We start from the raw sequence: 288358 nt of genomic DNA, 5'->3' as shown, positions 1-288358 counted from the left end.
TGATGACTTCAGGGACCAAGGGCTGACCAGGCCCAAGGTGAGTGGCGGCAGAACTTTGCCCTCAAGGAGGCTGGGAGGCACTGCCATGTAGGCCCTGGCACTGAGCAGGTTCTCAGAGGCTTTAATGATCGAAGCACAGAGTAAGTCCAGGCCTGAGCGTGTTCGCCGGGCGACGTTAGAGTGGTGCTGCAGACGGCTCAGTGGGCTGGCTCTAACAGTGGGTCTACCTGAAAGCGTGAGTAGGAGGTACCTCCACGATAGTTCTCCTTCGAGATAAACCCTGATCCTCTGCGTAAGTAGCACTCCACTGTAAATCTCTTCTTTGTGACTGTCAGAGCTGGGTGGGTCCTTAGAGAACTTTTTATTTGGTCCCTGTGTATTGCATCTGTGGACACAGACCTAGATTCATAAAGGGCCTTGTCAAAGGGAACCAGGGAGAGAGCAGCACAGACAGGACTAAAACCAAGGGTTCTCTTCACTAAGCCACGCACGTATGTAAACCTTGGAAAGCAAAACCCCTGTTTTCCCATTGTATCATTATTGCAACTTAAAGTGATGATTACATGTGTGTGGGCTCCTAGGCTTAAGCACCAGTGGTTTGAGGGCTTACATAGAAAATGTCTTCTGACTTGCTACATTTTTCATGATGTCGTGTAGCTAGATACTGTACCTCCCATCCCCCCCACCCCTCCACCCATGTCTCTGTATTGAAGAGGCCTCATCTTCTTAGATCCTTCTCATTGAGCTTAATAGGATTCTTAATAGGATGATGCGGCTCCTAAGAGATTTCTTAGTCCAGCCCTCTTGTTCGATAGCTGGGGAAAACCACTAGACTCTTACTTAGTGTCCCAGCAGGGCAGTAACTTGGCCCTCTTCAGAAGTGATCCGTCACCCCCACGCTGTACCAGCTGAGTCACCGCGCCCCTCTGGCTGTGCGGGATGCCCCTCTGGGAAACCACCTCGGAATCTTCAGCATCAGGATAGAACGATTATCTGTTTCCATTTAGAACTGCAAAATAGGGTATGAGGTAGAACACCCAAATGAAACAGTTTAGAATTTGGTGAATTGCCTGATCTGACTGGGTTATTTCCACTGATTGTATTGTTTACACAAGGGTTTAGTTGTTTAGTCACTAAGTCGTGTCTAACTCTTTTGGTTCCCCTTGGACTATAGTTCGCCAGGCTCCTCTGTCCATGGGATTCCCCAGGCAAGAATACTATGGTGGGTTGCCATTCCCTCCGCCAAGGGATCTTCCCAAGTCAGGGATTGAACCCATAACTCCTATATTGCAGGCGGATTCTTTACCATTGAGTCACCAGGGAAGCCTTAGCCAAGTGTAGTTAGAAAAAAACCCATGTACACAAGGGTAGTTAGAAATTATTTGTTAAGCATCTTCTGTTTTTTTTTTCTCAACAGTTAATACTAAGCATTTTTAGAAATGTTAGGAAAACTGATTCCTATATTTCCCATTGAAATGTGATCTTATTTCAGAAATACTTTATCATCATTTCTGAAAAGTGTACCAGGAAATGTACTAGAGAAGTAATGATAGTTTAGTCCTTACTAGCTTAATTTGTTCTCTGCTAATACATCTGATTCATTTATTCAGCGTATTCCTTGGCTGAAATCATGATGAAATACATGAAATCATGATGCTGAACACTCGAGTTCTGTAGGAGACAGAAATGAGTAACATTTCTTGTCCTCAGAGAGCTTTGTCTGTTTATGTCCTTGGGCTTTTGCTGGTGGATACCGCTATTAAAGGCATAGAGTTACCCTAAAAGGTATTCCCACATTCTGCTTAAGGATGTCCCCCAAGGGGCCATGAGATTGAAGTCCATAGGACACGGTGCTGTGGGTCTGAAAGATACTCAGCCTGCAGTACTGAGCCAGGGCGTCCCTGGCCCGGGGCTGCGGATCAGGGGACTCGTTAGCTCCGGTCCCCCGCCGGCTCACCTCGAGCTGCCCTTCCTTCCGCTTGCCTCCAAGGCTGCCCACCTCTCCATCAACAGGTGCTGGTCGTGGTGCCGTTCCGGGAAGCTGCTTTGCGGGTGGTGCAGCTCTTCATCAGCCTCCTGGAGGGCGACAGCAAGAAGAAAATCATTGTCAGCAACAAAAAGAGGTTTAATGGAGAGTACGGTTCCGATCCCGAGGAGAGACCACCCAACCTGAAGAGGCCTGAGGACTATGAAGCTGTGTTTGTGGGAAACATCGATGACCACTTCCGGATCGGTAATTGCCCCTTGTCCAGACTGAGACCCCGAGGGACTGGGGTGTGAGGTGCACATAGCTGGGAGCCAGAAGCCTGGAATTAGGCCTTCTCTCAGAGGGTCACTGCTAGACTCCTGGCAGAACCAGGTGCATTTGAGACATCTCTTCTGCCCGGGGAGAGCCTTGCTTTGGCTAATGGGGTGGACGCTTGGCTAATGAAATGGAGCTTACATGAAAAGCGTATGTACATATGTAACATGTACATGTGTAATAGATGTCTCGGCTCACCTGTAGCTGGTAGCTCCTACAGGAGTCCAAGGGAGCTGGAGGTGAAGGGGCTGAGTGGGTCAGTCTGGGGAAGATGAATTAACTGAAGGGCTTGTGCATAATGGACTTCCCTCCTGCCTGCTACATGGAGTTATCTCTACCCCGGACTTACTGACTCCCGCCCGACTTTTCGCATTTTTGCTTGTCACATTCTGCTCCCATGTATTTGGTTGGTTGTACATGGAGAAATTTCTCGGAGAATATTTATTATCACATACACTCATTTACTGATTATTTAGCATCTACTGTGTTAAGCACTGTAAAGTAGCTGGGGGTATAGGATTAGAAGGATTAAAAGTTACTCTTAAGGAAGTCCAGCCTAAAGGCAAATCAGACAGTGTGAGATGGAAGATGTGTTATGGTTAAGGATGCAGTGGCTGTTTTAAGTATTTAAAGCAAATATCCTTACTCACAGTGGACACAGGACTGTTTAGGAAGATCTGCTGCTGGAGGTACTGTCTGTACTAAGTTGAAACCTGGATAGGATTTAGCCAGTTACGAAGTAGGGAGATCTGAGTGGAGGAAAGAGTTTCAGACAGGAAACTGTGCGGAGGCATCAGGATGAATAAACAGTATGACCTCGGGCTCAGAGGCTTTAGCATGGCTGGAGTGTGAGGTGCAGGGGGTAAGAGTTGATGTTTAGTTTTAAACATGTGCAGGTGGCCAGCAAGCAGCTGATAAATCACTCTTTTTTTAATTGATGTATAATTAACATGCTAGTTTCAGATTTACAACATAGAGATTCAGTGTCTATATACCTTACAAACTGATCACAACAAAAAGTATAGTTACCATTTGTTGCCATACAGAGTTAATGCAGTGTTATTGACTGTGTTCTCCATTGGCATACACTGGATCCGTGGCATACGTTGGTGGTCTGTTCACTTCTTAACTGAATGTTTTGTACCTCTTGATCACCCCCCCAGCCCATGTTGCCCACCCTCCAACCCCTGCCCCCATTTTCTGGTAACCACCGGTCTGTTCCCTGTATCAGTCTGGTTTTTTGTTTGTTTTGTTTCTTAGATCCACATCTAAGAGATATCATATGGTATTGATACTTGTGTTTATCTGATTTATTTCACTTATAGTGATACCTTCAAGGTCCATCATTGTTGTTGCAGATGGCAAGATTTCATTCACTTAGGGCTGAGTAATATTCCAGTGTGTGTGTGTGTCTGTCTGTCTGTCTGTCTGTCTGTCTGTATACCACGGCTTTGTCCATTCATCTACCTGTGGACTCTTAGGTGGCCTCCATACCTTGGCTATTATAAATACTGCAGTGAACATAGCAGTGCATGTATCTTTTTGAATTAGTGTTTTTCTTTTCTTTGGATCAGTACCTGGAAGTGAACTTGCTCAGTTGTATGGTGGTTTTTCTTTTTTCTTTTTTGGTGATGGTCCTATTTTTAATTTTTGAGGCACCTCTGTACTGTTTTCCATGGTGGCTGCACCAGTTTACATTCGCATTAACCATGCACAAGGGTTCCCTTTTCTCCACGTCCTTGTCAGCACTTGTGATTTCTTGTCTTTTTGATGAAACCTCTTCTGACAGGTGTGAGGTGATATTTCATTGTGTTTCTCTTTTCCCCTGTGCTTTGGTTTATTCAAATGTAAAATGAGGCTAATACCAACTTACATGGTGGCTGTAAGAATTCTGTAACTCCAGTGTTACAGTCTATTTGTTATTTCATTTTGATCATCGCACTTACTAGCCACCTGATACATTATTTGTTTTTTTAAAAAATTGAAGCATGGTTGATCTACAATGTTGTGCTGATTTCTGCTGTACGGCAAAGGTGACTCAGTTATACATATATTCTTTTTAATATCCTTTTCCACTATGACTTATCCCAGGAGATAGAATATAGTTCTTTGTGCTATGCATGAGAACGTTGTTGCTCATTCATTCTAAATGTAATGGTTTGCATCAACTAATTGCAAACCTCCAGTCCATCCCTCTCCCTTCCCCCTCAGCAGCTGCAGGTCTGTTCTCTATGCCTGTGAGTCTCTTTCTGTTTTGTAGACAGGTTCATTTGTGCCTTATTTTAGTTTGCACATGTAAGTGATATCATATGGTATTTGCCTTTCTCTTTCTGACTTTCTTCATTCTTCACTTAGTATGATAATCTCTGGTTGTATTCATGTTGCTGCAAATGGCATTGGTTTGCTCTTTTTGTGGCATAATAGTATTCCATTACACACACACACCCACTGAGTAGTATTCCTATATATATATGTGTGTGTGTGTGTGTGTGTGTTTATATACTTACACATACATACAGACACACACCCTGCATTATTGTGCTCTTCTTATGGCTGAGCAGTACTCCATTACACACACACACACACACACACACACACACACACACACACACACACACACACACACACACACACACACACACCCCCGCATCTCCTTTATTCATTCTTCTGTTGATGGATATTTAGGTGGTTTCCATGTCTTGGCTATTGTGAATAGTGCTGCTATGAATATAGGGGTATGTGTATCTTTTTGAATTATAGTTTTGGCCAGCTATATCCCCAGCAGTGGGATTACTGGGTCATATGGTAATCCTGTCTTTAGTTTTCTGAGGAACCTCCATTCTGTCTCCATAGTGGCCGTACCGGCTTGCATTCCCACCAGCAGTGTTGGAGGGCTCCCTTTTCTCCACACCTCTCCAGCACTTGTTGTTTGCAGACTTTTTAATGATGGCCTTTCTAACTGGAGTGGGATAGTACCTCAGTGTAGTGTTGATTTTTTTTCCTTGTGGTTTTGGTTTGCATTTCCCTGATCTTTAGTGATGTTGAGCATCTCCAAATATGCCTGTTGGTCATCCCTATGACTTTGAGAAAATGTCTGTTCAGATCCTCAGACCACTTTTATTGTTTGTTTCTCTGATAATGAGTCACCATAATTCTTTATATATTTTGGATATTAACCCCTTACCACATATGCAAATATCTTCTCCTGTTCAGTAGATTGCCTTTTTGTTTTGTTGTTGGTTTCCATTGCTATGCAGAATCTTTTTAGCTTGAAGTAGTCCCATTTAATTTTGCTTTCATTGCCCTTGCCTGTGGAGCAGATCCAAAAAAAATATCACTAAGACTGATGTCAAGAAAGTTGCTCCCTGTGTTTTCCTCTAGGGGTTTTGTGGTTTTTCAGGTCTTATATTCAAGTCTTTAATCCATTTTGAGTTGATTTTTGTAGTTGGTGTAAGCTCGTGGTCCAGTTTCATTCTTTGCATGCAGCTGTCCAGTTTTCCCAGCACCATTTGTTCATGAGACCCTCTTTTCCACACTGTATATTCTTGCCTCCTTTTCACAGATTAATGAGCCGTACAAATACGGGCTCATTTCTGGGCTCGCTACTCTGTTCTGTTTGTGCTGGCACCGTGCAGTTTTGAATACTGGAGGCTTGTGGTGTCGTTTAAAATCGGGGAGCAGGATACCTCCAGCTTTGTTCTTCTTTCTTATGATCGGTTTGGATAGTCAGGGTCTTTTGTAGCTCTAAACACACTTTATGATTATTCTAGTTCTGTAAAATATGTCATGGGTATTTTGATAGGAATTGCATTGAATCTGTAGTTTTCTTGGGTACTGTGGACATTTTAACAATGCTAATTTTTCCAGTCTCTGAGCATGGTATATTTTTGCATTTGTTTATGTCGTCTTCAGTTTCTTTTAAGACCTTATAATTTCCAACTACAAGTCTTTTACCTTTTGGCTAGATTTATTCTTAGGTATTTTATTCTTTTTGATGCAGTTGTAAATGGGATTGTTGTCTTAATTTCTCTTTCTAGTAGTTCATTATGAATGTGTAGAAATGCACCAGATTTCTTTACGTTAATTTTGTATCTTGCAGCTTTACTAAATTCATTTTTTCTAACAGTTTTTTGGTGGAGTTTTATAGGGTTTTCTCCATAAAATACCATGTCTTTGTGCTTCCTGGACCTGAATGTCTGTTTCCTTCACTGGGTTAGGGAAATTTTCAGCCATTGTTTCTTCAAATAAGTTTTCTGCCCCTTTCTCTCTTCTCCCTCTCCTGGGTCACCTATAATGTGGATGTTAATGACTCTTTTCTCTCTCTTCTCCTTCTGGGACTCGTTAATGCCGACGATGGAACCCTTGATGCTGTGCCTTAAACTGTCCTCATTTAAAGAAATATTTTTTATTTTCCCTTTGCCATTCTCTTGGGGTGATTTCCACTGCCCTGTCTTCAGGTCACTGACACTCTTTCATATCGTCTAGTCTGTGGATTCCCTCTAGTGTATTTTTCAGCTCAGTTATATTCTTCAGCTCTGTGAGTTCTTTTAGAACTTTCTCAATATTTTCTCTTTATTCAATTTCTCAATGTGTTTGTTTATTCATAATCTCCCAAGTTTGGTGAGCATTTTGATGACCATGACTTTGAATTCTTTATCAAATAAACTGCTTACATCTGTCTCATTCAGTTTTTTTCTGGGGTTCTATCTTGTTCCTTCAGTTGAAACATGTTCCCCTGCTTCCTCATTTTGCTTGGCTGTTTGTTTCTGTATATTATGCAAACCAGTTATGGCTCCCTGTCTTAAAGGAGTGGCTCTGTGTGGGAGATGAATTGTATTTTTAACCTTTTCCTAGTTCTTGGTTGTCGCACAAACTCTCTGCTTGTTTCACTCCCGTGGAGTCCAAAAACGCAGTCTGCCCACCATCTGCCTGAGCCTGGCACTCAAGGGATATCCCCTGTGTGGGTTGCATGCGATCGTTGGCTCTGGTGGTGCCCTGCGAGTGGCGTGGGAGGGGGTCAGCGGGGCTGCTTGCTGTCCGTGTCTGCCAGTGATGCCCGCCAGCAGTGCAGGGCGGTGGGGTGGGGGGCGCTCACCCAACACTGTGGGCAGCTAAGAGTGAGTGTGCAGAAATGGTGCCCACCAGTGTCATCAAGGTAGAGGGTGTTTGTAAAAGTGGTTTCCACCAGCATTCTACCCCCAGAGAGAGTCCCCAGCAGTCTTTTGCCCCTCTGGTACATCCTTTCAGATAAGCAATCTCCTTCACGTACCACTTGGGCTCTTTACAAACTGCTGCTTTTTGCTTCGGAATGAGATGTGGGCAGGAAATATAAAATTTTGTGACAGTAGTATTAAGACCATCACTAGTGAATATATCTATCCAGAGCTTTATGCAGAGTGAAAGAGAACTTGAAGGTGAATCCAGGGATTTGTAGAAGAGCTGTCTGAATCTGGAAAGATAGATAAGGACCACCAGTCAGTGATAAGAGAACCAAGTGTTGAAGTCATGGAAACTACCAGTAAGGAAAAGAGCATTTCAAGGAGGATGTGCTTGTGCATTAAAGACAAGAAGCACCGAAGAGCCAGTGAATTGGTAACCGAGAGCTTTTGGTGATCTTAGCAAGAGCCATGTCAGTGGCATCCTAAGAATCAGAGGCAGACTGCAGTGCATTGAGAGTGAGGAGGAGATTTTAAAAGTAGAGACTATTTTCTGGAAATTTGCCATTGAAGAAAAGGAAGAGAGAGTGGGGGCTAGCAGGGACCATCAATGCAAAGGAGGGGTGATGATAATTTTAATAATGAAAGCAGTTTGAGTACAGTTACATGCTAAGGGGGGAGCTATGGAAGGTACGTGGGGAGGCGACACTTTGAGAAGGTGAAAGCTGATGGCTTGATGGTGACTAAAGAGCTGACGTGTCTTTGGCTGTTTGCGTAGGAGTGGCGATTCTGCAGAGGAGCATCCGACTTTACGCCCCCTTCTATTCCTCGGACATCCTCATCGCCTCCCCTCTGGGCTTGAGGACCATCATTGGTGGAGAAGGAGAGAAGAAGAGAGATTTTGACTTTCTGTCTTCTATTGAACTGCTCATCATTGATCAAGCTGACATTTACTTGATGCAGAACTGGGAGCATGTCCTGGTAATGTTGGTCATCCACATTTAGAGACAAGAAGCTCAGTGAGTTGAGGCTAAAAGGATTATTAAAGTCCAGATTAAAACTCAGTTAGTTTGGAAATGAAAATGTTCCACATTTTCCAGTTTGAAAATGAGAAGTGTCCCTTCTGCCATCCACAGGTTGGTCAGTATCCAGAAAGATAAAAACTCCTGTTGATCTTTTCAAATCTCCAGATAAGAGTTCTTCCCCTTAGAAAGGTGGCTTCTACTAATAGACTGCTTTAATGTGGTTGGTTGGTTGAAATCCCTCCTCACCAAGGATGTCTTTATCTAAAATAATTCCTCCTGCAGTTTATGTTCATTCTCTTTTATTCGGTCTTCTTTGGGAAAAGATTGCTCATGATTTCTTTGTGATGTTTTACTGATAAATGTGAGATGTTTTTGTCCTCCTACCATAATTAGTGCTGTGATATTTTTTTCTCCCTCTCCACATACTCTGCAATGTCTGAGTCTTAACAGTCCTCATCATGGAACCATAGGTTTATTTTGACAGTATAAGGCAAGTGAGAACTTACCTCTTCTACAATTCCAGGACTTAGAGTAAGTTTGCAACAAATAAAAGGGAGTACTTATAAAGTAAGGAATAAATTTATAGTATTTGTAACCCTTCAGTATACAAGGTAAAAATATGATTAACATAGAAAAGGCCTGTTGATGGTTGTGGTGGTGGTTTAGTTGTTAAGTTGTGTCCAGTTCTTGTGACCCCGTGGACTCTAGCCTGCCAGGCTCCTCTGTCCATGGGATTCTCCAGCAAGAATACTGGAGTGAGTTGCAATTTCCTTCTCCAGGGGATCTTCCCGACCCAGAAATTGAACGCAGGCCTTCTGCATTGTAGGCAGGTTCTTTACCGACTGAGCTATGAGGGAAGCTGATGGTTGAGTCATATTTAATTGGATGACGTGTAGTCACTCAGGGAGTCTCCTGATGTTTTAAGAACCAGATCATGGAAGGACAGCAGTTCTGTTTTCTGTGTCATTTTCCTTCTTGTCCAAGTCTGGAACCAAGTTGCTTATATGAGTTAGCAGGGTGGCATTTCAGAAATACTCTGTATAGGTACTATCTCGATTCTTTCTAAAAGATCCACAAGGTAGCCAGTTTGAGCTTTATCTTCGTGTTGGGAATGTTCACTTGACTATGGACAAGTCACTCTCCTGCCTGACCTGCAATTTTCTTGCTGTGACTTGGGAGATGATAGTATGTGTTTCTGGGGGTTAAGTAAGACAAAAAGCTTATGGAATGCTTAGCGCAGTGCCTTCCAGGTAAGTGCTCAGTAAGTATTAATGGAGTATTATTTCTGCTCGCAGCATTTGATGAACCACATGAACCTACTGCCCTTGGACTCACATGGGGTGGACTTCTCTCGAGTGCGAATGTGGAGCCTCAATAATTGGTCCAAGTACTATCGCCAGACCCTGCTGTTCGGGGCCCTGCAGGATGCCCAGATCAACTCGGTGTTCAACAAGTACTGCGTCAATGTGCAAGGCCAGGTGGGTCTCCCCTTCCCTGGACCTTCGGGAAGTGTCATGCGTTGTTTGGGTCGAGAGGCAGAAGGGGAGGATTACATTTGGTCAGCAGCGGGGATAGCTCACCTCCTGATGCGCTCCCTGACTCCTGGCAGGTGGCCGTGAGGAACGTCCCGATGACAGGCTCCATCAGTCAGGTCCTGGTGCAGCTCCCGCACGTCTTCCAGAGGATGGAAGCGGAAAGCCCCGCTTCCGTGATTGATGCCAGGTACCCACATCCCTCGCCCTTCCCGCTGGACCCTGGGAGTCCCAGAGAGGACTTTTACCTGGCCGTTCAAACTTAAAATTGGACTCCACATTGGCTTTATTGATGACCGTTTACTAGATGAAATGAGGTGATGCACCTCCGTCATGGCATTGACAGAGGAGGATATGGAAGCGATGCCTCGTCCTAGGTCTAAACCTAGTTAGTGCAGAGTTGGTGGGTCAGGGGTACTTTTCCCTAGATGGTGGCATTTTAAAATTACCTTAATAGCTTAATGCTGCATGTCAGCAACTTAATTCTAAGCCCTTCGGGGCGAGAACTCTTTTTCTAATTTTCTGTGTTATTTTCTTCTGTTTGCTCATTGTGTTAGTCAGGGGACCCTTGGTAGCAGAATGGTGCTTATTATATGGTAGGTGTTCAGTAAATGTTTGTTGACTGACAACTGAATGAATGAGTGATATGGTTTATACTTCCTAGAATAATTCTCTGGGATATACCAGTGTCACGTCCATACTCTGTGATGAGTAGTGTTAGCACCTACTTTCTAACGTGTTGAACAAGTCTAGTCTCTTTGCAGTGCGGTAGACCAGATTGGCCTCTTAGGGGAGGTAGAGGGAGACTGAGACTTGCCCAGGGTCATGCAGTTAGCACCGACCCTTCGGGCTCACTTCCAGACCGCTGACTTTGCCCTTTGCCTTTCCAAATCAGGTTCAACTTTTTCGTGAACAAGATTTTGCCTCAGTATCGGGATGCAGTCATGTCCCACACGCTTGTCTATGTCCCCTCCTACTTTGACTTTGTGCGTCTCCGAAATTACTTCAAGAAGGAGGAACTGAACTTCACTCATATCTGCGAGTACACCCAGAAGTCTGGGGTCTCCAGGGCCAGACACTTCTTCCTTCAAGGAGAGAAGCAGTTCCTGCTGCTCACCGAGCGCTTCCACTTCTACAAAAGGTGAGAAGTAGGGCCGGGCTTTAGGCGTCCTCTCTGGAGGGCCTGCTTCTGAGTGTACGGGAGGCTCTGCAATGCTGTGGGCCTCCCTATTCCATCTCCTGGAGGGCCGCCAGAGTTCTAGGGGCTGGACAGGCTTTTCTTGATGGGTGGTTTGGTTTTCTTCCAACATGGATGTTGCTGGAAAAGGTTGTAGAAGTGAATGAGTGACTGCAGCATGTTATATATACACGTGGAGTGGATCCATACTTAGGGTACTTCCTAAGTAGCTTTCTTGAGGGTATGTCCCTCAAGAAAGATGTTACAGAGTCTAGCAGCTTTCCACAGGGACAACTCAAGTCAGTACAGCAAAGGGAGGATGGAGCCTGTCACAGAAGCACGGATGAAATATTGGGGACCATGTGGCGATGGAAGCTGAGTGCAGTGTCAGTGTTCCAGAAGTTCCCGTGTGTCCAGAGGTGGTGTGCACACACTCCCTCACCAGAGAGAACAGGGACTGAGGGGCCCCTTGATGTTTATGAAGAGCAAAAGCTGAGGGCCTTAGAGGTAGATATTTAAGAGCTTCAGCATTTGCTTAGCTTCCCCACCATGTAACTTTGACAAAAATGTTGGGTTGACCTGTTTTTTTTTTTTTAATTAGAGCGTTAGTAATATTGATCCTTCTGTTACTGTTTGGGATGGCTGCAGACCTTTGTGCACCCAGAGCACAGTTATTTTATTGTTTTGCTAATTCTGTCTACTGCCAAATGTAAAAGCCTCCTTTAAGCCCTTACCTAGAGAGAGATGAAAAGTGCATCCTATAACCTTTTCTTTCCTGATTCACAATAATGTTCAGTGAATTTAAGTTCTGACTTTACTCGGCCATATACTATTGAGGGACACATTTCCTCAGAGAATCTCTAACAGCTAAGCCAGAAATCTTCTAGGCTTTGGAGCTTATTAGTTGGTGCACCTTGGCATTGCATTGCCTTTTAGTTTATGCTGGTATTTGATGGTGTTCCCCAGAAACCCTCTCCTCACCAGGAAGACCCAGCAGCCTGCCGGGTGAAGCAGGCCGGCACGGCATGACCTCTGCATTCTGCTGACAAGGGTTGTCTTCCAGCCAAGAGGCGAGGCATGACTGCATCTGTGTTGACCCGGCTTCATTCTTGGCTGTTTGGCCCAAGAGTTTTAACAAATGTTTGCTTCCCAGCATCATTATTTGCTTCCTTCCAGTAAACTGTTGTTTTCATTCGTGTTGGAAAGTGGTATTTTGGGGGGAATTTGCATTCAGCAGGTCTTAAGAGCCCTCAGTTTTCCAAAAGCTTGACACATCAAAACAAGTCCTTTGAATGAAGTGGATGGATTGGAAAACTTCCCAGCGTGATTGTCTCTCACAATTGTGAATTAAGCTGGGATGAGGACCGCTCTCAAAGAGCAGCTCTTCAAGGAGAGGGCGTGGTGTTAAGAGGAGCCCCTTCTCTTAAGTAGGTGGGACAGTCTCCTGTCTTACACTGTTCATTTACTGACCAGACAGCTTTGTCCCTAAAGTCACGGTAAAGACAAACCTGACATGTGTCATTTGCTTTACACCCTGGATCCGGTTCCTGGGTGTTAAATGTGAATCTAAGTAATTTGCAACTGCCAATTGTCTCAAGGTTCCCAACTATAGAATTTTTTTGCTTGAGAGGTCACCAAGGTGATGATAGGTATTTTGATCTGCAATGTCTTTATGATTTGATTCTTTTAATTTGACCATGGGGAAAAGTACATGTATTTCCAACTGTAGTAACCAGCTCTAAAATTCTGTGTCTGTATTCTCTGAGGAAGTAGGCAGTGTTAGACATACTGCAGTTCATTTGTGAGCTAGTGAAAAATTTTCAACCTGATGATTTGTCTTCTTTGGGGAGATGAAACCAGTAGAATCTTAGGGCTGGATTGGCCTTTGGTCATGATACTCCTGAGGTAAGGACAGTTCACAGCTCCTTCTCTGAACATTATCAATGGATAAGCACAGCATGAAGGATTGGCACTCAGAAGCTCTGGAGGTGGGATTTCTGGAGTTGGGAAAGGCCGCCTGGGGTGTTTCTGGGTGCTCCTTGCCCCAGTGAGAACCCCCGCTGCAGAAGAAGCAGATCGAGTCTTTATAGACTATGGAGGAACCAGCCTTTCAAGTCAGTTGTGGGTGCCTCATTTATCATTGACGGTTGGCAGGTAGCATAGATGTCTAGAATGTCGTTAGTTTTAGGTCCTGTCAGAGTGTTAGGCCATATTTGTTGGGGTCATGGAAGACACAGAACATGTGCAAGAGAGGAGGAAGGCAGGGGAAGGGGTGCAGAAGATGACAAGAGTTGGTACTGCCTGCCCCTCTGAAGAGGCCCTGCTCAGCTTCTCTGATTTCCAGAAGATACCTAGTCTCTGTTGTATTGTTAGTCGCTAAGTCATGTCTGACTTTGAGAACCCATGGACTGTGGTCTGCCAGGCTCCTTTGTCCATGAGATATTCCAGGAAAGAATACTGGAGTGGGTAGCCATTTCCTTCTCCAGGGATCTTCCCCGCCCAGGTGTCTCTACTGTCGACAAATTGGTTCTAAGAGATTTTCTTAGTTCTTAAGTATACATATTGGAGTCGGTTTTGTTGTTTTATTTTGTTTCAAAAATACTCTCATTATAAGAGTGTCATTGTTAGAGAACCTGGAAAATCTAGGTTAAAAAAATGGAATCACCTATAATCCCACTGATACAAATACTCATTTTGGTATATTTCTTTCCTGACTTTTTAATGTCAAAAAACTTGTGTACATGCACACAGACACAGGCAATTAAAAAAAAAAAAAAACCAAAGTTGATATCCCAATATACACATAGGGATTTTGTTTTTTCTTGTATCTTAAGTGTTTTATGTGCTTATTGAAAAAAAATCAAGTTAGCATTTTAACATGTATACCTGTGTGTTATGGATATGTATTTTTAAGTTTATATATGGTTCTGTCACATCCTCCCCTCCACCTTTTTATTTGGTAAGATTTCATTTCAAAAGACATTGTAAAGCTATCGCAGTGAACGTCTCTAACTCCTTCCAAGTAGACTTGGCCAGCTGTTAGCATTCTGCCCCGTTCGCACGCACTCACATTCTGTCTCTCCTCACTCTCCACCACATCTCTTATTTTTTTTCTTCCTGAACCATTTGACAGTAAATTATAGGAGGCTTCATGACACTTAACTCCTAGATCTTTCAGCATGTAAAGTGGCTAAAAACAAATTTCTTTCATTTATTGACATTCCACTTGACATCATTGCAATAACATCATCTGATATTTAGTCTGTGTTCAGATTTTCCTAGTTGTTCCCCAGTGACTGTTATAGCTGTCCCCCACCAGCAATCCAGGATTTAGGATTTAGTTGAGTATCATACATTGCATTTGGTTAACATGTTTCTTAAGTTTATTTTAGCAGTTCTTAAGCTGGGAATAGTTTTGCTCCCCAAGGGACATTTGGAAATATCTGGAGACATTTTTGGTGGTTACAGCTGGCGGGTTATTCTAGTGGTTCACATGGGTCAAAGCCTGAGTGCTGCTGAACACCCGGAGAGTATCTGGCTTAAAATGTCAGCAGTACTGCAGTTAAGAAACCCTCATCTGGAATAGTTCTCTTCCTTTTTGTTCTTTGTCATAATACTGACATTTTTTTTGAAAAGTCCAGTCCAGTTTCCCGTAGAATGTCCCACAGTCTGGAGTTGCCCATTTCCTTATTATTTAGATCAGTGTTCCCAAACTTTACTACACATTGGAATCCCCTAGTAAAGTTTTTAAAAAATCTCATGTCATACCCCAGTATCAATTAAATCATAGTGTTGGAGATGGGGACCAATTATATAATAGATATTTTTAAAAAACAAATAGGTGATTCAACAGGCATCCAAGTTTGGAGATCACCGATTTAAACATTATTTTGGTAATAATTCTACATGGAGGCACAGGGTGTCAGTTTATCCCATTTTGGGTGATGCTAAATGTAATCACTTGGTCAAAGTAGGTCTGCTAGATCTCTGCCTTGTAAAAATACCTTTTATCTTTAATTATAAGTAATCTATGAGATGTACATAGCATCCGTTTTAATGGTTACTTAGTGTTACATACTTTGAATGGGTATATAATTAACCCAGTTTCTTTTTTAACGGGCATGTAGATTTGTTGTTTTCTGCTATTATGTACAATAATGCCACGAGCATCTGTATGTGTAGCTGATGGCATAGTTGCCTAGGTATTTCCTTAGGATAAATTTGGAAAGGAAAACTTGTTTGTTCAAAAACTGTACACAGTTTAAAATTTACTGTACGTTGCCACTCCCATCTTCTCCCTTTCCCCCCCCCCAAAATACATACAGTAACTTACACTCCATTAACCTATCTCTGTAAAACCCTACTTGTTGCCAGGAATTTGATGGTCACAATGATACCTCATGGTTTTAGTGTCTTTTTCTTTCTTTCCTTTGTTTTCTGTAGTTATCAGTTGAATGGAGCGCCTGAGTGGGTAGTTGGCCTGGACACACTTCTTGCATCAGGTCACTAGAATGGGAGTTGTGAGTCTAGTGAGGATGTGGTTGTTACCATGGTTACCATCCAGGTACCACAGACTGCATTCCCTCCAGCAGACAGTGGCCCGGCGCTGGCCCTGCTCCCCTCTCAGCTTTCCCCCAGCCCTGCACCCCTGTGCCCGGGGAGAGCCTCTCCCTGCACTCCTGTCCGCTCCCCCGCTCCGGCCGCTCCTGCTCGCTCCTCCACGCAGGCTTGAAGTGGGGCAGGGGCCCTCCGCCCAGTCCAGCTGAGATGCAAGCAGCTTCTCTCCACCCTGGGCTTTCTCAGGGTTCCTGCACCACCCTGTGTGGTGGGGAGACCTCTCTCTGCCTTGTTCTGTGAGCGTCTTGGAAAGAGTTTCCTGCTTCTCCCCACTGGCTGCAAACCTCTGCTTGCATCAGCTCATGCTCTTGGGCTCCATAGGCTTCATGCCCTTTCCTTAGGGACAGACTGCTCTTGCTTTTTACTGGGTGTGAGTCTTATGATGGGGAGGGACGGGGTGAGGGGGTTAATGCCCCTCCCTTGAAAGTGAAAGTCACTTAGTTGTGTCCAACTCTTTGCAACCACATGGACTGTACAGTCCATAGAATTTTCCAGGCCAGAATACTGGAGTGGGTAGCCTTTCCCTTCTTCAGGGGTCTTCCCAACCCAGGAATCGAACCCAGGTCTCCTGTATTGCAGGCGGATTCTTTACCAGCTGAGCCACAAGGGAAACCCGCTCCCTTAGGGTAGCGGATTTTTGCTTGTCTGACCCCACCCAGCACTTGACCTTTGTCCCATTCTTTGGCTTCAGGCTTTAGCTTCATACACAGTATGGGTCTGGGGAAAGAGAGAGTTTTCCTGTCCCCGCCGCCTGCGGGGTCTCTTAGGTCTTCTGCCTTGTCTTCAGGGCTCCCAGTGGAGGCCTATGGAAAAGACCTCGTGAAAATGAAAGTAAAGGTGTGTCCGGAAATCCCAGGAATCCTGAACTCTCATGCAAACCCATAATTGCCCTTTGAGAACGTGTTGGAAGTGCAGCGGTTTCTTCCTTCCCACTTTCATGGCAGCTGCCCCCTTCCCCACCGTGCCCTGCCTAAGGGGAAGTGTCCTGTCTTTCTTCAGACGAGCTTGTCACTCTGGGATTCAGTCAGTGATGGGCTGAAGCTGGCTCATTCCTGCTGTTGAGATCTGGTCACACGTCTCTTCCCATTTCCAAGTTCAGGAGCATGACATTGGTCGCTTGAAATGAAGGGTTTACACCACAGACATTGGCAAGTGCTTCAAATCAGCGCCTTCCCTCCCTCACCGAGAACCAGTTAAACACACACCAGGGCACCACTGAATCCGTTCACCTGGTTGCCTCACGACATCGGCTGTCTAGGCTCAAGAAGAGGAATGCTGTTGTAGACTGTCTTTTGCCTGTTAGCGTGGAAGCAGTGTCCTCTTGAATTTTATCCATACTAAGCAGAAGCGAAACTCCGTGTTTGGGTGTTTTTGTTTTGCTCACTGCTGAGTCAGCACTGTGTCTGTCAGCTTTGTTCGTTAGCTGTTAGAATTCCTTTATGGAAAGGGGATGTGGAAAAATGAACAAAGTAATGGATTGCAGTTATATTCTGGAAGAGGAGGGTCTCGAGAGATAAGACTGGGCCACGGGATAAAAATACAAGGAAAACTTACCCTCCATGAGTAAAATTCCCGAGGAAGTCTAACATCAGCTGTGTCTGGAGAGTCTGACAGGAAAAATCAGAACCTTATCAGCTGTGAAATCTTTTGTTAGGAGGGAATGATTGACCTCAACCTAACCACAAGGCGAGTCCTTAGGGTGTGTCTTCCCACCGCCAAGGTGCAGCCCTGTGGGGCAGGGGAAGTGTGAGGAAGCTCTTGAAACTAATTGCCTTCCCAGAATGCCTAATGGTCCTTGGGCAGAATGTTGTAAATGGATGAACTTGGGACATCTGCCATGGAGTTAACATGTTGTCAAAGTGGTAAGAAAAGACTTAATGAGAGAGCATTTGCAGTTTATGTACTGGATCTGACCTCGTCTCCATTATAGAACATTGTTTTCCCTGATTATAAGGATAGTGTTAAATTGGAAGTCGTGTGCTTTTTAAATTTTTGATGACCGATTTTTAACTCTTGTCTTCTGTTCTCCCCCAGCCTACCTCACTCTGCTCAGAGCAGGCTCAAAAAAAGCAAATTCATTTTATCATTATCTGAAACCAAACATTAGGAATTCAAACATGTTGTCACAAAAAAATGAGCCCTTCCAGCTCAAATTAGAGTTACCGTTGGTCTGTCTGTTACTGTTCTTCCTCCTTGAGCGCGAAACGGCATGAGTGACTGTGTCCCTGTAAAATCCCGAGGTGGCTTCTCCATGAGTTTCTCCCGTAGACACGGCCTCTCTCTCTCCTTCTGGCAGATACACAATAAAAGGCATCAGGAACCTGATTTTCTATGAGCTGCCAACATACCCGCACTTCTACAGTGACGTCTGTAACATGCTGCGAGCCACGAGCAGAGGCGAGGAGGCCGCCTGGACCTGCACCGTCCTCTACTCCAGGTGCGACGCCCAGCGCCTGGCCGCCGTGGTCGGGGTGGAGCGGGCTGCCCAGATGCTGCAGTCCAAGAAGAACGTCCATCTCTTCATTACCGGGGAAAGATGAGAACTGGCTGGACGGGAAACAGTGTTGGCGTGACACATGATGCTCGACTCTGCACCGCTTGGACCCGATTCTGATCGCTTCTACAAAGAAGGCTGCTAGCAGGAAGGGGCACCAGGCAGCGTCTTCTCAGACACGTCTTCCTTTTCAGGACATATATCCCTGAAAAGTTCAGCGTAGACCAGATTTTGGTACAACCTATCTTTGAGAAGTCAGGAGGAGCTTGTGGGGGCTCTGAGAAGTCGATAGAAGGAATCCTCGACTTGTGAATCTTTTTGTAAGCTATAAATTGTTTACTGTGGTTTTTACCTCGAATTTATCCTGCTTGGTAAAGTCTGTCAGATTTGCCTGTTTCTGGTTGACAGCTTCTTACACTGAGGCATACATTTCTGTGCTTGTGAGAACTGGTGGTGAGAAACTGGAATCGTTCTTACTGTTGAACATCATCTTTTGGATCGCACAGGTTTTGCAAAACTGTTACTTCTCCCCAGCCAAACTTTTTTAAACCTTACATATTCTATTTTAATTCAACCTAGAAGAGTATATTCATTCACTGATCTTTAATAACTCATAATAATAAATGTTTTGGTTAAAATACGTACCTAAAAATCATATTATATAAAATAACAATTTCTACTCTATTTCAAGAAATAATTTTGTGACGCTCTTGATGCTACAGATTCATCTTCACCACATGTCTTCATCATCACCATAGTCACTTGTCTGTTACACTGAGAAGTTGCACTTTTAAAAACAGTTTTAGGGAATTTGTCCAGTGTTTAGGGCTCAGCGCTTTCACCGGCATGGCCCGGGTTCGGTCCCTGCTGAGGGAACTAAGATCCTGCACACTGTGTGGCGTGTGATTTTCTCTTGTCTCATCACTGTTGCACTAACCCACCACTTGTTCAAGGTGGTGCTCACCAGCCTTTTTCACTATAGGGTCACTCATTCCTAGTTTATTAGTTTATATTATATTACGAGTATGGAATCATTTCATTTTTTTATACAGTGGGTTATAACTGATTATTTCTGTTATTCCCCTAGATGCTTGAATCATCTCAAGTATGGCCAGCAGGAACCCCTTCAAGCTGACTCCCGTGTCTTCTTGACATGCCCCCCTTATGCTTGGCACTTTTCTTTATTTCTGACACTGTAGCACAGTCCAGGTTTGTCTTGCCCTTGTCATCACTCCGGCCCTAGTTTCCTTAGTGGAACACTATTTTAAAACTAAGATTCGAGTGCTAGGCATGCTCAGTACTGTTGTGCAGCCACTGGTCCCAGGTCACCTCAGCGGTCAGAGTTTGGGAGTATTGGCATGTGTGTACGTGTATGCACATACCTATGTGCCCATAACACCTAAATTTATTTCCGTATCCATATTGAAAACCACGAATTTATCCCGTGCCTCCATTTCAAACTAACAGCCCAGGGTTCCTTTTGTTTTCTCCCTTTCCACATTTGTAATTCTCTTCTCAGATAGTGAGACTTGGGGCTCCCATTACCCTCAGTGGAACAACCCATAGTTCAATCGATTTTGTTCCTCTTGGACATGCTTAAAATTTCTTATTTAAAAAAAGTGAAATTACTTTTGGGGTACTTTTACTGCTAAATATTTATATAGCCATTTTTATCTCTTTCCCTAATGTGGAGAGTACATCTATTCACTCCATATATAGATGGGTTCCTAAAGTTTTGCAAATTTGTAGTCCTAAACCAGCCAAACTCATACTGCGGAGAACTTTTTTTTTTAAAGACATATATTTTAAATTTTTATTGGAGTATAGTTGATTTAAAAGTGAAAGTGAGAGTCACTCAGTCATGTCCGACGCTTTGCGATCCCATGGACTATACAGTCCCTGGAATTTTCCAGGCCAGAATACTGGAGTGAGTGGCCTTGCCCTTCTCCAAGGGATCTTCCCCACCCAGGGATGGAACCCAGGTCTCCACATTGCAGGTGATTCTTTACCAGCTGAGCCACGAGGTTAGTTTACAGTGTTTTGTTAGTTTCAGGTGTACGGCATAGTGAATCAGTTACACATACACATTTATCTACAAAGACCTGTTTCATCCACAGAGTGCCCTGTGGTTATGGGCATATTTGTACCGCTGTTTACCCTGGAGCCTGTGTATTATGAGAAAAGAAATGAGTTATTTGCCTGGTTCAGAGAAACAAGGAAGCAGGGACTCCAATTACCCTCACCTTCTATTTCCACATTCTTTTCCCTGTGAATTGTAGCCGATCCGTGGCTTGCATTATCACTGGTCACAAGACTCCCAGTCTCCATCTTCTCTGGATCTCCACTCACATGCGAGCCCGGGTTTCAAGTCTGTGACGTAGCCCCAGGAAGACACGCTTTATTCAGCTTCCCTGCTAATTTTAATGCTGATTTACAGCCAGCTGACTGCTCCTCACCCACAGAGAACTCCGAGAGGGTCACGTGTGAGCAAAGCCGCATACTTCTGTTCTCGGCTCAGCACCTGGAAAGAAGGTAAGTTAGCCTGAGCAGTGGCCCTGGCTCCTCGGCTGATTGCAGAGAGCGGAATCTGACGTGGTTTCATTACAAGGATACCTTCACATCAGGTCTTCCATAAAAAATAAGGGAGAGGAGAGAGTCTCCTAACTCTGGATAAAAACGCCTGAGCTGGAATTATACACGATCTTGACATTTCTTCGCAAGGCTCACCTTGAGCAAACGAGCGCCTGTACAGTGCTGGCAGAAAACAGAACATGGGATGGTCCCAATCCTGGGAAGGGGTAGAATTTTAAGGGAGGAAAAGGAACTTAACCTGAAAGGAAGAGTTTTAAACTTTTTTTTTTCCTTCTTCCCGTGGTAATAAAACTAGCTTAGCACTTTTCTTTTTGAGGGGAAAAGAGCTTTGAATCATGAATACTCTCTACAGCTGGCTGCACCATATGCAGTATTCAAAAGACAAGAACTAGCTAATCATAGAGAACCAGCGGCAGCTAAACAGCCCTCTGCCGGCTTCCAAAGGGCTTGTAATTGAGTGCAGATGGCCCCGGCGGGGTGGGTACGTGTTCCTGCTGACTCCTCACACCCCAGAGGGCCAAGGGGGACTCGTGGAGCCTCCGCCCTGATGGTACCCTCGTCGGAGCCGCTGAGGACGGAGGGGGAGGTGGGCGGTGTGGGAGTCAGCTTGGCCGCCTGCTGCCCAGCCTGCCCTCGGCCGCGAGAGCAGACCTCAGGCCGCAGAGCATAGCTTTGATGAATCTAGGATCTCAAGATGACAGAAGGCCGGGGAAAAGGGAGCAGGGTTGGGAGTTCTTTATAATCATCCAAAGAGCCTCACTGTGCAGTCTGCAGGTGGCTGCGGGGTGCCCAGCCTCCCGGAGGAAGAGTTTGCGGGAAATGCACAGCCCACTCCTTGCAGGGAGCGGCCTCTCCTTCCCATCTCTTCCCCAGCTTCTCTCTTCAAAGGCCTTCTGGTCGTCATCTTCATACCATTCAGAAATGCCTTTCTTGACTTTTCTAGCTAAATAGAAATATAAACAAACTTCAGTCTCACACAAAAATGCTTTTCCAGCTAAACAGAATTCTAAACAAGTTTCAGTCCGCTTTTAATATCAGAGCGGGTGAACTGGGAGTAGATGACACAGATAATCCAAAATTGATGTAGTCTTTGGAAGGTGAAAGAACCCCCCACACACCTCTTTTCCTCCCTAGTCACTCCTTCCATGTGCACCCACCATGTCCAGCTGACAGCGGGAAGTCCGTGTCTTGCTAAAGACTTGTGTCTCTTCCTCTAATAGGATACGCTCCAGACAGAGCTGCAATAAAATTCCATGCAATACATTTTATGTCTTTTTTTTTTTTTTTTTCCCTGAAGCTGGACCTGTGTTCCTATCCCCTCATGGTTTTCCTTCCTTCCCTGAGGACCCGCCTTTCTTTAGATGCGCGCTGCTGACTTTTCAGACTCATTCCTGGGTTCCCCTTTACACCTCTGGCCTCGGCCGTCTTTTCTGTGGGACACCAGGAAGTGGAAGAACAGCTCCAGGCCTCTGCCGCACAAACGGGCTGCCATCCCTGGCTGGAGTCCCGCGCCCCAAAGGAGTTAGGGCCGAGATCGGACCCACGAGGCTTGCTCGCCCTGCACAGGGAAATGTGAAACCCGTGGTCCTCTGCACCCAGGTGCGTCCCCCTCGCTGCCGGAGGAACCCCTGCACTCGCTGGTCCTCACGCTGGCCTCCACGGCGGGCGGGGAGTGGCACGGTCCTGGCCAAGCTGTCAGGGGCTGCAGGTCCTCTGCCGCTGGCTGGGACCCAGTGGGAACCGTAACCTCGGCTGACACAGGGAGGGAAGGCAGGTTTGCCGCCTGGCTGCTCTGGAAGCTGTGCTGAATCCCTGCCCATCTGTTCTCCCAGCTGGGCTGAGGCCAGAGCCGTCGAGCTCTCGCCAACCAGGGGATGACATGGAGCCCGGAGTCCTGCGGCCCCTGTCCTCGCTGCCCTCTGCAGCCCCTCATCTGCCAGTTGGACGCCCCGCAGGGAGCTGGCCCCGGCTCACACCTGCTGTTGCTCCACAGATGTTCGTGAGTCTCTGCCTTCTGTGTTCCTCATTTTCCAAAAGCAGCCCCAAGCTGGGTGCCGGCCCCATCACCACTGCCCCCGCGCCGTGGCTCTCCGCGGGTCCTGCTGGCCGCCTCAGCTGTCTCATTTTTAATATAGAGTGGGGGACAAGCCCTGCCATCCTGATGGGGACGCGAGCGACGGTGGCAGACACTGCTGCTGTTCGTCCTGTACTCGCCTCCTGCTTCCCTGGTAACGGGACCCTGGGCTTTACTGGGGACAGTGCCCGATCCCTGTGGCGGTAAGGTGCGGCCAGAGAAGCGAGCGCTCAACTTTGGAGCAGATTCTTAGGAGAGCACTCTGAGAGGAACACCTCTTTCGCCTCCTGCGCTTCCCTGTTTCCTGCCTGGAGGACAGAAGTGATGGTCGAAGCTCCCCGGGACAGACGATGTCCCACGCCCAGAGGAGGGTGGCGCCGAGAGGCAGCAGGAGCCTGGCTCCCCGGCCGCATCCTGAAGCTGCCGTGGCAGCTCTGCACGTCCTTCTCTCTGCACCCTCCGCTGGGAAAACCTGAACCCTCGTTTGTTTCAGCCGCCAAGGCCAGGCTCTGTCGTCCGCAACTCCTGACTGCTATACAGAGGACGGAAACGGGATCACGGGTCCCAAGGTCCAAAGGTCCTTGCCTGTTCTTTTCCTTCTTCTCCTCTCTGCAGTAACCAGCATAGGGACTGACCTCAGGGCTGGTGTCTGGCGCTTGGTGACGGTGGGATGTGGGTGCTAAGGTGTCGCTGGTTTTGGGGCCATCACTTCCATCTTCTCCAGTCCAACTGGGTCCTTAAGAATGAGGGAGCACACATGTCTTCTCATAGGGTTTATGGAAACACGGTAGGACAAAAATACCTGGCCAGAAAACAGACTGCAGTTCTCTGCAAGTTGGTGATCACCTGTTTTTTCATTTCTTCAGGTGTATTTCAGAGCAAAATTAGGAAATGAAAAATTAGGAATAGAGAGGTCTTATGATCCAATCTGCCACTTGACCCGTGAGTTGCCCATTCCTTGTCTCTTAGAGGCGTTCTCCAGCCTCGGGTGAATGTTTCAAGGATGAGCTACTCACTGTGGCTTTTCAATCACCTTTGCTCACTAGAGATCGAAACTTCCACCCATCAGTCCTCACTCTGAAGTGCAGCTCTTTCTCTTCCACTTGGTAACTCTCAGCAATTTGAAGACATTTCAATTTGAAGTGAAATGACAATTTGAAGGGTGTCCTCCATGAGACTTCTTTTTCCCAGTCAATCATCCTTAGTTCCTTCAATGAATTTTTTTTTTTTTTTTTCTGTTAACCTTTAGTTTTGGTCTTTTTAGAAAACAACCCATGCTTATTCGGCAAACGAGTCAAACAGGGAAAAACAATGAAAGTGCACTTACTCGGTGGCGATGATTACCATCTTGGTATGTTTCCTCTCAGATTCCTTTATGCATTAATAATGTTAACAGACAACAGTTTATAGAGGGAGACCCTTGCCTCAAAAGGTGGTTTTGTCACTAGTCTGTTTAGCATGACGCCTGGCACGTTACACGACAAGGTAACATTTTTGGAAGTGCTTATTATGTGCTGGAAACGCTTCTGAACTCTTTACATGTATTAATCAGTTCATCATCACACACTCTTCTGAAGTAGCCACCATCATTTTCCCTATTCTGCAGGGGAAATTAAGGCCTAGATATGTGAAGGAACTTGTGCAGTCAATAACAGCTAGGATTTGAGCCCAGGTAGTACGATTCCCCCAAATCCACATTATTTTTCACTAGATCATTGCTTCTCTAAAACAAAAACCAAGAAAAAGCACTCAATAGACTATAGCTATTGTTATTATTACCCTTTTAAAGGAGAGATTTGAAATTGTTGAACTCTTAAAAAGACTGAGGAGAATATAATACTTTCCTGACTGGGGTGCGGGGAGGTGTTATAAACAAACACTAATGAAGTTGTTCTTTATACCATCCTTCTGAGTTGTATGACATTCTAAAGGGAAATCTATGCTTCTGAGAAGCTTAATATCTCATATAGCAGAGGATTATTGAAGGCATTATTTTTTACCTTGTTTGCTGCTCCTCGGTCCATCAAACTTTACCCAGAGAAATTAAATTTTTAATATCAGGCCAAATAAAAATTAAGAAGATACCTTTTCTTGAAACATGCACTTGCATGGAAAAACAGTATACCAGTGGTTAAAATCGTGGGCAGTGGAACAAGGCTGCCTGGCCTCCAATCTTTGCTAATTTTTAGTTGTATGATTTTTGGCAAATTCCTTAAACGCTCTGTGTCTCAGTTGCTGCATCTGTAAAATGGGCATGTTAATAATAATACCTGTCTCTAGAGTTGTTATAATAGTTAAAATCCATGCCAGCACACTTAGAACACTCCCTGGCACATAGTCACTGCTCAGTCAGTCTTAACTTGTGTTACAAACAGACCTTCCCTCCCACATTTATACGAAGCTAAAAGGAGACAAAAGTCATTGCGCGTCAGCTGTCATTTTGGTTTACAAGCCTTACTCTTTTTAAGTGAATGACAAAGAAATCTTGAGAGAGGAAGTGCTTCAGAAAGTTGTGGGGATTTTACTCAGCCAATTTCAGGGCTTAAGGAAGAGGAGGCATTAGAGTTTAATGAGTTATAGACACCAGGTGGCGCTGTAAACAAGTTCAGTAACGCTCTTCGCCTCCCTTCTGACGCCTCTGAGAGGCTGCTGTCCTGTGAGACGGAAAAACCCAGGCATCTTCACAAAAAAAAAAAAAAAAAAAAAAAAATTTACAACACAGAGGAAATATGGAAATTCAAAACAATTTTTAAAAATCTTGTGCTATAATTTAATTGTTTATGAGTTAACACCTTTTAAAAATGATCCCACAAATAGCATATTTATGTCAGGAACTAGGTTCTATAGAGCAGTGCACATTATGTTTTAAGAAATGGAAAATCACTGCCAGGTGTAATCCATAATTAAACTCACAAATAACCCTTTAAACACAAACCCCAAATTATAATAACTTGGCAAATAACTTCCTCTGGAAATACAACCAAATCTGTATATATGAGGCCCAAGTCACATGGTCCCCTGCTTCTCCTTCAGCAGGCTCTGGCGGATTGAGCACAAGATTTAGGATTCCGGTGGCTTGTCGGAACCGTCCTACTAGAGGGTCAGAGATTTCCTTGGTGAGTGAAACTGCGGGGTACTTTCCCAGCCTCTTACCCACCCGCCTCTTCCGGGCCTGGCTTGTCCCTCCCTTCCTTCTTGAAACTGTGCGCTTCCCTGCCTGCCCCAGAGCAGATGGCCTCTTTACGCTTCCTCCTTCTTTGGTCCTCCTCTCAGGAACCGTATTTCCCAGATGCAAAGACAGCAGGAGGCCACCGGGAAAGGAGAAGGGAGTTAACACTTATTGAACACCTCCTATGGGCCAGGAACTGGCCTGGGTGCTTTACCCGCATCATCTCACAACAACTGTAAAGCTGGTATCCATCCCCATATTGTGGGGGGAACATGCATTGAGAAGATAGATATCTAAGTCTTCCGAAGTGAACCAGCTCCTTAGTGGCCAATGCCACGTGTTTTCTCTGTCATCCCCACGTGATTGAGAAGGTCAGGGCCAGAGGCTCAGATGGAGATGAAACTGCAGAGGATTCTCTCTTCCGACCTGTGGCCATGTCTGGTTCACTCTGTCAGCACAACACCTCTTAGGCATGACTGCAACTCCCTTCCCACAGCTTTACTTAGTTCAAGCCTTTGTTAGCCTCTCCTGGTATAGCCCAGACTTTGGAACCTGCTAGCTTAGGCTTCAGTCCCAGATTTACCTTTTACTGGGTGTGTGGCCTTTGGCAAGTTGCTTGCCATTGTCTTAACCTCCGTTTCCTTATTGGTAATATGGAGATAATGCCGTCCTTCCTGGGGAGTAGAATTACAAGGATGAAATGACGTAAGTACTTGTAGATCTTATCAGAGCCCTCTTCCCTCCCTTTTGCTTGGACTGCCTGTTGATTCACCCATGGTACACATATGCACCGTGCACCCACTATGTGCCAGGAATTCTGTGGGGCACATAGGATAGACCTGCTTCCTACATTCAGGGAATTAGAGTGCAAGAGGGAGACAGAAAAGAAACAACTAGAAGCTAGATAAAAATATAATTTCAGGTGGTGCTAAATGCTGGAAGAAAATAGAGCAAGGTCAAAAGGCTGAACTCTTTGGCCATCCTGTTTCCTTTGCACAGAATGCCCGGTCACGACTGTTGAACTCGTACTCATCTTTCAAGTCCCCCGTCAAATGATCATCTCAGTGAAATCATCACAGTTCACTGTCAGATTCAATCATGGCCTCTCTGTGAGGCTGAGGACAACCACTGTCTTACTCCTTGTTGCGTTTTCCAAACCACCACCTGCCCCCAAGAAAAGCTCCTTGGATATTCTGCAGAGGAAAGCTGACCCTGTCGCCCTGAGTAACTACCAGTTGTGCCAGTTTGAGAGTGGCAGATCCTCAGGTGGGCGTGGAGAGAGAGAAGAGAAGGGGAGCAGATATACAGGGGCCAAAGGCACAAGCTTCCAAACAGATGACGCAATGAGGCATCTACACTGTGTGTGCGTTAGAGGCAGGGATGAAGGCCAACAGGAGGGACCGACAGTGCTTAGGAATGTGCCTTCTGCAAGGGAAGCAGGTTCCATCCCTGGTCCGGGAACTAAGATTCCAGATGCCATGGGGCAGCTAAGCCTATGTGATGCAACTACTGAATCCGTGCGCCACAGCTAGAGAGCCTGCACGCTGCAGTGAAGACCCACCACAGCCAAAAAAAAAAAAACCAAAAAAAAAACAGCAAGAACACCCAGACATTTATTTTCAATTCTGGAAGCTAAACATCCAAAATCAAGGTGTTTGCAGCGTTGGTTTCTTCTGAGGCTTGTGGGTGGCTTTTTTCTCTCTGTGACTTCATATGGCCCGTCTGTGCCATGTCCTAATCTCTTCTTCCTATAAGGACGTAAATCAGGCCCACCCTGATAAAACCCATTTTACCTTCACCAGCTTTTTAAAGTCTCTGTCTCCAAGTTAGTTATATTTTAAAGTACAGGGGTTTAGGACTACAACATATGGATTTGAGGGGAAACACAATTCAGCCCATAGCAGGTAGTCATACCCACTTTCTGCCCAGACCTTAATCCACATATAGATTCACCAGACTACCTGGAAGGGGCCACACCTCCGGGAGAAAATAGCCCCTGGGAAGAATAAATACAGGCCTCTGTAGGTATCCTTACTAGAAGGGGAAGTTGAGAACCTGTCTCTTTTCAACAGGTACTCTTGCTACTTCCTGCACTGGGCCGTGGGCTTCCCAGGTGACGCTAGTGGTAAAGAATGCATCTGCCAATGCAGGAGACATAAGAGATGCAGACTCTATCCCTGGGTCGGGAAGATCCCCTGGAGGAGGGTATGGCAACCCACTCCAGCGTTCTTGCCTGAAGAACCCCATGGACAGAGGATCCTGGTGGGCTACAGTCCATGGAGTCACAAAGAGCTGGACACAACCAAGGCGGCTTAGCACGCTGGGCCTCAACGTGAGGGCGAGCAGCTCAGCCCTGTTGGTCTCCGTCCGCCCACCTCCACCCTGTTCTTCGTGATTAGCCTGGGAGAAACATTCTCATGTTTTTGTATTCTTTCTCTAACTCTTCTAAAAGCAAGTTTGTGGTTGCAAAAGGCTGCAAGTATTTTGCTGCAGAAAAGTAACCAAGTAAGAAAACAATCATTAAGAAACTACCTTATTAAGCCAATGGTGGGGAAAGCTGGGTCCTAAAAGATGGGCCCTCAGGTGGGGTTGTTACGAGGGCACCAGGATAGGGGGAAAGGCTCAACTGGTCCACATGATTGAGTCTGGATGGACAACATCTGTGGCCTCCCCAGCGGGCATCTCAGGCTTTCCCGTGGGCGCTGATGACGGGGAGTCCCAGCAGATGGGAAATGACCGTAAGAAAGCACCCCCTCTCCCGGATCCTCCCTGGCGGGCTGCTGGGAGGCCGGGGCTGCTTTGACTCTGAAAACCACAGCTCCCGTTGGCCACCCTCTGCTGCTGCAGCCCACTCTCTGGATTCCCTCCGCTTGCCCACGGGACACTCCACCTTGTTAGTTTCCCCTTTCTACATCTTTGGGAATAGACATTTCATTAATCTCTCCTTCAGGACTCATCTAGGGCTTCCCAGGTGGTGCCCTGCTAAAGAATGCGCCTGCCAATGCAGGAGAAGCAAGAGACACGGGTTTGATCCCTGAGTCGGAAAGATCCACTGGAGAAGGAAAGCACAGCCCACTCCAGTATTCCTAGCTGGAAAATTCCAAGCAGACATACACACACATGACTCATCTAAATGTTGCATGGTTTCCTTTCAGGACTCAGAACTCACTCACGCTCAGTCTTGTCCGACTCTTTGCAATCCTTCAGACTGTAGCCCACCAGGCTCCTCTGTCCATGGGTTTCTCCAGGCAAGAATACTGGAGTGGGGAAAAAAAAAAAAAAGAATACTGGAGTGGGTTGCCATGCCCTCCTCCAGGGAATCTTCCCCACCCAGGGGTTGAACCCAGGTCTCCCACATTGCAGGCAGATTCTTTACTGTCTGAGCCACTAGGGAAGCGCCTCCTATGTGCTAGGTACTACTGTAAAGATAAATGTACATCCTCTCTCTCTCTTTTTAAAAAACTTTATTAAGATAGAGTTCATATACCATACAATTCACTCACTTAAAGTATGCAATTCAGTTGATTTTTAGAATATTCACGGTTATAGGGAAACATCACCGTGGTCATTTTAGTACATTTTGTCAACTTAACAAAAAAACCCATATCCTTTAGCTATAAACTCCTTTAGCAACTGCCAACTCTCAGCCCTAAGCAACCACTAATCTAGCCTCTGTAGATTTCCCTGTTCTGGACATTTCATATGAAAAGATTATACAGCATGTGGGCTTTTGTGATTGGCTTCTTTTGTGTAGCATAATGTTTTCAAGATTCTTCCACATTACAGCATGTGTCAATACTCCATCTCTTTTTGTGGCTGGATAATACCTCATTATGTGGTTCTACCATTTTTTGTTTATCCACTCGTCAGTTGATAGACATTTAGACAGTTTCCACGTTTTGCTATTATGAATAGTGCTTCTGTAAATCCCCTGGAGAGGGAAATGGCAACCCACTCGCGTATTCCTGCCTGGGAAATCCCATGGACAGAGGGAGCCTGGAGGGCTGCAGTCCGCGTGGTTGCAAAGAGTTAGCAACTAAACAAACATTCAGGTACAAGGTATTGTGTTTTCATTTCTCCTAGAGTAGAATTTCTGAGACGTGTGGTAAATCTACGTTTAACCATCTGAAGAACTGCCAGACTGTTTTCTAAAACAGCTACCCCATCTCACACCACATTCGGATGGAACGTGATCAGATTTCTCTGCATCCTCACCAGCAGTTGTTATTATCTGAACTTGCAATTCTAGCCATCCAGGTGTGAAGTAGAAGCTCCTTGTGGTTTTGATTTGCATTTATCTTGTACCCAATGATGCCATACACTCTTCAGCTTGCTTACTCGCATATGTATCTTCTTTTATGCTCACACTACTTTGTGAGGTAAGTAGATTATTGTCTCCATTTTACAGATGATAAGACTGAGGCACAATGAGGTGAAGGGACTTACCTAACGTATACAGCTGGTGAGGATTAGATTAGGATATGAACTCCAGCAGGCGGCCTTCATGTCCCTAAAACCACCATACCGCACTGCCTTTGTATAAAAGAGCAAGAGGATTTAGGAGATGGCAGGGCAGTAGAGCAGAGTGGCCAAGGGACTTTAAGAAGAGACATATCCACTATTCAGTTTTAAATAGTTTCTATTGCTGCCTGTAAATCTCTTTCATCTCCTTGTGTGAATGGCTATTTTATGGAAAGGGGGCCAAGTCCTTCTTCCATGTTTGGGTGAGAGCTGGGTGAAGATGAAGGAACAGTCATAAGAGGTAGGGCAGACACCACGAACTCAGCAGGGGCAGACAGTGAGAGCCAGAGATGGACAAGAGCATAAGAGTTCACAGAAATCTGGGAGGGGGCTCCCACTTTGGAATAATGCAGACATTTCAAACAGACCTGATCTGTATCTGAAGGGACTGGGAGACCCCAGCTGGGTTTCATTGGCAAAGTTGTTTAATGGAAGCATGGCCAGAAGTTTCGGTGGTGTCTCTGCCTCCTCCCCACTTAACCCCACCCAGTTCTTAGCCTCTCATCCAAATGCACATGTGGGCGCCAAAGCCCACTCTCCACCCCTTCTCTGTTTGATTCAACAATGAACACACTGGCCTTTGTTTCTGACCTTGAAGAGATTATACAGTCAACATCATACTCTAAAACCTTTCTAAAAGAGGGACCTATAAAAATTCAGAGAGGTTAGACGACACCCCATTTAGAAGCTTTCTTCCTTCAAATTCATACCAGGAATCTTCTCCCTTTGAGTCAAGGTGCTCCCATCCCTACCTTACACACACACACACACACACACACACACACACACACTCCTCCTGATTCACTGCCAGACTGCCTGGTGATTCTCTCTGATGTCAGAAGCCAAGCAAGGTAACAAGAAGGAAGGAATGAGTCTGTGAATCAGGTGATATTTTCTGAATTTCCATCTGTATCCCCAGCATCTGTCTGTTGATCTATCAAGAGGACCAGCGACGGTTTAGGGATGATGGACAGTCCTCTGAGGAAGCAGTGCCAGGGGCATGATGAGCAGAAATGCTGAACAAGATGCTCGCTGGAGGGGAAATCAATCTCTCAGGCCGATGAGTTGGGCGAGAGCCAAGAGAGGCAGAAACTTGTCACAGCCACACTCATCTTTCTTGCTACCTTTTTTTCTGGATCCTTGAGTGAAATTAGATTAGCCTCAGAGCTCAAGGTAGCTAGCTGGTCTGAGCTTATCACAGGCATGTCTCAACGCTGATGACTATTTAAAAATGCATAAGATTCATCTCTTCAACTGATCTGTGAGATACCTAAGGACAGAGCTCTGACCTTTCTTCTGTAATTCATGGAGTAAGCAGTACAGCTGTGGACCCAAAAGGTCACTAAGGAACCTGCTGAAGTGAATTAGCTTCATAGTAGAAATAAAAGGAACTTTCATGTTTTAAAAAAACAAAAAAATTTTGTCTGAACTGCCAGCTGAGAAATGAAAGCCAGATGAGTCCAATTTATGGTACACCTCGAGTAAGATGGATAATTACAAACAGGGAAGCCCACAGTGAATTTTGGAGGGGGCAGGATTCTATAAAATGTATGGCAAAAACCACTACAATATTGTAAATAATTAGCCTCCAATTAAAATAAATAATTACAAAATAAAACCAAGATTCTCATACAGACGTATAGTCAAAGATTTATGTAATACATTAGTGAGACAATCAGCAGGATGGCAAAGCCCAATCAAAGGGGAATATAGGGGACTGTTTCAGATGATCCTTAAAAGAAAGGATGTGGCAGTAAGTTTGCACAGTAGATAAAGCTAGTTAATGTCACACGTGGTAATAAGATCAGACCTTTTGGGGTTACATTTTCTAGCTGACAGAATTCATTTGCATTTCTACTGAATACAAGCCATTTGTAGCCTAGCAATATTCTGAAGTTAATGTCTCCTAGAGAATCTGGGCCTGGATCATTAATAATTTGTAAGTCTAACTAGGTTACCTCTCTTCGAGCATCAGACAACACTTAGGTCGGCTTATTAGACAGTGTGATGGCATGATACTAAAGGGCACATGTAATATTTTTTGTCTTATTTCCAAGTTTTAGGTAATTTTTTTTAACAGACTCTTCATATCATTTGCATAGAAATAAACTCACCACATATGATCATGGGTAAGCCTAGAAAATCGTTCCCAGAAGTTATCCAACCCAAGGAACTTCCTTGGTGGAAAATGGCTAAGACTCCATGCTCCCAGTGGAGGGGGGTCCAGGTTCAACCCTTGGCCAGGAAACTAGATCATCTGAATATACCACAACTAGAGATCCTGTGTGCTGCAGCTAGGGCCAGGCACAGCCAAATACATAAATAGTCTATATTTTAAATAAATATTTAATATAAAATAGATGTATAAAGAATATATATATTATATATATGTAAGAATATATATATAAGAATTTATATATAAAGAATATATATGTATATATAAGTGAAGTGAATGAAAGTCACTCAGTCGTGTCTCCGACTCTTTACGACCCCATGGACTATACAGTCCAGGGAATTCTCCAGGCCAGAATACTGGAGTAAGTAGCCTTTCCCTTCTCCAGGGGATGTTCCCAACCCAGGGATTGAACCCAGGTCTCCCACATTGCAGGTGGAGTCTTTACCAGCTGAGCCACAAGGGAAGCCCACATATGTATATACATATATATATGTATATAAAGAAGTTAAATCTAATCCAAACTGCAGACACTGCCTGCTTTCCCTGCCCTCAGTCTTTTGCCATTTTTACACCTCCCTCTATGGTCTTTAGTTTGTGGCAGTAACAACTCAAGTGGAGTGAAAAACTTATTTTAAGCCCTATTTATGAGCCAATATGTCCTACCATAAATGGGAATCACGGTTGTTAAGCAAGTGTTTGTTCTCTTTTGCTTTTCCCCTCACAGGCCAAAAGCCTTTCCTTTGGATCCCACTCAAGTTTAGGTTGGCTGTGCCAATACCATCAACTACATTGACTATATTTATAGGCAGCGGCATCAGACAGTGAGGGAATTGCTTGTTAGATGACTTGGAGTTTATCCCTGCCCTATTGAACCAGGGTTAATGAACTCAACAGCAGAGCTTGGGAGGCTTAACTGTCCACATCGGAGGATATGACTTGGGAAGAGTCCAGACTCACCCTCTACGGCGCTCTCACACCAGCTGAGGCAGGTGGGGGATTGGCAATAGTCACTCGCAGTGCTACCTGCTCTTCTGGCCAGGGATAGAAACAATCGCATTTCACCTTTTTAGCCCCATTTGCTACTATAAACCCTCCAGCCTCATCAGAGTCCCCTCCCCCAGTGGTTCTAGGGGCCCCCAAGGGGCGTTTCACATGTACACAGAGAGGAGCCCTCTGGGTGATCACCAACATCCATCATTTTTCTCCAGGCCTGCCCCAGCCTGCTGGGGTGGGTTCTATGAGAGAGCTCGCATGTGCCCATGAAGCTGCCTGGAGGCAACCACACCAACACTCATGCCAAAGCCTCCTGCAGTGGGGTCACAAATCCCATCTGCCTGACACCCTTGGCACCCTGCCAGGTACTGTGGAACTCACTCACTTAGGGTTTTTTGTTGTTGTTGTTGTTGTTGTTTTGACTGCACCAGGTGGCATATGGGATCTTAGTTCCCAGACCAGGGATCGAACTTGTGCCCCCTGCAATAGAAGCACGGAGTCTTAACCACTGGACCGCCAGGGAAATCTCACTCACTTAGTTTTAATTCCTTCCTTATTGCAGCCTTTCTCCCAAGAGCTCGGGCAGGTGTCCTGAGTACCTGGAGGGAAGAACACCTGTGTTTTCTATTCCTCCCATGTGGACCCAGATTTGTGCAACTCCACCCTTTGCTCCTTATGCATGCATGCTAAGTCGCTTCAGTCAAGTTCAACTCTGTGCGACCCTATGGTCTGTAGCCCGGCAGGCTCCTCTGTCCATGGGATTTCCCAGGCAAGAATACTGGAGTGGATTACCATGCTCTCCTCCAGGGGATCTTCCCGACCCAGGGATGGAACCCACGACTCTTACATCTCCTCCATTGGCAGGCAGTTTCTTTACCACTAGCACCACCTGGGAAGCCCATGAGATGAACTCTTCTGGGAGGCCATGCTGTGATTCTCCAAACTCTAAGCCCTCTTAGGAGGCCCAGTGCTGTGATTCTCCAAACATGCCCACATTGTCCGAATCCGGGGTGGACAGAGTTCAGGTTCAGGTAGAAAGCCCGCCACTGCTTCAGACGGACAAGCGTGGGAAAAGAGGACATCACGTGACAGCTCTGAGCGGCTCAGGGATGTCTCCCTGGCAAAGCAGAGGAACTCGCAGCAGTTTTCTGGCTCTTCTGAATCAAATCTCCAAAGTGAGTTCTTGTCATTCAGGTGAAGGAAGAGTGAGATAATGAAGAAGATGACACAGGGGAGTGGAGACTCAGAGCGTGCGGTTAACGAGCCGTTTCCTCTCCCTCGCCTCTGTGCCCTTGCCTGTAAAGTTAGAGTGGCGCTCAGTCTAGATCAGGAGCCAGCAAACCTTTTCTGTAAAGGGCCAGGTAAGTATTTCAGGCTTGATGGGTCACACGGTCTCTGTCATAATGATTCAGCTCTGCAGTTGTCGCACAAAACAGCTTGGACAATGCATGGTTGTGTTCCAACAAAACCTGATTTACAGAAACAAGTGGTAGACGGAATTTGACACCCAGGCTATAGTCAACGCCAGGTCTAGGTGATCTCCAAAGTCTCTTTAAGTTTCAACAGTTCCTTTAGGTTAGAAGCAAATTACTTGGATACCAGATACACAATACATTTAAACGTAAGATCCCAAATGTAAGAACTCCAGTAATCTACTTGTTCTTTCAGATCACTTTTTTTCTCTTCCCCAGTGATGAGCTGAGTTTCAGTTGCTTTTATTGAGAGCCTGGAATGTGCCCAGAGCTGCTCTTGCTGGAGGGGAATCTCACCATAGAGTGATGAAATTGTACACCTCAAGTTATTCACCGTGTAATGAAAGAGATAAACAATTACATGATTACAAAACATTACAATTATTGTGCTATCATCAACTGTGGAGACTTAAATCAAGTTCCACTACATTTCAGTTTCAGAGATTAGAGGGGACCACGTTCAAGGACATTGCAATGCTATATGTGTGGGATGTACAGGAATTTGGCTGGACCATCTGAAATGTGTGCCTGTGAGCACTGATGGTCGTGAATTCTCAGCACAGTCCTGACTCAGGCTAGGACTGATCCACAGAGCAATGCCGTGGCGGATTGCACTCGAGGCCTGACTGACAGCCAGAGAAAAAGCCGATCTAAAAAAACAAGTAAACTGCTGGTAAGATCCAGGATCTTACGTTTAATGTATTGTGTATCTGGTATCCAAGTAATTCACTTCTAACCTAAAGGAACTGTTGAAACTTAAAGAGACTTTGGGGATCACCTCTACTTGGGGTTGACAAACTATGGCCGGGGGGTCGCCAGTGAAGGTGAAAGTCAGACTCTTAGTCAATTGCGGAGAAGTGAGGAGGAGCCCGGGGTGTAGAACGTGTGAAGGGAACCTCTCATTCTGGAATGCGTCTGTGACATTGCATGTGAAAGGGGGCCAACAGGGGGTGTATCGACCTTCACAAGGCACGGTCCCCAGCTCCACAGAGCTTTGTATTTCTTGTTGTACTTCTTTTTTCAGGGAGATGAAGTTTTGGTAGAGGAGAGACTTAAACCACAAGCAGTCCTGTGCCAGGATTTCTTTGACATACTTATTTTTAAAATGTTATCATAATTTGATGTATTCTTTCCATAAAACCTGCAGTAAACTTAGCGTTCCTTGGACAATGTGGCTGGATGGATCCGAAGGCTTATCTTAGCCAAGTCTTGAGTGGCCACATAGATGTCATTGGAAGAGCCACAGTGCAGATAGTTAAAAATACTCGCTACTGAAAAGGGAACCCTCCTACAGTGTTGGTGGGAATGTAAGTTGGTACAGCTACTATGGAGAACAGGATGGAGCTTCCTTTAAAAACCAGAAAGAGAACTACCATGTGACCCAGTAATCCCACTCCTGGGCATGTACCCAGAGAAGACCGTAATTCAAAAAGATATAGGCTTCCCAATGTTCATTACAGCACTGTTTACAACAGCCAGGACATGGAAGCAACCTAAATGTCCATCAAAAGATGAATGGATAAAACAGATGTGGTACATATGTACAATGGACTATTGCTCAGCTGTAAAAAGGAATGAAATTGTGCTATTTGCAGCCATGGATGGACCTAGAGACTGGCATACAGAGTGAAGTAAGTCAGAAAGAAAAAACAAATATTGAATATTAATACATATATGTGAAATCTGGAAAAATGGTACAGATGAACAGATTTGCAAAGCAGAAATAGAGACACAGATATAGAGCACAAGCATGTGGATACCCAGGGGGAAAGGGAAGTGGGATGAACTGGGAGATTGGGGTTGACATATATACACTATTGCTGCTATGTATAAACTAGGTAACTAATGAGAACCTACTGGATAGCACAGGAAACTCTCCTCGGTGCTGTGTGGTAACCTAAAAGGGAAGGAAATCCAAGAAAGAGGGGATAAATATACATTCAGCTGATTCACTTCGCCGTACGGTAGAAAGTAACACAACCTTGTACAGCAATTAGACTCCAAAAAAAAACCCTCAACCCATTTCCACTTGACTTTGGGCTGTAGTACATGTCTGCAGGAATAAATGTCTATTCTTTCTATTTTATGGAATGACTGAAGCACATGATTTTACCAGAGCCCTTTGTTCTACAGATCCTGAAAGTCAAGCTTAGGGAAAGGATGTTAGGTACTTGCTTCTGGTCGCAGAGTTAATGCTGTGCTTAGTCACTCAGTCGTGTCCGGCTCTTTGCAACCCCCTGCACTGTAGCCCGCCAGGCTCCTCTATCTATGGGATTCTCCAGGCAAGGATACTGGAGAGGGTTGCCATGCCCTTTTCCAGGGAAGCTTCCTGACCCAGGAATCGAACCAGGATCTCCTGCATTGCAGGCGGGTTCTTTACCAGCTGAGCCACCAGGAAAGCCCAGTTAATAGAAGAACCAAAATTAGAACCTAGGTCTTCTGATGCCAAATTTAGGCTGTAAGAAGTGCGTTTTATGATGTGACTCAGTATGTGTGCAAGAGCACACCCACAGTCCTAAACTGATATTTGCTATTCTTTTCTCCTCCATTCGATTATCTCCTTTTAAAAAGTGCTGGTCATGACCCACTCTGTTGGCCTTACAACCCACTAAAAGGCCTCAGCTCGGCTCAGTTTTTGACAAACACTGCTCTAGGTGACAGCGTTACTCATAAGCCATCACAGCCACACATCGAACAAAAAGGAATAGTTTCTTACAACAGTGTGAGCAAATATTTCCCTTTGAAAGATTACATGTGTATGCCACATTCCATAAGTGAGCAGAAAAGAATTGGGACTATTGGGTTTTCTGGGGTTAAAAAAAAAAAAAGTTTAAGTATGCCTAAAGGGAGCCACAGATCTGTCAAAGATTTTCAAACCATGTTCAAAGCTCTCTTTCTCCATGAATTCTTTCCAGACTAAACTCATGGAGCTCTGATCCTCTCAGCACTGTTGTACATTTTTGCCGTCGCTAATCCTAAACCTCATCTTTATCCCCTTCCTTCTAGGAATTTGCAAAGAAAACAAAATTCCCACTGGTGTTTGGGGGATTCTCACCCTGCTTATTCCCAGCTCTGTGAGAGAGGGCTGGAGGCTCTGAGGGATGATGCAGAGTGACATAGCCTCTCTAAAGATACAAATTCTGCATATTTGAGTGCTGAAGATACAGTGGCAGTGCACCAAAAAGGTGCAAGGCAAGCTTGTCCAGAATGGAACACAGGCTTTCTTTGGGGCTGGAGGTAGGGAGCATCACAAGGCACGTAGGATCTGAGCTCCACAGACATTGAACCTGTGCCCCCTGCAGTGGAAGCACGGATCCCTGACCACTGGACTGCCAGGGAAGTCCCGGAACATGGACTTTTATATGTATATATATTTAGATTGCCAATGCCATTAGAGACTTTTCAGGCTCTGGACATCACAGACCAAACTTGATTCAGCCTCCCACAGTTCTCCACCCGAACATCCTTCAGAGTCACAGGCTTTCAGCAAGGATCCCTTTGCAAATTGTTTTGCTTTCTCAGCCACCAGAGCTGCAGGAGGTCGTGACTAGGGGCAAGGAGCAGAAGAAACACAAGAAGCAAAAAAAGCTTGAAAAATTCTTGTGCTGGAGAAGGGCGCTGCAGATTGGAGAAGCACAGCCTGAGACAAGTGACTCTCACGAAGATTGTACAACATGGCCCTCAGGCCTGATCTGCCTCCTTTCCCCGCTTGAACTGTGCTTTCCTGAAGTGGTTTCAATTTCCTCCTTCTCCAAGAGGCGGCAGCAGAAAGCAGGGAGCCGGCCAGGCAGAGGCCTGGAGCTTTTCTCAGTGGCTGCCCAAGCTGTCCTCTGACACCCCAGCTGATGGGAAGTGGCTCCTAATTAAATCACTTCATTTAAAAAGGCACCATTTTCCATCTGAATGCACTGCAGTCCTCATCCTGGGTAATTTGTTGTCCTAATAAGCTGGAGAGGTTGAATTCCAAGGTTGTAGCCGCCGATGGGCCATAGAAGCAGGGTCTGTGCCCTCGCCCTGTGGAGGGTAACAAGGAAGCCTGACAAATGGCAATTCCTTGTAATAATTCTGTTCACTGGAGACCTTGGGGCTGAGATTCATGTTTCCTAGCCCACAAGTTTAGAACAAGTCTGTGCCACTAAGCCCAAACAAAGCCAAGCTAGAAGAAAAGCCTCCATGCCATCTGTTACCTGAAAGAGCAGCAGGAGAGGACCCCTGTTTTCTATCTTGCTGGGATGGGGGAAGGAGACCACTCCTTCAGCTGTATTTGAACAGAAATGTGGACAACCTCCCTCTTCATTCGTCTCCATGGTCTTGGGACAACTGGACGGGCAATGCCACCCAGCGTGAGGCTGTGGACCCTGAAGTTAAACCGAGCATCAGTTCCAACACTTCCCAGCTCTGTGACCTTGGACAAGTTGCCGCAATCTTTTTAAACCTCGTTTTCCTTGCCTGTCAGAAGATGATAATAATACCTACCTCTTGGGCTTGTAGTGAAGAGTAAAGAAGATTATAATTGTAGACTGTGTGGTATCTGGCAATAGAAAGCTCATTAGATGGTAGAGAGGTCATTTTCTCCATTTTACAGACAAGGAAATGGAGGAGTAGAGAAATTTTATGACCAAGGTCATAAAACTAGTGAGTGGTCAGATCAGGATTCTACTTGATTCTACTTGACTCTAAATCCAGGCATCATGGTTCTTGATGCATATCGAAGTGAACATTTAAAGGCATATACTTTTATTGGCTGTGAACTGAGCAGACTTATTCTTATGTACCTGTCTAGAGAAGACCCATCACAGACCATACGGATTATACTTCCAGAGGTGTATCTTAGCTAAGACAATAGCAACTCCCTTTGGTCCTTAGGCCCATCTTGCTCCAGGATTCCATTGCACAGAGTGCCTCAGCCCATTTCTCTCTGAATGCTGGAATATTTGCTCTCTTGGGCGCCCTGTATCCAGAGTCTGCTGCTTCACTCCATTCTCTAGCGTCTAAAATGATTTCTCCTCTTCTCTCCTAAGATCCAAAAGAAAGTTGGTGGTCCTGGCTCCCTGCCTCCTTACCTCCACTGCTCTCTCCAGTTCCCATTTTAGTTCAGGTTCAGTGGAAAATTCCACTGCGGCCTTCTATGGATGAATGCAGACTCTTTAATTATATTGAATTTACAGAGATCAATTTTTATAACCCTAACAGGGTTAGTTCCTTAGTTCCTGTGGTTGTTAGGTAATAATGGATCCATTCCTCTGGGTCCAGGGGCCCCTCAGGGAGGCTAATTGACAGTGGCCAGTCATCTGTCATGAGTCATTTCTATTGTGCTGGAAAAGAGAAATTTATGGCTTTGATCAATATCTATCCTTAGGGCTCGGCATCTCCTGGCTCCATTCTCTTGGCACTCTGAAGCAGCAGCGTTTTTTTCCTCTTCTGTTGGAATAGATTCCTCCTTGCTACAGTTTCTCTGAAGGCCTTGACCACAGAAGAAATAATTTGGGCTCTGTTAGTTCTCTTTCTCCCTCCTTCTGGGTTTCTTGCCTTCCTCTCTTTCCTCCTTTACTTTTTCTCTTTCCCTTCACTTTTCTTGCTCTCCTACCCTCTCCCTTTCTCTTCCTATCATTGTTCACTGTGTTTCTCCATTCTTTCCAATTCAATAAATGTTGATTAATTCCCAATCACTTGGGCTAGATAACTGGGCACCCCAAAATGAGATGGCTTCTGTCTTCAAGAAAACCCACAGCTTACAATCTAGTAGAAACTTTTCCTATATTGCCTTCCTTTTTCCAATTTATAATGAGGACTGAAAAAGTCTAGATATTATTTAGAGTCAGTAAAGATTATCACAAAATGTCAAAAACACTTTGAGAGCCATGTGTGAATTAGTCATTCACACGTTAGTATGAATTAATTCAATAAAATTGCTTTCTTTCTCATACTTAGTTAAGCAACTGCCCTATAAGAATAAAGATTCTGGTTGGAGAAGGAGAAGTGGGGAATTTGGGATCATAAAATAATTTTGGAGATTGACAGCTTCAGGAAAGCACTTCAAACAGTGTAAAGACACTATTTATTAAGATAGACATTTGTTTCAAACCAAGGCTTGTCAAACATTGCTGTGAACTGTTGTTATGATTTGAACCAGGACTGAATCAGAGAATTTGGAGGGCTTATAATTTTTATTTCTTTGGCTGTAAAAATTGTTGACCCTACTCTCAGCAACAGTTGATGGAACTTGTTTAATGAAGATCTCCCCCACTAGACTGTAAGCTCCATGAGATCAGGACATCATCTGTCTTATTCAAAACTACATCCCCGTGGCCTAGAACAATGCCTGGTCTCCAAATAGTGAGTGTCCAATAGGTACTAGTTGGATGAATGAATGAATGAGCAGAGTAACAGTGGTGTGTGCATGCTCAGTCTTGTCCGACTCTTTGTAATCTCATAGACTATAGCCCACCAGGCTCCTCTGTCCATGGGATTTGAGTGGAGTATCAGTAACATACAAACTGCTATAGGAATATGAGGAGGAGGAAACTACATCAGGTTGAAGGCTTGTTTTGGAAACAACTTCATGGAGAAGACTTTTCAGTCAAGAGTTAGGGGACTAGACGCCTGACGTTCAAGGACAACCCAAGAAGAAAATAACTTTACTGAGAATCAACAAGGGACACAATCGTTTGGGACAGTAACACTTAGAAGAATGAACACACCAGTAATTAACTCCTTCTTGAATACAATGGGAAGACAATCAGATGTGCCAGTGTGGACTGGTGGTATGCTTTTACCTTCCTCAGACCATTCTGAGAATTTTCAGAAAAATAGAGGTAGGTAGCTTTGGGCCAAGAAAGGGTTGCTGAGAGGCCTGCCTGGTAGCCTGCAGGGTTGTTCACGCTCCACAAGGCAAGGCTCAGTTGACCTTCGGAATTCTCCCAGGAGATGATGGGTGCTGTCTGTCTCAAGGGTTGTCAGGCTTGAATCCAGCAGTCCTTCTCACATGTGTTCTATAGGATGTGCTGCCCAGAATGAGTGATGGGGTGGCCATGCCGTCTCCTTTCAGCGAAGTCTTCCCAACCCAGGCAGGTGTGGGTGTGGGGATGATTCAGCCCCAAGGCAGAGGAGACCAGATGTCCTTCAGGGAGCCCATTCAACCTGAAAATCCCGGATTACCTTGTGCAACTGGCTGCATACTGAAGGCCTGTTTTTCAGCTCCCTGAGTGATGGCACGTGTGGTTAGCTCAACTCTTTCATCTTCTGCTGATCATCAATCCCCATCCCCCAGCCCAAACCTGGAGATTATTCCTTCCTTCCTGGTGTCCTTTTCCCCCCTCCCCTTTGTCTCAGAAATAATGAGATGTCATGAGTCTGCCATCCATCACTGTATCAGCAGCAAGTGGAGGCTTCTTATTAGTGGGATACCTCAGGAGCAGCAGGAGAGGCCATGGCAACACCGACTGCTCCACCCGGCAGCCTTGTCATCCCTCAGCGACGGGCGTTCTGTCTGTGTCAACAAGAATCTGTCTGGGGATTATTCATGTGGCTGGACATAATGAATTCAGCTGTTTGCCAGTGCAGCAAATGGGTTTTTGCCAGTGATATTAGGATCAAGCTGAGTAACAGGATGTGTCCATACCCGAGGAATGTCCATTTATTAGCTTCTGTGAGAACACACACATTAAGAAAAATCACATTTTGCATGGCTCTGGAGCTGAGGGAATGGCTTGTTAAAAATTTCCACTCAAGCAACCTCGAGCTAAGGATTTGTATTCCAAAGAGCTGGACCTGTTTCACCAAAAGTATTTACTTGAGGAATAGAAAAACCCCACAAGCTCAATGAGCAAAAATGACTCTGCCTTATATAAAAATCTCTGTGGGAAAGTTAGCCTTAGTGGAGGAAAAATGCTGGAGGTCTACAGAGAAGGCAAATGGCTGACACATGCTGGAGGTCTACAGAGAAGGCAAATGGCTGACACACGCTGTCTTTCAACATAATGTCAATTGGCTTTTTTTATTGGCAACAAGGGATTGACTTAATTGTCTGTGAGGTGACGCTGGGAGCAAGAACAGTCTTCTGTCATTGCGAGAAGTAGTCGCTTACTTGATTTCAGGGACTGGGGGAAGTGTCCCTGGTCCTCCTCAGAAGCCCCTCTTCTGCTCAAGTGATGACTAAGACCCCACATTTCAGATTTGTTCCCTGGCTGGAGATTTGCCTTTGCCCAATGCAAGGTATCACCAAGAAGTGTCACCCATTAAGCCTCTTAGAATTGCACAGCGCCAGTTGGCAAGGTTGTATATGGCAGCTCTGTTAAGCACTTATCATCATGAGAGATTTGAGAACTTTCTCGCAAATGAGTTTGGATGGAGGCCCTGGGGCCCAGTGAAAGGAGAATATAAATGTGGTAGAGTTAGGATGAGTGTGGTTCCAGAAAGGCAAGAAAAAGTGGATTTGAAGACAATATTGCCTAGTTCATAGTCTGACAAAGGAAAATTTAGTAAGTTCCAGTCCTTGTTATTAAGGAGCTTGCAAACCTGGGAGACTTTGAATGGTACATCTCATGCAGCCCAGACAGTTGGTCTCCACAAAACCAAGGTAACAGGCTTCAAAGTGTCTTCGTGGTCTATTTTCTTCTATCTGGGAAGGAAAAACAAAAAGCGTACATGAAGTTGAATATTCTGAGGTGAGACAAACCCACCTCTTCTTTCCCAACACAGAGGACCCGAAGTGGTCTTGTTGAATGACTGCCCATTCCTCTGTGGGCCTTTCAAGCCACGTCTACCAGAGAAGAAAGCCCCTTTGGCACCAGCTTGGCATTTATAGTGGCCAGCTTCTCGTGATCTGACAACATTATCCATGTTCCCTGGAAGACAAGAAGGCCATTCAGCTCAGACCACCAGGTCAGAAAACACGGGGGTCTCCTACCAGGCAGGCAGTCTCTCAGCCCAGCTCCCGGGGCCTTGAGTCCCCTTCCTTCATCTCCCAGAAGCCCCTCCACGCTTCCACAGGTGTCTTTCATACCTAGTCTTCTCAGGCCTCTTTTCTCTTCAGGACTAACTTCTGAGGAGGTTATTTCCTCACTAACTACACTCTTCCTTGCTATCCTCAAAGACAAACAGAAGGGCTCTTTTGTTTGTTTTTATCCGGTTGCCACCGGGAAGAAACAGCCAGGGTACCAAGACGTTCCCAACATGGCGTGAACAGAGAGGTTCCAGAGTTGTATGAACTCTTCCACACACTGTCCCATACACTATCCTCCATAAGTGCTCAGTCCTTGGCTCCCTTTTCTCCTCAGATCTGGATAATCACATGATCTGACTTCTGCCATCTTTAGGCCGAAACCTTCCAAGTCTTTGTCTCTGGTCTCAGCTCTTTCTCTGAGCAAGAAATCTTCACCTCCAATGGCAGGTTCAACAGTCTTAGTTCAGTGCTCTCCACTCAAGACCCCACTCAGCATGTGCAAATCAAAATTCAGTAAGACTCTTCTGTTCTTCCACCTGAATTATTTATATTGGCTCCAGCATCCACCCAATCACCCCATCACTTTAAACGCCAAACCTGGAAACCTTCTCAGGCAGTTTCTCCTGCTTCATCCCCATGCCCCCCACCTCCGTGTGTGTGTGTGTGTGTGTGTGTGTGTGTGTGTGTGTGTCCTGTCTGACTCTTTGCGACCCCATGGACTGTAGCCCGCCAGGCTTCCCCTGTCCGTGGAATTTTCCAGCCAAGAAAACTGGAACGGGTTGCCATTTCCCACTCCAGGGGACCTTCCTGAACCAGGGATTGAACCCGTATCCCCTGTGTCTCATGCATTGGCAGGCGGGTTCTTTGACCACTAGTGTTACCTGGGAAGCCCGAGTAAAGGAATAAATACAAGTAAAGATATTTGACCTTGGAACAGTACCTGGCGGAGAGGAGGTGTTCAGTACATGTTGGCTATTGATGTCGTTAGCGGTGGTAGTAGTGGAATCCCATGCTGCTGCTGAGCGCTTCAGCCGTGTCCGACTCTGTGCGACCCCACAGTGGCAGCCCACCAGGCTCCTCTGTCCCTGGGATTCTCCTGGCAAGAACACTGGAGTGGGCTGCCATTTCCTTCTCCAACACATGCATGCGTGCTAAGTCGCTTCATTCCTGCCCGACTCTGTGCAACCCTATGGACAGCAGCCCACCAGGCTCCTCCGCCCACGGGATTCTCCAGGCAAAATACTGGAGTGGGTTGCCATTTCTTTCTCCAAGGAATTCCATATTCCCTATCAAGTCATCAGAAGAATTTTTACCCTTGTAACTACTGGAGAGATTAGGGGAACAGCTGTGTGACTCAGCTATCATGTTTATGTTCTCATTCATGGCAGGAACTGATCAACAGATACGGCAGTACAAATGAAAACACCAACCCATCCCTCCTCACTCACCCCGCTTTATAAAATACAAAGGGATTCTTAGCCCAGTAGATCTAGTGTTGGGTACAAGGACATCACGCCTCTGTTTAAACTTACCGCACCGGAGCCTCCCACAATTCAGCCAGAGGCCAGGTAGTCCAAATCACTTCATGGTCCTCTGTCTCCAGAGGGTAGATTTTATAAAGTGTATCCACCTCTACAACCCTCTGCACTTCTACCATGACCCCCTGAGGTTTTCACCTTCCCACCCACAGACAGAATCTGTCACATGCCTCTGGAGATGCGTTCGTTGCTGCCATTTGGAGGCATGCTAAGAAAGCACCTTTTCAAAAAATCTAATCTACTGCCTGTGAGGGTTTTGTGAAGACACACCCCAAGGGAGAGACCCTCAGTGGGTAGGCTTAACTCACCACTGAACAAGGGAAATACCTAGGCATCTCGCCTGGCTTTATAAGAGTCACACTTTTCAACTGGAGAGGAAGGCTCTTAAAAAGGGAAAAAGACGAGCGAAGGAAACTAATGAGACATCCCTTCCCTCATAGATAATGTGGGCTGCTCCCCGAGTGGTCTACAATGGCTGTAGCATCGTTTACACTTCAGTGATAACCAAATGCCTTGGAGATAAGGCAACAATTATGAGACCTGAGGAGAAATGAAAGGAAACCTGATAGCAGCCAAATAGCACGCCATCTATTAACAAATTATTACAGGCTGAGGCAGGCTTTAATGAGATTTTAACAAAAGAAATCTAGTCACGTTCCTCTGGGGCAAAGAGATTTTATTATGATGTGAATGATTAAGCGATGAAGAAGCCCTCCCTGGGAGCTTCAATAAAGAGGAAAATGTGAGCCCTGCGTCCTGCTTCTCCAAGCGCTCCGACTCCCACTCCAGAGGAAAAACTCTTGGAGAAAAGGGCTCATATAACACTCTTCCATAAGAAGTTTCATTTTGACACCTGGCCTGGTGAGCCGCGAGAATCTTCAGGAAAATTGTTTTAGACCTTTGTGCTGATATCCAATAAGTCATCACACTTTTGGTTATCCTAACAGGCATCACCAAATTCTCAAGAGATTCTTGAATCAGAGGGTATTAGGCAGCATTAATTTGGAAGAACAATGAGGCTGGCGAGAGTCAGGACCTGCCTGTCCGTGACCTTGTAAAACCACTGGGGCTTTCAGAAGAGCAGGCGATACGCCTGTAATGGTTTAAGAGAGGATAGAGAAAATAGGCTGCACGGAGTAGGTCACAGGGAAGGAAGCAAACATTAATTCGAAGAATTCAGTATGCACTCTGCTCAGATGAGCTGGACCACTTGCATGCAATAGATTTTTCTCTTTTTACTGCTCATACCCCTTTCATTTATCCTCTAAATGAAAACAAGTAGGCAATCATCTGTATCAGGGAGAGGTATAACTATTCTGCAGTAATATTTCTACAACTCAGGAATTTGAAATGTGCCTCTGATGCCATGTTGAAGGAAACTGAGGAACAGTGATCTAATAGTCTGGGCTGGTGAGTGTAGTTCCTCAAGGAAGGGATACTGGACCATGCAAGGATGGTGAAGGAAGGGTGAGTCAGTGGTCTCCCTCTGACCAAGACTTCCTGCTCCACCAAACTTTCGTCAGGATCCTGGACCTGCTCCCTGGGCTTGTCTGTGCTTCTTGTTGTTTAGTCGCTAAGTCATGTCAGACTCTTTCGCGGCCATACGGACTGTAGCCCACCGCATCCTCTGTCCATGGGATTTCGCAGGCAAGAATACTGGAGTGGGTCGCCATTTCCTTTTTCCAGGGGGTCTTCCCAAGCCAGGGATCGAACCCACCTCTCCTGCATTGGCAGGAGGATTCTGTACTACTGAGCCACCAGGAAAGCCCAGACTCGTCTGTGCACTTCCTTCTAAAATCCAGTTTTAGCAAGAATCCCTGGCCCTTGATATCTGATCACCTTTGATATCTGATGGGGGCGGGGGGGGGGTTCCTTGTCTTTCACAGGTGATAGCTGATCACGTAACTTGTCTTCAGCAAGAATCCTCTTAGGTCATCTTAGCAGAATCTCCTGACCCTGCTGTTTGCTCTTAGTAGTTTCCCATCCACTGACCCCCACCATGCTCCTCAGCTATAAAATCCCTCTTGTCTATGCTGTATTTGAAATGCTGCCCATTTCTATACCAAGGTCTCTTTTCTCACTTTGCAATAATCCTGAGTGTAATCTATTCTGACTACTGTCTAGGGGCTTCCCTGGTGGCTCAGATGGTAAGTAATCTGCCTGCAATGCTGGAGACCTGGGTTCGATCCCTGGGTTGGGAAGGTCCATGGAGGAGAGCATGGCAACCCACTCCAGTATTATTGACGGGGCATCCCCATGGACAGAGGGGCCTGGCGTGGGGTCACAAAGAGTCGGACATGACCGAGCAACTAAGCCCCGCACAACATAGGGGCTTCCCAGGTGGCTCAGCGGTCAAGAATCCGCCCGCAATGCAGGAGACGTGGGTTCTATCCTGGGTCGGGAAGATCCCCTGGAAAAGGAAATGGCAACCCACTCCAGTGTTCTTGCCTGCGAAACCCCATGGACAGAGGAGCCTGGTGAGCTACAGTCCATGGGGGTCACAGAAGAGTCTGACACGGCTGAGCAGCTAAACAACAACAAACGACTATCTAGCTCTGATCTTCCTTGACATCAGCCTGAGATGAGTCAGGGAGACCGATCCCTTGGCAGCTCGGGTTCAGTGTAAGAGTATGTCACCTTTTGTGGCAGAATAGCAGCCAGAATAGCTGTGTGGGATGCTGGTGATACTCCCCTTGGGACCAATGGCAGACACTAGCTGTTAAAATATTTAGTGTCTGATAATATGTGATAAACGAGTGAGGAGTATAGTAGCACTTTCTTTAATGGCTCACTGTAGAAAAGAGATTTAATAGAACTGAGGGTGAACTTACAATGACGTGGAAGATAAATCTCGGGAACATACATCTTTGGGAGAGATAGCTCATTTTGTTGGAATCTAGTGCTATTATTGCTATTCACTAACATTTATTAAGCACTTCCTCAATGTCAGGAGCCATTTTAAGTGTTCAACACAGGTTAATTCAGTTCTTTGCATACTATCTGTGATGATGAACCAGTATTTTTTTTTTAATTTCCTACCCGTTATGGACAGACAGTTTTGTAAAATAAAAATGTATTATTAGAAAAGTAAAATTTTTATTAAAAATTGCAAAATTAAGCTCTTTATAACTGTTAGATTTAACAGAGATAAAATTACTCTGGCAAATTGCTATCAAAGTTTCTCAGTTCTTATTCTTAATTGCTATACCTATCTTCCTATGTACCAGTAACTGGCACCCACCTAAGGACCATATGTTGAAGAGCACATATGCTAAAGAGGTTTTATTATCTTATTTAACCCTCATGAAAAATCCTATGATGTAGTTAATATTTCTATCTACAGATGAGGAAACTGAGGCACAAAGCAATTGTCTTGCTAATGAGGCTGAATTAGATCCTTTAGTAGTAATTAGCTTTGCGAAGAGGAAAATCTCTATTTTATGACCAAGGAAGCATAGCCCAGCTAGTCACTGTAAAATTAAAAGTAGCTTAAGAAAAGCAAGCCTTAGTGAGAAAATATAAGTCGAGTTTTATAACCTAGGCCTCTATTAGGAAAACAATTAAAGGAATAGGAAAACAATTAAAGGAATTAGGAAAACAATTAAAGGCCAAGCATCTTAAGAGTCTCATTTTTGCTATATTGAGCAACATGGTGATGTGTTTAGGAGTGTGGTTTAGGAACTAGGCTGGATTTGTTTCCTGGCTTGGCTACCTACTTCCTGTGTGAATGGTTAGTTCCTACCTGAAAGGATGGTTGGGGAGAATAGCTGTGTTAATATATGTAAGCCATTTTGGAAAATGCCTAGCACATCACAAGCACTCAATAAAGGTGAGTTCTTATTTTCACATTTGGAAAACAATCCATCGCAAAAATTTCAGATTCTCCTATGCCTCCATCTACAGTGGCCTGACTTCTGACTGAATAAGCCAGTCTTCCCTGCCTTGTACTAGAGCCACAGATGGAACTCAGCAAGGCTGCTGTGGTCCCTGCAGACCTAGGGCACAGAGTGGAATTTCCCAGCCGAGCCACTACTGACGTTTGCGGGGAGGCAAGTGTGCATCGTAGGATAGCAGTGTTCCCGGCCTCGGCCAGGAGGTGCCAGGATCACCCCCTTCCAGTGGATGACCAACAAAAATGTCTTCAGTCATTGCCAGGAGTCTCCTGAGAGGAAAAATCGTCCCCAGTTGAGAACCACTGCTAGAGAAGAAAGAGAATATTAATATTAACCCCTTATATTTTTGTAGCTTTTCAGTTTAAAGAGACTTCTGCATGTTTAACTCAGTTGAGAAAAAGAGGGAAAGGATTAAAAAGATTAGAAGAGGAAACGAGAGGGGAAATAGAAAAACAGAAAGAAGGGAGGGTGGGAGGGAGAAAGGGGAAGGAGTGAATGCAAAGAGCATGAAGAGATGGAGAAAGGGCAGATGTTCAGCTAACGAAGGAGTTATGAACAGGTGTGAACCTTTTCTCATTGGCGTATAATTGCGTCACAACGCTGTGTTAGTTTCTGCTGTCTAATGCCGTGCGTCAGCTCTAAGTGTAACGTATGTCCCCACCCCTTAGATCTCCCTCCCACCCGCACACCCACCGCACACATCCAGGTAATCACGAGCGCCGAGCCGAGCTCCCTGCGCGACACCGCAGCTTCCCGCCTGCCATCTCTTTTACACGTGGCCGTGTATATAGTGAAACTGTTAGTCACTCAGTCGTGTCTGACTCTGCCACCTTATGAACTGTAGCCCACCAGGCTCCTCTGTCCATTGGATTCTCCAGGCAACAATACTGGAGTGGACTGTCATTCCCTTCTCTAGGGGATCTTCCTGACCCAGGGATCGAACCCGGGTCTCCTGCATTGCAGGCAGATTCTTTACAGTCTGAGCCACCAGGGAAGCCCCGCAGCGTACATTATGTCAATCCTAATTTCCCAATTCGTCTCAACCTCCCCTTCCCCTCTTGTGTCTACATGCCCATTCTCTATGTCTAGGGCTCCATTCCTGCCCTGCCAACGGTTCAGATGAGCCCATTTGCAGGTATGTGCTCTTACGCAATCTCCCACTAGTGAGTGCCTGTCTGCATGTCCTGCTAGCACTCCACGTTCAACATGTTCAAATCTGAAGATGCAGCAGATTCCCCACAGACGTGAGCCTTCTTTGTTGCTGAAGTTTCTGTTACTGACCTCACCATTCCCCCAGTCACCCAGGTCTGGAAATGTGTGTCTTCTTAAAAGGGTACCTCCTTCCAACGCTCCCCACTCTAACACCTAGTTAGTTCTCAGGCTTGCTGATTCTATGTGTTACCTCACTCAGGGTCAGGGGCTTCCCTTGTAGCTCAGTCGGTAAAGAATCTGCCTAGCATAAAGGAGACCTGGGTTCGATCCCTGGGTCAGGAAGGCCCCCTGGAGAAGGAAGTGGCAACCCACTCCAGTATTCTTGCCTGGAGAATCCCATGGACAGAGAAGTCTGATGGGCTAGACTTGCAACCATGGGGTTGCAAGAGTTGGACACAACTGAGCGACTAAACCACCACCCTCAGGGACAGAGCCATACTTCCACTTGATTTGAGGGCAGAATGAATCTTCGACCTAGCCCATCACTCATTTATTTCTTGGATGAGAAAACTGAAGCCCCCAGAGGTCTAGGCCATGACCTTGGGGAGGTCTAGGGCTTGACCTTGGACAGATTGCTCTGAGTCTGGTTTTCTTGAGGGTAAACCAGGGATAATACCATGCACCTCACGGGGCTGCCGTGTCCAGACCTATTACTGTGTATACCTTGTCTCATGTCAGCTGGTTACAGGTTGGAACCCGGCGCTCTTCCTCCGCCATCTACCCCCAGATCACGGTCCTGTCCACCTGACCCCATCATCCTGTCCCCCTGACGCTGCCCCATTCGTGCCCAGCCCTTGGGACTGCCCAGCGAGTGCGCTGTGAGAACCTCCGAGCTGGACTTCTGGCTCTAGGCTCTCCCCAGGATGTTCATTCTACACATCGCTGTCAGGCTGATGTCCTCTAACAGCATCAGGATCAAGTAGCTCTCATTTTTAAAAATCCTTCACCAGTTTCCCACCACCAAATGGAAACTTCTTGGCCTACTATTTAACATCATTCCTCCCCACAATATGGCCCCTCTCCCTAATTTTCATTCTCCATTTTCCTTCTCATCTCTCATCAAACTGAAAGTGCAGTTTCTTAGACAGACCCTGGGTTTTTCTACCTCTGCCCTTTGCTCATGTTGTTCACCATCTTGGAATTCCCTTCCTAAATCCACACATCCTCATGGCCCATTTCACCTAACTTCCTCCAGAAATTCTAATCTCACCTTCCTGGTTAACTTGCATTGTCTCTTTCTTCTTCTATGACACTTAATCTGTGTCTGTTCTATGGCATTTATGTCTTTCCACCCTGTACCATAAATATCTAGGTATCATTTCCTCCACTAAACTAGAGGTTCCTTGAAGATCCAATATGTACAGGCTGATTTATCTTTGTATATTCCATGGGGCCTAATGCAATAAATATTTACCTGGTCATAAAAATGACATTAACTGTCATACTTATTTATCCCTTATGGAACCCTTATGTATCTATCTAACTAAACTTGGCAGTGGTTTGAAAAAGAAATCCAATGCTCACAGACCATAGCAGCATGAAGAGAGTCCCTTTGTGTAAGTAAAGACATATGTGTAAGTCAGGAGTTTCTCTCATATGAACACATGTGTAAGCATGCGTGTGTATATGTGTGTGTGGTAGTGTGATACAGTGGTGCAAGATCCTGAAATCATACAGAACTGGTTTCCAATCCTAGCTCTAATGCTTGATGGGTATGTAACCTCGGAAAAATTACTCTGCCTACCTAACTTTATTATCTCATTTGCAAAAGAGAGATACATGCAATGTTATTGTGAGGATCATTTGTTTATTTCATCAACAAGTATTTACTGAGTCTTCACTATGTTCCAGGTTCCTGGTAGATATAAAATAATACACATACAGTATTTACTGATATACCTGGTACATATTGAATATTTTCATATGTTTAGTATTTAGCATTAGAGCAATATTAGAGCAGCTACTCTCACACACACATACACATATAGACAGAGAGAGATCTGTAGATCCCAACTAAGAGTCTTTATTTTAAAATCTGGACAGAGGGAAGCCTAATCTTATTCTTTAGCTAGAAAGTTCTCTCTCCAGTTAGCTGGAATGTATTTTCTCCTTTCATTCTCTTAGTACCCATACCTGTGGAAAAATCAGGAGCTGTTAGTAATGCCATTTATTAAGTGTCTACTGTGGGCTATTAATCTTCCAAAAACCCTTTATGGTAGATTAGCTGGTCTCCATTTTATGAGACTCAGAGGGGATAGAACTTTCCAAGGGCCATACAGTCCGGAAGTAAAGGAGTCCTCCAACCATCACTTTCCACCGGCCCTAGGTTCTGCTGGCGAGGCATCTTAAACGCCAGGCCAAGGTGAGGAGCAATTATCTGCCCGTCAATTCCTCAGAAGTTTCTGTCAATAATTCTTCTGCTTCAGAGGTCTCTAAAATATTGAAACAAAGTTGATCTCAAGCCCTGTCTAAAGAGGAATCACCATTTTCGGTTGGAGGGAGACTCCCTGGTACACTCCCTCCCTTCTCACCTCTTCCCAGAGGAGGAAACTGCCACCAGCTATTCAAATCTCCAACTCTCAACTGGCTCGATCCCAGATAGGACAAAGATGGTTAATTCCTGACTCTTCATAGCGGGCGGGGTTGCTGGCCTCCAAAACAAGAATGGGCCCAGCAGGTCCTCTGCGGAGTGCAGGCCCCACATCTGTTCTCGGGGGTGAAGCGGAGTCCAGGGCCTGGCCCTTGCCTGAGCAGCAAAGAGCATTGTCTACCCTGCTTGCGGTCCTGTGTGTGATCCCGGCCTCCGCCTGGCAGCCTTGCTTCAGTGGGTTCACTTCAGACCCAGAGCCCTCATCCCAGCGCACCCTGGGATCCTCTTGCTTCTCCCAAGGCTCAGAGTCCAGGGCAGAGGGGAGAGCATCAGTTCTAAATAGATTTTCTAAGTAGATTTTAAGTTGCACCGTATATTCCCCCGCACTGGGGAGGTTATCGGACCCTTGCCAAGTCATTAATGAAGCTGATATTCTTGTCCCCTTTTGCCTAGTGGTTCTTATACATGTTATCTAACAGTCCTAGGTCAGAAGTCATTGCAGAGCCAGGACTCCTGGCTCCTTTATTAGGTCAGAGACTGTCTGCATTGCCTTCTGCTTCTTTGTTCCTCATCAAAGCTAACCTTATTTTCATAGATTAGCTAAACTGTGGGACTCTTCAGCAATTTTAAATGTACATATACAGAAATACTATCTAACGGCCCTCAAAGATGACCTAGCACAGGAAGTCTATTCCTTTTACAGATAACAAAAATAAGCAGGATGGAGACTTTTTTTGGTTATTTTTGTTTAAGGACCCAGAATTCAAAACTGAAAACTGTCCAGGTACCTCGTTCATGTTAACCAAGTTAATTCTGACAAGTATCGATCTAGGCAGTTTTCCTTGGATTTCTACTTGCCATCTTAAAAATAGTTTTAGCCCCAACCTCACCACCCAAGTCCCTGACTTAGACAAGGCCCTTTTCTGGGTCCAATTTCCTCACCTGAACTGTGGATGTTTTGATCTGGATCATTCCTGACACCCTTCCTGTTCCCATATTCTATTTATAGTCCAAAGTCAGTATTTGGGCTTGGATTGCCTTCAGGGTGTGTTGGTGGTTCTAAGAGGTTCTGGGAGATGAGTGAGTCTGGAGAAAAAAAAAAAAAAATCTAATAAATAAAAAGGGAGAAACTTGCCAGATGCAAAGTGGGAGTTTATTCCAGACATATTAAATTATCATGAAACACTTTCATCTACATTTATTAAGAACAGGAAACTCAGCTTTGCTTGCCTAAAGCCTTCATTTCCAAAGCATTAACAAATTATTCATTTCCTTCATAAGTTCTTTAGTCCTTAGGGTGTTTAACACCAGGAGTTTGACCATATTATTACTTATTCTCATAACATGTGATAAAGATGATACTAAATATTTTACACAAATGACAGTAGATATGGCTTATGGATTCTCATTAATTTATTTTGCTTTTAGCATAATAACTTAATACTTTAGCCATAGACTTTTTTTTCCCCCTACACAAAGCAGTACTGGTAAGTCTTAGATTTGTGGTATTTTCGTAAATAAATACCACTGACCACACAACAAAATATTCTTCTTTTATGCAAATACATGTCAAAGATTATTGAAATGAGAAAAATGTTTACTTTCTCCACCACTTAAAAAATAAGATTTTAAAACAGGCTAAATCACTACTTAGCAATGTACTCTATATTTGTTTTGTATATTTGTACTCTATATTGCTGCCTAACCTAGTACCACAAACTTAGCTGCTTAAAGTAACATCTGTTTATTATTTCTGTAGATCAGAAGTTTGTGTGAGCTTGCCACGGTTTTCTGTGTGGAGTCTGACAAGGTCAACACCAAGGAATTGGCCAGCAGGCCCTTCTCAGGAGGCTTTGGGGATGAATTTGCTCCCAAGTTCATTTAGGTTGTTGACCAGACTCAGTTCCTGTGCATGGAGGACTGAGGTCCAATTCCCTTGCTACTATTGGCAGGCAGCTCTTAGGTCCTTAAGGTTGCTCCCATCCTTGGAAAAGAGGCCCTTTCTTCTACAAGCCAGCAATGGTTTATTGAATCCCCTAAATGCTTTGAATCTCTGACTTCCTCTTCTGCAGCTCTGCTTTTAAAGGATGCATCTTTTGGGTCAGGCTCACCTGGATAATATCTATATCTCAAGGTCAACTGACTTGGGATTTTAATTATATCTGCAAAATCCTTTCTCAGCATCTCCCAGACAAGTGTTTGAATCGCCAGAGGATGAGAATCTTGCGGGGCCATTTTTACAATTCTGCCTGTCACACCGAACACAATTAAGCAAATTGCCTGACTTCTATAAGCTTTTTAGGATTCTGCTCCAATAGCTTTGATGACCAGAGCTTCAAAGGGATTTCACTTTCTATAACTTTACAGCATCAGCTAACTAAAAACAAAACAAAAAACTTAAAAGCAGAGAAATAAAAACCCTCTCAGACTGGGTCTACAAAATGTATGAACAAAAAAGAATAAGATCTAATTACTTTCAATTTTGCTCATTGGTATTTCCCTCACCCTTACAACTGTACCTGGCGCAAAGTGCATGGGTGCTAAGTTGCTTCAGCCCCAACTCTTTGTGACCCTACAGACTGTAGCCTGCCAGGCTCCTCTGTCGCCGGGATTCTCCAGGCAACAGTACTGGAGTGGCTTGCCATGCCCTCCTCCAAGGGATCTTCCCTGGCACAAAGCAGGTGCTCATTAAACATTATGTTTGTGGAATGAAGGAGTACACACACTAATTAGAGCCCTTTAGTTATCTCTTTATCAAGTATTTACTGCACACAATGCATTTATGCTGAGTTTACTGAAGAATACATAGATTTATAAGGCTACACCCTCACCTATGATGGCTAATTTCATGTGTCAATTTGGTTAGGCTATTTGCTGTTGCTCAGTCATGTCCAACTCTTAACGTCCCCATAGACTGCAGCATGCCAGGCTTCCCTGTCCATCACCATCTCCCAAGCTTGCTCAAACTCATGTCCGTTGAGTTGGTGATGGCATCCAACCATTTCGTCCTCTGTCGTCCCCTTCTCCTCCTGCCTTTCACCTAGTTGTTTGGTCAAGCTGTAGTCTAAAGATTGTTGTGCAAGTATTTTTTAGATGTGATTAACATTAAATCAATAGATATTGAGTCAAGCAGATTATCCTCCCTAACATGGGTGGGCCTCATTCAATTAGTTGATGGGCTTAAGAACAAAGACATTTCTATTAATATATCCAGGGTGTCTTCAAACTCAAGATTGCAGCATCAACACTTCTATGGGTCTCCAGCCTGCCAACAGCCTTGCAGATTTCAGATTTGCCAACCCCCAAGATTGTGTGGGCCAATTCCTTAAAATAAGTATCTTTCCATACACACAGACACACACCTTATTGGTTCTATTTTTCTGGATACCCCTGACTAATACACTACTCGGTGGTTAGAATAATGTTGGAAAGATTAAAATGTATGTAAAGGAAAACAACCAATTACATGTGACTGCTCATAAATGGAGAGAATCAACTGTCTTGTATTTAAGGAGGTGGTTGGTGGTTTAGTTTAGCTAAGTCTCATATCCGACTCTTGTGAACCCAAGGCCATGTAGCCTGCAGGGTCCTCTGTCCATGGGATTCTCCAGGCAAGAATACTGGAGGGGGTTGCCATTTCCTTCTCCAGGGGATCTTCCCTAGCAAGGAATCAAACGTGGGTCTCCAAGGAGGATGCATGCTCAAAGAAGGCTTTATGAGCAGGGTGAGGTTTAATCTAGAGCTTAAGAGTAGATGTGTGGTGTGTGCTAAGTCGCTTCAGGCATCTGACTCTATGGGACCCTATGGACTACAGCCCATCAGGCTCCTCTGTCCATGGGATTTTCCAGGCAAGAATACTGGAGCGGGTTGCCATGCCCTTCTCCAGGGGACCTTCCTGACCCAGCGATTGAACCTGTGTCTCTTATGTCTCCTGCATTGGCAGGCGGATTCTTTAACATTAGCACCGCCTGGGAAGCCCAAAAAGCAGCTGAGGGATGAACAAAGGGACAGCAGAAAGGAGGGTGTTGCATATAAGCAGACCCGGGGCGGTGGGCAGACTGCTGTGTTCTAGCGGCAGGGAGAGCAGCCCAGCGAAGGCGTCCTGACAGCCGCCCTCTGGGGAAATGCTGCTCGAAAGGGAACCTGGAGCCAGCTGGCAAGAGTGGTCATCAGCCCTGAGCAGCGCTGGGCCTAGAACACACTGCCAAGAACGTTAAAGATTCTTCCTCTGAAACAAACAACATGAAGTGCTCCCCTGTGGCCGACCACATCATCTTAGCCAAGCCTCTCATCTTGCAGCAAGTGAACTGAGACCCAGGGTGACTGTCCTTAGCCACACAGGAAATCGGTGGCAGAGCGCAGAGGAGAAAGCAACCTTTCAAGGCCTGGGCTGGGGCCTTGGTGACCCCACCTGTCTGCTTCCTGCTGCTTCAGACTCACCTCCTCCCCTCCCCACCCTACCCCCCCACCCCTGCCTGCATCCCAGCCGGGCTGGCTCCCCTGCTGCTGTCCAGCTGTCCGCAGGCTCTGAATTCATTCCCACCTCCCAGCTAGCGCACTCGCTCCGCCACCCAGCAGGGCTCTGCCTTGGGTTTTCACAGCTAGAGCTTTCTGTCTTAGATCTTGGCTCAGTGACTGTCTCTCAGAGACGCCATCCCCTACCTACCAGCTCAAACGAAGCCTCCTCCGAACCTTTCCCCTAACCCTGACTTCCTCTCTTTCCAGCATTTATCAAGATGAACAGACTTCCCTGGGGGTCTGGTGGTTAAGACTCTCTGCTTTCGGTGCAGGGCCGTGGGTTCGATCTCTCGTCAGAGAAGGAAGATCCCACGTGTTGTGCAGCAACGGTCAAAAAAAAAAAAGAGATGAGGAACTGTGACTTTTTTTTACTTCTCACTTGTCTCCCCAAGTGAAACATTAGACAACAAGATTTGTTCACCCGTGTGATTTGTTCACTGCTTTAACTCCAGCAGCTTAAACAGTGTATATTAGGCACTCTATAAGCACAAACTGAATGAATGAACACAAATTGAATGAATGAATGTTGAGCACAGGCAGAGCTGGGAGATGCTGCAGGTTAGGTTCCAGACCACCGCATTAAAGCGGATATTGCAATAAAGCAAGCCACACAAATTATCTGGTTTCCCTGTGCCCGTCAACATTATGTTCACAGTCTACTGCAGGCTGTTAAGTGCACAATAGCATCATGTCTCAAACACAAAGTACATTCCTCAATTAAAAACAAGAAGGGAGGACCACAAATTGTTGTCAATATGCAACAAATCAAGGGGTATTATCCCCATGAGTCCTTCCTAAAGAATCTACTAGAAAATGAGCTTTAGACAACCAAAACAACTAGAGAGACATCAACTGATGTATAAACAAAATAGTTAATAAATAGAAATAATAAACATTAAATTTCTTTAAAAATAAAAAAAAAAAACCAAAGCTGCTGGTTAAAAAAAAATAGACTTGCTCATTGCAGGGTTGCCACAAATCTCCAATTTGTAAAAAAAAAAAAAAAAAAACAGTATCTGCAAAGATCTCAGTATGTCTTTGCTGAGTACTTGAAAGGGGGAAAGAGATCCAGAGAAGCAAAGAGATACATGCATGGGGTCCAGAGAGGTGCACAGTCATCGTGTCTGGTCCCAGAGACTTACTCTTTGCCTTCTTTCACTTCTTCTCCAAAGCAAATGCCTCTGGATTGCACTGGGAGGTGGTGGATCTTGCTGGCTAAAAAAAGGCCTCAGAGGACTAATTTCAGCCAGTCCCTCAAACCCCCACGATGCCCATGTCAATCCCAACTGCCCTCCAAAAATGAAACCTTATGCACCTCTCCTCACATTTCTCCCATATCTGAGAAATTGGAGGCCATCTAAAATGGGCTCTCTTTACTTCCTAGCCTTGTTTCAGTTTATTGTCCTTTATCTCTTTTCCCTTTCTGTTTTAGAATTGGTGCTGTTGAACTGTGGTGTTGGAGAACACTCTTGAGAGTCCCTTGGAGATCCTACCAGTCCATTCTAAAGGAAATCAGTCCTGTATATTCATTGGAAGGACTGATGCTGAAGCTGAGACTCCAATACTTTGGCTACCTGATGCGAAGAACCTACTCACTAGAAAAGAGCCTGATGCTGGGAAAGGTTGAAGGTGGGAGGAGAAGGGGACAACAGAGGATGAGATGGTTGGATGGCATCACCGACTCAATGGACATGAGTTTGAGCAAGCTCTGGGAGTTGGTGATGGACAGGGAAGCCTGACTTGCTGCAGTCCATGGGGTCACAAACAGTCGGACACAACTGAGCCACTGAACTGAACTAATACCCTACTTCCATTCAAAGACTGTTTTTTTCTCACTTGTTGTCATAGCCCCTTCCCAAATGACTTTCCCCTGCCTCCCTGGGCCCTGTACATGCCGTCCCTGGATGGATGCTCAGTAAGCCATCTCTCTGCAAGTTCCTCTCCTGCTCCAGTGGTTCCACTCCAACTCCAAGTCCTCCCCACAGGCAAGGCCAGCTTACTTCTTCAACCTTACTTTCCACGCCTCCTAGGCTTAAACTGGCTTCCAAGCATACAGGAGAAAACGAATCACCTGCAATTTTAATGAAGTGAAGCTGCTGGCCTGGAGCTGTGACAGGAAAAGACATTTGACCACTGGGAATTTGCTGCAAAGGTGTTCTGGCAGAGCAAATTCCACCTTGCTGGTTTCATTGTTTCTTGTGAATAGCTAAGCCACCCTGTAGAGTCTGAATCAGTTGACTTCCTCTAAAATCTTCCTAGCTGTCTAGCTGTTTGTGTGCGGAAGTGTGACTGCATCACTGAATATACAGAGCCTGTCCAACTCGGGGATTTGGATCTCAGAACCATCAAGTATTTTTTTTCATCCTAAGCCTCCTCTCTCCTACACTAGCATGGATAACTGGAAGGTGATTGAGTATTAGAGTTGCTCAAGGACATAAATGGAATCAACATCCAGCAAGCACTTATTCAGTACCTAATGGATGCCACTGAAGGGTAGAAAAATATGCCACTTTAACATATTGATTATAGTGAGCTAAAGGTACTTTAAAAAGAGCAGATGCAAGAAAGGTGCTCTGGTTTCCTTTTTTTTTCTCTTTCAAAGCAGTAGATGAAACTCCATATGAAAGGTGCCTTTCCTATACCAGGAGGAAAAGAACATTTTTCTTCCCAGAGATGGGGAGTTGAGGCCAAGAGAAAGCTTTACTAACAGCCCTTGTTAAAGTAACGCTTATCTTTCTTAGTCTTCCCGTGTATTTCAGTTACTTTCCCAGAGTGGCTGCTCTGTGTTCAACCTAGTGTATAAACGCTTAAGCCTAACTGCTTTGTGGATCTTCATTGTCCTATGAAGACTCCCATGTACGTGTAAACAGAGTAAATAAAACGTGTACACTTTACTCCTGTTAACCTGGCTTGTCAACTTAATTCCTAGACTCAGCGGGCCCTGAGCGGGTAGAGGTAACATTTTACCCCTTGACAATACCTGGAGATGCTCATAGCATAGAAGGGGACAGAAATACAGAAACAGCATTATTTCAGAAGAAGAACTGCTCTAACGAAGATCTGTGCAAACTTACAGACACTCAGGGAGCAAAGTGACGGTGCCTCTCTCCCAGTCTGAAGAGGACAGGTACCAGGACTATGAGGGCATGAGTTTGAGGCATGTCTAAAAAGAGAAGCGGATTTTCCAGATTTCCACCATACCCTCAATATAATTTGAGAAATATTTTTAAATTCCACAAACATACTTTTTAGTGGCAATACTTTGGCCATGTTGAATGATTACTGCATCCTTTCTACTCCTTTGACCTACTTTTTTGTAAGTGTCAACAGAGATTTGTGAGCAACAGCTAAAAGAATGGTTATGATAAAGTGTCTGGGTGAAGTTTTGATTAGAGGCTTCCAGGCTGTGCTGAAGATGATGGTCTTGTAAGCTGAAAAAAAAAAAAAGCCACGTTGCTATGAGAGAAGCGGAAGCAACCCCAGGAGGGCAAAAGGAGAAAGTAGCCCAGAGTGGACCTAATGCGACTGGCCTGTGAGGGCTGGGGCCTGACTCATTCAGGGATATTTTTAATTGATGTATAATTGACTTACAATGTTGTGTTAGTTTCAGGTGTAGAGCAAAGCAATTCAGTTATATATACATATATATATATATTTCAGGTTATTTTCTATTATAGATTATTACAAGTTTATTGAATATATTTCCCTGTGTTATATGGTAAATCCTGGTTTGTCTTCTATATAGTACTTTGTATCTGTTAATCCCATACGCCTAATTTATCCCCTTCTCCCTTTCCCGTTTGGTAACCATCAGTTTGCTTTCTATGTCTGTAATTATGTTTCTGTTCTGTATACAGATTCATTTTATCATTTTTTAAATTCCAGCTCATGTGGTATCATATATTTGTCTATGTCTGATTTACTTCGCTTAGTATGATATCTTTGGGTCCGTCCGTGTTGCGGCAAATAGCAATATTTCGTTCTTTTTTATGGCTGAGTAACTGAGTCATATTCCACTGTATGTATCATCCACATCGTCTGGGTTTGGGGGGAGCTGTGCTTCTCAGCTTGCAGGATCTTAGTTTCCCAACCAGGGATCAAACGCAGGGCCTCAGAAGTGAAAGCACTGCGTCCTAAGCGCTGGACCACCAGGGGACCCCCTACCACGCCTTCCTGAACCAGTCAGCAATCCAGGGATGTTTAAAAAGTGGATCCATCTTAATAATTTCTAGGGGAGCATATAGTTTAACTAAGTGTACGGGTTATGCTTATAAATTACAGGGCCATGATTAACCATACGGACAAGAAGCTGGAGGAAGGACGCCTGCTGATGGAGACTGGCTGCCTAACTACTTAACAGAGTGCTTGTTATCACTTCCTTTGCAGGACTCGAGGTCAAAAGCAAGGATAAGGGCACATTAAACATGGCATTGTGGGTCAAGCCAATTTCATTGTCAAAGACACTTCATGGATCAGTAGTAGCTGCCCTTAAGATTATCATCCAAGGTTATAGATGTCCTCTGTACCTTCCTAACTTCTTTTTATGAATTTTAATGTTTAAAGTACTGTCAACAGCATGCATGCATATGTGCATGCTCAGTTGCGTCTGACTCTTTGCATCCCTGTGAATTGTAGCCTGCCAGGCTCTTCTGTCCATGAGATTTTTCAAACAAGACTCCTGGAGTGCAAAACCAATAAACATTTAAACTATTTTTGATAACTGTGCTATATTGCTTTTCAAATGAGTTGTATTAATTTTACCATGCCACCAGCAGCATACATATATCAATATATACCAAATTCACCACAACTTTGACTATCCTTAACAAAAGGAAGCTGTTGAGTAAATACTTGATGGTTCAGTATAATTAAAACAGTACCTCCACATTGGCTTAATAAGTATTTCCTTGATTACCGAGGTTATCTCTCTAGGCTGACACAAAGCGCTATAAGGTTTTCATGAGGAGACATGGGCATTTCCATTTGAATAAGGAGACTATTTGAATAGGTCACCTATTTTGAGATTTCTCCCTTCTTTCATCCTCCATAGGAATCAATGTCAAATGTATTGACATCCAGTCATTGAGTTCTTTTTATTCTTTATTTCAAAGGGCTCTTCCGTCTATCTCATTATTTTTATTCCCACTACCACAAGTTTAGTTCAGTTTTTAATGCTTAAATCCTGTGCTGCAACAACTGTATCCCACAGGGGTCTCTGCCTTCAAACTTTTCCGGGATAATAATCACAACTCATTTACTGAGCAACTACCACTAGTCAGACAAACTGCCATAAAGCTAGGTGATTTATAGACATTCGCTCTCAAAACAACTCCATGAGGCAGATACTATTAGCTTCACTTGACAATGAGGAAACTGAAACAGAAAATTAAGACAATCACCAAACTTCACAACCACCAAGCAGAAGAACGGAACTTTTAACCTGTCTGGCTGATTCCAAAACCTGTGTGCACATAGGAATGTCTCTAATCAGTCCTCTAACCCGCCCTATGCATTTCTGTACTCATTATTAATCTGTTGCTCTTCTTTCCAAGCCCATCCGTTCCAGCTGAGGCGCTGGAACTGGTACTCTGCAAACCACATTCTGCTTTGCCAGCTGGGTCTTTGTTGGGCTCTGTCCATCGGGGCCCTAGACGGAGAACCCAAGCCTTCTGGAAGGAGAGGGAAGTCACTCTTTCTGCCTCTGAGAGCTTAAGTTCTGTGTGTATCACCCCTACAGCACTTTACCTTGACAGCAGAGGTCCCTTCCTGAAACAGCAGCTAAATTCAATTCGCAGTTTTTCTTTTTTTTTTTTAATTGAAGTATAGTTGATTTATAATATTGTGTTAGTTTCATGTGTATGGCAAAGTGATTCAGTTATATATATATTTTTTCAGATTATTTTCCATTATAGATTGCTACAAGATAGTGAATATTTTCTCTGTTATGTGTTATTTATCGATCTTATATACGTAGTTTGTATCTGTTAATCCCATGCTCTTAATTTATCCTCCCTCCTGTCCATTTGCCCTTCAGTTTATTTTCTGTGTCTCTGAGTCTGTATCTGTTCTGTAAACAGATTCATTTGTATAATTTTTTAGATTCTGCTTATCAGTGATGTCATTTTAGAATCTTTATTCATTTATTTATTTTTTGGCTGCACTGGGTCTTGGTTGCTGCGTGCAGTTTTCCTCTAGTTGCGGCTACTGGGGGCGGCTCTTCGTCGCCGTGTGCGGGCTTCTCGTTGCCGTGGCTTCTCTTGTTGTGGAGCACGGGTTCTGTGCTTCAGCAGTTATGGTGAAAGGGGTGAGCTGCTCCGTAGCATGTGGGATCTTCCTGGACCAGGGGTCAAACACCTGTCCTCCGCACTAGCAGGTGGATTCCTAATCACCAGGGAAATCCGTGATGTCATATATGTGTTTTTCTCTCTCTGACTTCTTCATTTAGGGTGATAATCTCTAGGTCCATCCATGTGGCTGCAAATGGCTTTATCTCACTCTTTTTTATGGCTGAGTCATATTCCAGTGTGTGTGTGTGTGTGTGTGTGTGTGTGTGTCTACGGACCCAGTTTGCAATTTTTCCAATAATTGGGGAATAACTTTTATCACAGCCACCTTCAAGACACCAGCATCAGTCAGATTTCTCAAGCTTGGGTCCGAGGCATACAGAGCCCCTCCCCCAGGTCAGAGACCCCAGCGCTAGTCAAGCAGTGTCTCCTCCAGATCCGAGCTTCAGATCCTCAGAGCCGCTCTTCCTAAGTTTCTAAGATTTCATGATTTCAAATATTCCATTTGTTTGCTCAGTCCTAGGGTATTCCTGCTCTTGCTAACTTCATGGTAACTTAGATCTCTTTTACCCTTTCTGATCCCTAGTTAACAACTTCATACCTCATCAATTCTAGAGAAGCTGTTGCCCGGGAGAACCTACTCTAGGATTCTGAGTGAAGCAAGGAGTGAAGCGTGTAGGATACTATGTTTTCCATCAGATCCTGTCTTCAAGGCAGAGGGATTCATCTTCCAGCCTCTGAGCATACTAGCTGCTGCTATCTCGGAACTGTCTGAACTGGGATAGTACCCTCAGCTTCAGACAAGTACCTCATCCAAGGGTCCATCACTTGCCTAGAGTGGCGCATCGCCAGTGAGTGGCTGAATGAGGGGGTGTAAAGGACAACCTCCTGTGCCTTGATTTGGGATCCAGGTTCCCTGCTGGTATCAGCTGAGACCCCATAGGTCACTTTCTCCCTCAGCTTTCCTGCCTTCCTTAGTTCCTTTAGGGATGTGTATTCAGATAAGCCTCCTGGAGTCAGCTGCCCATCTTGGGTTTCTCTCTAGGAATTCCCAGTAGGTCAGGGCTTCCCTGATGGCTCAGTTGGTAAAGAATCTGCCTGCAATGCAGGAGACCTGAGTTTGATCCCTGTGTCTGAAAGATCTCCTGGAGAAGGAAATGGCAACTCACTCCAGTATTCTTGCCTGGGAAATCCCATGGACAGAGGAGCCTGGCGGGTTACAGTCCATGGGGTTGCAAGAGTCAGACACAACTTAGCAACTACACCTCCACCACCAATGGGCCAATCTAAGTCAATTTGCTTGGCTCTGGGACCTGCAGAGATTCAGACGGGTACTATGATTGAACTTGGAGTTTTGTTGTTTAGTGGCTAAGTTGTGTCTGGCTCTTTTGTGACCCCATGGACTATAGCCTGCCAGGCTCCTCTGTCCAAGGGATTGTCCAGGCAAGAATACTGGAGTGGGTTGCTGTTTCCTTCTCCAGGGGATCTTCCAGAACCAGGGACTGAATCTGCACCTCCTGCATTGGCAAGAGGATTCTTAACCACTGAGCCACCAGGGAAGTCTTGAGCTTAGAGTGGTGGAAGGCAAATACTTAAAAAAATAATAATAATAATAAAACAAAACAATAGCCACAGGGACAGTTCATAGTCTTCATTGCCATAAACACAACACAAAATAAAAAGAGAGTACATACAGGATTACAATTCCTAAAAAATAGCCCAATGCAGGGATAGTGTGGAGAGTTGCTCTCTAGCAGCACTCTCAGGATATTTTTGTTGTTCTGTGTTTTCATCTATTTTTTAGTTCTAACAAGCCAAATTGCCTCAGTACCCCAAGGCCAATCCAGAATGCATATGCCAAATTGGCACCACAAAACAGCATAGCTTATTTTTCTTTACTACTGCTGATAATTCTATAAATAAAAGAAAAAATGATGTATGAAATTGCTGTTTATCCTTTAATTCACATTATATAGAAAAACACTAACTTTTTCTGAGAAGGAATCTTTTTAATTTATTAAAACGCTTAAAATGCTAATGAACAAAATAGTCATCTTGCAAAGCATTCTGTATTTTTAAAAGTTGCTACTTCAGTTTTTCAAAGGTTTATTCATGGACTAATTTTCTTAGTCTGCAAATAAATGTAAGTGTTCATAAATGTCATATAAAGTTATATCCTGCAGTTTTGTACAATATTCCATTAGTTTTTAATGAAAGGAAATTTATACAAAGAAGATAAAATAGTCTTCGATTAATAGGCTGAATTATACATCAAGCAATGAATAAAGCCTCCTTGAGACATTTTTCATCCCAGAGAATTGACTATTTTTGCTTTATTTTTAATATCATTATAAGCTATAACTACATTTTCTTTGGGGGAGATAAAAGTTTATAGCAACTAAATATCTGGCTATTAGAAGTTTAATTATCTGAACAAATTCAGGATGAGGAATATTTAATATGTCACTTAAAATCAGTGACTGGAAAGAAGTCTCAGTTAAATCCTGGATATGATGATAAATTCTCATGCTTTATAATATAATGATACGGTATTACTAGAGTCATTCTTAAGGCCTTGAAATAGTGCTATCAAACAATCTAGTCTGTATATTTTTTATAAAATCTGCATCTTGTTTGAATATATTTTACATAAGCCTGTTTATATAATGGATTATACTCCCTGCCATTTTCTGCTTGAAATTAGATTATAAATATCCCCCAGGTGACCTCCGAAAATGGTACATTATTCACTTGACGCAGAAAACCCCATAAAAATCATGCGAATCAATAGGTTCAAATCTTCATGTTCACTTTAAGAACACTCGTGAAACTGCCCAGGCCATTAAGGGTAGGCATATCCGAAAAGCCACCACGTATCTGAAAGATGTCCGGAGAAGGTGATGGCACCCCACTCCAGTACTCTTGCCTGGAGAATCCCATGGACGGAGGAGCCTGGTGGGCTGCAGTCCATGGGGTCGCTAAGAGTCGGACACGACTGAGCGACTTCACTTTCACTTTTCACTTTCATGCATTGGAGAAGGAAATGGCAACCCACTCCAGTATTCTTGCCTGGAGAATCCCAGGGATGGGGGAGCCTGGTGGGCTGCCGTCTATGGGGTCGCACAGAGTCGGACACGACTGAAGCGACTTAGCAGCAGCAGCAGCATCTGAAGGATGTCACTTTAAAGAAGCGATGTGTGCCATTCACTCATTATAATGGTTGAGTTGGCAGGTGTGCCCAAGCCGAACAGTGGGGCTGGACACAGGGTCGGTGGCCCAAAAACAGCGCTAAATTTCTACTGCACGCGCTCGAAACTGCAGAGTACTGCTGAATTTAAGGGCTTAAAGGTCAATTCTCTGGTCATTGAACACATCCAGGTGAACAAAGCCCCTAAGATGCAGTGCAGGATTTACAGAGCTCCTGGTCGAATCGACCCGTACGTGGGCTCTCCCTGCCCCATGGAGATGACCCTTACTGAAAAAGAGCGGATTGTTCCTAAACCAGAGGAGGAGACTGCACAGAAGAAAAAGATATTCCATAAGAAACTGAAGGAACAAAACTTATGGCCCGGGAATAAATGTGGCAAAAAATAAATGCAAATAAAATAGGAAAGCCAAGTTAATACAAAAAACCCCAGTGTGGTGGCATTTGCTGACTATATAACAACCAGTCTCTTCCTACCTCCTCACTCATGTGACTTTGTAAAAATTGACCCCACTTCCAGATTCAAATTGATTAATCTAAATGAGTTAGGGCCATGTCATCTCTCTTGTAACAATGAATGGCATGCCCTTGTTCACAGGCATGGACGTAGGACCCTTTGGCAGTTTTAAAACATGAGCCCCAAATTCTTTGACAGTCCTCCTATTGAGAGTTAGAATCTGTGTCTCCTCTCCTTGAATGCAGGCTCTTTGACTTCTTAACAAATAGAATGTGGTAGAATTGACATTTATGATAGTAGGAACTGGAAATTCTTACTCCCTGTTTCTTGGGACACTTGCACCATTCTTTTTTTTAATTCATCACTTGGTATTATCTTCAATTAAGTACAAAGACTTTTCCAATCACATCACATAGGGATCATTTTATCCACTGGTCTGGCTGCCAGTCAGCCCACGAGGAAACCAGCCCCAGAGAGGAATCGAGGCCTCTGGCCCTCAGTGCCAGTCCGTCAACTAGCGCCAACTTGCCATTCACATAAGTGAGCCATCTTGGAAGTGAGTTCTTCAGCTAACTCATGAACTAAATAAATTTTTGTTGTGATTTCAAGCTACTAAGTTGTAGGGTGGTTTACAATGCAACAGTAGGTAACTACAACATGGATACTTGGTCCCTTGAATGTGGACCTTTTCTCTTTCTTGAGAAATTTAGGATCTTTTATTCTTGGTGAAATTTTGTTAACATCATTTTATTCCATTTACTTTACTTTTCCTTTTCTCCTTCCTTCCTTCCCTCCAGGCACTTGGTGATCCTTTTCAATTAAAAAAAAAATCCTTTTAATTGTGGGAAATTAAAGAATGATAATCTTTCCTTGATAATTTCTTTCTCTTCATTTTCTTTGTTCTGTCTTCATGAATCCTGTAGGAGACAAACTGGATCTCCTGGATTGATTTTCTAATTTTCTTTCCTTTTGTTCATCACTTTTTTTCTATTTATCTTCCAGTTATGATATTGAATTGTTAATTTTAGCTATCAGATAGTTAACTTCCAAGAATTCTGTCTTGTTTTGGGGGTCTACTTTTCAAATAGGAAACTATCCCCACCCCACCCCCCCCCCCACAATGAATAAATATTGTGTCTTTCCTCTCTGAGACATTAATTTTAAGAATTAAAAAATCCTGCTATCCGCATTTACTCCTTTTACTGTTCCTTCAGGTCTCCCTTTTATCTGGGAGGCATCACGTATCTGGTCATCTTTGGCCAGAATAATGTTAAAAGTGAGAGACTGTCTAGCTTAGACAATCTATTGCAAATTGGTTTCAATTTCAGTTGAGTTAAACACAAACCTTTTTGAGGCTTACTTTGTAAAATGTTGAATTCTAGGCACTTCCAAGGATACAAAGAAGATTAAAACAGAGTCCTCAAGAAGTTTGCGATTTTATAGAGTAGTTCAGTATATTTCCCTTTAAATCTTTTTTTTTTTTTATTTTGTTTTTAATTTTTGACTGTGCTGCGTCTTCACTGCTGCCCCCGGGCTTTCTCTAGCTGCAGAAGCCGGAGCTGTTCTCTAGCCGCGGCGTGCGGCCTTCCGCTGCAGCGGCTTCTCCCGCTGCGGAGCGCGGCCGAGGGCCGGGCTGCAGGCGTTGCAGCACGCGGGCTCAGCAGTCACCGTCCACAGGCTTCGTTGCCCCACAGCATGTGGGATCTTCCCGGACCAGGGATCAAACCCGTGTTCCCTGCACTGGCAGGCGGATTCTTAACCACTGGACCACCAGGGATGTCCCTCCATTTCAATCTTTATGCCATTTCTTTGCTTGTCTTAGGTTCCCTGGCTTCCCCGACAGCTCCGTTGGGAAAGAACCTGCCTACAGTGCAGGAGACCCAGGCTCAGTTCCTGGGTCGGGAAGATCCCCTGGAGAAGGAAATGGCCACCCACTCCAGTACTCTCGCCTGGAGAATCCCAAAGACAGAGGAGCCTGGCGGGCTACAGTCCATGGGGTCGCCAGAGTCGGACACGACTTAGAGATGAAACCATCACCACCAGCAGGTTCCCCAGAGCAGTGCTGCATGGAAGCGGTGATGGTGGACGTTTGTCTTACTGCTAACTTTTAAAATAGCAGCTTTATTGAGACATAATTCACATACCATAAAGTTCACCAATTTAAAGTGTACCACTGAATAGATTTGAGTATATTCACAGACATATGAAATCTTCACTAAAGCCCATTTTAGAACATTTCATTACCTCAAAAAAGAAGCTCCTTTATCTGTTATCCTCCTACTTCCCCATCCTCCGCAGCCCTAAGAACCACTGAATCTACTTTTTGTCTCATTCAGAAATACATTTCCCTATTCTGGGATTGTGTGTGAATGGAATGATGGAATATTTGGTCTTTCATGACTGGCTTCTTTACCTTAGCATAAAGTTTTCAAGTTTCTTCTAGATTATAGCACACAGGTATACTTCATTCTTTCTTCTAATTTTTAAAAACTGTGGTCACATATACATATAACATAAAATTGGCCAGTTAAACCATTTTTAAGTCAATTCTGTGGCATCAAGTACATTGACATTGCTGTATAACCATCACTGCTCTCAACTTCCAGAAGTTTTCATCACTCCAACTGAAACACTGTACCCACAAGCAATCATTTTGCCCCTCCCCTGGTCTCTGGAAACTACTATTTCTCTAATAGTAGAGAATAGTAATAGTCTCTACATATGTGACTATTTTTGGCACATATAGGTGAAATCATGTATTATTTGCTCTCTTGTGCCTGACTCATTTCACTTATTTTCACCACACTGTTTTGAGGGATTTTTTTTAGTGGTTGCTCTAGGGCTTGCCGTATACATCTTAACAGCTTCCAATTTATACTAACAATTTCAATGAGATATAGAAATGCTATCCTATTTAATTCTATTCTCTTTCCTCCCTTTTATTGTTATAATACCTTTCTTGGTATTATTATAATAAGTCTATATTATATCTATAAATGTTATAAACCCAGAAATACATATAGTTTTTAATTTATATAATTTTATGTTTTGAAATGAAGCTAAGATAAAAAGGAGAGAACATGTGTATTTATAACTTTTGTTATATCGATCTTCTTATTTATAACTTCCGGCTCTCTTCATGTGTTCCTGTGGGTTCAAATTACCACGTGTAGTCATTTTGTTACAAGGGCTTTGCTCTCACCTCCTTTGTGCTGTTAATGGCAAATGTGGTATATTTCTATGTATTATATGGACAACAACTTATACTTCTTGTTTTACGCAATATGGGCATTTATCAGATGACACCGAGCTGTAAATATTTTCATTTTTCTTTTCCCATCTCTTTATTCTTTATCTGTGTGTTCTTAAGAGGTAGTAGAGGGAAAAGAAGAGACCATAATTGATTCATAGTAGGTCTGGAAGTTGATCAGTTGTGTTCGACTCTTTGAGACCCCATGGACTGTAGCCTGCCAGGCTCCTCTGTCCATGGAATTTTCCAGGCATGAATATTGGAGTGCGTTGCCATTCCCTTCTCCAGGGGATATTCCCAACCCAGGGATCAAACCCAGGTCTCCTGCATTGCAAGCAGATTCTTTAACATCTGAGCCACCTTGGAAGCCCCATAGTAGATCTGGGGAAGGTTAAATCCCATCAGGTGGAAACTAATGGAAGAAATGACCAGGATGGATTATTTTGGCAGCATTTATAATATACAGCAATATTCTGAAAAAATTAAGAGCATATGCTTTTTTGGTCAGTTAGATTGCTACCTGCAAGTTGAGCATCTTTGAACAAGTAAATTATTTTTTTTTTTCTGATCCTCTATTTTCTCTTTGATGTAATGGATATAATATTATCTATGTGGTGTTGAGAGTTAAATGATGTAATATATATTAGGTGTTCAATAAATGATAGCTATTATTATATCCAACTAAGAAGTAAAACTTCAGAGCACATCCCCACAAGGCCCAGGGATTACCCCAGTAGAAGGACGATGACAAACAGGAGCAATAATGACCTATGGTTATTCTGGTTCTCAATAGCAGGGCTAAGGACACAATGACTTTAAACTGAAAAGCAAAGTAGAATTTAGGGACCAGGGTTAAAGGGCCAATGAATATGATGTGAAACTTTTATATTATTTTATCCTTATGTTAGAATACACTTGCACACATTTGGAAGACAGGTCATCAAAATTCCCTGTGACTACACAGTAATGTTGATTTTGGTTCATTATTTCTATGGCAAAAAAAGACCTATTTGTAGGTTGTATATTTAGATTCATGTTTGCTAGGCAGCTGTTCAAGTTAGCAGAATGAGGAGGAAAGGGAATACTTTGTACTAATGCATTCTATTTGTTTTTCTTGCAGTCATAGTATAAATTGCTAAAAAAATAAAGATCCAAGGAGACTATCTTAATTAGGCAACTGTGGTATATGATAACAACAGGTGGCAGAGTATTGAGGTAATCAGAAAAATCTTTATCAACAGGAACATACCTTTATAATGTATTCTGCAATGACAATTACTTAGGTCTCAGTTTATTTCCTCTCCTCTTATCGTCATGGTGTTTTTAAGAATTTTTTAAATAAAAGATTTGTTATCAAGTGAGTTCATGGGAAGAACTTCTAGAAATATCAATATTCTAGAGAAGATTATCCGAAAAAAAACTCATAAAGAGAACTGAGAAGTGGCTTGGCCTGCTAAAGTGACCCATCACAGCTCTTCAGAGCTAGCTTGTGCCCCATGCGGGAAGAGAGTGCAGAGTCCTTGCCTCAATGAGGCAACAGGAGCCCCCCCAAAAGCACTCCCTCTTCCTCTTCTTGATGCTAGGTTAATCACTAGGCTTTTATTCTAGCAGGTCCAGCTGGTACATACTGTACCTGAAAAGGCAGGAAAGAGGTTATACCCCAAAGAGGCTGCAAGAATTCAGCTAGAATGTTCTGGCAGGATCTGGGGTGCTCGATCACAGAAGCCAGAAAATAAGCAAGATTTCGTTAACCTGAGGACACTTCTAAGTGGAAGAATGGTTGGTTCTTAGAAACCTGGAGAAAGTGATGCCTCATACTTAGTTGAGTTGCAATGCCTAAGTGACAGAAGGGATTTAAACTATAAGAGCATGCACGCTAAGTCGTTTCAGTTGTGTCTGACTCTTTACAACCCCATGGACTGCAGCCCACCAAGCTCTTCTGTCCGTGGGATTCTTCAAGCAAGAATACTGGGGTGGGTTGCCATGCCCTCCTGCAGGGGATCTTCCCAACCCAGGGATCGAACCCACATCTCTTATATCTCCTGCATTGGCAGGCAGGTTCGTAATCACTAGCGCCACTGGGAAGCTGATCAGAGGAATATGATGATCTTTTTTACAAAACAAATAGAGACACAGAAGTTATGAAGAACATATGGACACCAAGGGAGAAGTGGAAGGTAGAATGAATTAGGAGACTGAAACTGTCAAATATACAGTAGTGATTCTCTGTATAAAATAGATGGCTAGAACCCACTGCACAGCTCAGGGAACTCTACTCAGCGCTCTGTGGTGACCTAAATGGGAAGGAAATCCATAAAAGAGGGGATATATGTGTATGTATAGTTGATTCACTTTGCTGAACAGCAGAAACTAACAAATATTGTAAAGCAAATATACTCTCTAAAAATTAATATTAAAAAAATCAGAGAAATGAACATGTTGAAATATATATAACATGTGAAGTAAGAAGATCCACCAGAGGATTGTGTTCCACAGAAGGGTCTGAAAGTCACATCACAAAATACCAAACTATCAGTAATTTGCTCACGGGTGTTAGCATCACCAAGATGAATATTGGCTCTTCTCTGTAGACCAGGGCTGATGATAGGAAATGCAATCACAGAAGCGGGCTCATCAGTAGCAATGGGGATGAAGGGATGATGAAACAATAGAGGCTAGTTGGTGGCACCTGACTGCCAGAACCCAGGAGAAAATAAGTAAGAATATGATGGTAAATTTGGAGAGATCCCTAAGGAGACTTAATCCCTTAGGAGCTGTGGAGATAATTTAGTGAAGATGACATCCCTAGGGACAAATAAATGGGAAGCCCCAAAGCTGCTTTATATTAATACAATCAAAAGAAAGCAAGAATAGGTTGAAGAAGCCTGGGGGCAATTGCTCCAATAAAAACTTGTGATCCTTTGCTCAATTTCTAAGCCAATTGGACCTAAGCCAATTTTCAGACCCCCAAATTATTATTAACTCAAAAGGTGAGTAGGTCCCTAGGGAAAATGTATGGTAAAGATTCTTTTAGTGCCTTCCCAAAGGGACCGTCAGCCACTTAACTCAGGTGACCATGATTGGAGAATGCCCAGATATTTTGAGAATTAAGTTAAAGATGAAGAAACTAAATTAAACTAGAAACCAAAAAAGTCATCATGGCCCTTCCGTTACAACTGTGGCATATGCAGACCCATCCAACATGGAAGAAGCACTGAGTAAGCAGATAAAATAACAGCCAGTTGACATTAGCCAGCGTTTCCTATCAGGAATCCCAGAACTGGCACAATGGGCATGTGAATGCAGTGATCATGATATCAGAGGTGGAGTCTAGGCGTGAACCCAGTAGGATGGAGTCCCACATGTCAAGGCCTATGTAATCACTAATCATCGCTTCCTCTGAATATCTGGTCTGTCAGCAACAGAGAACAATGTTGAGCTCACAATATGGCAATATTCCTTGAGAGACCAACTGGTTGCTTGGTTTCAAGTTTATTACACTGGGTCCTTTCCATCCAAGAAGGGCCAATGATTCATCCTCAGGAAAAGAAACTTACTCCAGGTACAGCTTTGCCTTTCCAGCGTGCAGTCTCAGCCAGCACCATTACGATACTGTTTATGGAGTGCCTGACTCACAAGCATGGAATCACTCATAGTATACCAATAACCAGAGGATCAATTTCACAGCAAGGAATTTGCAGGAGGGGGCCCAAGACGATGGGACCTACTGGTAGAATCACCTCTCACATCATCCAGAAATAGCAGATCTGATAGCACATTGAAAAGACCTGCTGAAGTTACAACTGAAATGCCAGCTTGGAAACATAGTTTGCAAGGATGGAGTGACTCCCTGTGAGATACAATACTATACTTCACTGAATCAGGTTTCTGTTTATGGCTTGGGAGTGAAGGAGTAGAAGCATGAGTGGCCCCATTTATCATCATTTCTCATGACCCACAGGGGAATTCTGCAGTTCCTACCCCCATAATTCTGGGCTTTGCAGGCTACAGACCCTGACCCACCAAAGGGGCCTTTGAACTATAAGCGAAAACTGCCACTTGTGTACCTTGGTTTCCTCTGTCCAGCAATTAGCAGGAAAGAGGAGGGTCACCATCTGTCAGGGGTAACTGACCCTGATTATCAAGAGAACATAAGACTGGGACTCCCCTGGTGGCCCAGTAGTTAAGAATCTGCCTTCCAATGCAGGGGATGTGGGTTCGATCCCTGCTTGGGGAACTAACATCCCACATGCTGTGGGGGCAATTAAGCCCAAGTACTGCAGCAAGAGAAGCCCTGTCCACCCCAATGAAAACACCCAGTGCAGTCAGAGTTTTTTAAAAAAAGATGACATAAGACTTCTATAATATAAGAAGGGGCTTGCCCGGTGGCTCGGTGCTAAAGAATCCATCTGCTAATGCAGGAGACACAGGAGACTTGGGTTATTATTAGTTTTTATACTTCAAGAGTGTTAAATTATATTTTGGCTAGATCAATATTCCGTGTTTACACTGTGATGACTAAATGATTGCTATTCAGAGCTAAACAATGTAGTAAACAATGATTACATTTTTTTTTGGCAAACTGAAGTTGATCATTGTCTTGTTTTTACTTAAAAAACAAAATTTCTTCATTTTCTATTTACCATCACTAATTGAAGTCCAAGTGTCTAAATACCATCTCAAGATATTCAGGCAACTCAAGTATTCTGTCAAATTCATCTTCATGAACAAGTCTCTCTCTTGGAGTCTTCTGACTTGGTCTGTTAGAATTCATTGCCTTTTATGCTCGTCCAGATAGCCCCCTGGGATCCTAAGGCTTTCTCTTACATGTTAGAGATCCTCTTTCCTATAATCTTTGTCTTCTATTTTGTTTTGGTTTCGTTCACTACTGTGTTGGAGAACTGTCTCAAATAATTATTCAAGAAAGGGTGCATAGGATGTAAGATCTTTTTGAGATCATAGAGGTCTGAAAATATCTTTATTCTACTTTTCAGCTCTATTTATAAATTAGATGAATATAGAGGTTTAGGAAACATTTTTCCTGCAGAATTCCAAAGGCATTGTTTTAATTCCTTATAATTTACAGGACTGCTATTTCAAAGTGCAAAGCCAATCTGGTTCAATTTATTGAGCAACTATTATGTAATCAGATTGTCCCATATTTACCCTTATGATACATCTGTTTTCTGATCTTCTAGCTGCCCTCAGTATTCCACACACTCATGAGGTGTGTTTTCACGTAGCTCTCTTTTCATCAAGTGTCCTGGGCACTCAGAGGCCCTTTCAATCTTTAAAATCACGTCCTTCAGATATGAGAAATTTCCTAGATTTTTTTCATTGATGATTTCTATTTTTCTGAAACTCCATTTATTTGTATATTGAAACTTCTGTGTCCCCTTATTGTTGTTTTCCCTATTTTTTGTATCTTTGTCAATTTACTCAACGTTCTGGATATGTCCTCAACTGTATCTTTCAACTCATACTGAGGCTTCATTTATATTATTTTTAAGTTCAAAAAAATTTTTTTTGTGTGTACTCTAGATGTTTTGTTCTGTTCTGGTTTCACAGTTTAAGTATCTTCTCTTTATCTCAGGACTAAGTTAAGGATGGGAATAGGGCAGCTCTGGGGACGTTGGTGTCAAGAGTTAGTGAACTTCATTCTAAGCTTTACGGTGACAGTTGCCAACTATTAAGTTCTTTTACTTTCTCAGTTCAACTGAGAGAAAGACGTTGACTGAGATTTACTGGCCCACCTGGGTTAGGTATTACCCTGACCCAATCAAACATGACCAAAGATTAAGGTATACTACACCAGCATGACTCCCAGGGTCTCACCATTGGTAGCTGGAAAATCTTCTCAGAGAAGGGAACACGTGTCATGGAATAGGAAGATATCCCAAAAGATTTGTTTCCCTAGTCTTTCTTCCTGAGACATAGAGAAAGTATTCTTCGATACTTTTTAAAGTTGAAAAACTTCAACAAGTGTTAGATTCCTGAACTTAAAGTCATCTAGACAAGGGAGAATATTCTGCATTTAAAATCAATCTTGGGGACTTCCCTGGTGATCCAATGGCTAAGATTTTGCACTTGCAATGCAGGGGATGTGGGTTCAATCCTTGGTCGGGGAACTAGGATCCCGCACGCTACAGAGCTACTAAGCCCATGCTCCCTGGAGCCTGCATTTCACAACCAGAGAGTCTGTGTACCACAACTACCAGAGTCCACGCACCACAGCTAGAGACTCCGTGGGCCACAGTGAAAGATCCTGCATGATGCGACAAAGATCCCAAGTGTTGTAATAAATAATAATAAAATATTTAAAATTAAAATAAAAAAACAATCTTTATAGAGTAAGAGTTTGCCTCTCATGAGAATCACTCAGAGGGCAGGCTTTAAGAAATGTGCATTTTCAGGCTGTACCTCCATAGGTTCTAACTTGCCTGATGTGAGATGGAGCCTGAGAGTTTGTGTATCTAACAAGTCTCAGCTGGCACTGATACAGAATTAAGAACCATGCTTCAAAAAACACACGTGGAGAAGGCCTTTTTCATGCTATGCTACACACAAAAAGAAAAATCTGATTTTTATTTCAAGAGTCGAGAAAATATATGAAATCATTGAAGCAGGTATTTTAAAGAAACTTGAATATTTAATACCTCATTTTGCTTAACTCACTAATTTGAATAGCCACCAAGGGCAGCTTCTCTTGGCAAGAGTTACAAGATTGCTGCCAAAGTTCTTTGTGAAAAATTCAAATTGAGAATTCAGATCATTGAGGGCATGGCACAGTATCATAATTATCACAGCCACCTCATCACCTACTGGCCTAATCAATTTTCTGGGAAAGAGGTTTCTTATCTCTTAAAGAGAAGTCTTACGCATTAAAATTCTCTGTGTCTTCAAATGTATCAGTGCTATAACAATGACTCTGAACCTAAAATTCTTAAGGAAAGTGAAAGATATGCTGTCACGTGACTCAGAAATGGGATTCACGAAGGAAAAATTTTAAAAACTTAAGTCACTTTTGACTTAGCTTGAGAATGAGTTAGCAATCAAATTTCTCCTCTTCCTAATTATTTTTTAAAGCTGTAATGACACATCAGTAGGATATTTTCTTCTTGATCTTCATTCACAATTTTTTAGATATATGAAAATTTATTTCAAGTAATTACATCCAGAAATATTTATGGTACATGCTACTGTTCTCTTTAACTTGGAAAACATATGTGTTTATTAGGTTTTATAATTATTTCTTTCCTACCCCATGTTTCCTCTACCACAGTGAAGAAGTGAATCAAGACCTTTAAGGAAGATAAGACTTACAAAAAAGACAAAGGACTAGAGTTATAATTGAAACATTTGTATTAGAGTCAAGGCCAAACATTTAATAGTTATTAGAAGAAATATATGCAAAATTTGGTGACCAATAAGATGTGGCAACAGGCTACTTGGGCTCAGAGCTCACCTAGGCATTTTTTCTTACATGTCTTTGAAACATACCCAAGTAATCTGTTGAAACCCATGGATTTATTATTTTTCTTTATTCTGTTGACTTCAACATCTTTTTAAATTTTTGCTTAGTCATGTCCAACTCTTTGTGACCCCATGGACTGTAGCCCACCAGGCTCCTCTGTCCATGGGATTTCCCAGGCAAGAATACTGGAGTGGGTTGCCATTTCCATCTCTGGGGGCACATGCTATTGTTTGTGTTAAATATTATTTTGGCTTTGACTTTGTTTAACCTTTGTCATGCAAATAAAAATATAGTTAATTTGAACTAATTGCCAAATTACAGTAATGAAGAAATTGTATGTTAGTAACAATTTCATATTGATTCTATAAAATATATACAAGATAAAAATAGAGGAAGTGATCATCTCATTACATAGTAAAAGCCCAATGTACTATCTTAGTAAACTGAATTTACCTCCTAGTTTCAAGTGGCAAGTCTATGTTTTACCTGCATCTCATTCCTGAGACCTCTCCTTAAGGCTCCAATTTTTATTAACCTCAGTACCTTACAATACATTTTTATTTGAGTATCATCTTGCAACACAATCATCTCCCATAAAATGTTTCTAATCCTCATATTTCTATGAATAATACCGTTAATTTGGTCTCATGCTTCTAACATTAGAAAAAATTAGAACTACTTTTGCAAATGATGGAGTTTGAATTGGATTGGAGCTAATGGGTTTGAGGGCTTCCCAGGTCATGCTAGTGATAAAGAATACACATGCCAATGCAGGAAATGTAAGAAATGCAGGTTCCATCCCTGGGTTGGGAAGACCCCCTGGAGAATGAAATGGCACCCACTCCAGTATTCTTGCCAGGAGAATCCCATGGACAGAGGAGCCTGGTGGGCTACAGTCCATGGGGTCACGAAGAGTCGGACACGACTCAGCGTCTGAGCAGCAGACCTGATGGGATTGAAACTCCACCTAGCTTAAGGAAAAAAGGGAATTTGCTGGTAAGATCCAGTGGTGGTTCACAGAATCAAAGAAAGTGGTACAGGCACCAGAACAGGTCTAGGAACCTCTGGAATTGGAACCAGCAAACTAGTGCCATGAGAATATGCTCTTTCTTCTAGATGATAACTATATTTTCTGAGTATTTTTCACAAGGCTGGGGTATCAGTAAGAGACTTGATGCCACATGCCTACCACTCAATGTGCATACAGAAAAACTGGCCTCCATTTTAAATTTAGCCAGTCTCAGTTTGGCGTTCTTATTAATTTCTGTCCATCCTGGGCCATGTGCCTATTCCTTGGACCAATCACTGGGGCCAGTGGATGTTGTACTATATTTGGGATTGGCAGATATAGTACAACATCTTCCTGCAAGGAACCTACAAGGTTTGGGAGGGTTCTCACTCTCTCTGTGGCATTCATAACCTTCTAATATGACCCTTACGATTCCCTAATACAGCTCCTGTGTCTTGCAAATATCACCACCCTTCAAGCAAAACGAGTTCATTTATATCCCAGCCTCGTCTTAGAATCACAGAATCTCAAAAATGGAAAGTCTCTATGTAGGCGTTAGTTCATTTTAGCTTCTTGACCTTAGGGAGATTAGAGGTGAATATTTAGGAATTAAAAGTATAAATGAAGAGAAGGGAGATGAGATAGCTCGAAATGGAGGGGGTGGGGCATGCAAAATCTAAGGTTTTGTCCACGTGACAAAGGCATTCTACCCCAGGTGGCTGGGATATGGTGAGGACTGCTGGGGGAGCCGGACTTCGGGAGAGGAAGGGATAGACAGAGTGTGGGATGGGTTCGAGGAAGAGATTTTTCGCTTTTCTTTTGGCTTGCAGGATTTTAGTTCCCTGAGCAGGGATTGAACCTGGCTGGGCCATGGCAGGAAAGCACCCAGTCCTAATCACTGGACCACCAGAGAACGCCCCAGGAAGAGCCCACCTGGGAGAACTCTGCAGGAGAGGAAGGAGAAAAGCCAAGTGAGTATGAGGGGAGAGGATGGAAGGAAGGGGACAAGGCAGCTTCTCAAACCTGCCATCCGTCCCATGTTTTTGTTAGCATAATTCTATTCCAATAGAGCTTGCATGTAGGGTATGATTACAGTCTGGTTTACTGTGGTAAAAAAAATCCAATGGTTTTACATGTTAAACCGAGAGTGATTTTTTGTAACAATAATCGTCTGGGCACCAGGGTTTATAACAAGCCAAGATCTGCTTCTGTGCAGCTGCCACCCACTGGTTTTGGCTCTAACCCTTGCGATCAGGCAGAATAAGCCTGCTTCCTTTACATCTGGCAAACATTCAGATATTTGAAAACAATTATCATGGAGTCCCTGAGTCATCCCTCTTTCAGACTAAACATTATCAGTTTTTTAACCTTTTCTCATAGAATATAATTAGAAATACCTTGCTGCTGAATTCACTCCAGGTAGCTTCTTACCAGGGCAGAGAAAAATGGGTTTACTGCTTCTTTAATGATAGATAATAAGCATATAAAACAGCAGCCTAAAATCACATTAATAATTTTAGTAGGTACCCTGTGTATGAAATGTAAACTTAACTCTCAATGAAAACTCCAGGTCCTTTCCACTTGTGCTGCTTTTGACCTAGGTCTCATCTCTCCTGTTTTCATTCATTTATTGGAGGACTTTACTGAAGACATCTCATTAATTAAATACATTTTGTTAATGAGGAACCACTGTGGGCTTGGCAGTGGGAGTGGGAAAGATGTATCGCTACTAGCATCCTCTCCCATTGCTGTGACCCAGGGAAACTAAGGATGGCAGGACCCAGGGTTAGGATTGTGAGTGAGATAAGCGAAACGTCTAGGGTGTGAAATGTAAGCAGGCACTCACATTCGGGTTTGTGCAAGTGCAGGACTAATAGTGTGGTATTCTGGGCCGAGTTCTTAGCCAGTTCCCCTCTCCAGTGATCACTTTGGAGAATCTGAGAACACAGATTGGATAGGTTTAGTTCAGGTGTTGGTCATTATAACTACAAAGTTTTAGACTTAGTACTTTTATATTGTGCACAACATATACTCTTATTTAATGTACCCTGGGGAAAATGACAGTCATATATGGTCAGAGTGAGGGAGATCAGAATACACGATTGAGGTCTTTCCTAGTCTTTGCATAACAGCAAGAGAGAAAAGAGACGTATATAAATCCAAGTCTTGCTCGCAGTTTGGAGGTGTTTATACTCAGGGGTTCCTTTCGGCTTTGTATTCTTGATATCCCTGTCCAAATTTTTCTTTAAAACTATCGCCTGGATCTAGATTCTCCCATCCTGCAGAGCTGCAGTTCAGAACATTAAGTGACTCCCCAATGACCAGCACCAAAAGAAAAGCCCTACATAAGAAATTGGGAGAAAATAAAGAACTTCGCTATGGTTATATAACTAAGCCTCAGACATAAAAGGAGGTTAAGTCAAAAGGGATGGCCCCTAACAGAGAGCATTAAAACCCTTTCCAGGAAAACAAAGAGAAGGGGCACATAGGCAAAGGCAAGTTGAATACATTCCTCCTCCCTCAGGTCAGGGTGCCTTGTCCAGCTTAAACCAGATCTATTAGAGGAACTTCCCATTTTAGCCTCCTCAGTGAAAGGGGACCAGAAAGATGAATGCCACAGGGTTCCCAATGCAGGACTCAATCTAAGGCCCAATCAGTTATGAAGAGATACTCTAACTTTTATAATAAATGTAAACGCAAAATCTCAGGAGTGTTCTTACCTCTGATTGAGGAGGAAGAGAGTCAGGAGGCATCACAGAGAGGGGGAGGAGCCATTTTTACCTTTACTTTCAGAATATAATGATATACTTTTAATTTTAGATGCTATTCTTGCTCCTTCTGAAACATTTAAAGACCACAGAATGACAAAACATAGAGTGGAAGTCTATCCCGTGCTTCTGGCCCCTAGGAGAGACAACTGTTAACACTTTAATATGTATCTATCCAACACTCCAGTGTCTTTAAAATGCATTATTATATATGTATTAGTCAGGGTTCTCCAGAGAAATAGAACCAATAGTATGTATGTGTGTCTAAATGTCTATATCTTTATCTATTTCACCTATCTATATAATGTAAATGAGAGTGAGACAGAGAGAAAGAGTAAGGAACTGGCTCACATAATTCTAAGTCCTAAGGTCTGCAGTTGGCAAGCTGGAGACCCAGGAGAGCTGACGATATAGTTCAGTCCAAGTCCAAAGGATTGAGACCCAGGAGAGCTGATGGTGTAAGTTCCAATCCAAAAGCTGGCAGGCTGGAGACCCAAGGAGACTTGATGTTTCAGTTTAAGTCCAAAGGCAAGAAAAGACCAATGTCCCAGCTCCAAGGCAGTCAGGCAAAATGAATTTCCTCTTTCTTAGCCTTTTTGTTCTATTCATGTCTTCAACTGACTGGGTGAGGTGCATTCACATTAGGGAGGGCAATCTGCTTTACTTAGTCTATCAATTCAAATGTTAATCCAGAAACACCCTCACAGACACAAACAGAATAATGTTTGGCCAAATGTCTGGGTTTCCTGTGGCCCAGTCAAGTTGATACATAAAATCACTGCATATATTTATTATATAAAATAAATGGCTCAAAGCATATGAATTGGCCTCCAACCTATATTGACATCAAGAATGTGGGCTTCAGGGTCAGAGGGCCTGGGTTTGAGTTGTAAACTTGATAAGTCACCAAATGGCTCTGAATTTCTGTTTCCTTATTTATAAGACTAACCTAATAACATGATATACTTTGCAGAGTCGTGATGGAAGTTAAACAAAACGTTGCAAATAAATTGCCTAGTGGAGAATAAGCACATTGTTAAATCCTCAACAATATAATGGTATCTAAAATTTATATGCCACTTAGTATAGGCCAATTTCTAAATGGTATAGTACTAATTTATTTCTCAAAACATCCTATAAAGCCGGTACTGTTATTATTGCTATTTTACAGATGAAGAAACTGAGGCACATGAAAGTTAAATGGCCTGCCCAAGACCTTGCAGCAAAGTAGTGCACCCAGTTGTTAGCAGTGGACATTTTAGCTCTGGAGTACATGCTCTAACCACTTTCTTTACTGCCTTCCAACTGCTGCAAATATTTCATTTCCCAGTTTGCATTTACCTCTAAAGTTTGCTTATAGTGTCTTTCTTCTATAAGAAGTGGTAAAATTTTATCTAGTCTGATTTCTCCTTTTAAAGTGATTTCTTGCTGATCTTATTCTTAAATGATTAACAAAAATTTCCTGTCAAAGAAGATTTCTACCTTCCACCTTGAAAGAAAGATAACTGTGTATAAAATACATGCATGAAAGGATGAGAAAGCAGGGGACATTCGGGAAAAACTGAGATAATCAGATCCATGAATTCTGGGAGACAAGCTTGAAAAGGTCATTTAGAATTAGATTGTCAAGAACCTTGTAAGTATTGATTTTATTCTGAGAGTAGTGAAAGTGGGAGCCACTTAACTTATGCTTTTGCAATAAAACATACTTATATATAGAATGATATAAAGCAAAATAAAAACAAATATTTTCTAATTGAGACTTCCCATACACCCAGCATATTACCTTAAAAGGTAAGCTTCTTTTACATGTTTCTGATTTTGATTCTTGTGATTATCATTGTAATCCTGAAGAATATATTTTTAATTCTCTTTTTTATTGTAAGTTCAGAGAAAAATTTACTTACTCCCATTTATGAAAGAAGAGGCATTTGGTTTATATGTACTATTTCCCACCTTTTCTCCCATTGCCCTCTCCTCTTAAATATGTATACAATACTATACCACATATATGAATAATAAAAGAATATACACGCGGCCCTTGGCTAAGAGGAGACTCTGCCTTGGGCCCACCGGTGTAATAAACTGCACTCCACTATCTGCATTGTCCTTCTGAGTGAGTTTGTTTCCCGGAAAGCGTGGCTATAACATTTGGTGCATGGGCCGGGAAACTCCTCACTTTGAGGAGACAGGTCTCATTTGAGGCCACCCCGAGGCTTTGTGGCTTGAATCCCCTAGAGGGGGGAAGGCGCCTCGCCCCTCTGGAAGGATTCTGCTTCTCAACGCCCGGACCTTTCACGTCAGCAGATAGTGGACGGCAGCAGGGGAACTGAGCGCTCAGGTGAGGAGGAACCCACCCAGCAGGTTGGAAGAGGGGGCCTGATCACCCCCCTGGAAGGGACGAGAAGGAGCGGGGACCCACAGGAGCCTGGAATAGGCAGGCGGCGATTGCTTGGTACACAGGTCGGCGAGCGTGCTAGGTTTAGGAAGGAAATTTGTGAAGGTCATTTAGGAGGTGTTTCCACGCCGTCTCGGGGAAAATTATTACCAAGCGATCGCCAGGGGATTTTTAGGATAGGAAACTGGTCCTTGTATGCTCGTATTCTGCCCTCCCCCAGGAGGTGTCCTGTCTGCTGTGAAATTCTTAACCCCCTCGGAATTGTTAGGCTATAAGGAGGGGGATACAGAAGTGAGTATGAATTGGCTTTTCCGGAGATGGCCTGGGACATGGGATATTTAACCCATCTGTGTTTCTGATCAAGCCCACCAAGGCAGAATGGACTTTAAGGGAGAAACAGTCTTGGACCATGTGATGTTCTGGTTCAGCTATGCTGACTGGCAGGTGAAGACACGCCGATCCCCCTTCTCCCTCTGGGGTCTGGCAGGTAAGGCTCTTCTCGCCCCAATTAGGAAGGAGGCAGAATGGCAATTTAAGTGTCACTGAGTGGAAATATCAGAAGTACATAGGGTACTGAGAACTTCGTAGACAGAACGAAAAGGAAAAGTAGAAGAAGGTCCGAGAAGGTAAGCAAGATGGGGGAAAGTGAATCTAAGGCAACTGTATTGGAGTGCATGATTAAAAATTTAAAGAAGGGATTAGGAGGAGACTATGGGGTGAAGATGAAGCCTAACTGCCTCCACATACTCTGTGAGGTCGAATGGACCCCTATGGGAGCAGGATGGCCACCAGAGAACACCGTGAACTTAAAGTCACAGGAGAGCCAGGACACCTGGATCAATATCCATCTATTGACTCATGGCTAGGGTTAGCTCGAGACCCTCCTACTTGGACAAGTTTCTGTATCCAGAAGGGAAAGGGAAAAATATTAATGGCACAAAAATTGACTGATGATAAAAAAGGAAATTCTACAGGATTTGGACGGGGATGACCTGACCCCTCCCGCATACTGGATAATGACACGCCTGCCTCCCAGTGCTTCACCAGGACCGGAGGCCGCCTTAATCCAGGGTCAGGTGAAGTTTCTGCAACAGCCAGCTTTCCCGGAGTTCGTAGAGCCGCCGTTTGGGCAGGCTCCGATCCCGGTGACAGAAGCCTCTGGCCAACACTTCCAGAATCCGGCTCCAACTGAACCGCCCAAGCTATACCCGCCTCTCCCGGTGAGTACTGACAAGAGGGGGAGGGAGATGTTGGAATTAAGCAGAGATCGCGCTCTGCCAGAGAGCCGGAGGGAATAAAAGAGAACAGACAAGAGACTTACAGTGCTAGCTGCTGCTCTGGGAAAGTCTATCTCGGGCCCTCCAGAAAACCTCATCTGCCCCAAGGACAGGACAGTCCTTCAGCCGGTCCCAAGGGAGGCCCTGGGCCCGTTACAGCCAAACCAGTGTGCCTGGCGCCGAGCTTTTGGCCACTGGAAGAATGAATGCCCTAAGGCATGGAAGGAAGAGGAAGCTCCTGCAGTTGTGGGGCTTGCTGACCTGGAAATTAACTAGGGCTGCCAGGGCTCAGAGATATCAGGTCCCTGAGAGCCCATGGTAACCGTAAAAGTTGGGGACCAAAACATTGACTTCATGGTGGATACAGGAGCAGAACTGTCGGTAGTAACAAAACCTGTGGCACCTCTGTCCACAAAGACTACCGCTATAACTGGGGTATCAGGAGAAGAGATGACTAAATCGTTTTGCCAGCCCAGAAAATGTCAGATGGGGGGGGGGGGGGCGGGCACCAAGTGATTCATGAATTCCTCTACATTCCTGAGTGCCTACTACCCCAGTTGGGAAGAGACTTGCTCTCCAAACTAGGAGCACAAGTGACTTTCTCCCCTGAGAGAGGCCCACCTTCTGGACGGACTCTATGACTTATTTGCCCTCTCTCAATACCAACCCAAGATGAGTGGAGGTTGCATGAGCCTCTGAAGGCAGAACCGGGTGGGCTAGAAGAGCATGAGGGAGCTAACTCAATTATTCCCTGAGGTCTGGGTGGAAGACACCCCCCCCTCCCCCCAGGCTGGCTAAACATCAATCCCCAGTGATAATGGAACTCAAACCAGGCACCATCCCGGTTAGAGGGCGCCAGTACCCGCTATGGATGGAGGCCTGAGCCGGCATATTGCCCTACATCAATAGATTGAAACAAGCAGGCATTCTAGTAGAGTGCCAGTCGGCTTGGAATATGCCAATCCTGCCAGTCAAAAGGGAAGGAGGACAGGACTATAGGCCTGTACAAGATCTCAGGCTAGTCAACCAGGCTACTGTGACTTTACACGCCACTGTTCCAAACCCCTATACCTTACTTAGCCTCCTCCCACCGAGGACTAAAGTTTACACTTGCCTAGATCTCAAGGATGCCTTCTGCATATGCCTCGCCCCAGCTTCACAGCCCATCTTTGCCTTTGAATGGGAAGATCCAGTGGGGAGCACCAAACAACAGCTCATCTGGACTCCCCCACAAGGGTTTAAAAACTTCCCAGCCATCTTTGGGGAAGCCTTGGCTTCTGATCTGGACTCATTCCATCCGGAAGAGTATGGATGTCAGCTCCTACAATAGGGGGATGACCTGCTGCTGGCTGCCTGAGACCAAGGAAAAATGCTGGAAAGGGACAAATGCACTGCTCCAGCTGTTGATGGAAGCAGGTTACCGGGTGTCGAAGAAGAAGGCACAGATCTATGAAGAGGAGGCCCAGAGTTCTGAGATGGTGAAATGAACCAACCGGACACTTAAAGAGACTCTCCAAGTGGATCAGAGAGACTGACTGCTCCGGAGTGGACTTGCTCCCAATGGCTCTGCTCAGACTCAGGATGACCCCACAGTCCCAAGGCTATTCTCTACACGAAATTGTGTATGGGAGGCCTTCTCCCATAAGAAAACAGGTGTCAACAAATTTGCCTCAGGTAAAGGGGGATAGGATTTCACAGCAGATGGAACTGGGTAAGGTAATAAAATCGGGTAACTAAGTTTGTACAAGAAAGGGTGCCATTCCCCCTTGGGGAACAGATTCATGAGTTTACACTTGGTGACCAAGTATGGGTCAAAGATTGGAAACATGATTTGCTAGCCCTTTGGTGAAAGGGCCCTTATGTTATTCTAACTACCCCTACTGCAGTTAAAGTTGCAGGTATTGTCCCTTGATCCATCACACCAGAGCAAAGAAGACATACCACGCTGACCCGGAGGACGCCGAGTGGACCACCCAGAAGGACCCCACCGACCCACGGGAAACCAAGATCATTCTGAGGAGGAAGAAGAAAACTAGGTCCCAGACGAGCCCTCTACAGGATGGAGCTGGGTAAACGACTCCTGCTGCTCGGCCTCACCAATGCAATTCTGAACTTGGTTATGTGGGTCTATGCCCCTGTCAGTAATGGACAGATTCCCCTGGTGGGTATCGTCACTCCATTATGGGGACTTTAACAACAGAAAGGAACTTTCCTCTCTCTCACCAACCATAACCTTTCTTTGCCCTCTGGTGTTAGAAGAAGCCATCAATGGGCCAGGGACATAGGGTTACATTTAACATGAACACCAGCCTTACGAAGATAACAAAGGCTTATACCTCATATATGAAACTTAAAAAGGAAAAGGGCTCCCTTACAAAAGGGGGACAGGTCTCCCGGTGCCTTGATCAATACTACCAGGTCTGGGATGAATATTTCTGGATGACTTCTGAGAAAGGACAGTTGATTGCCCCTGCTACTATTTGCTGGGAACAAAAAGAACAGAAAGTTGGATTTGGAGACCATCCCCTAGACCCAAAAGAATTGTTATTTGTCCCCTGAACAAAGTAAACAAATCTTGGAAGTTACCTGTCACCCCAATCAGTCTGCTCAGTGGCCCGGTTCCGACTGGAAATATAATCCTGGAATCCGCTGGGTAGCCCCCAATGGGACCCAGTGGCTCTGTGGGCTTAACTTATGGCCATGGTTACCAGTTGGCTGGGTGGGGCATTGCACATTAGGATTTGCTTTCGCCCATGGCAGAATTAAGCCTGGCCTACACCAGCCTCCAGTAAACCTGCCTTATCTGCATGCAAGATGGACACGATCTGTGTTCCAGTGGTATGACTATCTTGCTGCCTTGTTTATACCCTCTGTAGGGACAACGGATATCATGGTTAAGGTAGAGGCCTTAACTAATTTCATTAAACAGGCCCTCTTACACAGTACTAAAGCCATTCAAGCTTTGAACGAAGAACAGATTCAGATGAGGAAGGCAGTAATTCAAAATAGGATGGCATTAGACATACTCACAGCAGCCCAAGGAGGGACTTTGGCGAATGGTGTGTACATCCCTGACCTGTCTGAAGATGTATCTGCTGCCTTGGAGGATATGCAAAATCAAGTGAAAGCCATGTCTAATGAACTGTTGTTATAGTAATCTTGATCATACTGCTTTGTGGACCCTGCTTCCTACAATGCCTTGTGAATTTTGTAACCCAGAGGTTGATAGCATTCTCTCATGTGGGTGGCAGGAGGGCTAAGGTACAATATATCTCAATAAATGATGCTCGTTATGGAAACTAAGAGCATCAAGAGGGGGGAATGAAGAAGGAATTCATAGGGCCTGGACTCCATCTCAGGCCTGTCTGTGCTGATCGTGCGTGGCCACCTCTCCAGTGGACTCTGAACTCTGTGCTTAGCGCCTGTGGGAATGACAATGGAAGGATAAGACCCCACTCTGGGCAGGGGAATCTTGAAGAACAGACACTAATCACCCCTGCCTCCGGACACTATCTATCAGAATGTAAGCACAGACTTATCAGTTATTAACTATTTGGAATGTAACTGCGGGCTTATTGATTATTGACTGTTTGAACACATAACACGTGAATGATGGGGTTATTGTAGTTGTATTTACCCTTCCTTTGTTTATGTAAGTCTCAAGGGAATTGGGGTAGTGGGTTTGGACACATGGGGTATAAAAGATTTTTACAAATGCTGGTCGGGGCCCTTGGCTAAGAGGAGACTCTGCCTTGGGCCCGCCGGTATAATAAACTGCACTCCACTATCTGCATTGTCCTTCTGAGTGAGTTTGTTTCCCGGAAAGCGTGGCTATAACAGTAACACATAAATTAAAAATTGTTAAGTGTTAAAAAAAAAAAAAAAAAGAATATACACGCATGTTCTATTCGTCTTTTATATCAGTCAAAAATATATAAAATTCTAATTATATTCCAGCAATTAAAAGTGAAAACTTCTAATTCTGCTTTATGTAAGGTGAGAGAAATTACCATCCTTAAACTATTCTTCAGAGATCAAATTGCAAACATGCATTGGATCATAGATAAAAGCAAGAGAATTCCAGAAAAACATCTGCTTTATTGACTATGCCAAAGCCTTTGACAATGTGGATCACAACATACTACAGAAAATTCTTCAAGAAGTGGGAACATCAGACCACCTTACCTGCTTTCTGAGAAATCTGTATGCAGGTCAAGAAGCAACAGTTAGAGCTGGACATGGAACAACAGACTGGTTCCAAATTGGGAAAGGATATATCAAGGCTGTATTTTGTTACCCTGCTTATTTAACTTATATGCAAAGTACATCATGTGAAATGCTGGGCTGGATGAAGCACAAGCTGGAATCAAGATTGCTAGGAGAAATATCAATAACTTCAGATATTCAGATGACACCACCCTTATGGCAGAAAGTAAAGAAGAACTAAAGAGTCTCTTGATGAAGGTGAAAGAGGAGAATAAACAAACTGGCTTAAAACTCAACATTCAAAAAATGGAGATCACGGCGTCTGGTCCCATCACTTCCTGATAAATAGATGGGCAAACAATGGAAACAGTGAGAGACTTTATTTTTTAGGCTCCAAAATCACCGCAGATGGTGACTGCAGCCAGGAAATTAAAAGATGCCTCCTCCTTGAAAGAAAAGCTATGACCAACCTAGACAGCCTATTGAAAAGCAGAGACATTACTTTGCCAACAAAGGTCCATATAGTCAAAGCTATGGTTTGTCTAGTAGTCATATACGGATGTGAGAGTTGGACCATAAAGAAAGCTGGGCGCCAAAGAATTGATGCTTTTGAACTGTGGTGTTGGAGAAGACTCTTGAGAGTCCCTTGGACTGCAAGGAGATCCAGCCAATCAATCCTGAAGGAAATCAGTCCTGAATATTCATTGGAAGGACTGATGCTGAAGCTGAAACTCCAATACTTTGGCCACCTGATGCGAAGAACTGACTCATTGGAAAAGACCCTGATGCTGGGAAAGATTGAAAGTGGGAGGAGGAGAAGGGGACAACAGAGGATGAGGTGGTTGGATGGCATCACTGACTCGATGGACATGAGTTTGAGCAAGCTCTGGGAGTTGGTGATGGACAGGGAGGCCTGGCATGCTGCAGTCCATGGGGATGCAAAGAGTCGGACACGACTGAGCGACTGAACTGAACTGAAAACTATCCTTTTTCTAAAAAGAATTCATTTAGTTACTTAGTTGTTTTTGGCTGTGCTGAGTCTTCATTGCTGGGTGCAGGTCTTCTCTAGTTGCGGCCAGCAGGGGCAACTCTAAAGTTGTGGTGCACAGACCTCTCATTGCAGCGGCTTCTCTTGTTGCAGAGCACAAGCTCTTGGGCGCGTGGCCTTCAGTAGCTGCAGTGCTCAAGCTTAGTCGCTCCACAGCATGTGGGCCCCCCAGACCCACCCTGTGCCCTGCATTGTAAGATGGACTCCTAAACTACTGGGCCTCGAGGGAAGCCCCTAAGTTCTTGCTTCACTTAGTCCTTGATGGCTCTATCCTTACTGTGACATTGTCAATATCGCTAATATTTACATTCTGCTCTTTATGGTAAGTATTCTCTACCTTTTCCAACCCCTTAGAACAAAGAAGTGATATTTTATAATATCATGATTGAATACATTTATTTATTGTGATGCAAGTTATATGATTAGAAAATGTAATTTTCTATTTCTAAATGAGTGCTGACCCAAACAGTGTCAAGATCAGATGGATTGGTGGCTCAGATGGTGAAGAATCTGCCTGCAACGTGGGAGATCCCGGTTCAATCCCTGGGTCGGGAGGATCCCTTGGAGAAGGGAATGGCAAACCACTCCAGTATTTTTGCCTGGAGGATTCCATGGACAGGGGTGCTTGGCAGGCTACAGTCCATGGGGTCACAGAGTCAGACTCGACTGAAAGACTAACACTTAAACAACAGATACTCAAAATCATGCCCTATTCAATTTGCTTGATGCATGGACTATATGGCTTTCCCCACTGACTATCTAATTGCCTTTCTTTTTTCTATTGAGGGAAGAAATAAATATATAAAAATATATTAAAATATACCTTTTTCCTTATAATAATATCTTCCAGCTTTGTAATATATTGTTAATGGTTGTTGAATGGGAAGAATTTTCTCTCTGAACATCCTCTTCAGACCTTCTTTTCCAATTTAAATGTGTTGCTCTCTAGGCTTGATGTCCAACTGTTATGCTACAGTTTCTTTTCATTGTATTCATAGGTCAGGATTCTGTTCTCATTTTGTTGGGCTATTTCAAGTTAAAATCTAAAAAATAAATAAATGTGCATCAGAATAAATTTTTGAACCCACGCATTCCTTAAATGACTTAATTTTGTCCTCACGCTTGACTGAGTTTAATTTGACACAGAATTCAAGCTTGTCATTTGTGTATTTGATAAATGTAAGCAATAAAAGCTCTTAGTGAGTGCTCGCTTCGGCAGCACATATACTAAAAACCTGGAATGATACAGAGAAGAGTAGCATGGCCCCTGCGCAAGGATGACACGCAAATTCGTGAAGTGTTCCATATTTTTAAAAAAAAAAAAAAAAAAAGCTCTTAGTGACCCTCTCCAAGTCAGGCCCACACATTTATAGTTCCATAAACTAAGGAGACTTGAATGACTTTTGCGACAGCAGATTTTCTCATCTAACTCAGATTATTAATTATTTCAGTCTGCATAGAATTCAATTTCCTTCCTACATATGTGTGTTCTTAAGACCTGCTACACATTGCCTTCTGCTTTCTACATGGTAGGTGGCTGCATTTACCGGGGTATGTCATATTTATGTCATCAAAAAAGTCTATAGCGTATTTTTTGACCTGTGAGTGAAAACTGTTATATAACTGTCCCTTGTCATTATCATGGGAGCATCCAGCTGTGAAAAAAATTTAAATATATTCAAGTACTCCTACGTAGAATAAAGTAATATACTTCTTTGTTGTGAATAAAAAACTTGGAGTTCATTGAGTTTGTATCCCACTGAGCATGTCCTTGTTGAACATTTTTGTGTGAAATTGCTCTGTATTTCTTGCAGTTGTGTTCCCTCCTCCACACTGACAGACCAGTATCCTGCTGTGTTGTAATGGTGTCAGTAAACCACAGTGTACTGCTCCATACGTTTAGCCAACAGCAATAACTTCACTGATCAATGAGATATTATAACAGATTTTATACAGGAGAACATCACATTTGGAGACAAAAGAGAAGACGCATGTAGGTGGCTCTTTAGTCTGCATGAAAGTCTTAGAAAATGTAATGGAAAGTAAGTGTGGAGCAGTAAATTAGTGTCAGTGCTTTTAGATCTCTTTTCTCTTTTCTTTGGTAGAGCTTGTGATAGCTCTAAAGCTTTAGAGGGATAAGAAGGAAAACTACCATTTGATCTAACTGAGCAGAAACAATTTTAGAATGCTTCACATTTACTTTTTTCTCTTAGCTATCACTTTGCTCCCTATAGTGGAGTAAGTGACAAGTCTTAAGGAAAATAATTGGTGGAGGAAATCGAAGTGAAAAAAAACTGTTCTGGTTTATGTTTACTTTCATTTTTCCTTTCCATTTTCATCTTTAATCACCTCTACACAGCACGACAGATACACTTCTCATTGTACAAGTCCATCAGGTAGAGTATCAATACATGGAAAGTTATTACCATTCTCTTCTCATTACAGACATTACAGTTTATCCCACCAAGTACCCATTATGCAGTCTTCCCTGGAAGTGCCCCCTGAACCACACCATGTCATTTCTGTAGCTTTAAGGCTGTACTGTCTGATACAGTAGACACCCAACCACCTATGGCTGGTGTCTCCTGCATTAGACAGCACAAATGTACAGTTTTCATTATCACAGACAATTCTTTTGAACAGCTTTGATTTAAGAGAACCCCAGGGAAATGTACTGAAGTAGAGTACCCTTGCAGACATCACTCAATCTTTCTCTGTCCAAGAATCCCTTTCTGGGAATCATTTTCCCCTCTCTCCTGTTCACTCTTATAGGTCCCAAGTTCAGTTCAGTTCAGTCGCTCAGTTGTGTCCGACTCTTTGCATCCCCATGGACTGCAGCATGCCAGGCCTCCCTGTCCATCACCAACTCCCAGGGCTTGTTCAAACTCACGTCCATCAAGTCGGTGATGCCATCCAACCATCTCATCCTCTGCCGTCCCCTTATCCTCCTGCTTTCAATCTTTCCCAGCATCAGGTTCTTTTCCAATGAGTCAGTTCTTCACATCAGGTGGCCAAAGTATTGGAGTTTCAGCTTCAGCATCAGTCCTTCCAATGAATATTCAGGACTGGTTTCCTTCAGGATTGACTGGCTGGATCTCCTTGCAGTCCAAGGGACTCTCAAGAGTCCCTTCTCCAACACCACAGTTCAAAAGCAACAATTCTTTGGCGCCCAGCTTTCTTTATGGTCCAACTCTCACATCCATACATGACTACTGGACAAACCATAGCTTTGACTATATGGATCTTTGTTGGCAAAGTAAGTCTCTGCTTTTCAATAGGCTGTCTAGGTTGGTCATAGCTTTTCTTTCAAGGAGCAAGCATCATTTGATTTTACGGCTACAGTCACCATCTGCAGTGATTTTGGGTCCCCCAAAAGAAAATCTGCCACTCCTTCCACTTTCCCCTTCTATTTGCCATGAAGTGATGGGACTGGATGCCATGATCTTAGCTGTTTAATGTTGAATTTCAAGCCAACTGGGATAGTTTACCTTATTTAAGTAGAGTTAGTGACACACTACCTTTTTTGGGATTTATGGAGTTGGGACCTAGAAATTTGGCAGAATCTATAAAGCCTGGGATTTCTCGGGGGTTATGTTTTCCATCATTGGGAAAAAGTTAGCCTGTGGTGAGCAAGCAAAAAATGAGCATGTAGAACAGTTAGAGATAAGAAGCAGAAAATATACTGTTAGCATTTAGGTTCCCAAGATTGCTGAAGCTGAGGCCCAACTTTATTTCTATGCTTATATCTTTGGAATTAACTTTCTATTTTACTTAAGCTACTTCAAGTTGAGTTGCTCTCACTGGAAAAGTTGTCAGGGTAAATAACTAATATTATAGTTGTTTCCACAACATTATGATTCATGAAAGAAATGCAATATTAATGGTTTTAACTAGATTTTCATTAGATCCTTATATCCAGCTACATCTTCTCAGATAATTGCAACTGCTAATAAAACTTAAAGTTCAAAAGTATCTCTCTTACTCAAACACTCAAAATTCCTGGACAATATAATTAACACATTAAATTTTCCAAAATATAATTTTGGTATAGGTATTTGTTAAGACTCCATTTTTATATAGGTAATACATAATACTAGAATTAAGCATCTATTTAATTATATATACTAGTATAAAATATATTACTAGGTATATTTTTTTCCATTCTTTTAATAGCTTTGATTTTTTTCAGTTGGATAGCTTAAATTAAATAAAGGAAGTTTCCAACTTGAAAAATCATTTGGTTCTTAGAAGTACAGTGGGAACTTTTGTAACTTGGAACATACTCTTCATCAAGATAGTATTTTCATTAATAGTGGTAGATTGTTTTGTTGGGACATGAAAACGCCTTAACTAACATAGGTACAATTACCTTTCATTTCCTCTATGAGGTGTTCTTTCTACACGATTCACCTTCACGCTTTCATCTACTGATGTTTCAGCCATACCACTGGATAATTAAGCATTGTGGCCTCGCATAAGTCAAACTATCATCTTAAATCATGTGCATGAAATATTGAGTGGAAGCTTAAAATACCAAAAACATATTTCCATTTCCTAGTCAAAAGAAAAGGAGTTACTTTTCCCATCTCAGCCCCAACTTTCTCTCTACAACACATGATAGGGAAATTGGGTAATTGCTTGCACTACATGTTTGGAAACTATTCTTCAAATAATTCATTAATAAGGAAGAATGAAGAATTTAAAAGGAGCATTTTTAAAACATCCCCTACAATGTAAAGGTGTATACACTAAAGACTACTTAGAAGCATATGGTCAAAATTAGAAAAATGTCTTGTCATTGGGTAAGATGTGTGATGGATAAAATTGGAAATATTTAAGTTATAAATAATTGACATTCCCCAAATTAAATGTATCAAACTGTGGCATACTGTAGGAGTTATCTGAGAAGTTAAATCTCAATTCCAAGTGGCTGCTAAGCAAACTCTGACACCTTATGAGGGCTTCCCTGGTGGCTCAGTGGTAAGGAATCTGCCTGCCAATGCAAGAGACATGGGTTTGATCCACAGTCTGGGGAAGATCCCACATGCTGCCGAGCAACTAAGCTCATGCTTCACAACGATTGAGCCTGTGCTCTGGAGCCGGGGAGCTGCACCTAGTAGGCACATGAGGCACAACCGCTGAAGCTCACACAGCCTGGAGCCCATGCGCGGCAAGAGAAGCCCATGCGCTGCACCTAGGGAGTGGGCCCCGCTCACCGCAACTAGAGAAAAGTCTGCACGGCAGTGCGGACCCAGTGCAGCCAAACATAAATGAATAAAATGACACAGAAAAGAAGCCACATGAGACACTGGAAAGTTCAGTCATACGATATTGTCCAGCAGTAACGACAGAGATGTCCCAACTCGTATTTGTAGAGCATTTAAGCAAAAAAGAAAAAGGCAATGTTGGTGAGGAGAATTATGCATTCTAATCCGAGGGGAAATGTCATCAATGTTGAGTAGCCTTGGCCTAAATTCCCAGATTTGACACATTTGAAGCTCACATTCACCACAACACACAAATTACTTTTCTGAGAAACTGTGATATTAACCTGAGTTATGGGAGCTCACATAACTTGGCTCCATATATATTATTAACTTGTGTAGCGGTAATGAAATAATGATTTTTTTTTTTCTGGCTTTCAATATGAAATTCTTAAAAAGACTGAGCAATTGGATTACTCAGAGCCAGCCAGAAAACACAAATCCAGAACTGTGGTTTCTAGTTCAAACCAGTACCTTGGAATTCAAGACTGTTTTAAGGGAAGCTGCCTGGAGCAAATAACTTGGGCAGTATACATATTTTATCTGAATCTCACAGATACCCATGGTAAACACACACACACACAAATCTTTCCTAAAATATAGACATTTTAGTATTTACTGGTAGAAGAGCATTTTGTTTGATCTGTCAGTAACAAGACTTTCTTGTAGCTAACTTTTAGCACAATGCTAGTTTGATAAATATTCACTGGACTAAGCAAAATGGTAAAAAATGAATGTTTACTGAACATAAACTGTGACTGAGGAAGAGATCACACAAATGTAATGAAAGACAATTTCTGCTCTAGATTTACAGTCCAATCTCAATTACATAAGTGGAAATTTTCTTTATTATCAGTCCCCAGTATAGCTCTTTTGCACTAGGAGTTAGCATTTTTCTGTGAGGAGAATCACCAACTCTCTGTGCTTCAATGTCGTTTAAGCTCTTCCTCGTCCAGGTCCTCCAAGTACCAAATGAAGTTGAAAGTTGGGTGAACGTTGAGTGGTTCAAGTACCTCAGGTCCAAATTAATCTACCAGCTGTTCTGTGGTCAACACTGACCTGTGTTCATAATGCCCATTGGGTTGCCGGTTTAAAGAACTTGCACGTGACTTGCTTTTTCAGGCCCTTTGTCACAACGTCTGTCTTACCTCTACTTTTGTTGTGACCTCAAATGTGCAGACAAATGCCGAGGCATACTTCCCAGGGGAAAACCCAAGCTGGGGTTGATGGCAAGAACTGATCAGGTTGATCAGGAACCTAAGGGGCGAAGTGCACGCTAACACGCTGCGTGTGTTGGTGTGTGAGTGTGTGTGTGAATGTGTGAGTTTGTGTGTGAGTGTGAGAGAGAGACTGGGAGGAAGAGGCAGGGAGACGGAGACAGAAGCGGCTGTCCTCAGGATCCCTTTCTCTGCCAGCTAGCTGTCTCTCACCCTCAGCGGAGATCTGAGGCGAGTATTTGACTGACGCAGGCAAAGCAAAGCCCAAACAAGCAGGCTTTCGGATGACCAGATCTCAGGGAGTCATCGCCGGGCGGCTGGGGATCCCGGAGGTCGGTGGACAGCTGAGACCTGTCCGTGGTGCTGACCGCGGCCCTCGCGCGCCCCTCGGTCGACTCCGGCTGCCGCCCGCCAGCGGGGAGCGGACGTCTCGGCGCCGGGGCTGGTCTCGGGTGCGGGACTCCCGGGGGCCCTCCGCGCCCCGCTCCTGGTCCGAACCCCGGCGCTAGACGCTGCGGGGGCGGCGGGGCGGCGGCGGGCGCGTCACGTGCCGCCGGCGGCGGCGGCGGCGGCGGGGCGGCCCGGGAAGCGTCCATTTCCTCGGCGCGCCCGCGGCGCCCGGGCCCTCCCCCGCCCCGCCCGCGCCTCGCCCCTCCCGGCCGCGCAGCCCCGCGCCTGCGGGCCCGGCCCCGCCCCGCCCCGCGCGCCGGCGGCCCCGGCGCGTCCTCCGCCCGCGCGCCCCGCTCGCCGCCCCCGGCCGCGCACTTGGTGCGGCCCAGGGCGAGCGCATCATGGCGATTGAAGGTAAGTGGAGGCCGTCCGCGGTCGGGGCGGAGGGCGGGGGGGCGCCCAGGTAGCTGGAGCTCGGGCGTGCCGGGGAGGCCGCGGCGCCGATGGCGCCCCGAGCGGCTGTGCAGGCTCGAGGGTCCCGGACCGCGTCCCGGGAGGCTGGTGGGCGGAGCGGCGCCTCCAGACTCTATACCTGGTCTCGGCGGTTCCGTCGGCCTCGGCCCGCGGCCCGGCGCGAGGAGTCGAGCGGCTCCTGCCGACAGGTACGGCGCCGCCGGGGCCGCTGCTTGCTCCCGGCGGCGCCGAGTCGGGGAGGTGGGGGGGGCTCCGGTGCGGCCATGCAGACCCGGCGGGACGGGCTGGAGGAGCCCGGGAGCGCAGGGTGTTCCCCTCCTTGCATTGACCTCGCCCCAGCAAGCCGCCCTCCCGCGATATTCCCCTTCCTCCCAAACTGGGAGGCCAGTTTGCTGTTCCCAGTCCTGACCCTTCTCAGCCCCTACTCTGGAGCAGATGCTGGACTGCGCTGTCGGTCCATTCCCCTTCTGTGTGCTGTTGTTGTAGGGGACCAGGGAATTTGGAGTGAGGGTAATTTCCTTCTCAAGTATTTTTCTCTCCTAACACTCAAAACTGGTTTTTCTCTAGGAAAGAGATGCAAAGACATCTTTACAAGAAATGCACACTCTTAAAATCCTGCATATATGTCAGTCTATTAAGTGTTACGGTGCCATCCATACTCATATTTTCAAAAAATAGCTTAATTAAAGTTCCTCGATAAGGTAGATAGCTGGCACTAAAGTGTAGTTTTCTCTTCTTACAGAAACATGTAACTGGCATGAAGTGTCTATATTTTGCTTTGTTTTAAAGGACAGTATTGTGAAAATTCACATGATAACGTCTAGGATTTATGTGCAAGTCTGCAGCATGTTTGAGGCCCTATCCCACTCTTACCTTACTTCAAACAATGAAAGTGGTTTGTAAAATTTCCCTGTGTGTATGTGTATTCATCTGTACAAATGTGTAAGGCACCTAGAGCAATGTCAGACCTAGCCTAAATTTTTTGTTTCTCCTAATTACAACTTTTGAAAGCGCTTCCCATCTTGGTGGCCAGCCCCCGAGGCGTACAGCTTTGCCTGCTCCAAAGTTGGTCTAGCTGTGTGTTTATGTTTATTTTACTTATTTTAGGAGATTGATTACCTATTCAGACAGTTTCAAGTATCTGCTTTAGCTCAGGGGCTTCACCGATGGCTGAGTGTTAAAGAATCTGCCTGCCAATGCAGGAGGCACAGGAGACACAGGTTTGATCCCTGGGTGGGGAAGATCCCCTGGAGAAGGAAATGGCAACCCACTCCAGTATTCCTGCCTGGGAAATCCCATGGACAGAGGGGCCTGAGGGACCACAGTCCATAGGGTATCAAAGAGGCAGACACCACTGAGGAGACTTGCGCTCACCATTTAGGTAAAGTGATGGAGAGCACTGGGAATAAGATCTCCCGATAATCTTTGATATTCTTGTTTTCCAGAGCAGTACTTTGAAACTTTGTCTTACTATTTACTAGAGGTTAAAAATCAAGAAAGAGAATATACTGATTTATGTTCTGTACTTTATTTCCCCAACCATTTTGTGGAAGAATTTCTTGTGACTTGGTAAAGACGAAAAGGCTTATACAGAAGGTGTAGAAGAATTAGCAAGATAGTATCCATGTATAATCCTGTAACTTAAAATTTCTTTAAAAATTTCCAGTTTCCACCCCCCCCCCTTTTCTCCATTGATTCTTCCCTTCTCCCTCTCATTGTTAAATGTGATCAGTTCCTTTTTTTATGTCAGCGAAGGCATTTTGCTCTGCCTACTGTGAAGTAAAGTTTGCTCAGTTGTGTCCAACTCTTTGCAACTGCATGCACTGTACAGTCCATGGAATTCTCCAGGCCAGAATACTGGAGTGGGGAGCCTTTCTCTTCTTCAGGGGATCTTCCCAACCCAGGGATTGAACCCAGGTCTCCTGCATTGCAGGCAGATTCTTTACCAGCTGAGCCACAAGGGAAGCCTAAAAGTACTGGAGTGGGTAGCCTGTCCCTTGTCTACTGGATCTTCCCTGCCCAGGAATCAACCCGGGGTCTCCTGCATCGCACGTGGCTTCTTTACCAGCTGAGCCATGAGGCTTTGCCTACTACTGCTTTTATGTTTAAAGAACAAGATTTTTCAAATTTTCCTGTTGTAGAGATTCTTTTGTGCTTGAGAGACTCTCAGTTAATATTTTCATACTTAATAATTTGTTGACGGCTTCATAATATAACTGTCAGGAGTTATGTCTTTTCTAGTTTGGCAAAGGAAACTATCGTTAATACTAGCATTTCAAATGAAGATGTCAGGTAAGGTGTGCTGTCTATCACATACTAAAGCAGGTATTACATACCTCTGCTGTGTCATGAAGTAGAATGAGCTCTGGATGAGGGCTTTATACTAGGGACATCTTAGAATTTTAGGGGCCCACAGGAGCATCTCATCCCATTTCCCAAAGAAGTGGTTCTTAAAATATTCAGTGACTTCAGTCACCTGTTAATTTTGTAGACTTACAGAGCAGTTGATGTGCTTGGCATCCTGTGCTGTGGGGCCACAAAGATGAATAAAATCACATTTCTTCCCTCAAGGAGTACATATTCTAGTGGGGGAGACAGATAATTTTAACCATGCAATTATAATATAGTGTGAACACCAGGAGATGAATCATCCTTACTTTGTATAAAAATATTCAATGATAATGAGTTCATTGAGCCCGTATGCCAATGAACATTTATGCCGATGTGGAACTATAATTCTTACAGTTCATAAGGTCCTTGTTTTAACCAAAAATCTGCTGTTAGTAACTTCCTTCAATCCACTCACCCTAGGTCTGCTTTCAGGAGCAATAAACCCAAAATTCCCTATTCTCTGTATACCTGACCTCACTTCTACCATTTTGAGACAACTCCTGAGCAGTTTCTTTTCTAGACACAATATTTAACTCTTCCTCTGGATGGTTTGCAGTTGTATGTTTTAAAGTTTGAAATATGATAATGTGCCATTCCATTCCAGATGTTTTGTTTAAACTGTTACATCACTCCTTGTGCATAATCTTATTAGTGTAGCTAATTAGAATAGCCATTTGGAACTTCATGTTGGCTCAGGATGAAGTTGTAATCAACCAGAATCACAGTCTCTTTTATCTGGACTACTTTCAGGTCATGTGACTTCAGTTGCTTGCCCAGCTAACCAGTGTTTTGATTTAAAGAAGAAATTATTTGTATCTGTTAAGCGTACTCTTTATTAGCCCTGGCCCAACATTTTAACCCTTTAATTCAGACTTTTAAGTACAAAGGGTTACTTTTATTTATTCCTTTTTTTCAAAGCCCCTATTTTACAATACCAATTAATCATTTATTTCCTCCTCTTTATCAATCAGATATCTGCTAATCAGGACTTCAGACAAATATAAGATGATGGTATAAGATGATATAAGATGTTACCACTCTAAGCCAACATAATTCCAGTCAGAGGTGAAGAAGTTAGCCCTATCTTAGGTTAAGGTACAATTTTTTTAAAAGCATACTGAAATATTCAGAATGGTTTATAGAGCCTTATTGTTACCCTAGAGGTCTTGTGGGAGATAGCAGATTGGGAATCTTTGGTCTAGCCTAACCTGTCAAGATGTGTAATTGTTATCTGACATATTAACTCTTCTAACATTGGCCTCTGTCAGTCTGACATTGTTGACTGTTCTCTGTTTTTTGAAGTTTTTTCTTCCTCTCTTGATTACTTACTTCTCAGCCTTCTCTTTATCTCCCTGATCTAATGTTCTCTTGTCTCCTTTCTCAACCTCATTCTCATACACACTGCTGTGACTGCGCCCTTTGAATCATGTGGAAATCTTTTGTTTGTAAATTTGTCTTCCCAGTCTGACCATAAATGCCTGGAGCATAACATTTATTTGGTTTTTATTCATTAAATTTTGTACAATACCTGAATATAGTATGTACTCAAGATATTTCTTGAATTGTTTTGAGTTCTATTGATTATCATAAAGGGTTGCATCCCTTGCCCAGATGTATTTGACCAAATGTCTGCCATTTAGTAACTTATCTATCTACCCCTTGCTAGATTCTGCTTCCTGGAGCAATAAAATAAAAATTCACTATTATCAAATTAAAAGTACACATGGTTTTCCTAATATAATTCCACATAGTGGCTATATGTGTTGGATGTCCCACAGCAATCCAGAATGTTTAGCTTGGGACATTCAAAATGTCCTAAACCAAAGTTATCTTCACAGCTACCAAATCCAGCCTCCATACTCCCCACTCCATGCAAATTTGCCATCTGAGTAGCATTTTTAAATAACCAGACGTCTGAATTAGAAAGCTGGAAATCAACTCTGTCTTATAATTCACTCTGCACATCCTGTTGATCACTAAGTCCTACCACGCCTGCATCTCAAATTAACTTACGATGTTCAGTGCTTAGATTCTAGTTTATTCGCTTTTCTCTCATTGAGCGACTTGTATTAGTTTTTTCCCTTGTCTTGTTATCTCCCGTCTTAAGGCTCATTCCAATCCATTTTTCAAACTGTTGCTAGTTATCTTTGTAAAGGGCAAGTCTGATTTAAAACCTCAAGATAAAGCTAGTCTTTAGTGATCTGACTTACACCCTTCTTCATCTAGTCCACGTTTTTCTGTCTGTTCCATTGGAATATCATTAGATTTCTTGGAGAATGTTTTGCTGAGGTAAAAATATTCACCTTGATTGTTAACTTGCTACACATAGTAACTTTACTTAACCTCTCTGGGTAGCTTTTTAAAAAAAAAATAATTGTGAAAGAAGGGTGAATTAGAGAATCTGTTGCTACTTTTTATTTACAATGCCTTTTACAGTTTATCACACAGTTTTGCATTTATTTTCTAAGTCATTAATATGACTCAGATGCCTGTAAAGATCTGTTGTGACTCTTTAAGATTTCCAAGATATAATTTGGGCTTTCAAAAGTAATTGGAAATGTGGAATTAAAAAACCCAGTACAGGACTTCCCCTAGTGGTCCAGCGGTTAAGACCCTGTGCTTCCAATGCAGGTGTGAAGGTTTGATCCCTGGTCCGGAAACTAGGATCCCACATGCAACAGGGCTCAATCAAAAAAATAAAAATGAAGAACTAATTAAAACAAAAATAAAAACAATGCAAGCATGTTGTATTCTTAGTCTTGAGGGAGAACATCACACTCCTGCTTTCCATGCTATTGTTAGAGAGATGTTACAGTGGGTACAGAGGGTGATGTAATTAGGAAGTCTCTGCTGTCAGTCTGCGACTAAGTAAGGCAATTTATTGAGCAGTCTGTTGTTTGGAAGATTTACAGTCAGTTTAAGCAGTGATGTTCCTGGAAGAGATCCTTTGGCTTTCAGCAGGAATCAAATTTCTAACATTTCATGGAGATTTAAGACATGTTTGTATATTAGGTAAATTTGTTCAGAGACCTCTACACAGTACTTTTGAATAATTTACAGTTTATTTTAGTTTCCTTTTCTAACTCACTAAGCAAAATTAGAAAAAAAGTAGGGAACACTAGAGAAATATTCGTATTAAGATGCATTTTGCTTTTTGTTATTTTCCGTGGCATTGCAGAATCACATATTGGCTTATTTATACAATTTGGTGAGTAATAGTGTTTGCACGGTTGCTTTATTTAAAATGATTATAATGTTTGTCCATAGCATGTGTGTAGTAGTATAGTAGATTGTCTTCATGGATTTGATTTCCATTCAGCTGACTTTCATATTTTTCCCACAACATCCCCAGATCCTCACCTGTTAATACCTAATGTGAACTAACATATAGGGCTAGCATAAGGCTGATCAAGCTACTATAAATAAAAACATTCCAAGCTTTGAATAAGACGAATATTTGCATATTTTATTTGTATATATAGTAAAATTTTAATAGAAACCTAAAAGTTGGAACACTTGACTTTCCATTTTTTAGAAGAGAGAGTGACAACACAGCAAGCTGTTATTAGGAATTTATTTAAAAACAAACTCCTATGATCCGTATGTGTATTCAGTTCAGTTTCCTATTTTCACATTTTAGGGCTGTTATTAGAATTGATATTGACAGTAATAGTATGAGTCATCAAAAGATAGAGGATTTTAATGAAATATTAAATTATCTTCAATATTCTGAACTTACTAATGCAATAATGAGTATTTGTAGCTTTAAAAAAATGATCTGGTGCGGTAGTGGAAAAAAAGGTATTCTGCATTAATGCTTTTTTTTTTTTTTTTTCATTTATTTTTATTAGTTGGAGGCCAATTTCTTTAGGTATTCTCCATTAAATAGAAAATTAAATTAAGTAGAAACCTTCTTGTGAAGTATACCTATTCAAGGTTTTATGGTATTAATGAGCTTCAAAGAGTCAAAAACATAACTAACAACCACAACAAAAAAACTGAATGAAAAGTAGTCAAAAGTGGGAAAAATGGATTACATTTGTGAACAGTAATTTTATAAGATAAATCTTATACCTCTTAGAATAACTATTGAAAAAATTCATAGGAACTTGTATGGATTAAAAGAGAAACTGTGTTTACTATGCTGTGCAAACCATGATCTTTCAACAACACTGTTTTCAATCAGAGACTAAAATTGGTATTGTTCCTTGAATGACTTAACTAGGGAGAAACTAAAAAGTGTCTAGAAATTAGTGACTGTAGTCTAAATGGGCTGTATTGGCAACATTAATCGGAAGTATTTAAAGTTTCATGCCTATTATGAAAATGTAGATATCTACTGAAGAAATAGCTATCACAGTTTATTAAAGTGAGCTAGACACTAATTAAAAGGCTGTGGTTACTTTAATGCATGTTTTTTTGGAGAGAAGTCTTTAGATGAAATGGAATTTAAAATATTTCTAAAGTAGTTTTGCAGTAGTGTTTTGACTTAATACAATTTGTATTGTATTAAGTCACAATAAATTGTAGTGATTTGGGCTAATGGTCAATGTAAATGTGTAGAAGAAATAAAAGTCAGTTTTAGAGAGGATTAGATTCATTTTTAGGGAACTAAATCTTTGGGTTTAATTTGTATGCCTGAGCACATTTTGATGGGAATAGAACATCACTACATATTTTCCTTATGTAGACATGTGAAAAGTACTACATACTTTGTAGTAACTAACCCTTCCTCCCCTCCCCAAATTGCTGGTTCCCAGGCACTTTCAAGTCTGCACATATTCATATCCAGACACACACATGCACACATTCACAGCACACAGCACACGTGTGTGAACCCACGCACAGCTGTTTCCTGTTGTACCCTGACTTACCCCAATTGGAGAGGATTATGCCAGTTTATATTATGCTCTTACATGGGTTTGCCTGAGGGAAGAGATGGTAACTTTGACTCAGCTTGGCATTTTCTATCTACTTCTCATTTCCATGTTGCTGAGATGATCACTTCAAGAGCAATGCTGGTATCATCTCCAAAAACAGTTTTGAGAAATTCATTTTTGCTTAAGTTACCTTAAAGGATTAGAAAGCAATTTCATAATTTTCTTTTTTTTTTCTTTCATAAAAATGAAGAAATATCAATGTTTATTTTCTTACTCTGTTAAACTTAGGATCCCAATTACTTTTTTCTGACAATTAACTAGTGACCCTGAGCAACATTATTTAACCTTTAGTGCCTTGGTTTGTTTATGTATAATGAACTAGACAGATTTATTTTCGAGTTTTAGTCTTTTTATATGCAGTGATTTTATTACAATTTTAAAGTCTTTATTATTATTATGTCTTTGAAGTAAATTTGGCATGTGAAAAATTTTATTTATACAAGAATTCATTTTGGGGATGGCTATTCATTTTGGTGGGAAACTCATCTCTTTTTAAAGAGATTGACTAATTGATTAAATAATCATTCCTTCAAATTGGTTCAGCGATTACAGAAAAAAATGTGGAGCTTCCTCAAAAAATTATAAATAGACCTACCATATGATCCAGCAGTCCCACTCCTGGATAATTATCCAAAGGAAGTGAAAACAGAGAATCAAAGAAATGTGTTCACTGCATGTTTATTGTAGCATTATTCATACTAACCAAGATATGGAAACAACCTCTTTGTCTGTCAGTAGATGAATGGAAAAGGAAGGTTTGAGGTAAATACACACACACACACACACATACACACACACACGCATAAATCTATACATATACAGTGGAATATTATTTAGCTCTCCATTTGTGACAACATGAATGGACCTTGAGGGCATTATGCCAAGTCAGATAAAGACAAGTATATGATAACACTTATTTGTAGATTCTGAACAAGCTGAACTCATAAAATAAAAACAGAGGGTAGAAGGATGTGTACCAGGAAAAGGAAGGTGGGCGAAATAGGGAGATACTATGTAAGTACAGCTGTTGATAAATAAGTCCTGGATCAAATACTCAGCAAGGGCAGTAATGTATATACACTTCAAAGTTGCTTAGAGACTAGATCTGAAGTGTTCCTTCCCCCAAAACAAAAAGAATCATGCGACATGTTAGTGGTATTAGCTCACACTGAAGTGGAAATCTAACTGTGTAGAGTATCAGATCAGCACACTGTCTACCTTAAACTTACACAGTGTTGTATGGTCATTTATCTCAATAAAAACAAATAAAAATAATTATTCTCCTATATATTGGATATACGTAGTTGGTTAGTGGTATACACTTTAAATATCTTAAAATTTTATGTATCAATTATGCCTTAGAAAGCTGAAATTTTTAAAGACAGTAATATTAATCATTTCTCTTGTGCCTTATACTCTTAAAGTCAGTAGACCACTTTTGGATTACCTCCATATCTCCATATTTAAGTCAAGATGTGCCTCCAGTGGCTTGCTGTTTGCTTACAAATTTGACATTTCTCTTGTAAACTTTTCAGATTTGCTTTTAGAAAATTTTTTAAAAGGTGTAACATTTGTACACAGTTTGCTGTATCTCAGATAGAAGAACTATTTAAGCCTTTTGATTCCCAAACATGTACATTAAAAATATACATTTAACCTGTTCAATGCATATTTTTTTCCTTATACTCTTTCTGGCCTTAGGAAGGATTGGGGATAAAAAAAATAGTGATTTTTGTATTTGATAATGTCATGAGGTTTATTTAACTTTTCTTTTGTACTTTGAAAGTTTTTTTCCCTCAATTTTACTTTTTTGGTCTGGCATTTACCTATCTTTTTATTTCAGTAATAATAGTGATTGCCTTTGAGTTACATATCAGTGAAATCTCACTTGTTGGTTTGAATTTTCAGAACAAATATCAAGAATAGTAGAGCTCAGTATTACTTGCTTTTCCTAATTATGTGATTTTTGTGCATACTTTGGCAAGTGTAATTATTGGTTGACTCTATAAATTTAAAATACAGTAGTTATTTGACTTAACTTTTCATTTATAAAGTTCTTAGAGTTAGCTTTCATTGTCATTTGTAGTTTTGAGAAAAGTCTTAGACTACAGTAGTTTTTATTGTTATATTAAGCCTTGTATAAAATGATACAGTTATGTTGAAGACTAGATGTGTATAGTAAAACCAAATAAATCTATATTACATATGCGGGAAGTCTGGTTTCAGTTATAGGCATGAAAGACTGTTTCATGAATTATGTGTGTATCTTTTAAGTTAGAAGTGTTACCCTTTTGACAATACCTTTTTGACAATAGATCTTAATGACTATATAAGGACTATTTCTAAGTAGCCTATGAAAATATCAGTGATGGTGTCAATATATATTATAGTTGTGTTGCATGACATGGTTCTTCTAAACTTCTTGAAAATAGTTACTTCTTATAACTTGGTAAAGCTTCCCCTTCCAGCAGTCATTTGACTAATTTCTCATTTAAAGATAAAATATATTTTGTATAAAGTATATTTTGTAGGTATAGTTCATTCTGCCCCTTTAGCCAATAATCAGTGATTACTCATTGGTAATATCCCCTTTGATAAAGTCTCACTGTATTTATATTAAGTTTTGCTGAGTAATAATTTATTATCATAACTTTATGTTAAGCGTTTCTTGCTAAGTCTGTCTTCCTGATAACCAGTGATTAGTCTATATTGTTGATAATAAAGAGGCAGTGGCATTGTTACAGACAAGTTAGAATGTAGCTCTAACCTACTTTAGTGATAGAAATACTGTTTTCTAGTTTTTTAGCTTGCTTCCTGAATGACCTACTTTTTTCAGTGGATATCATAGTTTTTATTTCTCATGTTATGGCTGTAAGATATTTCTATTTCTTATAACTTAACTGTTTATAATAAGCTTCTGTAGTGAGCTAAGATGATGAAATCATTTAACATTTTTATTATATAAAGTTTAAACACAATTTTCAGCATAATTGTAAGGTTATTTATGCATATATAGAACACTACAGAATTTCGTTCAGCTTACATTCATTTAAGGCAGTGGTGCTATGTTTCAGAGTGAAGGAAATACCTATTTTTAAAGTACCTATTTTTAAAAATAATACACTCTTATGATAACAAATGTAATTTTTTAATAATAATAAGATAAAGTAATTTTTTTGGTTACATTTGTTTTATCATCATGCTGTTTATAAAATTTGTCTTGTAGATTTAGAAGAGTGGGTAGCTGGAGAATGGAGAAAGGATCAGAATATGAGTATATGTTGTAAAACATAAATGTCGCCTTTGTAGCACTGACCCTTCCATAATAACTTATCTGTATAAATCAAGGCTTAGATACAAAAGTGGGTCTTTTCTTGCAGTGTTTCCTTCTGGATCATGTAAAGAGGTGTTTAGGAAGCGGTGCTATGATGTCTGCTCTTGAGAAGCTTGCCATTTAAAATAACATACTTGAATGAACCTTCCTTATTCCAAGATTTTATAAGATCTTAGCTTATGGGTTCAGGAAGGAGCTATGTATCAGGTTAGCATATTTGTATAGTATAGTTTGAAGAGAAGAGTTAGGAAACGTTTTTCTGAGCCCGTTTCTAGAAGCTAATTTATAGCAGTTCTTTGTAAACAGACAGACTCAGGTTATGAACTGTTTTTATTTTTTTTTTTCCATTTATTTTTATTAGGTGGAGGCTAATTACTTTAAATATTATAGTGGTTTTTGCCATACATTGACATGAATCAGCCATAGATTTACATGTGTTCCCCATCCTGATCCCCCCTCCCGCCTCCCTCCCCATCCCATCCCTCTGGGTCTTCCCAGTGCACCAGCCCCGAGCACTTGTCTCATGCATCCAACCTGGGCTGGTGGTCTGTTTCACCCTTGATAGTATACTTGTTTCAATGCTATTCTCTCAGAACATCTCACCCTCGCCTTCTCCCACAGAGTCCTCTTACACTGTTGGTGGGAATGCAAACTAGTACAGCCATTATGGAGAACAGTGTGGAGACTGCTTAAAAAACTGGAATTAGAACTGCCATATGACTCAGCAATCCCAATCCTGGGCATACACACCGAGGAAACCAGATCTGAAAGAGACACGTGCACCCCAATGTTCATCACAGCACTGTTTATCATAGCCAGGACATGACCTGTTTTTAATTTCTGAAAAAATTTTTCTTAACAGGTGGAGAAAGAACCTGTGGAGTGCATGAACTTATTTGTATTAGAAAAGGTGAGTCAGTACTCTGCATGGATACTTAAATACAAAGTGAACCCTCAGAGTGTAGGATGCATTTTAGTACAATGGTAATTGGCACTTACAAAGTATAAAATGTAATAAATATTAATATTACTTATTTGTATTGTGGACTTCACCTTTCATAAAGTGCAGACTGCTTATTATGTGGTTATTGAGAGTTGTTACTTTATATTTCATGTTCATGGGCTGGTAAAGCCCGCTTTCTTGCCTGTTGGTTGTCAGACGTGGTGAAGAGGCGCAGAATGGAGGGTTTGATTTTTGTTCCCTTTCAGAATCTGGAGTCTGAGTGCATGCTGACCCCCCATTGACTTCTGTTCTGTTACTGTGCCCCATCAGAGGGGTGTGAGGAGTTGGTTGTGATTCCCATCGGGATCATGTCCAAAGACCACAACATCTTTTGGCACCAACAGCTGTCTGTGCTTCTTTAGAAGGAGCCAGCTGACAACCGGGTGGTTGAACGAGGTGGCCCCAGGAAAGGTAATTCAGTTACTAGGTGGGAGGCAAGGAGCCAGGTATTCGGTAGATTGGAAAGAATCAGGAGAACCTCGGGAGTCCCCCCCCTCAAAAGCGATCACATCTGTGAAAGGGTATGCTGAAAGGAAAAGGTATGCCTGGGGAGGAGAAATCACCATAGATGTACTGTTCTTTTCTCTTTTTAAATTTGGGGCACTGTCTTTTTCTTTCGTCTTTCTTGGAAGCCGAGTTGGCCCTCCCGAGTCTGGCCAAGTAGCAGGGCTCCCTGCCTTCATGTTTCACCCTGAGGAGGCTTGAGGCCTTGTCGGTACTTGTGGCACCTGGGCATGACTGGCACACCGGGAAGTGTCCGCGTGCTGTCAGGAAGTCTTCCACAGGTCTGGAAAGCCTCAGCTTCTTTCCAGTTGAATAAAAGGGTTGAAATCTCTTTTAGGTGAATTTGACATAATCACACTAGCTTATCTATGTGTCACTAGCTTTGATTGCTGTTCATTTAAAAATAGCCTCTTCCTTTATTAAGGTGTAATATATCTGTGTATCTGGTACCATAAAGGAGAGAATTGAAGTCAGCTCCCTGAAACCTCAGATTTAGCATTGTGCTTTTCAGTGCTGTAACCACTGTTGACTTGCACCTCTTATCTAAAATGGGGGAGAGGGGGACAAATTAGCCTTGTTTGCTTCCTCTGTGTAAACATTTTTAGTCTTCACCTATAACATGTTAATCCAGATGTACTAAAAATATTTTAAGTAGATTTATAGGTATTACCTTGTCCCACAAAAACTTTTTAAAATACAGAATTTATTTGAACAGCAAAAGACACTGTACAAGTCAATTGGAATCAAAAAGCTGTAAAATCCGTGGGCAGGTGAAGAGAGAATCAAGACCACAGTAGAGATAGCCAGAGGGTAGGAAAACAAAACGTATAAAGGGCTTCTTGTGGCTGCAGGGGGAACAGGAAGCTACAGTGGAGAGAATAGTGTTGGCAGTGTTAGATGTTGGTCTGAACTCACCTTTTTCATGTGGCCCTTCTTGCTGTTCTTTATTGCTACCTCCATTCCTATCCCAGTGGTTCTCGGACTATGCCTTGCCCAGATTTCTCTAGATTAGTCCAGCATTTTCACTTCTTCTAATTTTCTGTAGAATTTAAAACCTGTGATTAAAGTTAAAATTTTTTTATTTCCGTGTGGCCATACCATGGAAAAGTTCCTGGATCTCTGCGTATCCCCTCAGCATTCAGTACTGGGTCCTCTTCCAGTGGATGTTTTCTAAGCATGTGAATATTTTTAAAATGAATGCTCAGAGCTGGAAGTTTTGCATTTTAAACTGGACTTCTATAGAGTAGAGCCTATGAAGGCTATGTCAGGACAAATAATTATAATTAGTATCAATGGTGCTGGCGAGAAGACATCTCTAACACTGTGTTCAACTTGTTTTCACCTGTTTCGCTGTTCTTCTCTGTCTGCTAGCTTCTTTCCTCTGTCAAACCTCTAAATATTAGAATGTACTAGGCTTCGGTCTTGGGCTTGCTTCTTTTTCCACCTATTGTTTCTTTAGAATAGGTGGTTGGTTATACCAACCACAACATATAATTTGGTTCTGGTGGTTTTTTTTTTACCATGCCATGTAGCTTGTCGGATCTTGGTTCCCTCACCAGAGATTGAATCCATGTCCTTGGCAGTAAAAGTGTGGAGTCCTAACCACTGGACCACCAGGTAACTCCTGGTCCTTTTGTTTTCAGTGCCGTGCAGATTTATAAATCTGGCTCTGAACTGCCCTTGAGTTCCCTCCTCTTATATCAAAGTGCTTACTTTACATTTCTATCTGCATGTCTGTTAGAATAAAAACGTGGTGTGTCTAAAATGCAAATCTTGGTTTTCTCACATGAATCTGTAGCTTCCTCAGTCTTCTCCATCTCAGCTGGTGAATAGGAGAGTCTACTCAGATGGTCAAGTCCCAGCTTAGGAATCATACGTATTTCTCTCATTCCTTTATCTTCTGCATTGATTTTTTTTTATTATTAGCAACTTCTGACAACTCTACCTTCAGAATCCATTTTTGAATCTATCCTCTGTTCCTCCATCCTGCTGTTAGCATTGTAGTCTGGGTCCTCACCTTCTCTTGCCTACACTACTGTGATGGTTTCCTAACAGGTTCCATCATTTCCACTCTTAACGTCCTTACAGTACACATCAGTGATCTTTTAGATGTGAATTAGGTCATATCACTTTGCTGGTTGGAATTCTTCTCTGGATTCCCTCTATACCTAAAATAAAATCAAAAGTCCTTACCCTGATCTACAAAGCCTTGCATTATAACATTAACTCAGACGTCTTACCATGTAAATCATCAAAGTGAAAGTGAAAGTCACTCAGTCATGTCTGACTCTTTGCTACCCCATGGACTATACAGTCCATGGAATTCTCCAGGCTGGGATACTGTAGTGGGTAGCCGTTCCCTTCTCCAGGGGATCTTCCCAACCCAGGGATCAAACCCAGGTCTCCCGCAGTGTGGGCGGATTCTTGACCAGTTGAGCCATGAGGGAAGCCCATAAATCATCAAAATATCATCTAAATATTTTCAACTTCAAGTCCCATCGTCTAAATCATTTATATCAGGTATGGGTGAAACTCTAGATACCATCTGTCCTGGTTCAGAACTCCTCTCCATCTGTAGACGTGTGAAACTAGCAAATATATTACCTGCTCTTCAAACACAGTGATGGAACAGGATAACAGTTACAGACATTTCCATTCCAAAAGTGGGAAAGTGGAAGGAAGAGAGGAGTCACTGATGCCAAGCAGTTTTGAAACCCAATTGGGAAAAACATTTTAGATTTCAAGACCTGGAAATAACACTCTGTGGCTCTTGGCCCTGACGTCTGAGGCTCCACTCCCAGGTTTAAGACTCTGTCCTTGGAGTCATCCTTCCTTTTTCCAGAAGGGTCATGTATATTTGCACCTGAGTATTTTCATCAGACTGTTTGCCACCTGTAGAATGTTAGTCTGTCACTCTTCTTTCATTTTGTCCTCTCTTGTCCCTTTCAGTCTAACGTGGTGGTGTTTCTGCTGGCATAGTAGTCTCAGGAAAGATCCTCGCGAGTCTTCCCTGTATATCGGGCCGGGGCTCATTCTTTAGACAGGACGCCCCTCCACAGTCTTTTCTGGATGGTTCTATCTCCGTTTCTGGCTTCTGCTGGAGTGGCTGAGGAGATCTGTGAGTCACATGTCTGATTTCTTCAGAGAGCGCTCAGAGTCACTGAGCATTGTGACCCTTTGTTCTGTTTGAGGCACCAGCAAAAGGTGGTCTAGTCCCGCCTTGGCTTTGTCTCAGAGCATGCTTTCTTGACACGGAACCCGTGATTTTAGCATAATTTACAGCCTGGATAGGCTGGGGGATTTTCCAAATCATCGGGTACTGGTTTCTTTTTGCTTAACGATTCTTCCCTCACTTTATCTCATTCCTCTCAAATTTAACCATAAGCACCATGAAGACACCAAGCTGCTACCTTTAGCACTTTGCTTGAAAATCTCATAAGCTGAATATCCAAGTTTGTTGTTTACAAGTTTTGTTTTCTGTGTCATTATTGTTGTTGTTCTGTCATGTTGTTGCTAAGTCATGGCTAACTCCTTGTGACCCCATGGACTGCAGCATACCAGGCTTCCCTGTTCTTCACCATCTCCTGGAGTTTGCTCAAAGTCATGTCCATTGAGTCAATGATGCCATCCAACCATCTCATCCTCTGTCATCTCCTTCTCCTCCTGCCCTCAGTCTTTTTCAGCATCAGGGTCTTTTCCATTGAGTCCACTCTTCATATCAGGTAACCAAAGTATCGGAGCTTCAGCTTCAGCATCAGTCCTTCCAGTGACTATTTGGGATTGATTTCCTTTAGAATTGACTGGTTTGATTTCCTTGCTGTCCAAAGGACTCTTAGGAGTCTTCTCCAGGACCACATTTCAAAAGCATCATTTTTTCAGTGTTCAGCCTTCTTTATAGTCCAACTCTCACATCCATACATGACTACTGGAAAAACCATAGCTTTGACTGCATGGACCTTTGTTGGCAAAGTGATGTCTCTGCTTTTTAATATGCTAAGTTTGTCATAAAGGAGCAAGCATCTTTTAATCTCATGGCTGAAGTTGCCATCCACAGTGATTTTGAAGCCCAGGAAAATAAAGTCTGTAACTGTTTGCATTTTTTCCCCCATCTATTTGCCGTGAAGTGATGGGACTGGATGCTATGATCTTAGTTTTTCGAATGTTGAGTTTTAAGCCAGCTTTTAAAAGATCACTTTATAAAAATCCACTGCTTTCCTATATGGGCTTCCCTGGTGGCTCAAATGGTAAGGAATCTGCCCATAATGCAGGAGACCAGCTTTGATCCCTGGGTTGGGAAGATCCCCTGGAAAAGGGAATGGCAACCCACTCCAGTTTTCTTGCCTAGAGAATTCCATGGAGAGAGTAGCCTGGAGGACTACAGTCCATGAGGTTGCAAAGAGTCGCACGACTGAGTGACTAACACTATCATATTCCTGTATAATAGGCAACAGATAATTAGGAAATGCAATAAAATAAGATCTCTTTTAGAGTGTTACGAAATCTGTAAAGACACAGGAACAAAATGAACAAAAGTTGTTAATGACTTTTATACAGCAAGTTAAAAAGATTTATATATAGACGTAAAAGAAGATACGTAAATGAAGAGATAAATAATTTTATGGGTAGAAATATGCAGTATGTTTAAATTCACAGGGTGCCCCAGATTGATCTATGAATTCAATGCAGCCCTAATCTAAATCCCATCAGGAATTTTCAGAGAGCGGACAAGTTAATTCTTAAGTGTATATGGCAGTTCAAACAGCCAAGAAGAACTAAGTTCGCTTTCAAGTAGAGGAACATGGGTGTGTGTTAATAAGATATCCGTTGGTTGCTTTCTCAGAGACCAAGTGGCTAAACAAGGAAAGTTTACTTCTCTCTTATGTAGAAGTCCAAGCTCGTAGGCAGGAGTTCATTTGTCTTTCTTTGATGACCTTTAAGATGCCTTCCCTGGCGCATTTGAAGTTACCATGTGTACATCCAGTCTCCAGAAAGGGAAAGGAAGAAAGTAAGTCTTTTTAGGGATACAATCCAGGAATTGCAAACAGATAATTTGTGCTCACGTGCAAGTGGCCAGAACTTAGTCACATGCTCATGTCTAACTGCAAGGGGAGCCTAGAATAGTTCTGCTTGAGCAGAATAAGTAAAATCCAGAGGTTGATTCCATAGCTAAAAGGAAGAGAGAGAATGGATATTGAGGCAGTTAGCCATCCCTGCTTCAGGGATTGGTCCTGCTGATATCCAGAGCTCGTAAATTTGCTGTAATTAACATAGTGTGGAATTGACCCAGATACAGACAAATAGTCTAATCAGACACTATAGAGAGAACACAAAAAGATACTCATTTACATGGAAATTTATGTAAAATATGAGTAGCACAAATCAGTGGATAAGATTGGATACTTATTAAGTGATGCTGGGACAAATGTTTATCTATATGCAAAAAAATAAAAATTGATCTGTACCTCATGCTTTTACACTAAAATAAATATTTGGATTAACTTTAAAACTTTTAGGAGAATATTTCATATACAGTGTGATTTGAGTGTGAGAAAAAGTCCTTGAGTCACAGAAAGCAGACCCAGAAGGAAAAGATTGATAAATTATACTATTTTTAAATTTAAAACTTTTGTATGATAAGAGGTACTGTGAGCAGAGGAAAAAAAGAACCAGCCTGCAAATGCAGGAAACATAAGAGATGCAGGTTTGATCCCTGGGTCAGGAAGATGCCCTGGAGAAGAAAATGGCAACCCATTCCAGAAATATATAATGTTTCTTCCTACAAAAGGTGAAATATATGTATATTTTTTTCTATATTGCTTTTTTTTTTAAAAAAAGGAAACCTAACTGTATATTGTAGAGTTAAATTCAAGTTGGTAGAGATCTCTCTTATTCCTTTTCCTGGCTGCCTTGTGCTCTATTATGTGAACATGCCAAAATTTATTTAATTAATTTCCTACTAGTGGAGGTTGCTTTGTTTTAAAATTTTTGCTGTTGAAATTATGCCACAAGGAATACTTTTGTATGTTTGTTACTACTTACTAGTGGTCTGTTTTTAAGTAGATTTCTTTAAAAAAAAAAAAAAAAACTGAGTCAAAGAGTAATTCTTACACCATTTTACAGAAATTGCAAAACTCCTGTCTTTATGCATTGTACCATTTTGCATTCCCACCAGAAATACATGAATTCACAGCTCTTCCAACAGAGTGTCATAAACTTGTGGATTTTTTGGTACTCCGGTAAGTAAAAATAGTAGTTCAGCATCATTCATATTTTCATTTCTCATGTAAGTGAGGTTGAATAGCTCTTTCACCTGTCTGTAGAGTACATAGATGTTTGCAGTGGTGTGATTCAAAGGACACCATGAAAACCTGCCTCTTCTGAAATGTTTTTTTGTATCAGCATCCCATGGTTTTTCATTCCCTGACATTTGCTATAATTAGAGTCTGTCTGATCTTTAGAAATTCATTTCAAATGTATTACATGGAAAGAGAAGGTGTGGTCCTCTGTCATTTGGATCCAAGCTTGTTACCACGTTTTATTGGGTATTTCACTTTCATTGTGGAAGGTGAGAAATTATGGACCTGAAGGCATGATACCCAGGGCATTGTGGAGAAGGGGTGGGATAGCTGTGAGAAGCAGAAGTGGGGCAGTCTTGGACACTGTCCCTTGTGAATAGGTCTTAGATGCCAAGGGCAATCTAAATAGAGGACACTGCAAAAAACCTGCCTCTATACTAAAATTTTACTGCAAGTTACTTGGCATTGTCCCTATTTTTTCTCCATGTATAGAGGAGATGCAAGCTCCTCCGTGTTTTCTTATCCCTCTTTGACTTGGGGTAATTAAAAGAGTCTAAAATCTGAAGGGAAAGGCCTACAGGTTATATGGTTCTGTAACTTCTCCATCTCTTTCTCAGCAAGCTCTGAGCCTGTGGTCCTAGGGCTGGGTTTTCTTTCTTTTTTCCTTTTTAAGTTGGCTTCTATGGCTATTTTATTGTGTCTTCTACCCTCTAGTAACATTTTACTCTTCCCTGGAAGAGGTGGTTTGGGTTTATTGGTTGTAGTGCCATGAAAGAGGTATCTGCGGCAGGTTTTAGAGGTGAATGAGAGAGAGAATGTGTGTGTGCATGTGCGCCTCTGCCTGCATGTGTATGTGTGTGTGTCTGTCAGGTCAGGACCCTTTGAGGGGATAATATTTAAGCTGATATCTGCATGACAAGAAGGACCTGGAGTGTGATGCTCAGGCAAGGTCATAGAGAACAGAATGCAAACGCTTTGAGGTGGAAACAAGGCTTGGCATGTCCCAGATGCTGAAAGAACCATGGCTGGAGCAGTAGTGAGTGAGGGAACGAGTGTGGGAAGTCTCACAGATGAGGTCGGAGAGATGGGTGGTTTCCAGATCATGTGTGGACTTAGGCCATAGTAAGGGGTTTATGCTTAATTTGAAACACACGGAGGGCTAAAAGAGGGTTTTAAGCAGGTGAGTGATGTGATTTGTTTGTGATATATCATTCGTAAAGGTTAAAAAGTGGATATAAAGACACCAGTAGGAAGCTATTGAGATAGCCTAGGTAAGAATTGATGGGGCTTGGGTTTTGATGTTAGCTGCGGAGAAGTTGAGAAATGCTTATTAGGTTGGGGACATACTTTATAGGTAGAATTGACAAAACTTGAGTATAGATTTAATATGGAGGGGGTTGGAAGGGAAAGAGAGAAATACTGAGAGGTTTTGGCATCACTTCTGAGTGGTTGTGCTATTAAGCGAAATGGGAAAGACTGGGAGAGCTGATGAAGCAGGCAGGAGTCATGGTGCGTAGAAATCAGGTTCTCTGCCTTGGATGTGTTAGCTTTGAGATGCCTGTTTATCATAGATGTCAGGAAGGAAGGAAGTTGGATATTTGCATTTGGAAATCAAGAGAAAGGTCAGAGTAGGAGATAAATTTGGGGGTATGTGTTTTTTTTTTTTAGATGTATACTAAAAATGATAGAATTATTTTTAGAGATTTCTCTTGGCTGTAACAAACAATTTAAATTAGGCTGCTTACAGGTAAACATCACAATGAGCAGCATTAGTAAGCAATTCCTAAGGCTAGTGATTTTAGCTAAATAATTATACATGAGAACCTTCAAAGAAAGCTGCTAATAAACAAACCTATGTCAAAATTTGCAGAGTTTTAGTCAGACTTGAAAGCCAAGATAAGCAACTCCTTTGTATAGTTATTACCTCTGACCAAAGCACAAGAATTCACTCAGGTAGATAACCTACCTAAAAATAGGATAGCTCATAGATTTTCTAAACTGTTCTTTCCTGCTGTGGACAACCCTTGATGTCTGACTGTAAAACTTAGCACACTTTGGCATACACTAATGTTAGTTTTATGTTACCAAAAACCTCATAAATTAAGCATCATCTCTCAAATCTGGTTAGTTTTCTCATTCTGAGTGCCTGAACATGTAGGTCACAAATTGAAATACCAGTTGAAGAATACTCATCTTCATGGCAAGAAATTGACAAGAAAATTTAAACATTCAGAGCATAAAAAATACTTCAGAGCATTATGAACTTTGAACTTAGCACACTTTCCTAAATTTTAGTATTTTCAACTACAAGAAAAGTAGACTGCTGTAGCATTTTAGATGGTTTAAGCTAATTCAAAATTTTCCTGATTCCTGACATCAATACTATATTTATTTATATAGTTTTATTATAGTAACAAACAGTTGTTACAGTGGGGTCTACAAACATATACAGAATTATTATATTTAAATTCATATGGAACAGGACTTACATTTTTAAGCTAACACTTTTGAAGTCAGAAGATGAAATACAGCTTAAGTTTTACAACTTAAGAAAACATATGAGACATAAACAGAGATGATAGTAAAAGTACAATCATCTGTTCTTGACACAATACGTGGAAGCTGTCAGAAAGCTCTGTCTTCTTAATTTGACCGTCCAAATCATTCAAGTATGGATGATTCAGTGCCATTTTGCCAGAAATTCATTTGGCAGGATCATAGACTAACATTTTCAAGAGCAGATCCAAGCCATTTGCATCCAAGTTTTTGACATGGAAAGCTAAACTTCCTGGTTTACATTTGGAAAATGTATTTTCATAGTCTGTGAAGATTCCACTTCTGGCCACGCTTCATTGTTGGAAGTGCCCAAAGCTCTGAAAATTATGAAGAGTTGATCAGCTATCAACTGGAGTTGAGTAGCAAGCTGACCCCAGCCATACTTCCAGAGATCTTTTCCAGAGTGTTACTACCTCATGCTTATATACTCTAATGGTTGTTCCAAAAACTCTGGCAAGGCCGAAATCTGCTGGTTTAATTGTTCGGTTACCATCCATCAGTAGATTTTGAGGTTTAAGTCTCTGTATAGAACTCTTCTAGAGTGACAAAATACTATGCCTTGTAGGATTTGGTACAAATAACTCTGAACAAGTGAAGAATCCGTGAACTGACCAGGAGGGATAGAATCCAAATATTTCTTGAGATCTGTGGAAAGGAATGCAAAGATGAGACATAACTGGAATCCTGCATAAGCACGTCTTGAAGACTGACTGTATTTAGATGACGAGGTTCTTTTAGTAAGAAATATTTCCTGAATTGCAGGACTAGGAACCCCTTCCTCTTCCCTTTTCTAGTCTGATTCTCTTCATGGTTATCACTTGATTGGTAGCTTTGTGTCTACCCTTAGGCACAACTCCATAGGTACCTTCTCCAACTTTCTCTGTTTTGGTGTAGTCTTCCGAAGTTAATCTGTGGATATGTTCGATCCCGGCTTATTATCCTGCAGGGAGAGCATCAGCAGCTACCACGTTAACGTCGCTTTCCCTTGATATGTGGTGTTTAAAACAGTGAGACTAGTTAAGATCACCCAGGAAGGGAGCTTAGGTAGAAGAGAGAAGACCAAATACAAGGTTAACCTGAACATAGGTTTACATGTAAGCATTAAAGAGATGTTTATGTTGTGGTTTTTGAACGTGAATAGTTTATTGTCTTAATGAATATATTATCTTTGAAATTCCAATTTTAAAACACACACTTAATGGTTGTCTTGTGTTCTGCCAGGGATAGTTGTTTGATTTTTCCACTGATTTTCTCAACTGAAAGCATCGTGCAGAAACAAATGTTCTCAGTCAGTTTTAATTTAGTGGTTCTTTCAGAGGTTGGGGTTTTGACAATTGGAGAGTAGACAAGGTAACAAGCTATAGTTGATGTACTAAGTGAATTAGGTACTAAGGTTGAATTTCCCCTTAAAGTGTTCTATTACAAAGGAACTTGTGTTAGTTTCTGTTAGATCCACTTTTTAAAGTGAATTTGCAGCAGGTCTAAATTCAAGCAAAATTATGATATGTAACATTTGTCTTAATTACCTCTTTTCACTGAAAGTTAAAGCTCTGATTTTAAATCATAGTAGTGCTTCTTTTGCGGTTAATAAGATCATACTCTTAGCCCTTCCATCCTTCACACCCATCCTACTCCCACAGTCGAAGGCACTCAGCCCTTTTAGCTGTTTTCTGCTCACCTTCATATTCTAAATTAAGTTTCTCATTTCTTGCTTTTGAAAATATTTAAACATCTGTTGTTTTCCTCCTGTTGTAGGTAAAGGTTTAGTTCTGGTAGGTTAGTGTATTGGTTGGGTGTAAAGTTCTAGAATCAAGATGCCTGGTTTCTAATAATACTGTCTTTCTGCCACTTATTAACTGTTTGACCTTAGGTGGGTTACTGAACCCTCATATATCTCAATGACAGGGAAGCCTCGTGTGCTGCAGTCCATGGGGTTGCAAAGAGTTGGCCGTGACTTAGCCACTGAACAACAACATGTATCTCACTGTCTTCAACTATGGAATGGGATAACAGTATTGTGTTCCTGTTGTTGGACACGGCTGAAGCGATTCAGCAGCAGCAGCAGTCCATAAATAATTCAATGATTTAAATCATTATTGAAAGTAATAAAATATTATTTCATCCTCCCCATGCATTTGTCCACATCCCGTTTTCCCTGTATAGTTGTATCTCGATTTTCAGAGTTTACATTTTTCGATCAAGGCTTATTATTGGGCTTCCCTGGTATCTCAGTTGGTAAATACCCAACCTGCAGTGCAGGAGACCCCAGTTTGATGCCTGCGTCAGGAAGATCCACTGGAGAAAGGAAAGGCCGCCTAATCCAGTACTCGGGGCTAGAGAATTCCAGGGACTTTCTAATCCATGGGGTCGCAAAGAGTCATACACGACTGAGTGACCTTCACTTGGCACTAACGTTTGCAGTAAAGGCTTGTTATGCAATAATTACGTTTAGAACTTCACCTCTCTTCTTAAAACATCCCTTTACTGTCCACTTTTCAGGCACCCACCTCAATGCTTCATTAACCAGAGCTCAGAGTCCTTGCTGACCCGTCATTCACAGTTTACCTCTGCCATTCCTTCTCCCTCAGTGTTGACACATACCTCCTCTTACCGTATGTCATTAGCTAATGTTTTTCTGCTTCCTTAGGAAATAGCCTTTTGTATCATTTAAGGTGTTGGTATGTCAGGCAAATCCCAAAGAGATAATGACTTGAACAGGATGCAGGTTTCTTCCTCACCTGTGAGTCAGGTGGATCGGGGTGATTGCTACATCGCAGTCTCGAGCAGCGAATCGGGGATCCGGGCTCCTGGCTCCTGTGTGCCTTTGGAGGTTGCAGGTTCATCTGCATCCAGCAGGGGGGGTGGGAGAGGGAAGGGGGAGGGAGGATTCTGCCTGGAAGGTGATTATGGGCTCGGCCTGGAAGCAATGCACGCTCCCTCAGATGCATACCCCTTGTCCATAATTCAGTCATGGCTACAGCTAATCTCAAAAAAGGCTGGGAAATGTTCATGAAACAATGAGCCCAAGAAGCACGGTGAGCCCCATTCTCCCACTTATCAGTGAATCCACCTTAATGTAATATGCCTACTTTTTCCTTGTCTTACATGTTCTATGTTAATGGTGATCATCTGCATAAATTCCCTCCAGATGTAGATGTGTAGTTTAAAAATGTGACATCAGTGAGCAAATTTCAGGCTGAGTAGAAGAGGATATTGAAATGGAAAGACATAGTAAGGGTATTTTGTGTTTTGTGTTGGCAGGGAAGGGGTTCCGAATCGTCTGATTTTGTGATTCTTCTATCTTTGCAAGTGAGTGTTAGTTGCTCAGTCTTGGTCATGTCCGACTCTTTGGGAACCCAGGGATTGTAACCCGTCAGGTTCGCCTGTCCATGGGGAATCTCCAGGCAAGAATACCGGAGTGGGTAGTCTTTCCCTTCTCCAGGGGATCTTCTTGACCCAGGGATCTATCGCAGGTCTCTTGCATTGGAGGCAGATTCTTTACTGTCTGAGCCATCAGGGAAGCTCAAGACTGTATCCCATTTTGTTTCTTTTCCTCACCTCCACCAAATTACCCTTTTTGCCTTTTCCTTCTCCAAAAACTAAGTTACAGAGACACCCACCCACCCATTTAAATCATGCTTGTTTCTTCAGCTCACATGTACTTTGAGATTCCTTCTCTGTGCTCTATCTAAATCTATTGTTTTTTCTTTTCTTTTTTTTTTTTTTTTTTTTTTACTGTTTTCAGATTTAGGGTGGGCTTTTCTTTCTGACATTAGTTTTAGGTCACTTTTTTTTTTTTTAATCTTCTCCCTTCTGTCTTCTCAGCACTTTGTCTTTGTTTAAGACAAAGCCTTTCAGTGGGATTGGAGTAGGTGAGAATGTGAGAGATTGTGCCCTAAAATCTGTTAAGTTTTGTCTTTTTTACTAACATTTATTTTGAGATTTCAGTATTCTCTGTATTCAAGTTATTCTGAGGACATGGTTTTTTATGTAGATTTAATTTTTACTTCTAGTTTTTACAATTTGGAGAGGAAAATTTGGGAGGCACGGAGCTAGGCAACTTCCGTTTTTTTGCAGATACAAGTGTCTATGGTCTTTGAGCAAAAATTTTAATACTAGTCAGACTTCTAGCTATTCTTTTTTTCATTCTTTTCTTTCTTTCTCTCTCCTTTTTTTCTCTTTAGCACTGTTTGGGGCTTTGGGGGGAAATAATATTTTTAAAAGTTTAAAGTCTTAACCTTTTAAACTTTGGTCATAGTTATTAATCTGGCTGAAATTAATTTTTTGGAAATTTTTTATATTTCCAAATGTAAAAGTAAGAACCTAATTTCGGTTTTTCTTTACACAATTTACCAGGTATTTCAAATATTTCACACTGTTCCATTATCAACACTTAGCTATTCCTTTTCTTCACTGATTATTAGAACTTTGTGATTCTTACCTATTAGGGCAAATTCTTTTTCTTTTTCAGTAGTGTCATGATTATTGCTGGGCCTTTGATTTGCTTTTTGTTTAAATTTTAGAATCAATCTGTCCAGTTTCTTAAAAAGCCCTTTTGAAATTTTAATGAGTTATGTTGAATCTTTGCATCCATATGGAGTTAATGTCTTTATTGTAATTGAAACCTTCTGTTCTTGAACATATCTTTGCATTTTTTAATGCCTTTCAATAAAGTTTTAAAAATTTCTCTATAAAAATTTTGCATAATTTTTGTTAGATTTGTGCTTAGAAATCTAATATTTTTATTGCTGTAAGGAACAGGAAATCTGATAATGTAAATGCAATTAATTTTTATATTGATTTTATATCCAGTCTTATTGCTAAACTGTTACTATTTCTACAGATATTTTTGGTTTTCTATATAGACATTTATATCACCTGCACATAATGATAGTTTTATTTACTCCTTTTCAGTCTTTGGCAGCTTCTGAGGAAAAAAAACAAAATAGAACTGTATAAGGATTCTCTATTGTCCTCTTCCAAATGCTTGACTAAGAATGATCTTAAATAGTAACAAGTGTTGGTGAGGATGTGGAGAAATTGGAATCTTCATGTATTGCTGGTAAGAATGTAAAATGGTGCAACCACTTTAGAAAACAGTTTGAAAATTCTTGAAAAAGTTAAAGATATATAGTTAATTTTTTAAAATCATGGATTTGAGCTGTATGGGCTCACTTACATGCAGATTTTTTCAATAAATACGCAGTCAATACCTCATTTATGGGTTCTGTGTGTGTGGGTTCAGCCAGTTTCAGATGATGAGCTTAATGCTTGATCAATGATTGTTTGGATCCGTTGATGCAGAATCATGGTCATAGTAGGCCCACTGTGGACATTAGCATCCTTGGATTTGGTATTCACAGCAGGTCCTGAAACCAATGCCCGGTGGATACTGAGGGACAACTGTAGTTACTAGATGACCTAGCAATTCCACGTCCAGGTATATTCAATAGAATTGAAAATGCATGTTAATATAAAACTTGTACATAAATGTTCATAACAGCATTTTTCATAATCACCAAAACAACAGAAACAACCCCCAAATATACATCAGCCAATTGATGGAGTAAGCAAAATTGCTATATCCATACAATGGAATATTATTCACACACAAAAAGGAATGAAACATTGATGTAAGCCACAACATGGACACATCTTGAAAACATTATGCTAAGTGAATCATGTAGGCTTTTTGTGTCTGGCTTCTTAGCCAGTAAGTTGGTATATGCATGTTATTAATATTATTTTAATGAAGGAGTAGGGACAGCCCTTGAAACTTGCAGACTCTTAACAATGGGTCAGATGTGTTCTGTATATATGAATGTGGGAGGTATGCCCTGAGTTTCTGTCACTCATTTTTTTTAGTGGTTTGACACTCAGCATTTTGAATATATGAGAGCTACTAATGACTTGGCTCAACATGAATCTTCCACAGTGTTTTAGTAATTCATTTAAATGATGGGATATTTATAAAGGAAACACTTGGTTGATCTCTGAATAAGGGAGTGGCTCCCAGTATGGAAAATTTTGAGCACTAATTTTTGGATGTAGTCACATGAAGAGATCTGTGTTCAGTTTCCATGCAAATTCAGTAAAAATCATTTTTACATATTGTTAAATCAACACTCAAATACTAAAAATTATAATTTTTTGTGACTATTTCTATTTCTTTGTTGTGACTAAACAGTGTGTTGTAAATAATGTGCTTCTTTTCCTAGCATGTAATTTAGTTTGAATTTATCTTTTAAAAAATCTAGAGTTGTAATATAGTTCTCCTATGTATACTATTTTCATATTTTATGGCTCTTGGCTCGCTGTCTTTCCCTTTCATATAGCTCAGTGACTTCTAGGCAGTGCTAATAAGAGGTATTCTTGAGTTGAGGGGACCAGTAGATTTTTGTAGCTACTGTGTTAGAGTACATTTTAAGGTGTTCTTTTTTTTTTTCTGACTCAAGAATTTTTAATTAGATTGTGAATTTATAGAGCCTTGATGGTAACAAAGAATAGGGCTTTTGCTACTATAATTAACATGACATTTACATTTACAATTTAATGGAAGGTGGAAATCATGGAGCTGTATTTTCTTTGATTCATTCCCAGCTTCCTTGAACTTCTTAATGAGAGGTTTATGTGCACCCAGAGGGAAACGAGCCTAGCACATTGACTCATGCTTGCTATTTTTAGTTTTAAATTCCAAATTGAGGCTGCTGTAAGTTAATATCAATATTTAGTGAGTAAGGCAGCCCCTCCACAGTTGAAGGGGGAGGTTGAAGTTCAGGACTTACGGGGAAAGAATTTATTGTGAAGGTCACAGTGTTCTGAGAATCTGGAGTCCTTATTATAAAAATGGAGAGCACACTCAGGATGTAGACTGTGTGTGCCTCACTAGGTCCTTTCTGTCTGAAAGTACCGTTTTCTCTCTTATCCTTTTATTTCTTTTTCTATAGCCTGAATTAGTTGGAGTTTTGTGAGTATACAGCTAAGGTGTTTTGCAGAATGACTTTAAGGGACCAACTTCATGAGGTTAAAGCCTCTTTCCGTTTTTCTTAAACCCATATGTGTTATTCAGCTGTGTTACACACTCTTTAATAACTGACCCTGAAAATGGAAAGGAAGTTCATTTATTGGTACCAGGACAGAAGAACCAGAATGTTTTTAACTGCCCAGCCTGTGGTCCAAGGGACGAGGTCTAGGCCTACTCCAGCTCAGGATCGATGCCTCACTGATTTGAAGCTGAGATGCACAGGGCTCCTTTTTAATCCTCAGAGAAGATGATTAGAGATGAATTCTTGATGTCATTCTGAAGATTGATGTCAAATATACCAACCGCTACAGCCCTTTTCAGTGATAAGTGTCCGAACATTTTACAGAATGCTGCCCACATTATCAATTTAGTTTTGGTTTCTCTCTCCTAAGATGTTTTTCCATTAGAAGCAGAGCAGGGGAGAAGGGAGATTTTTGTTGTTGTTGTTCCTCTTATGGGTCTGTTTCATCCTAAGACTCAGGTGAAAGAATGGAATATATTGGCTTAAGCACTTTTTTATTTATATGAGTTTCTATATAAAGAGATATATATGGCTGGGTTGTTTTGAACAATAAATTTGATTTCTTAGTTATTTATACTGCCTTATGACCATTTTCAAGAAGAGAGAAAATACCTACAGAGGACAGTTTTCTGTGCATCAACTGAAATATGATTCATCTTTTCTACCTTTTAACCCCCAAAGTTAGATAAACACAAACAAACCTTTGAGAAATTTGTCCTCAAAGTGAGTCAGACAGATGGTGACTGTGGCTTACGTTTGGAGATGATTTCTCTAAAGAATTCATAGTTTAACTCAGTGAATCTCTAATTACTGTAAAATGCAGGCATCTTTAAACATTTAAGTCTTGAATCCACTTGCAGCTTTTTCAGTGTGAAGGACTCAGCTTTGATTAACCAGTTATTTGAATACTAATTATTGAATAATTCATCCTTGCTAATTTGATATACTTCTGTTATTATACACTAAATTAGTGTGTGTGTGTGTGTGTGGGTCAGTTTCTGTATTGAGATTTTTTTTCTTTTCTTTTCATTGATTTGTCTTTTCTAGAACCAGTGTGGATTGCCTTGGGTAATATGGACATTTTAACAATATTCTTCTGGTCCCTGAGCATAGTATATCTTTCTGTTTGTGTCATTTTCAGTTTCCTTCATCAGTATCATATAGTTTATAGTTTTCTGAGTAGTTTATGCCTCTTGGTTTGATTTCTTGCCAGGTATTTTATTCTTTATGATGCAATTGTAAATGAGGTTTGATTCTTAGATCCAGTTTCTGGCAGTTGTTAGTGTACATGCATTAGGTGCCCATAGATCTGTAATGGTTATTTTATGTATTTTCTTTTGAAACAATGACGAGGGAAATGAGTTATAAACCCAAAATGCAATAACTGGCTGTATTATTTATCTGTGTAGTTCCATTTACCCTGTATTGTTCAGTCTCATGGCTTCTAGTATTGTCCACTGTTTCTTTGTTTCAGCCTGAAGGACTTCCTTAGTATTTATTGTAGGACAGTTAGTTCTACTAGTAACATGCTCCATCAACTTTTATTTGTCTGGAAATGTCTTACTTTTTTATTCTTTCTTAAAAGATAATTTTTCTGTGTGTAAAATTCCTGGTTCACAGACTTTCTTTTTTTCCTTTCAGGACTTTAAATATGTTATCCTACTGCCCTCTGCCCTCCATGGTTTCTGATTTAAAAAAAAAAAGTTTTGTATGTAATGAGCTGTTTCTTTCTTCCTTTTTTCAAGACTTTGTTCGTGTGGGGCACTTTGCATTTATAGTGCTTGGAATTTCTTGATCTTCTTGGATGTTTACATTTATTTCAACAAATTTAGGGTGTTTGTGGCCATTATCTCTTCAAATATTTTTCTGTCCCTCTCTCTTCTCCTTTTGGGACTCCTGTAGTACATATATTTGTATGCTTGATGATATTCCCTAGGTCCTTTGGGCTTTGTTAATTTTTCTTCATTATTTTTCTGCTTCTCAAACTGAATACTTCCAGTTGTCTTATATCTCAGTCATCTTCATCATCAGAATTCTTGCTTGTTTCTTTTGATCAGTGTGTATATATTGACCCTCTATTTGTTAAACCATTACTCTCTGAATTTCCTTTAGTTCTTCTTGTTTCTTTTAGCTCACTGAGCATATTTAATACAGTTGATTTCTAATTTTTTACTAGCAGTTTTAATGTCTGGGTTTCTTAGAGATAGTTTTGAAATGTCAAAATATATATATATGTGTGTGTGTGTGTGTGTATATATTTTTTTTTTATGTGAACAGGACATACTTTCCTATTTCCTTGCTTTGTGATTCTTTGTTGGGAAGTGGGTATTTTGAATGCCATAATATGGCATGAAAATCAGATTCTCCTGCTCATCAGAGATTGCTGACTTTTGCCTGTTGGGTGCTGCAGTTAGACCTTATATGAAAAGTCTTTGTCCTTTCTTATGTGTGGTCACTGAATTTCCTTTTGCATTATATCTGTGGTCAGCCATGACCTCATAGAGGTTTTCTTAAATGTCTGGATCCAAAATGCCGAGCAAAACAAAGTTCTACCTGTCTAAATTTTTCAGTAGTTCCTGACAGGGATGTCAGTGTAGTCTGAGGGAGCCAAAACAAAGGCAAACATCTGTGCTGGTCCTTTAGGGAAGAGCTAGAATAACCAAAATGTGCAGCCCCAAATTTTCATAAGACAAAGTGCTTACTGCCAACCCTCCCAGCACCAGCCGGCTGCTCCAGGAGCATAAGCTGCCTTCCCCACCCAGGCAGGGCCAAGGATGAAGGGTTATAATTGGCTCGTACACTGCTGCTCTGCTGCCAAATTTCAGCAACCTCTTCTTCATCAGGTATGTCTCGGTTGCTGTAAGTGTCTGATTAGGTTGCGGAATTCAGAAATAGTTGACTTAAAAAGAAATTTAAAGTCTCACTGGGATATAATTTAGATACAGCACTGTATAAGTTTATGGTGTACAACATAATAATTCAGCTTTACATACATCGTGAGATGATTATCTCAATAAGTTTAGTACCTATTACCTCATGTAGGTACAGAAGTAAAGAAATAGAAAACAAAATTTTTTTGTTGAGGAATAGTTGGTTCTGATACTTTTTTCCAGTGTAATAGTTGTTTCAGTGCAGAAGCCAACCCTTGAAGCTTTCTACTCCATTTTCCATGATATTACTCTCGATTATCTTTTTAAAAAATTAATAAGATGAAACCTGTCTTTACCCATGCATTTGCCATTTCTAATGCCTTGTATTCCTTTCTGATACATCTCTGTTTCCATGTGGTATCATTTTCTTTTTGCTTAAAGGACTTTAACATTTCTCAAGTAGGTTTGCTAGTGATGAATTCTTTTCGCTTTTGAACGTCTCGCAGTTTAAAAACAATTTATTATTGTTATTTTACCTTTGTTTTTCAAAGATATTTTCACTGGTGAAGAATTCTAGGTTACTCACCTTTCCCCTTCTTTCAATGCTATAATGATGGTGCCCCACTTTTTCTAGCTTGCATTTGTTTCTAACAAATAATTTGTTGTTAACCTTATCTTTTTTCCTTTCTACATAATGTGTTATTTTTTTCTGGTTGCTTTTAAGATCTTAATAACGGTTTTTAAACAATTTGAATATGATATTCCTTTTTGTACCTTCATATTTTTTGTACTTGGGTTCAGTTAGCTTCTATAGTTTGTCATTTTCATTTAATTTGTAAAAATTTTGAACTTTATTTTTTCAAATGTTTTCTGAATTCTCGCTTCTCTGGCCTCTTTTTTTATGGACCCTAATTACGTATATATTTGTGCACCTTAAGTTGTCTCGCAGTTTACAGCCTTTCTGTTCATTTTAAAGAATTTTTTTTTCTTTGTTTTATTCAGTTACTTTCTATTGTTATGTCTTCAAGTTGGCTAATGTTTTATTTTTCAATATTTAATCTATTGTCAATCTTTTTACCTCTGATATTATAGTATTCATCTTTAGAAGGTTGATTTATGTTTTTAAAAACATATTATCAATGGTTCTTAATACTTTCTGTCTGTTTGCTAGCTTTTTGAACCCATGGGATACATTATAATAACTGTTAGTATTTGTGTCCAGTATTTCTCTTTAAGCATCTTTCCTGCAAGCATTGTCATTGCATAACTAATTGGCTGTAAGGCAGTTTTGCCATAAAGATAAAATAACTGGTTGGCTGTTTGGTTTCATTTCTCTATTAACGCCATGCACCCATTTTTATATTATATAAATCTTAGCCCTCATAATAGTCTATACAGTGACCAGTAGGTATGGTGATCTTAAAACAGTGAATGATAACAAACTATATATATTGAGTTGATAGAAAATATGGTGATAAAACATACTAGAAGTGTGAAATAAGAGAGGGTAGACCCAGATTGCATATTATACTAGGAAATAATGTATCAGTTTGCAGATGCTTCGGTGATCTGAACCTGCAGCAATGAACCCACGTTTCCCTTAGAAATTTGCAGTGTCTGTCAGCAGACATGAGACAGTATAAGAGGAGCAAGCTACAGTGTGGATGGCCTTCACGGAAATTCAAAGCTCAGTTTACAGATATGCATCCTAGTATTTGGAAACTGTTACTTCTCCTAATATAGAAAGAAATTTCATTGAAAAGGCAAAAGAGTAATGCCAACGAGGAGATGGATTAATAAGAGGAAAAAATGTATAAAATTCTGTGAATGAGAGACTTTGAGGATAGTGCTTGTTACAACTCATAAAATCAGTTATTTGTACAGCTTTGTTTGACTTTACACACATTTTAAATATATTCCACATTTTTATATTTTGTTACAGTTTCTTTTAATATATTCATTTCTTAATGTTTCGTTATGTACTTTTAAATGTCCCTCTTTTTTATTATTAATCTTTTACAGCAAAATTACCTTATGATCAACTAGGTATGTGATGAAAATATTCATGGCTGATATGTAGCAAAGATGCTTGTGGTGAAATTACCTGGAACCATATATCATGGTCTGCTAATTCTATCATTCTGAGTCAATTTTGATTGTTTTTTTTCTTTTAATTTTCACCTCCTCTTCTTTGCATACCTAATAATTTTTTATTCAATGCTAGATATTGTGCAGTTTTCCTTGTTGCATGTTGGCTATTTTGTTTATTTTTTTGAATTTTGTTATGAATTAGACTGTTACTTGGAAACAGCTTGTTTGTTTTGGTCTTCTTTTAAATATTGTTTAGTGAGATCATACCTGCATTTACTGTAGAGTTTAATTTTTCCTCACCTTTGGGCAAGATATTCTAGAACTCGAATCAGTGCCCTGTAGGTTTGGTGTCTCATTTTGGATCTTGAAAATAGGCCCTATTTCTGTGCTGTGTGATATTTGACGACTTTGGTCTTTAATCCTTTTGGAGGAGTCTTTTCCCAGCCTCTGGTGGTTTTCTCACAGGAGTGTCTTGAGCAGTACTCAGCTGTATTCTCACTTACAGGCGACTCAGCATGGCTCTCTGGAGTTCCTTCTGCACAGCTTTCGTGCTGGCTCAGACGGGAAAGAATCTGCCTGCAATGTGGGAGACCTGGGTTCGATCCTTGGGTTGGGAAGATCCCCAGGAGAAGGGAATGGCAACCCACTCCAGTGTTCTTGTCATGGACAGAGGAGCCTGGTGGGCTTCAGTCCATGGGGTCGCGAAGAATCGGACACAGCTGAGCGACTAACCCTTTCTGTTCTCTGGTGCTCAGCTGGGCAAGCTCTGGCCCCCTTGGCCTCCTTTGGTTCCCGCGTTCATCTCCTCGGCTCAGGGAGGCCACTGGGCTCTGCTTGGCTTCCCTTTCTCTTGGCCGCAGCCTGGAAACGTCCTCCAGGCAGTGAGCTTGGAAAATAATAATTATCACTGTTTTCCTTTCTCCATGGTCACTGCGCTTCCCTGCCTGTGTCCAGTGTCTTTCATATAGTTTGTCTCATGTTGCAGCGTTTTCAGGTAGTAGGGTCAATCGTATCCTTGTTACTCTGTCTTAATTGGAATTGGAAAAAGCAGTGAGCAGAATAGGGCAGTTTTTGTGTGTCTGAATAATAGATAAAAAGATATGGAGCAGAGGGTATCAGGGTAGAGACTAGGAAGCTACACTTTAAATTGATAGAAATTTAGAGAGCCCTAGATTAGAGAATAAAATATGATGAAATTTGGTTAAGAACAGTCGACAGAAATTATTGTGAGGAATTTGGAACTGGACAGTGTAAGGTTTATGAAAGAAAAGAAGTAGAAAAAAATAAAGGTAGAAAATTAGTCTTATCTTCTATTTGTCTTAAGGGAAGACATTCTCTAGCCATTTGACATTTAACTTTTGAATAGTTGTCTTAGAACATTCCAGTTTGATTTCTGAATGGACTTATTTTTTTTAAATTGTCATGTTGCAGAAAGGGTGATACTGATGTAATTGTTTAATTATTTTTCTTAGTTTGAAAACTTAAAATTTAATAATGACAAAAGATAACATGTATGATATTTACTTAAAAGATAAATATGTTTTATAATACTTTCTAAACACAATGGGGAAGATTACAGTTATATTAACTAGTAGATATGTGGTGCCATCTAATGGCTAATATGAAGATCTGTTTGGTAAATAATGCTTAAGTTTGTTTTCTGCTGTATCAATTTTAGCACTGAACGCTCTGGTGCTTTTAAAGTCAAAGATGCAGTTTTAATTTAAATGCTAAGGTATATGTATAATTTCAGTTTATAGTATCTTTAAAATTCTACCACATCAGTGTGATTTGTCATCACATGTACAAACATATTTATGCAATTTGCATATTTTATAATATATCCATATAAAACCAGTTTTAATAAGCACATCAAGTTTGCACATCTTTCCATCTGCTGTCTTCTTTAGTTCTTGCCCCCTTTCCCTGGTCCCAGTATGTGCTTAGAAATTATTGCCTTGTGGAAGTTCACTATTATTGTAACACAATTCATTCTTCTTCCCGTCCTGTCTCATTACATTTTATAAAATATATCCAGCATATGAGAATAATAGAGGAGACTGGCGATTTTTAAGTGGTTCTCCGAATTCTCAGAGGTTCTGTGTAGTCTCTCTAGGGGCTGGCATGGAGGTGGCAGAGGTTGAAAAATTTGCATTTGAAGGCTCTGGAAGTTTGAAGAAGACTGTTCAACTCTATTTAGCCCAGTTTTTCCTAAATGTATTTTATGACAGAACCTTTGCCATTCTTTTCTTGCAAATAACACATATTAAAATCCTGTTATCTTGTGCTCTTTAGATCAGATTTTAGAAATTGTTCTGTATTGCCTTTATAAGAATAAAAGGATCCTGTGTGTGTGTGGGGGGGTGTGTATTATATGTATATTATATATATATAATTTCATTATATATAGTTTCAATATACATTTATATAATGAAATACAGTAGCTTTTATCCTGGTCATCTAATCTAATAACATTTGCTCATTATCAGTAATTTAGAAAATACAGAGAATTGTTTAGAAAATATATAGCACATAATTCTACCCTCCACAATAACAATTAATATTTCAATAATTATCATATAATTTTTTAATTTAAATATATACATAGTTTAAACAAGATAGGTATCACTCTATGGATTATGCCCAGAATTTTTCTAACCTAATGTAACATTGAATATTTTTCTACATTAGCAACCATTTTTCAATTTATTTTCTTACTGTTTATCTAATTTTTAATGATAATATAGTGTTCCATTGTATGGGAATACTACTATTTATTAACCAATCTCCTATTTCTGGATTTTTTAAATGTACAAATTTATGTTATTACAAATAATATTTTTGAATAGAAACATTTATAGTGTTTTCAGTAGCTTTGATTATTTCCTTAGAAAAAAGTAATTTTTACATTGACACAAAATTCCTGGAAATAGATTATCAGTGTCAAAGAATATCCTGATTTTTAAGGTATTTTTAAAAGTTTATAGCTGATTTCATTAATAATAATCACATACAAGATTATTTCCTCATTTCTTTGTTTAAAAAGCTTTGTCAAATTGGTATGTTGCTTTATCCTCCCTTTCTCTGTTTTACCATGAGTACGGATATTTTTCATGTTATTTTTTTTTCCTGTTGTCTTTAATGAAAAATCCATGTGTCTAAATTGAACTTTTAGTATTAGATCCCTTCCATAGCCTGCTATGCAGTTTTTCTGAGTAGCCTTCCTTTTATTTTTGTAGCTACCAAGACTGCTGAATTAGTTTGTCCCAGATGGACTAGTCATCTAGGCATTTGATTTAAGAATAGAAAACAGCATTACTTGATAGATTATATTTAACTTTATGACAGAAAATCCTACAGTAGGAGAGTGTGGCTTGAAATAACACAGTGACCAAAGTGTTCCACAGTGACGTGTGCGCCTCAGTCTTCAGAGTAGGTGGGAAATTTAGGCACAAAAGATTTAATTTGAGGGATTGTTCACAAAGAAATTCCTTGGTAAGACAGGAGTGGCTTAACCAGACCCAAAGGAGAATTTAGTTCTAATTCTCTTAATTTTCTTTTGTTGCCCTTGCATAGATCAGCTGGATTACATTCACCAGTGACTTCTGGAATATACACAAAGAGTCTTAGGATATTTTTCAGTTTAATGATAATTTACAGTTGTTTGGTGAATGTCTATTTGAAATTGCTCTTGTAGGTTTCAGTTCAGTTCAGTTCAGTTCAGTCACTCAGTCGTGTCCGACTCTTTGTGACCCCATGAATCGCAGCACGCCAGGCCTCCCTGTCCATCACCAACTCCTGGAGTTTACTCAAATTCATGTCCATCGAGTCGGTGCTGCCATCCAGCCATCTCATCCTCTGTCATCCCCTTCTCTTCCTGCCCCCAACCCCTCCCAGCATCAGGGTCTTTTAGTTTATTAAAAATATCAAGTGTGTGTTAAGAGTGGTAACTTCTCTCTCTCTCTTCTTTTGCCATATCTTAATTTTTGCTGTCCTCTTCATTGTATAATTTTGAATTTTGATTATAGTATTTTTGATGCATAGAATTTTTATATTTGTATGTAGGAAAAAAGTATTAATCATTTTTATTTATGGGTTTTTGTTTTGCTTTTGTAAATTTTATCCAAAATCAAAATTCAAAAAAATAAATAAATAAAATAAATTAAAAAAAATAAAATCAAAATTCATTTAAACTTAAACATTTTTTCAAATAGCTAATATGTATGTGAAATCCCTGTATCTATACCCAGAGATGACAATATTGCTAATTGAATAACCTCTGAATCTATTTTTTCTTCACTGATTTGAGACAACTTTCTTTATCATATTCTGGCTCACTCTGTATACAAATATACTCAACTTTTTATATGGTTTCATTATTCTGTCTATTCTTATGTTAATCTTGGTAATTATTTTAATATCTGGTTTAGTGAAATCTCATTATGCATCTCTTTAAACACTTTCTCTCTAAACCGTCCCATAAATTCTTAACCAAAAAAACCCCTCTTATATTAATAAATACATCTTCATAATGACCTGAATGAATATCCTTAATGCCTAGCAATCACTACTCTATTTTTTAACTCTATGATTTTGTAATTTTAATATGCTATATAAGTAGAGTTATATAATATGTGACCTTTTGAGACTGGATTTTTTCGCTTAGCATAATGCCCTTGAATTCCACCCAAGTTGTTGCATGTATCAGTAATTTGCTGCTTTTTACTGCTGAGAGTATTTCATGGTGTCAGTGTACCACCGTCTGTTTAAATATTCACTTGTTGAAGGACAGTCGTGTGCTTTCCATTGGGGGGGTATTACACATAAAACTCTTATAAAATTTTGTGTACAGGTTTTTGTGTGGCTGTTGTGAGAGTTAATTTTATGTGTCATCTTGGCCAGGGTATAGTGCTGTTTGGTCAAGCATCAGTCTAAATGTTTCTCTGATGTATTTTTTAGATATGACTGACCTTTAAGCCAGTAATTTTTTGAGCAAAGCATATTACCCTACATAATACAGATAAGCTTCATCTAATCAGTTGAAGGCCTTCAAAGGAAAGGCTGAGATTCAGCCGAAAAGGAAGGGTTTCTGTCTATAGATGGCAAGACTACATCATCAACTCTTCCCTGGGTCTTCAGCCTGCTGGCCTGTTCTTAATGTTTCATATTTGCCAGCCCTGACAGTCATACGGCCCAGTTTCTCAAAATAAATCTTTCCCCCTCCCCTTCTTCCCTCCCACCCTCTCTCCTCTTTGTTCTGTTTCTCTGGAGAACCCTAATACAGATTTTGTTACTGAGAGTACTTTTAAAGGAAGAGTATCTTAAGAATGCATTTTCCAAATTTCTTCTGGGATTTCTCCAACTGGTCCCTTGATCTGATTTGATTTAAAGGTGCTGATTCTGTTCTAAGTGGTAAGGAGAGTACTGGTTGTCCATGGCCTGGTGTGGCAATAGTGATAGGCACAACATCAGCAGTGGATACTCCTAATCAAATACTTTTTAAGAGATGAGATTGTGGGTGACCATGTATTTTGACACCTGGTAACATATTTTCAGAATAACAAGTTTCATGAACATGGCCAGGGAGAAAAAGGTGAACATAGGGACTTGAATTCCCAGCTCATAAATCACCTGAAAATTTCTCTGTCTTCCCCTAAAGAGAGCCTTATCTCTTGTAGTTCAGAGAACTGAGACGGCTGGAAATGAAATCCAAAGTCTCTTCCTCAGAATGGCTAAATTACAATGCAAACCGGATCCCCAGCTTTGTAGGATGTCTGCTGTTGAAATGAGGGTGTTGATTGGGGGGGATGGCTTCCTGAAAATTGGAATGGTGACACATGGGAAGAGCCTGATGAGTTTGGAGTAAGCGTGACATGCCCAAGGAAGCTGCAATGCCCTCCTCTGAGACAGATGCTTTGTGACACACTCCTGATTCTCCTTAAAGCCCTCCTCCACCATCCCTCTGTCTTTCTGGACCTGAGTGGACTGGAGTCTTAGCTGCCTTGGACATGAAGTGCAAAGAGTGACTCCTGAGGAGTTGTTCCATAATCCAGAAGAACTGCTTGATTTTTTTTCCAATTTATATAGACAGAAACCTGGGAAATGTGTCTGGGAATGACTGTTAAGGGTGTGGCATAGTGGCAGATTAGCAGTTCCCAACCTTTTTTGGTGCCAGTGACTGGTTTCATGGTAGACAATTTTTCCACAGACTGGAAGCAGGGGGATGGTTTTGGGATGATTCAAGTGCATTACATTTATTGTGCACTGTACTTCTGTATTATTGCATTGTGATATATAATGAAATAATTATATGACTCACCATAATGTGCAATTAGTAGCAGCCCTGAGCAAAATTTTCCTGCAGCTGGACAATCCCACTTGGGGGTGATAGGAGACAGCGACATTCCAAGTGTGTTGCTTATGTTCAGTCTATAATCTCGTTTTGGTTGCTGTCGCTGCAGAAAACCCTGCTTCACAAAGATAGGATGTTGGTCATGGAAGCAGATTTTTCAGTGCTTTTGTGGCCATCTCAAGATAGTCTTCCTTGGCTTGAATCCTGAAATTACAGAGATTTAAGGTTGTCTCAGACATACTTTTAAGACCACCATCATTTGCAATCTCAAGCAGTTGATCCTCTTCTAGCAGTCATTCAGTTCACCTGGCTTATTAATAAGTGTTGTCAGATCCATTCCTTCCCAGTTTGGGGATCTTTTGTGGCTGGGAAGTAATGCTCAAACTCTTTTGAAAGCTGAGATAAGTTATCATGCACCAGTTGGGAGAAAGAAGGCCCTGGCTCAGTCCCTTTCAAAATCTCTGCAACGTTTGAAACATATCAAAAATCCCAGTGTTCACTTGTTGCCACCATGATTCCTGGAAAAGGAAATGGCAACCCACTCCAGTTTGTTTGTCTGAAAAATCTCACGGACAGAGGAGCCTGGCAAGTTACAATCCAAAGGGTCACAGAGAGTCCAACATGACCGAGCACCTAAACACACATAGAGATACTAAAAAATAAACAAAAACAGTGCTTTAGTTAAGGTAATTATTTTATACTTAAAAAAATTTTTATGCTTATTTTGTAGATGTTTGGAAATGTAGCTGTGCTGAGGTATACAAAGTATTTGCCTTTAAAAATTTAAATATCTTCCCTACCTATGGTTATGTCTGTGTTCTGTATTCTGTGTTTGTAAACAGTATGTTGGTTCAGATAATGAGATCTGAGTTAAAAAAAATCTTTTGTTTGAATCTTGATTCTGCCACTTAACATCTCTGTGAATTTTAAATTATTCAATCCATCAAGTTTCAGTTTCCTTTTCTTCAAGGGTAGCGTTATAGAATGTGACTGGAAATATTCCCTGTAAAATATGGCATAGGAAGCCTTGAATTAGTGGTTTTTCTTTTTTTTTTTCCCCTTTTCATGCCACAGGGCATGCAAGAACTCAGTTACCTGCTAAGGGATGGAACCCACGCCCCCTGCATCGGAAGTGTGCAGACCTCACCACTGGGCCACCACAGAATTCCCTGAATTAGTGTTAGTTTTATTGTAATTATTGATTAGACTTACTAAAGGTGTGTATAATTTATTTTAATTCTCCACCCCCACCAAATGTAAGAAAAAATTCTTAAATTCTTGTATTTTTTTTTTCTTGTATTGTTTTTAATTTTAAGTAATTGATGCTTTTATCTCTATTATTTCTACTGCTTTCTTTAGGACTATTTTATGCCTTCTTTTTAAAACTTCTTTAATTGAATGTTTCATCCTTTTAAGATTTAAAAAAACACAGCATTTAAGACCGAATTACACTTTCATTAGCTGCCAAGTACTATCAAGATATTAGTGAAAATACAAGAGATGGAATATCAGACTCATTTTCACTGGAACTCAAGGAGACTAGAAATTGAACATTGTTTTGAATATGAGATAACCTAACTGCTTTAATAAGAATCCGATGGCATAATAGAAGGCTTAGTTTTCACTTGTTAAAAACTTTACACTGCTGATATTTATCTTGCATGTATTATGACATTATTTTACATTTTTGCCTAGCACATTTGATTAAGCCAAAATTTTCATTAACCTTTATCAGCGTTTGGCTCCTAGTGGGATCATAACTTGCCATTATCTATGTTGAACTTCATTTTGTTTTGATGTATTATTTCTTTAGTATTTTGAGATTCCTCATGTATCTTTCTTTTAATGAATTAGCCACCATCCCCACATAACGTTCCTAACATCATCTACAAAATTAATGAACAATATTTTCAGTTCCTTCATTCAGTTTATTGCTAAAGGTATGAAATAACAGTTTATAGAGTTATTTTCCTTAAGCTGATTTAAAGTGAAAGTCGCTCAGTTGTGTCCAACTCTTTGTGACCCCCATGAACTGTAGCCTGCCAGGCTCCTTTGTCCATGGAATTCTCCAGGCCAGAATACTGGAGTGGGTAGCTGTTCCCTTTTCCCAGGTATCTTCCCAACCCAGGGATCAAACCAGGTCTCCTGCATTGCAGGCAGATTCTTTATTTTATTTTAAATTAATTAATTTATTTTAATTGGAGGCTAATTACTTTACAATATTGTAGTGGTTTTTACCATACATGGACATGAATCAGCCACGGGCACACATGTGTTCCCCATCCAGAACCCCCCTCTCTCCTCCCTCCCCATCCCATCCCCCAGGGTCATCCCAGTGCACCAGCCATGAAAACCCTGTCTCATGCATCGGACCTGGACCAGCAATCCACTTCATATATGATAATATACATATTTCAATGCTACCCTCTCAGATCATCCCACCCTCGCCTTCTCCCACAGAGCCCAAAAGTCTGTTCTTTACATCTGTGTCTCTTTGCTGTCTCGCACATAGGGGTCATCATTACCATCTTTCTGAATTCCATATATATGCATTAGTATACTGTATTGGTGTTTGACTTACTTCACTTTGTATAATAGGCTCTGGTTTCATCCACCTCATTAGAACTGATTCAAATGAATTCTTTTTAATGGCTGAGTAAGATTCCATTGTGTATATGTACCACAGCTTTCTTATCCATTCGTCTGCCGATGGACATCTAGGTTGCCTCCATGTCCTGGCTATTGTAAACAGTGCTGCGATGAACATTGGGGTACACTAGTCTCTTTCAGATCTGGTTTCCTCGGTGTGTGTGCCCAGCAGTGGGACTGCTGGGTCATATGGCAGTTCTGTTTCCAGTCTGAGCCACCAGGGAAGCCCTTAAGCTGAGACCAAGTCATTGAGTTTTAGATGTAATCTTCCATCCTTTTGAGTAGATTTGTTCTTCCTGTCTTTGTCCATATCTATATCTCAACACTCAGTCATGCCCGCAGTTCCCTGGTCTTAGGTTGCTGGGCCAGAAAAAGAGAATATTCAGTTAGGGAGTGACTTACATGTTCTCTTTTGACAGTAGATCGAGTCTCCAATGAGGGCAGTTGTGATGAACCAGAGAGGTTGGCACAAGGCAAAAAAGCAAAGCTGGCTCTAATATTAGCACTTGCCTGAGAGATGGCCTGAGTGGTATGACCTGCCCTGAAGCCTAGTCACTTACTTTCTAGACTTTCCGATTTTCATCTAGAACCTAGATTCTGTCTGTAAGTTTGTAGATTAAATTAAAAATTTCATTTTAGAGGAAACTGTGAGATTTTCCCAAGAATGCTAGACATGGTATGTGTTTTTTTGTCTACATAACTAGTCATTCTTTAACAGAAAGAAATCAACAACTCATACTGAAATAAAGATTATTTAGAGACATAAAGATTATTTAGTGTCACATGTTTTTCTGGATAATTAAAAGTTGGTATTTTGATAACTTGTATTAATCTTTTCTAGTGTCACTGCCATGGTTGTCCTTAAAAAATAATAGCACTTGGCATTTTAACCCACAGACTATATTTCATTTACCTGAATATCAGTGGGATCGTCATAGAAGAAAGATCACTTGTCAAAGCATGTGAATGGCTTGCTAGCTTGTATATGTGTTCACAAAATCCTTAAGTAGTTTATATTTTGCCAGAAGATTGTGATATCCTGCCGTGGATTGGAAGGTCCTCTCATTGGAAATAGGAGCATTAATGGATCAAGTACAAGAAAAGTATTTTAAAAATTAATATAGGACCTTATATATGTGTTGCTGCATTTACTAGTTTAGGTATTTGAGACAGCCTGAAAGGTAGGCTCCAAAAAGTACCTCTTTCTTCTAGTCTGTTAGCTGAGGCATCTAGTATGTCTCGTTATCACTGTTTTTTAGCTTGGATTGCTGAAATTGCAAAATGTGTTTTACTAGTCCACTTGCATCCTTATTTCTATACCAGAGTGAACTTATCACATGGTACTCAGTAATGTCTGGTTCTTCGCGACCCCATGGACTGAAACCTGCCAGACTCTTCTGTCCATGGAATTTTCTAGGCAAGAATACTGGAATGAGTGGCCATGTTTCTTCTCCAGAGGATCTTCCTGACCCAGGGATGAACCCACATCTCGTGTATCTCCCGTATTGGCAGGTGGACTCTTTACTACCTGCACCACCTGGGAAGCCTCTTAGAGGCCCCATTGATTTCAGGATAAAGTTCAGATTGCTCAACAATCTTTACGGAGTCTTTCATGATTTTGGCCTTGCTCTCTATCTAGCTTTATCTCTACACACTTTATAGTTTTTATTCTATTCTCTTAAAATGTATTTCTCTCTTTTCTGTATGAGGGGTTTTTTTAAACCATAAGTACTCCTTTTTTCTCTTTGCTCTGTCTCTTCTTCTTTCTTGTTCTAGAATCTTTATATCTTCATATTTTAGTTTAGGAGTCATTTCCTCCAGGAAGTCTCTATCTCCCAAGTCAAGGTTAGGTGCCCCTATAGTGCTTACATTGTTAAGTCTCTGGGTTCAGGAGCCACATTTGTCTTATTCGGGCTTTCATTCCTATTGCTTACTGACTGAAACTAGTCGCTACTTTAATGATTTGAAGATTGGATCCACAACCTCTAAGGACCAAGACTAAAACTCCTGTCTGTGGCATCTGCTCCAACACAAGGTTTCATTTATGCAAGATGAGTCAGTTCTGGAGATTGAACGCATAGCAGTGTGACTGAAATTATTGTTACTGTGTTGTATACCTGGCAAGAGATCATAATGTGTTCTCACCACAAATACCCACAAAAGATGATGACTGTCTGAGGTGATGGATGTATCAATTAGCTCGATTGTGGTGAATATTCATAGTTGTACCTTAAATATATACAGTTTTCAGTTGTCAACTGTGCCTCAGTAAAGTTGGAAAAAATATAATATGAAAAAATTTAAAGAAGAGAACTAGTTGACATAATATTAAAATATAGGAGGAAGTTCTTAGATGTGAAAGAACCTGGTTTGTATTTATCAAAATTTAATGGTTTAGAATTAAAATCTGAAATAAGCATATCTGAAACTATTTGACGTGAGTTTGGCTTTAACTAGAAGGATTTTCCTGCAGTTGGTGTTGTGTTGAAGTTTCAGAATCTTGTCAATGAAGATCTTACTGAAAAGGAAGGGCAAATAATCATTGAAGAAGTAAAAGGAGAAGTGACCTTATCTGTTGTCCATACCATTTGAGATTCAGATAACTTTGGAGGAATTCATACACATTGAATAGAGAAAAAATTTGAAGCAGGTTAACTCTTCTTTGTCGTTTAAAAGAATGTGTATGCTTTGCTGTTGGGTGATTTACCAGGAAAAAAGTTTTTCATTGGAATTATAATTTTGAAGCCTCAGTCAAGACTGCCCTTGAAGAAGCAAGTCTGCTCTTTCAGACATAGAGCTTGATTTATTATTAACAAGTATTTGCTTTAAATATATTATCCTAAGTGTAGTAACTATACAGTGGAAGTGAGAAATAGATTTAAGGGACTAGATCTGATAGAGTGCCTGGACTGAGCAACTGAACTGAACTGAAGTGTAGTAAGTAGCCCAAGTATTAAGTGTAAAGCCTAAGTATTATTATTATTAAGCCTAAGTATTAAGTGTAAAGTTTAAATATATATTTGGTGTTCCATAATTCATAAATGTTTGTTTTCTTTTTTTCAGTTTTTAAAAAAATTTAGTATTTTTTGCTGTTTCGGTATTTGAATGAAATTTCAATTTACTGCATGTTACTTAGAGGAAATACAGATTTAATTTACTGACGGTTTGACGTTTGAAACAAGTTGGGTAGCGTCTGTTTTATCAGCCTTGCCAGGTGACTGTCTCCCAGAGGGGAGTTTTGTTTGATCCTTGTCAGTGTCCCACGTTCCTGCCATCACTGCCTTCCCCCTGTTGTCCCTTTAAATTACTCAGCAGCCAGATATGTCACGTGTGAGTACATGTTTTTTTAGTGATTCTTTTTAAATAAATTCTAGAGTTATAGATGCGTATTATTCCTTTCTTTGATTTATATGTCATTCTTTCAGTTTTTCATCATTTACCTTATAATATAAAAATTTCACAGAAGTTTTTATTTGTGGGAGTAACTGAGATGTTACAGAAGGAAATTTAAGCAAAACATCAAATTAATCTTTTATCTCCCTACATTGCTTCTTGGATCTCTGATAGGTGATCTGTTTTATGTCTAAACCAGAGAAAAATCAATGGAGGAGTTTTTCTGATTAAAATCTGGGAAAACATTTGGGGATTATTAAATAGGGAGCAATGTTCTTTTTAAAATGGAAGTTGACGTCTTACATAGTTCACATTTTGTTCAAGAGATAGAATTGCATCTATTAAATGAATTATTTAAGTCTCCATGACAGTGTTGTTAGAGGACTAGTGTTTCTTGCCCAGCAGCACAAATCAGCAATAAAGACCTTATGATGCAAACTGTAAGTTGTTTCTCTTTATTCTTATTTTTAAAAGAATTATTGTACAGGAATCATAAGTACTTGTTTATTTTTTATGTATTTGAAATATAATGGGCAAGATAGTTTTATAATATTTATTTTGTAACTAAAAATTAATATATTTTGATACAGATTAGAAGATAATATTATTATATAAATAAATTTATATTAAAAGTGTTAATTTAATAAATAAATATCTCCCTTATAATTATATTTCAGTACATCTTTGTATTTTTGGCAGAAAGTGGTATTTTTTTAGTTTACCTTTTGTAAATATATATATATATATTCTTTTCTAAATATAGATAACTGCAAAGCCAGTTCCATATACATAGCATAAATAATTATTAATCTTGGACAAGCCAAACTTTTCGTATTTTGTGGTGAGATACTATACCTTGTTCCCTTTTTGACTTTGCAGTGTAGTCTTTAGATACTTCATATAGAGATCATATAGCTCACAGACACCTTCCTAATATTTTTATTGAGCATTACTAATGCCTGTCAGGCTTATTATTCTATAGAATACTTTGTTTTTAAATTTTTATCTTATTAGCTTTCAAAAGTATCTTGAATAGAAAATACTATGATTCCAGTTTTATAATTTGTGTATTTGAGAAAGCTGAAATCAGTTCCTATATTTTTAACATATATACAGAGCTAAGCCATGAAATGTTTTTTCATAATGTATGTACCAAGCTATGTTATTTGATCACGTGGCTTTCCCTTATTTTTATATTTCAGGTTGGCATTTAAGGAAGCTGTAGTATTACTTGGTGTTTTAAGACCGTGGACTCTGGAGTCAAAGTATCTGGGTTCAAATCCATGTTCTGTCATTTCCTAGATTTGTGACTTTAGTCAAACTTACTACTCTTCGAGCTTCAGTTTTCTAATCTAAAGACTAAGATAATGTGTAGTACTTATTATCACAAAATTGTTTTGAGCATTACATTTAAAATGAAAGATTATAATAGTGCTTGGCAAATAGAAAGCAGTAGGGATTAGTGTTTAACATTTTGGGAGCAGGAATCAGTGTGCCTGTATTCATATCAAGATTTCATCTCACTGAATAATAATCTTAAGATCTTGAAAATTCTACGTATTCTTACTGAGCCTCAGTTCCCGTTCCTGAAAAATTAGGTTGTAGTGAGGATTCAGTTTAATAATGCTTGTAATGCATTTTCTAAAGCAGCCCACAGCAAATACTAAGCACTCTTTAAATGTCTGATATTATTAATTTTGTTGTTGATTGGTCTTGGTTTTATTGTTTAATTAAATTTGATTCAGCAAATTTAGTTCTTTAAATGTATAATATTAACTTATTAACGTTAATTAACTGTGTGCTGTTAGAGACTTTGAAGGTTCTCCGTTAAGAGGTAATATACATTTAAAATAGCATTTACTTGCCTGTAGCAAATGACCTAGAATGTTTGGAGAGAGTAGATTTATCTATAGATAAATTAATCATAATCTTAGAAATATTTCTGTGATTTTTTTAAGCAGATTCATAGTATAAGAATTTAGGAATAAATTCCATCAGATACTAAAAGATATGTTTTGTATTAGTGAGGTTTGAGTTCGTGTAATTTTATTTAACTTTTCTGATGGTGTATCATATTCATATCTCAGGGTGATTTCAATGTATTGTTCCATCTCTGTTTTATGGACAAATGGGATTATCAAATAATAATTAAATATTATCTTAATCCTGACATGAGGGTGAAAAAGTAAAAGTCTAAAGTTTTTTAATATTTTCTGTCAGAAAATGTTATTTCTTTTCTACAATTATATTACTATTTAAAATTTTAAATACAAAATGTTTTTCCATGAATGTAGAGAATGGGTGTTTAGCCAAGCAGTGGATTAAAAGAGAGTTACATAGTATATTTGCCTTGTAAGTATAAGGCACCTTTCACCATTTTCTAGTGAGGAAAGATTGTGTTTTTATTTTGTCCAAATTAATGGTGTGTATTTATCTGAAAATTTGTGAAGTAAGAGATTTTCCGTTAAAGCATAGTGCCTGTCATTTGCCGGTGGGGTTTATATTTAGTCAGTGATGTCTTTCACATGCAACAGATGAGCAAAAGGAAAACTCCCAACTCTTTGTAACGAACCTGACCTTCATCAGAGCAGTATCATGTTTCTCTCTATACTGGACATCCACACAGCAGTAGTCTGCAGACATGCTCAAGTAACATGTCAAAACCTAAACTTGCTACCTGCCTCTCTTCTTCCACTGGTTTCTCGGCTCCCATGCTCTAAACCATATGCCTTTACGTTCGTATTTTTTCATTTTTTTAAATGATGTTGCCATTCACCCAGGCTTCCCAGGTAGCTCAGATGGTAAAGAATCCACCTGCAATGCAGGAGACCCTGGTTCAGTTCCTGGGTCGGGAAGATCCCCTGGAGAAGGGATAGGCTTCCCACTCCAGTATCCTTGGGCTTCTCTGGTGGCTCAGATGGGAAAGAATCCGCCTGCAATATGGGAGACCTGGGTTCAATCCCTGGGTTGGGAAGATCCCCTGGGGGAGGGCATGGCAACCCACTCCAGCATTCTTGCCTGGAGAATCCCATGGACAGCGGAGCCTGGCGGGCTACAGTCTATGGGGTCACAAAGAGTCGGACACCACTGAGCAATTAAGCACAGCACAACACCATTCACGCATTCGCTCAAGCTAGAAACTTTAGAATTACCTTCTGCTTCTCTTTATCCTCATTCTCTCCATTAATTGACTGGATTGTTATCAATTTTCTCTGAACAACTTCACCCCTCTTCTCTGCCATCACTGCCACCACTTCGTCCTCATATTTTGCCACCACCCACTCCCTACTCTTTGCCATGTTTTCTGATTGTTTTAGGGAATGTAGTTCTGCAAGTACAGAGTCTGTAGGATGGTGTTCAGGATTCTTTGACAGTTTGAACCTTGCTTTCATTTCCAGTAACTGCTCTGGCATACTTTTGTTCTTTCCTGAACACACACTCATTCATGCATTTGCAAATGTTTGTATAATGTCAACTGGTGGCATTGTGCTAAGAGAGGAGACAAAGGTAGATAAGACAGCCGTGACTGTTGCCCATTAGTGCCGATGGAATGCCATGCGCACTGTTCCTGGGCTTTGATCATGCTCTTTCATCTGCCCTTTACTCTTTAATAGAGTTCCTATTAATCTTTCATAGGTTATCTCCTTTCTGAAGCATTTGTAACTTCGCCAGGTAGTATTCCTTCTTTGTGTTCCAGTGGTACTTTATATTCAGTACTTCTGTTGTCGTGCTTGCTGTATTATACTTGTTTATAGATGACCTTTCTCCCTAGTTTAAATGTGTAAGTGGGAAGGGAGGAGGGAAATGAAAGAGGAACACAGAAATAAGGATTGAGGAAAGGTGCAGGAAAAGGCCGAAAGGGAAGAAGAGAAGGAACACAGGGGAAGTATGAGCGGTAGTTAAAAACACAGACTCTGGAGCCAGAAAGGGCTTGAATCCTGATTCTTCTACTTACTAGCTAGGCACATGGTATAATATCTCCATGTCTCAATTTATAGTGGGGGTAAATGAGAGGAAAATTGTGAAGATTAAAAGAGTTCATAAATATAAAGTACTTGAAAGAGTGAATAGCACGTAATATATGCTATATGGTTTTTAGTAGCAATAACTCACTTTTGTAAGTGAGGTGAGTTATATTTCCTCCTTCATGTAGTCTTCTAAGAGGTGGGAGATTTTTTAAAAATTTTACTTATTTATTTTTAACACCAAAAGCATTTTGTATTGGGGCATAGCCAGTTAGCAGTGTTGTGATAGTTCCAGGTGACCAGTGAAGGGACTCAGCCTTACGGGGTGGGCGATTGTAAGCTGCTGATTATTACAGCTCACGCTGTGTAGCGTTCACTTAGGGCATCACATTCCCCAGTGCGCTTTGGACCTGCGCTGGAAAGGGAGCTCCTATCCCTCTGTGCTGTTTGCGGTGTAATTCTGAACCTGGTCACACTGAATGATTTGTGTCTTTGTACCAGATTCTGCCCTGCTGTGATCTTCCTAGCTTTTAGATGTGCTGGTGATAATTTTTTTTTACCTGTTTTTTTTTTTTTTTCACCTTAACCTTCAGGCTTGATGGATCACTGTTTTATGTCATATACCTTAGATTCTTTTATTAAACTCTGTTCCCTTTCCTGACTATTCTCCAGCCTGAGAGTGAGACAGAAAGGGCTAATGTCTCGGTGTAGTGTCTTGGTCTGGTAGCAGGATCTGTTCCTGGGCACCAGGCTGCTATTCGGAGAGCACTTCTACCATTCCTGCCACCTTCTCCCTCACGCTCATCACCCCTGCCTTGGAATATCATTCTCTGCTCCATCCTCTATGGCGGTACTGTTGACCCAGCTTTGACCAGACCGTAATATCATATCAGTTCTGCACCTGGAATGCCTGGCATTCACAAATGATAAAAAGCTAGGAGAGTAAAGTGCTCATCATTGACTGGTGGGTGACTTCATTTTTAACAAATGAGTTAGATGCTAATTGTCGTGGTTCTTCAGGTTAAAAAAGGACTTTTGGAGGAGATGACACTTTAGTCAGTGCTTGAGCAGTGGGGGAGGAGAGAGTAAGGTTGTATCTGAGGCTTAAGATTCGTTGTCTGCTAACACCGCAGTCAGGCACTGAGATTACACAAGTGTAGTTCTGTTTAATTCCAAATGACTGGTCCCACAGAGAGAGAGGATGCAAAAGTTGAAAAGAAAGAGATGGCGGCGGATTGGAGAAGCTGGAGAAGGTTTTGTCTGTGCTCACTCTACCAGATCTCCCTGGATGATTTCATGTATTCTCTTGAGAACCTGGTGGTTCATAACAAAGTTTCATGGAGTTTCTGGAATGCACAGTGATCTCCTGTCTCTTGGTTTCACATGCCGTTTCTTCTGCATGAAATAGCATTCACTTGGCTAATTCTTGGGCTTCCCTGGTAGCTCAGACAGGAAAGAATCTGCCTGCAATGCAGGAGACCTGGGTTTGATCCTTGGGTTGGGAAGCTCCCTGGAGAAGGGAACGGGTCCCCACTCCAGTATTCTGACCTGGAGAATTCCATGGACTGTATAGTCCATGGGGTTGCAAAGAGTCGGACGTGACTGAGCGATGTTCACTTTCACTTTTTTGGCTAATTCTTGCAATACAGTCACAGGAGCCATAACTTGCAGAAAAGCTTGCTTGATCCTTCAACACTGGGTTACATAACCTTGGTTGCACCGCGTTGTTACTGCCTTCACCAGCCTGTTCAAGGAAGATAGGAAATGCGTATGTGATATGCTCGAGTGTGGCTGCTGCTGCAGAGTGTTTGTTGGTTGAGTGAACGAGTGGGATTTGGTATAGGGAGGATACTTGGTCACTCCTGGCAAGGGGAGGAGGCAGGCACAAACTCGGCATGTGGTAAATGGAATCAGCTGATTGGAGGGTAGTATTGAAAAGAGGCTGGAGTTTTCAGTGCCAAGTTAAAAAGTCCAGTGTTTGTTTAATAGAACAAGACCATTGAAGCTTTTAGAGATAGCAGCAATAGTATATGTTCTCATAAATTTAAGTGCTTGGGAAATAAGTTTTTCTAAATCTTGTTTTAAAATGTTTTTAATACTCATTAGTGGACTAAATGTATGGTAACTGCCTCTTTGATAGACTCATTTCTTTTAAGATTGTTCCCACATAACTTACAGGGAAACTGTTAATATACTCTTCAATAAATTTTAATATACTTTTGAATAAATTGAACAACTCATTAAACTGTGCAGATTATTTTTCTCACAAACTGAACTGTTGTGAACTATGAAAATTTAAAAATAAAATTCAAATAAGGCAGCAGTCTTAACCCAATGTATAGGGGTTTCCTTCTTCTTTGTAACTTGAAGTAGAATAAATGCTTACAGTTGTGACTTTTTTCCCTCCAGTATCTCCAGAGGCAGTTGGATTTTTGTCTGCTGTTGGGGTGTTTATTATCTTGATGCTGCTCCTTTTTCTCTATATTAATAAGAAGTTCTGTTTTGAAAATGTTGGCGGGTTTCCAGATCTTGGTTCAGGATACAGTGCAAGGAAGAATTCACAAGATAAAATTTGTAAGTATCATATCGCTGCTTCTCTTGTTTAGTCTTTCTACTGTTTATTATTTTATTTTAAAAATACGATATACATTAAAAAGCTTGATTCTGACGTACAGTAAACTAACCTTTAGACATTATTCTGTGAAAGTGAAAGATCTATTACATAAATTATGTTCAGCTATCTTTTTTATTGCCCATGAATTGCTACTATATTGCATAAAAATGAATTGTATATCATCATAGAATGACATTTTTATATACTTTAAGAAAAAGGACATATCTTATTACTTTCTGTGCTTAAATCCATTGTCCAAATAGTTTTCTAGAGAGCTTTTTTTCCCATGTCCCTAGAAAGCTTTTGAAAGTATTCACCTTTTAATCTGCTGTTGAATTCTCAGTAATGGATAATTTTGTTGTTTAGAGAAGGTGGTTTTCTCTAGTAATTTAGTGTGTAAAATCTGATTATGAAACCTTAGTGTTCCTCTTTCCTCCTTGGCAACATAGATATAGTTCTTAGATATATTTCCTTAATAGGAAAGATGAGGGCTGTGATGTTATTCTTTTTCTTATGAAAAATTTTAATTTTTTAAAGTTATCATAGAGTTCTTTATTTGCTATTTCCAAAGACTGGCTTATGTAAATAATAGCAAAAAAAAAGAAAGCTGAAAATTGTAAAAGTGAGACATTAATTTAGAATTTTAAGGAAAAATACAAGAGAAGCCTTACATTTCTTGTCCATGTACAAATGTTGAAGAGATGCTTTTCTTTTATATCTGATAACTTAAAAAGTGATAGCCTCATTGTTTATAAAAATCTTATTGTTGAATTACATCATGCATATTTTGCATTAAGGAAACTGTAGTATTTTATGTGGTTTGGTTTGATTAATGTTTCTCATACTTCACTTCAGTCCTGTTTTTTTTTTTTTTTTTCATCATTTGTGTAGAAAAAACTGGTTAAAGAAACCTCTTTTAGTAGCCTCCAGTAGTTCTCTGTTTTGGCATTTCTAGTTTTTCTTTGGTCTTATCCCTTTACACTCTTAAAAATTATTGAGGACCCCAAAGAGTTTTTGTTTATGTGAGTTATAGCTCAATGATATGTACCAAATTAGAAGTTAAAAGCTAAGAAAAATTTAAAATATTTTTTCAATTTATTTTTAAAAACCCAACAATAAGTCTATTACTTGTTCATCTAAAATGTATTAATTTTTAAAACTGTATATTTTCTAAAACCAAAAAATATGTTTGATGAGAAGAGTGACATTGTTTTACATTGCAAATCTCTCTAATGACTGGCACAGAAGAAAGAAACAATTGGATTCTCATATCTGCTTCTGCATTCAATCTGTTACATGGCCTCAGGAAAACCCAAGAGCTCATTTGAGTGAATGAAAGTGAAAAGTTAAATATCCTCTTACTCTTTTTGTAGAGTTTTGACCTTGAAGATCTGTTGGAAAGTTTGGGGGACCTTATTAATTTTTCTGAGGCTGTTTCTTTTCTCGCTTATTAAATAAGAATAATAATATTTACCTCCTAGAGTTATTATAAGATCAAATAAGAAAAAAATTTGTAAATCTCAATTCTTTACATGTAATAGCCACTCGGCAAATGTTCTCTCTCTGCTCTTCCCTATTCTAACTTCTGCAAAATTGTTTAGACACATAAACAAATACATATTTGGGGGAATATATGTATTGGGGAAACCCTTAATACATTTTTTATTTTGAAATGGTATTGGTACTTTGTTAATAATATAGGGCAGTTCCCACACATAGACTATTAATAAGTTAACTAAAAAGTACGTAATAAAAATCCTTTCTATACTTCTTCTTGCAGGTATAGAATAAAAACCCAATAGTATTTGAGGGGAAAATAGTGTCTTGCTGCTGTTGTGACAGCTATGGAGTGGGAAAAAATGTCGTTACGTTTAAACCAAGTGGTTTGATTTTTTTTTTTTTTTGAAGCGTCTTTTACTTCAACATATTTCTTCCATTACATAAGCATTTACAGAAAGATTAAAAGTCATAATGTGAAATACTGATATTGAGCTAATGAATAGCACCATTTAAGTAAATGTTAAATTGAAACTCCAGAGTGCTTAATATTTTGAGAAGAGAAAATTCCATGATTGCAGTTTTAAGGAACAAGGAATTAGAAAATGGCATTTTTCAAAAGTTTTCAACAGAATCTGCCTTCAGTGTCCTCTCTGGTGGACACGATCAGTAATGCTGTGGAAGATTTGACTACTGCTGTCGGAGAAGTCAGCTATGCGTTCACTGACTCAGTTGCTGAACAGGTAACAAGCATGATAAATGGCTTTCGCCCAGAAGAGGAAAGCTCTGCAGCCCCAGAAGCTGCAGATACTTCTAAACAAGAAAGCACCACAGTACCAGAAGTCTCCAAAAACACTAATTGTCAGAAAGCACCATTCAATTTAGAGAACCGAGCAAATCGAATCAATAGCTATAATACTTCAGTTTCACAAAAGCAAGAGCAAGGAATGAATGAGGGAGGAGGAGTTAAACATATTAATAATAGGCAGCAGATGCCATCACAATATCAAGAAACAGATAGCGCTTTGAAAGATGATTCTTCTTTGAAAGGCCGTATGAGTTATGGTAGGGTATCAGTTAGCAGGCAGAATGCAAGTGCTGGATCTACTTGGCAAGAACTTGAAAGTACTGACAGGTGTGAAAAAAATGGATTTGAAATTTCCAGTGATGGTAAACATGACTTAAAGGAGGTAAGATATCAAGAAATGAAAGAAAATTACTTAAAGAAAGCTGAAACACATATTAAAAGTAAAGGATACAAAGGGAATAACTATTCAGGAAATGAATGTTCTCCAAAAAATATTTTGGAAAGCAGTAGACACATGATACAGAAATCCATTAAGAAGGAAGACTTATATCCAGCAGCATCAACTAATTCTAAAGAGCAGTGTCAAGGCAAAATCAAAGAACAAGTAAATCCAACAAAATACTACAAAGGGAAAGGAAATATAAAAACAGAGAAAATTGAAGCCATTTCTGCCAAAAAAGAAACAGCAAAGAGTAAAGATGAAAAATATTTTAAGATAATACCAGAAAAAGGTGAGGTCTCCTAATGTGAGTTTGAGTGATAAAATTTTCTCTTAATTTTTTCACATTAGGAAGAACATCATCCAACTTCTTTAATTGTTCTCTGTACACCTGTATTTCTAAGGCTTTCTTGAGTCCTCTTACTGGGAGACATTTTTAAAGTCATGCAGTTTTTTCTTATCGTCCTTTCAAAAGCATGTTGTTTGTATTCCTCTGATTTAAGTATTGCCCCTGGTCCCTGCATTATTTGGACAATTTTAAGGACCTTCATTTTACTTAATCCCCATTTATTGTACAACCCAGAACCCTGGTTTTCTTAAGTACTGTGCATCCTTTAATTGAGTTTATTTGGTGTGCTGTAGTTGAATTTTAAAATTTTGTGTTTTTATAACCTACCCTTAACCCTTTATACATTGTTGCTCTTCACATCTTTCCTGGTAAGAATCTACCAAATGTTTTATGTTTTCCTTGAGAGCAATGGATTTTTATTCTCTTGAAATACATGCTTCAGAATATGTCTTTTCATTTAGCCATACATTGAGAGTTTTATGTGACTTCTGTGTTTCCAATGAATATACATGAACAATCTATTTTTATTCACGAGTTCTCTGTGTACAATTAAGATTCCAACTAAGCAGTCACAGTTTTCATCCACAATATTTGTGACAGTTTTCAAAACAATTAGTTTTGCTTGGTTACTTGGTTTTGCTTTATATTGCCAGTTACCACTCCTGGTTATCCCTTGAAGTGAAGTGAAAGTGGCTCAGTCATGTCCAACTCTACGACCCCATGAACTGTAACCCGCCAGGCTCCTCTGTCCATGGGATTCTCCAGGCCAGAATACTGGAGTGGGTATCTGTTCCCTTCTGCAGGGGATCTTCCCAATCGGGGATCGATCCCAGGTCTCCCACATTGCAGGCAGATCCTTTACCGTCTGAGCCATGATTATCCCTTAGTCATTCTTATTTATTGTTGACCTGATCAGAAGACCAGAAGTACACTGGCTTTTATTTATAAAAGATACATACGGAATTTTTGTGTATATTTACATTCTCATAAAATAACAAAAAACTGAGTAGCACTAGAAATGCAGAAGACTGTTTCAGTTCTGCTACGTAACTTCATGTGTAATAGGAATCTGCTATCTATCAGCTGTATGAATGATTTTTAAATGATATAATAGAGGCTGATCCAGGATGGATGAGCCAATTAAAAAGGAATGTCAGTTTTTGGAAATATATCTGTTTTGAAGTTTATTCTCCTAGCAGTTGTTTGAAATGTCAGATTCAGTGGTTTTTTTGTGGTTTTTTTTTTTTGGTAGCCTTAATTTAATTTTGGTAGCCTTATTACCTGCAGTAATAAAAGTTAAAAGAAATAAAATTAAGTGAAATAGTTTACATATTATCTTATTCATAAAATAACAGAATGGATGCTATTAATAAATACTTCACAGGTAGTAGTGCAGAATTTAAAATTTTTATTTGTTTTAATTAAGAAGCATGCTACTACCTAAAGGAATACATATCTCTCAAGTATTCCAGATTTTAATGAGTACTAAACTGAAAATCCCATGGACAGAGGAGCCTGGTGGGCTACAGTCCATGGGGTCGCAAGAATGAGACACGACTTAGCAACTGAACCACCACCTCCAAACTGAAACATATTATGATTTAAAAACCATTTTGAAAATCATTCAACCCATATGGATTGTCCCTTCGTATAGCTGAACTGTAATTTTGCTAGTATTAATACCCGAGTCCTAGGTTCTGACAGAGCTTATAAGATATAATAAGAGGAAGAAGGGTTTCCTTCTCCGTTTCTGAATGCAGGGCTACTTCAGGTAATACTTTATAGTAGGTAAATTTCTTGCCACCCTCCTCAGAGCTCTCCTGCTACCTTAGTATCCACACAGTGCTAAAACCTGGGAGTCAGAATGCCTGGGTTCTAGACTAGATCTGCCATCATCTCAGTCCTGTCTAATAGAACTTTCTGCAGTGATGGAAAAGTTCTACGTATCTGTATTGCTCCTTACAGTAACCACTGTCCACACGTAGCTATTGAGCGCTTGGAATGTGGCTAGTAGCCCTGGAGAACTAGATTTTAAATTTTATTATTTCTACTTAATTTAAATAACTGCATGTGGCTGGTGACTAAGTATTAGGTAGTGCAGAATATAACATTGGTTATGGTTTACCCCTTTGACAGTTTTATTTTACTGATTTAAAAAGTGGGACTTAGACTAGTGACATTGAAGCTACCATTATTTCTAACTCTAAATATTGAATTTCTATCCCATATCTTATACTCCTTTGTCTCCCCACCAGAATTTTAAACTTTGTTTCCTGTAGTGCAGATGATTTTAGCTGAGTATAATGAGAGAAATGTCTAGACTGAACTAGTAATTTCTGACTGCTGTGGTCTCTTCATCCTTCTAGAGTTGTTTTAGAATTCTGAGAAGGTTACATCTTTTCTAAATGAATCTCAACATGATGCAGTTTCACAGTCTTTACCTTTTAAGTAAATGATATTAATGATAATTAGTGCTTTTTAAAAGAATATAAAATTAGTTAATTTACCAGTTTGCCTTCTGGAAATGTAATTTGAAATTTGGGTACATGTAAGTAAAGTTTTCCTAGGAAGTCTGCCTTTCACAGATAATGTGTTAAGTTTGGTATATATGCTTCCAGATGTTTTTGTATGTGTCTATAAACTTATACTGCATGGATGTGCGTATACATTGCATGTAGATGTGTGTATGTGTGTTAATCTGTTTTTTTAGATGAGACTATAACTTCTACTTTATTTCTCTTAACATTATATGGTAGGCATTCTTTCCCTGTGAGTACTTACAAGTTCACCTCCTCATTTTTAATGATTGCATAGTGTATCATTGCACAGATGTATCATGATTTACTTAACCAAGGCCCAGTGTTGGACATTTAGCTTGCATTTTTGTTTTCTTTTGCTGTTAAACACAATTCAGTAAATTGTCTCAGATACATATCACTGCTCATCTGTTAATTATTTTTTTAGGCTGAATTCTTAGAAATGGAATTGGTTAATTCTTATAAATGAATCAAAGAGTATACAAATTGGAAACTTTGATATGTATTGCCAGATTGCTGTCTAGAAAAGTTATATCATTTATATTTCAATCAGTAGTGTATGTCTGTCTGTTTCTTCGTCCTGCTTATAGCGCTAAGCAGTGTCAGCTATGCAAATTTTGGCTAAGGTGATGACCAAAAATGTCTGTTGTAACATGAATAATTTCAGTCAGATCCATATGTATTGGCAATACTTAAACTTCTTTGTGTGCTATTAATGCTTTAAAAAAATTGTGTAAGATGGCAAGCCCTATTATTCTGTTTATCTGTATCATGGTTGGAAAATCCCTGTGACTAACATTATTTATATAATTCAAATATGCAAGTCAGTTTTTTCTAGTAAAACATAAAAATCCAAAGCTTGGGCTTCTTAAATGAAAAAATATTTTTCTAAAGCTGAAAATTCAGATTGTGTTGTGTGTATATATATATGTTTATATATATTTGTGTGTATATGAATATATATGACACATACATTAAGTGTATAACATATATATGACTATAGCAAATTTGCCATTATTTTATAGCATTAAATTTTGATCTGCTCTCCTTGTCATTCCAAATAGATAATTCCTACATGGACAAAGATGAGCATGGTTCATCCTCTGAAAGTGAAGATGAAGCGCTGGGTAAATACCATGAGGCCTTATCCAGAACACACAATTCCAGACTACCACTGGCAGATTCTAGACAAAAGAGCTATACTTGGGAAATGAGACAGAAATATAGTCCTCTCTCTGCAGAGTATGATGGGTACAGTAGTGAAGCATCAATAGATGAAGGTAAGATAGGTTAATTATTTAATTTTCTTAGATGATACGCTGTAGTATTTATTTGTTTCTACAACTCTAGGCATCTGTGGTTGCACAGTAAATAAGAGAGAGCGTGAATAGTCTGGTCACATTTCTGGGACTGTAATTTATTCAAATTCAAATCTCTGAGCTCAAGCCAAAACCAAAACACCCCAAACCAAAACACCAGTAATTGAAATACAGTGGTAATTCTAGTGCTGTTTTCACAATGAACATATGTCTAGCAGTCATCAGATGGGAAATGTGAATCTGCTGTTGTCTCAGATGGAATCAGTTCCTAAATACCTGTTATAGGCACTGATATCTCACAGTGTTGACTATGATTGCAGTGTGTAAATGAATGCGTTTTCATTCAGTATGGCCCCTAGCATGAGCCAAACACTTCATGCAGCATGTAGCAGAAGAAATGATGATCTGTTCCATGTAGAGGAAAAACTGAGATAACTTTATTGAGTACCTGTACTGTATTGTACTAGGTTTTAAGGGGAATTTAAGGCATTTTCAAGGATTATTTTGTCTCTAATTGATTTTTGCCTCACGTGTGGACATTGACATTTGAACTCAACCTATTAAGAAGATACAAGTCCACTCTCACACATTTTTATATCTTTCTAAAAGAGAAATAAAAAAAGCTTTGCTATTACTTACAGCATTTTTCCTTCCACATTTAAGTAAGTTGTTCATGTACTTGATACAATGTGTGTCTAGTCCTAGTAATTATTATATATATACCCAGATATGAAGAAAAGAGCAGTATATTTTAAATAGCACTTTTATTATTGTATCAGATACAGATGAACCTTAATTTTATAGCTGTGGCTTGTGTTTTGGGACCTGTTATTATTGATGAGTTATTCTGGCACATACAGTTGTCAAAAGAGCTAAATCATTTACTTTTGTATTTGGCTTAATGCTAACTAAAGATTGGTATATATTCCTCCCTTTTATTTCTGCTAGTACATAGGTATAGTAAGAAAATAGATATAGAAAACTCATTATTAGGTGTTTAGGAAGAAATAAAAAATATTAGACATGGACTCTACCCTCAAAAATACCTTACTTAATACTAGAGAAAAATAAGATACGTGTTTACAGTGATAACTAAATAATGCAAAAATGGCAAAGCCAGTCCCCAACTTATGTAAACCCTGGCTCATGAATAGTAGAACAGAAAGAGAATGGGTCTTAAAGCCTGATCCTTGTGCATATTCTGACCCTGGGACTCCCCAAGCTGTGAAGCCGTGAGCAGTGTAACTAATTGTTTGTAGGTTTGTTTCACTGTCTCTCAGTGTGAATAACAACTTGCTGACGGGGTTGTCATGGGCAGTAAATGTCATATGTGGTGTTCTTGGCATCGTGTCTGCTGCCTGATTGGTCAGTGATCAGTAAATGGTAGTCATCGTGTGGTTGGTGAAACAGTGATGGTGATGAGAGTGAGTTGCCACAAGCAAGCCCTGAGTGTGTCATATGTGACTCTGGATGCTTTCCTTTTTGCAGCTTCAGTTTAGGCTTTTTTCTCTACTCATTCCTTCTTTCCCTACACTTCTGTGCTGGTTTGATTGCTTCTTCCCACTAGTCCTTTTACTCTCCCATGGCTCAGCAGTTTGGGAAAGTGGTAAAGAGAGACGCATAACCGCAATGGCCCTTCTGTTCCTCCCCCTCCCTCTGGAATCACCTCTCATTTCACTTCACCTGTGTGTTTAGGACTCACTTGTACCTTTCTACCATTTCTACCCTAAATCATTTGGTAAAACATCCAGGATAACTTGATTTTAGGCATTCTGAAATGAGATTTACTTATTTCATAAGCATTTGTTGAAAGCTTTTTATGTGCCATACTAGATCCTGTGGATGTAAATGAAAGCATTTTATAAAAAACTATCTAAAAGATTAATCAAAGCAAGCTTGTTTTAAAGAGCTCCCAGACTGGAGGAGGATGACCTGTGAGTATATGTGTAATGTGTGGTAAAAGGTCTGTTAATTACAAGAATAGCGTCATGCAGAAATGCAGAGGAGGAGGTGATCGACACTTTGGGAGGTGAGGGAACGGGGTATCTGCACAGGATGGGTGAACTAGACTTCAGGGGGAACTGTTCAATCACTGTAGAATAGTGATTGTAGGAAAGCAGAAGACGCCGTGTTTCCGAGTCTTTAACCGAGGATCTGTGCTTGGAGAATGTGCAGTAATAGGACTGAATGCCATAGTCAGGAGTTTGGATGTTGTCTTCCAGGAAATATAGAGCCCTAGAAAGTTTTTAAAGTGGCTAGGGTGGGACTTTTAGGTTAGTATTTAAATACTGTAATAGAAGATGAACTGGAGGTAGGAACTGCTGAAGACAGAAGGACAGATTGGATAAACAGCCATGAGATCCTCATTAGCAATGTTAATTGAGGGACAAAGAACATGAGGGACTTCTCAAGAAGAAATTGAGGGACTTCTCAGTATATCCTGGCAAATGACTCTATGTTATGTGTAAGGAAAGACTGTTTAATTAGTTTAGAAAGCATATGAGAATTAAGTTTGTGGGAGGAGATAATTTAGTTTCAGTCATTCTGTATTTCAGGGGTCTGTGGAATATCCAGGTTGAGATGGATATCCTTATTGTTAAAATTCTGGCACTGGGGTTTAGGATGGAGAGATGACCAAGTGGTAATGTAAGATAACGATCGACTAAGAAGATGGTTTTTTGTATCATAGATTATTGCTAATTGAAAAACCAGAGATTGCTGTCAGTCCAAAGTAGATTCAGTGGAGTAAGGGGGAGAATAGGAAAACTTGATTAGAGAGGGAAATTTCAGAGGTCTGGATTTTATTTTATTTTATTTTGGGGGGGCATGCAATTTATTCATCTTTATAGGATCTGCTCAATTTTCAAGGGAGGCCCTCTTCCGTAAATACTTTTTTTTTAAATATAAATTTATTTATATTAATTGGAGGCTAATTACAATATTGTAGTGGTTTTGTCATACATTGACATGGATCTGCCATGGGTGTAATTTCAAGTGATAGTAAGTTCTGAACATGCCCACAGGCAAAGATGCAGAAATACACATAAAATGCTATAAGGTCTTAAGGAAGGGAGCGAAATAACATCCGTTGGGGAAGGTGTGAGAGAGCTTCCGTGAAAATGGCAATAGGGTTCAGCTTTGAAAAATGGGTAGAAAGCTGGTGAAAAGAACAAGTAGAGGTATCTTAGAAGGAAGTTAATAAATGCCACAGTACAAAGTAGTGAAATCTAGGGACTATTTCAGGAACAGAGAAAAGGCTCTTCTTAACTCTAGCATAATAGGTGTGTGTATGTGTTTATATGTGTGTGTGTGTATATATATATATATATATATATCTGTTTATATATGTGTAAAATAAAGTGGAAAGACAGATAAAGTCTAAATCCTGGAGTGGCTTTCTGAGAAGTTTGGATTTCATTGGTTAGCCAGCAGGAACTCACTGAAAGTTTTTCACCAAGGAACCACGACCAGGCATGTGCTTTAAAAAGAGTAGTTTACAACAGGAAGACTATAGGAAGAAGTCACCAATTACGGAGGTCTTTGGAATCATCTACGTGGGAAATGGTGAAAATCTGAATTATAATAATGGCAGTAGGAATATAAGAGCATAGGAGAGACCTTATAGAGGCATCGTTTACTGGATCTAGGAACTAAACATATTGGAACTTTAGAAAGAAGGAAGGAGTGTCAAAAATGATCCTAGTTTCCAGCAAGTATGACTAGGAAAATGCTGAGGTCTTTAATATAAATAAGAAATCCAGAGAGGTATGTTTCTTACTTGGAAAGTGGAGGAGTGGTGGGAGATAAAAGTGGTTTCGTGTATATGGTAAGGCAGAATATTTAAGCAGTTGGAAATGGTTGTGGATCTTAAAATCATGAATGAGTTTGGGAGAAGGTTTGTCAGATCATATATACTTAGCAAATAGAAACCAAGGGAAGTAATTAAATTGATGAGGGAAAATGTATGGAGAGAAAAGAAAGTCATTGCCTTTCATTAACAGAATTAAGGGTGTCACTTAAACAGAGAAGAGTAAGTAACCGATAAAATGGAGAATCCGTAGAACGTTGTATTTCATCAGTCACAGAAGGAGAGTTTTGAATGCCACACTGCTGAGAGACAGGATGAGTTCAGACTAGCTCCTTTGTCCATTAGAAGCTGATCAGTAACTCTCAGTGTACATTTGAGTCGTGTAGACTCGTAAGTGAGACTGAAGGTGGTTAGGAGAGAGTAAGTGGAAAGTGGGAGAGTGTTCATTTGCTACCTGCATTTTCATCTTCCTTTTTCTCCGTTTATCAAGAAAAAGAGATAGTTGAAGGGGTTCACCTCCTGCCTCCAACCCCAGAACAGTAACCCTCGTCTGGTGTGTATTCGTAATGAGGCGGGGGGTGCTTCTGATACCCATGTGGGTCTCTGCCCGGCGGCTCTACCCCTGCATAGCTGACTCAGGAGAAATGCTGCTCACTTCATGGCAGCTCACCCAAGAGGACCCCTGAGTACCGTTCTCTTGTAGGATTTGTTCATTTTCCAGGGACACAAGTAAAGAGATCAGCTGAATAGGTTATGCTTCTCGTTATCGATCTGACCCTTTACCTGCATACTATTCTGCATGTTTATGAAGATCGGACTTGACTGATGTCGGTTGAGGTGACTAAAGAGAATTACAAGGTAGGAGGGAAGATATTTTTTAATGTGCATTTTTACATGACGTACTGTTACCTCATTAGGGCTGGTCAAGAACCATTACCCCATTTCTCAACTCTGAATAATTCCAGTAGAGAAGCTTTGAAATAGCCAATACTGGAAGTATCTGTAAGAGTAGAGAGGGTCAGGGAGGGCCTGGTAGGGATTGGGAGAGACCAGAGCAGGAGGACTTTGTGACCAGGTAGGGAGAACCTCCATTCACTGAGCTCCTACTATGTGCCTGACACTGAGTTTCTGTACCATTGTCATATTTAATCTTCACTGCAACACATTGTGATAGATAAGATTATTTCCATTTTACAGAAGTGAGAGGAGATTTTAGGTCAAATAAGTAACTTTTAACCTAAGGTCACACAGTAAGTTAGAAAGACTACATTGTCAAGTTCACTACAAAATGAATGATGCTTTAGCTTCTGTTAGGTTATCACTACTGCTTTAGTGTCCTCCCTAAGTCTCTTTTGTTTATGATTAATCTCTTCAGTCGGGTCCTTTAGAGAAGTGTATATATTATAAATCTGAAATACAGATACTGTAGCAAGAGTAAGAAAATATGACAGCCTGTATTTGTTGATCATATTTTCTCCTCTAGGTGGCCATGTTCATCTTTCATTTTTTGGAATACAAAAGGGGATAATATCTCTAAGAAATTTATTTTGGAAAAAATGAACATTAAAATAATTTATCAAATTTCCCTTGTTCACAATTTTATTTTACTATGTTCTTAAAATTAAGCAGATTTTCTGATAATCCTCTTAATTTAGAAAGGTTTAAGAGTTAAATAGTAGGTTGTGATATCTTGTTTAAGTTGGTAAGATAGAACAACCTTTGAAATTCAATTCATGCTGTTTGGTACTTTCCATTTTTATATAAGAGAAGCCTTGTTAGATTTTATATAAAGAAAAAACAGTATAAAATTATTAGAATGTCTTTTTGTTATTTATAGCTTTTTATTCTTAGTTTACCATAGAGATTATCAAGCTATATTTACATATTGTGGCATAGTTATATTAGAAATCAAATGATTTTTTTTGGTGAGTTAATTTTAAATGCTATTTAAAAATAAAATAATTTCCAGCATCACTTATGTCTTAGGGTACATGTAACCCATACACACACACAGACACACACACACACACACTTGCCACTCTCTTTCTTATGACTGCTTCACAAGCTCCATGCTGCTGACTTTGATGTTTTCGTAAGATTGTTGTTGTTCAGTTGCTAAGTCATGTCTTGACTCTTTTCTGACCCCATGGACTGTAGCCCAACAGGCTTCTCTGTCCATGGGATTTCCCAGGCAAGAATACTAGAGTGGGCTGCATTTTCCTTCTGTGGGGAGATCAAACCTGCATCTCCTGCATTGCAGGCAGATTTTTTATCGCTGAGCCACTGGGGAAGCTCACTCTTAAGATTGGGATCATTAAAGCACATTTCTTTATTCCCTTTATTTAAATGTTACTTTTAAAATAATTTAATACTTAAGAGTAATAAATTTTTTGTTTATATTTTCTTTAAGTGCATTTTAAGTTCTTTATAAAGATTGTTCTACTGATTTTCACAATTTCTATGTGAAGAGGGTAAGTACAAAAAAATTTTGTCTGTATTTTTCACATGCTTTTGACACAACATTTTTAGTGTCTTAACATAGTAAAAGTGATTTATATTACATGGTTTATTTAAATTTTTGGTAAGCATTTTCCTTGACTTCAGGTTTTTGTTCATGAAAATTTATCCTCTGAAGAATTCTTTATTGTGTATGTGTGTATGTATACATGTATCTATACTCTAAATATGACCAATTTGAGGAGAAATTGATCTTGAAAACTTTTCCTACATTTTTGTGTTTTGGCGATCTTTTTTATGTGATGAGGTCAATTGTTACCAGTAGTGTGGAATTCTTTTATTGTGCTACTTTTGCAAACCACATCTCACCTATAAGATGAGATGTCTTTGTACAATCAGTTAAAGGCATGGCTTGCTGTGTGGGTGAATTAGAAAACAGCACGGCCTTTGAGCAGACAGTACACCATGAGAATATGGTTCAGTGGAGCAGATACCACCTGTGTTAGAAGAAGGAGGCATTCCTTCCTTCGGGTATAAGATATGGCAGACCAAAGTCATGTTGTACTTAAGCAAACCCACCTCAGCCAGGTACATTTTTGCAGTGTACAGACTACACAACCATACACAGTGGTCCTAAAGACCTGTTTTTCTACACTTCCAATCTTAAAATAAGTTGGTAGGATTGTTGTGTTGAATGGATATAGATCTATGTAGATCCTTTATAGTTTTATTTTGTCCAAGATACTTGTCTAGTAGTGGAATGATGGAAATTAAATCATAGACATTAAAGATACCCTTAATTGATTGATTGCAAAACTGACACGCAGACATGTGCGACTTTACTAAGATCATACAGCTCATTAGCTGCAAAACTGAGTCTCTAGGTGTTTGTAACCAGAGAATAGGTCAGTGTCTTTTAAAAGAACTACTCAGCCACGTGAGTAAATAAGTGATAACTGTAAATTGAATGTAGGCTCAGTCCATTGCTAGAGGCTGAAGCATATCTGGGAAGTGGAGGAATAATGCTAATGGCATTCTGACAGTTAGGGTTAAGGTTGGGACCTGACACTTTAATTTACAGGTTTATAGGTGTTAGTGGCGCCTGTAGGAACTCAGTCTCACCTGCATTTAGGGAGCATTACATAGAGTCACAAATGGATTGACAATAATGTTATTTCTAAAAACAGTAGTGGGTGGTTTAAACTGACTAGAACATCTGTATTTTCCCTGAGCTTAAGCTTACCAACAAGGTACATCTCCTGGGAAACCAGCCCTAATCAGGGAGGCAGGTCTATTTGTGAGGTAATCTCTTTAAGGAAATGGAAAATTTGAAGACACTTCTGAAGACTAAGCCCAACATGGCTGTCAACTTGAGCCCAGGAGAAAAAACCCTCACTTGTTTTAGAGTGAGGTGGAAATTTGGAGGACAGCATGGTGGGAAGGCCATATCATGAAGCCAGAGGAATATTTATTAATGTGGCCACAGTGGAATATGTGTTTGTTTTCTTTTAGGCACTGCTAAAGTCTTTGTATAGATTTAATTTTATCTTCACATATATCTTTTGGTCTTGTTACTTATTTATATATTTAATTAATTAATTTGGAAACAACCCAGCACCTATAGAGGCACATTAATATGCCCAGTTTTCCACAGCTGTCAGAGCTGGAGCCCAAATCCAGCTTCAGTTGGCTCAGAGCACAGCTGCTTGGCCACCATGATGTGCTGTATCGGATACTCTCCTACCTATGCAAGAATGAAGGGACTTTTATCTTCTGAGATTGCTATCTCGTTGTTCCAAGAACGTTTCATGAAGACTTTGGGCTCCTGGGCAAATAAAGAACTCTACAGCTGGGAAATACCTGGGGTTTGGCCTCAAACTCAGATATGAAGCATATGCCTCCTGTATTTAGCCTCTCTGCAAGTTGTTTGTATGCAGACTTCGTATCCTTGGAACCTAGTACAGAAAGTTTGAAGAAATACTAGCGACTTGTTACTTTACCTGTTAGACTTATTCCAAAAAGGCCAGAGCTGGTTTTGTTGAGATACTGTGAAACAATAGTCGTGACAGACTATTGTGAAACCTCACTTAGATAAGGGGAAAGATTTTAGGAATTGGTTCCTATGTGAAATATTTCAATTACCTAGCATACAGGAATCTAGAACTTGTCTCCTGTCACCTCCAGACGTGTTTGTACTAAGCATACTGCAGCAAGAACATGAGGGTCTATGCAGGTAGCGTGAAATGTCACATCTTAGGTTGTTTTTATTTTTTTTTTTAATGTTTGGCAGAAATCTTGACTATAGACCTTTGCTTTAGAGTATGTGATAGGAGATTTAGGAAGCTCCATCTAATATTATAAGTCTTTGTAACAGTCTCGCAGTAATAAAGGGTATCACTACTACTGTGATACTTAAAGTTCTCGAAACTGTGAGAAGGCAGCTGCTATTAATCTGGGCATCTCTGATAGAATAATAAACTAGTCAACTAATAAAGAGCTACACCTTTCCTTCTGATGGACTGGTAGGAACTAAAGCAATAAATACAGAGAAGTTAATGTCCTTCCCTAATGTTCGTACTACCCAGAATCAACAGGCATTAGTACTTCAGTGTATTTTTTCCAGAAATGTTTTGTGGCTCTACTTTAAAACAGTGTATATCCTAATGGGTGAATATATCTTGCTTAAAGGTACTTCCTGTCTGGAGACATGCACTGGGTGGTGGGGAGGGAGGTGGGCGCTGCTGGTACACGCAGGGGCCAGGCCCTGAAACTCATGTGTTTGGCTCTGGGAGTGGACGCCATCTAGCTGTGTGAAGACAGCCCAGACGGCCTGGGATGTGATCTTGGCTGAACCTTGGAGCCCAGTGTCAGTACAAACATAGCAAGGCATGGCCATCAGAAAATACCTCAAGACAAGCAATAATGACAATACAGATTGGGATACAGCAATAGCAGTTTTCCCAGAGGGAAGTTCATAGTGTTATAGGCCTTCCTCAAGAATGAAGAAAAATCTCAAACCACTAACATACCACCTAAAAGAATTAGAAAATTAAAAACACGAAACTTCAATGTCAGCAGAAGGAAAGAAAGAATAAAAGATTAGAGAAGAAATAAAATAGGGGTTTAAAAAAACAGTAAAAAAGATAAATAAAAGGAAGAGCTTGCTTTTTTAAAAGATAAAAATGACAAGCCTTGACCTAGGCTTACCAAGAAATAAAAAGAGAAGACCCAAAAAATAAGAATTGAAAGAGAAAAAATAACAACTGATACCACGGAAATACAAAAAGTCATATGAGCAGTTATATGCCAACTATTAATAACTGAACAACTTAGAAGAAATGGACAAGTTTCTAGAAACATACAATCTACCAAGACTGACTTGAGTCAAGAAGCAGCATAATGTTAACAGACGAGTCACTAAAAGTGATACAGAATCTGTGATTTAAAAAAAAAAAAAGCTTCTTGCAAACAAAAGTCCAAGATCAGATGACTTCACTGTAGAATTCTATGAAACATACAAATAAGAACTTATACCTATGCTACTCAAAGACTGGAGAGAAGGGAACATTCCCAAATTCATTCTGTGAAGCCACCATCACCCTGATATCAAAATCAGACAGACACAACAAAAAAGAAAATTATAGGTCATTATCTTTGATAAATATAGATGCAAAAAGTCTCAACAAAATATTAAAAAACCAAATCCAACAATACATAAAAAGAATCATACACCATGATCAATTTGAATTCATTTGAGGGTTGCAGGGATGGCTCAACATATGCAGAGAAATCAGTATGATACACCACATTAACAACAAAAAAAAAGACAAAAGCCATATGATCCCCATAGATGCACAAAAAGCATTTGACAAAATTCAACATCTATTCATGATAAAATCTCTCACCAATATCAGTATAGAGGGAACACACCTCAACATGTTAAAAACCATTTACAACAAACCCAATAACCAAAATAATACTCAGTGGCGGAAAGCCACAAGCCTTCCTGCTGAATTCAGGAACAAGTCAAGATGCCCACTCTCACCACTTCTATTCAACATAATATTGGGAATCCTAACAGCAGTCAGACAAGAAAAAGAAGTAAAAGGTATCCAAAATGGAAGGGAGGAGGTAAAACTATCATTGTGTGCAGTTGATATGATACTCCATATAGAGAACCCTAAAGGCTTCATTAAAAAAGTATTAGACCTAATGGATTCAGCAAGGTAGCAGGATACAAGATTAGTATATAGAAATCTGTCATATTTCTTTATACTACCAATGAAATAGCAAAAAAGAAAATGAAAAAACCAATTCTATTTAAAATTATGTCATAAAAAAATACTTAAGAGTAAACTTAACCAAGGAAATGAAAGATGTGTATGTATGCTGAAAACTATAAAACACTGATAAAGGAAACTGAAGGTGATTCCAAGGAATTGAAAGATACCCCGTACTTTTAGATTGGAAGAATTAATATTGTTAAAATTGTTATATTACCCAAGGCAATCTGCAGATTTAATGTGATCCCTATCAAAACACCCATTTTTCACACAACTTGAAGAAATAATCCTAAAATTCATATGGAATCACAAATACCCAGAATTGCCAAAACAATCCTCAGGGGAAAAAAAAAAAGCTGGAAGCATAACCCTCTCAGACTTCAGGCAAGACACAAGTGCAAGTTCAAGCTACAGTAATCAAAACAGCATGATTATGGCACAAAAACAGATATATACATCAATGGAACAAAACAGCACAGAAATAAATCCACACACCTGAGGTCAATTAGTCTACAACAAAGGAGACAAGAATATACAATGGAGAAAAGACAGAATCTTCAGCAAGTGGTGTTGGGAAAGCTGGACAGCCACCTCTGAATCAATGAAATTAGACCACTCCCTCACCATTTACAAAAATAAACTCAAAATTATTTAAAGACTTAACTGTAAGACACCATACCATAAAACTAGAAGAGAACAGAGGGAAAACATTCTCCGACGTAATTTGTAGCAATATTTTCTTAGATCAGCCTCACAAGGCAATAGAACTAAAAGCAAAAATAAGTAAATGAGACCTAATCAAACTTAAAAGCTTTTGCAAAGCAAAGGAAATGAACAAAAAGACAAGCTATTGAATGGGAGAGATGTTTTCTTGTTTTAAATTTTATTCTGTTGTTAATTGGAGGATAATTACTGTACGATATTGTGATGGTTTCTGCCATCACAATCACCATGAATCAGCCATAGGTATATGTGTGTCCTCTTCCTCCTGGACCTCCATCCCACCTCCCACCCCTTCCCACCCCTCTAGGTTGTCACAGAGCGCCAGATTTGGTTCCCTGTGGCACACAGCAAATTCCCCCTTGCTATCTGTTTTACATATAGTAACATATATGTTTCCATGCTCCTCTCTAAAATCATCGCCCCACTGTGTCCAAACCTCTTCTTTATGTCTGCATCTCTTTGTTGCCCTGAAAATAGGATTACCACTACCATCTAACCAGATTCTAGATATGCTTCAACACATGGTATTTGTTTTTCCCTTTCTGACTTAGTTCAATCTGTATAATAGGCTCTAGGTTCATCCACCTCATTAGAACTGACTCAAATACATTCTTTTTATGGCTGAATAATATTCCCGTGTATATATATACCACAACTTTTTTATCCATTCATCTGTTAATGGACATCTAGGTTGCTTCCATATTGTAGCTATTGTAAATTGTGTTGCAATGAACATTGGGGTACATGTGTCCTTTTCAATTACGATTTCCTTGAAGTATATGCCCAGTAGTGGGATTGTTGGGTCATATGGTAGTTTTATTCCTAATTTTTTAAGGAATCTCCATACTGATTTCTGTAGTGGCTGTATCAATTTACATTCCCACCTACTGTGCAAGAGGGTTCCCTTTTCTCCACACCCACTCCAGCATTTACTGTTTGTAGATTTTTTTGATGATGGCCATTCTGAACGGTGTGAAGTGACACCTCATTGGTAATTTTGATTTGCATTTCTCTATTAATGAGCAACATTGAGCATCTTTTCATGTGCTTATTAGCCATCTATGTGTCTTCTTTGGAGAAATGTCTGTTTAGATCTTCTGCCTACTTTTTGATTGGGTTGCTTATTTTTCTGGTATTGTGCTGTGTAAGCCTCGTGTATATTTTGGAGATTAAACCTTTGCCAGTTGTTTCATTTGCTTTTGTTTTCTCCCTGAATGGGAGAGAATATTTTTAAGTGATAAAACCAACAAGGTCTTAATTTCCAAAATATATAAACAGCTCATACAACTTAATATCAGAAATACAATCTAATCAAAAAATGGACAGAAGACCTAAATAGACTTCTCTCCAAACAAGACATACAGATGGCAAACAGGCACGTGAAAAGATGCTCAGAATTGTTAATTATTCGAGAAATGCAAATCTAAACCACCGGGAGATATCAACTCAAACCTGTCAGAATGGCTAGCATCAAAAAGTCTACAAATGATAAATGCTGGAGAGGGTATGGAGAAAAGAGAACCATGCTATATTGTTGGTAGGAATGTAAATTGATATAGCCATTATGGAAAACAGGGAGATTCCTTAAAAACTAAAAATAGAGATAGCATATGATCCAGCAGTCCCACTTCTGGTCATGTATATGGAAAGACAAAACCTCTAATTCAAAAAGATACATGCACTCCAGTGTTCCTAGCAGAACTGTTTACAAGACAAGCGAAAACATGGAAACAACCCAAGTACCTAGCAACAGACAGTTGGCTTAAGAAGATATATATGGTGGTATATTACTCAGCCACAATAAAGAATGAAATGTTGCCATTTGTAGCAACATGACTGAATCTAGAGAATATCACACTAAGTGAAGTAAGACAAAGACAAATATGATATTATTTGTATGCAGAGCCTAAAAAATAATACAAATTAATCAACGTTCACCACAGAAAGACTGACAGATGGAAAACAGACCTATGGTTTGTTTCCAAACTTTGGAAACTTATGGTTTTCAAAGGGGAAAGGGAGCATCTGGGGAAGGATAAATTAGGAGTTTAGGATTAGCAGATACAAGCTATTATTCATAATATAGAATTATGAATTTACTGTGTAGCAGAGGGAACTATGTTCAGTATCTTGTAACAACCTATAATGGAGAAGAATCTGGAAGAATATATATTTAACTAAACCACTTGCTGTACACTTGAAACTAACACGATATTGTAAATCAACTATAATATTAAAAATTTAACGTAAAAGTTAATGTCCCCTTTTCTTGACCCCTTCACCCTTTCTCAGAGTCACTCTTAATAAGTTTGGTATATATGCTTCCAGTCTTTGTTTTCATAGTTTACATATATGTGTAAGCTGTTCATAGAAAGTATATTTTTGTGTGTTTTTAAACGTACATAAATGGTTTCATCTTAGAACAATTGAAGGTATAATGTACCTTTTTCTTTGAGGGAAAAGGAGTAAACTGTGAGTGAAAGGAAATCAAGAAATATCAGTTAATAGAACAGCTGGATAAGATCAAAATCTTCCTTCATTAGACTGTGAACTTCTTTAGACAAGTTACTGAGTCTTCTATTTTTATTTCTTTTTTTTTTCATTTATTTTTATTCATTGGAGGCTAATTACTTTACAATATTGTAGTGGTTTTTGCCATACACTGACATGAATCAGCCATGGATTTACATGTATTCCCCATCCCTATCCCCCCACCCACCTCCCTCCCCATCCCATCCCTCTGGGTCTTCCCAATGCACCAGGCCTGAGCACCCGTCTCATGCATCCAACCTGGGCTGGTGATCTGTTTCACCCTTGATTGTATACTTGTTTCAATGCTGTTCTGTCAGAACATCCCACCCTCGCCTTCTCCCACGGAGTCTAAAAGTCTGTTCTGTACCTCAGTGTCTCTTTTTCTGTTTTGCATATAGGGTTATTGTTACATCTTTCTAAATTCCATATATATGTGTTAGTATACTGTATTGGTGTTTATCTTTCTGGCTTACTTCACTCTGTATAATGGGCTCCAGTTTCATCCATCTCATTAGAACTGATTCAAATGAATTCTTTTTAATGGCTGAGTAATATTTCATGGTGTATATGTACCATAGCTTCCTTATCCATTCGTCTGCTGATGGGCATCTAGGTTGCTTCCATGTCCTGGCTATTATAAACAGTGCTGCGATGAACTGAGTCTTCTATTTTTAAATACCCCATTCCCCCAGTCCCTTCATGCCTAATATAATCTGATCAGGCCATTAAGTAATTTTCTTAGGGTGTGTCTACATCCCAGAGTTAATTATTCTAAATTAATTTACACTTTGTGGACCACTGGAAGAGTATTTACAGTTAGAAGTTTCTAAATTATTGCTTGTCTTTCTAAAACAGAAGAAGTTAAACAGGGAAAAGGTGGAAAGGAAAGCCTAATCAGAGCCTTAAAACATGAAATCATAATTGTTTATTTATGGTATTTGTGATGATAATCCCTCATATATCCTTCTTTCATTTTTTAGAGATGATTCTGACTCTGTAATGCTCAGTTAAAAATCCATCACCAAGAAAGAATGCTGATAGTTATAAATGCACACTGGAACTGAGGAATGTATCAGTGTTGTATTGATGTCTTATTTAAAAGCTTTATCGTGAAGATAATTAGAAATGGATTAGCTTCCCTAGACTGTTTTCCCAGTTTGCTTTTCCATGTTTCTCATTCTGTACATTGTATGTGGTACAGACTTGACTAGGCATTTGCACTAAATTTACTTACATGTTTTCTAAACTTGTTCACAATCCTTTCTTTGAAAGGAGAAACTATAGCAGAAACTTCTGCTATAGCACAAGATAGAATATGAATGAATTGAGAGAAAAAAATAAGGCAGTTATGACAGCAACAGCATGAACCAGATGTTTATGTGATAGTGTCAGAAGGATATGTCTGCCCCTCATTTGAGCAGATAATAATCATGGTTTGAATTTCAGAAGGAAAGGGAAAAGAGACCTGAGCAAATGCAGACTTTACTGGGCCTTGGGGTAGAGTGTGAAAGTTGAGTTCAACTTCTAACTATACAAATCATACATCGTGACAGGTAGTTACTCCTCCTGCTCCATTCATGGTGAATAATTACTGAGCTGTTTCAAAGAGGGAAGTATCAACTTAATTATCACTTTTTGGTGAAATGATATGAGGTTCTGTTTTACTTTAAAATGATGAAAAATCTCTCCATCCTTTGGAAACTTGCTGCCTTTGAGAAAATATTAAACTACATTGAAGTCTCTAATGTATGAGTCAAAATTTTACATTGAGAAGCTGAGAGGTGTTTTGATGTTTTGGCATATCCCTTTCCTTTTGCTTGATACCTATTCATACGGATAAAGATTTTCTTGGAAAATTTGGTTATATTTAAGTCTCTGAGGTGTTCAGTAATTTCATCAACCAAAACTAAGGTAATTTATATGGATTTTGAGAATTAGTATGGTAGTTATTTAAGGCCTAGATAGTTATGAAGAAAGTTCTTTTCTTTTTACAATTTAAATTAAATTTTTACACTTTTACATTAAATTTTTTAAAAAATTAAAGTTTTACAATTTAAACCAAGTCATTATGCTTTGCCATAGTAGTTAAGAGAAAAACATACTATGGGATTTTGGTCACTGGTAACTTTGGAAATGCTTCTTTAAGTATAAATATAAGTTTAATTAAGCATCAGTGATCTATGAAGGAAATATTTCTAAACTAAATCTTTTTAAATTTCATAGTGAACAGCTTTTTTAATATGATAGATTAAAATATTTTTGAAATCTGAAAATCTATACTTTTACTTTGTTGACAAAAGTTTAGAGTTCTATAAATTCCACTAGCTCGACTATATTGAATGATTATGTAGTAAACACTATTCTCAACACCTTACGTAAATTATCTCTTTTAATTTCTGCAATAACCCTAAGAGACAGATACCATCAGTGTCCATATTTTGTAGATGTGGATAGTCGGAAGTTGTACACTAACTGTGTGAGGGAGCCAGAATTCAAATACAGTCAGCTGTCCTCAGATCTGATGTCCTGGCTGTCTCCACTGAAATACCTCTGTCTTTTTACATAATTTTTTATGCCTATTAATAAATAAGTTCTTTACTGCTGTGTATGTAATGATATGTTCATTATTGAAAAATCAGAAATTACAGGTGAACAAATAGAATAATCATTCATATTCCCACTATCAGAGAACCATTGCTTTTATTTTCAGGTATGCTTTTATAGATATTTCTCTTTGCATATGTTTTTTAAATCAAAATGGCTCTACTTTACATCATGTGTAGTAATCTGCTTTTGTTCCACTAAAAAATATAGCGTTTCTTTATACACTTCTACAACATCAAATAGATAAATTGTGCTAGTTGTGCATATGTTATTACATGGGTGTACCATACTTATTTAGTAATTTCCAGTTACTGACATTTAGTCTATTTATTATTTTTCCCTATGGATAGGTTGTTCTTAATAGTTTCTGAAATTTGACTTCCTTTCTACCATGTTCTTTGACATTCTCTGTTCGTTCAGGATACTGACTTGAATTGTACTGTTGAGAAGAGCTTTTTTTAATTCTGTGTTTATGTTTTTAATAAGACATCTGCTGTGATTTGTGCATGCTCATATTTTGTATTGTGCTAAAAACAATTCAAGGTGAGGTTCATTGTGAACTCCATTATAGTGAGAGCATTGTAGTGACTCAGAAGTGGTGATATTAAAAATATTTAACAACTGGTATGATAATATTAACTAATATATAAATCGGGAGTAAGTAAAATTTGAATATAGTCACTTATTCTGTACCTGAAGTTTATCTATTATAAAGCTAATTACCGAAGCAGTATAAGTTGTAGGAAAAACTATCATAATTCTAGTAATTTTATACTCATTTAATTGTTTTTAAGAACAATTATTTTTAGAAATTGTTGCTATGATCTTCTGTTTGCTGCTATTATCAGCTAAATGATGTGCTTTTCTTAGCCATTATTTGACAGTGGAAGCTATCTGAAACTCTTCCAGTTCTTTTCCCCTTAGGTTTGTAGTCATTAGTAGGCTTGAGTCTTAGTAACTGGAACCTTTCTCTTCAGTCCAGTTCATTCAGTCGCTCAGTCGTGTCCAATCTTTGCGACCCCATGGACTGCAGCATGCCAGGACTCCCTGTCCATCACCAACTCCCAGAGTTTACTCAAACTCATGTCCATTGAATCAGAGATGCCATCCAACCATCTCATCCTCTGTCGTCCCCTTCTCTTCCCACTTTCAATCTTTCCCAGCATCAGGGTCTTTTCCAATGAGTCAGTTCTTCGCATCAGGTGGCCAAAGTACTGGAGTTTCAGCTTCAACATCAGTCCTTCCAGTGAATATTCAGGACTGATTTCCTTTAGGATGGACTGATTGGATCTCCTTGTGGTCCAAGGGACTCTCAAGAGTCTTCTCCAACACCACAGTTCAAAAGCATCAATTCTTCGGTGCTCAGCTTTCTTTATAGTCCAACTCTCACATCTGTACATGACTACTGGAAAACCCATAGCTTTGACTAGATGGACCTTTGTTGGCAAAGTAATGTCTCTGCTTTTTAATATGCTTCTGAGGTTGGCCATAGCATTTCTTCCAAGGAGCAAGTGTCAATCACTGGACAAATGATAGTAAGGATTAACTTGCATTTTTAGTAGTGAAATTTATATTATTATGCCAGTGTTGGCTAGATCTTCAATGAGTTTGTGAAACTCAGAAGAATATTAGACAGGACTTCCCTGTCCTGACCATCTCCCCAGCCTCATATTGCCAGGCTACCCTGGTCTCTATCCCATTACAGGAGTGCTTGTGTTGCAACACCAAGACGACGCCTGCAGTGACTTCCATTACCACCAACCCCTCCGCCATCCTTAGATCTTTCAGAGCCGGTTCTGTAGGGACTGCGGTCACCGTAAGGAGCTACATGTTGGAAGGTGGACAGAAAGCAGGTACCTAGAGCTCGAGTAGACCGGATGCACATGGAGCCTTTGCTTGCTGGGGGCCAGTGCCAACACTGTCTCCTCTGGCGTCTGTGGGGACGTGCCGGGATAGGGCCTGGAACTCTGCGAGGTAGCAGCTGGGGAAGCCCAGGGCTGCTGAGGGACCCAGATGAGAGGCCTTAAGTCAATCCTCTCTAGTCCCTGTTGTGTCCAGAAGGTGGAACTTATGGCATCTACTTGCTTGGCTCCAACTAGCCTCAAGGAAGTTTCCAGATGAGGAAACCAAAGCTATACTGGTATACTGGTGAATGTCAGCCTTGAGCTGATGGCAGCACTGATGATGATATGATTACTAGTAAAATAGGCAAAGCCCAATAATTTACCAAATAGTTATTTCCTAGGAAAAGTATATATGTGTTTGCAATATGTGAATGCTTAGTATTTACACTGCTATTGAAAGATATGCAGCATATATTAAGAGAGGGGGAAGATCAAAGTCCAGAAAAATGTGTGTAGTGTACTACTTTTAATGTAAGAAAGGGAGAATATGTTTGTATTTGCTTGCATTTTAAAATAATGGAAGGAAAAACAAGAACTTTAGCAAATAGTTACCTGAGAAGAAGGGAGGAATGAATGAAGGGAATGGGATAGAGGAGACAGGGATGGAAACTAGACTTCTCTGGCAAGCCTTATTTTACATAATTATAAAGTAGAATTCAACTAAAAAAATGTAACCCTAAAAACCACAAGCACGGTGAAACAAAGGAGCTTAGCCATATATTCATTAGCTTAACCATACAGAGGGATATTTGATTCTTTTTTTTTTTTTTTTAAGCAAAAGGAGGGTTGGTAGGAGAATGTTACTATAATCCAAAGGGCGTATCATGGTTGGTTGAACTGCAGTAGTAGCAGCGGGAATAGAAGTAGGGAGATTTGAAACGTATTTTGGAGTGAAGATCAACAAATTTTGGATTCAGTACGGAGGTGACAGAAAGTGAGAAATCTAGGATAGATTCCTGGGTTTTTGGTTGATTAGTGAGAATGGTATGAAAAAGACTAGGTTAGAAATAAGGATTTTGTGGACATGTTAAGGCAACTTTGAGATAAGCCACTTAAAATAACAATTTGATAATAGTTCATGGTATGTGTCTGAATACTGCAAGGAAAGATTGAGACTATGAATAATGAATTTGGGAATCAAAACTATAGATGGTATTTAAACAAGGGACTCTTGTTTTAGTGAGGCTTATTTATTACATACTACACTATCATCAATCTTCCTCGTAGTCCAGATTTTTGATTAGGATAATATTGACAAAGTACATTTCAGTAGTGTAGGGAACAGAATGTGTGTTTTTTAAATTGTTTAAAATATTATACTGCTTTTGTATGGGCATCTCAGTTTAAATCAGTTCCCTCTTCTCTAAGGACTATCTCTTATTTCCAGGGGTGGAGCCCCAGCAGTTACGTGTGGATTTCATGACCTTCCCATGTGACTCTGGTTGATTGATCCACCATTCTAAAGAGAAGGTTCATCGGCTTCCACCCTTGGGTCTCTAGAGGGATCCTGGTTCATGCCCCTTTTTAAAGGTTTAGTTTTTCTATCATTTCTTGGATCATGTGACAAATATCCTTTTTGATATACGTTTATATTCGTCACTTATGGTGGCTCTAGTTTCTATTGCTAACTCTATAGAAATATATCTAATGACTCTTGTGTTTTACCATCTGAAGCTGTGTGTGGAATTTCATTAAATTTTGAGATCCTTTAGAAATTTCACCGTGATTTTTTTCCCCCATTTAAACCACTGCTGGCATCTGTCCTTGTGTGGAAATTTTCTACTGCTTGAGACAATCTTTTAGTGAATCCAGACCATAAAAATCTTTTGTTTCAGTTTCAGAACTTCTCAGGGTGCTTCCTCCAGCTCTTGTGATAGATTCGTCCTTTCTGAATCTATTTGTATTGATATTAACGATATCTTCCTGCACAGACATTTGTATTCTAAGGATAAAATTATATTAAAAGTTTTCCCCTTCCTTGGAATTTTTAGAAAGTGATTCTTTTTTATAATACTACATATTTTTATTGAATATATATTATTTTCCCATATATTTAGATTTTAAATTAATAGAAGCATTCATACTACATACATTCCATTGAAAGTTTCTAATACAGTGAAAATTGTGGAAGTTAATTTCATCAGTGTGAATTTGTCCACAAAATATTTTCCTCATGTATTATAAAACCTTGTCAAATGAAGATTTGTTTATTCAAAATAATGCTTAATACAAAGTAGATGCTTTTCCCAAATTAATTAGATTTCTATAAAAATATGAGATGCTTTGAATGTGCTTAATTTGAAGTTTATTTATTTCAGAATCACATTTCCATTTAATACATTTAAAATTAGTAAGTTTAGCATACTTTAAGGAAGGACATATCCTCTTTGTGTGTTCATGTATGTGTGGGGTTTTTGGCAGTCAGATAAAATAAACTTTAAAAACAGTATAATGCTACCAGCATTTTTGGAGGAATATGCTTTCGTATGAGGTGATGACTTTGAAAAAAACTTCCTCTAGCCATTTCATGTCTCTAGTATAATTGTAGTTACATGAATAAACAAGAAGGTTTTTACAAAATGAAAAACATTTCTCATCTTTCTGAACTTTGGTTTAGAATAGCCTTTGGATGAAATCTACCCTGGTAATAAAATGTTAAGATTTCTTATTGTGTTCTTTACACACACACACACACACACACACACACACACACACACACCCCCAATGTTAAGATTCCTTAGTGTTCTTTACATACACACACACACACACAATTTTTTTAAAAGGGAAGGCACAAGGAAACCTTTAGAGTTGATGGATATCCTTATTACCTTGATTATGGCGATGGATTCTTGAGTGTGTGCACATGTTCAAACTCATCAAGTTGTGTATGTTGAATATGTACAGTTTTGTGTATCATTATACCTCTGTAAAGTTTTTAAAAGAAGGAAAAATTTTTTTAAAAAGTAGATGGTGCTTGAAGGTAGCATTTTGGAGATGCATTCATCAGTAATAACTAGTAGACTTTGTGTGTATGAAATCAAGTAAGTAAAATCATTATATTAAGACAAACTAGATTTTGTAAGTCTTTATGGGAATATTTTTTTTGTTTCTTTTATAGGCAGAAGATTTTTCAAGTAACTTTATAACTTGTAAATTTTTAGAAAGCTGTCATTATATTCTAATTAATTCTCAAATATTTTGCTGATGTTATTGTATGGTCTGTTTATCCTTGGGAAATATATTCTTTTGTGTCTTGTTTGATAATACAAATTACATGGTACAAAAATTACTTGATTTGTTTTAGTAATTACTCATTTATTGAATATATTGCTTAAGTATTTTTTTAAAATCAGCTTTATTGGTATTATTTTACATATAAAATTGACTCATTTCAAGTGTGTGATTCAGTTAAGTTTTTAAGTAACTTTACTAAGTGTTACAACTATCACCTTATATCATTTCTAGAACATTTTTCCTCTCCAGAAAGATCTCTCATGCACACTTAAACAGTTAATCTCTATCCTCACCCTTAGTCTCAAGCAGTTGCTAATCTGCTCTCTATAAATTTGCCTATTCCCGACATTTCATATAAATGGAAGCATGCAGTGTGTAGTCTTTTGTGCGTGGCTTCTTTTCTTAGCCTAATGTTTCTGAGTTGTATCTCTTGATGTAGATGCGTCAATAGTTTGTTCCTTGTATAAATGTAGCACATGTTCTGTATTCATTCATCAGTTGATTAACATTTTGTACATTTCCAGTTTTTGACTATTCCAGTTAATGCTGCTATGAACATTCACATGCAAGTCTTCATGTGGTTGCCAGTAAGCATGCTAGGCTTTTTGTGTTTGATACATTTAATCTTCACATCTCTGTAGGTTAAATAGTAACATCATCCCCATTTTACAGATGAGGAAACTTGAAACTTACATTAACATCATGCAACTAGTAAGTGGTGGGCCCAAGTATGTAATCACTTTCATTAGTTTCTGGTTTATCCTTCCTGTGTTTTTTGCTTTTGTTTTTCAGAAGTAAGAGTATGTGTTTTGTTATTTCTCCTTTGTTGTTATATGAAAGGTAGTATACATATATGTACATATACACATATTTGTGTATGTATGTATGTGTGTTTGTGTGTATGTATATATATATTTGCATCTTCCTTTGTTGCTTAATGTATCTAAGAAATCACTGCATGTGAGGTCATAGAGATATCTTCCTTTGTTTTTACACCAGCAGGATGCATTTAAATAAGCACATCACATATTCAGCCATTTCCTACATATTGGGGAAATACCATTCAGACTATTTTCTTTTTACTTTTTTAATTTTTAAAGAAGTTTTCATTACAGTGTGGTTGATTTACAATGTTGTGTTAGTTTCAAGAATACAGCAAAGTTATTTAGTATTTATACACATATATATATATGTACAATATATGTATATTCTTTTTCAGGTTATTTTCCTTTATTGGTTATTACGAAATATTGAGTGTAGTTCCCTGGGCTACAGGAGGTCCTAATTTATCCCTCCCCTCCTTTCCTTTTGATAACTATAAGTTTGTTTTCTATGTCTGTAGATCAGACTGTTTTGTATACAATGTTAATATTGTTTCTTTGAAAGACTATAATCAGCCTTTTATCTGTTATTTTGTTTCCTTTATACTTAATATGATTGAGAGTACTAAGTACATTTTAGTTATTTTTAGCATATCATTGAACTTTCTTGTCTGTTACGTACACTAACTTTTGGACCTTTCTGCATATATATATATATATATATAGTAAAATTTCTTAGTTTGTATTTTGAACTGAAATATATCAGGAATACTCAAATAAAGTATTAACAATGAATTATTTAGTTCTTTTCAAGCTCTTATCTGTTAAGTTACTCTCTTAAGAACAATTTATTTGAACTCTTAATTACAAAAATTTTAGTATATTCAGGCTCTTGGGTTTTTTCCTCCTATTGTAAACTGTTTAGAACCAATTTTAGGTATTAAAAGCTCCTAAGCACAAAAACAATGGCATTCTTAGGCAATTTAATAGATAATAAAGAATTGACAGGCAGGAAGCATTGTGAATGGTTAGGGATCCATTCAACAGATTGCTCACAAGAAAATAAAGAGATATGTTGATTAACAAAATGTTCCATCTGTCTGTTGAAAGTTTATAACTTTCCCTTTTTAAAAATCTCAATCCATAATATGTTACCTTTAAGTTTTAGGCTTGTCATTAAACGATCAGGTCCTTCTGTATAGGAAATGTATTCTGTACATTTTCTTACAACTTCCAGTATTGTAATTTTGTACAATATCTGCTTCGTGGCTCCAGATTTTCTCCATTTATTTGCACATAAAGACATAGTTCAGATCAAAGAAGGCTAAATTACACTGCAACATGGACATTTGGAATCTCTACATATAATCTCATTATCTACTTAATGCTTTTTTGCTCTTTGCTCTTTGACTACAGTGAGTTACTGATTTATGCCACTATGCTGCATGTAGAAAATAGCTTTTGTTGTTTTTTTTTTAAAGAGAAAATGAACTTCTTTCTCTTGTGTCTGAGTAGCAACAAGTGGTCACATGTGGCTAGAGTAGCAGCAGTGAAATATGCGACTGAAAAGCTGTTGGTATAGGTCTTTTAGGTCTTAGCTTTTGGGCTAAGCAATTTAGACTTTATTTTCAGCAATGAAGAGCCATTATAAAATTTTTTAATAGGAGCAGTACATGACCTGACACTTGTTCTAGGAAGATAGCACTGCAAAGTCTATGAAGAATGAATTAGAGATGTGAGAAATTAAAGTTAGGAAGATAAGGTAACTGTTCAGGCAAGAAATTTTTATGGTTTACTTCAGCAATAATAGGAATCTTGTCAAGTAGCTAAACCTAACAGTTCCTAGCATTCTTTAGGCAGTTCTGTAGATTATGTCTATAGAATGAGTGCTTAAGTGTTCAATTTCTGGTACCAATCTCATCAAAACCTAAAGCCGTTAGCCATTATTCTAACCCTGGTCTTGTCATCAGAGCACCTTTTAGTTTTTATGAAACTAATTCATGTAGATAAGTCCATAAAAAATCAACCATCTTCTTCTCTGGTTTACTTTTACATTTTGGTGTAGAATATATTGGGTTGGCCAAAAAATTCACTCACGTTTTCCCCTAAGGTGTCACAGGAGAACCCGAATTAATTTTCTAGCCTACCTGACATGTTCCAGTAGCTTCCAGAGAAATGTATTTGATGTGATCTTTTTGAAATGTTGCACTTATGAAAATATCTTTATTCTAACTTCCTAACTGATTGATGGCTTGGCTTGATATTTAATGCTAATTTAGAAGTCATTTTCCTTTAGAAATTTGAAGACATTGCTCTGTTGTCTTCATTTTACATTGTTGCTGTAAGTCTTATTCCACTTTGATTCTCAGCCATATTTCAGCGACATATTTTCCTCTGGAAATTTTAGGACATTCTCCTCTTATATTGTGCCATTTTGTAACGATGCACCTTGGGCACCACTTTATTATAAGTAGAGTTTCTGAGGCTCTTCAGTTTTTCAGAAGATGGAGGCATCACCCTTCTTTCGGTAGGCTTGTGGTAGTGGCTTGATTGCCAACCTTCTTGGAACTGAGTAACAATCGGCAGCTGAGTGTCTTGCCGATCATCATACAGATTTTCATTTATTCTGTTCTCAGCATGATGACCCTCTTCTTCCTGTGCCTATATTGGCATTCCTTAATGGATGCATGGATGCTTAGTATGGAGGATGCAGTTGGGATCAGGGGTGTTAATTGCTTATCATGCAGTTTTTGTCTGTCTTTTCTTGATTTGGGCAAACACTTCACCCACTATCTTCCACAGTACATGAGCCTTCCTGGAGTTCTCTGGAGTGAATTTGTTTCTCATCATATTCTAACTTAGTCACATGAGTCAGGAAATGAATACACTGTGGACAAACTTAATTCAGATCCATCTTTGATTATTATTGTATGTGTAACACAATTAGCTTTTCTGAGTCTCACTTATGGGAAAAAAATGAATTCATAAACTTGAAACTATCTACAGAAATTGGAACAGCTGACTTTTTATTAGTCAAGAGGTCAAAAGTATCCCATTTTCTCTCTATCAGAGTAGTATTCTTAAAAATAGAATTATCTCTCATCCAAAAAATTAATTCCAGTTGTATCAATAGTTATTGGTTAGATAGTTAAAATTTAAATTAATTTTAAATTAATTCTCAGTTACCATTTTCACTTCACTCTCACAAGACTTTTAGAAACCACCTCTAAACAAGACCCTCCTCTTAGCACTTAGAAACACCATGTAGTTAAGATTTTTGATGCCATATTTTTAAAATATTTTGTTCTTTTGCCTGTAACTAACCTGAATTTTAGTGGAAATTCTTCAATTATACATGCAGATGCAAAGTTTGCTTATTTTAAAATCACTGCAAATACTGGTATAAATTAGACCCGAGCCTTATTTTCATAAGTTTATGTTCTTTAAAGTACATCAGGTAACATAGTATTACAAAAGTTGCTCTGATGTAAATTACTTCCAACATTTAGCCTACTGGAGCCAACGTCTCTTAAGAGCTTGCAGTGAAACCATGCATAAAGGCATCTCTGGGATATGAAATTAGATGAGAATTGAACCACCTGAAGCTATTTGAGACCGCCCCCCCCCCCAAATAGTCCCCAATAGTTTTAAACCTGTGCCACATGGGTGGGTCCTGTGAATCCTTGGTAGTGGTTTGCTCTAGGAGAGAGAACAAATGAGGGGTGGGAAATGCAAATGGAGAGATGGAGATCTTGCTCCTCATGTCTTACTGGTTTAAATAAATTAGACTTTATTTGAACATAGGTTTGTATAACTAGACAGTTTCCTCTGAAAGTCATTTTAATAGTATTGATAGTTGAAATCAAAAGATTGAAGACATTTGTACATGAGGTAGTATAAATGTCTAACTAAGGCTCTCCTTGTTCCTTTATTGTTTAATACCTTCCCAAGTTGGTTATTGTTCTCTGTGGTCCTCATGCTTTTTCCTGACTTTGTACCTTTGTTGATATTCTACCCAAACTTGGAATATCATACTTTTTTTTTTTTTACCTATTTAGCTCTATATTTCAAAGCAAAAGTTAAGGCCCGCTCCTGCCATGAAGCTTTCTTCCTAACACTCCCACACATTGATCTTTTTATTCTCACAATTTCCATAGCTCTTGATTATATTACTTTGGGTTGTTCTTTTGTGACATACAGTAATTTATTTCACTTCACTGCAGTGTGAATTCCAGTTTCTCACACAGTGCTCACAGGCTACAAATTTAATAGATCAATAATTTTTTTATTTAACTGAAATGAAGTTATGAACCCGATTTTCCCAATTAAAATCTGTTTCCCTCATTCCTATGAAACATTAATTTTGTGAGTTATTTGCATATTTGAACTTAAGTGTGATTCTTTAACGTGCTTTATGCTCTTTCTCATTTTGCATTCAACTTGATTTGCCCACAAAATGGGATGGTAAGTCATTCATATTTGACAGCTATTCTCCTAATACTCTACCTTGGCAACAGAATACTCCTTCATACGTATAGATTTCTTTTGACTGTTTAGGGGTAAAGAGGATCATCCATCAGAATGTGTAGAATATGTATACTTCCTGTCTGCTCTCACATAGGCATTTGATGCTTTTACCTTGTGTACCAGCACCTGTAAAGCTGCAGTGATGTTTGCAGAAAATAGTTTATCCCAAGTTGAGGGTGTTTAATGGGACTTTTCTTGAGACATTTGTTTTTCTATCATTGGTTAAGTCGAGGCCCAAAGATAGATTGAGAAGGTGAGATACTACTACATTCCCCAGACTCTGTCCTAAATCTGGAGCCAGCTGACATTCTGAGTCAGAAACTTCCCTGAATGTTTATTACAAGGTGAGCGCAGACTGAGTCTGTTACCCCCAGATATTCCAGCTCCCCCATCTCTGCACCCATCCCGTGTCAAATAGAAGACTGAGACAGGAAAAGAAAAGAGAGTTGGGAGTCTGAAGTAGAAAGATTGTCTGTTAACAGCTCTTTTTTTCTCATCCCGCCTTCTCCATGGGCACTTGAAATTCTTGGGAGGCATGGAGGTGTTTTTGAGGTTTCATGATCAAGAGCATGGAAGGTTGAAGAGGACATAGCCACGGGGCTGATCGGGCAGCCAGCAAGCTAGAAGATACTCCACCTAGTAAGGGGATTGGGGGCGTGGACTGCTGACCACAGGGGAGGGAAGGCATGGCTGTCCTGTAGTGGGGAGGCTGAGGTGAGGCTGGACATCACCCCAACGAGTCATGTGCATCTCCTATGAAGAAACCACCACATCAGCAAGAACTGTCACCACGGGTCAGGACTCACGTGAGGTTTGGGGTTCTGCACCACCTGCAGGCAGCCAGTCAGGCAGTTCTACGATTTCTTCCCTTTTCCCTCTTCAACTGGAGTTGGGAGAATAAGGGGAAGAACGTGTCCCGGAGCTGAGTTACCGAAGTGCTGGAGTGGAAGGAGGGTTGCAAGTGCAGACTAAACCTTGTCTCCCACTTGATGTTGTGAGCAGAAGCTTAGCCAGCATCCGTGGGAGGGAGCAATAAAAGCTATTACTAATGCTTACATAGTGCTTACTGTGGAAAAGGTACTGTTTTAAGCTCCTTAGCTGTATTCATTTAATCTTTTAACAGCTCTGTGAGCTATAGAGGGTTGTTAACTGTTTTACAAATTAGAAAACTGAGATACAGAGGTGAGATTTGAGTGAGACTTGGGAATGGAGTTTTAAACTCCACTAGCTTGACATTCCTTACAGTAGGCAGAAAGTAGTGGGAATGTATGAACTTTCTTAAGGCCAAATTAAGGACAGTATGGGGAAATTCAATATCATACCATTAAAAGGGATCAGAATAAAAAATATGCTGCTTCATGCTATATTCTTCCAAAGTAAGAATGTGTAATAAACTGCTTACATATTTAAAATCAACTGAACTCAGCTTTCATGTATTGAAAATATATGTGGAAGAAGAAGTATTAGTCAGTCAGTCATGTCTGACTCTTTGTGACCCCATGGACTGTAGCCCTCTAAGCTCCTCTGTCCATGGAGCTCTCCAGGCAAGAATAGTGGAGTGGGTTGCCATTTCCCTTCTCCAGGGGATCTTCCTGATACAGGTATCAAACCCAGGTCTCCCGCATTGCAGGCAGACTCCTTACTATCTGAGCCACCAGGGAAGCTGTAATAAATATAATGTAATAATATATAATGAAAACCCAGCTTTCTACATTTTTCTTTAATTAAATCCAACATTAGAGTCAGAGAGAGTATATAATATCTAGTAATTCGGGAAAGAATTTGATATTTAAGAGTTGATAACCTCACCCCTGCTAACCTGAATGAGAGAATGTGTGTGTATGTGTGTGTGTGTGTATCCGTCCCAAATATTGCCAAGTTTTTCTGTCATGTGGGCATGAATGGGATCACATTACATTAATGCTCAGATCTTAGCAATTCCAGCTTTGCATACTCATGCAGACTCTCTGATCTCTTGCATTTCCCATTCCCTCAGCTGTTTTAGGGAGCTCTCCAGGGGTGCCATCTAGGCCAGGTTGCTACTCCCTTTTTTTTACCTCTGTTGCTCTACACTGATCTCGGTTCTGCAACCCTAAACACATTGTCAGCACTGCTTTTAACTGTGGCAGTTGACCTCTACATCCTTGGCCTCAGTAATGCCTGAGACATGACAGCTCACCATCCTTTTGCAAGGTGAGAAAGAGAATTCTCTTTTTGCCTTATGCTTAGTTTGGGGAATCCTGGCTGAGTTATGAGCTCCAAAGTGTTAACAGAGTCTAAGAGACGACTCTTTCAGTTCGTGCACAGCGTGTTTTCTCCCCAGAGCATAAATACATGGCCGCAGCAGTTCGGCCTGATAGATTCGTCACCTTGTATGAGAGGGTCTCTTTTCCCTGACTTCAGGCCCTAAAGCTTTGCATGATTTTCTTTAACAGATTGTGTGTGTCAGGAGTCCCATTGCTCCTCTGAGGAATTTGGATTGTCTCGTTCACTTCACCCTCTGATATTCTGGACGTATTTGCATGTAGTCTTAGCTTAAGGTATCTCCCGGAGGCTTCTCACCCCTGATCACCAGGGAGCAGAGAGTGAGGGAAGGTGGGGATTGTGGAGTGGGAGGTGGGAAGTTGAGGGATGAGGATGTCAACTAATTCCTTCTATGAACTGTGTCTGAATCTCAGCTCTAGTCTGACTTTGGCCTGTGCTTTATCTGTATTACTGTGAAAAATTCATATCTGGCCTGGACTTACTTAAGACAGAGGCTTCTCTGGTGGCTCAGTAGTAAAGAATCCACCTGCAGTGCAGGGAACGTGGGTTCAGTCCCTGGATTGGGAAGACCCCCTGGAGGAGGAGATGGCAACCCACTCAAGTATCCTTGCCCGGGAAATTCCATGGACAGAGGAATCTGGCGGGCTGCAGTCCCTGGGGTCTCCAGACTCAGATACGACTTAGCAACTAAACCACCACCACTTAAGATAAATGCTTTGGGCCACCACAGTGGGTCGTACAGGTCTGTACTCAGCCCTTACGTGGAAGATGTGACTTCTCATCTGGCCCTTCTTACAGACCATTACTTTGGTCAGTTCACAGGCTCTTCTTCCTTTTGTGGAAATGATAGGGTTGAGCAAATGACCAAAGATTTATTCTAGTTCTCACACTCTGAGATCCTGTGTTCCTAAGCAGAACTGTTAAAATTTTATTTCATTGCCCTTATAGTTTCTAGTATAATATGTAAAGTGAGTTATGATGAATAAATTATATATGCAGTTTATAGTAATCATTCTTTTAGTTGTTTTAGTTGTTTTTTGTTGGCTACTTTTGTAAAACTTGTCATTAGCCTCTATGTCCAAATTAATATGAAAATAGTTTCCTTGGTGTTACGTATACAGAAGTATTATCCAAGTTAAGTTTGTCAATAAAGGAAGAATAATTTGTAAATATTTGTAAATAAATATTTACAAGTAGATATTTGTAAAGAAAACTTTGTAAGTAAAGGTTGTAACTGTGCACAGAAATACAGAAATTCAACGGGAATTCAAAAAAGGAAAAAAAAGTTTGATCCATGGTCCATGCCACTTTTCTCTCCAAGAATTGTTGAACTTCTCTCTTTTTTAGGGCACTTTTCAATTTGCTGTTGCTATTATAATTTTTGAATTTCTGTGTATTGGTTTATCTTGCATTAATTGGTTGAACTGCTCTAAAACTTTTTTTTTCCTGCTACTTTCTTATAGAATAGTTTTTGGACTAGTGTGGCGAATAGTGCTATCTATAAGCTCCTAATTAAATTCAGGTCTTAATCAATGAAGACATCTTTGATTTATCCACTCTGTCATCTGAACTTTTGTTTAAATTTTCCATCTCAGCAAGAAAACTGATAAGATATATTCTGTGTAACTGAACTACATTCTCTGTCTTCACTGAAAGGACTTGCATGCGTTTACAGTATTTCCCCAAAGCCTGCCATATAATCTTTTTTTCATTAACTCAGATACCATTGAATCCTTCTCACTATCCCATTAATTTCATCCTTCATATTACTGCACCTTGACATTAATGGACTGTCATTGTAGAGGATATTATGTTTGGTATGTCTGAAAAGGACTAATAGGAAATTTTTATAATTGAGTTGAGTTGCCCGAGCAAGGATGTCGTTTGTATCTGGAGGGTTTCTTTAAATGATGAGTCAAATCTGAAGCCTGTAGGAGGAAGAATTATCAAAATATGTACATTTATTCTCAGAAGAATTTTAATCCAGAGACTCATCAATTATGTGTCACATTTCAATTTATTGGCAAATATATTTATGTTTTTAGTGGCCTCAAAAATAGACCTTTATAGGTTAAGACCCAGTTGTCTTTCTTTTTTTAACTTTTTGAAAAACAAATATCCATTATGAGGTGACAGAGACTTGACTGATACTGTAGATATTTAGGGCGATATCTTGATATACTTAGCTGATAAACCTCAATTTAAGCTCAGTAAATCATGGTTTTCTAGACCTAAGCCATTTCTAGACATATTACTAGTTATAGAAATTTAGTAGTGGGTTTTTTATTTAAGAAATTTAATAAAATCAACTTTATTGATATTAAAACCATAATCTGAATTTAAGTGTAAAAAGAATTCTCAATTCACAGTATAACTTAGATCCTTGATTTTGTAATTTTATGTATGTTCCAGTTGTTGGCAAAACTTCATATAATTTATTGTTACATCGTGAGCTTTGCTATTTGACTCTTGTTCAGCTTTATGTCTTTTGCTATTTAGAATTAATTTTCTAAGACTGCTGTACTTGCCTTATTTATTTTTTCAATTATCTCTTTATTCAATAGTGTAAAGATCTATTATACAGTGGCTTTGCATTTTTGGCATCCCATTGCAGAAAGTATCAATTTGTCACATAAAAAGAAAAATTAGATATACTTTATTCATGTTAAAGTCACACCCTGGCTTTTTTAAAGGCAGTGTTGACTTAGATTTGCAAGCCTGAGGATACTGATTTGAATTATGCATGACTCTCTGGTGTGCAGTTGCATGAGCCTGCTGGATGGATAATGTAAACATGTTCTGAATTTTAAGTACATGGCAGTATATGAGTGGCAGGTTAAAAATAGAACTAATAACCAAGTGCATATTAGGAAATTTGATTTTTACAGTGTAAAACTACACAGGGACGATCTCTGCAAATGGTTGGCTGCCAATATAATAACTTGTTTTGTATTTTATAAATATAAAATGTGCTGTCTGGCAAGTGTACTAGATCAGTAATTTTTTTTTTTCTAATTTGTTAAACTTTTGACAGTAGAAAACAAAAACATAGTAATAAACTAGTGAATAAGGATTACCTTTCACGGATTATGAGTTGATTCCTAGGCATGCCTGTCTCTTACATTTTTTTTAATAAAAATATTAGGAAGCTTTTTGTTGCTAATTATAGCACCTTACCATGAGCATTTTGAACTTTACAAATGATATGTGGCATTCTAGTCTCTTAAAATCCTATATGTAGCACTTCCATGGAGACTGGGAAATAATAGTCTTAGTTGTTTGTTAGTAAATGTTTTTGTGGTTGATTTTTTTTTAATATTCTTGATACTGATTTTCTAACCCAGAATTTTAATATTATATTGATCAAAATTTTTTTAGTCTTTTCACTTATGGCTTTTGAATCTTATGTTTAGAGAGACCTTGCATATTTTTAGATTTGAACATTTTTTGTGTTTTTTCTTCTAGTATTTTTATGGTGTCATTTTTTACCTGTAAAACTTTGATCCACAAGGTGGATTTCTTTTGATACAATGACTGAGGTGAAGATACAGCTTTCTTCATTTCCAAATCACTAGCCATTTATCTTTATATAATTTACTGAACAATATAGTAATTAACTACTAATTTGACATATCACTTTTATCATATATTAAGTTTCTTTTCGAATTTGTGTCTATTTCTGAACTTTATTCTTTTTCAGTTGCTTCCTCTATTACAGTGTGTAATGATATTCTGTAACATTATATTGTACATGTGTTAAAAGTTATTTCAGTCCTGTCTGACTCTTTGCAACAGTATGAAAGGTAGCCTACAGGTTCCTCTGTCCCTGGGATTCTCCAGGCTAGAATACTGGAATGGGTTGCCATGCCCTCCTCTAGGGGACCTTCTGGACCCAAGGATCGAACCTGTGTCTCTTATGTCTCCTACATTGGCAGGTGGTTTCTTTACCATTCAGTTCAGTTTAGTTCAGTTCAGTTCAGTCGCTCAGTCGCGTCCAACTCTTTGCGACCCCATGGACTGCAGCATGCCAGGCCTGCCTGTCCATCACCAACTCCCAGAGTTTACTCAAACTCATGTCCATCGAGTCGATGATGCCATCCAGCCATCTCCCTCTGTCGTCCCCTTCTCCTCCTGCCCCCAATCCCTCCCAGCATCTGGGTCTTTTCCAGCGAGTCAACTCTTCACATCAGGTGGCCCAAGTATTGGAGTTTCAGCTTCAGCATCAGCCCTTCCAATGAACACCCAGGACTGATCTCCCTTAGGATGGACTGGTTGGATCTCCTTGCAGTCCAAGGGACTCTCAAGAGTCTTCTCCAAAACCACAGTTCAAAAGCATCAACTTTTTGGCGCTCAGCTTTCTTCACAGTCCAACTCTCACATCCATACATGACCACTGGAAAAGCCACAGCCTTGACCAGATGGACTTTTGTTGGCAAAGTAATGTCTCTGCTTTTTAATATGCTATCTAGGTTGGTCATCACTTTCCTTCCAAGGAGTAAGCGTCTTTTAATTTCATGGCTGCAATCACCATCTTTACCACTAGCACCACCTTATTCTTTGTCAAATTTGTTTCTAGTCATTCTTATACATTAATTCTTCCAAATGCACTTCAGAACAATTCACATGCTACTTTGATTAGGGTCACATTGACTTTATTACATCAGAGGTATTTTCTTGATTTCTTTCTAACCTTGATTTTAATTACCAATGTGAGGTTTTTCAGTGCTCCTTCTTTCCATTTCAAAATCTTTTTTATTTTTGCCTATCATCTTTACTAGAGGTCAAATAATTTTCCCGTGCCTTTGCTACTTTCTGCTTATGACCTCAGCTAGAATCAGTTATCAGCAATCACTTGTCCTTTTTTTACTGTACAACTTAATTCTTTCCATGATTCATTTTTTTCTGTTCTTAAACATTCTTGGATCTTCCTACATAAATAATGCCCATCCTTCTAATTTTTTTCTAATGTGTTTTTTCTTAAAATGTTGTTTAAAAGTCAACTTATTTGAGATAATTTCTTTCTAATCTTTTGAGTTACTCTGTACTAACACCTTCTTTGCATTCCTAATACAGTAAGTTCTCTTTAAAGCTTAGTTAACAGTGTGTTCATATTTTCACTAGCTATTATTTCTAATCACTTGAGAGCTGGATTTTAACTTTCTCACTCTAGTGAAATACTTTGAAATTAATGTTGTTATTATGGTAAAATGTACATAGCAGAAAATTTGCCTCCTAAGTGGAACCATAAAATACTAGTATTCTGGGGTCTGGTTCATTTCCCTTAGCATAGTGTTTTTGAGATTCCCCTATGTTGTACTTTGTATCAGAAATTCATTCTCTTGACAGCTGAATAATATTCCACCGTAGATTTATGTGTGTGTGTGTGTATACCACATTTGTTTATCAGTTCAGTCATCAGTGGACACTTGGGCGGTGTCTACTTTTTGGCTATTGTGAATAATGCTGCTCCTGAACATTGGTGTAATTGTTTGAGTCCTTGCTTTCAATTCTTCTGGGTATATACCTAGAAGTAAAATTACTTGATTCTGTCAGTTTTTACTTTATTTTGGTGCTCTGTCAATAGATGCTTATATGTTTATAATTTGTTATATATTTCTGATGGATTGACCCTTTTATTATTAAGAAATGTCCCACTTTATCTCTAGTAACCTTTTTTTGTTTTGTTTTAAAGTCTATTTTTCTAACATCAGGATAATCATTCCTGCTTTCTTGTGGTTTCTTTTGCAAAATATATCTTTTTCTAATTGTTTAATTTTACTGTTTGTATCTTTTAATCTAACATGTTTTCTGTAGACAGCATATACTTGTCATGTTTCTCTAAATCCAGACTGATAATCTTTGCATTTTGATAGAATTATTTAATCTGATCATGCTTAATATTGTTTGATGTGATTAGAATTATATCTGCTGTTTTATTTCATTTTTCTTCATACCTTAAGTCTTTTTTTGTTTTTCCTCTTCTCCTTTAACACTTTCTTTTGCTTGATGGGGATATGTATAATGTAGCATTTTAATTTCTTTAATTACTTTTTCATTGTATTATATGTAGTCGTTTTGTTTGTTTGGCTAGCAGTTTAACATGTACATGTTAACTTATCCAAATCAACCTCAAATTTATGTTAGCTTAACTCCAGTGATATATGGAAATGTTACCCTTAGATAGCTCTATACCTTTTCCCCTTTTTTGTTGTATTATTTTTATACAGATTATGCCATTAATGTTACAGCCCAAAGATTGCATTGTCATAAATTACTTTGCCCTTATAGTCATAGTATAGTTTTACTCCCATCTACTCTATTGTGCTGTTACTGGCAAATATATTACACATGTATTACATTTCTATATATCATAGGCCCAACAATATATTATATGCCTATAACTCATAAGTTGCTTTTTAAACAAGGTAGAATAAGGAGAACTGTACATTTCTGTTGTATTTTTTAATTAATTACCTTAACCATCAGTGTATATATTTCCTTATAGATTTGAGTTACAATCTGGGGTCCCTTGCTTCCAGCCTGAAGAACTTCCTCTAGTATATTCTTTTAGGGTGCATCTGCCAGTGGGCACAGTCTCTCAGGTTCTGTTTATCTGGGAAACTCTTTATTTTGCCTTCATTTTTATTTATTTCCTCTTTAAGGTAACTTTGCTGGATATAGAATTCCTGGTTGACAGTTTTTTTCCTTTGATTTTGACTATTTTATCCCATTGTCTTCTAGCGTTTTTGCTAAGAAGTCAGATGTTAATTTTGTTGGATTCCCTTGTATGTGAAGAGTAATTTTTCTTGGGCTGCTTCCAGGATTTTCTCCTTGACTTTGATTCTCCTTACTTTGATTTGTACTATGATGTTTCTGTGCATCTCTGCCTTTTCTCTATCTTCTAAAAAATATTTTCAAATATTTTTTCTGCTTTTTTCCTCTCTTCTACTGATACTCCCATTTTTTTTATGTTAGTGTGCTTAATGGTGATCCAGTTTCTAAAAAGCTCTTCATTTTTCCGCACTCGTTTTTTTCTCCTGGTTTGTTGGCTTGCAAAATCTCTGTGGATATAACTTGTGTTTACTTATGCTTTTTCCTGACAGTTTATATTTACTGTTGAACCTTCCCAGTGAAATTTTTATTTCAGTTTCTATGATTTTCAACTCTATCATTTCTATTTGGTTATTTTTTAAAGTAATTTGTCCTCTTTATGATATTCTTTATTAGATGCAACTTTCTGATCATACCCTCCTTTGTTTCTCTTATCATGGTTTCCTTCAATTCTGTGATGTTTTTAATAACTACTTTAGCATCTTTGTGATAAATCTGGTTTTCCGTGCTTCAGTTGCCTCTTTTTTTTTAAGTGTGTGATTCGTAGGTTCTTGTTTCTTTGAATGCCCCAGACTGGAGGCTTGTTATTACTGTTTGCTTGTTTACTTGTTTAGTTACTCCCTGGGTTGTTTTAGTGAAGTTTGTTTCTCTGCCACATTGTTCAGTTCTGATTTTAAGCCATAGCTTTGGGTAGGCCCACAGTCACCGTGAGCGATAGTGGTTTCAGTAAGGCTCTTGTTCCCTGGACACACCCAGCTATCCAACTCCACTAGTTTCTAGCCGATTGCCCTGGTACTTATAAAAATGCCCTGAATCATAAATTGCTCTATAAACTAATCCAGGGCAGTCTCTGCTTTGCTAAACGGAGAAAGAGTAAGAAAGGGGAGCAGTCTTCGGTCAAATACTATAGACTCTTGTCTTTCTTTCTTAGTGACTTTTCATCGATATTCTTGAATAGATGTTTCTTCATTTGTAGTTCATTTCCAGAGTTAAAATTTTTTAAATCATTTTCACCAGTTGCAGTGGAGAACAGATGAGTAGAGCTCCTCTTGTTATCAGCCAGAAGTTGGTCTCATAATAATTTGTTTTTAAATGAAATGTTTTAAGCATACAAATTAGTATAGATAATTTCATAATGATAACACACATTCTCTAGTGTTTTTAGATTCTAACATTCTATTATATTCCAAAAATTAAAAAAGAAACCTTAAATAGATTTGAAGACTTATGTATATGTATCTTTATAACTTGGTGTTTATCATTCCTTTGCATTTTTTAAACTTACGTTTAAAATTTACCCTCCGTTCACAATGTGTAAGTGTTGTTACTGATCTTTTATATGTTCATCAACATAGGTAGTTGCCAGACTTCTGTAGTTTTGGCAGTCTAGTAGATAGCATTCAGTGTTGTGATGGAGTTCCTAGGAAGAACAGATAAGACAGAAAAAGAAATGAAATTTGCAAAAATTCGAAAGAAAGAAATAAAATAGGCATTTCTGGAAAATGTGATTGTTTACCTAGAAGAGGAAAGAGACTGTAGAGGCAATTATTTGAAAAGATACTTTATTCAGCATCTTTGTTGTTTTTAATAATTTCTAACAATTTACTTCTAGCTCTGGCTAGGAACTTCTGTACAATGTTGAATGCTAACAAATGCTTCTTGATCCTGTTTCAAAGGGATTTCTTCTTATCTTTTCATTTTGTTATGTTTGCTGTAGATATTTGGAAATTATCATTTATTGAGTTACAGAAATTTCCTTTTGTTCTATTCTAAGACTAGTTTTTTAGTTATTAGTTGACATTTAATTTTATCAATTGCATTTTGTGATCTTACAAGGTCACATGGTTGTTAACTTTTAATCTGTTTATCTTATGCATTATATTTAAAAGACATTCATATGTTAAATCAAACCTGCATTCTGGAGATAGCGTCAAATCATATCTATATTTAGTTTATTACTCTTGTTTGCCTTAGGATTTTTATAGCTATGTTCCTAAAGGAAATTACTGTAAACTTTTTTCATGTTGCCCTAGTTTGAGTTCTAGAATCAAGGTTTTACTAAAATCATGAAATGAATTTTAGATTATTTCCACTTTCTCATTTTCTTAGAAGACTATATAAAATTGAAAGTATCTGTTCTTCAAGTGTTTGGTAGAGTCAGTCTGTAAAATCGCTTGTACCTTATCATTTTTTTGTGGTTAGATTTTTTTTTTAATGATTTAATACCTGAATGTGACAGGTATAATTGGGTTCTTTATTTTCTTATTAAATCAGGTTTGGTAAATTATATTTCCCAGGAATTATATGTTTTATATATTTTCAAATTATGCTTATAAAGTTATGAATTGTATTCTGGTTTTTGTTCAATCATTTAGAGTTACTTTTTTTCCCCTTAGTTTTTTCAGGTAACTTGGTTGGGGTTTTTATCAATTCTTTCTGTTGAGTATATTTTTTAATTTTATTAATTCTGTATTTTTTTTCCTGTTTTCATTGGAATTAATCCTTGCTTTAACATCTTGAGCTAGAAACTTTATTATCTTTGTCGTTTTTGTCTTCTCAGTTCAGTTGCTCAGTTGTGTCTGACTCTTTGTGACCCCATGAATTGCAGCACGCCAGGCCTCCCTGATCATCACCAACTCCCAGACTTTACTCAAACTCATGTCCATCGAGTCGATAATGCCATCCAGCCACCTCATCCTCTGTCGTCCCCTTCTCCTCCCGCCCCCAATCTCTCCCAGCATCAGGGTCTTTTCCAATGAGTTAGTTCTTCGCATGAGGTGGCCAAAGTATTGGAGTTTCAGCTTCAGCATCAGTCCTTCCAATGAACACCCAGGACCGATCTCCTTTAGGATGGACTGGTTGGATCTCCTTGCAGTCCAAGGGACTCTCACGAGTTTTCTCCAACACCACAGTTCAAATGCATCAATTTTTCAGCACTCAGATTTCTTCATAGTCCAACTCTCACATCCATACATGACCACTGGAAAAACCATTTGTTTTTTAGCATACTGCAATTAAGGATATATGTTTCTTTATCATTTTGACTGTATCACACATTTTAGTACATAATATATTCACTTACATTGGTTTCTGTGATTTCCCTAAATTCTATCATGATTTCTTTTTTATTTTTTCATTCATAAGTTATTTTTATTTTTAAAGTTTAGGAAAATATTCAAACATATAAAAAATTTCCAAATAAATTGAATTTTTTTTAATTCAAATTAAAAAAAAAATCTCTTCTAGTTCGTGAGTTCCAAGTAATTATGTTGTGATAACATAATCTATGTGATACTGACTCTTGTCATTTGTTAAGACTTGCTTTTTATGGCTAATGTATTTTGGGGAGAGTGAGAGGGCAGGTTGTCAATGTTTAATATCTCCATCAAAGGAATATGTATTCTTTAATTCTTAGTTGCAAGCTTCTATGAATGTCCTTAAGTCAGACTTACTGTGTTCAAATTGACTGTGTCTTTCCTAAATATTTTTCTGCTTTCCCTTTTTTTAGAAAAATTGAAGTATAGTTGATTGGCGATGTTATGTTAGTTTCAGGTGTACAACATAATGATTCAGTGTTTTTATAAATTATATTCCATTTGCCATTATTACAAAACAATGGCTGCTTTTCCATGTAATGTACAATATATCTTTGTTGCCTATGTAAATATTTTATACATAGTCGTTTGCATCTCTTATCCCATTCTCTTATCTTGCCCTTACCTGCTTCCCTCTCCCCACTAGTGACCAGTAATGTGTTCTCTGTCTGTGGGTCTGTTTCTGTTTTGTTATATACATTTTTTTTTTTTTTAAGATTCCACATACAAGTGATAACATACAGTATTTGTCTTTCTCTGTCTGGCTTCAGTAGCATAATATTCTCTAGGACCATTCACATTGTTGCAAATGGCAGAATTTCATTCTTTTTTAATGGCTGAGTGATATTCTGTTATATATATATGTGTGTGTGTGTATATATATATATGTATGTATGTATGTATATCAATAGTATAAAACATCTTAAGCCAGTCATCTTGATGGATGTCTTTTGTTGTTTAGTCGCTAAGTAGTGTTTGACTCTTTTGCAACCCCACAGATGGTAGCCTACCAGTCTCTGTGGGATTTCCCAGGCAAGAGTACTGGAATGGGTTGCCACTTCCTTCTTCAGGGGATCTTCCTGATCCAGAGATCAAACCCACATCTCCTGCATTGGCAGGTGGTTTCTTTACCACTGAGCTTCTAGGGAAGCCCGATGGATGGCTTAGGTTGCTTCTTTTATTGTCAGTTCAGTCACTCAGTCGTGTCTGACTCTTTGCAACCCCATGGACTACAGCATGCCAGGCTTCCCTGTCCATCATCAAACATCACCAAAACTCCCAGAGCTTGCTCAAACTCATGTCCGTCAAGTAGGTGATGCCATCCAACCATCTCATCCTTTGTTGTCCCCTTCTCCTCCTGCCTTCAATTTTTCCCAACATCAGGGTCTTTTCCAGTGAGTCAGTTCTTCGCATCAGGTAGGCAAAAGTATTGGAGTTTCAGCTTCAGCATCGGTCCTTCCAATGAATGTTCAGGACTGATCTCCTTTAGGATGGACTGGTTGGATCTCCTTGCAGTCCAAGGGACTCTGAAGAGTCTTCTCCAACACCACAGTTCAAAAGCATCAGTTCTGCAGTGCTCAGCTTTCCTTATAGTCCAACTCTCATATCCATACACAACTACTGGAAAAACCATAGCTTTGACTAGCTGGACCTTTGTTGGCTAAGTTATGTCTCTGCTTTTTAATATGCTGTGTAGGTTGGTCATAGCTTTTCTTCCAAGGAGCAAGCATCTTTTAATTTCATGGCTGCCGTCACCACCTGCAGTGATTTTGGAGCCTAAAAGTAGTCTCTCAGTGTTTCCACTGTTCCCCCATCTATTTGCCATGAAGTGTTTGGGCCGGATGCCATGATATTTGTTTTCTGAATGTTGAGTTTTAAGCCAACGTTTTCACTCTCCTCTTTCATCAAGAGGATCTTTAGTTCTTCCTCATTTTCTGCCATAAGGGTGGTGTCAACTGCATATCTGAGGTTACTGATATTTCTCCCAGCAATCTTGATTCCAGCTTGTGCTTTATCTAGTCTGGCATTTCTCATGATGTCCTCTGCATATAAGTTAAATAAGCAGGATGACAATATACAGCCTTGATGTGTTCCTTTCCCGATTTGGAAACAGTCTATTGTTCCATGTCTTTTATCTTGGGTATTGTAAATAGTGCTGTGGACATTGGGTTGCATGTGTCTTTTGAATTCAGTTCAGTTCAGTCGCTCAGTCGTGTCTGACTCTTTTCGACCCCATGAACCGCATCATGCCAGGCCTCCCTGTCCATTACCAACTCCCGGAGTCCACCCAAACCCATGTCCATTGTGTCGATGATGTCATCCAACCATCTCATCCTCTGTCGTCCCCTTCTCCTCCCACCTTCAATCTTTTCCAGCATCAGGGTCTTTTCCAATGAGTCAGCTCTCCACATCAGGTGGCCAAAGTATTGGAGTTACAAAAGCATCAGTTCTCCGGCACTCAGCTTTCTTTATAGTCCAACTCTCACATCCATACACAACTACTGGAAAAACCATAGCTTTGACTAGCTGGACCTTTGTTGGCTAAGTTATGTCTCTGCTTTTTAATACACTGTCTAGGTTGGTCATAACTTTTCTTCCACAGAGCAAGCATCTTTTGAATTAGTGTTTTCATTTTCTATGTATATATACCCAGGAGTAGAACTACTGTATCATATAGTAGTTCTCTTTTTTGTTTTTTTTTTGAGGAATTTCCATACTGTTTCCCATTTTCACTGCACTAGTTGGCCTTCCCATCAACAGTGTACTGTGGTTTCCTTTTCTGCACATCCTCACTAATAGTTGTTATTGATAGTCCTTCTGACAGTGTCAGGTAATACTATATCTTAACTCATTGTGGTTTTGATTTTTCATTTCTCCAGTGAGTGTCTCCTTTACCTTTCAGTCATTGAGAGGTGTGTTATATCTTTGTTAATGGATTTTTCTCTTGGAATTCTCTCAGTTTTTCTTAAACTACTTTAAAGTTATGTTTTCAGGGACTTACATATTTACAAATTTATATGTTTTAGTAAATCATTCTGTCTATAATTGTGTTGTATTCACCATCTTTATCTCTTCATTTTTATAGTTTCCAGAGAATGGACTCAAAAACTGTAATATATATTGTATTATATATTTCCTATATGTTTATTGTAAAACTTATTACAGTTAATTCATATGTTTGCATTTACTTCTGCCATGTTCTTTTGTCTATTCACTCCACTTTTTTTTTTTTTTTTTTAGTTTTCTGAATGTTGAGCTTTTTTTTTTTTTTTTTCCAGTGGGTTTTGTCATACATTGATATGAATCAGCCATGGATTTACATGTATTCCCAATCCCGATCCCCCCTCCCACCTCCCTCTCCACCCGATTCCTCTGGGTCTTCCCAGTGCACCAGGCCGGAGCACTTGTCCCATGCATCCCACCTGGGCTGGTGATCTGTTTCACCATAGATAGTATACATGCTGTTCTTTTGAAATATCCCACCCTCACATTCTCCCACAAAGTTCAAAAGTCTGTTCTGTATTTCTGTGTCTCTTTTTCTGTTTTGCATATAGGGTTATCGTTATCACCTTTCTAAATTCCATATATATGTGTTAGTATGCTGTAATGTTCTTTATCTTTCTGGCTTACTTCACTCTGTATAATGGGCTCCAGCTTCATCCATCTCATTAGGACTGGTTCAAATGAATTCTTTTTAATGGCTGAGTAATATTCCATGGTGTACATGTACCACAGCTTCCTTATCCATTCGTCTGCTGATGGGCATCTAGGTTGCTTCCATGTCCTGGCTATTATAAACAGTGCTGCGATGAACATTGGGGTGCACATGTCTCTTTCAGATCTGGTTTCCTCAGTGTGTATGCCCAGAAGTGGGATTGCTGGGTCATATGGCAGTTCTATTTCCAGGTTTTTAAGAAATCTCCACACTGTTTTCCATAGCGGCTGTACTAGTTTGCATTCCCACCAACAGTGTAAGAGGGTTCCCTTTTCTCCACACCCTCTCCAGCATTTATTGCTTGTAGACTTTTGGATAGCAGCCATCCTGACTGGCGTGTAATGGTACCTCATTGTGGTTTTGATTTGCATTTCTCTAATAATGTATTCACTCCACTTTTTCTATGCTGCTTTTTCTTTTTTTCCCTTCATCCTGATGTGATTTTTAGGGACATAATGTAGTGTGCATAAATTTGTGATGGTCTCTATTTGATGGTATCTGTGTCTCTAGAAATATCCTTAGAAAGGAGGATATTTGTAAATATTCTAAACAAGGTTTAGGAATTTAGAAACACTGCAACAAAACATTGTTCACATTAAAGTTGAAATTATCTCTGAGATCTAGCGTAGTATTAATGTAAAATATCTGCAACATGTAATGATCACTTAACATTTCTTCATATAAATGTCTTCTTCTCAGGAGGGCAAAATGTTTTTCATTCTTTTCCTCTTTTAACCTTTACCTGTAACTTTTCTTGACATGCTTTCCATCTCCTTTTGTATTGTGCAATAACCATAGGTTTAGTTCTGGAATCTCAAAGCCAGATAGGATCTTGAAAGCTATGTAGTTATACAGGAAGGTCTACGTCTCAAATATCAAAAGGTAAAACTAGTTTTGAACAAATCGACTTCAAGAAAGTAGAAGTCTAGTCCAGTTTTCTCTTACAATTCATCACATCTTTAGCAATTTTCACTTTAAGAAAATTAATCCCTTACTTTATTTCAGTTCCAAAATGGAACTGTTAAATGTTGTGGCTTCATAATAGTTAAAATTGCAAGGATCTTTCTTTTTTAATTATAAAGATCTTTTAAATCATAAATTCACTTTCTTCAGTTTATGCACACAGGCCCAGAGTATATATGCTTACTTAGCTTCTTAGTAGTAGAGCACAGTTTCAGACTCAGATTTTCTCCCTCCCTGTTCAGTGTTCTTTTTCTCCTTATCTCTGACATAAAAGCAAATGAGGTTTTCTTCTGGGGGCCAATGGAGTTTCAGTGACTTGCACAAAATAGGTACCAAAATAAATACATTTACCGTTTCCTAGAAGAGAAAGACAGGTAAACTTGGAATTGCTCTGTTTTAAGTTGTTGTTCAGTAGCTGTTGTGTCCAACTTGTTTAAGACCGCATGGACTGTAGCTTGCCAGGCTCTGCTGTCCATGGGATTTCCCAATACTGGAGTGGGTTGCCATTTCCTTCTCTAGGGAAATCTTCCCAACCCAGGGATTGAACTTGCGTCTCCTGCAGTGCAGGCAGATTCTTCACTGCTGAGCCAGCAGGGAAGTCCATTTTAAGTGGTTTACACTTCATTATGTGTGAGCCTGTTGGGGAGGCCTATTGAAGTCAGGTGGGTGCTTTTCACTGTGGGTCTACATATTATTTCTCGAAACCACTCAACAGAACATGGCCTTGGGTCTCCTGTGGCAATCATGAGAGGAACTGATTTAGGTAGATAAATTTTCTCTGCCATTCACCTAAATTCAACAAGGACAGTGTAAGTATAATTTTTTCCACAGACTTTTGCTATATAGTTGTTAGTGGTAAAGAAAACAGGTATTAAACATTTACTGTGAATCCTTGTAAGAATTTCAGAGATGTATTATTTTTCCCTCAGTGAACTCTGATTTAAACCAAGGAATCTCATTTTCTCTGTTTTTATGACTTCTATTTAGAAACTTTCATAATCTTTCAGTAACTACAGAAGATGCGCTCCCCCTCTACAGATGGAAAAATTGAGGCAGTATGAAATTTGACTTGAAACTTGTGTGTAGAATTCTTATATCAGACTGAATTTCTGTATTATGTTTGCTACTTATAAATTCAGGAGCTTTCCTTCAGTAAATCATACATTCATTTGTTAGGTAAAAAAAATTGTGTTCATTTTCCTATATGATTTCTAGATCAAATGTCCTTATAATTGGAATAATATGTTAATTACTAAGTTGATATCTTAATCATAAAATTTAGAGTAATTAAACTTTCATTAAATGACATATCTGCCCACATTTAATAATTCTTGCAACTTATATCCTCTGAAGAGAATGACACTGTAAATATATACTTTTGTCTTTAAAAATAAAATTATATAACTCTATAAGAAGTCTGCCGTACCACCCCTTACCTACTTACAATATTTTTTTTAATATAACTTACAAAAGGAGATGCTGAAATTGTTCCTTGCTAGAAATAGAGTTTGATTTTAAATTCTTGATTTAAAAAAAATATATTTCACAAAGTGAATAATTTTAATTTTTTAAGAAAATTTGATTGCTACAATAAGAAAGAAAAAAGTATAGGCAGAGGAGATGGTTTCTAACATTGTTCAAATAATTTTTATTCGTAATTTTGCTGATAATACACATTCTTTTCTATCTTGCAATGATGTTTTTGTTATAAGGCAGCAGTTAACTTAAGACATTCTACGTATTCTCATAAATGAGTTCTGAAAATTTTTGTTATGGGCTATATTTATAAATGTCCCTATGAAACGTTCTTTAGTATAATTTAAAATGTTTATAACCTAAGTCCAGCTTTGATTTTGGACCCTATGAATCACCGATGGGCGATTGTATTGGTTTATTTTAGTATTTGTACCTTTTCTTTTATAATACCTTTTATTTTTTGTCCAGTGATTTGATTTACCAGCTGATCCACAAGGGAAGCCCTGATATCTACTCAGAGTTTCAAAAATAATTTGCTGGTCATCTGGTTTGTTTACTTAAAATATTTTTCTATTTTTTTTTAAAACCATGAATAATTGTACAAATAATTAGAAATTCATAGTATCTAGATGGCTTGATTCCTGCCATGTCAGTTTTTCTTGTGTTTGATGAGACACATAAAGCAGTTGTGGGAGAATGCTTGTCACTGGTATCCATGGTAACTCCAAAGATACTTTGAAACTCAGATGGATAGAGTAAGCCACAGTAATAGGTCTCATTATAAGGGCAAAATACATAAAAGGTTCAGGCATATGCTTTTAATTAGTTTCCAAAAATAGCTATGGCTGGAAGGATGCAGTGAAGTAATATTTTTCAGTGTTAGAAATAGTATGGGCAGCATTTGAAATTTGATGATTGTTCTTTTTCTTACAAAAGTAAGGAGGTGTATGTTTTGAACACTCATGGTAGTATAGTTTCTTAATCATAATTTGAACCTGTGAGTACACATTGATAAAAAGCAGGCTGAGATTCATACTGAGACAAGTGTGGAATTTATTATTTTTAATTCTTATCCCTCCAACATAGTTTATTCAAAACAGCACCCTTCAGGCTTTTTCTTATAGTTTCTACTGTACCTCGCAAACATACTTTCTGTCTACACAATGTGTGAGAATGAGTCCATAAATTTTTATTTTAAAATGCATATAAGACAGTAGCCAAAATTCTTATTGTTCAGGTATATTAAATTTTCAATCTTTTTTGGAACATATTACATTTGAATGAATTAAAATAGGATTCTGGAAAAGTAGGCTAGAATAATTAAGTATTTTCTGTTGGAGAATTATGGTGGATAAAAGATTAATAACTCTTTTAAGACAAAATTCTTTAAAGATTTCCTTTTGAATTGCAATCTGTAAAGAATAATCTTGTATTGCATTGCAATTCAACACATTATTTCTTCCTGTTGCTATAGAAACTAATTCTGGTGCAGCTGTGATTGCTAATCAAAATTCTAACATTATACAACCTTTTTCCCCCTTAGTGCTTCATTTTATTTTTAGTTACAAAATAATAAATTTCAAATGGTGAGTTCATAACAATGGTCAAAACACTAATGCAAATTAAAAAAAAACATGAGCCCTTTCCTGTGAAAATAAGGAGGCATTATTATTGTATAGTTTCAATATGAATAAAAGAAAACAAAGCCTTTTTGCTGAATTACAAAGGTCTATAATTGCTATATTACATCAACATTGTGAAGCACTTAACTGCTTCATAATCCTGAATTGCTACTGTTTCAACCATCTATTTTTGAAGTGTCTGGTTACTTGGTGTTATAAAAATGAAAAAAATAAAAATCCTCAGAATGCCTGAAGTCTTTTAACACAAAATGGTAATGAAATCTGCCTTATTGTTTTATTCTCAAAGAATTGAGATCACATCCCCAGTTTATGTCATAAGTAAAAGCTAATTAGTTGTTCTCATTCTTGTCTTTATTAGTATATAACCCCCACCCCCACCTCCAGCTACACTTTTAACACCATCCTGTGTAAATGCATGTATATTACAGGCCAGAACTGAACTACTCTTTTGTCTCTCTAAGAACATTGTTTTTTTTTCCATTTCATAAAATAAATATAAAAATTTCTCACCAGATTATTCATGGCAAAAAATGTAATATATAAACTCAACTCGGCTTACACTGATTTTAAAATTAAATATTTGGTATGTGTTGTATCAATTAGAGTATAATATTTGCATATATAGTACTTACATTTTATTTTCTGGTTTGATACATCAAATCAGGCAAATAAACTAAAATTTATTATTCCAGATTAATGACTGAATTAAATTAAAACTCACACGTGAAAAAAATCTTCTATTACCTTCTTTTATATGAGTAAAATACACAATGGGAAATGTAGCAAATAAGATTTTGTAATTCAGTTATATTAATTTTTTACTTTCATTTACTTATAAGCTTATTTTATATACTGATTGACATAAACATGTAAAATTTTAGGAGTCTATAAAATGTTGGAAACGAGAAGTACCAGATATCTAGAATTTGTACTTGGAAATAAAGTCAGCCATACTTTAATAGATTTGTTGCATCTCTGATGTAATATGAATGGTTTATGTCACAAGCTATCTATATTCCTCAAAAGATAACGGAATTTATTCCTTAAGCATGAGAATTCTTCAGTTTTTTAATGGAAATCTTTCTGATTTGTATTTCATATGTAGCTTAATTGTATCTTTAGTGGTAATTTAGAGTCATGATTAATATTGATTACTGTGTACAACCCATGTATGTAGAAGTAAAAATATATGAAAATAACACAAAAAGTCAAAGGAGATGTATTCTGTTGTAAGATTTTTATATTATATATGGAATTATTTGAAGATAAATTTTCTGAAGTTATAGATAGATATTATAAATCCTAGAAGAACCACTGGAAAATAAAACAGAACTGATGGCTAGTAAGCTAATATTGGAGAGAAAACTGAATCATAAAAGTACTGAATCCAAAAGAAGTCAGAAAGAATAAAAATGAATAATTTTTTTCAATAATTCAACAATTTTTTATTCAACATATTCAACAATTCAACAATATTCAAATATTCAACAATTCAATAATTCAACAATAGCACAAAATTATTAGGGCAAATAAACAGATTTCAGGAGGGTAGATTTGACTCAAACATATAGATGAGGTATAGGTAAACTATACCCCATGAAGCAGATTTGGCATGCAGCCTGTTTTTGTATGGCCTGTGTGTTTGAAATAATTTTTACGTTTTTCTTAATTATGAAAAATATATGTGACAACATGTACATTTTAAATGTTTTAAATGTCCATTTTAGTGACATTAAGTAAATTCACATTGTTGTACAACCATCACCACCATCCATCCTTTTTCATCTTCCCAAACTGAAACTCTGTACCCATTAAACTATAATTCTCCATTCCCTACTCCCTCAAGTTCCTGCCAGTCACCTTTCTGTCACCTCATCCTTTCCGTCTCCATGAGTTGACAACTCTAAGTAACTTATATAAATGGAAGCATACAATATTTGTCCTCTTTTGTCTGGTTTATTTCGCTTAACACAATGTCTTTAAGATTCTTTCATGTCATTCATGTCATAGCAAATAGCAGAATTTAATCCCTTTTTATGGCTGAATAATATTCTAGTGTACTAATATAACAGATTTTTCTAGTTTCAAAGTATTATAAAACTCATAAACACACACAAAGTATGTGTGATAGGCACTATGTGTGGTCTACAAAGTCTAAACTATTTATTCTGTGTGGTCTGTTAGAGAAAGCTTGTCAATCCTTGATTTTGATAATTACACTAAATCTAAATGATTTAAACATGCCAATTAAAAGGCAAAGATTGTCATATGAGATTTTTTAAAGCAAGACTATATATATAAAAACAATATCCAAATATATGTGTATATGAGAAACCTAATTTTTATATAAAATCATAGATAATTTATAAGTTAAAGGATAGGAAAAAAATGATATCCCTACCATGCAAACATGAACTCAGAGAAAGCTGAGGATGCTATATATATTAATATCAAAGAATATTTTAGAATAAGTATTCTTACCAGGGATAAAGAGAGACATTTCCACAACAGTTTTGAGTCAGTTCATCAGGAAGATATCACAGTCCTAAATAGCAGTGTCAGTAAACTTGAAGCAAAGGAGAAATAGAAATTCGCAATTATATTCAAAAGATTCGGTACTTCTCTCTTAGTAAGGAATGAGAAAAGTAGATTGAAAATCAGTTAGGATGTAAAAGACTTCAGCAACAGAAAGCAACCAACTTTTTATGGTTAACATTGATAGAACACTGTATTCAACAATAGCAAAATATACTTGATGGAGAAATGTTTTTTACTGGATTCAACTTCCATTCATGATAAAACCTTCCATGGAACTTTTAAAATCTCTTCTATGCACTGAGAAGAGTTTCCTTCTTTCTTAGCTCTCAGGGCCTCTGAAAGATTATAAAGATCGTTATAATCCCAGAACATTCCACTTCTGGTTTGGGGCATATCATTAGCCGTAACTTTTTTGTATTTTACTTTCGGTTGTGCCGGGTCTTCGTTGCTGTGCATGGGCTTTCCCTAGTTGTAGTGAGCGGGGGCTACTCTTCATTGTGGTGTGTGGGCTTCTCGTTGTTGTGCACAGGCTTTAGGGCACGCGGACTTTAGTAGCTGCAGCGTGTGGGCCGTGTAGTTACGGCTCGTGGGCGTGGACGATGCAGTCTTCTGCGCTTGTGGTGCACGGCCTCCGTAGGTACGGCTTGTGGGCTCTAGGGTGCAGGCTTAGTCGTGCGGCACGTGGGCTTAGTTGCTATATGGTGTTGGAATCTTCCCAGACCAGGGGTCAGGCCCACGTCCCTTGCATTGGCAGGCAGGTTCTTATCCACTGTACCACCAGGGAAGTCCCAGACATAATTTTTTAATCAGCATAGTTGTGAGGCTGTGCATGCAGGCTAAGCAAGATAATTACAATACCTCCTTTGCTTTCAGAGCCTCCTCAGTCCTCATGCAGGATCTGCCAATTTCCCTTGATGGTAGAGTGCAGCTTCACATTTATAACTCAGTAGCTAGGTGATCATAAGCAAGCTGCTACATACTGGACAAACCACTTTGACTTCACCTGCTGAAATGAGTGTAATCTTTTTATCAAAACCTAAGAGTCAAGAAATGAGAGGCAATGAAATTATTTTCTATTCAGAAAGTAGATGCACTGAATAAGATTGTACTGTTAGAAAGCCAGTAGCTACATTTGAAGTTTGGTTTAAATCACAAATTATTTCAAGCTATCAGGGAAATAAAGCAAGAAAGATTAGGGTTTTAAGGCATGGTACAAAAATAATCTGATCTGTGTCTTCTAATAAAATGTGTTTGGAGGTAACAAAAATATCGTATTTTTAAAAATCAAAAAGCCTCCAATGCCGGTCTACCATCAGAACTTCTCAGTGATGCTTTTAAGCATCATGACCTACTACAATGATTTGAGGACCATCTGGTTTGCTGAATCCTAAAGGTCAAGTGTAGAGTTTATGCCACTGTACCTGGATCACCTGGAGAGACTTACCTTGCTCTGGGTGCCACTCAAAGCTAATAGCTTTTTATTTTATCTTATAAGTGTATCAGAGCTATACACTCAATTGTGATATGTGCTACTCTTCAAGTTTACAGAGGCCAACCAAATTTTTGTCTCCCTAGTGTCAGGTAGACAAGGGGTAGAAAATTCTCTTTGACCTTGGGAGGAATTTTCCAACAAAACCCTGGATCCTCAAGAACTTGATTGATGAGGCAAGTCCCCTGTGTTTCCTTAAGATTTAGTTCTCACTTACGTCACACATGTATACCTACCAAGAAATTTCATCTGTCCAGTCTTCTACTCTTCTAAGTCCTAATAGCTTGCTGTCTTTTAGAACAGGTTCAAGGAGATATTGTTTGGAATGTGAAGGCAGCCGGGGTCTCTGCAAAGCAGATCATGGCAGAGAACAGGAATATTTTATTATGTTTCCCTGAAGTAGGGTGGTAGAAGTATTGCTGTTCTCACCAGATGAGATGTAAATAACCTGTTACTTTTGTTCACTCTGGATTGCTATGAAGGGAAAGGCATTTGCTAAATTAAAGGTAGGTATCAAATACCAAGGCTGTGTTAATTTGCTCCATAAGGAGGCTCCATCTGGAGTAGCAGCTCCACTTGATGTCATCTTCTAATTCAGTTTATGGTTATCTGCCATTATTTTTCAGTTCTACTAATTTTTGTAGAGGCCAAACTAGTGGAGGCCTTCACCACACCTCAAGCCTCTGACTCAGACTAAACTCTGCTTTTCCTGTGAGATGTCATGTTGCTAAAGAAAGGAGTCTACAGTAGTTTGCAGTTGTCACTTCCTGTAGAACATGGACATTGCTTGGAACGGCAAAGTGTAGATTCTGCCAGTGGCTTTCAGAGTATGCATTCTGACAGTAAACCCCCACAATAGGAGCAAGGTGTTTTCTGAAGTTTATTTTTAGATATTTGGTGTTCAGTTCAGTTGCTCAGTCGTGTCTGACTTTTTGAGACCCCATGGACTGCAGCACACCAGGCCTCCCTGTCCATCACCAACTCCCAGAGCTTACTCAAACTCATGTCCATCAAGTCGATGCTGCCATCCAACCATCTCATCCTCTGTCATCCGCTTCTCCTCCCGCCTTCAATCTTTCCCAACGTCAGGGTCTTTTCCAGTGAGTCAGTTCTTCGCATCAGGTGGGCAAAGTAATGGAGTTTCAGCTTCAGCATCAGTCCTTCCAGTGAATATTCAAGACTGATTTCCTTTAGGATGGACTGGTTGATCTCCTTGCAGTCCAAGAGACTCTCAAAAGTCTTCTCCAACACCACAGTTCCAAAGATCAATTCTTCAGTGTTCAGCTTTCTTTATAGTCTTAACTCTCATATCCATACATGACTACTGGAAAAACTATAGCTTTGACTAGACGAACCTTTGTTGTCAAAGTAATGTCCCTGCTTTTTAATATGCTGTCTAGGTTGGTCACAGCTTTTCTTCCAAGGAGTAAGCATCTTTTAATTTCATGGCTGCAGTCACCATCTGCAATGATTTTGGAGCCCCAAAAAAGAAGAGTCTCTCACTGTTTCCATTGTTTCCCCATCTATTTGCCATGAAGTGATGGGACCAGATGCCATGATGTTAGTTTTCTGAATGTTGAGCTTTCAGCCAACTTTTTCACTCTGCTCTTTCACTTTCATCAAGAAGCTCTTTAGTTCTTCTTCACTTTCTGCCATAAGGGTGGTGTCATCTGCATATCTGAGGTTATTGATATTTCTCCCAGAAATCTTGATTCCAGCTTATGCTTCATCTAGTCCAGCATTTCACATGATGTACTCTGCATATAAGTTAAATAAGCAGGGTGACAATATACAGCCTTGATGTACTCCTTTCCCTATATGAAACCAGTGTGTTGTTCCATGTCCAGTTCTAACTGTTGTTTCTTGATGTGCATACAGATTTCTCAGGAGGCAGGTTAGGTGGTCTGGTATTCCCATCTCTAAGAATTTTCCACAAGTTTCTTGTGATCCACACAGTCAGAGGCTTCTGCATAGTCAGTAAAGCAGAAGTAGATGTTTTTCTGAAACTCTCGCTTTTTCGGTGATCAATGGATGTTGGCAATTTGATCTCTGGTTCCTCTGCCTTTTCTAACTCCAGCTTGAACATTTGATTTTTATCTATTGCTACTATATGTGGGATTGTTTTTCAATTTCACTTCCTAATTGTTCATTGCTTGTGTTTGGAGATTCAGTTGATTTTTTTAAACAGTTCTCTCATAGTCAGTATTCTTTCTAAATATGGTAAGTCTAATAGATTATCTCTAAATTATTTTGAGATTTCTACATCACAGTCATCATTTGAGCATAATGGCAGTTTTATTTCTTTCTTTCCAATCCCTTTCTTTTTCTCAGCTTTTTCCATTGGCTAGGACCTCTGGCACGTTGTTGTCTTTCCTTTTTTAAAAAATTTATTTTTAATTGAATGATAATTGCTTTATAGTGTTATGTTGGTTTCTGCCATACATCCACGTGAATCAGCCATAGGTATTCATACGTCCCCTCCGTCTTGAACCTCCCTTCCCCCCATCCCACCCCACCCTTCTAGGTTGTCACAGAGCACCAGTTTGAGCTCCCAGAGTGATAATAGCAAATTCCCACTCCCATCCATTTTACATATGTAGTGTATATGTTTCCCTGCTCCTCTCTGCATTCGTCCCAACCCCTCCTTCCCCACCATGTCCATAAGTCTGTTCTCTATGTCTCTGTCTCCATTGTTGCCCTGCAGATAGGTTCATCGGTACCATCGTTTTAGATTCATATATATATGTTAATAAACAATATTTGCTTTTCTCCTTCTGACTTACTTCATTCTGTGTAATAGGCCCTCAGTTCACCTACCTCATTAGACCTGACTCAGATGCCTCCCTTTCTATGGCTGAGTTAATATTCCATTATATATGTACTATAGCTTCTTTATCCATCCATCTGTTGGTAGGCATTTACGTTGCTTCCATTGTATTTCTGTTTCTATTGTAAGTAGTACTGCAGTGAACACTGGGGTATACTTGTCTTTTTCAATTATGGTTTTTCTCAGGGTTTATGCCCAGTAGTGGGATTGTTGGGTTTTATTCCTGGCTTTTTAAGGAGCCTCCATTCTCTCCTCTATAATGCTATATCAGTTTACATTCCCACCAACAGTGCAAGATGGTTCCCTTTTCTCCACACCCTCTCGGGCATTTATTGTTTGTAGATTTTTTTTGCCACTTTATTTATTTTTTAATTGGAGGATAATTGCTTTACAGAATTTTGTTGTTTTTTGTCAAACATCAACAAGATGATGGCCATTCTGACCGATGTGCAGTGATTATTTCATTGAAGTTTTGATTCACATTTCTCTGATAATGAGCAATATTGAGCATCTCTTCACGTGTTTGTTAGCCATCTGTATGCCTTCTTTGGTGAGCTGTCTGTTTGACCTTCTGCCTACTTTTTTTTAAATTACTTATTTTAATTGGAGGATAATTACAATATTGTGATGGTTTTTAATATGCGTTAACCTGAGTTGGCCTGCCTACTTTTTGATTGGATTGGTTGTTTTTCTGGTATTCAGCTACATGAGCTGCTTGCATATTTTGGAGGTTAATCCTTTGTCACTTGTTTCATTCGCTGTTATTTTCTCCCATTCTGAGAGTTGTCTTTTCACCTTTCTGGTACATTGTTGAATAGAATTGATGATAATAGGCATCTTTGTCTCATTCTTGATCTCAGAGGTAAAGTTTTCAACATTTTACCCATAAATTTGATGTTTACTGTAGGATTTGGGGGTTTCCCTGGTGACTTAGACATAAACAATCCGCCTGCAATGCAGGAGCCATGGGCTCACTCCCTGGGTTGGGGAGGTCCCCTGGGGGAGGGCATGGCAACCCATTCCAGTATTCTTGCCTGGAGAATCCCATGGACAGAGGAGCCTGGCGGGCTACAGTCCACAGGGTCACAAAGAGTCGGACACAACTGAAGTGACTTCGCACGCATGCACGCACAGAGGACTTTCAAAGATACCCTTTATGAGTTAAAGGAAATTGCTTTCTATTCCTCATTTGCACAGAAATCTTTTATCATAATTGGATAATGAATTATATCAAATGATGATTTTTAAAATCTATTATAATTATCACATTACTTTTAACCTTTATTCTTTCAATGCATTGACTTTGATAGATTCATTTTCTAATGTTAAATCCTTCCTGTACTTGTAGCAAAACTTTACAGTCCTTTTTTCCACCTTAAACCATTTGAGGGTAAATGGGTTGCTTCTTCACTCTCAAATACGTTAGTGTATATTTTTTACAAGCAAGAATATTCTCTTGCATAGCCTTAATGTAACCATCAAAATTAAGACACTAATATTGATATTTTGACATATTATTACCATTTAATTCTCAAAACCTACTCAAGGTCAACAGTTGTCCAAATAATGTTATTATAGCAAGAGCATCAAATTCAAAATATTGTCTTGCATTTAGTTACCTTTTCTTGCTAGTCTCCTTTAGTCTAGAACAGTTCTTCAGTCATTCCCCTTGTGACTATTACACTTTTTTTTTTGATATCTGAGTTTGTCTGGTATTCCTTATGATTAGATTCAGGTTATGCACCTCTAGCTGGAAGTGGTGCCTTATTCCTCTCATTGCATCTTAGCGGATGATGCACAATTTTGATTTATTCCACTACTCAGAATGTTCCCTTTGGTCTCATCATTAAGGAGGTGTCTACTAGGCTTCTTCACTAAATTATTCTTGATAATGAAGTCCTTTATCAGAATGCATCTCTAACTACAAAAATGACCTGTTTTCTCAAAATTCTTTCAGTTTATTTTTGTGTTTATTTATATCTAGATGGACTCATGATTTCCTCTTTTCCTCTGTGTCTTATGATCCATTATTGTGACTATTTATTTATTTTGAAGCTCAAATTGTTAGTGAGATTTGGTCAGTGTGAGCCCCTTCAAGCTGGCTTCTTTGTCCTTTTGACATGACCCCATCATTCTTTGAGTGCATCCTTACTCCCAACACAAGAAGCTTGTGTAAGCTTCTCTTGTATTTTCCTCTCTTCAGCCCTGGAATTAGCCACTTCTTCATGGAGTCCTGGTTCCTTTTAGTGAAGACCTGATTGAGAAACCAGGATTGGAGCACTTAGGTATGCTTGTTGCTGTCAGAGGGTTTTTCTTAAGCCGTGGATAGAGCTAGGATACTCAGAAGTGTGTGTGTGTGTGTGTGTGTACACGTTACATGCATATTCACACTGTATTTCTGCCTACTACTAAACACCTGAGCAGATACTGATACATTTTCATGTTAATCCAGCTTCACAGCATTTGTTCTAGTTTTCTCCCTGGTTCTCCAGCTCTGGCCCCTTGCGTCATTGCAGACACATTTCTCAGTCTGGGCTCTGTTGCCCCAGGCTAGGCTTCCTTTCCATGGGGAACCCTCTTACTCTGTTGAGGCTCCGGCTCCCTTTGCTGGGTCTTTCTCACCCAGACTGGACTCCGTCATGCTGCCTGGCACTGCCCCACGTGCAGATGCCCTCTCTGCCCTCCTTGAGCTCTGACACGGCTCTGGCCCACACGGCTTCTGGTGCCACCACCAGCGCAGACCGCTGCCTCCCTCGGCCCACTGGATAGCTTCGGGACTGACAGCTTTCCAGAAAGGGGAGAACAAAGGGAAAGCTCGTTGTCTTTTTAATGTGTCAAGGAGCTGAAATGATATCCTCTTTTTTATTCTTGATATTAATAATTTACGCCGTCTCTTTTTCTTCTTGACTAGTCTCTTCTAGCAGCTTATCAATTTTATTAGTGTTCTCAATGGATTTTATTTTGATTTGCTGCGGCTACTGCTAAGTCGCTTCAGTCGTGTCCAACTCTGTGCGACCCCATAGACGGCAGCCCATCAGGGACCCCACACTGTCCCTGGGATTCTCCAGACAAGAACACTGGAGTGGGTTGCCATTTCCTTCTCCAATGCATGCATGCATGCATGCTAAGTCACTTCAGTCGTGTGGGACTCTATGCGACCCTATGGATAGCAGCCGCCAGGTTCCTTTGTCCACGGGAAGAATGGACAAATTCTTGTCTCTAGGCAAGAATACTGGAGTGGGTTGCCATTTCCTTCTCCTTTGATTTGCTAATGCTTTTCTATTGTATGCATTTTTTTGTATGCATGTTTTCTGTTTTTGATTTCTGCTCCTTCTTTCATTCTTCCTACTTCCTTTGAATCACTTGTTTGTTTTTTAAAACTTCCGGAAATGGGTACTCAGATTATGGTTTTCAACCTTCCTCTCTCCCCTGCCCTCCCCAGTATATGCACTTAGGCCTGTAAATGTCCTTCTTAGCCACATTCCACAAGTATTTATATGAATTATTTTTATTATCATTATTTTCAATGTATTTTCTAATTTCTGTTGTGATTTCTCCTTTAATCCATGGGCAGTTTAGAAGTTTATCTTAATTTCTAATTATTTTATCTAGATTTCTATAAATTTTATTATATTTTTGTTTCTGATTTTTAACTTCATTCCACTGTGGTTTGAAAACATCCCTTTTACACTCCCAGGTTTGTGAAATGTGTTGAGCCTTAAGTTATTAGCCAGTATATGATAAATTTTAGTAGATTTCCACAGGTATTTGAAAAGAGATGTGAATTCTACAGATGTTGAATATTCACCTCTGTTTAGAGCTGCAGTTGCCAAGCTTTGAAAACCAGTATCTTAAAACACAGTGTTAAGATTTACAGGTCATACTCCAGATATGCATGCATCCTATTTTTTTCCTAAAGTAAGAAGATACTTTGTCTTGTTTTCTAGGTGCTGTGCAATATGCAAATGGAAAATTAAAATGCTTAAAATATATTCATGCATGAACCCTTTTATATCATATCCATAAAATAGAGTATGAAATTGGGTTGTAAAACGAGGGGTAAAGTAAGAATATGGCATTATCATTTTGTTGTGTGATAGTCCCACAAAAAATTTCTTTCTCAGGTTGGCTGTTTATAGTGTAATCTAACAACTCTGACATAAAGTGTGCTATTTTATAAAACAATTGTCTTAAAATTTTTCCAACATCAATTCTATTTAAGCCAAGTTCTTACACTGTGTAGACAATGTAAAGCAGTTAACAGCTAGAGGGAAAAAAAGATTATTGCAGAAAGTTAAAACAAAGAAGAAATCCTCATAACTGTATCTTTTTGTCACGCGAGTGTATGCTCCTCGGTTCTTTGTCTCTCACTGAATTTTTGCAATAAGACCTCAGAGCCTGCGTCGGGCATCCTGGGTTTTGGTCAGGCTCGCATCCCGGGAGAAAGAGCTGAAGGAAAAGAGGGAAAAGCAGTGGGAAAGATGTGCCAAGGAATCCCCTTCATAGCATACTGGAAAATTTGCTAGATATCAGATCTGTGCTCAGTTTTTATTGGTCTGATTTTTGGCACAAAGAGTAAGGACAGAAGAACCCCCACCGGCTTGCGTAACAGCTACTGGGGCCCAGCAGATAATGCCTTTGGGACGTAATGAAGAATAGCCTCTCCAGAGTCCCTCTGGCGCCCACTGCCGCCTGCCAGTTCGCGGGGGGTTCAAGGAAACGAGAAACGAGAGATTGTAATTGTTAGGCATGTCCTTCCAGCCAGAGGAGCGAGGACCTCCTACCTTAACCGGAGGTCTTCTGGAATCCTTCTGCTGAGTTTGTTTTCGCTGCCCCTGTTTCCAGCACGACGGGCCTTCCCCTGCGCTGGGTTTTCTTCGCGTTCCGCTTCTACCGCAGGAGCTTTGCCGAGTTGGGCTCCTGCTGCGCTTGGCCTCTTCGGCGTGGAGGTGGTTTCAGTCAGGTTTTACCCGAGTCACGGCACCATAGATGTCGCGCGAGTGTATGCTCCTCGGTTCTTTGTCTCTCGTCACAACAAAAATTTGGAGTGACGGACATTAAAGCCCCTTGGCGAGTCACAACTCTCGGAGGACAGACCGTGTTATAGCTCTCAGGTCTCGAACGGACCGTGTTATAGCTCTTAAATAACTCAGTGTTACAGCTCTATTTATTTAGATAATAGCAGGAAAACCCATCTTCGAGGCATGAGGGCACGTCGATCCAAAGACGCGAAGAGAAGATCGCCCCATCGCGCGGTGGGGGGGGGAGAGAGAGAGAGAAGAGGGCTTTGGCTCCGCTTTTTATATGTCTCTCTGTCCCTGGGCCTGTCTTATGTAAATTGGGCCAGCCAGGAGTGTTGCTTGTTTTACCTGAGGTTCTCACTCAGGTCCTCGGACCTTCCTTTGTTCTATTTTCGCGGGCTTTCCCTTCCAGGTCTTTTAGCCACCGCCATTTTGGACTCTTTTTCCCTATTCTAACTACCTAACATTTTCAATGAAATTTAGATTCCAGATACATTTGGCCTTCTTCACTTTGAAAAGTAAAATGCAAGAGTAAAATGAAAATTAAAGAAAAAAGTGTGGTAATTATATTCAAAACTTTGAGGATTTATACAATAATATATAATTATATAAACTTACATAATTTATAAATCCTAATGTTTATATATATATCTATGTAATTTCAAAATATTTTATATATTCCACTTCACAGCTTTAAAATTGTTTCTCTCAAATCCAGAAACAATATTGAAATCAACCCATGGAGCCTGCTTAGCATCTTTAAATATCAGTAAACCTTCTTTGGGATAACTTATGCTTTAGTCTTTGGAGCACAGTGACACTAATTCTAAATAAGATCCGGATGACTGGAGGTCAGCTGTGTGAGGACCACAGCTGGTGGCAGCTAGACAGGGACCTGATATGAGTAAGCCAAAGGAAGTAAGGTATGACGTAATTACCAGACAGAAACTGTATGTGCTGGTCACATCAAAAGGAAGTGCAGAAAAGGATTACGAAAAGTGGAAATGGAGCCACAGAAAGAGAAGATTTTTTTTTTAGTAAAAATGAAGACTGAAATCAATTGCTAGACTGATGGATAAGAAAAGCAAGGATCCTTTATCTTCCTTCTTCCTGGCATCTTTAGGCATGATCTTTTTTGTTTTGTTTAATGTGTGCATGTTTTTATACTCCCAAAGTGCATAAGTTTTTGGAAGGAAAATATTGAGTCATTTTTTACTTTTCCCAGTTTTATTGAGATTTAATTAACATATGCTACTGTTAAGTCACTTCAGTCGTGTCCCACTCTGTGCGACCCCATAGACGGCAGCCCACCAGGCTCCCCCGTCCCTGGGATTCTCCAGGCAAGAATACTGGAGTGGGTTGCCATTTCCTTCTCCAATGCATGAAAGTGAAGTCATCTCTCAGTCGTGTCCGACTCTTAGCGACCCCATAGAAGCATCCCACCAGGCTCCTCCATCCATGGAATTTTCGAGGCAAGAGTACTGGAGTGGGTTGCCATTGCCTTCTCCAATTAACATATAACTTTGTGTTATTCCAAGATGTACAACATAAAGGTTTGATAATATGTAAATATTGCAAAATGATTACCACAATAGGCTTAGTTAACATCAGTCATTTTACATAGTTGCAAATTTATTCTTCTGATAAGAATTTTTATGTATTTTTATTCTACTCTCAGCAAATTTTAAATATACAATGCAGTATTGTTAAGTATAGTCAACACTGTGCATAACATCCCCAGGACTTATTTATCTTGTAACTGGAAGTTTGTACCTTTTACCACATTCATCCCTTTCCCCCACCCACAACCCTGCCTTTTTTTGCCTACCACCAATCTGTTCTCCATATCCATGAATTCATTTTTTTTTTAGAGTCCATGTATAAGTGACATCATACAGTATTATCTTTCTCTTTTTTTAAGTTACTTCACTTAAAATTATTGTCCTCAAGGTCCATGCCTGTTGTCACAAATGGCAACTTTTCCTTTATGGCTGAATATAGTCCATTGTCTGTATAAACCACATTATCTTTATCCATTCATTCATTGATGGACACTTCAGTTGTTTCCATGTCTTCGCTATTACAAATAATACTTTAGTGAATATGGGAATGCAGATATCTTTTCAATATAGTGATTTCATGTCCTTCAGAGAAGTACAGAGAAGTAGAATTGCTGGATCATATAGTAGTTCAATTTTTAATTTTTTGAAGAATCTCCATATTGTTTTCCACAGTGGTTTCAACAGTTCACACTCCCATCAACAGGAGCTCCACATCCTACCCAGCACTAGTTATTTCTTGTCTTTTTGATAATCACCATTCTAACAGATATGAGTTGATATTTCATGGTGAATAACTAGCATCTCTCTGATGATTAGTGATTTGAAAACTTTTTCATGTTTCTGTTGGTCATTTGCATATCTTCTTTGGAAAACAATTTTTTCCAAAGGTGTTTTTTAGTTTCTCAACCCATTTTTCAGTCAGATTGTTAGTTTTTTCACTGAGTTGTGTGAGTTCTGCATGTATTTTGGGTATTAACACCTCACCAGATACATTATTTGTAAATATTTTCCACCATTCTGTAGGGTGACTTATAATTTTGTTGATTGTTTGCAGTGTAGAAGCTATTCAGTTTTGTGTAATCGTGCTTGTTTATTTTTGCTTTTATTGCCTTTACTTTTATTTTCAGATCTAAAACATTGTTAAGACCAATGTCGAGGAGCTTACACACTATGTTTTCTTCTAGGAGTTTCATGGTTTCAGTTCTTACATTCAAGTATTTCATCCATTCCAAGTTGATTTATGTATATGATGTAAGACTTATGTATATGATTTATGTATATGATGTAAGACTTATGTATATGATTTATGTATATGATGTTCAGTATCATTCTTTTGCATATGGCTGTCCAGTTATCCCATCACCATATATTAAAGAGACTATCCTCTCCTCATTGTATTTTCTTGGCTCCTTTGTCATAAATTAGTTGACCATACATATGTAGGTTTACTTCTGGGCTCTAAGTTCTGTTGGATTATGTGTCTGCTTTTGTGCCAGTAACATACTGTTTTGATTAATGTAGATTTGTAATATACTTTGAAATCAGGAAGTATGATACTTCCCACTTTTTCCTTCTTTTTCAAGATCTCTTTGGCTATTTGGAATCTCTGTGTTGCCATACAAATTTTAGGATTGTTTTTTCTATTTCTGTGAAAAAAATGCCATTGGAATATTGATAGCTATTGCATTGAATCTATAGATTGCTTTGGATAATATGAACATTTTCACAATATTCTTCCAATCCATAAACACAGAATATCTTTCCATTTATTTGTGTGTTTTTCAGTTCCTTTCATCTGTGTCTTACAGTTTTTAGTGTAAAGGTATTTCACTTCTTTGGTTAAATTTATTCCTTGGTGCATGCTCATGCATGCTCAGTTGCTCAGTTGTGTCTGACTGTTTGCGACTTTATGGATGGTAGCCCACTAAGCTCCTCTGTCCATGGGAATTTCTAGGCAAGAATACTGGAGAGGGTTGCCATTTCCTTCTTCAGGGTATCTTCCCAACCCAGGGGTCAAATGTATGTCTCATGTGTCTCCTGCATTAGCAGATGGATCCTTTACATGCAGTTGTAATTAGGATTCTTCCCCTAACTTATTTTTATGATAATTCATGTGAGTTGATAAAAACACAACTGATTTTTTACATCAATTTTGTATCTAGCAGCTTTACTGATTATGTTTATTAGTTCTAAAAGGTTTTTTTTTTGGTGGACTCTTTATGGTTTTCTATATATAATATGTCATCGCCAATAGAGATAGTTTTACTTCTTCCTTTCCAATTTGGATGTCTTTTTTTTCTTGCCTAATTTCTATGGCTAGGACTTCAAGTACCATGCTGAATAAAAGTAACGAGAGTCAGAATCCTTGTCTTGTTCCCAGTCCTTTTTTTTTTTTTAATTTGTTGAGTGGCATCTACTCTTTTCCATATAGATGGAATTTCCAATTTGATGCCTTCTGGTTAAGCCAGTTATGGTAATCACATCTCCCCTACCACAGATGGGTTTAGAAATAGACATGTGACCCAGTTCTGTCCAGTGAGACTTGGGGTATTATGGGATAATATGCTATTAGTAAGAGACTTCTGGAAAAGATCATCTCTTTTTTAAAAAATTAAGATAAAGGAAAAGATGGTGTGCTGATTCTTAGAGCTACTGTGTTGGGAATTTTTTAATTGACTTCATGTTATAGTAAATATTTAGGTATTACAATTCAATTTATAATTCAATGACTGGTTACATAGACATTTTTAAAGGGAGAGAAGATGTCAGTTTAAAAACAATCAGTAGAAAATATATTTAGAAACAAAAGAAAATTCAGATATCAAGTTTGGGGGTTTTTTGTTTTGGAGACAGTGGGTGGGTAGGGGTTGACTGTGCCATGCAGCATGTGGTATCTTAGTTCCTTGACCAGGGATTGATCCCATGCCCCCTGCAGTGGAAGCTTGGAGTCTCAACCACTGGACCACCAAGGAAGTCCTTGTTTTTGTGGGGTGTTTTTTTTTTTTAAACAAATAGGGATATATTTGTCTCAGAGATCAAGAAGTTTTGGAGGTAGCTACTTAGTGATTGTTCAGATGCTTCTTCATCATCCTTAGTTTTCATTCTCAGGCTTGTTACTTCGTGGTTATGAGTGCTACACCTCTAAAGCAGGAGAAAGGGGAAAGGCCAGTGGGCAAAAGGGACATGCAAGTTAAGTCTGCTGCTTTCTCAGGAAAACAGTAGCTTTCCTGGAAGCCCCATGCTGAAATCTGGTTTATTGTGTTTTATTGGTTACTACTTCCAATCTGTCTCCTCAAATTTAGTTTCAACTTAAGTCATTAATTTTTGTACGTTGTGTTTATTTCCTAGCACTGGTATGTTAGACTCACTAGGTGAGACATTTAATTTCTTTTTCCAAAATTAGGACTTCTGGTCAAATATGTAAATCTGTGCTAAGTTCATGCAGATCAGTATTTTTATTTGAACCAGACATCATGGTAATTTTTAAATGAGTTTTATAGTTCTTATGTAAAGTTTTTCTATCTTAGCAAGAAGCTTTTCTCTCTTAGCAAGAGTAGAAGACCTGTTGAACATTTCTCCATTATAAGAATTACAAACGACCTTTTTTCCAGAGTCCCTTTCAAGAAAGGAGACAGACAGTCCATCAAAGGAAAAACTGAGCCATGTTTAAGTTTTATATCTGATATTATGTCCAGGAATTATTTGCACAAGATTTAGCTATCCCTGAGTTGTATGGTGAATTCTGTTTCCTAACATATCCTCCTGTCCCCACCTCTGTCCTGTTCACAGAAATGCTTATTCTGTTATTTAGGTAAATCATTAAAGTAAAAGTTAAAAATTTAAGAGAGGAAAAAATGTGGGGTTGAAGACGCCTACTATAGACAAAGTAGAGTGGACGTTAGGAGTCCTGATGCAGGATGTGGTGGAGCAGGGAGTGACCTCTTTATGAAGGAGACAGGCTGGAATGCAGGCTTCAGACTTTGCTGGTGGGTGTGGGCCACAGTCCGTGGGGTTGCAGAGTCGGACACGACTGAGTGCCTAAGCACAGCACAGGAGGAGTTAGGCCTCGACTCACAGTGCTCTGCATTTCAGGATTCTGGATCTGGGATAGACAGGAAAAAATAGATTCCAGTGCTGCTGAGGTGAATGCTAGTTTAAGTTCATCTCAGTAATTGAAGAAAACAAATGAGGTTTATATTTGTTTTACCTACCATATATTTACCTACTGTGACTGGAGATGTCACGGATCACAAGGGAATAGTTGAAGTCTGTATGCTTTAGGATTGTTTTGAAAGACGGACCTATGTAAATCATTGATTTCACTAGTATTTATCACTGTCCCATTTTTATAATATGAAACAGGGTGTCTCGGTACATAACTTTTATTTTTCGTGATCTTATTATGCAGGAGAGGATTGGGAAACCAGATTATTTGATTTCTGCATCTGAACCAGGGAAGAAGAAAACCCATTAGTAAATCTAGTAACTACCTTGCCACAAAATTTTAATCCAGTTTTTTTTTTGTTGTTGTTATTTACAATTATTGTGGACTGTACTGCATGTTGAGGCTAATTGGAAACAGTGACCAGATTCTTAATCATTATCAGGAAACTGCATTCAGAGAATGAGAAGAACACCCCCACTGGATGAATTGCAGCCACCACCATATCAGGATGACAGTGGTTCTCCCCACCTCTCATGTACACCCTCAGAAATTGGGGACAGTAAATGTGAATTTTCCCACTGCAGCAACAGTCCAAGATGCTCATATAACAAGTGTCCAAGTGACGGAAGCGCAGGTCACGAAATAGAAAGCTTTCATAACAAAGGATATGAAGAAGATGTTCCGAGTGACAGCACTGCAGTCCTGAGCCCTGAAGTAAGTAAAAGCACTCAGAATACTCAAAATTAATGTTGTTTGGAAGGTAATAACCCTGTGCTTCTCCTCCTGGTCAGAAGGTTTTCTCACTATCGTGTCCTTTGTGGCTTATGGTTTCTATTTTTATCCAGCAGACCTTTCAGGGCTGTCCCAACCATGCTGCAACTCCCCCTCAAAAAAAAGGAATGGATTGATAAAACTGAGAGCAATATGCAAAATACTGAAAAGTATCTTCCCCGACATTTCAACTTCTGTTGGGGTTTAAAAAAATTTTTGTTCACATTTTACATAAAATATTCTGGAATTACCCATTTCTTTTATGTTAAGGTTCCTGTTTGTGTTTGTGTTTATTTTTTTAATTACTGAATTTAGATATTTTTATTATTGGGAGGTTGCTCTTTAATGTTTTACAAACCTACCAGAATATTGTTTGCATTTTCACTGTCTGGAATATGGAAGGGATAAGTGATGCTCAGCTTTACTATGGAGTTTGAATTCATGGCATCATGCATTCAGAGTGATTGGTTGGTTGTGCTTTAAGATTTCCTTTTTGTGGAGCAGAAAATGTGAAAACAGCAATAAAAATAGGTGTGTTATACTTTTGAAGTCTTTCCATGTTCTAAAAAGCATTTGTTTTGATCTTCCTATGATGATGGAAACTGTAAAGGTCATCTAGAGGTTTTCATAAGGCAGTATTTACTTTCTTCTAGATTGCAAGTTTTTACAAGTTTTGTCCCATGCAGCATTTCATTATACTGCAGGGTGTCAGTGTTCTTACTAGGTGAATTTTTATCTGTTGCCAAAATAAGATAATGAAAGTAGAGCTCTAAATACAATTTCCTTAAATTTTTTCTTACATAAAAATTTCTAAGGACACTTTTTATCTGTTACTACTTTTCTACTATTTCTAATATTATTATTATATAGTATCTAAAATTCTACATTGGTAGTATTAGTTTAAGATAGCAGTAGTTCATGATTTTCCAAAAAGAATATTTCTCCATGTTCTTTACCTGAGCAAATTTGTGGTAACTATTTTATAGACTTGGAAACCAAATATCTAGCCAAGAAGTTAACAGTGAAGCCTGGATTGTGGAACTAACTAACAACAGTAATAGCGATCACCAATCGTCCTAGGAATTTTGCTGTAATTTTTACACAGTCAGCTCATTTAATTCTAAGAACATCACCTTCAGGAAGTTGTTATTTCCATTTTAGAAAAGAAAGCATTAAAACTGAGAGAATTAAGCAGTTTGCCCAGGATAAGGAGATCTTAAATGATAGAACTGTAATTCAAACCCAGGTGTACCTGACTTTGAAAACAGTGCTCTAAAAAGCTTTGCTACATTGCTCCTCTTCACCTGAATCATAGTGTGGGAAATTACTCTGAAGCATTGGTACCCTCCAAGTACACCTCCAGGCAAGCAATCCCAGAGGACTCACAGACCGAATTAAGATGCTCAGATTACCCTGGTGCGTGTTATGTGTGAGTGCGTGTACATATGTGTGTGTGTGTGTGTGTGTGAAACTATTTCAGATATAAAGCAAGAAGTAAGAGGAGCAAGAGAAGGTAGGAGAACACACTTAGGATAGGATACCAGTAAGTACAGGCGGCAGGACCACACCGTGTGAATCCCGGTTTACATGATGTCCTTATGTCCAGTCTTACTGTTTCTGCTCTGTTAGCATTCCCTAGTTATGGCATGTTAACAGGGACGGAAGTTGAGATTTGAACCAGGGTTCCCAGGACTATGCTGGTTTTATGGGAGACATGCAGGGGAAGGTCCTCCTGGCCACCATAGAAACTTAGAGTTAGTCTACTAGACACAGATTTTATCTGCATTTCCCAGAGGTGACTTCATCATAGCTTAGGCTTTCTGTCCCTTTCCATAGCTAATAGTCATTTGTTCTATCCTATTTTCTGTTTATTCTGTCTTGAGCATATCTTGCAAGTGATTAATTTAGTTATTATCTATGTTTACCACATCTTCTGAATTCTGCTTGTGTCTCTCAAGTTACTTCCTTACCTGTTATCTGTAGTTAACAGAGCCTGTGAGTTTTGCCCATATTTCAGAAGCTTGCTTTCTTATGAGGAATCTCCCCTATCCTGCTTGTATTTGTGTCTTCTGCCGCAAAACTGAATATATTCAAACTACAGCAAATGCATGTCACCTGAATACTTCAGTGCTGCTAGCAGTTAGTATGAAACTGATTCTTGTGTCTTTTCCAATTTATTTTGCTTACCACCATTCCTTTAATAGATATTATTTATCAACTAGAAAATTCTTACCTTCCTGTTGGTTTAGTCCAGGATCCAGCTCTCTTAGAGCCATTCTATCTCCGTACAGAGTTGAACTGGGAGAGGACCAAGGAGGAATCACAAGGTTTCCCAGGCAAGGAGTTCATTAACTGTGTTGATAACCTGTTGCTAGCTAAAGATTAGTCACTACTTTGGCTCAGAACCTTGAAAAGAGGAGTTGTTTTCTAATTACCCATTTGTAGAATACAAATAGTAGCTTTTATCTCTAAAGGTACCACCCTGTTAACCCTCAATTTCATGACAACTCTCAGAATGCCCAGGGGGAAAAGAAAATAGGAAGACACCAAGAGAAACAAAATTCAGAAATAGCTTTCTGGGACCTTATAAACATTTTTATTGCCTTGACAATCTTAGCTGTCATGACACTAGTTTAGAAAATATTTAATCGAAAAATAAATTAATGTAATCATCTATAATTATGAAGTGGCATGCATTAAAACGTCTTGCTCTAAACTGTAAGTGTAACAGAGTAAGAATGTTTTTATATTGATCTAATCATATTGCATAAAACACTGAGTTTCCCTGTGAGAGTTTGTTCCTGTTCCTAAAGAATTCTCCTTCACTTGCCATCTTTTATTCCATACGTGATAGCAGTTGGATCATCATAGGTAGACACGGAGATTTATAAGGTCAAAAGACTTGTGTCTTTTTGATTCTCTGCTGCATCCTGCCACTTAAAATACAGCCAGGTTCATAGTAGGTGCAATAGTTAGGTACATGTTAAGGTCCTATTGGGCTTCCCAGGTGGCTCAGTAGAAAAGAATCTACCTGCCAATGCAGGAGGTGCGGGTTCCATCCCTGGGTCAGGAAGATCCCCTGGAGAAGAAAATGGCAACCCACTCCGGTATTCTTCCCTGGGAAATCCCATGGACAGAGGAACCTGGCAGGCTACAGTCCAGGGAGTTGCACAATGTCAGACTCAACTGAGTGACTAAACAACAAAGGTCCTAAAACAAGGAGACAAATAGAACATCAAATACAAAGCCATGGAAGATTGCCTTTCATTTGACCATTTGACAACATCATCCATTAGCCCAGTTCATGCTTTTTAGTCACTGTCATTCCCTAGAGTGTTGACCTAATCTACATGGTCCAAGCTGCCCACACATCCTCTGTGTGTATCTGCTTTTGGGAAGAGTGACAGAGAAAGAGAGTGCAGAGCGGGTCGTTTCTTCTGCAGACCCGATCTGGATGGTTTATACAGAACTCTGTCTCTTTCCCACTGGTTGGAGCAGAGTTACATAGCCACGTCAGCTATCAGTCAGTTCAGTCACTCAGTCGTGTCCAACTCTTTGCGACCCCGTGAACCGCAGCACGCCAGGCCCCCCTGTCCATCACCAACTCCCGGAGTCCACCCAAAGCCATGTCCATCAAGTCAGTGATGCCATCCAGCCATCTCATCTTCTGTTGTCCCCTTCTCCTCCTGCCCTCAATCTTTCCCAGCATCAGGGTCTTTTCAAATGAGTCAGCTCTTCGCATCAGGTGGCCAAAGTATTGGAATTTCAGTTTCAACATCAGTCCTTCCAATGAACACCCAGGACTGATTTCCTTTAGGATGGACTGGTTGGATCTCCTTGCAGTCCAAGAGACTCTCAAATCTTCTCCAACACCACAGTTCAAAAGCATCAATTCTTCAGTGCTCAGCTTTCTTTATAGTCCAACTCTCACATCCATACATGACTACTGGAAAAACCATAGCCTTGACCAGACAGACCTTTGTTGACAAAGTAATGTCTCTGCTTTTTAATATGCTATCTAGGTTGATCATAACTTTCCTTCCAAGGAGTAAGCGTCTTTTAATTTCATGGCTGCAGTCACCATCTGCAGTGATTTTGGAGCCCAAAAAAATAAAGTCTGACATTGTTTCCACTGTCTCCCCATCTTAGTATTAAAAATAATATATACTTTGAAATTCGAGTTAAAAATTGAAATAGTGTGTGTGTTATGGAAAATAAACATTTGGCTTTAAATATTTTGAGGCTTTTGTGTTTATACTTTCATATTTCACCTTTCCATTGGCTTTTAAGTGTAAATATGTTAACATTCTAATACAGGTGGGGGCATTTGGGGACACATCTGAAATTGGAACCAAATTTTTCAATAGCATTATTCTTGTATTTATGCTCTCTTTCTCTCCAACTTGATATTGAGCTGTCAGTTGTATTGTTTATAACGTTAAAAATTTAGCTTCTTTTTTTTTTTTTTTCCACAAAAAGAACAGAGATACACATTGAAATATATATTTTCCAATTTCTCACGATGAAAACACACAGCCAACTTTCTCAAAATGGTAATGGTGACTATTCCATGTCTTTATTTTATTTATTAAGTTTTTGAGTTTAGCTTACGTTATTCTGCTTCCATAGAGTTAACTTTTGATTGTAGTTGGCTGTTGATTATTATTACTTTCCTTATGATAGCAAATCAAAACAGTTTTCACATCACCCTTCTAAAGAAATACCAGGTACTTATTTACATGCTGAATTAAATAATGGAGTTAAAAACTGAAAACATTTAAATTTGCTTTTCTTAGGATGTGTCAGCTCAAGGATCATCTTCACAGCTTCCTAAACCTTTTGATCCTGAGCCAGAAGCTAAATATGGCACCCTGGATGTGACTTTCGACTACGACTCACAAGAACAGAAGCTTCTGGTAACAGTGACAGGTGTTACAGATATCCCAACATATAACAGGACAGGTGGCAACTCATGGCAAGTACACCTTGTTCTTCTACCCATAAAGAAACAGAGAGCAAAGACCAGCATCCAGAGAGGACCATGCCCTGTCTTCACAGAAACATTCAGATTTAATCATGTTGAATCTGAGATGATTGGAAATTATGCAGTTCGGTTTAGACTGTACGGTATACACCGCATGAAAAAAGAAAAGATTGTGGGGGAAAAGATTTTTTATTTAACAAAATTGAATCTTCAAGGGAAAATGTCATTACCTGTGATATTGGAACCTTCTTACAATCATTCTGTGAGTATCTGCTCAAATAGCCCAAATACAGTTTATGTCATGGTATTATAATATACACAATTTTTAAAATCTATGATCAACCCACCAACTTTCTCAGCCTATTTTTTTCCCATGGTAATCATACCTACAAAATTTCTAAGTCCTAGATAGGTAGGTATAACTTTTTCTCATCTATAAAAGTTGCCCTTGAAGATTATATATGATTTATTTTATGTGTTTTATGTTCACAGAGCCTGACCTGATGTCTTACATATTTATTCCTTCATTAAACATGTATTGGATGATTCCTTATGACATCATCTGAACTCTTTAGGGAATTTATTGTTTTCTTTCCATGTTAAATCTAGGTTGATATGTTAACAACTAGCCCCATATCTTATTTGATATACTATAGAAATTATTTGTTCTTACAGAATATATGCTGCTGCCTCGGTCATAACTGATTGTCTTTCCAGAACAGCTGTGAAATTATCTTTAAGGGTTCAAAAAAACCTTGCTCTTGTTATACTTTCTACTTTTTTTTTTTTAAACAAAGATTTTTATGGTGTTTCTGAGAGAATATTTGTGTTTAGTCCTTTTCTCTTTTTTCCTCCAGGTTCTGATCACATACCCTGTCTGTCTGTCTGTCTGTCTCTCTTCGTATTTTAAACTAAATTGCCACAAGGCATTGCAGGTCACAGGAGAGCTGCACAATTTATTTAAACCAGGAAGATATACTGTGCCACATAGCTATTTAGATTATGAGAAAATCCATGATAGGCTATAAATAGAAACTTTGAATTATATTTAGTCCTCTTACAGTTGAATAAGAAGTATTTTTACCCATAAGTACACAGGTTTGGAATAAATCTGTGTATTAAAATGAAAGTATACTATTTTAGAGTTGTTTCTAAGCTTTTAAATGTCAAGCGTTAAGTCCAGGATTAGTCTAGTTGAACTTCTGCCAGGCAGCATTTGATCTCATAGGACCTTCATCCCCAATAGAGCCATACCTTTTCAACTAGGTGATTTCAGCATTTTTAAAAACCAAAAGGTGATAATTTAGTATATCTCTGTGGGTTTTTAAGATAATATTTATCTTTTATTGGGTAAATTGATAGCTTGTTTTCACTTTAAATTTTAGTATTACTGTAGATGCCAGCGGTTTATCAGAAGGGAGCAAGGGAAAAAATGCAAGCACTATTTCAGAGGGGAAAAGATAACTTTTTAATAAAATTAAATATTCTGTAATTCTTAATGTGACTTTTTAAACTTTCTCATTATTTGGTTGAGTGGTTACTAGTTAATCTGTGGAAAATGCATTCTTATATATAGAAATACCTGATTTATATTAGAAGAGAATGCCTGTACCATCAAGAGGTATGTATTTTGTGTTTCTTTATTTGCTTTGATTTTTCTGTTCCCAATTCTGTATTAATTATATACTTTTCACAAAGAAAATGAAGCCATACAAAATAATATGGTTTTAACATGTTTGTTTTCCTCTGGCCAAACTAAATGATTTCTGTACACACCTCCATTACATGTATTGGCCTAAATTTAATTCTATATTTCTGTATTTCTGACAACCAGTACAATTAATTTCTGTGGAGTGTTCACAAAAAGAAAAAAGTGCTAAGTAGATAGCATCTAAGACATAACGTTTAAATCTGAAGAAAACTTACCTTCTGCTCTTAGAGAATTTTTTCTCTGCGTTGCCATGCTTCTCAAAGTCTCTGCTGCTTCTTAAAGTCTGTGCCTGTGTTGAATTGTTACTCTCTGTCTTCTTTTTTTCTCCACCTGCTTGAAATCTCATTGCTTGTTTTTGGCTTCTGTGCCAAAAAGAGCTAGTGTTTGACAATTGCGAGGTTAAGACTCCAAATTCTGTCTATCAGTTTTCTTGTCAAAAAAATAAAAGACTAAAAGAATGTATACATTCTGGCTGTTCTCTAGTGTTAATGTTCTCTTTGCTGAAGTTCTGATATTAATTGTATAAAGAAATCATGTGATTGTAGATCACCTAGGTGATTTTAGCTCCACTTTTGTAAGATATAATAATATATGAGTGAGAGGTACTTTCATAATTAAACATTTATTCTTAGAGCCTTTGAATAATTTCTTCTTCTTGTTAAAGAATATTATTAGCCTTTTGGCAAGGGAAAGTTCTAATCTAGTCAAAAAATTTACAAACTTTGGTTCAAGCATATTTGAAGCTTAATTACAGTTCATGTCCATGAGTAATAATACAAAATTAGAATTCTGCATGAAGAATTTAGTTTTATAGCTAATTTTTCAGAAACTGATCCAAACAATACATTGAGAGAAAAATGACCAGTATCACCAAACTCACTTTCTGAGAAGTAAGCCCTGAGTTTCTTTGAGGGTAAGATTTAAGTTTAACAGTAAGCTAAGAATATAATTTGATCAGTGAACAATAGAAAATATACGAAGGGTTAAAAAGCATATGTTCTTCCTACTAACTAGTTGGGTGCGTTTGGATAAATTATCTAATAATTTTGGGTATCAGGTTTCTTGTCAGTAAAATGAGAGAATTAAATGATCTCTAGGGTTCTACCCATCACTATGTTCTCTGATTCTACTAATATATATTGGGGGGGGGGTTAATGATTTTTAGGCAAGTTTTGTATGCTTAGTATGTGATGTTTGATTGTGGACATTTATTTTGTTTTCTCACTTCTTCATGATTTTTCAGCAACCTTCTTATGTCTGAGGAAGTCCCAACTAATACTCCCCCGTCCCTCAGTTAAGCTGTGTAATGCACTTTCCCAGTCTCACTGGTAGCTAGGGCAGGAATCATGTTAACTAGATGCTCCGCTCATGCTCACCTCCAGGAAGCCTCGGCACAGACCGAACAGAGAAGCAGATGCTGACTCAGTTTGTGTTCTCATGAGGCTGATGGTGGAGGAACCTGACATCGAGTCAGTAGTAATTCTGAAGTAGTTCTGCTGTTGCAGAAATTGTACTGGTGCTGAACAGTGTTAAGTAATAATTGCAGAAAAGACAAGACCTTGGCATTCAAATGCACAGTAGGAGCAGTAGCCGATTTCCTCCCCAGCTCAGTTCTGCAGTATGGTTTTAGATTTTGCTCTTGAGGAGCTTAGCCATAAGCCTGGTTCTCTCGTCACCCCAGTCCCTTTAATAAATTGCTGTTTCACTTAGAGTTAGCTTCCAGTGATTTCAAGTAAGAACCCTGACTGGAAACTTTGACGTAGCCACATGGTGTAGTATTTACTTGCAATTGTCATTTCTAAAGCTATACTCAATAGTTAGAGTGTTGCTAGTTACCCTTCCTACCATGGTGTGAAAGTGAAAGTGTTAGTTGCTCAGCTGTGTCTGACTCTTTGCAGCCCCACAGACTGTAGCCTGCCAAGCTACTCTGTCCATGGAATTGTCCAGGCAAGGATACTGGAGTGGGTTGCCATTCCCTTCTCCAGGGGATCTTCCCGACCCAGGGATTGAACCCAGGTCTCCTGCATTGCAGGCAGATTCTTTACCATTTGAGTCGCCAGGGAAGCCCACCATGGTGTATCCTCTCATAATTTGAACTTATCTCTTACTCTCAACTTGTTTATATGACATTCTTTCCTTGTGGTTCAGTTGGTTAAGAATCCACCTTCAATGCGGGAGAGCTGAGTTTGATTCCTAGGTTGGGAAGATGTCTTGGAGAAGGGAAAGGCTACCCACTCCAGAATTCTGGCCTGGAGAATTCCCAGTCCATGGGGTCACAAAGAGTCAGACATGCCTAAGTGACTTTCACTTTCACTTTCCTTGTGTATTAATATAACCCCAGTTACTTTCTTCACATGCATTTTTGGTACTGTATAGTAATCTCTCTATTACAGTTGTCTGAAATAGCTTCTTCCCTTTTCCCCCCTGAAGTTTTATTTCTTATTCAACTTATTAAATTTCTTAATAATGTTATATGTATTCATTATGATTTATTAATAATTAAACTTTATTCTTTCTTTCATAAACATGCAACCCTTCTTGTACAGACAGTACTTAATTAGTATAATCTATGCACAGTGGGAGACCTGGGTTTGATCCCTGGATTGGGAAGACCCCCTGGAGGAGGGCATGGCAACCCACTCCAGTATTCTTGCCTGGAGAATCCCCATAGACAGAGGAGCCAGGTGGGCTACAGTCCATGGGGTCACAAAGAGTTGGACACAACTGAGCGTCTAAGCACAGCAGTGGGCAGCTGAGACAGATAAAAGGTAAAGACACTGGAGATGGACCAGTTGGTCAAAGGAGACCAGGTTCTTGGATGGGTTATCCCCATGAGAGTCATAAAAGATGGTGGCAGAAGTTGAAGTATAAAATAGGATTGAATCAAGGATTGTGATTCTCAAGAAACAAAGAGAAAATGATCAGGGAGTGAAGAGGAAATGTCTTGGACAGAATAACTATGAAGACAAAATGATGTGCTCCTTAAAGGAAAATTGTTGTTCTTTTCCATGATTTTAGAGGAACAGTGTTTGCAAAAGCAGCAGAAAATTTTGCTGCCTGACTCTGAGGCACTTTAGGTATGAGAGAATAACCAGGGTGAAAAGACTGTAGAGAATGATACACTCTCAGGGAAGAATTGGAATTCAGTTAAAGGTGTTGAGGGTTCAGAGAAGAAACTCAAGTTCTGGAGGAGTTTATCATAAATCAGGAGTGCCCGAAGGCACAGTGAGGAGATCCTGAAGAGGATGAGCATGATGGAACTTCGTGTTGGCAAGGAAGTGCCAAGAATACGTGAGTATATTGGGTTGGCCATAAAGTTCATTCGGGTTTATGGAAAACCGCAAACCAACTTTTTGACCAACCCAATAGAATGAATGTTAAAGTAAAAGAGATGGCAGTATCATCAGGGGTTTGCCTTCATTTACATCCGAGAGCTGGTGATGGACAGGGAAGCCTGGCGGGCTGCAGTCCATGGAGTTGCAAAGAGTCGGACACGACTGAGCAACTGAACTGAACTGACACTATATCAAAATGTCATTCCCAATCATAATTTGATGAGCTAGTCTTGTTGGAGCTCAGATGGTCAAGAGTCTGCCTGCAATGCACGAGACCGGGGTTTGATCCCTGAGTCGGGAGGATCCCCTGGAGAAGGAAATGGCAACCCACTCCAGTACTCTTGCCTGGAAAATCCCATGGATGGAGGAGCCTGGCAGGCTACAGTCCATGGGGTTGTAAATAGTCAGACACAACTGAGCGACTTCACTTAATCATAATTTGAGTCTGTTTAAATCTCAAATTTCCTTAAAAGTCTAATTTAAATACAATCTTTATGAAAATTTATTAGATTATTTCCAATATAATTTAAATTAGTTGATCTTTCTATCTAGAATCAAATATTCTAGTACTGGCTGTTATTGTTGTTTAGTCATTAAGCCATGTCCGACTCTGTGACCCCATGGACTATAGCTCACTAGGGCCCTCTCCCCATGGGATTTCCCAGGCAGGAATGCTAGAGTGGGTTGCCATTTCCTTCTGCAGGGGATCTTCCCAATCCAGGGATCAAACCTGGGTCTCCCACATGGGCACACAGATTCTTTACCACTGATCCACCAAGTAAGCCCACCTGTACTGATTATTGCTATATAAATGTTGAATGGATGGATGGGTGAGTAGGTGCATATGGTATATAATATTTCTCAATTATTGCCCCTATTGCTGATTTTTGCAGCTAGTCCTGTGTTTTCTTGTTCTCTAACTTATTTTATATCTTCCTTCTAGAATTAAACACTTGGAGAATAGATACTCTTGTTTTCCTTATTTGACATTTTTCATACATCCTAGAACATAGGTGAAATTGATTCATTTACATGTTTGGCTAAACTGAATCATTTTAAAAGTCTTACCGAGTTCTGTATAACATTATTCCCTGATAGGTATCAGCTCACTTGTTTACTCACTCAGTCATATCCAACACTTGAGACCCCGTGGACTGTAGCCCACCAGGCTCCTCAATCTATGGGATTTCCCAGGCCAGAATCCTGGAGTGGGTTGCCGTTCCCTTCTGCAGAGGATCTGTCTGACCAAGGGATTGAACCTGTGTCTCTTGCATTGCCAGGTGGATTCTTTACCACTGAGCCCCCAGGGAAGCCCAGTAGTATGCTTTAAACAGCTGTATTAGGAATATTTTGTGACCTGGAATTCAATAAATATGCACCTCAGGGTAATTAATAGAAACATAGCAGGAATTATTTTATTTTTAAATCATGATTGGCTAATTAGGGACATAAATACTTATATAATTTCTCATTCAGGAGTATAATGCCACAGTGTCCTAAGAATAAGTCCTCATGACTGACTTATTTTAGACCCTTGTATTTTCAGCCTTTAATTTGTATGATCCCTGTGTCTCAAGAACAACCTCTCTTTATACTAATGGATTGAATTAGTTTGATATTTGTACTATTATTTTTAAGAGAGATGAATTACTGCTTACAGTTTATCACTGAAATGTGTGTTCCTCTAAGAATCATACTTGAGTCTCTATTAGCAAATAACTTTTAAAGCTTATACCTGAAATTAAGACAACACTGTTAATCAACTATATACTCCAATATAAAATTTTAAAAAAATTTTAAACTTCACCAATTTTCATATTCACTACAATTAACACACTACCATTGTCAATAAAAACCTTCATTTTCTCAACATAGATTACACTTACTTCTTTACCATAAAGTAATTTAAAATAAATACTTCATGATAAACTAATGATCCCAGTTAAAAATTTCTGCTTCAAGGAGAAAGTTGCATGTATGCAATTCAGTTCTGTAGATACTAACAGTAATGTGAGTCATGGCTCACTTTAGTATAAAACTAAATAGCTATAGGCCTACTTAGAGACAGTTATTCAAAGAGAAAGGCTTTACCTGATAGGTAGGTCAGTTGGTAAAGAATCTGCCTGCAATGCAGGAACCCCAGTTTGATTCCTGGGTTGGGAAGACCTGCTGAAGAAGGGATAGGCTACCCACTCCAGTATTCTTGGGCTTCCCATGTGGCCCAGCTGGTAAAAAATTTGCCTGCAATGTGGGAGACCTGGGTTCAATCCCTGGAATGGGAAGATCCCTGGAGAAAAAAAAGGCTACCCACTCCAGTATTCTGGCCTGGAGAATTCCATGAACTGTATAGTCCATGGGGTTGTAAGAGTTGGACATGACTGAGCAACTTTCACTTTCACATTCAAAGAGAAAGTAAGTGAGCATATATTATCAGTAGAGAGCAATAACCCTAGTCTTGCACGAAGAATTGTTGATCAGATAAATCTTTCAGTGAAAAAGAGAAGCTAAAGTACAGCATAAATGGAAGCTTTTTGTTTAAATCTAAGTCTTATTTTAAATGTTAAGTTTAAACTTATTTTAAAAAGAAGTCAAGTTTAAATATTAAGTCTCAAGAAATTTTGAACATGCAGAAAAATTGAGTGAGAGAAACTGAAATTCCAGTGACTAAAATCGTTGTTTTTTAATATCTACTGTGGGAAATGAAAAGCATGAAGCATCTTAGCTGGGATTCATTTAGTTGAACCATCCAAGTGCTAAATAAACTATAAACTACCGAGAACCAACTCATACTTCATTCCTGTTTTTGTATTATTTTTTCAAATATAAGCTAGAAAAGTAAAGTTTGTCCTTGAGGCCTTCCCTTTACAAACAAAAGAAATACCAAACAGAAGCAATATTTTATTTTTTTCCTAGTCATTCTCCTCATTGTGTTAATGTGAAACAGCAGGGCAGTATCTAATGGGCAAATGTGAATCAAAACCAAAATCCTTAATTCTAGGATTTCTGCATTTAAGGTCGTGACAGATATTTTAGTAGGTTCTTCACTGGAAAAAAAAATATTAAAGTGCTAGATACTAATTTTGAATAATTATAGACACACAAATATATTTTATAAAAAACCAGTACTAATAAAAAAAAAACAGTACTAATGATATTGTTTAAAGTATTTTCATCTGGATTCATAGTCCTAATGCTTCTTCCAAAAGAGTTGTGGTTTTTATCTGCTGTGATATTTATTTTGAGTTTGACAGGGTTTGGGCTTCCCTGATAACTCAATTGGTAAAGAATCTGCCTGCAGTGCAGGAGACCCTGGTTCAATTCCTGGGTCGGAAAGATCCCCTGGAGAGGGGGATAGGCTTCCCACTCCAGTGTTCTTGGGCTTCCCTTGTGGCTCAGCTGGTAAAGAATCCGCCTGCAATGTGGGAGACCGGGGTTCAGTCCCTGGGTTGGGAAGATCCCCTGGAGAAAGAAAGGGCTACCCACTCCAGTATTCTGGCCTGGAGAATTCCATGGACTGTATAGTTCATGGGGTTGCAAAGAGTCAGACATGACTGAGCGACTTTCACTGACAGGGTTTAATGATGCTTTTCCAAGGTAATGGCTATTTAGGCATACAGGGGGAATCTAAAGAGAACTGGTAAATACTAATTACAAAAGCATTTTTCTAAAATTTAATTTTAAAAAAGCAGTTTACGTTTGATGCATTTATATTCTTAGAGTGACGTATGAACTTAAGAAATACTGCATTCAGGTTCAGGACAGGCTCATGCTGATGCTAAGTCCCTCAGTCGTGTCTGACTCTCTGTGACCGGGCTCCTCTAATCATGGGGTTTTCCAGTCAAGAATACTGGACTGGTTGCTATTTCCTACTCCAGGTGGTCTTCCCGACCCAGGATTGAAACCCATGTCTCTTGCATCTCCTGCATTGGCAGGCAAATTCTTTACCACTAGCACCATCTGAAATAAAATTCATATTCTTAATTTATTTTAAGCATTCTGCTATTATTTATTGTTTTATAGTTTAAAGATACTCTCTGGTCTTACAAAAATAATGACTTTTGTATCTTAGACCTAGAGTTGTTAACGTAGGCCGTATCTTACTTAGTAACAGCGTTCACTTATTGATGATTCATACTAATTATATTCTTTTGTAGCAGAGAAAAGCTAGTAGAGATAACTGGAACTGAAGACTTAAGTCTGGCACACACAGAGTTTTAATTATCTCATGTTATATAAACAAAGTATGTAATTCGTATTCTCAAAGTTATATGTCTCAATACATCCACATTCTACAGTAAAAAAGTAAACTGATTAAACTTTAATTTGGTTCATTTTTAAAGAAACATAATACCATTTAGTTGATGGAAAATAGCATGTGTTTTAAGTACGTTTTTCATATTAGATTATTGGGGGGGACATATTTTTCTTTGAAATGAAAGCTGTCATTGTTCCTTAAGCTATATTCAAGTTCTAAAACTGTGTTCTTTATACTAGCTCATTTGTGGTTTGTTATAAAAAGTTTAAGAATTACTGGATATCATGTTGATGTTTGGCAGAAAACAACAAAACTCTGTAAAGCATTATCCTTCAATTAAAAAATAAATTATAAAAAAAGAATTACTGGATAGTGGAAACTTACAGTTGTAATGCTGAAATTGTTAGATTTTCAAGATCAAGTTTATATTTGCATTTAAGATGGTTGATACAGCATAGGGATTAAGAACATAGAGATTATGAGGTTCCCTAGAACACGTCTTAGTTCCCCACTTCTTCCTAACTGTGTGTTCTTAGATGGATATTCAACCTCTATGTGCCTCATTTTTTTCATTTGTAAACAGGGATGATTTGAAAAAAAAAAAAAAAAAAAGTTATCCATATAAAGAACATCATCTGGCCCAGAGTAGGAACTTTTAAATGTTAAAAAATTAAAGAACATTAGACAAATTTTAGCTAACGCTGTTTAAAAATTTATTACATTGTGTTTTTCAAGTTTCAGAATCAGAAGGAACGTTGCAACCAGGAAGACAGGAGAGTAGAAGTGCTTTGATCCAACAATACAAAGAGTGCTTAGTCCAACAATGCAAGTAACTAGGAAAATACTCTTTTTAGGAACCAAATATAATTCAAGCCTTGAATGTTTTTCAGATACAACTTTTTAGAAATATATTTTGAGCAATTATTAAGAACTCTGAATTATAAATATTACTTAAAGAAGTGCAGGCACATAGAGTAATTTATTACTTTAGCAAAACTTGCAAGGCAGTTTTAGGCAAGTTTATTTTGGAATAACAAACCCTGAAACTTTCAGTGCCTTATGCACAACAGAGGTTTCTTCTCACTTGCGCTGCATGTCCATTTTGGGTCAGTTTTGGTGCTATTCTGCATTGTCTTCATTCTGGGGTCCAAACTGATAGGGGAGGTGCTTCCTGAAACTTTGCTGGTTGTCAGAGGACGCAGCAAACTAATCCTTATCTTTTAAAGCTTCTGCCCAAAATTGACATGCTACTTCCATTGACAGTTCAGGTGTCTAAAGCGAAGGTGGGCAAACTTTTTCTGTAAAGCACCAGAAAGTTAACTTTGTTTAGGCTGCACAGGCCACAACATATGGTGTCAGTCACGTATTCTTTTTATTCTTTAACCCTTACTTAATTTTCTTCCAGTTCTACTGAGATACAGTTGATATACAGTACTTTATCAGTTTAAGATGTACAGCATTTTGAGTTGACTCACATAAATACATCATAAAGTGATTATCTCAATAAGTTTAGTGAATGTCATCTTATATATATACAAAATTAAAGAAATAGAAAAATTATCTTTTCCTTGTGATGTCTGTGGCTGCTTTTGCACTACAACAGTGGATTGCATAGTTGTGACTGAGATCATATGGCTTGTGAAGAAAAAATTATTTACTGTCTGGCTCTTTACAGAAAAATTTTGCTGATCCATTAGTCAGAAGATAGAATTGAGAAGAAATTTCCAGAAATAAAGAAGAAAAAAAAGAATAGATAAAATAGACATAAATACAAAAAAAAATTAAGAGACTTAGACAATATAAGAGGATTTAACATATAACTAAAAGGTGATTCATTTTTTAAAAAAATACAGAGGAGAGAAGAGGACGCTGTATTAAAATGCAAGAAAATTTGCCAGAGCTGAAGTACTTGAATGTCCAAATAAAGAGGCTGAACAAGCAGTGAAAATGTCCAGACTTAGACACATAATTGTGAAATTTCAGAACATCAAGGGAAGATCCTAAAAGGGCCCAGGTAACATAGAAACGAATGATGATCAGAATGACGTCAGACTTCCCAACTGCAATGCTAGATGCTGGAAACTTAAGGCTTCAAAATTGCAAAAGAATAATGTTTATTGTTTTCTTAAATCCTCATCATAACCCTATTATGAGTATTATTATTTGTCCCCATTTTACCAATGAGAAAAAGGTACTTCAGTGACTTTGACTACCCTGAAGTCACTGTGTTACATTGCTTAGCAATCTGCGATTATTCCCAACCTTTTCTACTTTCTTTCCTGTGCTTCAGAGGATGTGCCTCTCAAATTCCCTAGAGTTCTGAATGCTAATCAGGTTCTCCCAATTAGATGCATTCATGCATGATTTGCAAGGTGGAAGTGAGACAGAGGCTATCTTCCTGCTGCTGCAGGCAGGCAAGTTCAAGGGAAGATGTTTTTTTCCCCCTCTAGCAACATTCTAATAGCTAGTTTTTGGCTTCGTGGATGCTAAGGAATAATTGTAATGGCAGTGATGACTTCCTGATCCCTTAATGAAGCTAAAATAGTTATGTTTTTCAACTCATGCTGTATCTCCCCACCTTTCTGGTAAATGTAATAGATCCTTTGGTGAGTCAGTTTTTCTGTGTTCTAAGGAGTCATTCCTGCAGGACTGGCCTGGACTCTGCTCCTCCAGCTCTCCCTACTGTTTTGTAAGCACCTAACTTAACTGAATTAAATCTCTTTCTTCTTAAAATACCTGAAGTGATTTCTTTTTCCTTCACTGAGCCCTGACTGACACAGGTCACAGCAAAGGCTTAGTGTTAATGTTAGAAAAGGAGATCTCAGATTTTAAATTTTCAGGTTTTAAAAATTTTATCTAAGTAGTCCATGCCTTACAAGGACACTGTCAGTTATAACTAGGGTTTAATTCTAGTTAAAATACTTTGACTTATAATCTCTGAAAATAGTTACATTAGTACAAGAAGTTAAAACAAAGAACATTCATTTACTTTCAACTTGAATGGTGTGTCCATGTGCTAGGACAGTTTTAAGTACTTGCTGTCATTTAATCCTCACAATTACCCTTGAAGATAGATAGTAGGTACTATTAGCCCCAATTTATAGCAAGCAGGCATAATAGGTTAACTGAACTTCCTAGGGTCACACAGTAAATTGCAGAGTAGGAATTTCAGTTCATCGCTCCACAGTCTGTGTTTTTAGTTACTCTGTACTTTACTATTTGTTGTGGTTGTTCAGTCACTGGGTTCTCTCCGACTCTTTGTGTCCCCATGGACTTCAATATGCCAGGCTCCTCTGTCCTTCACTGTCTCCCGGATTTTGCTCAAATTCATGTCCATTGAGTCAGTGGTACCATCTAACCGTCTCATCATCTGCCGCCCTCTTTTCCTTTTGCCTTTAATCTTTCCCAGCACCAGGGTCTTTTCCAGTGAGTCAGCTCTTCGCGTCAGGTGGCCAAAGTATTGGAGCTTCAGCTTTAGCATCAGTCCTTCCCATAAATATTCAGGGTTCCTTTCCTTTAGGATTGACTGGTGTGATGTCCTTGTAGTCCACAGAACTCTCAAGAGTCTTCTCCAGCACCACAATTTGAAAGCATCAGTTCTTCAGTGCTCAGCCTCTTTTGTGGTCCACATCTGTACATGACTACTGGAAAAACCATAGCTTTGACTATACAGACCTTTGTCAGCAAAGTGATCTCTCTAGTTTCTAATATGCTAGGTTTGTTATAGCTCTCCTTCCAAGGAGAAAGCATCTTTTAATTTTATGGCTACAGTAACCATTCGTAGTGATTTTAGAGCCCCCCAAAATAAAATCTTTCACTGCTTCTACTTTTTCCCCTTCTATTTGCTGTGAAATAATGGGACCAGATGCCATGATCTTAGTTTTTTGAATGTTGAATTTCAAACCAGCTTTTTTAGTCTCCTCTTTCACCTTCATCAAGAGGCTCTTTAGTTCTTCTTCACTTTCTGTCGTTAGAGTGGTATCATCAGCATGTCTGAGGTTGTTGATGTTATTCTTGGCAGTCTTGATTCCAGCTTGTGATTTGTCCAGCCTGGTATTTTGCATGCTGTACTCTGCATAGAAGTTAAATAAGCAGGGTGACAATATACAGCCTTTTCATATTCCTTTCCCAATTTTGAATCAGTTGGTTGTTCCATGTCCAGTTCTAACTATTGTTTCTTGACCCACATACAGGTTTCTCTGGAAAAAAGTAAAGTGGTCTGGTACTCCCATTTCTTGAAGAATATTCCCCAGTTTCTTGTGATCCAGTCAAAGGCTTTAGAGTAGTCAATGAAGCAGAGGTAGATGTTTTTCTGGAACTCATTTGCTTTCTCCATGATTCAGCGAATGTTAACAATTTGATCTCTGGTTTCTCTGCCTGTTTGAAACTTTATCATTATATAAGACTAATTTTACCTAGAAGATGGTTAGATTTGTCTATGAGTGTTGATAGACCTACTTTAAATTATGAATGTCTTTACTCTCATGAAATTTGTTTTTATTAGATGTAATAATCTCTCAGAATCCCTAAATGTCAAGATTGTAATTTTTAGAAAAAATATATATAATGTAAAATAGATCCAGAAATGAAAACTAAAAATGCTTGTTAATAATTAACACTGGTGTCCTGCTGAGAATATATCATAACCACAATGATTTCATGAAAAAGTGCTGGATTCTCTCATTGTTACTGTGTACCATTTCTTTTCAAACTTTGTTCCTTTGGAACTGCCAGATTTCTTAGATATTTCTCATCATTTACTTCTGAGTCTTTTACAATCCTATACGCTCAGTTCAGTTCAGTTCAGTCGCTCAGTCGTGTCTCCTTCTTTGCGACCCTATGAATCGCAGCACGCCAGGCCTCCCTGTCCATCACCAACTCCCGGAGTTTACTCAAACTCATGTCCATCGAGTTGGTGATGCCATCCAGCCATCTTATCCTCTGTTGTCCCCTTCTCCTCCTGCCCCCAATCCCTCCCAGCATCAGGGTCTTTTCCAATTAGTTAATCCTTTGCATCAGGTGGCCAAAGTACTGGAGTTTCAGCTTCAGCATCAGTCCTTCCAAAGAACACCCAGGACTGATTTCCTTTAGGATGGACTGGTTGGATCTCCTTGCAATCCAAGGGACTCTCAAGAGTCTTCTCCAACACCACAGTTCAAAAGCATCAATTTTTCGGCGCTCAGCTTTCTTCACAGCCCAACTCTCACATCCATACATGACTACTGGAAAAACCATAGCCTTGACTAGATGGACCTCTGTTGGCAAAGTAATGTCTCTGCTTTTTAATGTGCGATCTAGGTTGGTCATAACTTTCCTTCCAAGAAGTAAGCATCTTTTAATTTCATGGCTGCAGTCACCATCTGCAGTGATTGTGGAGCCCCAAAAAATAAAGTCGGACACTGTTTCCACTCTCTCCCCATCTATTTGCCATGAAGTGATGGGACCAGATGCCATGATCTTAGTTTTTCTGAATGTTGAGTTTTAAACCAACTTTTTCACTCTCCTCTTTCACCCTAGAATGAATTATAAAATGTTATTTCATTATCAATCCCAAAATTTCACAACTCAGAGCAGTTTAGCAGTTTACTAAATTGTGTTAGCCTCAACAAGAGAGACTAGAAATGTAAATGTTTGGAATTTTAGTCTTCATGGTGAGAGGTGAGCTCTCCAAGCAAGAAATAAAAAGATGGAGAATGACTGTTGAGTGGACAACTGACAGTATTACTGTGGCTTGCAACCAGGAGTTTTGGTAGCTGACTTTAAGTTTATATGTTCATGAGTTCATTTTGGAAGAATGTGTGTCAAATGAAATTTTTCTCCTTCAAATTTCTCCCCTCTTTCCAAGTATGCAGTATTACATATTTAAAATCTGATGATCAGATCATGTATATAGCCACTAATTATTTTCAAAGTGACTATATAAATGTAGTTTATATACTAAACAGCTGTCTTATACTGTTAAAGCAAGCAAAAGTTTATCCCTCATATAAAATACTTCTTCCCTTCACCCTAATTGTTTTCATCTTCTTTTAACAAGCATTTAGACTTTTTAACCTTTGAGTTTGTTTCATATTTTTATGTACATATTATAAATGCCACTCCAAAAAAATAAATGTTTAAAATGCAAAATTAAAATCTAAAGTATTTGTTATGAAGCAAATCAAATACATAACCCTCTTCTCGTTAAGCCCTGTAGATTAAAAGCAGAATTTCTCAGAGTGAGATCTAACAGTCATTCTCATCAATTTGGGGGCTCAACACCAGGTCCACCAAACCAAAATCACTGGGAAGCAGCCTAGTAATCTTTATTTTAAACAAATTCCCCAAGTGGTCATTAACTGCATTAAAGTTTGAAGACCACTTATATAGAAAATATTAATAATAAGATACATAAGGTGTTTACTTCAGAGTCAGTTCAGAGGATACATTATTTTTTTGTATTTTGTCAGATCTCTTCATCTTTTATTATTGTCTTTGGTTTCCTTTTAAAATATTTAGCAGTGTATGTTCTTTGGGCATTCAAAAAATAATTCAGAGAAGTAGAATTACAACAAAATGTAAGTGAAATGATAGTAAGAATATGAAGAGAGGGTATCTTTTTGGAAAATCCCACACTTTTCATTTCATTAACTGAAGTACCCATGAGGAGCCAGTGATTACACTGAGTAAATATTTGCGTCAGTTAAGATTCTGTCGGTTGCAAGAGAATGCAACAAACTCAAAATGGCTTGAGCAGTAAGGGAACATTCAAGTAGTAGGTGTGTCTTTAGGCATGGCTTCATCCAGTGACATAGTTGCCACTAAGGTCCTCATTTCTTTCTCTTTCTACTTCCCTACCCAGTCTGTGTTCCATGTGTCAACTTCATAGTCAGTTTTCTCTAGCAGCTCTCTTCCTGTGTCTCACTAGGCTCCGTGCCCTCTCAGAACCAGTCACTATGGCTGCAGTGATGGGCTTTAACCCACACTAAAACCCATTAGTTTTAACCCTAGAGCTGAGTGATGGGTCACTTCCCAAACCACACTGGATAAGAAATGAAAAAGAGTACATTCACTGCTGGAAGGAAGTGTTGAATGGATGCTAGGGAGATAACCAACATAATGTTTATTTAAATTCCTTGAAAATGAAATTCACCAAAACTTTAGTGATTGAACATAACATTGGTGGAATCCTGTTTCAGAAGCTTTGATAATACCTCAGAATTAGGCATACTTTTCTGTGCCTTGCTTCAGGAGTCTTGAGTTCTGTGTTTCACACAGTTGATGTCTTTCTGACATGCTTAATTGGCGATAAACTAAATTCTGAAAATCGTCATTCTCAATTCTGAATCCATTAGTTCAAAATCATCAACACAAAAAGTTTTAAATACTTGTAAAGAGAATTAGATTTTTATAAATTATTTTGAGGTAGGCCAGAACAGGAGGAAATACTGTTATGCATACCAGTAAGTATTAAGTTTCATTGACTTTGATTTCTTTTAAAACTTTGTATTTCAGGTATATTATAAAATATTAAAATTATTTATCTCCTTGACTCATTAGAAGCTTGACATAGTTTGAGAACAGAAAAAGATGAGAAACATTTTAAAGGGAATTAAAGACCTTATGGCCATAAGAAAAATTGTTTTACCAAAAATATTTACCATATATAAAACCTAGAATATTATAGATTAGATTTTCTTTGGATTCAGTTTAGTTAAAGTTTATTGTGGCACTGAAGATACTATACCTAAATTTTCAGAAATTGACAAATTTAGCATTTCCTGGGTTTCAGTGGTCTTTTAGGAACGTAAGTTTTGTAAAATACGCCAAGGACCTCGTAACTGTCTTCAAGGCCGCCTTTATACTGTAGTCCCACCTGGACAATCCTGAAATTCAGACTGTAAAGTTACATAGGTAGAGAATGAAAATAGCATTAAAAATTTTTTGTTCCAAAATAGGACACATTGTGATGAAGTAAAATAAAAGGCATTGCTATTTCTATTAACATTTCATTTCCTGGGAACTACTTTGAATGCTCTATGAGGATATGTACAAAAACAACAGTAATAACATCATGTGAAATAACTCTGATAGCTTGGGAATTCATTATGAAGTTCCATTAAGACTCTCAGAAATATCCTTCTATATTCATATTTTAATGAACATATAAATCTTATTTTGCTATTTCATTTGTCACTAAATTATTCATAACATTCAATTTTGAATCAGAACTAATCTTCAAATAGTCTGTTTTGTGGCACAAGAGAATTGTTATTACCATTTTGAAATTTAAGAAAGGAAATTTGAAGTTCAAGGTGTTTATGCACTTAAACTGGAATCATCATTGTTCTAATGCCTTAGTGATAAATGTCTTTAAGATTTTAGTTTGTGTAAAGTAGTTACACATTACCTGGGACTCAGTAAGCCCTCAGTAAATATTAGCTATGCCGATATCATCATCATCATCACTACATTACTACTATTATCAGCCACTACTATTTTCACCTTTTACCTATTTTTTGCATAAGAATAGTTTAATTTGGTTTTCTTTTGGTAGCAGCCCACAGTTCATTATATTCACAGTTCATTTGGTTCCTGTTAACTTTCTACGTGGATAATTTTTTTTTCAAGTTTTCCCTTTTGATATGGATAGTCTCACTAATACAGAAACATTGTTCAATTGCCCAGCCGTGTCCAAGTCTTTGTGACCCCATCCCTGGTAGCACGCCAGGCCTCCCTGTCCCTCACTGTCTCCTGGAGCTTGCCCAAGCTCATGTCCATTGCATCAGTGATGGCATCCAGCCATCTCATCCTCTGATGGCCTCTTCCCCTGCCCTCAATCTTTCCCAGCATCAGGGACTTTCCAGTGAGTCAGCTGTTCACATCAGGTGACCAATACACTGGAGCTTCAGCTTCAGCATCAGTCCTTCTTTCTGTGTCATATCTTTTTGTCTTTTTATTCAGTTTATGAGATTCTCATGGCAAGTATACTGGGGTGGTTTGTCGTTCCCTCCTCTCGTGGATTACATTTTTGTCAGAACTCTCCACTGTGACCCATCCATCTTTGGTGGCCCTACCTGGCATAGCTCATGGCTTCGTTGAGTTACACAAGCCCCTTTGCCAGAACAAGGCAATGATCCATGAAGGGAATATACGAGTAGGACTTGTTATAAAATATGAAAGAAAAAGTAAATTTTGAAGCTTTAATTTTACACTCGTACCATAAAAACTGTCCTAAATATCTTACATGGCTCTTTCATAGATATAAGACATAAAATATTTATTCTGTTAATATGTATGTATATGTACATATTTACATTTGTACATGTTTCTGTGTCTGTATATTAAAAGTTGTGCGTTCACACAGAGAACCAATTCCAGTTCAACACAGCAGGGTTCATTCTAATTTGTAACTACCTTCTTTGACACTGAGAAGGCTTCTACTGTCCTTGATGCACTAATGTGATCAGTCCCTTCGTGTGTAACCTGTATCCATTGCAGCCATCACGTCCTCCATATTCTCACCCTCCTCCCCAAACTCGGGCTCCAAATCCCTGTGTGTGCTCCTCCTGCGGAGAAGCTCTTACTGTGCTCGACCTCGGACACCCCTACCAATCTGCACCCTCACCCCACCACTGCATGGATGACCTCTCAGCATCCGAGGCTTGGCTGTGACACCCCCACACTACATCACCCGTCTGTGGAAACAGCCTCCTTACCCTGTTTGGGATCCAACAGTCCCTACTGACCCATCATATGAATGGGTGCCTTCCCCCTACTAAGTCTCTGATAACCCGTCTGTTTTACTCCTCAGTGGCCTCAGCAGGACGGCTTCCTGACCCTGCCCAGGGGCTCTGCACCCCAGGCGAGGCCACACCTCCTCATTCTGCTCAGCACCTGATGGCCACCATCAGGCTGCCCATCTGGATTCTTTCTCCCCGCACCAAGTGACCACTTCACATCTTCTGCCCCACCCCAGCGTGGACATGTTCCTCATCCTGCTTGGGCTGGTGTCCAGTTCCTCTTGAGGATGCCCTCCTCAGCCTGCTTGGGCTTAATAGATTTTTTTAAGTTAATGACCCCTTGCCAGTCCCTCAGTGTGAGGTTAGGAATAATGGTGATGATGATGTCTTTCTGCTGATAGCAACTAACTTTATTTTGGCCACGAAGAACATATGCCTATACTCTGCATCACAAATAATTGAGATACTTCTCTTCTGTGTGTCTTTAAAATGGCCACCAGGTATAATCTTTTCTTTTTTCATTTCACATATTTTAAGGTTTATTTACAAATTATGTTTTATAAAAAATTTATTTTTTTTCCACTTATTTTTATTAGTTGGAGGCTAATTACTTTACAGTATTGTAGTGATTTTTGCCATACATTGACATGAATCAGCCATGGATTTACATGTGTTCCCCTTCCCAATACCCCCTCCCGCCTCCCTCTCCATCCCATCCCTCTGGGTCTTCCCAGTATACCAGCCCTGAGCACTTGTCTCATGCATCCAACCTGGGCTGGTGATCTGTTTCACCCTTGATAGTATACTTGTTTCAATGCTGTTCTGTCAGAACATCCCACCCTTGCCTTCTCTCACAGAGTCTAAAAGTCTGTTCTGTGTACAGACTTTTCTCTTTTTCTGTTTTGCATATAGGGTTATCATTACCATCTTTTTAAATTCCATATATATGTGTTAGTATACTGTATTGGTGTTTATCTTTCTGGCTTACTTCACTCTGTATAATGGGCTCCAGTTTCATCCATCTCATTAGAACTGATTCAAATGAATTCTTTTTAATGGCTGAGTAATATTCCATAGTGTATATGTACCACAGCTTCCTTATCCATTTGTCTGCTGATGGGCATCTAGGTTGCTTCCATGTCCTGGCTGTTATAAACAGTGCTGCGATGAACATTGGGGTACATGTGTCTCTTTCAGATCTGGTTTCCTCAGTGTGTATGCCCAGGAGTGAGGTACCATTACACGCCAGTCAGAATGGCTGCTCTCCAAAAGTCTACAAGCAATAAATGCTGGAGAGGGTGTGGAGAAAAGGGAACCCTCTAACACTATTGGTGGGAATGCAAACTAGTACAGCCACTTATAGAGAACAGTGTGGAGATTCCTTAAAAAACTGGAAATAGAACTGCCATATGGCCCAGGTATAATCTTAAGAATATTGCATCTTGGTATAAATTTTGGCCTTTTGGGATTAAAGACAGAGAAACTGGGTTGGCATGGAGCTGTCCACGGTACTGACAAGTCTTTGTAGTCTCATGGACTTTAGCTGCCTTGAATCTTCTTACTGTTATACCTAACTATACTTCATAACCACTCCTGAGATTTCCCCCCAGCTTTGTTTACATATAATTTCCATGTAGCATTGAGTAACTTTGTGATGATTTAATACACGTCTATACTATGAAATGGTTGCCACAATAAGATTAGTACGTCCTTTACTTCACTTACTTACCATTTTGTTGTTGTTCTGGGTTTGATCTCTTGGTTGGAAAGATCCCTTGGAGAAGGAAATGGCAACCCACTCCAGTATTCTTGCCTGGGAAATCTCATGGGCAGAGGAGCCTGGTGGGCTACAGTCCATGGGGTCACAAAGAGTCAAACTGAGCGATTAACCACCACTGCTGCCTGATGAAAATGTTAAAGCTCTACTCCCATAGCAATTTTCACATGTGTAATGCAGTATTAACTATAGTCACCATGCTATACACTAGATTCCTGGAAGTTACTCATTTTATAACTGAAACTTTTACCCTTTAGCCAACATCTCGCCATCTCCCCAACTCTCAACTCCTGGCAGCCACCATCATACTCTCTTGTTTCTACAAATTTTATGTTTTTAGGTTCCACATAAAAGTGAGATTATAGTGTTTGTTTATCTGACTTAACTTCACTTACCATAATGCTCTCAAAGTCTGTTCATGGTTTAGCAAACGGCAAATTTTCTTCATTTTTTCCCTTTTTAAAAAATTGAAATATAATTAATGTAAAAATATTATGTTAGTTTCAGGTGATTTGACATTTGCATAATGAGCGACTAACACTTTCACTACTACATACATTATGAAATGATCATGATATCTAATAACCATCTGTCCCCATGAAAAGTTATTATAATACTATTACCCATATTCCTTGTGCTATATATTACATCCCTGTGGCTTATTTATTTTATAATAGATGTTTGTACCTCCTAATCCCCCTCACCTAATTCACCCCACACGCCCTCTGCCCAAATCAGTGAATCTGTTTTAGGATTTTCTTCATTTTTAAAGTGGTGTGTGTATATCACATTTTCTTTATCTATTTATCTATTGATGAACACTTAGATTGCTTCCATGTCTTGTCTATTGTGAGTAATGCTGCATGATATCTTCAAGATAGTGACTTCAGAAATAAAATTGGTAGATCATATATGGTGTCTCAGATGGTAAAGAGTCTGCCTGCAATACAGGAGACCTGGGTTTGACCCCTGGGTCAGGAAGATCCCCTTGAGAAGAGAATGGCTACCCAGTCCAGTATTCTTGCCTGGAGAAATTTCATGGACAGAGGAGCCTGGCAGGCTATAGTCCATGGGGTTGCAAAGAGTCAAACACAACTGAGTGACCAACACTTTCACTTTTCCACATGGTATAAATAGTTTTTAATTTTGGGGGAAACCTCCATGCCATTGTCCATAGTGGCTGCACCAGTTTACATTCCCACCAGCAGTGCATCAGGTTTCCCTTTTCTGCACATCCTCGCCAGTGTTATCTCTTGTCTTTTATATAATATATATTTTTAAAGTGGGGAGGTGTGAGATCACCATAGTTTTTATTTGCATTCCCTTGATGAGTAGTGTTGTTGAGCACCTTTTCATGTACTTTTTGGCCATTTGTGTGTCTGCTTTGAGAAGTGGTCTGTTCTGGTCCCCTGCCCATTTTTAAATTGGATTGTTTGGGGTTTTTTTTGCTGTTGAGTCATATGAGTTCTTTATATGTTTTGGGTACTAACCCATTACCAGATAGGTGGTTTGCAAATATTTTCTTGCGTCTTACAGGTTGTCTTCATTTTGTTGCTCCACAGAAGCTATTTAGTCTGATATAATCCCACCTGTTGATTTTTGCTTTTGTTGCCTCTGTTTTGGTATCAGGCCACCAGAAAAATTCATTGCCAAGACTGATGTCAAGGAACTTTTCCCCGTACTTTCATCAAGGAGTTTGACAGTCTCAGACCATACATTTAAGTATGTAGTTTATTTTGAATTGATTTTTCTGAGTAGCGTAAGATAGGGGTTCAGTATCATTCATTCAGTATCATCCAGTTTTCACAAAACTGTATACTGAAGAGACTATCTTTTCATCAATGAATATTCATAGTCCCCTTTTCAAGTATTCGTATATACTTGGGTTTATTTCTGGGCTCTCAGTTCTGTCCCATTGATATGTTTGTCTGTTTTTATATCAGTACCATACTGTTTTAATCATTATATCTATATAGTATGGCTTGAAATCAAGAAGTGTGATGTCTCCTGTTTTATTCTTTTTCAGGATTTCTTTCTGTATTCAGGGTCTTTTGTAGTTCCACAGAAATTTTAGGAGTGTGTTTTCTATTTCTGTAATGAAAAAAAACAAAAGCCTTTGGATTCTTGATAGGGATTACATTGACTCTATGGATGGTTTTTGGTATTGATATTTTAACAATATTAATTCTTTGATCCCCTGAATATAGGATGCCTTTTTATTTATCTGTATAAGCTTTGACTTCCTTCATCAGTGTCTCATAGTTTTTAGGGTAGAGCTCTTTCACCTCATTGGTTAAATTAGTTTTTGATGCTATGTAAATGGGATCATTTTTTAAAAGTTCTCTTTCAGAGTATTTGTTTTTAGTGTATAGAAACACTACTGATTTTTATATATTAATTTTGTATCCTGCAAGTTTACAAAATGCCTTGATTAGTTCCAGCAGTTTTTTGGTTAAGTCTTTAGGATTTTCTCTAAATGAAATTACATAATCTGTAAATAGACACAGTTTTACTTCTTCCATTCCAATTCTGATACCTTCAATTTCTCTTTTTTACCCTGATTGCTCTAACTAGGACTTTCAGTTCTAGGTTGAGTAAGAGTGGTAAGAGTGGTGTGTGTGTGCAAAGTTGCTTCACTTGTGTCTGACTCTGCAACCATATGGACTGTAGCCCACCAGGCTCCTCTGTCCCTGGGATTCTCCAGACAAGAATACTGGAGTGGAAAAAAAAAAAAGAATACTGGAATGGATAGCCGTGCCCTCCTCCAGGGGATCTTCCCAACCCGGGTATCGAACTCAGGTCTCTTATGTCTCCTGCATGGGCAGGCAGGTCCTTTACCTCTAGCACCACTTGGGAAGCCTGGTGAGAGTGGCGACCTTGTCTTTTTCCTAATCTTAAAGGAAAAACTTTCACGGTTGCATGTGATATTCACAGGTTTGTCATATATGACCTTTGTTATGTTGGATATGTTCCTTCTTTGCCAAATTTGTTGAGAGTTTTTATCGTGCATTGATTTTTTATTTTGTCAAATGCTTTCTCCTGTGTGTACTGAGATGATCATATGATTATTGTTTCATTCTATTAATGTGATATAGCACATTGATTGATTTGCATGTGTTAAACCATCCTTGGATCCCAGGGTAAATCCCACTAGATCATGGTGAATGATTCTTTTAATGTGCTGCTGGATTTGGCTTGCTCATATTTTGTTGAGAACTTTTGCATCTATCTTCATCAGGGATACTGCCCTATAGTTTACTTTTCTAGCAGTGTCCTCATCGATGCTGACCTCATAAAATGGGTTTGGAAATAGTCTTTCCCTTTAATTTTTTGCAAGAGTTTGAAAAGGATTATTGTTAATTCTTCTTTAAATGTTTAGTAATATTCACCAGTGAAACTATCTGGTTCTGGGTTTTCTTCATGGGAAAATTGTGATTACTGATTCAATCACCTACCTAGCAATTAAACTATTCAGATTTTCTATTTCTTCATGGTTCAGTCTTGGTAGGTAGTATATTTTCCATTTATTTAGCTGTCCAGTGTGTCCTCTTTCTTTTTCACTCATTTAGTCTAACTGAAGGTTTGTCTGTTTTGTTTTATCTTTTCAAAGAGCAACTCCTAATTTGGTTAATCTTTTCTATTATTTTTTCTCTTCTCTATTTCATTTATTTATACTTTAATCTTTATTATTTTCTCCCTTATGCTGACTTTGGGCTCTGTGCTACTCCTTAAGACATAGAATTAGGTTGTTGATATGGAATTTTCTTACTTCTTACTCTAGCTATTTATTACTATGAACTGTGGTCTTAGAACTGATGTTTATATCCCTTAAGTTATAGTATGCTGTGTTTGCATTTTCATTTGTCTGAAGAAACTTCTTAATGTCATCTTTAAATCCTTCTTTGATATATTGGTTGCTCAAGAGAATGTTGTTTAATTTCCATGTAGTTATGAATTTAGTTTTCCTCTTTTATTGATTTCTATTTAGATACCATTATGGTCAAAGAAGATACTTGGTATGATTTCAGTCTTCTTTATTTGCTAAGACTTGTTTTGGGGCCTAACCTACAGTCTTTCCTAGAAAATGTTCTGTGTGCACTTGAGAAGATTGTATATTCTGCAGTTGTTAGATAGAATGGTCTCTATATGTCTGTTAGTTTCATCTGGTCTACAGTGTTGTCCATCTCTGCTATTTCCTTACAGATTCCATGTGTGGATGATGTTTCCATTGTTGAGAGTAGGGTAGTAAAGTCCACAGCTATTATTGTATTGCTGCTTACTTTTCCTTTTAGCTCTGTTAGTTTTTGCTTTATATATTTAGGTGCTCTGATTTGGGGGTGCATATTTACAACTGTTGTAGCTTTTTGATGGACTGACTCCTTTATCATTATATAATGATCTTCTTTGTCTCTTTTAATCATTCAGTTTTTGAAGTCTGTAACTATTACATCCAGTTCTAGGATCATCTCATTATTAATATCATGATTAATTTTATAAATAATATTGTCTAACTTTTAAACATGTCTTTTCTTGATAACTTATCAAACACTTTTTAAAAGTTCCTTTAGGATGCTTGAAACCTTTGCAGTTCTGCTATGGGTATGTTGCAAGTAAGACTAATTTCTATCATAGGCTTTAATATCTTTTGAATTTAGAAATCCTGAAATTTTCAATGTCAGCTGCATATTCAAATTTATATTTATGTTTCATGGGGTATTTGAAAGTATTGTTAGGTTGTAAATTAGAAGGGTGATTTTGACCACTAATGGTGAGTTAGGGTAACTGGATTAACCCTTTCACTAAAGGTACCTGTGAATAAAGCTGGCGGAAACATGAAAAAATACCTTAAGCACTTCAGAGGTAATAAGATTTTGAGGAATTACTGAGTTCAGATCTAGAGAACAGACTGGAACCCAAAAGGGTAAGCATAGCCCTAAAGTCACTTCTGCCTTGAAGTCATTTGTCAGACCAGATAATAAATTACACGTGATCACTTACTTGGCTCTATTTAAGTCTGTTATATTGCTATTTGTTTCCTATTTATTCTATGTTCCCCTTTCCTCATTTTGTGGTCTTCTTTTAGAATAATTGAGTATTTTGTTATTTTATTCTATCTCCCTTATTGGCTTAATTATCTATATCTCTTTTTTTGTTGTTGCTGATGTGTTGTTTTAGTGGCTGATTTAGACTTTGTGGTTTACGTCTTTAACTTACACTGTGTCAGCAGTAATATTTTTCATTTCATATATAGGCTGAGAGCTGTATAATAATATAATTTTATTTTCCTTCTTTCAGTGTGTGTTATTATTGTCATGCATTATACCTCTGTGTTATGAATCCCATAATAACATTGTTATTATATTTTCTTTTAAAAAGTCAGTTACATTTTAAAGACATTTAAAACATAAGAAAAAGGTCTTTTTTTTTTTTTTTTTTTTAAGAAAAAGGTCTTTTATGTTTACCTACATATTTACCATTTCTGGTGTTTTTTTCTTCCTTTGTGTAGATCTAGCTTTACATATGGTATTATTTTCTTTCTGCCTGAGGATGCCTTTTAAACTTCTTATAGTGCTGATTTGGTGGTGAAAAATTCTTTCACTCTTTGTGGGTCTCAAAAAAACCAGTTTTGCCTTTGTTTTGGAAAGGTATTTTGCTGGGTATGGATGTTTAAGTTGAGAGTTGTTTATTTTTCTTTCAGTGCTTAGAAAATGTTGCTCCATTTTTTCTGGCTTGTAACAAAGAGTCTCCTTAATTCTTGTCTTTGTTCCTCTAGTATATAATGTTCCTTTTTCCCTTTGGCTACTTTAAAGATTGTCTCTTTTTATTTAAGCAACTTAATTGTTATATTACTTGGTATAATTTTATTCATAATTCTTTCACTTGGTATTTGTTAAGCTTCTTGGAGCTATAGGTTTATAGTTTTAATTTAACTTTAATTTGGATTTTTGTCATTATTTCCTCAAATATTAATTTTGGCTCATGTACACATGTATTAGACCATTTGAGGTTATCCCATAGCTTGCTGTTACTCTGTTCTTTTTCAGTGTTACTCTCTGGTTTGCTTTCGGATAGCTTCTATTGCTCTGTCTTCAGGTTCATTAATCTTTTCTTCTGCAATGTCGTCTGTGTTGGTAATTCAGTTTAGTGTATTTTTCATCCCAGATATATTTTTCCATCTCTAGAAGTTAAATTTGGGTCTCTTTTATATCCTCTTTGTCCTTCCTTAACATGTTCATGCATTCTTTTATTATCTTGAAATCTGGAGTATTTTTATAATAGCCATTTTAATGTCCTTTTCTAGAAATTCTGTCATCTGAGTAATTTATTGATCTGTCACTTGGTTTTTTCCCCTTATTCTGAATTGTATTGTCCTTCTTTCTTGTATGCTTGATATTTTTTTTAATTAAATGCCAGACACTGTGGGTTTTATGTTGTTGTGTGCTGAATTCTTTTGCCTTTAGTGTATTTGAACTTTGTTCTTGCACGCAGTCAGGTTACTTGAAAACGGTTTAATCCTATTAAGTTTTGTTTTACAAAGCCAGAGATTCTTTAGTCTGGGGCTTATTTAGCCCCACAACTCAGGGATTATCCTTCTCTGATTATTCAACTTGATACCCCGTATGAGTTTTTTCCATTTGTCTGTTCAAAGTATGAATTATTCCCAGGCTTATGTGAGTTCTGAGAATTGTTCTGTCTGATTCTTTTCATTGCTATTTTCCTTGGCTGTAAATAGTCTCCTCACATGCGTGCACTAGTCAAAACTCAGCTGAAGATTCAAAGTGTATCTTTTGAAGACCTCAGAATATTTGAAAATCTCTTTGTGCTGCTCTCTGCTCTCTAAAATTTGCCCTGTTAAATCTTGGTTACCTTGTTGTTGTTCAGTCACTCTGTCATGTCCAACTCTTTGTGACCCTGTGGACCACAGCACTCCAGGCTTCCCTGTCCATCACCATCTCCCAGAGCTTGCTCAAACTCATATCCATTGAGTCAGCGATGCCATCCGACCATCTCATCCTCTGTCTTCGCCTTCTCCTCTTGCCTTCAGTCTTTCCCAACATCAGGGTCTTTTCCAATGAGTTGCCTCTTCACTTCAGGTGGCCTAAGTACTAGAGCTTCAGCTTCAGCATCAGCCTTCTAGTGAATATTCAGGACTGATCTTCCTTTAGGTTGACTGGTTTGATCTTCTTACAGTCTAAGAGACTCTCAAGAGTCTTCTAAACACCACAGTTCAAAAGCATCAGTTTGGTGCTCAGCGTTCTTTAGGGTCCAACTCTCAAATCCATGCATCCATATATACTGGAAAAACCATAGTTTTGACTATATGGACCTTTCTTGGCAAAGTAATGTCTCTGCTTTTTAATACACTGTCTAGGTTGGTCATAACTTTTCTTCCACAGAGCAAGTGTCTTTTAATTTCATGACTACAGTCACCGTCCACAATGATTTTGGAGCCCAAGAAAATAAAATCAGTCACTGTTTCCATTGTTTCCCCGTCTATTTGCCATGAAGTGATGGGACTGGATGCCATATTTTAGTTTTTTGAAGGTTGAGTTTTAAGCCAGCTTTTTAACTCTCCTCTTTCACTTTCATCAAGAGGTTCTTTAGTTCCTCTTTGCTTTCTGCCATAAAGATGGTATCTTCTTCATATCTGAGGTTATTGATATTTCTCCTGGCATTCTTAATTCTAGCTTGTACTTCATCCAGCCCAGCATTTCACATGATATACTCTGCATATAAGTTAAATAAGCAGGGTGACAATATGCAGCCTTGATGTATTCTTTTCCCAGTTTGTAACGAGTTTGTTGTTCCATGTCTGCTTCTAACTGTTGCTTCTAGAGTTGCATGCAGGATTCTCGGGAGGCAGGTAAGGTGGTCTGGTAGTCCTGTCTCTTTAAGAATTATCCACAGTTTGTTGTGATCTACACAGTCATCAGCTTTACCTTCTCATATTTTCCATACTGTCTCCTTAGCTCAGGGAGACCTCAGGCTCTGTTTGATTTCTCCCTATCTGCATTGCAGTCTAGGAACTCCAGGCAGTAAACTACACTGTCCTGCACTGCCTGTTGCACATTATATGAAAACCATTTTTATGTGCATTAGTATCTGTTGTCTTACTTGTTTAGACCAAGAATAAATCCAGTTCCTGCTACTCCATCATGACTGGAAACTGAAGTGACAAATTTATTTTTAAATGTATAGGACATAAGTCCTCCAAAAGTGCATCTCTGCTGACACTTTAATTTCAAATTTCTGGCCTCAGAATGGTAAGAGAATACGTTTCTATGGTTTTAAGCCATTGATGTGTGGTAATTTGTTACAGCAACCCTATGAAGTTAATCGGAGAAGGCAATGGCACCCCACTCCAGTACTCTTACCTGGAAAATCCCAGGGACGGAGGAGCCTGGTGGGCTGCCGTCTATGGGGTCGCGAAGGGTCGGACACGACGGAAGCGACTCAGCAGCAGAAGCAACAGCAGCAGGAGCCGCAGCATAGGACATAAAATGGGCAAAACAATTTTGTGGGAAAAAAAGATGGAATTTATATTTTTATATTTATACATTTATATATAAATATATATACATTTAATATATATATTTATATATAATTATAATATATATTTATTTATTATTATTTTATTTATTATATAATATTAATATAATATATATTATATATAAATTTATATTTATATATAAATATATAAAATATATTTATATATTTATATTTATATTCCTGAGCTCAAGATTTACTACAGAGGCACAGTAATTAGGATGGTATGATGTTAGTATAAGAATAGATTCAGTTCAGTTCAGTCACTCATTCGTGTCTGACTCTTTGTGACCCCATGGACTATAGCACACCAGGCCTCCTTATCCATCACCAACTCCTGGGGTTTACTCAAACTCATTTTCATTGAGTCAGTGATGCCATCCAACCATCTGATCCTCTGTCGTCCCCTTCTCCTCCCGCCTTCAGTCTTTCCCAGCATCAGGGTCTTTTCCAGTGAGTCAGTTCTTTGCTTCATGTGGCCAAAGTATTGGAGTTTCAACTTCAGCATCAGTCCTCCCAGTGAATATTCGGGACTGATTTCCTTTAGAAGACAGTTGTGTATCATATGATTACATTTGTATAAAGTTTTTTAAAAAGGAAAATTACTCTGTCAGTCTAAAACTAGTGTAAATCAGATCAGTAGTCATCTGAGATGGGAGAATTGATTGAGAAGAGATGCAATAGAACACTTTCTGATAAAGTATTCTGCATGTTGGTTGGGAGTGACTGCATGTAAATGTATACATTTGTCAAATTTTTTAAACCGTACACTTAAAAATTGCCACATTAACTTTACTGAATGATCATTTCAGATATGAGATTAATTTTTAAAAATAAAAAAAAAATACAGAAAGGAAAGAACAAAACAGATAGGAAAAATAGAAAGCACGAAGGAACAGGACAGATGTGTCAGTAATAACATGACATGTAGTTGACTACTGAAAGATAAAGACTCTCATGTGGATTTTTTTTAAAAACTATGTTTAAAAGAAAAATATTTAACACAAGGTTCCTGCTAACCATGAAGAAGCTGAGAATTTAACCTACTTCTAGTAGACAAGTTAGGCTACCACAGTTTAGTGGATGCTGGAAGTAAGGAACTTGATTATTCTTACCATTATAAGCCGCATTGTTATCAACTTGTTTGCATCCATTCCCCTGCCCTCAAGTTCCATGAGGGCATTACAGCTGGACCCAGATGGATGCTTGCCAGCCAGATGAGATGAAGGAGAACGCTCTGCCCACATAGTCCGTCGGGGATGCATTTTTCTTTCATTGTGGTTGCTGTCACATATCCCCCTAGGACAGAGGTCAGCAGACTTGTTCTATGAAGGGCCACATAGTAGGTATTTTAGACTTTGCCAACCACATGTAGTCTCTGTCACATACTCTTCTTCTCCCTCTTCTTCCTTTTTTTTTTTTTTTTTTTTTTGCAACCCTTTAAAAAACATAAAGTTCATTCTTAGCTTGCAGACTATAGAAAAACAGATTTGGGGCCCAATGTGGCTACACATGATTATTTACCAATTCCTACTCTAGGACATTGTCATTAGTGTGACTATTTAAATGTGATTGGTCTGCAGTGCACCCAGATTTCAAGTGATGAGAGAGGGGCAAAGGTGATGGAGAAGAGGCATGGCCGTTGTCTTAAGGCCTGGGCCTAGGAGTAGCGTCCACCTTTCTGCTTATATTCCATTTTCAAGAGATCTGTCCCATGTCCATACCTTAACTCCAAAAGAAGCTGAAAAATGGGGCAGTCATGTGCCCATCCAGAAGTGAAGAGAAAATTCTTGTGAACAGTTAGCAGTCTGTGTCACAACTAGAAAGACAGAAAAAGAAAGCAAAAACAGAGGATGGCATTGTTGTAGCCACGTGTTCCCAGAAACAGACTCAATCAGAAGGACAATGTGGAGTGCAGTTTATTATACCAGCGGGCCCAAGGCAGAGTCTCCTCTTAGCCAAGGACCCCAACCAGTTTTTGTGAAAACCTTATATACCCTAAGTGTACGTGCTCAAACCCACCTCCCCAAATTCCTTGAAACTAGTCTGGACAAGGTAAAAGAGAGATTGATCAAAGTTAACCCATGATTCATGTGTCATAAGCCTAGATATTTAAACAGTGGACATTTATAAATAGGCCTGTGGTCATACCCCCGATAAGCATAATGGGATTTATGACTTTGTTCTGTTACAGAGATAATTAGCATATTCTTTTAGGCGAAGGAGAGTCTAGGTACAAGTCCCGAGGCTCCTTCATCCGGGGGATCTGGTTTTCCAGGCTGTATGTCGTTTCCGTAGATACAGGGCACATAGCTCAAAGTCCACAGTCCGGCCCAGGATGGAGTCCTATTTTCAAGATGGAACCTGTTCTGTTTCCTCCTTTAGTATCACAGAAATGAAGGATTGGGTTTCAGACAGAAAAGGGTAGTTGGCTGTATTGAATGTTACCTATTAGATTTAACATGGAGTTCTCTCTAGTGATCTTAATGAAAGAACTTTTGGAGGAATAGTAGAAGCATAATGAGTTCAGGAATAAGTGAAAGCTGAGGATATGGACTAATGTAGACCAACCCTTTAACCGAATTTGATGCTGAAAGAGAAAAACAGAAGAAAAAAGGGGAAAGAAAGAATAGGATACCTGGAGGAGAGTTTGGGATCCAAAGGGTTTTTTTTTTAAAATAGGGGTGAGACATGAACATGTTTAAATATAGATGAGAAAAATCCAGTGCAAAGAGATGTATAGGATATGAGAGAAAAAGACATGCACTATTTTAAAAAAGGTTTGAGGAAACAGAATCTAGACAACATGTGGAGAAATTGGTCTGAAGTAGAAGGAATTCCTTCTCTTAGGACAATGATAAGAAGGGAGGAAAGGATCCAGATGTAAGAGTTTGTAGATATTTTGGCAGGAAATTGAGGAAGATTCCGTATTGTATATGTGTGCATGTGTGTATAGAGAGAAGCAAAGATAAGTAAGGGAGAAAACAGTGTCAGGTTCTGTGGGAAGAATGAATGATACAATCATTGAGAAAGGCAAAAAATACTAGGGAAGTATAAGAATACTGTAATTATAACCAGACAATGACTCAGGCAAAGTTCAGATCCACTGAGTTGTGTGATAACTTCCCCATTACAGTAAATTCATCCAAGGTTAGCATTTTGCCAGCCTATTAAGTGTGCTGAATAGACAGAAATGCAGGGAAGTTTAAGTGAAGAGAAGATTGAAATGATGGATCTTGATGGAGGAGGAAGTGAGAACAGGGAGAGGCTGATGAACGAAAGTCTGGCATCAGTGGAATGGACGTCTAGTCAAAGCAGTGGTGGTGTGAGAGTGGTGGTTGAATCAGCAAATTAGATAACTCAGAGGCTGTGCTTGACACCTGGGATTTTTCCTTAGTCATTTTGGTAAAGACCTAACCAGAGCCTCTGATGATGCTAAGAGCCAAAAAATAATGCGATTGGGAGGAAGAAATCATTAGAGGAGAGAAAATCAAATACCTTAGTGCCCATGGGTGTTAGAAGGGCACTATGTGTAGAAATTTGATTCACCTTAAGTCAGAACAAGTTGGGGGAAAGGAGAAGTCCGAGAGCCAAGTGGGAACCTTCAATAAATGAGCAGGCCTTAATGGATGATTTGCACTTGAAAACATTGCTGAGGGGGAAGAGGGCAGCACGGTCAGATCTCCCAGGCGCTTCAGACGGAACTGTGTTATACAGAAATAATCCAGGGATTTTAGAAACATATGCTTCAAAATTTTATAAAAATACATTTGTGTCAGTGGTATGGGCAGGTTTGAGGGAACGGTATCTGACTCCATAATTTTATATCAGCCCCCACTGAAAGCCACCTCAAATAATAAAGGAAATTCTCAAGAAAGAGGGTGTGAGCTCCACATTTGAGAGGGAATTGCACAAGACAACCTCCAGCGCCTGTGTTCACCTTCTTGATAATCTGTGGAACACTCACCCACCGATATCCCATCACCATCCCATCATTCCAACAACTGCTCTCCCCATTTTTCCTCAGCAGCAATTTTGGGACCTTATTGCACTCGCAAACTGTGCAGGGAAAGAAATATAGCACTGAATTTTAGGATGAAGCCAAATTATAGAGGTTCTTGAAAAACAGAATGGGGATTTGAACTTATTAATATTAGTAATAAATGACTGTGAGACTAAGTGTAGTGAGTTCAGAATCCTGAGTTCTAGTCCATTTTCTTTTTTCTATTGAACTATTTGATTTGATTTGGAAGTCGCTCAGTTGTGTCTGAGTCTTTGGCACCCCATGGACTATACACTCCATGGAATTTTCTAGGCCAGAATACTGGAGTGGGTAGCCTTTTCCTTCTCCATTATTGAACTATAGTTGACTTAAATATTAGTTTCTCCATTATTGAACTACAGTTGATTTAAATAGTAGTTTCAGGTGTGGAGCAGAACGATTCAGTATTTTTGCGGATAGTACTGCATTGTAGGATATTACAAGATAATTATAGTTCCCTGTGCTATACAGTATATCCTTGTTGCTTATCTATTTTATACATACGAGTAGTTATACATAACTAGTAGTTAATCTCACACCCCTAATTTGTCTCCCGCCCCTCCTTGCCTCTCTTCGTTGCTACGTGGGCTTTTCTCTAGTTGTGAAGAGCGGTGGCTCCTCTAGTTTCAGCACGCAGGCTTCCCGTTTTGGTGGCGTCTCTCGTTGTGGGGAACGGGCTCTAGGCTGCATGGGCTCAGTAGCTGCAGCTCCCGGGCTCTGGAGCACAGGATCAATAATTGTGCACAGGCTCAGCTGCTGTGTGGCATGTAGGATCTTCCCGGATCAGGGATCCGACCTGTGTCTCCCGCACTGGCAGACAGATTCTTTACCCCTGAGCCACCAGGGAAGCCCACACATGAATTTTAGAATTAGCTTCTCCACTTCTGAAAAAAATACCTTTGGAATTTTGATAAGGATCGCATTGAATCTGTTGATTGCCGTGCGAGGTATTACCATGGTAACACTGTTTTAAGTCTTCCAATCCATTAATATGAGATGTCTTTATATGGATTTAGGTCGTCTTTAAGTTTCTTTCAAAAAACGTTTTGTTAGTTTTGGTATAGATGTCTTACACTTTTTGTTAAGTTTATTCCTAAGTATTCTGTTCTTATTGATGGTTTTGTGAATGAAGTGGTTTCTTAATTTTGTTTTCAATTGTTTATTGCTAGTGTATAAAAATAAAAATTGTTTATTGCTAGTGTATAAAAATACAGCTGATTTTTTTATTGAAGTATAATTGATTCACAGTGTTCTGTTAATTTCTTCTGTACAGGAAAGTGATTCAGTTATACATATATAGGCCTTCTTTTTTATATTCTTTTCCATTATGTTTATCACAGAATATTGAATATACTAATAGTTATCTGTGCTATATAGTAGGACCTTGTTGTTTATCCATCCTATATATAATGGTTCACATCTGCAAACCCTAAACCCTCAATACATCCCCCTTCTGCTTACCCACCCCCTTGGTAACCACAGTCTGTTCTCTAGGTTAAAATATACTTGATTTTTATATGTTGTCACATGGGAGAAGAAAATGGCAACCTACTCCAGTATTCTTGCCTGGAAAATCCCATGGACAGAGGAGCCTGGCAGGCTATAGTACATGGAGTCACAGAGTCAGACACGACTGAGCAACTAAACCACCACATTATGAAGCCTTGCTTGCTTGGACACACTCCATTAGTTCTAATTTTCTTTTTTTCTCAACATGTAATTTAGGATTTACTGTATTGAAGACTGTGTCATCTATGGTAGAGATAATTTTTCCCCCCAATCAGAATGATTTAACAAAGGCTGTCCCATTGACCACATGTTAATCAGTTTCCCCCTCTGAGCCATCTTTTCGACTAAGCCTCTACCTTGATCCGGATCTTGTGTTTAATCAGCTCAGCCCAACCCAGTCTTAGCCAAGAATCCTGCTAAGTCAGTTTAGGGAGAATTCCCCCTACCTTTGATATCTGATAAAGTTCCTCATGCCGCACTGCACTCTTGATACGTAAGTCTTTGACCTGCCTTAAACAGAAATGCTGTTAAGCCAGTTTAAGAAGAATTTCCCTCCCCTTGATGTCTCTTCTTGGAAATTTTCCATTGACTGATGCCCTCACTCTGCTCACTGGCTATGAATCTGCAGTTGTCTTTGCTGAATTTGGAGTTAAACCTGATCTCTCTCCCTAGTTGTGATAATCTTAACAGCCTTTTATTTATTTTTCTTACTACTTGCCCTGACTAGATCCTCTAGTACAGTGTTGAATGGAAATGTTGAAAGCAGACATCCTTGTAGTTTTCCTGTTCTCAGGGGGAGAGCATTCAATCTTTGACAACTAGTGTGAAAGGTCAAAGTGTCAGTTGCTCAGTTGTGTCCAGCTCTTTGCAAACCCTTGGGCTGTAGCCAGTCAGGCTCCTCTGTCCATGGGATTTTCCAGGCAAGAATACTGGAGTGGGTTGCCATTCCCTTCTCCAGGCATCTTCCCAACCCAGGGATTGAACTCGGGTCACCTACATTGCAGGCAGATTCTTTACTGTCTGAGCCACCAGACTTTGCCTTTTCAACAACTAGGTATACTACTAACTATAGGTTTTTCACATATGCCCTTTATCAAGTTGAGAAAATTCCCTTCTGTTCCTAGTTTGTTTAGTATTTTTATCATGAAAAGGTATTGGATTCTGTCAGATGCTTTTTTCTGCATCTATTAAGATGACTGTGGTTTTTGTCCTTTATTCTGTTATTATGACATATTACTTTGGCTGATTTTCATACATTAAATCGATATTACATTCCTGGGATACATCCCCCTTAGCCATGATGTGTAATCTTTTTCATGTGTTACAGATTTGGTTTGCTAGTATTTTAGTGAACTGAGGACGTTTATGATATTCATAAGAGACGTCGATCTGTAGTTTTCTTTTCTTGTGATATCTATGCCTGGCTTTATAATATTACTGACCTTAAGGAATGAACTGGGAAGGGCTTCCTCCTCTTCTATTATGTGGGACAGTTTTTAAACATCTGGCAGTGTACTTGTCTCCTTGGAATGCCACAACAAACTGTGTGGCTTAAAACAACAGAAATTGATTCTTTCACGGCTCTTGGGGGCTCAGAAGTTTGAAATCCGGATGTTAGCAAGATTGATTCCTTCTGATGGCTCTGAAGTAGAATTTGTTCCATGATTGTCTTTTACTCCAATATGATCTCATCTTAACGTATGTCTTAATGAATCTGCAAAGACCCTGTTTCCAAATAACTTTACACTCATAGGGTAACAGGTGTTAGGACTTGAACGTATCTTTTGGAGGGTTCATTCAGTCCACAAGAGGTAGAATTTACCAGTGAAGCCATTCAGCTCTCAGCTTCCCATTGTGGGAAGTTGTGTATATTTTTTATTACTAATTCAGTCTTTACTTATAGGTGTTCACATTTTCAGTTTCTTCTTGAGTCACTTTCAGTATTGTGTCTTCCTAGGAATTTTTCCATTTCATTTAGTTTATCTAACTTGTTGAATTGTGTGTAATGTTTTCTTATAACCTCTTTTACTTCTGAAAGTTCAGTAATGATGACCTCTCTTTCATACTTTCTTTAGAGTTTGAGTGCTTTTTTTTTTTTTTTTTTTTTTTGGTCATTCTAGCTAAAAGTTGGTGAGTTTCACTGATCTTCTTAAAGAAACATTTTCAGTTTTATTGCTTTACTGTTATTTTTCAGAGTCTTTCTACTCCAGTCTTTATAACCTTTCTTCTGTTTCTCAATCTTTATAATTTTTCAGGTTTAGTTTGCTCTTCTTTTCTGGTTTCTTCAGGTAGGAAGTTAGGTTATTGATTTGAAAATTTTTCTTCTTTTTTTTTTTAGGCATTGTCTGCTATAATTACCCCTAAGCTAGTTTTCAGTCTCCTTTCTGATTTGATATGGTGTGTTTCTATTTTTATCCCTCTCAAGCTTTTTTACTAATTTTCTTCATAATTTTATCTTTGGCCCATTGGTTATTATGAAATGTTGTTTTATAGTGAACTTCCAAAAATTCCTTCTGTCAATTCCTGCTTTCTAATTTAATACCGTTGTCATTAGAGAACATAATTTGTATGATTATCAGTCTTTTTAAATTTATTGAGACTTGCTTTTGGCCTAATAGATGGTCTGTCCTCATCTATCCAGAGAGAAATGTCTCATGTGTTCTTGAAAAGAGTATGTTCTGCTGTTGTTAGGTAGAATGTCCTGTAGATATCGTTTAGATATAGTCGGTTGATAATTGTCAAGTCTTCTATTTCCTTGTTGATCTTCTATCTAGTTGTTCTATCCAGTATTGAAAATGAAGTATTGAAAGCTCCAACTATTATTGTGGAATTGTCTGTTTCTAATTCTGCCACTTTTTGCTTTATATCTTAGCATGGATATTCTTTATTTGGTGAGAAATTGTTCTCATCCCTTAAGTCTTTAGACACAGTTTTCTTTAGTTCTTTGAACATATTTCAGTTCAGTCATTCAGTCGTGTCCAGCTCTTTGAGACCCCATGGACTGCAGCACGCCAGGCCTCCCTGTCCATCACCAACTCCAGAGCTTACTCAAACTCGTGTCCATCGAGTCGGTGATGCCGTCCAACCATTTCATCTTCTGTCGTCCCCTTCTCCTCCCACCTTCAATCTTTCCCAGCATCAGGGTCTTTTCCAGTGAGTCAGTTCTTCGCATCAGGTGGCCAAAGTATTGGACTTTCAGCTTCAAAATCACTCCTTCCAGTGAATATTCAGGACTGATTTCCTTTACGATGGACTGGTTGGATCTCCTTGCAGTCCAAGGGACTAAGAGTCTTCTAAACACCACAAGTTCAAAAGCATCAGTTCTCCAGTGCTCAGCTTTCTTGATAGTCCAACTCTCACATCCCTGCATGACTCTTGGAAAAACCATAGCTTTGACTAGACAGACCTTTGTCAGCAAAGTAATGTCTCTGCTTTTTAATATGCTGTCTAGGTTGGTCATAACTTTTCTTCCAAGGAGCAAGCATCTTTTAATTTCATGGCTGCAGTCACCATCTATAGTGATTTTGGAGCCCAAGAAAATAGAGTCTCTCACTGTTTCCATTGTTTCCCCATCTACTTGCCATGAAGTGATGGGACCAGACATCATGATCTTAGTTTTCTGAATGTTGAGTTTTAAGCCAGCTTTTTCACTCTCCTCCTTCACTTTCATCAGGAGGCTGTTTAGTTCTTCTTCACTTTCTGCCGTAAGGATGGTGTCATCTGCATATCTGAGGTTATTGATATTTCTCCCAGCAATCTTGATTCCAGCTTGTGCTTCATCCAGCCCAGCATTTCACGTGATGTACTTACTCTGCATCTAAGTTAAATAAGCAGGGTGACAATGTATGGCCTTATCATACTCCTTTCCTGATTTGGAACCAGTCTGTTGTTCCATATCCAGTTCTAACTGTTGCTTCTTGACTTGCATACACATTTCTCAGGAGGCAGGTAAGATGGTCTGGTATTCCCATCTCTTGAAGAATTTTTCACAGTTTGTTGTGATCCACACAGTCAAAGGCTTTGGCATAGTCAATAAAGTGGAAATAGATGTTTTTCTGGAACTCTCTTGCTTTTTCAATGATCCAGTGGATGTTGGCAATTTGATCTCTGGTTCCTCTGCCTTTTCTAAATCCAGCTTGAACATCTGGAAGTTCATGGTTCATGTACTGTTGAAGCCTGGTGTGGAGAATTTTGAGCATTACTTTGCTAGCGTGTGAGATGAGTGCAATTGTGCGGTAGTTTGAACCTTCTTTGGCTTTGCCTTTCTTAGGGATTGGAATGAAAACTGACCTTTTTCCAGTCCTGTGGCCACTGCTGAGTTTTCCAAATTTGCTGCCATATTGAGTGCAGCACTTTCACAGCATCATCTTTTAGGATTTGAAATAGCTCAGCTGGCATTCTCTCACCTCCACTAGCTTTGTTCATAGTGATGCTTCCTAAGGCCCACTTGACTTCTCATTCCAGGGTGTTTGGCTCCATGAAAACACCATCATGGCTATCTGGGTCATGAAGATCTTTTTTGTATTGTTCCTCTGTGTATTCTTGCCACCTCTTCTTGGTATCTTCTGCCTCTGTTAGGTCCACACTGTTTCTGCCCTTTATTGTGCCCATCTTTGCATGAAATGTTCCCTTGGTATCTCTAATTGTCTTGAAGAGATCTCTAGTCTTTCCCATTTTATTATTTTCCTCTATTTCTTTGCATTGATCACTGAAGAAGGCTTTCTTATCTCTCCTTGCTATTCTTTGGAACTCTGCATTCAAATGGGTATATCTTTCTTTTTCTCCTTTGCCTTTAGCCTCTCTTCTTTCCTCAGCTATTTATTTAAAGAGCTGATTTAAAATCTTACCTGTCGAGTCGAGTATCGGGTTCCTCAGGACAGTTTTTGCCGACTGCTTTTTCTCTCGTGGATGAGCCATATTTCCCACAAGGTGTCAGCAGTACTCTAAGTAAGGAGCAATCATAGCAGTTATTTAGATGGGACATCTACATTTGTTCAATGTTATGCAAATTGGTGGTTTCCCTGGTAATCCAGTGGCTAAGAACTCCATGCTCCCAACTGAGGGTGCCTGGGTTTGATCCCTGGTCAGGGAGCTAGATTCTACATGTAGCAGCTAAGACCAGTGCAGCCAAATAAATAAATGTTTTTTAAGTAATATGCAAATTGGAAGCATATGATTATGTGTATCTGTTCCCACTATCAGATTGTGTGTCCTTAATAAGTGTGAGTCACTCAGTCATGTCCAACTCTATGCAACCCCATGGTCTGTAGCCCACCAGGCTCCTCTGTCCATGGGATTCTCCAGGCAAGAATACTGGAGTGGGTTGCCATGCCCTCCTCCAAGGGATTTTCCCGACCTAGGGATTGAACCCAGGTCTCCTACTTTGCAGGCAGATTCTTTACCATCTGAGCTACCAGGGACATCTTAAGTGTTTGACAAATTTCATTTTTTATTTAGCACTGCATTCCGTATTTTACCATCCGCATTTTTATAGTCTTCCTGCCTGCTGTAGAGTTACTTAACTATAATACTAAAGTGTAAGTTTTGACTTCTCAGAAGATTCAAAATATATTAGAGAAACTGGGTCAGCAGGGGGCAGCACAGCCTTACAGTGTTTAAAATTTGGTCGTTCGAGTGGACCATTCAGAAACAGAAGAGTATAAAGACAGTGTGGTACATGATTTTTCAAGTTTCTCAAGCATTCACATCCTTTATTTCAAATGAAATATTATTGGTAACCCAAATATATAAAGCAATTTTACTAACAGAGCTCTTACCTTATAATATTTATTTATAACATCAAACACTTAGAATAATGGAGTTGTTTCTTGAACAAGAAAATGTAGAGTAAAAATTTTGAGATAGTATTAATAGTATTTCTATCTTTCTTTTATAAATAAAGAAATTGAGTCTCAAGGAAATTTAAAAATATGCCAAAGGTCATACAGATGGCAAAATGTCAGAGCTTGCATATAAACCCGTTGTCTTACTTTCAAGCACATGCTGAGCTGCTCAGTCGTGTCCGACTCTTTGTGGCCCCATGGACTGTAGCCCACCAGGCTCCTCTGTCTGTGGAATTTTCAAGGCGAGAAATAGCACAGATACTTACAATTATGCAGTTGCTGATAATACATTTTAATCTTAACTTCAGCTCTTAAATTCAATCCAGATTATTTTTTTTAATATTGCACAACAAAATCTAAGTCTGATTCACACAGATAGAGTTACAAATGGTACCTCTTTTTAAACAGCTTGCGGTGCAGTCTCCAAGTACTTCTTCCAAATAAACTGACATGGCAGGCAGGTAAATCTTTAGTCCAAAATACAAAATTAAACCTTCAATAAAAATAAATGCAGTAGTATCCTCTAGTTTGTTAGTGTTCAGTTTAACTACTAAGAAAGTAGACAGTTATTACAAGTTTTTTAGATAAAGCATGGAGATGCCAAGTACCTTACATAAAGTCACATTCCGTAACTGACAAACTCTGGTAGTCTGACTCTAGGCTTTGCTTTCCTTACCAGTATGCTGTATCACCTCTCTATTTAAATTCTTATTTATGTGCATTTATAGTTATTATTTTAGATTTTAAATAGTTTAAATTATTTTTTTCAAAATGAAATTCAATAGGTTCCATTAACTACAGTTAGAAAACCAGTAGCCGTTGGATAATAGAATATAACCAAAATTTAGGAAGCATTTTGTAATATTTTACTGGCCAAAAGTTCATTTGGGTTTTTCTTAAGAGTTTACAGAAAAACCTGAATAAACTTTTTGGCCAACCCAATAATTTTGGGCTGTTGTTATCATTCTATTTCAGTTTCCAATAGTAAAAAAAATTTACATTTCTAGTAAGAAGACAGATTCAGATCATCTGATTTAAAACAAATTGTTTAAAGGAAAAGTTAGCATATTTGGAATACACTAGGAATTGCATTGCATACGAATACCTGTGATTCTAGCCCTCTGTGAGCGTAGAGACCAGTTTTAAAAAGCTTACACCTCCCACAGGTGTTCATGTGAGGAGTTGTATGTATTTCTGGGGTGCAGCATCTATACTGCCTTAGCAATACGTATTTCCAGTGACTCAGATACCTTAGAGGAAAAAAGCTTTTGCGCTTTTCAGAAATATGATGGATTATTAAGAGAGAAGTCAGCTACATTTATTTTGAAACAAAAGTCCTGGTTCTTACATGCTGAAGCTGTTTTTCAGATTACAAAAATCTAATATGATTACTTCCACTATAACATGTTTCTAGATCTCCAATACTAATCAAAATAAATTATAGTAAATCATATATTTTTAAAGTCTATGTTTCCTACAAGGTAAAAAGTTGCAGTTTTTTTGCTTAAGATGTAAAACGTACCCAAAGACAGACTACAAGTACTTCTCTAGGAGAGGACTATCTGTCCCTAGCCCAACAAAGCAGAACGTGACTTCTGCCCAGCACTCAGTCCTGCCCGTGTTTGGCCATCTGCTGTTTCTTCTAAGGCGTCGACCTGAACTGTTGCTTCCAGTTCACAGTGCCCCTCTCTCTCTCTCTCGCTCTCCACTGCTTAGAGAGCAGGGCCAATATTTCTTACTCCCACATTTCATGTGTTTCACAACTTATTCTTTTTATTAAACAATATTTGTTAGGTGCTCGCGGTGTGAGAAGTACTATACTAATTTGGGGCCATGAGAGACAAATAAAACAAAGGTTCTACCTTCAACAGACTTACAATCTAGCAAGAAAGATAGACAAAGCAATGGTTATAGTTTATGATGGAAATATTCACCTAGTTAGGTGACTAAAACTTGGCTTCAGTCTTACTTTCTATAGCTACATTTTCCACCCCTCCCCGCATACACCAGCTATACCAGATCAGGTTTTTGTTTTTTGTTGTTGTTTTTTTTTAACCAAATGTGCTATCCACATTTGGGCCTTAGCTCATTATGCTGTCTGAAATGCCCTTCCTTGTGCCTGTTGAAATCCTGTTAGGGCCTACTTCAAAATCTGTTCTTGGGAATATAGTTTCTGATATTCCAGAGTTGATCACATCTACCTGTATTCTCCCATAAACCTCTCAAGACATTTTATCATAGTCTGGCTTAGAATTAGTTCATCTCTCCCCCAGAGCACTGCTATGTGCAGAACAAACTTTCAATAAATTCTTATACTGCTGACTTCCAAAATGTTTTGATTCTATTCTATTCAGTTTCCTTCAGTAATATAAAGAAAGCAATATTTGCTCTGTTAATTACTTCTTTGCAAGTAGCCTGAAGTCTGGTCACAAATAAATTAAGTCAAGATTGTAAGATGAGTATGAGTATTTCTAAAAATTATTAAACAAGCTGAGAATATAAATATTGGATATGGGGGTATAATGGCTACCATTAGTTTTCTACCAGTATCTTGTTCCCTACTACTTCTTGGTTCTTTCCGTAAGTAACATCTTATTTTGTTTAGGTAGCCAAACCTAAGTAATACAGAAAAACAGAGAAAAACAATCCTTCTTGAAGATGAACTTACATTAGAAAGCAGTATAAGCAGAAAGAAATAACCCACCATGATGATGGCAGGCCCCAAAAATAGATACGTTGGCATCTCTAGGACATAAATTAATAGGACACTGTTGTCACTGTTGTTGTTGTTCAGTCATTAAGTCGTGTGTGACTCTTTGCAACCCCATGGGCTGTGGCACACCAGGCTCCTCTGTCCTCCACCATCTCCCGGAGTTTGCTTAAATTCATGTCCATTGAGTCAGTGATGCTATCTAACCATCTCATCCTCCACGACCCCTTCTCCTCCTGCCTTCAGTCTTTGCTAGCATCAGGGTCTTTTCCTAGGAATTGGCTCCACGCATCAGGTGGCCACAGTATTGGAGCTTCAGCTTCAGCAACAGTCCTTTCAATTTAATAGGACATTATGAAAGAGGTTACAGAATAAATATGCTTTAAATGAATAAAGAACTAAAAGATGTAATAGAAACCACAAGGAAAGAACAAGACAATATGGGAAAGAGGCAGATTTAAATAATGACCATATGGAACTTCTGGAATGAAGAATAGAGTCATTAAAAATAGAATCAATGAAAAATATGAATAACATGGTATGTAGAATGAAGAGTAAAATAAGAATATTAAAATATATTTTCTTTTAAAAACTCCAGAATGAGAGACTAGAAATAGTAAGAGGAAACATTTGAAATACATAGATCATCAAATTGAAAAAGTGCAGGTGCTAATAAGCAGGATTATCATAAATGAAACCACATCTACAAAGGTTACAGTGATAGGATGAACACTGAAGACAAAACAATAAAAATAAAGACCGAGGAAAGGGAAGGGAACAACAGTTTGTCCTAACAGAAGGCTTCTCAACTGCCCTAAACACTAAACGGCACTGGTATAATATCTGTATGGAGCCAAAGCAAATAAGCTCCCAACTTAGAATATTATAGCCAGCTCAATTATTGCTAAGGAAGGGGGCAAATTCCAGTGTTTTCAAGCAAAGACCAAAAGAGTTTAGCACTCATAGTTCATTGCTGGGATAATTACTCAAGCATGTACTTGTATAGGAAGAACATTGAATTCAGAAGGAGGAAGTAAGATAGAAGTAACTGTGAGCTGAGAGATTATTCAGTGTGTAGAAAATCTAAAGCAAAGATAGAGCAGGCAGAAAAATACTAGCAAAGATATGGAAGGTCTGATTTGATTTAATGTATAACAGGTTTAATTTGAGGGATATGAATGGGACCTCTACTTAATAAACGTAAGCATATGTAGAGTAGTTACAAATATCAGCCATACATATGTCAGACCACAAAGGAATTCTCCACAAATAACAAGGAATTAATATATAAACTTCATTCTTTGACCACAGTGGATTGAAATTAGAATTTCCTTCAACAAATATCTCTGACACACACATACATTTTATGCCAGACATCATCCTGGTGGTTTGGTATACTGAGTACATTAATGAAAAGTAGGAATTTTACCTGCACGGAATTTAATTCATTAGTGGAGAGGGAAGACTTGAGATACAGTAAATATAATAAGTATACAGTATGTGAGGAGGTTATAACGATAGTGAATGGGGAAAAAGGGTGAGCAGGATCAAGAGTGCTAGTTGAATTGTGATTTAAACAAAAGGTCACGATACGCAACATGTGGGCAAAGACTTAGAAGAACTGAAGAGTTGGTCATTTGCATATCTGGAGAAAGAACATTGCAAGCAGATAGAGAGCCCATCCTGAGAGCCCAGAGTGTGTGTGATGTTTTCAGGGAAGAGCATGGAGGCCTGTTTAGCTGGAAGTCCATGACTGAGCAGTAGAGTGGCAGGAGGAGAGGCGAGAGGAAGACCTCATGCCCCGCCCATCCCTCAAATCGGTATGTAGATAAACAAGAAACTCTTTAACTCTGGGTCAGAGAAGAAAGCAAAATGGAAATTAGAAATTTTTAGAACCAGACAAAATGAGAACAGAATTAAATGTATGCCCTACAGATATAATGATATTACAGAGAAATATATAGCCTTAAATATATTTGTAAGAAGAGTGGAAATTGATGAGTTAAATATTCTTCAACACAAGAAGTTAGAAAAGGAAAATGAGAAATTAATGAAAGAAAAACAGCAAAGAGGTTTAGGAAAAACAAAAGCTGGGTTTTTTTCATTGCTAATAAGTTAGATAAACCTCTGGAGATATTGATCAGGAAAGAAAAACATGCTAAGTGAAAAGGGGGACATAATCATCAATTCAGTGGAAATTTCAGAATCATAAAGAGAATAATTTTAGAAAAACAAGTTTGAAAACTTAGATGAAATGGGCAATTTTTTTTGAAAATATGAATTTCTTAAAAGTGATTCAGGAATAATAGAAAACTTGAGATGACTTATTACTATTAAGAAATTTCAATCAGTAGTCTAAACAGATTCTCATAAAGAAGAAAGATGGTTGAGTTTCAAAGGCAACTTCAGTGAACACATAACTCTCTTGGAATAATACCTATTTGATGAAATATATATACGTAGTTTTTGTTGTTAAATTCAATTTAATACAGTATTTAGCTTGGGGTTTCTGCATATATGCTTATAAATGAGATTTGTTTATAATTTTATATTCTTCTTATCTAGTTAGTGTCAAAGTTATACATCTCAAAAGAGAAAGGTACTTTTCTTTTGTATACTCTGAAATAGTTTATGTATTGTTCGAGAGCATGGGAAACATTTTGTAAACTTTATAAACCAATCTCACAAGCTCAAACCAAGCTTTCACAAGCATGTATGCAGAAATGCCAAATTAAATATGTTCATATTGAATGTAGCAAAAAAGAATATGTGCACATATATACCTACATATATATATATATATATATACCTACATATACATATAGAAATTTAGATAAAAGCACGAATTTTTATGTCCATTTCCACAGGATGCTGTATTCAAGTATTGGTACTAGAAAAGATCTTGTTTTTATTTGTTTTACAATTAATTTTTTTTGTATCTTAAATCTTACCAGTACATCTTCAGTGTTAATATGAAAAAACTTTCTGTATGAAAGAGAAAGTGAGAATTTGCTTCTTTTTTCTCCCACTCTTCATTCAGTTCAGTTCAGTTGCTCAGTTGTGTCTGACTCTGCGACCCCATGAATCGCAACACACCAGGCCTCCCTGTCTATTGCCAACTCCTGGGGTTTACTCAAACTCATGTCCATCGAGTCGGTGATGCCATCCAGCCATCTCATCCTCTGTCATCCCCTTCTCCTCCTGCCCCCAATCCCTCTCAGCATCAGGGTCTTTTCCAGTGAGTCAACTCTTTGCATCAGGTGGCCAAAGTACTGGAGTTTCAGCTTCAGCATCAGTCCTTCCAGTGAACACCCAGGACTGATCTCCTTTAGGATGGACTGGTTGGATCTCCTTGCAGTCCAAGGGACTCTCAAGAGTCTTCTCCAACACCACAGTTCAAAAGCATCAATCTCCAAAAAAAAAAAGAGAGAAACAAAAGCATCAATTTTTCGGCACTCAGCTTTCTTTATAGTCCAACTCTCACATCCATACATGACCACTGGAAAAACCATAGCCTTGACTAGATGGACCTTTGTTGGCAAAGTAATGTCTCTGCTTTTTAATATGCTGTCTAGATTAGTCATAACTTTCCTTCCAAGGAGTAAGCGTCTTTTAATTTCATGGTTGCAGTCACCATCTGCAGTGATTTTGGAGCCCAAAAAATAAAGTCTGACACTGTTTCCACTGTTTCCCCATCTATTTCCCATGAAGTGATGGGACCAGATGCCATGATCTTAGTTTTCTGAATTTTCTGAAAAGTTTAAGCCAACTTTTTCACTCTCCTCTTTCATCAGAGCTCTGCTCCACGAGGGTAGCAACATTCCCTTTCGCTGAACCATCGTTTCCTTTCCTTTGGCTCTTGCAAAGCTAATGACCTCAGAACAAACCCAGCAAAGAGACAGAGGGAAGTAGTCACGGTTGGTGCAATGGCGGCAGCGTCACCAGCTCCTCAGTAGCAGGGGTGATAGTCCTCACTGAAGGTCACGGGGGGAGACGCAGGGCAGACAGCTCAGGTGAACAGGCTCTGTAGTAGACATCTGTTCTTTCTGCCTGGCTTCCGTGTCTTCCCGTGGCCGCAGTATCCACATTTTGCTTGGGAGGCCAGCCTGCCCCTGTACTTTTGATGAAGTGACTTCATTCTGGTTGGAGCAGTCAGGACGCTGTCTTCCGCTTTCCCACAACACTCAGAGCTGCTGAAAACTATCTGGCAGCTTGGAGCAAAGAGCCTACCTGTGAATAAAGCCAGATTTGGGAAACAAACCCAAGGAATGGGAGTGGACTCCCCCCTGGTGACGCGGGCTGAGGCCTGGACCCGTGAGCATCTGAAGCTGCTCTAGTGTTAACTGTTGTATTAGAGAATCCGTAAATTCCCCTGTGTGTGTTCAGCTCGGGAGAGTTGGTAATTTGATGGTAAGTGCCAGAAGCTTCTCAGCACCAGGCTTCCCTGCAGGGGGTGAGACAGACTGGTGTTCTGCAGGCTGAAATGAGCCTCCTTCCTCGTGGAGTGCAAGGGCCCCATGCAGACAGGGGGAGGGCTTGCTGCTGCCTTCCGGCTCTCTTGGTCCTCCCTTTTGGGTGCTTTTTGTCTTTGTCCCTCCTGTCTGGGAAGGCCACTTCTTCCCCTGCCAGCAGCCATTGTCTGTCACTTACAACTGGAAGCCTCCCGATTCCAATACCACTCTGAAATGTAAACGAACCATCCATCCCTCGCTTACTCCAGTTACGTTATCCTTTAAAGTCAATGGGCATTTTTACCCCTACCAGAGTACAGGGTGACTGTCCTTCACACCGGATTGGGGAGGCAGTGGAAGTGGAAGAGGGGTAAGGTGTGGAGCAGTTATGCTGTTATTGCTTCCTCCTTCCTGATATTGCCCCGGTGGGCTTTCCTGGCGGTTCAGTCAGTGAAGAAGCCACCTGCAGTGCAGGAGACTCGGGTTCGATCCCTGTCTCGGGAAGATCCCTGGAGGAGGAAATGGTAACCCACGCCAGTATTCTTGCCTGGAGAATCCCATGGACAGGGGAGCCTGGCGGGTTGCAGTCCAGAGGGTTGCAAGAGTCGGACACGGCTGAGCGACTAACCCACCGCACGTCTCCTCCTCTCCTGGTCGGACTGGTGCTCATGCCCTCGGGCTAGGGAAGGGCCCTCAGTGTTGTAGCAGCTGACTGCCCTCTGGTACTTCAGCACCCTCTGCGCCCCGACGCCCCATTTTCAGGAAAGTGTAATGGAAGCATTTCATGCTGTCCCAATTACCTTAAAAACCAGAAAATATCTTCGAGGCACAGGGAGAATAAATTCAGCGTGAAATATTCAAATTCATCATAATTACCATCATAGAGTTCAGCAGTTTTACCTTAAAAATACTGAGTAGAAGTGGTTACAAGTAAGGTGGAGTCAGTTTAGTATTAATAAAAAACTCAGTACATTTACCTAATAGTTCTGTTGTATTATATGTTTTAATCTTATGTTTTTCTCTCTATATTTACAAGTTCCTACCTGTTTTTAACCTATTAGCATAAGGACATGTAATGGCTAACATAAGCGCTCATTCTGCTTATGGTAAACATTAAATAGAGTTGGTTTATTTCTCGGAGAAATTAAACCATTTTTTTTCCTACAGAATTGCTTATCATCCTTCACCCTAGGGCAGAGGACTCAAGAGGAAAGAAAAGAAGTGTGAAAAAGAAACGAAGTATTATGTTATATGGGAAGAAGTTATACTTTCACTTTAGGGAGCCTGTGGGACAATTCCTTTAAGTAGACCCAATTAGGATTGGGATTGGTTTGACTTTGGGTTAATCACCTGCAATTACTGCCACCAAGGCAAGCCCTAGTGATAAATTAATGATGTAGTCTGCAGCAAGAGTAGGTAGACATTGCTGAATGCATACTGAATGGAACTACCTGCCCTGAGGAATCGTCGACGGGAAGATGCCACTTGAGTCCAGAGCATCTGTATTTAATTTGTCTTTACTCTCCAGTTACTGTTTATACTGTTAATCTCTGCTGCTTGCAGCATCCTCGGTGATGCCCACACACTGCCACACCTATGCCAACCCCGGATAGGCAGTTAACCGATGGCAGTGGAAAAGGCCGTGAGATTTGCACTTTTTCTAAGGTATAAATTCAGAATGAACTCCTCAGAAAATAGTCTTTTTTCCTGTTAAACACTACTATATTTCAGCAGGGCTTACTGAAATAAAATGTGATCACTGAGGATCTTACCACTCTTTTCTTTTTTTGTTGGGCTTGGAGACAAGGACATTTTTGCAGCAGATAAGCAGCAACATTTTGGGGGAGATAAGTTAGCTGTTTTTCTTAGGAGCGAGAAAGACCTTTCCCAAGACTTTCCTTAATGGGACATCACTTAATGACCTTAATGTGTGATTAAGAAGACATTAGGTTCATATCTTACTATCTGACAGTAGGTTAACATGAAAAACACTATACTATGAAAAATGCATTTCACAATATTCTAACAGATGCTGCTAGTATAATAGCCTAATGTAGCAAATGCACCAAATGTGCTTGAGCATGTTTCTGACACTATTTTCATAAGTGATGATATATCCTAATTGAAACTTACTAAAATTATGTTTTCTCCTCCAACTGTCATGAAAACATACCAAACTATGTGTTTTGTGTACCCATGATTTAGGAACATAAGATATATCTTTTTTTTTTGGCTTTCTCCTCTGTGGTTTAGAGTTAGATTTGACAATAGGAGACTTTTATCCCTCTCAATATTAGTCCAGTGAGTTAATACAATCCCCAAGTAAGTATTAATTCTCCTTGATTATTTGTATAAGCCAACCTAAATTCAAACTTGAAGACTTGTATAAGACATTTTTAGGTTTTTAAAATCTAAACATCTAAATCTATAATTTTTAAATCTAAAAATTTGTTGTAGAATAATAGTAGTATCAGTTCAGTTCAGTTCAGTTGCTCAGTCGTGTCCAACTCTTTGCAACCCCATGGACAGCTGCACGCCAGGCCTCCCTGTCCATCAGCAACTCCTGGGGTTTACTCAAACTCATGTTCATTGAGTCAGTGATGCCATCCAACCATCTCATCCTCTGTCATCCCCTTATCCTCCCACCTTCAATCTTTCCCAGCATCAGGGTCTTTTCAAATGAGTCAGTTCTTTGCATCAGATGGCCAAGTATTGGAGTTTCAGCTTCAGCATCAGTCCTTCCAATGAATATTCAGGACTGATTTTCTTTAGGATGGACTGGTTGGATCTCCTTGCAAACCAAGGTACTCTCAAGAGTCTTCTCCAACACCACAGTTCAAAAGCATCAATTCTTCGGCGCTCAGCTTTCTTTATGGTCCAACTCTCACATCCATACATGACTGCCGGAAAAACCATAGCCTTGACTAGACGGACCTTTGTTGACAAAGTAATGTCTCTGCTTTTTAATATGCCGTCTAGGTTGGTCATAACTTTTTTTCTAAGGAGCAAGCATCTTTTAATTTCATGGCTGCAATCACCATCTGCAGTGATTTTGGAGCCCCCCAAAAATAAAGTCAGCCATTGTTCCCACTGTTTCCCCGTTTATTTGCCATGAAGTGATGGGACCATCACTTAGTTTTCTGAATGATCTTAGTTTTCTGAATGTTGAGCTTTAACCAACTTTTTCGCTCTCCTCTTTCACTTTCATCAAGAGGGTCTTTAGTTTGTCTTTTAACTCATGGAGTGAATCCCTTTAGGAATGTGCAAAGAAAGCCCTAAATATTTTATCATGTTTTTATACAATTTTTATCATTATAAATGTTGTATCCTTGTATCATTAAACCTTTTTTTCTTGTGAAACCAAATGCATAGAGGGCTTCCCAGGTGGCGCTAGTGGTAAAGAACCCACCTGCCAATGCAGGAGACAGAAAGATATGCAGGTGGAAAGGGCAACCCACTCCTGTATTCTTGCCTGGAGAATTCCATGGAAAGAGGAGCCTGGCAGGCTCTGCAACCACAGGGTTGCAGAGTCAGACACGACTGAAGTGACTTAGTATGCACGCACACAAACACATAGTAGAAATTGTAAAAGACAGAAATGTACAACCAACGTAACTACCATCCAGGTTAAGAAATAAAATGTTGCCTGCACCGCCCTAAAACCCCTGTGTCCTTTCCAGTCACTCTTTCTTCTCTCCCCACCCCTGTGGTTAACCGCAATTTTGACCTATAAGTTAATTACTTTCTTACAGTCGTTATCATTTTACCATCTATTCATGCATCGTGCATCTGAAATACTAAAGTTTAGTATTATCCTGGTCTGTCTTTGGTTTTTGTTTTGGGCTTTTGTTGTCAAAATTTAAATAAATGGAACCATATGGCTAAGTATCGTTTTAGGTTCAGCATTTTTCACTCAAAATCATGTTTGTAAATGTAGTTATAATTAGTTTGATTGCTGTCTAGTGTATATATACCGTGTGTGCAGTATAGTTGCTGTATTTTATAAATTCACCACAAATTGTTTATCTGTTCTACTCTTCAGGGCCATTATAAATAATACTGCTAAGGACATTCTTTCACATGTATCTTAGTAAGCATTACACATATTCCTGATGGTGATAAGTATATGCAATTGACAGATACTATGGTTTGTGCATTTGTAACATTTTGAGAAGACATCGCTTTACATTATAACCATTGGAAAATGAGGCCTCCCTTTGCTCTGTGTCCTAACCACAGTATTGTTTTAGCCCATCTGTTTGTTAGGTAGTGTTACCTCATGGTTTTAATTTCCTTCTCCTTGATTATTAATGAAGTTGAACAGCATTTCAGATTTTTACTGACCATTGTTTTATGAAAGTGCTGGTTCAAGTATCCGGCAAGTGTTTTTATATTGTTGACTTTTTCTTATAGAGCTATGGGTATTTGAGCTAGTATATTTGGAATTTGAGCTAATTGTGAACTATATGTATTTCAGACCTCTGCTCCTACCTGATGATTTTGCCTTTTCGCCATCCTAAAAGTCTCAGTTGAAGCTCAGGAATTCTTAATTTTAATGTTGCTAGATTCTCTAAACTTTAATTTATGATTAATGCTTTTCTGTCCTCTTTAAGGAAGTCTCCCCCTACCCTGAGATGATGAATATAGTCTGTTATTTTAATGTATAGGTTTATCATTTTACCTTTTATATTCAGGTCTAGAATTGGGGGCTTTGGGTATATTTTGAGGTAGAGTTAATTTTCATATATTTCTGTGTCAATAACTTGTTGTTCTATCACTGTTTATTAAAAAGACTATCCTTTCCCCGTGGTTTTATAGTTCTACCTTTGTTGTAAATTGCATCTGTTATGCGTAGATTAATTAGTGGGCTTTCTATTTAGTAATCTGTTATACATTGTTTTATCACATTGTCTTAAACAATGTAGCTTTTATTATAAATTTTGATACTCAGTAGGCCAGAGCCCCCTATCTTGCATTGTATATATTGTGGTAAGAATGTTTAATGTGATGTCTAGCCTTTGACAGATTTTAAGTGTACAATACGATATTGCTAACTGTAGATTAATTGATCATTGTACAGCAAATCCCTAGAACTCACTCATTGTGCATAAGTGACACTTTATACCCGCCTAACAACAACTCCCCACGTCCCCTCTGCAGCCCCTGGCAGCCCCCATCCTACCGTCTGCCTCTGTGACTGTCTTAGATATCTCACAGAAGGGAAACCACGCAGTATGTGTCTGTGACTGACTTATTTCACTTAGCGTAATGGCCTCCAGGATCATCCATGTTGTCACAGATGGCAAGATTTCCTTCTTAAGATGAAATGCTATTCCATTATACCTATATACTGCATACATTTAGAATTAGTTTGTCAAGTTCCACACAAAAAGTCTAAGGTCTTAATTATGATTACATTTAATCAATTTGGAAAGAATATTGCAAAACTAAACCTTATAATTCGTTAACACAGTATATGCAGCACTTTTAAATTTCTCTCAGTAATATTCATGGTTTTCTGTATAGAGTCCTTGCATATCATTTGTACATTTATTCCTAGATATTTTCTATTTTATCCTCTACTAAATGCCGTTTCAAAATAAGTTTTATTTTTGAATTTCTTGCTGGTATATAGCAATATATGGATTCTTAAATTTTACCTTTGCAACTGTGATACATCTGCAGACTTTTTCGATTTCCTGGTTGCGTAACTGTATAGAGTGTACATAAGGACAGTCCAAGTCGCTGTACCTTTTATTTCATTTTATTGCCTTTCATAAGGCTAGGACCTTCTCTAGCTGGAATCTCCAGTGCAGCGCTGACTACCAGTGGTAATAGTTGGCATCGTTGTCACATCCCCAATTTCAAAGGGGAAACATTAGAAATTTTTACTAAGTATGATGTTATCTGTTGCTCAGCTTGGTTTGCTCAATGTTTATTTAGTGTTGTTATGAATGAGAAAATTCTGTAATTTTTTAATAATGCCCTGTCAGGCTTTGATCTTAAGGTTTGGCTCTTTTTGCTCAGCCACACCACGTGGTATGTGGGAACTTAGTTCTCCAACCACAAATGGAACCCGTGCCCTGTTCAGTGGATCTTAACCACGGGTCTTAGCCACAGGACCACTAGGGAAGTCCAGAGGTCTTGCTGCTTTCTTATGGGAAACGGGGGAATGTTTCCTCTTCTCCTACTATCTGAAAGAGTTTGCATAAGACTTCTTTACCAGCTGGGCCACAAGGGAAGCCCAAGAATACTGGAGTGGGTAGCCTATCCCTTCTCCAGTGGCTCTTGCCAACCCAGGAATTGAACCGGGGTCTCCTGCATTGCAGGCAGATTCTTTACCAATTGAGCTATCAGGGAAGCCCTGCATAAGACTAGTGTGATTAATTAGAAATCACTGTTGAAGCCATCCACCTAAACTTTTTTGTTTTATTTTCTGTTTGTTTTGGAAATTTGTTTAATTACTAATTCAGTTTCTTCAGTAAGACTGTTCAGATATTATATTTCTTTTTGTGTCTATTTTGGTTAATTGTATTATTCCAAGAATATGTCTATTACATCAGAATTTCAAATTTGTTGAAAGAAAGCTGTTCTTACTCATTTTCAAAAAATCTTTTCATGGTCTATAGAATATATAGTAGTGTCTCGTTTCATTACTGATATTTTTTTATTTGTGCCTTGTCTCTTATTTTCTTAATTGGACTGTCTAACATTTATCTATTTTTGTTCATCTTTTCAAGTAACTTATTTTCATTATTGTTTAGTTACTCATGGGTTATTTATAATTATATCCTTAATTTCCAAATTTATAGTTCTTTCCTCACTAGAAGATAGTTTGCATTTATAGCTGATTTTTTTTAAAAGTCTGAATTATTTCCATCATTTGAAATTTGTTTGCTTTTTTAATACATATTTTCGTAAAAATCTATTGTGAAAAAAAGGAAAAAATATCCACTATGTGCTTGAGGAAATGTATATTCTGTAGTCGTAGTGTATGATGTTCTGCATATTACCATTAGGTCAGTTTTACTTATCATGATATTCAAATCTTCTACACCATTACTGTATTTATTTACATCCTTCTTTGGTCAGTTACTGAAAGTGTGCTGAAGTATCCCACTGGTTGTAGATTTGCCTGTTTCCTTTCTAGTTCTGGCATTTTTTGCTTTCTAAATCTTTGCTTTTGAGCCCATGCATGCAAATTTGGAATTACTTTATCTTCCTGGTAAATTTGAAGTGTTATCATTATTCAGTGTACCTGTTTATCTCTAGAAATGATTATTGCCTTCAAGCTTACCTTGGCTGATACTAATGTAGCTACACCAAATTTCTTTTGCATGGCAAATATTTTCCCACCCTTTTTTTCCCAACTTTCTATATGTCAGTGTTTTACATATCAATTTATAAATAGCAGATTTTTTGCTTATTTAATCAAAGTCTGGCAATCTGTGTCTTTAAAGGCACAATTTAATGTAATTGAGTCTAAATCTGTGTCAGTCTTTTAAGGTCAGTAAATCTTAATTTTTTGCGTTTGGGAAAGAGTTCATTAACAGCTATGAGTTTAAGAAATTTCTCTCTTCTCTTTGTATACAAACATGCAAGAATTTATGAAACCTCATCTCCTGTTATTCCTTTGACTGTCATATGATGAAAAGAGATCCAGAAACCAAAATATGCTAAAAAAACATTTCTAGTCTAGTATTTTGGGAATTTTGCTTGCAACTCTTAATCTTTATCATGATTTACCTACCTCATTCCAACAGACAGGGCATTACCAACATATCTATTAATATATCTTTTTTTTTACAAAATACTATAAAGATCTCGTTTTTGACTGCAGGGCTGTGACTCCCAAATGAGTGTATCGGAAATGTCCTGCAGCGAAAGCACGTCCTCTTGTCAGTCTCTTGAACATGGCTCAGTCCCAGAAATTCTCATTGGTCTCCTCTATAATGCCACAACTGGAAGGCTATCCGCAGAAGTGATAAAAGGCAGCCACTTCAAAAACCTGGCAGCAAACAGGCCACCCAGTGAGTGAAAACTTTTCTTGATTCTAATGTTTTCTGTACTTACGGGATTCTAAGTGTTAGGGCTTCAATCCTATCATTTAGTCATAGCCAATCAATAATGGTGTAATCATCAGCTAATCTGTTTCATGTTTTCTATTTCCAGTCATTTGGGAAGTAGAAAGATTTGAAAATCAAAATATTAATTGTAAGCTGACAAGACTTTACATTTTTCAGCATCTTCAGAATAAATCAGCTCTATCATAGCCATTATCTTCTAATACCAGAAAAAGTTATGAGTCTTTTTTTAAGGTAATAATATTCCACGAATATGATGAGGAATATATATAGCTATTGTTCACTGAAGATGAACGTGTTTTCTGTCTGCATGCAGTACTATGAACTAATGTGTATCCTTCTGTATTTTTCCTTATTGTCTGCGTTAACAATTTTAAGAAAAAAAAAAATGTTTCTTTACATTTTTCCTCCTTTAAAATTATAAATCAGTACTGCCAGCAGAGTCTTATCTTAAATGAAATATGCTTTGCTTTTACCAGGACAAAACGAATAAGGAATAGTTTGATGTTTATGCTGGATGCTAGGGAAGGAAAGCTAGATGGTATACATCCCTCTATCCTGTCCATCAGCCTCTCTCTCTTCTCTCTCATCTCTCTCCTAGATCAGGAGGTGGGAGTGGGTCAAGCACAGGCAAATTGGCACAGTATACCTCCAAAACTGTCGTCTGTTATCTGTAGAAGTGAACTGGGAGAGTAGCAGCTTCTTTACATTTCTGTAAAATTAAAGCTGTTGAAGGCCTAAACTCAGAATTTGAAAGGAAATCTTGAACAGTGATGGCACCCTTAAATTTGTTTCATGATTTCTCACAAACTTGCTGAAAGCAGTATTTCACTCCAGGTAGCAAATGATTGTTGGAGGAGGGGAAACTTTTTCCACCCTTGAGTTAACTTTACTTCTAAGTATTCTAACAATTATTTTTTTTCAATCAAAGTGAAAAGTCATAAAAATAAATTTAACGTGCCCTCAGTAGTACTGGAAACCTTGCTTCTCACATACATCACACAATGTATCTGTCCCTGCGTTAAAAAGTCAGAGGGCAAAATTAGGTTTATATTTCTACCCTTGGACGAATGACCTAACTCCCCTGAGTCTGTTTCCTTATGTGTAAAATTAAGATTGTATCTCACAGGGTAATTGTGATACTCAAATCAGATAAAGGCACGTAAAAGGAATGCAATTATTATTGTCCCCTTTTTCCTTTCGAAAGGAAAAATTCAGAGGGAGGAAAGAAGCAATTACTAAACAGCTTTGGAAGTGTGACTTGGTTATTTTCATTAATCCACACTAAGAAAGCAAACTCAAATGGCCTGGGAAGTAATTTAAATGAGCAGAATTTGTAAATGAAAGATAAAATCATGGAAAGAACTGTGACAATGGCAAGGGAGCACTGTACTCTTGCTTGAAACCAGGAGAAAGTTTTACTTGATTTGCTAAACATTGAGTGTTTTTGAAACACTGTAACAGATAAGACATTATTTGGGATTACATTTAGTAACACACCATCAGTTTGCCATTCCTACTTTAGCTAGTAGTTCAATTTTTTGACAAATCTTTAACTTGAAATGCTAGAAAGGAGCAGAATGAAATGATAGGTTTGTCTTTCTGTCCTTGCTGAAGCCACTCTGATAGAAACAGAGAAGCATTCATCAGAACTAAGATGAAAGATGGGGAGTAGAGGCAGGAGTGGATAATAAACAAGTTAAGAGAGATTTGCATCCACAACACACTGTCGGTCTTTCAGGTTAAAGAATAGGTCATAGCAATTTCCATTATTTTAGATTTAGAGCTTCAGTATTAGGACAGTTACTGGTGTAAGCTGGGAGGTAGCTAGTAGGTAAATACAAGTTAACATTAATCTTTATTATATGAAATAAAGTATTTATAAGGTAAAATAGAAGACAATTTTATCAGTTTGTCTACTGTATATATTATATAAGATTGTGACCCTTCATATATACCTGGGTTCTAAGCTTTGAACTGTGTTATAGACTGACTAATCCAGTTTTTATCTCAAAAAGAACAATGGTAACATTCAGGAACAAAAATTTTAGTAGTTCTATTTTCATAACTTAATTTTATATTACACTGGGAGTAATAAAAGTGTTGGAAATATTAAATATTGCATGGATAAACTTAATTTAGCAAAATAACAATTATAATGATCTTTTAATGACTTTTATTCAGTCTTTTATAGTCTGATAATTTGCATGATTCTATGTTCAATGTGCTTTAGACCACAAGGATATCATTATAAAGATGTCCCACTTTAAAACAGTGTAATTTTTGTTTAAGATTACACAATGACCTTAAAAATTCTCATTCCATGAAATTTACCCAACATACCCTTTGTTCAACCCTCTACCTGAATTAAGATGCTAAAGTTTTGTGTTCTTCCACTCCAGTGAACAGCGTTTCCTCTTTAATTCTAACCTTTGACCCTCTTTCACCCAACAATTGACATCTGGTCATTATTTCTTTTACTGCTTTCCACCCCCTGTTGTCAGATGGACTGTTCTGTTGTCTAAAACACTTGATAGGTGGACAGGTTTATATAATCCGAGGTGAGTTCCTGTAGAGGCTAATTGGATGTTGTCTTTTCATGCAAAAACAAAATACCCTAAAACTTGCCAGCAGTGAAGCTGTCCACCATGTTGATTTCCAAAAAATGCACATTTATTATCTGTGGTACTTTGAATAAAACTAACTTAGAATTTATCTCTGATTATGGATGATGGTATTCAGAGTATCTGTAAAATTAGCAAAACTTTTCAAATTAAAGGTTTTAATTTTTATTCATTATATTGATTCATGTAGAAACAAATATTTCATTAAGAAATATTGAAATTTTCATAAAATTAATTGAAATTTTGATATGAAGTACACATGATGGATCTACATGCTGAAGATCATTTGCATGAGTTCTAAAGAAATTGAAAACACAGTTGTTTGAAATGAGGGTTTATCTCCTAAGTAACCAGGCAATGAACTGTTATGTTTCACTTGGTACACTAAACATCACATCAACGTTTTTTTTTTATAATTCATGAAAATAGTTAAGATACCATACTTAAAATTTCACATTAAATTGTGCCAAAAAGGAATCCTGTAGTATTTATTTTTAACCATCCAAAAAGCACATTAAATGTACTCTTGCATGAAACCAAGGAGAAAGTTTTAACTTAACTAGCTAAACGTTGAGCCTTCAGTGCATTTGGCTTCATTTTGGCCCTGAAATGTTTTAAAAATGTGTTTAAAAACCACATCCATGCAGAGATTTTTTTAACATTTCATCCTAAGCTGTTTCGATGTCATCTTTGCATTCTTGTCTTTCTCTTTTCCTCCTTACCATTTGCCTTCGTTTCTGTGTTTGTTTATTCTCACACTCTGAAAACGCAGTGGAATGCTTTACAGCTCGTGGCTAGCTGGGCTTGCTAAGTGTTTATTGATGCTGTGGTGTCCTGCTTAGTGAAGCTAAAAGGGGGTAGGGGCGGGCAGGATGGGGAGCGGGAGGTTGGGGGGGCAGGGTAAGGGAAGGATTATGAGGTATACCTTTAAATTCTAGAAATAGTGAGGTTAAGATATTATTACCCCCCAAAGATTTTATGCCTACGTAGCATTCTCTGTACTTGTCACATTTTGTGATCATCTACATCAAAATGGAATTATTAGATTTCTACTAAATGTGGTATACACCATATCCTTATAAAGTATGAATACTTAACCTCATCAAGTGTTACAAGAAAGACATTTTGAGTTTGTTTCAAATGATATTTGTGGTATTTTTTTTTTCCTGTAGATACATATGTTAAATTAACCCTACTGAATTCCATGGGTCAAGAGATGTCCAAATGCAAGACATCCATCCGCAGAGGGCAGCCAAATCCAGTATACAAGGAAACGTTTGTGTTTCAAGTGGCCCTGTTTCAGCTCTCTGATGTGACTCTCATACTGTCAGTGTATAACAAACGCAGCATGAAAAGGAAAGAGATGATAGGCTGGGTTTCTTTAGGTCTGAACAGCTCTGGAGAAGAGGAACTCAACCACTGGACTGAAATGAAAGAGTCAAAAGGACAGCAAGTCTGTAGATGGCATGCGTTGCTAGAGTCGTGATGACCAGGAGGAAGGAGCAATTACCGTTCAAGGCAGCAGCATTTCCAAGTGCAACGTTACTGTTTTTACCTAGTCACCGTTAGAACAGCTATTCTTTGAAGAATCATCTTTAACATTCTCCCCAAAAGCTTTAAGTTCTGTGGAACGAACGTCTAATACTGACATAAATGAAGAAAAGATGGGTCTCTAGCAGAACTTGTTTGAGAAAATGAGAAACTTGCATCCTCTTTGCTAAACTAACAGTCCTCCAGAGCTTTCAGAGCATCCTTTTGGTTTGAAGTTAATTTTACTGTAGCAAAAGAGCCAGTAATTTCATGGAAAGTCAAGATGATAAATGATTTTGAAAATCAGAATT

General features: G+C 39.2%; 2 protein-coding genes, 1 non-coding gene and 2 pseudogenes across 4 annotated transcripts in view; 4 read left to right on the top strand and 1 right to left on the bottom strand.

The window, feature by feature from the left end:
* UTP25 (UTP25 small subunit processome component) overlaps positions 1 to 18943 on the top strand; it is a 26363-nt gene extending 7420 nt beyond the window's left edge. Inside the window, exons 6-12 of the mRNA XM_061161035.1 lie at positions 1 to 37; positions 2014 to 2233; positions 8237 to 8439; positions 9779 to 9961; positions 10093 to 10205; positions 10911 to 11156; positions 18106 to 18943. The exon at positions 1 to 37 is cut by the window's left edge and continues 374 nt beyond it. Coding sequence (XP_061017018.1) covers positions 1 to 37; positions 2014 to 2233; positions 8237 to 8439; positions 9779 to 9961; positions 10093 to 10205; positions 10911 to 11156; positions 18106 to 18349 — 1246 coding nt within the window. The 3' untranslated portion in view covers positions 18350 to 18943. The remainder of the gene's footprint in view (positions 38 to 2013; positions 2234 to 8236; positions 8440 to 9778; positions 9962 to 10092; positions 10206 to 10910; positions 11157 to 18105) is intronic.
* A 48071-nt stretch (positions 18944 to 67014) lies between these two features.
* LOC133068894 (large ribosomal subunit protein uL22-like) lies at positions 67015 to 67873 on the top strand (annotated as a pseudogene).
* A 24701-nt stretch (positions 67874 to 92574) lies between these two features.
* Positions 92575 to 92683, top strand: LOC133069794 (U6 spliceosomal RNA). Its single transcript, XR_009696007.1, has one exon. It is a non-coding gene; the product is annotated as a U6 spliceosomal RNA (small nuclear RNA).
* Positions 92684 to 110255: 17572 nt separating this feature from the next.
* Positions 110256 to 288003, top strand: SYT14 (synaptotagmin 14). Of its 2 annotated transcripts, XM_061161279.1 has the most exons (9): positions 110256 to 110291; positions 117061 to 117124; positions 150516 to 150680; positions 157415 to 157630; positions 222595 to 222866; positions 227720 to 228169; positions 283650 to 283839; positions 286398 to 286454; positions 287690 to 288003. In XM_061161279.1, the coding sequence occupies exons 1-9, from the start codon at positions 110268 to 110270 to the stop codon at positions 288001 to 288003; spliced, it is 1752 nt and encodes a 583-aa protein (XP_061017262.1). In that variant the 5' UTR covers positions 110256 to 110267. The 2 variants fall into 2 exon arrangements, with proteins under 2 accessions (XP_061017262.1, XP_061017261.1); XM_061161278.1 differs by lacking the exons at positions 110256 to 110291; positions 117061 to 117124; positions 150516 to 150680; positions 286398 to 286454 and adding an exon at positions 152823 to 153756.
* Positions 118125 to 147440, bottom strand: LOC133069522 (cyclin-dependent kinase 1-like; annotated as a pseudogene).
* Positions 288004 to 288358: the final 355 nt, after the last annotated feature.

This window comes from Dama dama, chromosome 14 (assembly GCF_033118175.1).
Source record: "Dama dama isolate Ldn47 chromosome 14, ASM3311817v1, whole genome shotgun sequence".
Classification (NCBI taxonomy): Eukaryota; Metazoa; Chordata; class Mammalia; order Artiodactyla; family Cervidae; genus Dama; species Dama dama.
This window is presented reverse-complemented; position numbering and strand designations above follow the sequence as displayed.

What these genes read in the sequence shown, in the direction of transcription:
- SYT14 (XM_061161278.1), top strand. Translation starts at nt 152,823, where the DNA reads ATGGCATTTTTCAAAAGTTTTCAACAGAATCTGCCTTCAGTGTCCTCT. An exon ending in TAAGATAATACCAGAAAAAG is followed by an intron (nt 153,757 to 157,414) that starts GTGAGGTCTCCT and finishes CATTCCAAATAG; the next exon opens with ATAATTCCTACATGGACAAA. An exon ending in TGAAGCATCAATAGATGAAG is followed by an intron (nt 157,631 to 222,594) that starts GTAAGATAGGTT and finishes AATCATTATCAG; the next exon opens with GAAACTGCATTCAGAGAATG.